At 44.7% G+C, this 288,358-nt stretch overlaps 7 protein-coding genes and 1 long non-coding RNA gene across 16 annotated transcripts; 5 read left to right on the top strand and 3 right to left on the bottom strand.

Moving 5' to 3' along the window:
• The first annotated feature begins 31,182 nt into the window (after positions 1-31,182).
• On the top strand, positions 31,183-33,922 carry LOC309331911. Its single transcript, XR_014152006.1, has 2 exons — positions 31,183-32,215; positions 32,879-33,922. It is a non-coding gene; the product is annotated as an uncharacterized lncRNA (long non-coding RNA).
• A 40,637-nt stretch (positions 33,923-74,559) lies between these two features.
• TMPRSS5 (transmembrane serine protease 5) lies at positions 74,560-88,177 on the top strand. The gene is given in 14 exon segments (XM_081844422.1): positions 74,560-74,687; positions 77,066-77,138; positions 78,174-78,281; positions 78,440-78,583; positions 79,844-79,979; positions 80,986-81,099; positions 81,883-81,926; positions 83,306-83,462; positions 84,984-85,147; positions 85,908-86,006; positions 86,104-86,252; positions 87,341-87,523; positions 87,526-87,588; positions 87,592-88,177. Coding segments are annotated over 14 exon segments (1,452 nt in total). The 5' UTR covers positions 74,560-74,684; the 3' UTR covers positions 87,607-88,177.
• Positions 88,178-90,477: 2,300 nt separating this feature from the next.
• On the bottom strand, positions 90,478-105,939 carry ZW10 (zw10 kinetochore protein). Its single transcript, XM_081844374.1, has 16 exons — positions 105,585-105,939; positions 103,525-103,659; positions 103,044-103,145; positions 102,856-102,933; positions 102,561-102,720; positions 100,522-100,671; positions 99,696-99,887; positions 99,146-99,309; positions 98,538-98,720; positions 97,458-97,696; positions 97,212-97,283; positions 96,414-96,571; positions 95,654-95,784; positions 94,698-94,829; positions 93,385-93,587; positions 90,478-92,026 (listed from the first exon to the last, which is right to left on the bottom strand). The coding sequence occupies exons 1-16, from the start codon at positions 105,717-105,719 to the stop codon at positions 91,906-91,908; spliced, it is 2,355 nt and encodes a 784-aa protein (XP_081700500.1). The 5' UTR covers positions 105,720-105,939; the 3' UTR covers positions 90,478-91,905.
• Positions 105,940-108,670: 2,731 nt separating this feature from the next.
• LOC309331864 (G protein-activated inward rectifier potassium channel 4-like) lies at positions 108,671-147,103 on the bottom strand. 4 transcript variants are annotated; one of them, XM_081844400.1, is made up of 5 exons: positions 147,055-147,103; positions 146,446-146,613; positions 121,262-121,540; positions 118,527-119,775; positions 108,671-110,461 (listed from the first exon to the last, which is right to left on the bottom strand). In XM_081844400.1, the coding sequence occupies exons 3-5, from the start codon at positions 121,478-121,480 to the stop codon at positions 110,103-110,105; spliced, it is 1,827 nt and encodes a 608-aa protein (XP_081700526.1). In that variant the 5' UTR covers positions 121,481-121,540; positions 146,446-146,613; positions 147,055-147,103; the 3' UTR covers positions 108,671-110,102. The 4 variants fall into 4 exon arrangements, with proteins under 4 accessions (XP_081700526.1, XP_081700528.1, XP_081700525.1 ...); XM_081844402.1 differs by lacking the exons at positions 146,446-146,613; positions 147,055-147,103 and adding an exon at positions 141,737-141,894 and having other exon boundaries at positions 121,262-121,604; XM_081844399.1 differs by lacking the exons at positions 146,446-146,613; positions 147,055-147,103 and adding an exon at positions 141,737-141,894.
• Positions 147,104-153,481: 6,378 nt separating this feature from the next.
• On the top strand, positions 153,482-154,856 carry CLDN25 (claudin 25). Its single transcript, XM_081843984.1, has one exon. It carries the CDS (start codon positions 153,852-153,854, stop codon positions 154,560-154,562), a length of 711 nt encoding a protein of 236 aa, XP_081700110.1. The 5' UTR covers positions 153,482-153,851; the 3' UTR covers positions 154,563-154,856.
• Positions 154,857-156,635: 1,779 nt separating this feature from the next.
• On the bottom strand, positions 156,636-189,863 carry USP28 (ubiquitin specific peptidase 28). The gene is made up of 26 exons (XM_081844373.1): positions 189,752-189,863; positions 184,608-184,685; positions 183,799-183,931; positions 182,961-183,078; positions 182,235-182,397; positions 180,361-180,447; positions 179,740-179,877; positions 178,623-178,696; positions 177,659-177,738; positions 176,306-176,454; positions 174,466-174,593; positions 174,191-174,286; positions 173,090-173,254; positions 172,538-172,725; positions 170,717-170,787; positions 169,311-169,542; positions 167,301-167,489; positions 166,620-166,765; positions 166,274-166,459; positions 165,198-165,293; positions 163,528-163,706; positions 162,801-162,879; positions 161,556-161,635; positions 160,500-160,623; positions 159,420-159,615; positions 156,636-158,019 (listed from the first exon to the last, which is right to left on the bottom strand). The coding sequence occupies exons 1-26, from the start codon at positions 189,812-189,814 to the stop codon at positions 157,844-157,846; spliced, it is 3,414 nt and encodes a 1,137-aa protein (XP_081700499.1). The 5' UTR covers positions 189,815-189,863; the 3' UTR covers positions 156,636-157,843.
• On the top strand, positions 188,855-230,413 carry HTR3B (5-hydroxytryptamine receptor 3B). 5 transcript variants are annotated; one of them, XM_081844427.1, is made up of 10 exons: positions 188,855-189,064; positions 214,832-214,907; positions 216,811-216,896; positions 221,652-221,696; positions 221,992-222,101; positions 222,666-222,835; positions 223,716-223,873; positions 226,594-226,804; positions 227,722-227,922; positions 229,043-230,413. In XM_081844427.1, the coding sequence occupies exons 2-10, from the start codon at positions 214,862-214,864 to the stop codon at positions 229,300-229,302; spliced, it is 1,287 nt and encodes a 428-aa protein (XP_081700553.1). In that variant the 5' UTR covers positions 188,855-189,064; positions 214,832-214,861; the 3' UTR covers positions 229,303-230,413. The 5 variants fall into 5 exon arrangements, with proteins under 5 accessions (XP_081700553.1, XP_081700549.1, XP_081700552.1 ...); XM_081844423.1 differs by having other exon boundaries at positions 216,811-216,971; XM_081844424.1 differs by lacking the exon at positions 188,855-189,064 and adding an exon at positions 206,735-206,755 and having other exon boundaries at positions 216,811-216,971.
• Positions 230,414-248,763: 18,350 nt separating this feature from the next.
• On the top strand, positions 248,764-270,295 carry HTR3A (5-hydroxytryptamine receptor 3A). Of its 2 annotated transcripts, none has more exons than XM_081843991.1 (9): positions 248,764-249,146; positions 257,247-257,422; positions 258,559-258,603; positions 260,585-260,694; positions 261,625-261,794; positions 263,260-263,420; positions 266,197-266,407; positions 267,491-267,724; positions 268,653-270,295. In XM_081843991.1, the coding sequence occupies exons 1-9, from the start codon at positions 249,062-249,064 to the stop codon at positions 268,940-268,942; spliced, it is 1,482 nt and encodes a 493-aa protein (XP_081700117.1). In that variant the 5' UTR covers positions 248,764-249,061; the 3' UTR covers positions 268,943-270,295. The 2 variants fall into 2 exon arrangements, with proteins under 2 accessions (XP_081700117.1, XP_081700118.1); XM_081843992.1 differs by having other exon boundaries at positions 248,765-249,146; positions 257,256-257,422.
• The last annotated feature ends 18,063 nt before the right edge of the window (positions 270,296-288,358 follow it).

The following is a 288,358-nucleotide window of genomic DNA, read 5'->3' as shown; positions in this document are numbered from 1 at the left end:
TCTGTGACTTCTCTCCAGGGTGAGCCTAAGACATTTTGCTGCCCGAACAGGAGCAGCTCTCTTGAAGTCAAAAGTGCAGAATGCCCAAATCTGGTCAAGATACAGTATTTTGGGAGGTGAGGCAGAAAATCCCACAAGACCTTATTACTCCCCCTGGCAGTACAAAAAGAATAATAGACCATTTAATTCCCTTTCATGAGGCTCAGTCAGCTTTCCTTACTTTGCGGACAGTAGGACTGGCTATGCTTCTTTGAAAGAACTTTGGAATTTGTAGTTTACTGAGGATGCAGATAATTCTTTTATTTTCACAGATCCTTAACCCTCTCTCCCTCCAGAGTTCCCCTGCGAGGAGTAACCTCTCTTTCAACAGTTTCAGTATTTAGTGTACTTGGTGTCCTGAATAGCATTGTTATGAATTTAAGGAAAGTTGAGGAAATGGCTCAGACAAATTTCTTTGAAGGCAAGGCCAGGTGGCCATTTTAGTGCTCTGATGAACACTTCAAAGGCAAGAGCCAGGTTGCAATTAGCTTCATCTAAGAGAAAAAGGACGGGGGGGGGGGAGAGGGCTGGGCTGGGCTAGGGAGTTGCTTGTGTAAGTGAGCTGTCAGCAGGCTGCAAAAGCTGGTGACAGAGATATGCCTTGTTCAGTGCTGGATCCCAAGCTGAGACTGATGGAAAAGCAAGATCTGATGGGGCATTATTGTCGTGAGTCCCTCCATCCTGTGTTCATGTTGTATAGATGTGTGAATAAAACCATATATCTTCAAAACACCGCAGCCTCCTCTGACCTTCATTCCAAGCAAATTGAACCCTGGTAAGCGCACAGCCACTGAAGTCTCTCACTACTCAGAGACTGGGGCGGCATGCAACAATATCTTATGTCTTCTGTTTTGTTATCACCATAAATGACAACTCAGAATGAGAGTCACCATTAATAGAGATCCAATGTGATGTAGTGACTAGAGTGTTGGGCAAGGCTCAAGGAGACTAGAATTTAAATCCCCATTCAGTCAAAAATTTTGCTGCATGACCACCATGAATCGATCACTATCTCACAGCCTAAACAACCTCGCAGGCTTGTGGTTGTTGAAGATAAAATAGGAGGTTAAGTACAATATATCAGCTTGAACTCCTTGGAGGAATAGCAAGATAAACAAGTTTTAATTCTAAAAACAAACATGAACTGTTAGCAAATACAGAGCAAATCTGAAACCAGAGTCAAACACAGAATCCATGAAAGTGTTGTAAGAAAATCTGCCCCCTTTCCGTTATGGGGTATTCCAGAGCCCGTATAGAGTCCTTAAGTGGGTTCCCTATCAGCAGGAGAAAACAACAGAGGCCAATCAGGGTATATTGAGAAGCAAAGCAGCTAGTAAGCCTGATCTTTATTCAAAGAACTGTTGCAACAGGGTCCCCACTCACCACACCTAGGAGGGAAGAGAATTCTGAACAATGGTGTGCAAGCCCTTATATAGCCTCGGTCCTGTATACCCGAAGGAGCGTCTCCACCCCCATCGTTCAGCCCGGACACTGAGATCCAGTGCCGAGGGCCTTCTGGCGGTTCCCTCATTGCGAGAAGTGAGGTTACAGGGAAGCAGACAGAGGGCCTTCATGGTAGTGGCGCCCGCCCTGTGGAACGCCCTCCCTTCAGATGTGAAGGAAATAAGCAGCTATCTTCTTTTTAAAAGACATCTGAAGGCAGCCCTGTTCAGGGAAGTTTTTAATATTTAACGCTGTACTGTTTTTAACACTTGATTGGGAGCCGCCCAGAGTGGCTGGGGAAACTCAGCCAGATGGGCGGGGTATAAATAAATTATTATTATTATTATTATTATTATTTTGAAATTGTCCACCCTGTAGTCTGTGGCCACTAGCAGAGGAAGGGGGTGCGGTGGGTGCGGCCCGCCCCAGGTGTCATCCCTGAGCCCCACCCCCGGGTGCACAGCATGTGGCTGTTCCAGGTGCTGGAGCATCTACCTCTGCCCCTGCCCATGACCCCCCGCCCCCAAACATCATACATACATCACAGAAGGAGGCAGTCTACAGCAGATATCCTGCCTGCCAGGATACCTGATAATGGTCACTGATTGCATTACCTGGGCAGTCTGGCCATTCTTTTGTGATGGTTAATAATTTAGTTCCCGGATCCACGTCACAGACTCACCCTATTTATACACAAATACGCCCTGGAGACAGGATTTGCAAGCAAAAAGACCATGAGAAGACTTTCCCCATTTGCCTCCTTGACTGCAAAGGAATATTTGAGGTCATTGGGAGGGTCAAAATGACTTCAGGATTGCTCTCCTGTATTATTTCAGACACATGGTTCATATATTTAGATATGTGTGCATTTATGAATATTTATTCTATGTTTGAGACCTTAAAATTCTTATAACAAACGATTTCAAACAGTTGTGTGGTTCCTCCACACATTCAGGAAGCCCATCTCTGTTTGCTGGCATCGAGTCCAGGGCGTAGGGGGCGAGAGGCAACCCATTGTGCAACAACATAATTAACTCTAATTATATATGTTGAAGTGTGACTCCATAATTGCATGGGGTCACATTGTGCTGCTGAGATGATTCATTGATGTTTCAGCTCCTGCCGAACCCCTCCCCCAAGTTATGTCAAATAAAGAACTGAGATGAGAAATGGAGGGTGGTTGTCCCCAGAAATCTCTTAGGAACCCAGAAGAACCCAGAGAGGAACATTCTTCCTAGTAATTGTTGCTTTGCAGTCCCAGAGATATTTTATCTTTGGTTATTTCCAGCAACAGCACACTGTTGGAGTTAAATAAATGGTACATGGCCCAGGCAGAAGTGTCTTAGAAGGCATTCAGGATCCAGACACCAGGTACCAATGGTGAAAATCTTCCCAAAGTCTTCGCTCTGAAATTAGGAGACCGTGGCTCCAGCTGAATCCAATGTTCTCTGTTCCCCCAGGCTCAAGACAGAGGTTACCTGCGAGCGAATTTTTGCAGCCTATGAACTGACACTCTCCCAAGCCAGTTTGCTTTTTCTGACAGCCAATTAGCAAGCCAACAGGGAGCATGTTTGTTTAAATACAATAACAGGTAGACTTTCACACACATCCCCACCCCAACTCATAGAGGGGTAGGCTGAGGATGCAAGCTGATCGCTTTACAAGACCTCATTAGTTGGGTGGTTCTGATGACAAGGAAGCTGTCCCTTGTGCAATTACCATTCATTAGCCACACTGAGTGCGGGAAGCATGTGCCATAAAGAAGACATTCAATCAAGCTCTTGCCATATGCCATCAGCGCTTATGTACCCTGATTCCACTTGATCAAAAACCAGGGCAGAGAACTGTTCATGTTCATCGGTGCTCTCTAAGGAACTTCTTATCCAGATAATTAAGACATCTCCCCCATAGATGTCTCCTAACCTCAATTCCCCCTCTTTTGTTCTTTCTGTTTGTCAGCCTTCAAAAATAATTGAAGAGGGCCGGCCCAAACATTTGGCAAAGTGAGGCAACTGCCTCAGGCAACAGAAGACATGGGTGATGGTGGTGGCAGCATCAACATCTCCTTGGCTGTTAATAATAATAATAATAATGATGGTGGTAAATTATTTATACCCCACCCATCTGGCTGGGTTTCTCCAGCCACTCTGGGTGGCTCCCAACAGAATGATAATGATAATGATAATAATGCAATAAAACACCAATGATTAAAAACTTCCCTAAACAGGGCTGCCTTCAGATGTCCTCTAAAAGTCAGTTGTTTATTTTCTTGACATCTGATGGGAGGGAGTTCCACAGGGCAGGCGCCACTACCGAGAAGGCCCTCTGCCCCCACCGTGGCCAGTCTCCTTTGCTGGAGTACAGAATTGTGCATTCATTCATTCATTCATTCCATAATTTTTTTAGTGTAAAAGCAAAGCTTGAAAGTGGTTTACAAAAACAATAAAGCAATCAAATCAACTGTAAAAAAGCAGTTTGAAATTGTTGTATTTAACTTTGTAATTTTTCCCCCAATGAAATATCATTAAAACCAATGGCAAACTAAAAACTAGATTAAAACACATGTCAACATACTACATATCTGGACAGGCATGCCTAAACAAATATACTTTTAGTAGACACTGAAAAGAGGTGCCCATCTGATGTCAATGGGCAGAGCATTCCAAAGTTTGGGTGCTGCCACACTCAAAGACTGATTTCATACAAATGAGGAATGAGTATTATGGGGCACCTATAACAGCGCCACCTCACAGACCAAAGCAGTAGGGTGGGCATACATGGAGTAAGACAATATTGCAATGAACTTGACAATCTCGCAATATATTTTACATAGTTGGGTTGCCCCTCCACTCCAACTAGTCTACTACAGTATCTCAGATATCTTGGGACATGGGGGCCCATTGGATAACTTCAGATTTGCAAAGCAAATCCCAACGCTCCACACAAAATGAATCGCTCTGTGGATTATTTGAAAGGAGACGCCATTAGAAACAAATAAAAAGCTGGCCTCAGAGTAATATTAGAGAAATTGATGTTGTTGTTCCTTTCCTGGAGAATATTAACATTTGGTTTATTGGAAATGATTTCACAAAGCTGACATTTCAAGGTTGGTAAGTCCCCATAAATTAAGGAATTCCAATAAGGGAGCGTACCAAGCAGTGGCCTTTCCACTTGGAAGAAATTTCAGAAGAGATTAGCGGGGTTCTTATGTATCCTCTCTCCCTCCTGTATCCCCCCCCCCCCGTTTACAATACACACTTCCTTAATCTGCTGACATCTTGATGAGATGCATGCAACCATTGATCTGGATTGGAAGTCCAGTTGAGTGCAAAAACAAAACTTTCAAGTGGTTTAGAAAAAGAATAAAGCAATGAAATCAACAGTAAAAAAAAAAGAAAGCAGTTTGAAATTGTTGTATTTAACTTTTTTTCATTTTTTTTTTCATTCAAATATCATGAAAACCCATGAGAAGGTGTTGAGTTTTCTAGGGCTAAGAATCACAGTGGGACAGGGGTGTAGCGCAGGGAGGGCCAGGGGGCGCATAGCTCCGGGTGCATGATTTTGAGGGGGTGCAAGCCAGGTGTCCCCATACAGGGATTCCCACCCTGCCTGCCACCTAGGCCTGGGAGCCCGGCCTGGCCTTGCCACCTCACCCACGGCCCCCTCACTGAATGGCCGCCTGGTCAGCGCTGGGGGGATGCATCTGCCAAGGGCTACGTTGGCTGGACAGGCTCCCCCCATGTGGGCAGGCATTACAGTGCAGCCTCATTAACTCTCCATGCCCTACGCCTGCCTGGCGGCAGCAGTGACAACAATTAGACTAGCATGGTGGGTTTCGTTCACCCTCTGCACCCAGCCCCTGGTACTGCCTGGTGCACGCACCCATGTGCCAGGCACAAACAAAGGATGTGACGTCATGGGGGGTGGGCTTGCCTGTTGGGATATTCCGTTCCACCTTAGGAACAGACGTGTGAAATTGTTGTATGTCACATGTCTGTTTACACTCCAGCACAGCTTGCTGGGAACTTCCATTTGTGTACAGCTTTTGCTTATGCTGCTTGCTTTGGACACGAAAGGGATCAGACATGTTTTCCTTTTGTCCTGATGTATGCTGAATAAACTGCTTGTACATATGCTCACGCATACTCTCCTGGCACATCTGTTGCGTAGTGTTATCTTTGCTGATTAGAGCGTGCCCTGGCTTTTGAAGTTCGGGTCGCTGATTCATGCAGCACCAAGGACTGGAGTTTGTCCGGTACACCGGCTGGTGGAATGGACCAGCTGGGGGCTTAGCAATTGCCCCGGCTTCCTTGATTTACAAGGCAAGCAAAATAAAGTGATTAGCAGGGCAGGCTCCCAATTATACTGCTAATATCTGTCTTCACGCAGGCTGAAGGCAAGGGCTCCGAGGGCTGAACTCAAGGGCTCCGAGATTAAATACAAGAGGTAAAGGTGCTGGAGCAATAGCTAAAGGGTAAGAGTACCAACTCTTGCCCTTGGCTGAGCCCCCTGGAGGAGTGTCTGGTAAACTCAGACAAATTTGCTCAGGGCTGTTTCTCAGAATATGCCTGCTTCTCTGCAGCGAACCAGAGCTGAAGCTGTTGCATAAAGGAACAGTTAGTACCAGTTGCTGGAGAATAGAGGAGGAGAAAGTGTTCTTGTGCTCGAATCCTGCCTGCAGGCTTCCCAGAAGATGCATCTGGCCAGTCACAGTGAGAAGAGGATCCTGGCCATTGGCCTGATCCAGTCAACAGGCTCTTCTCATGTTCTTAACAGGCCTCTGAATTCCTCTTCCTCACCAAGAGTATGTCAGTGAAAGTTCTACTCAGTATTGATCCAGAGTGGATTCCAGTGTATAATAGGCAGGATAAAAACTTAAGCATGTTGCAGGATTCCCCCCCCCCCCATAGACCAGGGGCAATTGTACTTCTTCATTTAGCAGAGTTTTACCGCTACTGAAGGCAAATGAGCATAATGGTTACAAATCCAATACATTCAAGATTGGCCATGTCCATAAGAAATCCCGTTGCAGCAGACTTAACTCAGACTTACAGCAACTTATAAAAAGACTAAACCTTAACACTATCTATGTACAGAACACCACACCAGAAGGAAAAGAGACACAAAGAGAAAATGTGAAACCCAGGCTCCTTCTCTCCCTGCTATCAGCCTGACCTTGGCAGAAAAAGATAACAGAACCAGTTTAAACCAGTTGTACTCAGCTTCTCTGAAGGAATAACCCAAACATCATGAAGTTTCTTTCACACAGAGAAGCTTCCAGAATCCTCTTGAATTAAGTAGAATAGGAAAGATCTCTACACATCACATCAAGACTTTCTGCACTGAGAAATGCAAACTGACAGAGTATTCAGTCATGATGGGTTGCTGTACCCTGCCCTGGCTCCCATGCAGATGAACAGCAGGTTGTGCGTACATATTTTAATGAATATCTAAGCTCATTTCCCTGAATTGAATTAAGATAATTCAAGCTATTTCTAATCAGCAACAAAACTTGGATTGCTCAAGTCAATTCAGATCAAATAAAAGCCACTTATGGACCTGATGAGTTCAAACCCCCACCTCTCTACAAGCCTCAAGTCCTCCATGACCTGTGAACCTTCTTCCCTCACCTCTCATGATCCTCCAGGAATGCCAGTTCTACAGCAGGTGCATGGGGAAAGAGAGATAGAGCCACTCCCTCCTGTCCATCACTGGCACCAGCAGACAACTCATAGCATAAGGAACCCATAGCGGCTAAGGAAGCATTTGAACCAGTTTCCTAGCTTGAGGCTCCTAATTCCATTAGCTGGTTAGATAGCTCTCCTTCTGTCTCCTGAACATTTCTGACCCTGCTGGTCAGAGGGCCTATCTGAGATGGCTATCGGATATGGGGCATCTGAGCATTGCATAGAGTGGGGCGAGTTCTTACGGAGTTCAGAATAAAATTGGAGGAATACTCAGATCATGCTTGAAATGAGCATTTCAAGTTGCCGAGTTCCATATTATGAGCCCTATGGCTGATGAATAATTTTCAGTAGTATTTATGCTGGCTGCCACAGAAGGGAAATTGCCGTATTAAGAGAACCTTGCACTATGAAATTGCAAGCACCATCCCTACGTCCCCAAGCATTTATAATTCTGAGAAAGGGGACTTTATCTAGCAAATGTTTGGGACACTTTGCTGGATGCTGGCAAGCTTCCAGATTTCTGTTTCCTGTGTGGAATAGGGTTGACTCCGCAGGGACTTATTCCTAAAGCGAGAGAGAGGTTGGGTGCTGGGGCTTGTTCTTTCCTGGAAGACGCATTCTCTGGCCTAAGAACAGAGGGTCCATCTAATCAGAGGAATATGTCTTATTCTGAGAGTTTAGTCACACATACCTTTCCTCTGCTCTTTCCAGGCATGGTCTGCAATTTATATATAGCTTTGTGTCCGAGTGCCCCCCTTTTTTTGCTCTGGAGCTTTCCCCAGGAAAACTCACTCTTTAAAGCTCAACCAGAGCAAACGTCAATCCATGGAAAACTTGATGTTTTATCTGATCCAGCTTTAAAGAGCTGGATTTCACAGGAAAAGCTTGGAGGAAAGAAAAAGAAAGGAAGGAAGGTACGAAGGAGCTCAGACATGTAGCATTACAGTGTGGACCTATGCCTGGAAAAAACAAGGAAAAGAGTAAGTATGGATGAGCCACACTACTGGTCCATAGAGCTTAGTATTGCTTCTGCATTGAGTGGTGGTGGTTCTCTGGGGCTTGGAGATTGGGGTCTCTCCCAGCCCTACCAAGAGATGCTTCCAGGAATTGAATCTGCAACCTTCTGCATGCACGCACATTCCTCTCCACTGAACAGCAGTCTTTCCCCTAGTCCGGCATCTCATTTCCCGCAGCTCTAATGCATACCATATGCGACACATCGTGATTTTTCATACCATATGAAATTATCCCTACTGCTGTGTCATTTGTGTGAGAGAGTCCCCCGTTAGTATACGGGCTCAATTCATTTCCACCTGACAGCCAATGGAAAATGGTTTCCTGGCTCCAGGAGGTGTGTAAAAGAGGCTTGATATTTTCAGACCTTGACAAACCTTTCCTCCCAACACTGTTTTTGGCTAATTAACTGCCTTGGGTAGCTTGGAACTGATCCTGCTTTTTAGATGCTGCCACTTCCTTTCCGTTGCGCGCAAACTCTCAATTATTTCCCAGTGTCTAAACACTGTCTCTTTTCCAACAGGCTAAATTGCTTTGCCAGTGGCTCTTTGGATCTGTGTGGAAAGGGGGATGGAGACAGGCAGAGCCGGTCAGCATAATATACTACTCTACTCTGTCGCCACTGCGTCTGCGTAATTGTCTCCTACATTTATGATCTGGCTTGAACTGCGGCAATGTGAACACATTCTTCTCCTGTCCCAGACACTGTGTAATTGAATTGGATGGCAAAAAAAATAGTGGAGAGAGGAAGAGAGGGGATTTATAGTGAATTATAGCTGATGATTTTAAGGCCTCAACTGGAGGGGAAGCTGGTGCATTAACACCCAGCATGCCCCATTGTTATAGTTTTACTGTCAAGCTAAGTTTAGCAACAAAAGACTTGGCTTCCCAGCTCTTTGCATTGTTTTCCCCTTCTACAGGGGTTGACCATTACTTATTGATACCATGCCATCCGCACGCGTGACACTTGGCAGAATAACAAATGCAAAAAGAGGAGCTTATCAGCTCCATTTGGGCAGCAGGGGAGATGCCAGAAGAAATAAGAGGAGCCTGTCTGGTGGATTAGGTCAGGAGGGCCCATCTAAGCCCAGCACTCTGAGTTGGTTCACAACCGCCAGTGTGGTGTAGTGTAGTGGTTAAGAGCGCTAGTCTCGTAATCTGGGGAACCAGGTTCGCGTCTCCACTCCTCCACATGCAGCTGCTGGGTGACCTTGGGCTAGTCACACTTCTTTGAAGTCTTTCAGCCCCACTCACCTCACAGAGTGTTTGTTGTGGGGGAGGAAGGGAAAGGAGAATGTTAGCCGCTTTGAGACTCCTTAAAGGGAGTGAAAGGCAGGGTATCAAATCCAAACTCTTCTTCTTCTTCTTCTTCTTCTTCTTCTTCTACTTCTGCTTGTCTACTGCTTGATCCACACTTTCCAGGTGTCGGTCCGAGTGGTTTTCCCCTTGCCCCACTCCTTTCCCAGAGAAAACCCACTCTTTAGTGCTAAATTGGAACAAACATCAATTTGGAGAAAATTCAAATTTCTCTTTGCTCCCATTGAGTGCTAAATAGTGGTTTTCCCTGGGGGAAAGCAGTGCGACAAGGGGAGATGTATTCAAGGGAATGCTGCCTTCAACAGTGGAGAGAAAAAATTGTGCTGAAATAGCTTTTCCTGTTCCTTATGGTCCTCCAGACCACCTCACTGCTAGAAGATTTTCAGTCACCTCTTCCATTGGACTGAGTACGGAGGCCCAAAGGAGTCAATCTCTGGAATGAACTAGCCATTTGAGTCCAACAGCTGGATGTCACTCCCTCTGTGGCTCTCTCACCAGATGTTTCTGGCAGAGCTGTGTGCTGAGTCCTTAATTCCCTCTGTGGCCCCAATCAGTCTACCACTACATGGTTTTGTTTGAAAATGTTGAAACCAAGAAGAAAAAAAGTCAAGAAAGAATGGGGGGAAATTATAATTCATTTAGGAAACCACTGTAAGCAGATGAAAACATTAGCAGGATTTTGACCTCACTTGTAATGTAACAAATACTATGGATGATTTGGATAGAAATAAAATACAGATTATGAAATAATATGCATTTGGAAATGTTGACAATAGGACCCATGGAAAGGATGGAGGATGAAGTCTCAAGATTCAGAGAAATCTCTTTATATGGATACGTATTTGGTATTGTAATAAATTTATACTTGTAAAATCAAATAAAAATGATTTTTTTAAAAAAGAAAAAGAAAATGCTGGGGGAAAAAGATTACCATGAGAAGTTGTGGGGAGGGGAGACCAGGTAATTCTTCAATGCCCCAGAAGAAATTCAAATGAGAAGATTTTAGAAACAAAATTAGGTATTTGAGTCCGACAAAAATTAGCAAAAATGTATAAAAGTGGATCAAATGTATGTTGAAAATGTATGGAAAAAGGAAGGTACATTTTATCATATGTGGTGGTCCTGTAGAAAAGTAAAAGACTTCTGGGAAATGATATATAATGAATTGAAAAAGATGTTTAAGATAACTTTCGTCAAAAAACCAGAAGCTTTTTTACTTGGATTAACAGGGGATGGAATTCCAAGGGACTTAAAAGGACTATTTATGTATGCAACAACAGCCACAAGAATGCTGCTTGCCCAGAAATGGAAAGAGAAGAAGGTACCAACAAAAGAAGAATGGTTAACTAAGATGATGGATTATGCCAAAATGGCAAAGATGACCGTGAAGATCAGAGATCAAGATGAAAAAAAGTTTGAGCAGGAATGGAGGAAGAAATTTATAGACTATTTAAAAGACCACTGTAAATACCGTATTTTTCGCTCTATAGGACGCACTTTTTCCCCTTCAAAAATGAAGGGGAAATGTGTGTGCATCCTATGGAGTGAAGAAGCCATAGCCCCGCGACCCTCTCCCGGATGGAGAGGTGACGTGTGGCTATGGCAGGAGCCTCTTTAGCCGTGCGCCACCTCTCCAGCTGGGAGAGCACGCGCAGGGCTAAAGAAGCCATAGCCCCGCAACCCTCTCCCAGCTGGAGAGGTGATGCGCGACTATGGCAGCAGCCTCTCCGCTGCACGCCTTTCCGCTGCTCCCCAACCTGCTCTTTGGGGCTGGTGGTGGGCTTCCCCCCGCCAGCCCCAAAGAGCAGGTCGAAAGGAATCTGAAGCCTGGAGAGCAAGAGGGGTCGGTGCGCACCGACCCCTCTCGCTCTCCAGGCTTCCAAGGTAGCCACCTGAAGGCAACTGTTCACACCTTAAACGGCACCTTGTTTTAGAGGGGGAAAACAAGAGGGGGAAAAGTCTCCCCCTCTCTGCGCAGCGCCTCCTGCCACTTCGCTGAAGGGGCTCTGGGCAGAGAGGGGGAGATTTTGTTTTTCTTGTTCTCCCCCCTCTAAAACAAGGTGCGTCCTATTGTCCAGTGCGTCCTATAGAGCGAAAAATACGGTATATTAAAACGTTAGCAGGTTTGATATAACATTTATGTAATTATACAATTGGAAATTAAGATAAGTAAGAGGGAAAACAAAGAGTTTGGAGAAATAAAATGAGATGCAAGAAATTATGGGAGAGGAAATTGGAGTCCAGGGAAGGCCTGAGGGGGGGAGTCTATATTGTGTTTTTTGGAAAAGTATTGAATTATTGTGATTATAAAATTTGAAAATAAAATATATATTTTTTTAAAAAGAGAAGATATTTAGAAACATCTTTCCATTGGGGTCTAAATCCATAGTTTGTTGCCAATCATGCAGAGCCACTTTCAGACAGCATGAAGGGTTTTCCTCGGGTGCTTGGAGTTCTTCCCCCACCATTTAGTCCATGGAAAACATCAAATCCCTCTTGGAATCCAGCCCCCTCTTCAATCACACCACACTGATACTTTTCCACTCTTCCCAGCATGGAAGTAGCACTTCATTTTTTCTTTGCTTTTTCCCTCCTAACATCATGAAACCTCTCCAGTGGGTAGTGAACTTGCCAGGTTCTTCAATGCATCAAGTTTGCTACCAGAAGTATTTCAATAATTATCTTGCTGTGCAGGCAAAGACCGGCAACTGGGAGCCCTGAATTACAGCCAACATGAGGCCCCTGATAATGTCTGGCAGCCCTTTTCCTCTTCTGTGCAATACTGCGAATGGAGACAGGAGGGAAATTAGGTTCATTGTTGTATTGGTTCCCTGTGGCTCCTCTCTCTGGTGTTAGAAGTTAACATTAATTTTCAGGGAGCCCATTTTCTTCTTCTCTTCTGGCCTGTTGGCGTCTTAATGGGATTAGAAGAACTGTCTCCAAAGAACCAGCTCATTCCTGAGAGCACGGTACAACTGGTGGCAATTTTGTCCTCCAGATTCAAAGAGAAATTTGTATTCATATCTATGTTAGCATTTGACGATCTACAAAGGACCTCTCTTGCCATTGTCCTTCTAGGAAGGGAGAGCAGGGACCTTGAAGTTCCCAACAGCTGTTAATCAAGCAAGCAAGCACACAGGTCACCTTTGTCACAGTCAGGATGCCTATGTCCTGGCCAGGCCTGCACACAATCTTGTTTGTCCTCAGTAACCAAAATTATATTATCCCATTTTCTTCTAGCCAGAATGGCCAATGGTCAGGAATGATAGGTGCAGCAACATTGGGACGGCCACAGGTCTCCCTACCCCACCTCGTTTTAAATTCTCATTCCTATAATTTTGTCTATAGCACTGTGTTGTAATTGGGCAGTAAATAATGTGCCTTCAAATATCACTTCCATATACAAGCAGAAAAGTTGTTTTCCTTCATTTTCAAGGAATCGTACAAAACAAAGTGGCACTAATAAAGAAAAGTTCCAGGGTGGCAACAGAAAGCAAACTAAAAATGCTTTTACAGTTCATCAAAACTATCCAGCAATATTAAGTTATAGGAAAACTGGTGCCATTAACAGTAATCCTTCTAGCTGGTTAATTGGTTTGGCAACTTCCATGCACATGATGTGTGATGCTAATTGTTTCCCCCAAGAGTTAAATGATAACTAATCAGAGGCAGCTACAGGAGAGCTATGAGATTCAGGTGAGGGTCAGATGCCTTGTCATATATAAGGTATATAAGAGGACGTTCCGGCCTGCCCAGGCCTCACTCAATTTTGTTTATAACACTCTTCCATTTTCTTCTAGTTGTGAGGGTGTGGGATGGGGAGGAGCCTCACAAGTGGTGTAACCTAGGGCCTCTTGTCATCTAAATCCGGCCCTGATTGCCCCCCTCCCCCCCACCATTTTTATTGAAATGTAGCCACCCACAAACCTTGACAAACCTTGGAAAGGGGGCATCTTCCTTTGGGGGGGGGGAGCTAACTTAACAATGCAAAGGTCGTCTCTCGCCCCAACCCATGAAGTCCTTAATTTGCAGCTTTGCCTTTCAACACATATAATGCACTCAGTCCACAAGCATTTCAAATGGGCGCCCGTGACATTTCAATGCCAAACCTTTAGAAATCTATTTCCTCACACTTTACAATCTAAACGTCTACCGGAATCAATAACCTCTGAATGGCAGGCAGCCCTTTGCCAGGCAATAATGTTGCAGTCTGAATTTTCTCTCTCCTTGTCAATTTCTCACTAAATAAACCTAATGGTCTCAGGACACAACACTGGTATCACAAATTCAGTTTTTGTTCAAGCGTTAGCTTCTGAGATGCTGCCAGATGATTCCTTTAATGGCTGGCAAAGGTGACACATTCTGGTGTGTGTGTGTGTGTGTGTGTGAATACACCTACTGTTGTTTTGCAAACAACAACTAACCCACTGTCATCTGGAATCCAGCCAGCATTGATAAATTTTAAAGGGGACAAATGTGTAAACTTTAAGCTGTAAAGGTTTAATTTAATAACCTGGATATTGGACCAAGTCCAGGAAATGTGTAAAAGAGCCTTGGAAACCATAAGGCTACTTTGGGACTCTATACAAAAGGATTCTGGAGATCCTAGCAACTGGCATCTATTAAAGAGCTCAGCAAAAATCAATAGAGGAGACTTCAGTGCCAACAATAATTTCATATTTCACAGAGCTGGGCAGCCAATATTATAACCTTGGAATCTAACACTGCTTTTCCACTGGCACCATTTGTCATCATTCTTTCTTTTCCCATTCTTTTCTCTTTCTTTTGTTCTTCTGTACTTTCACATGTTCCCCTCCTCTCACACACATAACAAAAATAAAATAAAATACAAACAAGGAGGGCATGTTGCAGGCATGAGAAAACATGTGAGTCAACCTCCCCTCGGTACATATGGATTGAGGTGGCGTGAAAAGAATTTAGGGTGGTTTTAAAAGCTTTGAGTCTCCCTCTCAGAATGCTTGAAAGGTCTGCTATTATCTCTGTGTGGTAGCATTTATTGATAGCCAGCAGCAAGGTACAGTGGTACCTCAGTTTTCATACAGCTTAGTTCATGAACAGCTTGGAACCTGAACGCTGCAAAACCAGACGTAGGTGTTCCGGTTTTCCAACTTTTGGGGGATACCTTCCAACCCTATGATTCCATGAGTTATTTTGTTGTGTGTTGCATTAGTTTCATAGGCTGAAAGATGGGGGGTCTAAATTATATGTATAATTTATCTCACACACCAGGGCCTGCCAACCTATGAGGCAGGCTAAGGCAGCTGCCTCGTGCAGTGGAACCACAAAGGTGGCACTCTCATGGGTGCCCTGCCCACCTTGCTGCCTCTGCTGCTTGCAAAGAAGCAGAAGTAGCAGTGGTGGCTAGATTCCAGTGAGATCCCACTGGAACCTGCCATGGCCACTTCACAGACATAGCCACACAACCCAGGGAAAGGAGCCTTTAGGGTGATGGTGCAGCAGTAATGGGGTAGCAGCTTCCCATGTTGCCTTGAAACAAACACAAGGCTGCAATCCTATTGTGGTGATCACACAGGGTCCCCGGACATTTCACCGTCTATTGATGCCTGTGCCACCACTTTATTTCTCGCTGCCACCACCCAGGCCCTACCTGGGCCCTACTGAGTCCAGTCAGGGTTAAATTGAAACATAAACTTTTGCTTATTTATTGCAGTTTAACAAGCATGTGGTTTCATAAAGAGTATCAGTCAATTACATTCATGGGGTGCCTATCCAGACCTATAACTTTCACTACCTGCTCTCACTCACTAAACTACCTCTCAGATATTTACTTGTCTGCCTAGCCCCTAACTGTTCCGGACTCAGCCTATTTCGTTACACTAACTCAACCTACGCACAACTCTATCCCAATTCACTCCCACTCCAAGCAACCACCCAACTCCCAACAAACTTCTCCACGAACTCCTCCCAGAGCTGGTTTTAGAGTCCCTCTGACTCCACCCTCCTGGGTCCTGACTGGGCAACCTGTTTAACTATTTCACCTCCAGCACTCTCATATGTTAACGTCTCAGCGGTCTCCACCATTCCTCCATCTTGAACTTTATCAATTCAAAGAATCCCCAGTTGGTCATTAGGCAAATCATGTTGGCTGTCATTGCTTGATTGTTTTTGCATACAGAATGACTTACTATGCACCTGTGCTTTTTCCAGTCATATGTTTACATGTGCGTTTTAATTAATTTCTGTCCAGAAGGGTGCTGATTAATTTATGGATACAGTAGCATTTAATTGGCCATTGCTAATAACATGGAGCTGCTGCTTCCCTGAAAGGAATGTTTGGTCATCACAGCTTGGAGGAGTCACAGAAAGGAGGAAAAATAAACCACAGGCAGGTCTTCTTCTTTTCTGTTTCCATTTTAAAATAAGAATAAACTGCAAAGTGTGTTTGAATATTAATAAACACACCCTCTCCCCACACCTATCTTACATTCCTGACATCTGAACAGTTCAGCTGAATTAAACACGCAAAAAGAAAGTTAATAATGCAGTAGTTTAGGTGGGAAAATAATAAGTCTGATGTCTAATTGCAAATGAGGAAAGACTGAATTAATTATTGCTATTAACATTCAAATTATTCGGCAATTTAAAAATGTGGGTTAACATGTGGAGAGCGAGGTACATGACACGACTGAACTTGAAAATAAGAAGGATAAATAAGCAAAAGCTCTCCAGCTCGCCGCCACCTTCCTCACCTTTTATGCAATTCAGCCTGAGCTGAAAAGAAACACTCAACATTTTTTGTGCATGGGGAATAGATTTTCATCTGTGCAGGGAATAATTAAGTCTGGAACATGTTATCAAATTACTGTGTGACTCTTGCTACATCTCCCAAACAAGCAAAATATTACCGTTTTTGCCCCAGAGTTTTTTGGGCTTCCAATGGAGCTGAATGTTGGAAGATTAAGGGCAGATTAAAGAAAAGACTTAATCACAAAGTGCCAAGTTAAATTATGGAAGGCACTCTCGCAAGAGGTAGTGATGGCCTCTGACTTGGATGACTCTAAAAGAGGAATGGAAAAATGCATGGAGCATAAGGCTATCAATGACTGCAATGGTACCCATGTTCTACCTCTACTATTGATGGGAACTATAAGGGGGTAGGATGCTGTTGTGCTCAGATCCCGCTTTGGGGCATCCCATAATAGGCATCTGGTTGGCCACTATGAGGACAAGATGCTGGACAAGATGAGCCATTGGCTTGATCCAGGAGGGCTCTTCTTATGTATGATTGTTTAATCAGCCCTAGTGGTAATGCATGGACTCGGATGGCGCTGTGGTCTAAACCAATGAACCTCTTGGGCTTGCTGATCGGAAGGTTGGTGATTTGAATCCCTGCCACGGGGTGAGCTCCCATTGCTCTGTCTCAGTTCCTGCCAACCTAGCAGTTCAAAAGCATGCCAGTGCAAGTACATAAATAGGTACCGCTGTGACAGGAAAGTAAATGGTCTTTCATTGCGCTCTGGTTTCTGTCACGATGTTCTGTTGCACCAGAAGTGGTTTAGTCATGCTGGCCACATGACCTGGAAAGCTGTCTGTGAACAAACACTGGCTCCCTCAGCCTGAAAGCTAGATGAGCACCACAATCCCCTAGTTGTCTTTGACTGGACATAACCATCCAGGGGTCCTTTAACTTTTTTTTACCTTTTGCATGGATATTCCACGCATAAGCAGTGTGTGTGTGTGTGTGTGTGTGAGAGAGAGAGAGAGAGAGAGAGAGAGAGAGAGAGAGAGAGAGAGAAATCATGGTCCCTTCTCTGCACTGTGTGTGCATGCACATGCAAAAGAGGAAGAAGGGAACAGCTTGGCAAAGGAGAAAGGAAAAACTGCACAGTTTTGCATGCAGCCTACAAGAAGCAGGACTGAGGATCTATGGAGAGCAGGTTCCATCCTATTGCTTTGGGAACTGTCACTTCTCCAGACTGTAAATAAAGAAGTATTATGAACATGCCATGGAACTCCAATTCTTGCTCCTCACAAAGAAGATGATCAATGAAACAGTCTCCAATTTAGGAAACCGGCAAGTCTCCCATTTAGGAAACCAAGCATTATGTTCTGTTTGCCAAACCACCACACTCCTGGGTCATTGGCACTTGTTGTGTGAATTAGTGTCAACAATGCACGGGGCTCTCCATACTGTCAACTAAGGAGTGTCTGATACCACCTGCATAGGGTGTAACAGGGCAGGAGTCGTCATTAGGCCATTCATACCTCTCTCTCACACACAAACTCCCTGGGCTACAATTCTTTTTAGGGATACTGTTTTGCAGATTAACCATGTAAAGCAAGAGTCTGTGAAAATCTATTTTGACCATGGACTGTGTTGCATGTTCTGCATATTTCTGCACTGGAATAAAACACAGAGATGAGCTTCTAAGACCTCCCATCCCCAACCTTGAGATGCTAAGCCGGTTTGGGCTTTATCAAACTTGTCATTTTCTGTTGCTCCTAAGCTGTTTAATCCATGTGCTCGATGCAAAAGCTCCCGCTAGGAGGAAGAAATGTTTCTGGCAGTGGAACCCAGCCTGTCAGCTTCCACTACAGCCTGTCTTCTGCATTATGCTGTGAAATAGGAAATTATCCTTAATACGGTAGGGAAATCAAACGACTTAGGATGCCTATCAAAGCGTCTAATAGAGAAGAACATCTGCTTTGCTGGCTCCTTTTCTTCTTTTCATGTTTCAAACTCTTTTACATTTAAGGGATGACAAAGACAAGAAGCTCCACTTCCCAGGAAACAATGAGGTGTGTCCCATAGGTGATCGCACCAACTGTCGGGGGACCACAACCAAGATAACAGGAAACGGTGTTGGAAAACTGATTTAGTGAATACAACGTCATTTCACCTTATCTGTTCCCTCTGCCTTACACTTCTCAGGGACAAGCAGATAGGAAAGTTTCTACGGGACAGCCTAAAAGCAGAAGCCATGCCCCATTCCGGAAATTCACTTGCTTTCTGGTATGCGCAATCACCTCTTGAAGATTGAGCCGTGCCCCCAAAGGTGTATAAATCATTTCATTAAAAATCTCATAGTCTTTATTGCTTTGCTAAGGGCCATCACCAAGTTTTGCAATAGAAGAAGAAAAGATAAACCCTCAAACGGAAGACATTTCATTAACTGATTCAAACATGGAGAGAGGGGGGCAAATCTGCTGTCTCACTTGTACCATTAACTACTCGTGAGTCGGGTTGAAGGAAGAATCCAGAAAGTTTATTTGCTGCAATACAGTCATACCTCGTGTTGCGTCCGCTTCATGTTGCGTCTTTTCGCATTACGTCCCACGGCAACCCGGAAGTACCGGAATGGGTTACTTCTGGGTTTCGCCGCTCGCACATGCACAGAAGTGCCAAATCACGCTGTGCGCTTGCGCAGACGCAGCGCTTCGAATTGCAGGCATTTCACGTTACGGACGGGCCTCCGGAACGGATTCTGTCCGTAACACGAGGTACCACTGTAAAGTGTTTCAGCGGGATCGCTCCACAAAGGCTGGAACCTCTCCCAAATGCCCGGGGGTGTGTGTGTGTGTGTGTGTGTTACTTGTAGGTTTCTTACACAAAGCATTACAATTTCCTCCAGTCATATTCATTCTCATTACCTCATTCAAAGAAGCATACAAGCTGTCGTTAGCCAGAACCTATTTAGTTACATTTCATTTTAGTGTGCCTGCGCTTCTAGAATAAGCATATTCGTTGACATAGCTTTAATTCACTGTGCTTGCATGGCCTTCATATAAATACATTTTGTTGCAGACACTATTGTGCTTTGTATTGTTTGTGTGTGAACCTGCGTGTATAGCTACAGTACCTGTGTTCTTGTGATAAGAGTTTTAGCTTCTCTTCGGGGGGCGGGGGGCTACTTCTAAAGGAAAGACTTTCTCAGCAGTTTCTTAAAGTGATAGGCTGCTATAAGTTCCCTTTACCAGTCACACTCAGGAGTCCACATTACCACATTTTTGGGACCCTCGAGGCCCCTCCCACACCATCACCAAGTCTTGCAATAGAAGAAGAAAAGATACTAAGGCCCCAAATAGAAGACATTTCATCAACTGATTCAAACATGGAGGGGGGGCACACATGGTAGAGTCCTCCAAGTGGTGCAGTCCTCTCTTAAATAAATAAATAGTGCCACTCTGGAGCAGAAAGGGCTGTGCAGAATATATATTTTGATAGCAGGAATAGGGAATGGCTGGCCCTACAGTTGAAGTGGGATCACAGCTCACAGCATCCTTGACCATTAGCCACATTAGATATGGCTGATGGGAGCTGGGGTCCAAGAACACCCCTGGAGGGCCAGTGACACACTTTGGGCTCTCAGATTTCAGCAGCACCCTGTGAGACAGTTAAAATTTGGCATGCCTCCCATCTCTCTAGCTCTGTTCTCCAATGTTGTTATGGCGCCCCCTGCAGCATGGTGCCCAGTGCGGCCGAACTGGTCACGCTCTACCCTAGAACCCCATCTGCAGGGGGCTGTATGTCCCCAATCCCTAATAGATAGGCTGGAAGCACCTGTGAAATAATGAAGCATTCTCTGCCCCTCTCCCTGGAGAAGCATTGTTAGCTTTAAAAGCAAACATTAATTTGCAGGATGAAAGCATCCAAAATCTAAGTAGAGGGCTGTAGAGCTCTGTGATGCCGTACATCTGAGGCAGTTGGTATGGTTATGACAGTTATTAGCAGTCTTAACAGAGCAGCAGGGATGTTCTGTTGTGCTGCTGTTTGCCTCACAGTTAGTCTGTACCCGTATTTATCATAGAGACAAATCTGTGTAAGATGTATTAATGGCATAAGTAACACCTACCTGCATTGCCTATTTAATCTGCAGTGGTTTAGACCACAGCGCCACCCACATCCCTCTTGGTCTTGCCAATCAGAAGGTTGGCGGTTCGAATCCCTGCAATGAGGTGAGCTCTCATCGCTCTGTCCCAACTCCTGCCAACCTGCGTTTTGAAAGCACACCAGTTGCAAGTAGATAAATAGGTACGGCTGCGGTGGGAAGGTAAGTGACATTTCCATGCACTCCAGTTTCTGTCACGGTGTTCTGAAGCGGTTTAGTCATGCTGGCCACATGACCCGGAAAGCTGTCTGTGGACAAATGCCGGCTCCCTCAGCCTAAAAGCGAGAAGAGCAGCACAACCCCATAGTCGCTTTTGACTGGTCTTAACTGTCCAGGGGTCCTTTACCTTTTTTACCTTAATCTGCGTGTGCAAGTACACTAAGTAAAAGTTATCCATTATTTGAACTTTAAAAGAGAGAGCCTTGTGTAGTTTTTATAGGAGGAAAGGGGAACTAATGGGGTTTGGCAGTTGCTGGTGCAACAACTCATCTGGCTGATTTCTTAGTTCTTTGAGATACCACAAAGATTAACCTGATGGATGGACTTCTCTTGCAGCCTGATTCTTAGTTTCTGCTGGCTCCCTTTCGCAAGACCAAGGTCCCACTGTTACCCTGAGGCAACCCTGCTGCCTTTGATCCTGTCCACAGGATCACAATCCACTGCCCACAGAACAGCTTCTTTACAAAGTGTTAAGGGAGCAGGAGACACAGAGTTAGTGGGACAAGGAAAGACAGGAGGCTGCTTTGCAGTCACATTCTCTCCCTGTCTCCCTTAAGCATTTTTCACACACTAAATGACTCAGAACCAAAACGTTGATTAATCAAGTCCTGAGCCCAGCCACCCATGTCTGTACTAATAAGCTGCAATGCAAATTCTCACCCAGGCCCAACACCCAAATACGATTCTGTCTGTGTTTTGTCACACTGACACAACTGGGCTTGTTTTACGTTACTGATGTTCTGTTTTTCCTTCCCTGGTAAGCAATGTGAGGAAAGCAAGAGAGCGGAGTGATGGGAATAGCAAGTGGGGTGTTGGAGGCAGCAGAGAGAAGAAAACAAGGGTGCAGACTGCTGAAGTTAGTGTCAAAGTCACATTCCTACCTTGCTGCAAATCGGGTAGTGTCAATTTCATGCCAGCTAAAAGGAGATCGGTTTTGCATTACCTTTCTCAGCCTCCGAGACGGGATTTGTGAAAGCGTCAGCATTTCACAGTTCCAAGTATTGTAAGTTTAGGAGATTTGAATATATATAGAAGGCATGGTGTCCCATTCCTAAATCAGCTCACCCAACCCCAGCTTGGAATTGATGGCACTTCCAAAATACCTTCTGCCAATGAGATGGGATGAAATGTTTTGTTCCTGATGCTGCTTATTGAATTACCTCTTTCCGCTGCACACAAGATAACCAATCTGCATATGCATGCTTTCTTTGATGTCACCTGGGAATTCATTGTGCAAACACTTTTAAGATTAATGATTCAAAGCATGGGAGAGAGAGAAAACAAAGATAACTCTCTCATACTGGGGAAAAGATTTGGTTCTTCCAAAAATTAGCACATGAACAAAAATAGCTTTCTTCCTTCCCTCCTTCCTTCCTTCCTTCCTTCCTTCCTTTCTTTTGAAGGGGCTGCACTCTATCAAAAGTAGGGATGGGGGAAACATTCATTCTGTTCCCATTTTACTGCAAGACATCCACACACACACTTTGTGAACCAATATGCAAACCAAAATTCAGGTATCTTTTGAAATTCAAAATAAACAGATGAACAGAATGTTAGATTGAGAAAATAAGAAATTAGAGAAATTAAAATTGACAGGTTCATCCATCCTTAGGTAACAAAGACAGTCAAGAATCCCACTGCCAAGCTTTGGCTAGTACACAAACTGTGCCTGTTTCTGGAAAAGATGGGCCTTCAAAGCTCAGTGTCTGAATGCTCTTTTTCTTGCTCTGTAGCTTTCCCTGCACAAATCTGCTATTTAAAACTGAAGCACAACAAATGACAATTTGGATTTTCCATGGATTGCCATTTGCTCTGATTCAGATTTAAAGAGTGGGTTTTCATGGGGAAAGCTCCAGAGGAAGAAAAAGGACCTTTGGACACAGATCTTTAAAGTGCAAACTGTCCCTGGAAAGCACAGAGGAAAGGTAAGTGTGGATGAGCCCTTTCTTGTCATTGTCAAACACAAAGAGCAAAAAGCCATTCCTTTGGAAAATCCTTCTCCATGACCGAGTCAACTTCACTGACTCCAGGTCCACACCCATCTCCCTGGTCACATTCAGGGGGAGGACATTCCAGACCAGTGGAACAGGAAGTTATACTGACTGAAGTAACATCCTCCTGCTTGTGTCCACTCTAGGGAAACAAGGAATTTTGTATCTGACTGCTCCAGTGGATTATATCCCACACCTTAAAGTCCTAAATGGCTTAAGACCAAGATCATTAAAGGGTTATCACCCTGTGTATGATTCTGCCTGTCTCCTGTGGTCAGTAGTAGATTCCCTCTTGTTTGTCCCAGTCTGAAGTACAGTTATTAGGAATACGGAAAATGGCTTGCTCTGCAGTAGCAGTTAGGACATCAAATCCCTTTGCTCAAAGAGATCTGCTTAATCCAGAAGTTGGTAACTTGCTTCCCACCAAATGATGTCAGATTATTTCCATCATACTTGACTATCAACCATGCTGGTTGGGGCTGATGGGAGCCAAAATTCAACAGCCTCCAGAGAGCCACCAATTCTGTCCATCCCTGCCTTAACCCCTTTTTTGTTGGTCTCAAAGACCATTTTCTTTTGGCAGCCACTTGGCCTGACTGTAACTTGGCATTTTCTTCATTCTTTCTCACTCCCCATGGTTTTGTTGATTGCCACTGTTTTAATGGTTAATAGGTGTTGGAAGCTGTTTCAAGGACCTTTCACTTCCTTCCTCCCACCATCCCATGTGTGGACAAACATGTAATTTGTCCTATGGTCAACAGAATCCTTTGGCAAGGTTTCAAAATCCCCAAATCTGTTTTCAAGAGGTCATCTTTCAATGACAGAACCAAAGGGAAGGTACAGTATCAATTACAGGGTGTCAGGAAAATGAATAGCTAATTCAGAGATAGCCAACATGCTAAATATTGTTGGGACTATAGATCCCATTGTCTCTGACCATTGGCTATGCTGGGAGGAGTTCAATATCTGAAGGATGCTCTGTTGGCCACCTGTGATCTAATGGGAAGCTGGCATTTTCAGGAAAAATGACATTTTGTCAATTATGTTTATTGATTTCCCATTTACTTTTAACAGATTGTCACCAAATTAATACAAATTTAAAAGCTGACATTTTGAATGTGATTTGTTTGACAGTAGAACTAAGAATAAGTTCAGGAGAAAATAGAAACGAAGCAGTACTGTTGAAAGATAGAGTTTGATTTGAACCAAAGCTTCCTTTGGGTTTAGTCCCAGAATCACATTTCAGGCTTAGCTCTTAGGCATGTGAACAAATAAGGGAAGAGTCCTTCTGAGGATGTGCAGAGGCCCTTTGACTATGTTCCTGAGTTCTCTTGGGCAGCCCTTGAACATCTGCAGTTATAAACAAGGCCAGAAGTCCTCCAGATGTTGTTGGACTCCAACCCCCATCAACTCCTTCCGACAGCATGGCTAATGGTCAGGGATTTTGGGAGCTGGAATCCAAAACCATTTAGAGGGCTGCAGGTTCCCCAACCCTGATTTAAAGGCAGGCTTGAGACTCAGTGCGTCTCCCTTGAGAAATTTAGCACTGCCACAGACTGTTCTTGTTTAAGTCTTGATGTCTTGATCTGTGCAAAAAAAGGAAGAAGAAAAGAACACCTGGGAAGGTCATTCGGCAATTCTAGCCCCATGAAAAGCTGTCTGTTGAAAGCTGCCAACAACAGCTCATTTGCCCGGCCTGCAACTAAGCTGACATTTCCAGACCAGGTATTAAAATCTGACTTAACAAAAGCACAGATTGTTGGATAATATTTCTCCCTTTTGGCAAAATGCTGAGCACTGAAGCAACGCTAGCTTGGCCACAGGTGGGGGATATCACTGGTGAATGCTCCACTGTGTTCAAACAACAACAGCAACCCTACAGCCTACAAGTGGAGAAGCTCCACATCAGGGAGAAAGGGTCTAATCCAGGGGTCAGCAACCTTTTTCAGCCGTGGGCTGGTCCACTGTCCCTCAGACCTTGTGGGGGGCTGGACTATATTGGGGGGGCGGGAATGAACGAATTCCTATGCCCCACAAATAACCCAGAGATGCATTTTAAATAAAAGGACACATTCTACTCATGTAAAAACATGCTGATTCCTGGACCGTCCGCGGGCCAGATTGAGAAGGTTATTGGGCCACCTCTGGCCCCCGGGCCTTAGGTTGTCTACCCCTGGTCTAATCCAACCTTATTGCTGTTCCTCTAGTTTTTTTATTTCAGGGAAGCATTCAGAAAGTCCCCCCCCCCCATTCACACACTTATGTGGATCAGTAAATCAAAGCTGTTGCTAGGAGTTTTGGCAGCTAAAAGCATTACGGTGATTAGCAATAGGAGTGCTATAACGGGCAGGCAGAGACTCCTGACCCCACAGATAGTAAGGGCAAGTTTATATATGCACAGAGCTGGGGGTAATGCACCAGGGTCACTTTGTGTGCATAAGAGCTGTCAGATTCTGCCCTATGCATATAGCCATAGACTGATGAAGGAGCACTATAAACAGAGATTGTTCTCATTTATGTATACAGGTAAGAATCATCCGCAGGAAACAAGGCAAGGGAGATTTCATCAGCTGGGGCCAAGCTGGATTCTATTTCATTATGTCTATCAGTGTGTTGCCAGTGGTTAACTAGTCCTAATAAAACATATTGAGGTCTAGTAACTTTTACAGTCTTTCTTACATGGCTGAATTACAAAGCCAATTCTGTCCAGCTTCTCATTTTCTATCTGGTTAAATTTTTGCTGCTTGATGATTGTCTCTTTGCAATTTCTCATATTGCCCAATGGATGACTCAAACTGTGTGGTGTTTTTTGGGGTGGGTGGGGGGAATTATTGCATAAGCCAGAGGCATGCTGATAGAAAGAAAGGCTTCATTAAACTCATAATAGTATGTCATTACTTCTGAGAAGTGATTGCTGTGGATTTGCTCAATAAACAATGCAGCATTAATTGCTTTAGGAACGAATTTGTATCAGCTGGCTGAGAGATCTTATCACACTGTGATGGGCAAGCCTCTTTTGAAAAATGCATTGAAGAGCTTAAGGCCGCTCTGAGCCACAAAGCTCCCATCAAAGTCAGTTCTTTAAACAGCCACACTTATCAAACTTTGCAGCTCTCAGATAAGTTATTTGCCAGATAAAGTTATAACTATTGAAGAAGGGCCTGTGAAATATCGTCTCAGCTTCCAGCACCCTTCATGCACTTCTTCTTCTTCTTTGGTGATTCCTCGTAGCCAAGTAAGATTGTCTTCCATGAACACGGTTTTAACAGTGAGTCCATAAGTGACTGTGGAGGCCAATTCTGGATCCCCACGTCCTTCCACTGTGGGGACATAGGCAGGAGTTGATCACGGTGAGGGTGCCTTCCTCTTAGCACATTTTGCCAAGTGTGCCTTCCTCTTAGCACATTTCTCCCTTTCCTCCTGAGTTTGAGCATCTTCAAAGCCCATGACACCTTTGGTAAAGGCTGTTCTCCAGTCTTGCAAGCCATTGTTTCCCAGTTGTGGGTGCTTATACTACATTTTTTTAGATTTGCCTTGAGAGAGTCTTTAAACGTCTTTTGTTGACCACCAGCATTACACTTTCCATTTTTATTTTCAGAATAGAGAAGTTGCTTTGGAAGATGATAATCAGGCATCTGTGCAACATGACCAGTCCAATGAAGTTGATGTTGAAGAATTATTGCTTTAACACTGGTGATCTTGGTTTCTTCCAGCACACTGGCATTAGTTCTCCTGTCTTCCTAAGTGATGTGTAAATGTTTTCGGAGACACTGTTGATGGAATCTTTATAGGAGTTGGAGACAGTGGCGTCACAACGGGGATGGGGGTGGGAGGGCGGTGCGCCCTGGGTGCCATGTCTGGGGGGGGGTGACAAGAAGGCACCCCGCGGGGGCTCGCAGTGTTGAGAGCAGCCATCGTGCCTCCGCAGCCGCATGTGGAGAATCCTGTTCGTGGCTGCAGCCGTGAGCAGAAGATCCCAGTGCCAGCAGCAAACCGCTATGTACAGTGCATGTGCTGTACATAATGATGCCACACATGCACTGTACATAGCGGTTTGCCTCCATCACTGCTTGAGCACCGTACGGACGGTGGTGGGATCCCTCTGTCGCCGCTACAGCCGCATGTAGAGGATCCTCCGTTCACAGCTGTAGCGGCGATGGAGGGATCCCGGCACTGTCCATATGGCGCTGGAGTGGCACTGCTGGCAAACCGCTATGTACAGCGCATGTGCGGCATCACTATGTATGGCGCATGCGTCGTACGTAGCAATGCCCCGCCCCGGGTCTCACAATGCCTTCGTTCACCCCCTGGTTGGAGATGGCATTTATAAGTAGTCCACGTTTCACAAGCATACAATGAGGTTGGTAGTACAATAGCTTTGTAAACAAGCATTTTGGTTTCCCTGTGAATGTCCTGGTCCTCAAACACTCTGCACTTCAATCGGGAGAAAGCTGCACTCATAGAGCTCAGGCCCAGGCAGATGCTAGTCTAAACCTGAAGGGTTGGGGAGACCCTTCTAACCCCTGGATTCAGCAACTGTGAAAATATAAGACAGGCTAGCTTCCTGGTGAGGTGACTGCCTGGGTGATGGGCCATTAAGTGGAACAAAGGAAGTGGGTCTGTGTGAGATGACAAATCGATGGGGCCCTCTCCCCCAACTTGTGCATAGTTAGAAGGATGAAGTCAGTGTTGAGGGCATAGAGTTGGAGTGATGTGAGCTAAAAGCTAAAAGCAAAACAGCAAGCTGGAGAGAAGAAGAGAATCCTTGCTGCAGATTTATAGTGTACCCCCCACCACTCAGAGAGAATCCCTGAATTTTTTGTTGATTTAAATGTGTTGTCTTGCTCCCATGTTCACTGAGGGAATTTGTCACAGCAGGGACAAGGAGAAAAACTCTTTATCTACCCGCTACAAATCAGTCAGTGATGCAAAGCTAGGTTTGTTTTTGTTTCTTTAAAAATTCTCACTTGCTTTCATGTCTTTTAAGTTCTTTCATTTTCTTCTCCTTTTATATTTCCTTTGCTTGTTCTTTTTGGATATGTGTATTTGTTTAGATTTGAGCATCTATGATTTGGTATAATAACCTTATTGTGAATCTTATGTAAATATTTTTATTTATTCTTTATAAATAAAATAAATTGGCAAACAGGTACTTCTAGAGCTAAGCCAACACAACACTCTTCACTAAGAAGTAACTGGCCATAGTTGACAGCAGCAAGGACATCTTACACACGGCTGGGTAGAGCTGTTCCCCCAACAAACAACCTGATCAAAAGTGCAAAACTAAGGTTTGGTCTCCCCTAGCCATAGCTGCCAACTTTTCCCTTTTCTTGCGAGGAATCCTATTCAGAATAAGGGAATTTCCTTTAAAAAGGGGGAAAGTTGATAGCTATGCCCCTAGCACAGCAATCATCACTGCCAACCTTAGGGGAAAAGACTGGAGAGTATAGCATTAATTCAAAACACGATCAGGTAAGCCATGCTTGGTGAGCGCTCCCTGCAAGAGCTGGTGCAGCTGCTAGGAAAAAGGTTAAATAAAACATTCAACCCCTGGTGATGTATGGAGAACAGCCCCACACCTCATGTCAGGTTCACCTGCACTATCATTACCAGCTTCTCTTGAGCCCAGTCCTACTCTTTGCCTTCCTCTGCACTCACTTCCATCACCAATATCTGGAGATGGAAGTGAATTGGGAGAGGAGAAGCAGGAGCAGAGGTAGGCAGAATTTCCCAGAGAGTGTGTGCTATAATTTGCAGCTGGTTCCTGCTGTGCTGAAGCTTGCAAGCTTTGTGCACGGTCTCCTTATTTTTATAGATTCAAGCTCTCTACCTGCCACCTGGAGGGGGCTAGGCAAACCTGGAGACTTCAAATCAGCCCTGGAAGTCCAGCAGCCCTTGCTATATTACTGCAGAAGCAGTCAGGGTCCCAGGTACAAATCTGAGGCCTTATCTACACTATATATTTAAAGCATTAACAAACCACTTTAAAGAGTCATGGTTTCCATCCAAAAAATCCGGGGAATTATAGTTCGTTAAGGATGCTGAGAGTTGTGAGGGAGACCCCTGCTCCTCTCACTTGGCCTGTTTTTGTTTTAGAGGAGCAGAGAGGAAATCAATTTTGTGGACAAGAAATACCATCCTTTTTGACAAATGCCTTATAATTTAGATACTTCTGTTTCATCCCCTGGCCTTTGAACCTCAGTCCTCCTTGCATGGGGGGGGGGGGAGGAGGCTAATTTTCTGGTGTTCTTGAAGACATAATTGCTTCCTCTGTGACACAAAATCAGTACTTATCAAGTTGTCCTCAAAAAGCCAAGTATTAAATATTGGTTTAATAGCTGTGTTAATGTTTTCATGGGAAACCTATCCTTAAAAAGCCACTTCTTTCCTTCCCCTCAACAACTGCAAAAACCAGGGGCCAAAAAAGTTCCCAAAATACACCTGACGTTTAGGCCTTCAGACAGCAAACATCGATTTCTGATTGGACTCAGCAGAGGTCCATGCGACAGAAGTGACAGAAAGGCTTCCAAAAATTCCATGTCAGAACTAATCCATCAGAGCTGGTGCGTTGTTAAGAGGTTATTGTCTGCTTGGATCGATTGAGCCATTTTGCAAATGAAACTTTAATATTGATAGTAACTAGAATTTTAATACTGGCCCAGCATGACACTATTGATTGAAAGGCTGGGAGGAATGTTTTTGGTTTTGCTGCAAAATAAATCCTGCTACTATCTCTGATGCCTTCCTCTTGGACAGGTAAATTACTTTCATCCCTGCAAAATGGGAAGAAGGCTGCAGTGATCTCCATCATCCGATCTTCCACATGCCTTGATTCACCTGGTTGAGTTTTCTGTAGCAGTTTATTGCAGTGTCCAGTCTAGATTAATTATTAGCTATATCTCTCTCATGAGCTCCTTTTAAATGCTCCTTGTTTACAGAGGACATTTTAGATGAAGTGGATTCTAGTCCATGAAAGTTTATGTAACAATAAATTTGTTAGTCTTTATGGTGCCACAAGACTCTCTGGGGCCCTGCGGACTGGCGTTTTATCGCAGGTGTTTTCTGCAAAATATTCTTGGCTCAATAATAGTGCATTGGTGGTGTATTTATTCTGCTTTCGTTTGTTTTGTGATGCTTCCCCAGTGCTACCACATTATTAATGTCCAAAAGTCCTATAGCACAACAAAAATGTAACCAGAACATTTGTTGTATAATTACAAGATTTCAGTAGGACGTTATGGGGCATGCACTGATTGGAAACGAAAAAGTGCAACCACCCAATAAAATGGATGTCTGGAGAGGTCCTCTGTTGATTTTGCTACAACAGACTAAGGCCACATTTGCACCATATGGTCACAGCACTATCATGACTTCCCCCAAGAATTCTGGGGGCTGTAGTTTGTTAAGAATTCTGAACGTTATTAAGAGACCTTCCATTCTCCCCACAGAGCTATGATTCCCAGAGTTCCCTGTGAAGAGGGATTGATTGTAATAATAATAATAATAATAATAATAATAATAATAATAATAATAATAATTTATACCCTGTCCATCTGGCTGGGTTTCCCCAGCCACTCTGGGCAGCTCCCAACAGAAAATTAAAAGCACAATAAAACGTCAAACATTAAAACTTCCCTTTCAGATGTCTTCTAAAAGCCAGATAGTTGTTTATTTCCTTGACATCAGATGGGAGGGCGTTCCACAGGGTGGGCGCCACTACCGAGAAGGCCCTCTGCCTGGTTCCCTGTAACCTCACTTCTCTCAGTGAGGGAACCACCAGAAGGCCCTCGGAGCTGGACCTCAGTGTCCAGGCTGAATGATGGGGGTGGAGATGCTCCTTCAGGTATACTGGACTGAGGCCTTTTGGAGCTTTAAAGATCAGCACCAACACTTTGAATTGTGCTCGGAAATATACTGGGAACCAATGTAGGTCGTTCAGGACCAGTGTTATATGGTCTCGGTGGCCACTCCCAGTTACCAGTCTAGCTGCTGCATTCTGGATTAGTTGTTCTACTACTCTGAGAATTGTAGCTCTGTGAGGGAAAATAAAGGTAAAGGTAAAGGGACCCCTGACCATTAGGTCCAGTCGTGACCGACTCTGGGGTTGCGCGCTCATCTCGCTCTATAGGCCGAGGGAGCTGTCTGTTTGTCCACAGACAGCTTCCAGGTCATGTGGCCAGCATGACTAAGCCGCTTCTGGCGAACCAGAGCAGCACACGGAAACGCCGTTTACCTTCCCACCGGAGCGGTACCTATTTATCTACTTGCATTGTGACGTGCTTTCAAACTGCTAGGTTGGCAGGAGCAACGGGAGCTCACCCCGTCGCGGGGATTCGAACCACGACCTTCTGATCGGCAAGTCCTAGGCTCTGTGGTTTAACCCACAGCACCACCCGCAGGTCCCCTAACAACTTTCAGCACCCTTAACAAACCACAGTTCCCAGGATTCTTTGTGGAAACAGTTTAAAGTGGTTTCACAGTGCTTTAAATGTGTACTGTGAATGTGGCATAATACAGCTACAGAGCGCACAGAATAACCTCTGGAAATGGCTAGTTTTGTCTCTTAGGGATGCCTTGTTAAATGTTTATTAGTTCAAGTAATCAGCAAAGTGCCTTGGTGTTGTGTTCCTTATCTTGATATGTGTTGTGGCTGTGTGGGTGTGTGATTGTACTTGCTTACCTTTGAATAAAAGAATAAACTTGTTGTGGCGTTTGTACGGAGCCCCCAGTCATCTCACGGACTATTGACCTGTACCCCACTATTCCGCTGCCACCAACCAGGTTCTCCCCGGTAAATCACTTAGTCTCAGTCGGGTTCTCAAGTTAACAACGAAGTTTGTAGTTTATTGCAAACACAAATAAATTTTAAATGCATTTGAAACGCTGTTACCCTTTACTCTCTTAGTCTTATTTTATCCTGTCTCTAACTCTTCTACCTCCCCTCACATAAGAACCAACTGCACTATCTGTCTCTCTATTTCCATCTGTCTTCCAACTGCTCTTTCCCAACTGTCTAAACCTTTGGCTCAGCCTTTTAAAAACAGGTAGGCTCCGCCTCTGGCTTTCTATTGGTCTACCTATTAACCCTTTCTCTCCCCCTGTGCAGACATTTCCAAAAGAACGGGCAAACGCCACACTTGTATGCTGTATGCAGGGTTTGAGCAATATTGAGTTTGTTCCACAGAACCTTTGAGAACCAGATATTACCATTACTAGCCAGCACAGCTGTGCTGCCTGGAGCGGTTGGGAGTTTTAGTCCAGAAAATAATGGAAGGCAGCTTTGGGATTTACAAAACACAAGACGTTTTGCAGCCTTGGATTGGGTGGTAAATGGCTTGCAGGGGTGGATATTGGGGGAGGTGGACAATAGGGATAAAATACAACACTTTTTTTCCAGCCAGAATTCGCCAGAACTCAGTTCTGGCACCTCTCAGAACATTTGGTGCCATTGCCATCCTAAGAGAATGAGGGAAGTGTTTTTGGTGAGTTCTGGCACCCCTTTTTCTAGAAAAACAGCACTGGAAAAAGAGAATTTGGTCTGATATGACTATTAAAATTGTGGTCTGCCTGCATTTTTCTTTCAGCCTGTCCATATTTGGGGTTGGTTTAGAAGGCATCTCTTATCACAGGAAAGGTAAGTGTTTGGCTTATTGCTTTGATCATACATAGCTTTGCCTTTCATTGCCAGAGCCCACATCTCTTCAATTTAGGTGAGGGGTGTGTTCTCTGGATAAGCAGCAACTGTTTTTTTGGTAACATCCAGCATGTTTTAACCCAGGCTTTCCCAACCTGGCAGCCTCCAGATGTTTGGAAATACAATGGACATGCAGGTTGGCGCTGATGGGCATTGTATTCCAAAACATCTGTAGGGCATGGAGAAGGCTGCCTTAAACCATGCCATATTACCTGTCTTGACAGGCCACTCTTCAAGATTAAATAGTCTCAGTCCTAAACATACTTACACACACTTGTTTGCAGTCACTTTAAAATTAATGGGACTCACTTTCAAGCAAAGGTGGCTAGTCTCTCCATTTACATTCTGTGGGTGTTTGTTTGCTGCTTGTTTTTAAGTGGAAGGAGGTGGAACAAACCAAGTGTGACATTTAACCAGCACTTCTGGACTCATCACTTCTGCAGGCCTCAGTTTTAAATAGCCTTGCATCATGCTGTTAAATGTTTAATTTCTCGCGGATAGGCAATCATGTTTGTTTGCCGTTGACTGCATTTCCCTGAAGGTGCTTTGTTGTTCTTTAAAAGCCTATCTCCAATATTAAAGATCTTTGTTTTCTTCATGTAGAACAGGCTTTGTGTACACTGAGAAGGATTTTAATGGCATCGGCTGAGCTGGTGTCCTCTGGGGGCAGCCTCAATGAAGGAAGTGTCTTTTGATGCTGGCTACCATCTTGGAGTAGGTTTGGTTATGTCAATGCTACAAAAGCAAGCAGGTGTACTTGTAGAAGGTCACCTGTGTAGCATCTGGCCCCACAGACATGGAATCTGTTGTTACCGTCATGAAGAAGATGTACTGGGACACTGTTGTCAAGACAAGCTGATAATATTGAACCAACTCAAGGTACGCTGATAAAAGAGTGTAAGAAGAGGCTTGCTAGCTATGAACAGGTTTCTTGGATCATACCAAACGTCCATTTAGTGCAGCTCATAATGATCAACAAGATTCATCTGAGAAGCTCAAAAGCAGGGGACAGGGTTTTGTTTTGTTTTTTGTTAAAAAAAACCCAGAAGCTTTTTTATTAGGAATTGTCGGTACCAATATTCCAAAGGGGCAGAAAAGACTTGTTATGTATGTGACAACAGCCACACGGATGCTACTAGCCCAGAGATGGAAAGAAGGCAAAGTCCCCACCAGAGAGCAATGGCAAACCAAGCTGATGGACTAAGCCAAAATGGCAAAACTGACCAGAAACCAAGAAGACAATTGTTTCAAGAAAGAATGGGGAAAATTTATAATTTATTTAGGAGACCACTGTAAGCAGATGAAAACTTTAGCAGGATTTTAATAACACTTGTAATGTAACAAACAATATGGACAATATGGACAAATACAAAATATAGATAATAAAATAATATGCATTTGAAAATGTTGACAATAAGACCCATGGAGGGGGTGGTGGGAAGTCTCGAGAATCAGATAAATCTCTATATGGATATGTATTTGGTACTGTTATAACTTTGTAAAATGAAATAAAAACAATCCCCTCGCCCCCCCCCCAAAAAAGCAGGGGACAGAGCTAATACCTGCTGGTATTCAGAGGCATTCTGCTTCTGAGGTTCTATATAACTGTTGTGGCTATTAAGAGTCTGGATGAATCATTCTGTTGTTGTTGTTTTTAATTTTTATTCAAAATTAAAACAAAACATATTATCCAGAAACATATCATCCTTATTTTCCCCCCATTTTTCCTTCCTCCCTCCCCCCACCCTCCCACACAAACCCCCCCACCCACCCCCCAGCTTCCCTCAGTTCCAGTCTTTGATTTCTCAAAGAATGCTGTTTTCTGCATGATACACAGTTGTATAGATCCTCAAACTATTTAGCTGATTATTATCAATAAAAAGTTTGTGAATGTTTATTCAAAGCCAGCCAAGGAGTCCAGTTCACTTTGTTGCATCTTCAAATACTTTGTAAAGGGTTCCCATTCATCTTTAAAGTCACAGTTATCTTGTCCCGAGAATCACTCTGCTTTGAGCCCTTTTCCCATTTATATTTGTTCAGATATAAGTCCTTCTCCATATTAATCGGCTAAAAAGAAAATACGCACAACTACTTCCATTTAAATACATACGTTTTAAAGCAGGATTCGGGATTTGACCTCCTTGAAGAATCATTGCCCTATCGCTGGCCTCAGCACCTATGGAGTTGAACATGGAACCTATGGAGATGGAGTGGAACCTGGGAAATCCCCTGAGGAACACCATTCCAGGATGTGCCCCATTCAAGAATGCAAAGATGTGGTGTACCCTGACTCATCTCACCTCATGCCGGGGAAGGGTACTTCTTCACACAGCACATAGTTAAACTTGGAACTCGCTCCCACAGGAGGCAGAAATGGCCTCCATCATTGAGGAGAAGGCTCTCAATAGCTACTAGCCATGTTGGGTATGCCTTGTGTTATGTATTCAGTGCCTTGTGTTATGTATTCAGTGGTCTGTGTTTGCCTGAGGTTGAGTCTGGACCAATGATTCTGAGCTCCTGTGTTCTGATTCAATACGTGATGTCCCATCATAGAACATTTCAGGATTTGGGCCTCTGCCATTGGCCCTTGAGGTCTGAGTCGTGATTCGCAGCTTGGAAGTTTAGACAGCCAATCACGTTGGGACTGGGAGTGGCCCAGACTTTCAGGAATGTATATAAGCAGTTGCTTTGCCCCTGTTGTCCAGTTCTGTAGTTCAATAAAGGTTCTTGCTCTTATCTCTGTGTCTTGCCTCGTGGGAACCCACCTACACTTCACTTTGCCTCCATGATCAGAAGCAGTACACCCAAGAGGCTCAGTGGTTTAGACCACAATGCCACCCGCATCCTAGTTGCTGAAAACTACAAGTAGCAAGATTACGCTTGTGGTTAGATCCTGTTTGCGGGTTTCCCATGGGTATTTGGGTCATAATGTGAGAACAAGTTGCTTGACTAGATGTACAATATTGGTCTGATCCAGCAGGATCTTCTTATGCTCTTAATGAAGGGGACTCATCTTCTGCCGCATGATCTGACTCAGCAGAAACAATTCCCAGAGGGCGCTGAATGCCAGTTTGTTCCCCTGGTTGCCTTTGATGTTCTGACTTAAGAAGTTTGCGAAAGCCAATAAAACTGGTCCTAAGCCATGGCAACAACACTTACTAAAGTGGGCTTGATTCCAAGCTATTGTCCTCTAGCTAAGCAGCTTATCTTAACTTTAGTGCCGCAATTAATCATTTGTGTTGCTCTTGTTAAAGTCCCTATTTAGTTTGTTCTTACAAGGACTCTGGTTAGCTCATTACCGTCCTTCCCATTTTTTATTTTTTATTTTTGCAATGTAGAGCTCAAGTTCAGACTCAGCATTTGATGCCAAAAACCACTTGAAAAACATTGGGCACTTGCTACTTTTGCTATCATGCCTAGTTCAGGGAACAAGTACATCAGAACATATGTATGTACATATGAACTACTACCCCTCCCATAACACCCCATACAACATGACCATATCACTGGGTTGTATCCAACTAAGAAAAAAAAAAGGTATTTGTCCACAGACAGCTTTCCGGGTCATGTGGCCAGCATGACTACACTGCTTCTAGCACAACAGAACACCATGGCAGGAACCAGAGTACACAGAAACGGCCTTTACCTTCCTGCCACAGTGGTACCTATTTATCTACTTTCACTGGCGTGTTTTTGAACTGCTAGGTGGGCAGAAGCTGGGACAGAGCAATGGGAGCTCACCACCATCCCTTGGATTTGAACCGCCGACCTTCTGATTGGCAAGCCCAAGAGGCTCAGGGGTTTAGACCGCAGCGCCACCCGCATCCCTTTACCTGTATCCGACCAAGCTGTACTCAAGCAGACATACTGAAATGAATGCATCCAAGTGACACATGTTTATTCACTTCAATGGATTTACTCTGAGTAAATTGGCTACAACCCTCCTTTTTTTCTAAGGCAAGGATGGGGACCTGTGGCTTTCTAGATGTTGTTGGACTCCAACTTCCATCATCCACAGGCAATACTGGCTGGACCAATGGTAAATAGAATCCAAGAACGGTTCTCTCTCCCTGTTCTAGTGAATTTAAATCCATTCACTAGAGATAATAATATTGATATTGTTTATAAGTCAAGAACATAAGAACGGCTCAGGGCCCTCCCTGCGGAACGCCCTGCCTTCTGATGTCAAGGAGATAAAGAATTACACAACTTTTAGAAGACATCTGAAGGCAGCCCTGTATTGGGAGCTTTTTAATGCTTGAAGTTTTTATTATATTTTTTTGATATGCTGTAAGCCACCCAGAGTGTCTGGGGAAACACAGCCAGATGGGCGGGGTATAATAAAATAATAATAATAATAATTATTATTATTATTATTATTATTATTATTATTATTATTATTATTATTTGCCTCAAGGACTGCTTCTCCCCATATGAACCAACACAAACCCTGCAATCATCATCAGATGCCCTTCTGTGAGAGGTCCAGGGGGCGGCAGGATGAGAAAGGGCCTTTTCTGTGGTGGCTCCCTGTTTGTGGAATGCTCTCCCCAGGGAGCTTCACCTGGCACCTTCATTATACATCTTTAGGCACCAGGCAAAAACATTCCTCTTCTTCCAGGCCTTTGGCTAAATATAAAATCTATGGCCTTTTAAACTGTGGGGGGGGGCATTGCTTTTGTTTGTTATTATGGTGTGTATTTTTGTATTTTTATATTGTACGTTGGTCAACATTGCCTCCTGTAGGAGTATGTTCCATAGTTCTGACCACACCATCAGAGGTGAGTTAGTGGCTCCTGATCTTACACAGGATTTGCCAATTCTCCTTTGCCTGTTTTAACCTCTAATTTGTCCCTGGAACAGGTCAACAAATAAGATGATGGAGTGGCTTCAGTTGGAGAGGGGATTATCCCAGGACCACTGGGATTGCATCAAGAACTCTAGACAGGCAAGGCTAAATATCCTGAAAATTCCTATTTATCATTACTAAGCATCCAGCTCTCCAACAGGGAGGAGGGAGGAACCTATGAAAATGCTTTGGCAAGCCGCACAAAGGAGCTACAATTCAATTTTGTTTCCCTTTATTTCTTTTGATTCTCATCTAACGAGATATTAGATTAGCTGCTTTTGCAATTAGGAGAAGAAAAACGAAAAAAGAGAAATCTTATTACTAGGGGGGAAATTGTCCTTCTGTGGAAAGACAGCTCTGGTTTCTGGCAGCTGACCAACACATGTTACTGGGTCCTTCTCCCCCCCCCCCCCCCGCCTTTTAGAAAGCTATCCTTTTGACATTTCATTGCAGCTGTTCTCCAAGTATGCTTATGAAATTGCCCTAATATGGACACCTGTTCATGGGGCAGCTGTGCTGCCAAGCCTTAGGGTCAGCAATGACCAACATTTTCCAAGTGGTAGCTAACAGCAGAGGGCATAGAAGAACTTGGGAAGCCGATGTTGACACATCGTTCCACATTTGTAAGAAATCAGTCTTTCAGTGAGGCAGCACCAACCCTTGGGAACTCCCTGCCTATTGACATTAGGTAAGCAATTTCACTGTACCCATTTTGACACCCGCTAAAAACGTTTTTTCCCCCCTTTTGGCAGGCCTGTCCAGACAAATAGGATATCGACATGTGTTTTAATCCAGTTCATCACTGATATAGATTCATAGATAGATAGATCGATAGATAGATGACAGATATAATCATTGATTTTAATTATTTTTGAACATCACTAGAGCATGAGACTTTACCTCAGGATAAGAACAGAAATCGTGCGTGGGGCGTGGGGGCAATGGGAGGCCCCATTAGCTAAAGTTGTACCTCAGGTTAAGAGCGGTTTCAGGTTAAGAATGGACCTCCAGAATGAATTAAGTTCATAACCAGAGGTACCACTGTAATCCATTGGTAGCCTCATTATAGCAGTTCCAAATTATATTACAATTACTAATCCCAATCATTCAAATGCCAAATTATATAATTTTGGTGGCCTCATGCATGCTAGAATTGATGGTTTACTTTGTTTCTGCATATCAAAATCTTATTCATCCTCAATTACATTCCAGTCATAATAATAAACCCTTATACAACAACTGCAATATTAACGACATCCATTCATCTTGACATGTTGAATGATTTATAAACCCATAGTGAAGCATTCCTTATTCCTCCTGTGTGTGACAATTATTCTGTCCATGGTGTTTCTTCCTGTCCTTGTAAAATGTTACATCTATCTATTCCCAGCCGTTGCTGCTCTCCATCGCACCTTGGGAGGAGCTGGAGTCCAACAGCATTGTTGTTCCAGAAGTTCTCCATTGCTCTTAAATAGTTGTTTTAAACTGATTATTTCATTGCTTTATTCTTTTTTTGTATACCACTTGGAAGTTTTTATTGCAGTTAAGTGGTATATAAATCTTGAGAGATAAAGTGAAAAATAAATAAATATTAAGGTGGAAGAATCAGGGGTAGGAATCCTAGCAACATGGGCTTCACCCTTTCCACCCACCTCTGTACCACCAGCAGCCTGTTTCCACTGCAAGTCCAGCTTCTGTGCTTTGCAGATGCTGTTTAGGCTGCAATACCAACCCCATCACCTGACTGAGTCAGCTGACGAGAAGAATTGCTGATCCTTGATCCTCGGACGCTATAAAGTACCACCAAAGCACTTGGTTTGTTTGGGATGGCGATGAGTTTGACGCTTTTAACGAAATCTTTACGTTTGTCTCCAATGTTAATCTTTCCCGGAGTAGGCCTGTTGACATCAATGGAAGCAACTGGTTTAGATACATTGATTTCCATGGGTCCACAATGCATATGTTAGTTGGATGCAACCTTTCATAAGCTGGGGAGGAAATGCTTTTGCACTGTAGGGTAGGAATTCATAAAATGAAGCAAACAGGGGAAGCATATGCATTTCTTTCAGTCGCATGCATCTTAGCCCGACTACAGTGGAAACAAAATAAAAAAATTCCTTCCAGTAGCACCTTAAAGACCAACTAAGTTAGTTCTTGGTATGAGCTTTCGTGTGCATGCACACTTCTTCAGATACACTGAAACAGAAGTCACCAGACCCTTCTATATAGTGAGAAGGTGGGGAGGGGTATTACTCAGAAGGGTGGTGGGAATGGGTGATTGGCAGATAGCTGTGATGAGCCTGTTGACGACTTAGTTGGTCTTTAAGGTGCTACTGGAAGGAATTTTTTTATTTTGTTTTGACTATGGCAGACCAACACGGCTACCTATCTGTAACTGCGACTACAGTGGGTTATGGCAAGGGATTCGTTGAAAAAGTCGGCACACATGGGATGTCAAATGTGTAAATGCATTTAATATATCCATTTTTGCCTTTTGCACAAGGAGCAGTCTTAACACCCTTGCCCACCCACCCACCCCCTCCCACAATACTGTGGTCCCAATGAAAACTGCCCTACCATGTTGAAGTTGGTATTAGGCCCAGGATGGAAACTTCCATTAGCAGGGTTTTTTTGGGGGGTGGAAGGATTTTCAGTGGCCTCAGTGGTGGTAAAAGTTACCCCCTCCCATCCCTGTGTACCATGGTCCTGAATGGCCAAGCCCTCCACCACACTTGGGCTCTTATTTTGAGAAAGTCAGAAAACAGGCATGCCAATTGCATTCCCACATACAGTCGTACCTTGGTTGTCGAAAGGAATCTGTTCTGGAAGTCCTTTCGACTTCCGAAAACCTTCGACAACCAAGGCGCGTCTTCCGATTGGCTGCAGGAGTTTCCTGCACATAATCAGGAGCTGCAGAAGCTGTGTCGGATGTTCGGCTTCCAAAGAACATTCGCAAACTGGAACACTCACTTCCGGGTTTGTGGCGTTCGGGAGCCAAAACGTTCAAAGTAGCAAGACGTTCGAGATCCAAGGTACGACTGTAGAACCTTTTGCCTGTTTTGCAGGCTAGCAGATGAAGGAAGCCACTGTGGCATCACCCTGGCTGCATATAAGATTGCAGGACTGTCCAGAAATGTCACGATTGCAGGAATCCAAGCTTGGAGCATGACTTCAATAAACAAAAACACCCACCGCAGATTTGTTTTCAGTGCATCCGTTCCCAGAGCTTGTTGCCCAACAAATTCCCTGGATGTCGGAAATGAATTGGCCCTCGGCCTCCCCTAAGGTGATATTTTATCAAAGCTCGGGGGGGTTTAAAGCAACCCCCTCGTTTCCTGTTAAAGAGGGATGCCTTTCGCAGCCTGCCATCCAAAAGTTGCAATTTCACAGCGGAACATCAAATATTGATTTGAGGTAGGAATAGTGCAGAGCAAAGCCCTAAGTGCAGAAAAGGGTTTCTTGGGAACAGATGCCAAGAAAGGCAATGGAGCCGCGATGCATATCCAGTGTCAAGAGAGGCTTTTAATCACCTGGTGTTGTGGGTTTATGACAGACCCCTACAGGCGTTTCTGAACCTTCCACCTTTCTGTGGTTTCCTTGTGGTTTTATGAGCCTTTCTTACCAGACTGAAATGTGTACGACGGTTGACTTTGGGGTACTGCGATCTGTCAGGTGTCAAGTGAATCTGCAAAAGGGTGAAGTTGACGTGCCAAGGGATTTCTATCGCTATGAAGGAAAGGCTCCTTCTTGGGTTTCAAAGGCAAAACCATCCCTTTTCCCCACCTGGAGGGTATATGACATCCGCATATGGCATTAGCATCTCTTCCATTGTTTAAGCCAGGCATAAGCAACCTCAGCCCTCCAGATGTTTTGAGACTACAGTTCCCATCATCCCTGACAACTGGTCCTGTTAGCTAGGGATCATGGGAGTTGTAGTCCCAAAACATCTGGAGGGCCAAGGTTGCCTATGCCTGATTTAGGTCATCAGAATACAGTGGTACCTCGGGTTAAGTACTTAATTCGTTCCAGAGGTCCGTTCTTAACCTGAAGCACCACTTTAGCTAATGGGGTCTCCTGCTGCCACCGCGCCGCTGGAGCACGATTTCTGTTCTTATCCTGAAGCAAAGTTCTTAACCCGAGGTAATATTTCTGGGTTAGCAGAGTCTGTAACCTGAAGCGTATGTAACCCAAGGTACCACTGTAGCTCATATCCCCCCCTCCACATAGTATTTTGCATTCATTTTTAGCCTAAATGTTAAAGCCCATTAACGAATAAAAGTTCTAATAAACATTGCAGCAGATGAAGTAATTGCTCTTCCATTGTTTCAGCAGTATTTATGCTCGCTCTTTTCTTCCCAAATGACAGCCACAGAGGTTTTCTGACACTTTCTCATCAAGCCTTATTAGCATCTCATTATGCCAGCCCCTGAGTGATTGGAGACCACCTTAGCATGGAGAATGGCCTAATCCAGCAAAGATTGGCTTGAGAAGACTGGGAGGCCAAGGGAAGGGGAGGGTCAGGTGTCCGTGGCATGGTGGGCATGCCGAATTTCCCCTGGATAATGACAGCCATAGCTGTCAAATCATCCTGCTGATCTACCCTTCACACCAGCTCGTTACATTCTCCTAGGAAAATATGAGCGACAACTGGCAGGTGCTTAAAGGGAATTGATCAGAGGTTTGGCACTTGAGGTTCTCTTCTCGGATTGAGCAGAATTCACCTGCCCCTCAAAGATCCGAAGGGTGGAGGGAAGGCAGAGAAGGTGCTGTTTCATTCATCAAGGGGAGGCAGGTTGCTCCTTTTGTGCAGGGTCAAAGTGGGTGCTCTCAGCCTCTTGTGCTGTCCTGTGCATTAGTTGACAGACAGCAGCCTTTCACTGTGAAATGTAAAAAGGCAACGGTAAATGAACCCTGGACAGTTAAGTCCAGTCAAAGGCGACTATGGGGTTGTGGAGCTCATCTCGCTTTCAGGCCGAGGGAGCCAGCGTTTGTCCACAGACAGCTTTCTGGGTCATGTGGCCAGCAATGACTAAACCGCTTCTGGAGCCACAGAACACCGTGTTGGAAAGCAAAGCAAGCTGATCGGGCACCTGGGGCGACATGCATTCCCTGCACCCAGGGGTGGGGCCAGCTGGGGCAGGATACTCCGCGGGGCCTCTGAGGAGTACGCCTGCCTCTTCCCACTCAGCTGCCCTATGGCTGAAGGGGAGGCGGTGGGAGGACTGTTTGGGGCAGCACAGAGCCTGCAGGCACCCAAAACACAGTGTCGCTCCCAGGAGAGACGCATGGCTCAGGCGTGCTGCAGGCCCCGCAGTGAGTGCCACCCAGCATTTTGTTACCCTCCTCAGTGGTGACACCCTGGGCAGCCCACTCCCACTGCACCCCCCCTTCCTCTGCCCCTGCAAGGCACATGGAAATGCCTTTTACCTTCCTGCCATAGTGGCACCTGTTTATCTAGAGTGGAACCTTGGGTCGCGAATGTGATCTGTGCTGGAGGCACTTTTGCAACCCACAGCATTCGCAACCTGCAGTGCCATGCCTGTGCATGCACGGGTCACAATTCAGCACTTCTGCGCATGTGCAAAGCACGATTTAGCGCTTCTGTGCATGAGTGAACGCAGAAACTGGAAGTAACCCATTCCAGTACTTCTAGGTTCAGCGCATTGCGCAACCCGGAAAAACGTAACCTGAAGCGTCTGTAACCCGAGGTACCACTGTACTTGCACTAGTGTGCTTTTGAGCTGCTAGGTTGGCAGGAGCTGCGACAGAGCAAGGGGAGCTCACCCTGTTGCGGGGATTTGAACCGCCAACCTTCTGATTGGCAAGCTCCAGAGGCTCAGTGGTTTAGACCACTGCGCCACCTGCGTCCCAAGTGAAATGTAATTGTCTCCATTTATTTGTTTCCACGCAACACCCACAATGTGCCTTCACAAAGTAGAAGAGGACATAAGAGCCTGCTGCATCGGCCAAGGGGAAGTCATCTAGTCCAATATCGTTTTTCTTATATTAACCAATCACATGCGTCTGGGAAGCCTGCAGCCAGGAACAGAGCACAACAGTACTCTCTCCTTCTGCAATTTCCAGCAATTAGTATTCAGAAGCATGCTGCCTTCAATGGGTTGTATGGAGTGTTAGGGGAGGGATAATACCTCTGGTGTGGGACACACCATGCTGCTTCTGAGGTAGTTGGCCCACCTTTGGTCCCCACCCTGCACTCACCTGTGGCTCCTAGAAGCTGTCACCTTGTGACTGTGGCCACACCTCAGAAATGGCTTCAACTGGCTGGCTAAACCAGGTGAGTTTTGCAGGAAGTACAATAAATAATTGGGGGGTATAGGGGGAGGAGGAACTCTAAAACTGCCCAAAGGGGCTTGAACATGGTCACATCCACCCCACTTCCCTAAAATAAATCCTGGGAAATGTAGTTTATTAAGGGTGCAGGGAACTGCAGTTCTGTGGACACACAGTTTCACCGAAAACCCGTCGTCGTCCGGTGAAAACTCTATGTTTCACTGCCTTTCCACAAAATGAGCTGAGCCCTTGGTGCCCTAAACTGCGGGTTCATGGTTTTACCAAAAACCCAACATTGTCTGATTCTCTCCCAAGTGCACCAAACACCAGCAAAGGGATTCCTACAACGTTTGCTTGTGAAAATGCTGCTTTTCACAGTGCCCGACAAAATCAGCCTTTGGCACCCTAACTCAAAGGTGTTCCATTCAAGGGTTGTTTGTGTCCACATGGAGACAAAGTAGTTGAACTGTTGGGCCATGCCTTCTTTGAATGTGACCTTCAGAGAGAGGAACACAGTAAATTGCTTTGTGCCCTTATGAGGAAACACCCTGGAAGGACACTGGAATGTTTCCTGGAATATTTATTGGCCGACACAAACAAGCTAATAGCAAACCTAGTGCCCATGTTCTCTGTTCAAAGGTGTTGCCAGATGATGATCTCATTTTTACCTTTTGCAGCATGTGATATTCTAAATACATGTGTTATATCCTTTGTATTACAGTCGTACCTTGGGTTACAGACACTTCAGGTTACAGACTCTACTAACCCAGAAATAGTACCTCGGGTTAAGAACTTTGCTTCAGGATGAGAACAGAAATTGTGCTCCAGTGGTGTGGCGGCAGCAGGAGGCCCCATTAGCTAAAGTGGTGCTTCAGGTTAAGAACAGTTTCAGGTTAAGAACGGACCTCCAGAATGAATTAAGTTCTTAACCCGAGGTACCACTGTATATTGGATTTTAACCAAGCATATATTTTAAGGCTCATGCTTTTATTCTTTGTATGCTGTGTTTTTGTGGGTCTGTGACCTTATAATAAGAGATTTGATTGATGCTTCTCAAATTTAAATTATCAGGCATCGGCGACAAATAACAGCAGAGACCCATTGTGTTCATAGCTTGCTTCTGTTAAGCTGCTCAGCACTGCCTGGCTAATCACAAGGGTCCTTGGTGCAATCCAGCAGAACTCATCTTATGTTCTACCTGCTCTGTAGTTAGCTCATCCCTGGACTATGACAAAGGGCTGTAGTTCAGGGGCAAAGTACCTGCCTTGGGTGCAGAAGGACCCAGGTTCAATCCTTGAATGTCTCCTGTGTAAAATGCCTAAAGAGACATTGCAGGTCTGTGCAGACAACACTGAGTGAAATGATCTGGTGGTCTGACTTGATGTAAGTAGCTATGTATCATTATTGCCTTGCATACTTAATGCACAAGCTGCTCACCCGAAACTTATGAGTGGAACCTGAATGCATCTAACCCAGCTACAATTTCTACAGCTGTTGTAAGGGGGGGGGGCTTTTGCAACCCACAATTGTTCTTAATTTTCCAACTAACTGAACCTGATCGAATGGAACTCTTGCCTTCTGCGAGTTCCTCTGCCTTGCAAAGGTTTGAAGGACTGTAAAGAGTCTAACAGATTCCCCCAATTTCATACCACAATAGTTCACTTGCAGCTCTGGAGCTATAGAGGGGTTTCCATAATCCACAGCCACTTCTCTGTAAAACATTTTGCTGGGAATGTGCCATAAACCTATTCCCAGAGGAATTACAGTGGGGTTCCTGAACAGTTCAGGTAAGACTACAGGTGATTTGAGAAAGGGGGATCTTGGTCTTTTCAGCACCATCTTTTAAAGTTTGTGGCTTATTATACTTTCTATCACCTTCCCTTCATGCTCTCCAAATCAGCTAAATTCTATCCCTTTACTAAACTTTTTTTTGACATAGTAATAATCATAAATAAATAAGAATAAAAATGTGCACCCTACCACCAAGACCATTCCATTGTAACTATCCAACCTCCCAAAATTTCAACTCCTCTTGAGATGGTTTGATCCCTTTCCTTTTTAACATTACAAATTCTACAAACATCTTCCATGTCTCCTCAAAATCATTTCTCCTGCATATTCCCCATCTTACCTTAATGACACATGTTAAGTTATCATTAATAGCTATATCCCACACCTCTTTATACCATTCTTCCATTTTATGTTTTGCTTGCCCCTTCCACTACCTAGCTATTGTTGAATGGTTTCTTTAAATGTAAAGGTTCATCATTGTTCCACCCAATGTGTATGTCTTTAAGGGGCCAGAGCAAGGGCAGAGCAAAATAACGAGACCCAGCTTTACAGCTGTGAAACATAGGAGGTGCTGCTGAGTTGTATTGATTAAGCTGTGTCAGCAATTGGGTGTAGTATATAAGGAGCAGCACCTAGCTCTCCCATTACCCTGGGGGATGGGTTGGTGGTTGGGTCTGGTTTGTTGTTGATGTATTTAGTGTAAATGGACTTTTTGTTTTTCTTATTAAAACCTTGTTTAAGTTATTTTTGAGTCCCTTTTTAATGCATGGTCTCCCCAGCAAGCTCTCTGCAGCGCTACCATACTGCAAATATCCAACAGCTATCATAATTCAGGCAGCGGTCAATAAATTTGTGAGCAAGTCCTTCATCACCTGTGAACCTTCCACCCCATTGTAAATTGATAATAATGGTACCTGAGGACTTTCGGTCAGCTTTAACCCTGTGATTTCTGCTATCTCCTTAAACACCCTTTGCAAAAATAATTGTATGTATTTACACCCCCACCACATGTGAACATATACTAAACTTAAGATTTTTATGGGGAGTCTTCCCCCTCCATAGTCTGTGTACACATCAGTACATACACTTTCACAGAACCAGTTGTGTATGGGTAGAGACAGCTAACCATATTCAGTTAATGTGTGAACCAGCCTATAGCTAACCATCCTCGGTTCTGCCCTTAAGTAAATGTTTTTGTGAAGGTGCATAAATCAGCAACATGAAAAATCCTTTGTCCCTCGATGCTGTGAGTTTAGTTCCTCAGCCTGCTCACTCAGTACTCCCTCCTCCTCTTTAACTCCCTCTCTTTACCTATAATTAATCATGATAAAGTTACATTCAGTAGAGAAAACGTCCCTTGGAGAAATGGCAGTTCATAATCAGTATGATGGTAAATAATTAAAGGTACCTGTGGCAAAGCAAAGAAAGGATGGAACAAAATTTGCCGGCTCGATATTAGTTTCCAAAATGAAGAAATACCTGCCTGTTTGCATTCAAAACTATTATTTGTTAGCCTCCCAATTAAAATTGGTTAGTTTTTGTTAAATCTGGCCCTAGCCAAAGTTTCCATTAGATTTCTATTTTTGTTGGACCGTCTGGTGTTTTCTCATCATCCTTCAATCTTCCCTGTTAGTGTTATTATATTTAAAATCCATTTGACATCTCCTTTAGCTCTCCCACATCCCAGCAATAAATGCAAAGGCTCCAGAGGGATATTGTATACAGTCATTATTAATGCCTGAGCCCCACCACCAGCAATATATAAAACCAGAGTTTAAATGTACCATATTACCAATAAGACCAAATTAGAATGATAAATCTTATTCAAGTATCATCTGTAATAGACTTTCAAAGAAGCTTATTTTACATTAGAGGCTAATATAAAGATTTTATATTGGCAGTTATTTTCCTTTATAATCCTAAACCTCATTCTGATTGCAATAAGAATAGACACTGGGGGGCAGGAATTAACAGCATGCCATATATTTCTCTTAGAAGTTCTTTAGGTTGCTAGTTAGAACTACAACACAGTGCCTCTCTAGCTATGTGAGTAGTCCCTTAATATTTTATCTTTCTCACTGAACTCTATGGTAGGGGTGGGGAACCTCAGTGCTAAGGCTGGATGACCCTACTTCTCCAGAAGCTTCACCACATGAGCAACTCATCACCTCCATGGCCTGTGCTGCCATCTGGGGACTCCAGTCCAGAAACCACCAAGGAACCGCAGTCTCCTAAACAGCACAGGAACCAACATTTGCTAAATCAGCCAAGGTTCGTTTAACTACAAGAGACACTTCCCAGCCTGAGTGGCTGCTTTATTTAAGCGTGGCTGCCTTATTTAAGTCTAGGGCTGTCTGCTGCTGAAACAACATCCAAGCCTACTTGTGTCAGCCGCCAGCCTGAGTGCCATTTGAAGCTGTCCAAGGTGCTGTCTTGAACTGGAACTCTTGCCTTGCCTCTGTCCCTCAAAGCTGTGTTGTATTTATTCAGGGTTTCCAGCTTTTGTGGGCTGTAATCCATGAAAAAGACATGCTTAGAATTAAATAATTCTTATCCAATAAATAATTTTTGAGCATCAGAATTGGACACATCTCACAGTCCTTCCATATATCAAAAACACACAAATGGTTACCACGACATCACTGTTAAACAATTGGGAGCTTGTGTTGATCTACTGCAAGCCACCCAGAGATTCACTAGTACAATGTTCTTGTGGGATGTAATCCATCAGAGCAGTCAAATACACCATTCCTTTTTTTCCCTAGAGTGGGCACAGGCAGGGGGATGTTACTCCAGTCAGTATAACTTCCTGTTCCACTGGTCTGGAGTGTCTGTCCCCTGCATGTGACCAGGGAGATAGGTGTGACCCTGGGTGACTCCATAAAAGAGCTGAGTCATGCAGCCATCTCTCTCTTGATGCCATGCTGCTCTCCAGTAGCCATTTTGTTCTCTTAATGCTGTTTTCTGAATGTATTTTGCTGTCTGCTGGCTCTCAGCCAGCAGCACATGGGCTCAGTCCCCATAAGGGATGAACTCACACTATGTTCTGTAACTACAAGCTAAAGTCTGCCTTCAGGGATCGTACTGTGAACTGAATGTGAGTAAACTTCTTGTTACTTTTAAGGAAAGACTCTTGTGTCTTGATTCTTTTAAGAGGGATCAAAGGAAATACCTGGAATAATCTTAACTAAAGAGATTCAAACAAATCTGCAAACTAGCTTCCTGCTATATTGAGGGGGATCTGCTCTGCTACTGTACATGACTCAATAGAGTGAGTGAAAGAAGGATAATCTTTAATCAATATATCCTCTCCTACTATCCTTAACGTCCCCACAGCTTTTAGCAAATGCAAGCAGGGCAAGCAGGCAGGGATTTGCATCTGCTTTAATTGCAACCTGCTTTCATACTTGCAATTCTTAATTATCTACTTTTTTGTTTTGGTTTTTTGCAATTCATCTTTATTGATTTCTTTTAACAAACATTCATAAAATCATATTGTAACATTACGATTTTTCTTGTCATTAAACATGTGATTGTGAAACATAATAAAGAAAAAATATACTCTTAATCATTTAATTCATTTGTACTCCATTTGCGCTTGACGTCCTTCCTCTTCTTATTTGGGTCCTCTATTTTACTTAGTTGAATGCCCGTCTATATATTTCGTAACCTACTTTTCCACTATATTTTAATTTATCTCCTTGCAAGATTTATTCTAAACTAGTCAAAAAAATTACTTCTCCATAATGGTTTTTCAGATACTGTTTAAATATATTCCAATCATTTCTAAATGTTTGTTTCGTTTGATCTCTTATCTGCCCTGTCAGCTTATCCATTTCAGTGTACTCCATCAATTTAATCAGCCACGCTTTCTTTGTTGGTAAGATCTCTGTTTTCCAGTTCTGAGCGTAATTATCTACTTTTAGTGTATTTGTTTACAAAAACATGTCCTGTGATTCCATTGACATTAAAAGGTGTCATTACATCTTAAGACCTGTAAATGTATGGCACAATATTAATTTCCTTCACAAGTCTGTCGAATTCCCTGTAGTTGTTCCAGGTGGGTATACATTCTTGCTTCTACAGTTCTCACTGTGGGTGGTGCTGTGGTCTAAACCACTGAGCCTCTTAGGCTTGCTGATCGGAAGGTCAGCAGTTCGAATCCCTGTGACGGAGTGAGCTCCCCTTGCTCTGTCCCAGCCCCTGCCAGCCTAGCAGTTCGAAAGCACACCAGTGCAAGTACATAAATAGGTACCGCTGTGGCAGGACCTCTTTTAGGAGCCTTGGACTCTGGTGGTGCAGTGAAGGCCATGGTTCTACTATGGACCCCAAACTAGAGCCACTGGAGTCTGAAGACAGCCATGTACCCTCTTCAAGCCATAAAGGCACTGGAACCACCAGTTCTTCTAATGCTGAGATGTCTGAGGTAGTGGGTACATCAAAGGCTGGTTCTGAGAGCAAATGCTTCTGGTCAGATATCAACACACACACAACACCCATATCATGTGATATGAAGGGCAGAGAGAAAGTAAATGGTTTTGACATATAAAGTCATAAATGGCTCAGGACCACAGTACCTGAGCCTCTTTCCATATGAGCCTACCCAGACCCTGAGATCATCTTCTGAGGCCCTCCTTTGTGTGCCCCCTCCTCGAGAGGTCAGGAGGGTGGGAACACAAGAATGGGCCTTCTCTGCAGTGGCTTCCCATCTATGGGATGCTCTCCCCAGGGAAGTTCACCTGGTGCCTTCATTATACACCTTCAGGCGCTAGGCTGATCTGATTTACATCCTATGCCCTTTTAAAATGTGGTTTGGGGGGGCTATTGAGTTGTTGCTTTTATTTTTATTAGGTATATTGTGGTTTTATACCTTGATTTCATTCTGTGAACCGCCCTGAGACCCCCGGGTGTAGGGCGGTATATAAATTCAATCAATCAATTAATATTGAGTGTCAATTCCTGTTCTTTTAAAAATATAACATTGCAAACTCTACAAATTTAATGCCGAAATTAACAATCAGGCATAAGAGTACATCTTGGAAAGGGCCAGAAATTAAACACTCATGTCTGAATGATGTTGAAGAGCATTCCTTTATATAAACCCTTCCAGCACTATTCAGGAGTGCACGAGGCTTAATGGCAATTTCTATTCTCCTTTTGCCCATTTTCAGAGAGGACCACAGAGGCAGCATCTGCAGCTGCCTTTCGCCCCCAGAAGGGAACAGCCGAGCACAGCTAAAGTTTTCTGCTCAGAAGTTTCCTAAGGGATGCTTGAAGTCCCCAAATGAGTCAGCAACAACATCTTGGCAGAAGCCCCAGGCGAGAGAGAGAGAGAGAGAGAAAGAGGGATAAGCAGGAAGTTGATCAAATTGTTCTCATTTCCCAAGATGGATGGCACACCATCAGCTTGTCAGGGAAACTGACGGGTTTTGACTTGCAGCAATTGAAACACATGCTGTTGAGCAGATAAGAAGCGTTTAATGGAAACACATGTCTCAAAGAGTGAAATTCCCAGAAGATGCTATATAAATGAAGCCCTTTTTTTCCTTGCACAGAAGCACACACACTTGGCAGGGGGAGTTCACAGGAAAGGTGGGGGGAGATACTCAGAAGATAAAGCACTTCTCTATCTTCTGATGGTGGCTTCTGGGCATGTGACCATCTTTAGGGACCCCCCAGGGGTAACCAACATAGGGTCCCTTTGCCTGAGGAAGCACAAATCTGTGACAAGGGATCCAAACTCCTGGAGTCAGCAGGATTCAAGCCTGAAATGGAACAAATAGGCAAATCTTAGTGGCTGCCCCAGAAACCCAACTAGGAAGAGTAAACAACTTCTGGTCTCAGCATATATTAAAGTCTAAAGGAGTGCTCTCTTCCTCTTCCAACGATGTGTCATATGGCTCAGGAGTTGAGAGTTGGTAAGTCCTGTTACCTATGCAGGGAACCCTCCACCACTTCCCCACTCAGTGCATGGGATGTTGTGAAGAGATGTTTGCTGAGATGACTCTCTCTCTCTCTCCCTCTCTCTCTCTCTCTCTCTCTGGCTCCGGAGGATGCAGAAAGTCCCAGAAGCCCTTTAAGCAACAAAGTTGCATCAGCTCCTTTAAAAGCTAGTTAATGTTTCTCCACTAAAATGGTGATAACTGATGTCCCAAAGAGTGGCACAAATGGTTTTTAATTAGGAGACTGTTGCAGCACATTAGGCTCAATGAGGCTTTAAAAGTCGATCTCTTGGCCAGCTTCACTTCATCACGAAAACCTATTCCTTGCCATGAGCATTGAGGGAAGGATGATTCGGGTGTCGTTTGATGGGTCACATTTTCCTGGAGCAATCCTCCTCCCAACCGTAGACCCCATTAAGTATGCAAATACTTCATCCTCTGAATTGTCTGGAGCTCTAGTGTGGTTCTGCATGATAACACCTTTGTAGCAGATCCCAGGAAAGCACAAAAAGGAACAGGGCTCTGATCCAGCACTCTATTCTGGGTGGAGGAAAGCCCAGATCTTGCACTGTGCTCCCTGTCTCCGCTATGGCACCCACGTGCATTTCAGTGATGAAGTTGCCAGCTGTCAATCTATCTCCCCTTGAGAAGCATTGGGTTGCCTGTTGAGAGCCCCTCTTCTGTCTTAACCACAGAAGCCTGGCAGGCTGCAAAGCATTCTGGGGAAGAGTTCAAGGATGCACACACAGTTCATTCAAAGTGCCGCTGACCAAGCCTGGTGGCTCACCATCCCCATTGTGATTTATTTATTTTTTTGGGGGGGGTGTTAAAATACTGCAAGCTGCTTCAAGTACAGTGGTACCTTGGTTCTCAAATGCCTCGGTACTCAAACAACTTGGAACCCAAACACTGCAAACCCAGAAGTAAGTGTTCCAGTTTAAGAACTTTTTTCAGAAGCCGAACGTGCTCCGTTTTGAGTGTTACACTTCCTTTTTTAAAATAGTTTTTTATTAACTTTCTTTTCTGTCATTACAAACATCTCATATCACATACATATTACACATCTTCGCCCCTTCCCTCCTGGGCTTCCCTCAGCTTCCGTTTCCGGTTTGTTACCCTCTTATTGCATACTGCTGTTTCTTACAATCCACTGTATCATTTCTGAGTGTTACACTTCCAATTTGAGTGCCACACTTCCCTTCTGAGTGTTACGCTGAGGTCTGACTGTTTCTGCCATTTATTTTGTGTTTTTGTTTTTGCGGCTCTTTTTTTTGTTTTGTTTTTGTGACTGTGTGGAAGCCAGTTCAGCTACTGATTGATTGATTGATTGATTGATTGTGTGACTGCAGTACATTGTTTATTGCTTTCATTTTATGGATCAATGATCTCGTTAGATAGTAAAATTCATGTTAAATTGCTGTTTTAGGGGTTGTTTTTAAAAGTCTGGAACAGATTAATCCATTTTGCATTACTTTCTATGGGAAAGCGTGCCTTAGTTTTGGAACGCTTTGGTTTTGGAAAGGACTTCCGGAACGGATTAATTTTGAGAACCAAGGTACCACTGTACTTCAGTTAGTAGCCGTTATCTAAATACTTCAAATAAATAAATACCTCTTCCACAGATAATTGATCTTCTCCCTGAGGAAACCTGAGGTAGAGAGATGGAGAGGTCTTCCATTGGAGCTATGCCACCCTGTCTGGTGCTGCTGGTGATGTACTGTCATTTGAGGCTGACTTACACCATCTCCTGTGTCAGAGGGAGGGAACCTTCTTTGGCTCAGTGGACCAGAGCTTTATCTGCCTCTTCCCCGCAGGCCAACACTGATAAGTAGGCGGGGCCACCAATTTGTCAGTCACCTGACATCACAATGCGATAGGACCCATGCTCTATCATAATGCCATGGGCAAGCAGCTTCTGAAACTCTTTCCCCTCTCATCTTAGTATATAAATCCATGAATAAAGTTACATTCCATACACACAAAGCTCTGGGTCGGGGCATATCTACGGTGTGAAAGCAACTTTCCTCTGTTGCTAGGCAGGGTTCGAAAATGACAAAATTGTCTGCCTGTTGGCATCACTGCCTTTTTCAATCAGATCCTTACTAGGCAGAGGGAAAGGCGTAAACTTGGAACTCTTACATGTGCTTGGGATTTCCCCTTTCTGCCTTTTGCAATGATATGCCTCTTTGTAAAATGCCTGTTAAGGTGGGGGCGGGGAGATTTGTTGTAGGGGTGGGGGAATGTTGAAACAATATAAAGATCTCCCCCTGCCAATGTGTCCTCAAGTTTGCTGACCTTTTGCTAGTAAATCAATAATAAATTGCATATTTTTTATATGAACATGGCAAGCTTAACTTTTCCCATCAGAAGAATGCTATCAAAAGGACAGTTTAGTTAGCTATTAATTTCCCAGCTACAAACCCATTACTGCTTAACATTCCCCACAAAAGGCAATTCAAAGCTCCCCCCATAATCTATGAAAATGACACTGCAGTTAATTAATACATGCTTAAGTACTGCAAATGCAATTATGTGAACATCCTCAAACCTCCTAAATCCATATTGTGAAAATGTTGAAATATGAGAATTAAGATAAGTTTAAGTTTCCTGCAAATGAATTTAAGTCAAGAGAAGTTGCTTTGGAATGGTTGGTTGCTCCTAATCTGTTTAGCAAGCCTGGTACAATTTGTATTTTTTCCAGGATACTCTCTTCAAGGACAGGGTCCAAATTCTATTCTTGGCCTGCTCTCACCCTCATTCACTTCCCTTCTTCTGCCATTGTCACCCAGTTGACACTTCACAGGATGCCATTTTATGTCACCATTTCCATATCCATTTTCACAAGGGAGCTGTCACAGATGTGTGAAAAATGTACATACCAAGGCACTCCCCAGGGTGAAATAGTAGGAACTCAGGGATGGTGAGTGCTTCATCATCCACAAAGGTCACCAAGATTCTGTGCCTGATATACTCCAGAGACCACCAACATTATTCCATCCATATGATCGACTCAGATACTCTTAACACCATGTTAGTGTTTGCTCAATAAACAGTGGCGAAGTGACCTAAGATGGGTTAGAAGAGTTCACCATTCGGAACGTCTTCAAAAAAATAAATTCAGAAATTGTACTTGAAGGAACTCTTAGTGATGATTTGACAAGGAACCTTGAGAGCTGTTTTCTGAGAGTGTTGAAGATCATCTCACTGTCAAGGGGATACGGATCTGTCTCTGTCCTAAGGAAATATGAAAAATCTATTCTGGATCCCTGGCAGAGCATCATCAAAGCCAGTGACCATTCTGGTCCAGGTGACGGACACAATAGATGGAGGGATGAGGGAAGGTATTTGGGATGGACAGCTCCATGTGGTGCTCAACTTGGAGCAAGTTTGGGATGTTGCTTCAGCAACAAATTACCCTAGCTCAGGGCTTATCTACGTTTACCTTTTGTTCACTCTTTCCAGGCACAGCCTTTTCTTTAAAGCACCATGCCCAAGCACCTTTTTGGTGCTTGGCTCCAGAGCTTTCCCCATGAAAAAAATGCTCATTAAAGTTCAGTTGGAACAAACAGCAATCTGGAAGAAACCTGATGCTTGCTGTGATTAAACGTTAAAGAGCAGGCAAAAACAAACAAACCCCAAAACACCACTTTGACATGGAGCTTTCCTGTGCCTGGAAAGAGCAGAGAGAAGTTGAGTGTGGACAAGTCTTCAGTCTGAGTGGTTAGCTCTGCTTTGCAGTGGAAGAAACACCTCCGGTACAAGGTCCCCTGGCTATTTCAGCACCCATACATCTCCACAGTGCATGAGAGACAGTAATGCTGTTAGAGCTTCTGGGCTGGAATCTTTAGAGCAAGCTTCAGTGCAAGCTTGGACCAGAGAGGTGTTGGCAGAATGACTTCCTATTGTGCTGGAACTTCTGGGTGCAGTGGCGTCCATTATGGCCGATTGTAAGGGACTGGGCAAAGGAGGAATTGTGGAGACCGCCTGCCCAGTCTGTCCCTTCCAGAAAAGAAGAAGACAGTTCAGAATTACAACAGGGGTTTGAGGAAGGTCACAGCTCAGAGGAAGATGAGGGGGAAAGCTGGAAAATAATGGGAGAGGAGGATGAGGAGGAAGAAGAAGAGAAAGCACCAGGAGAGCAACAGCTGGTGGACACAGTGACTTTAGAAAGCATACCAGATCACCCCTCTCCCAGAACCCGCCGAGCCTTGAAAGCAGTAGAGCAAAGGGTTCAAAGGCAGAGGGCCTTCAGTGCCACCCATAGAAGAGATGATGAATGAGGAAGTGGGAGGAAAAGGGGTTGGAGAGTCACTCAGGGAAATGCCATTCTTCGAAGAGACTGCATTCCCAAGACTCTCTCTGTGAATATTGAATAAAAGCAGATGGTAAGGACTTTTCCTTGTCTCATCCTTTCCTGGCAACCTACCAGGGGGGTTGGATCCTGTGCCGCCTGACACTGATGGTGTCAGACCCTGAGGTCTTTAGAGTGGCATGGAAAACTGAGCATTGACTCTTGCGAAGACTTTCAACGAGAGGCTGGCAGCTAAGACAGTATGCAGAAGCCCATGGCTCCTTCTTCCCATACATCTTTCACTCCATCTGACCTGGGCTGAGTTCATTGCTACAAAGTTCCATCTTTGCAGCCTTGTTTCACTCTGAATAAGGAAGAGTTAAATGAAAACTTCTTCGGAAAGCATTTGAAGGGCATGCAACTACTCTTCTCCCCCATACACCCTTCCTTTGTGTACAGTAATTATATAAGTCTGCCCAGAGATGGGATGAGCACTCTCCATTAGCCGAGAAGGACCTGATTGGGAATGACATTTTGCCAATAAATTCATTTTCTTAAGAAAGCCAGAACTCCTGAGCACCCAGCCTTGCTCATCTGCTTCTGTTTGCCTGTTTAGTCAACTGTCTAATCTTCTTTATGAGAAATGGGATGAGCAGGGAAGATCGGGGCAACTACTTTGGGAGTTGAAAACCAGATTTCTTGGACAACCTATCTGTTATTTGCATTATTCTATAGAAAGCTGATAAAGGGTGCCCCTAGACTGTCACTGTTTTGCAGGAGGGACTCAAACACTGCAATTAAAATGGGTTAAGGAGCTCTGATGCCTTTTTGCAAAAAAAAAATCTACTTTTTAATATAAAAGCTGATTTTTTACAGTTTGGAAAGCAATGATGGAAAGCATTGGAAAGTGTGGAATGAACAAATGGGGAAATGTAGAAAAAAACATTCTGCAAACAGATCAGGAGGAATTCAAGATGAGAGCTCATTATTGTATCAGACTGAAGAGATTGTCTGGAGGGGCCCTGAGTGTGTGATCAGTATACTCTTACATTCCTTTACCCAAAATGCTATTCTTGTTTCAGACAATTCCAGTCATCAGTGGGAGAGGACAATTCAAAGAATGGCAGAAAGTATTGTCAAGGTTTATCTGGCAAGGGAAGAAACCTAGAATAAAGTATAAACTTCTTACAGATAAGAAAGAAAGAGGAGGATTCTCGTTGCCAGATTTAAAGATATATCATGAGGCGTCCTGACTGACCTGGCTAAGAGATTGGATGAAACTAGAAAACACAGATATATTGGATTTGGAAGGTTATGGAAACAGGTTTGGGTGTCATGCATATTTGTGGTACAATAAAGTCAAAGTCGATAGAAGTTTCTTGAATCATGCTATAAGAAAGCCATTATACGAGATATGGTCTAGATATAAGGATTTGCTAGAGCACAAAACACTACGGTGGATTTCACCAGCAGAAGCAATATCAGTAAAAAGGTTAAATATGAAAACTGGTTGGCCTGCGTATAGAGAGTTGCTAACAGAAAGTGACAAGGGGTTAAAATTGAAACCGTATGATCAAATCTGTGAAAGGTTAACAGGATGGCTTCAGTACCACCAGATAAATGATATATTTAATAAAGATAAAATCAAGAATGGCTTTGAGACTCCTAGAACGAAGCTGGAAACCAAATTGTTAGAAAGCAAAACAAAAACCTTATCAAAAATGTATGATGTACTTTTAGAATGGCATACAAAAGATGACGAAATCAAAGAAGTAATGATAAAATGGGCAATAGACATTGGGCATAATATTCAATTTGATACATGGTCTCTAGGCTATGGAATGGTGGTATGAAATTCACTGCATGAATGACACTAAAAGAAAAATTGTTGAAATGATGTATAGATGGTATTTGGCTCCAGCTAAATTAGCAAAAATGTACAGAATAAGAAATAAAAGTTATTTGAAATGTAATGTCAAAGAAGGGGATTTCTACCACATGTGGCGGATGTGTGATAAAGTGAAAGGTTTTTGGGACAGTATTTATAATAAATTTAAAAAAAAAATGTTTAGATATACTTTCCCAAAGAAACCAGAAGCATTTCTGTTGGGAATGGTAGGACTAGAAATACCAAGAATAGACCATAAACTGTTTATGCATGTGACAACCGCAGCCAGAATTTTATTAGCCCAAAAATGGAAACAGTAGGAGTTACCGACTATTGAAGAATGGCAGATGAAGATGATGGATTATGCGGAAATGGCAAAGCTGACCAGGACAATCCAGAACCAGGCTGACCAAGTGTTCTAAAGAGAATGGAATAAATTTATAACATATCTGGAGAATCAATGTCTACATATAAAGACACTAGCAGGACTGAGATAAGACTCACAATGTTTAAAATTAAGGAACGTTCTATTTGTGATTAAAGTGTACAATAAGTAAAGCGAGATATAGGGTGAGGACGATATAAATGTGCAGAAATAAAATGGAGATTTAAGGAAATCAGAAGAGGGAGGGAGGGAAGTTGAAAGTTCAGCAGAGCAGAAAGATATGATGTTATATTATGATGTAATATAATTGCTAAAATTCGGGAAAGCAATAATACACACACACACACACACACACACACACACACACACACTTAGGTTCCCTTGGAGGGATATGCATCAATCATGTTAGCAACCTTAGCAAATGACTCCTTCGTTTACTGGGAGGTCAATCCATCATCTGCCTATTCCCCTAATTCCTTTCCAGTCCCTCACAACATCTAACCTGTATATTCCCTTCTCCAGAGTACAACTCTTACCATCTTCATCTTATGCTTTCCCAATGCTTAAGGAGAGCTGTCTTCTAAGTTAGGAAGGAAATGGAACCAAAGTGGTTAGAACACACTTTTCTTAATTAAAAAAAAAAGTCACACTGAATTCAAAATCATGTTAACAACTCTACAGAATGAGAAGGAAGTGTCTGTGCTTCTTAGGCAGCTGAGTCTAGCAGTTTGCATCCATAGGTGGAGACTTTCTAATTCTGACTCACAGCCTGCAATGAATCAGTAATAGGTATCAGCTTATAGTTGATGGAGGGACCTGTAATTCCTCTCATAACCATTCACTGAAAGGGTGGTCTAAAACAGGGATGGGCAGAGCTGGATCTATTAGTACAATGTTTTTCTGCCTTGGGTCCCCAGGTGTTCTTGGACTACAATTCCCATCATTCATGGCAACTGGATAAGCTGGCAGGAAATGATGGGAGTTGTAGTCCAACAGCATTGTGGGACCCAAGGTTGAAGAACTGTGGGGACATTAAGGATAGTAGGAGAGGATATATTGATTAAAGATTCTCCTTCCTTCAGACTGGATTATTCCTGCTGTCCCCTTTAATCCCTTTAATCCCTCTTAAAAGAATCAAGACACAAGAATCTTTCCTTAAAAGTAACAAGAAGTTTACTCACATTCAGTTCACAGTACGATCCCTGAAGGCAGACTTCAGCTTGTAGTTACAGAACATAGTGTGAGTTCATCCCTTATGGGGACTGAGCCCATGTGCTGCTGGCTGAGAGCCAGCAGACAGCAAAATACATTCAGAAAACAGCATCAAGCGAACAAAATGGCTGCAGGAGAGCAGCATGGCATTAAGAGAGAGAGATGGTTGCGTGACACAGCTCTTTTATGGAGTCAGCCAGGGTCACCCCCATCTCCCTGGTCACATGCAGGGGGAGGACATAGAAGTGATGAATGAGGATGTCTTTTTCACCAGGCTCAGTTTGGTGGGTCTTGGAGTTTTAGTTTTAAAAAAAACAAAGTAGACCCCACAAGACTAAAGTCTGATTACCCCTGAGCTAAAAAAAAATCCATTCTTTTGGCAGTCTTTAACTGTGAGCACAACAGGAGCTTTAAAAAGAGGGTAAGGATTGAGACAATCTGCTAAAAAAAATATATCTTTTTGGTTTCTCATTTTTTTCTATTCTTAAGTTCAGTTCTCCATGTTTCCAAATCAGTCTGAGATTTTTTTAAGTCCTCATGAAAAGCCATCAGCATTCTAAGTAGATTTGCTTAATATCCTTTTTTTTTTTTTTTTGCAAAGCCATTTCCCTTAAAATAATTCATTTTTCTATGTTATTTACACCAATATATGCATTTATAGGCATTTTTGTACAGATTGCTTGACATTGCACAGATTGATTGGCATTGCAAAAATCAGAGAAGTGCAAATTTTGAAGGATGGTTCTGTTTCAGCCTGCGTGTTGCTTCGGAATGCATGAATTGTGTAGAGTTGTCTTTGCATTGCTGCTTTTTGACTATGGGAAGTCAATCAGATTTTTACACCCAGCCCCAGAAAAGAATCACTAATTTCCCTCAAGTACTTGCAGTTACATTTCCCCCCCTAGTATGGAACCAGCCTCAAGATCCCAGCAAGAATGCAGTGAAAGTCTTTGCTGGGCTGACAGGAGAACCTCTCTGCATTTTTTGTTCTCCAGAAATGAGCTGAGTTTTGAAATAAATGGCTGTGATGGGTTAGTATGACAGCTCCAGCTTGCTCTCCAGAAGAAACTAGCTCCCTTGAAATTGCTTCCATAACAACTGCTACATAAATTCCCTCAAAAATGAACCCCCCCCTCCCCAAATAACAACAAAAAGAGTCTTGGAGATGGTGGGAGAGAATTTGCTTGCCACAATCCATTTTGCTTTAATTAGAAAAGAAAGAAAAACAAGTGAGATGAGGGATGGACAGATCTATTTCTCTCCTGTTCCTGTCAATTTGATATGTGATAATTCTTAGGCCCCTTCTATCCTATTTCACATCAATCTATCATCCTACCATTTCTAGAGGGATCTGATTGGCCACTGTGGGGAACAGAATGTTGGACTTGGTGAGTCTTCTGTCATTTGTTTCACATGATGCTCAGCAAGACCTCAGAAGCCAGAAGTGGGTGGTGAATAATTCTCAGTGGTCAGAGGGTAGAACCTGGTTGCCCTGTAGAGGTCCTTCCTTCCTTCCTTTCTCCAGTCACTGTCAGGCTTCACAGAATCTGATCCCTCCCATGGTGACAGCTAAGAAGTTGGTAAACAAGAAGAGTTCTTACCAAGTATTTTATTCAATATTCACAGAGAAATGCCGTCTCTCTTAGATAATGGCATTGCTCCGAGTTAGGTTCCACACCCTCCATCTCTCCTGTTCTACATCATCCTGATGCACACAGAGACCTATAAACTCAGCTAACTAGCCAGGCTAGAGGCCTTGTGCCTTATCTTGTGCTTTGTTGTTATTTAGTCGTTTAGTTGTATCCAACTCTTCATGACCCCATGGACCAGAGCACGCCAGGCACTCCTGTCTTCCACTGCCTCCCGCAGTTTGGTCAAACTCATGCTGGTAGCTTCAAGAACACTATCCAACCATCTCATCCTCTGTTGTTCTCTTCTCCTTGTGCCCTCCATCTTTCCCAACATCAGGGTCTTTTCCAGGGAGTCTTCTCTTCTCATGAGGTGGCCAAAGTATTGGAGTCTCAGCTTCAGGATCTGTCCTTCTAGTGAGCACTCAGGGCTGATTTCCTTCAGAATGGATACGTTTGATCTTCTTGCAGTCCATGGGACTCTCAAGAGTCTCCTCCAGCACCATAATTCAAAAGCATCAATTCTTTGGCGATCAGCCTTCTTTATGGTCCAGCTCTCACTTCCGTACATCACTACTGGGAAAACCATAGCTTTTACTATACGGACCTTTGTTGGCAAGGTGATGTCTCTGCTTTTTAAGATACTGTCTAGGTTTGTCATTGCTTTTCTCCCAAGAAGCAGGCGTCTTTTAATTTCGCTGCTGCTGTCACCATCTGCAGTGATCATGGAGCCCAAGAAAGTAAAATCTCTCACTGCCTCCATTTCTTCCCCTTCTATTTGCCAGGAGGTGATGGGCCCAGTGGCCGTGATCTTGTGCTAGGAGCAGCTATGGTCCCAAGGTTGTAAACAACATTCATAAGTGTCTACATTTGACAATGAGACGTGCTGTGCTCAAATGTCCTAACCCCCTCAGGTAGAAAGGAATGCAAAGAGACCACGTGCCATGCGGGCTGCTTAGAGAGAGAGTCCTTTGTTTCCTTACCTAATGAATAGGTAATGAAGGAAAGACCATATATGGTATAATTAGTATTGAGCTGTAACTTTAGATTGGAGGAAGTTTATGCATATGTATTGCTTTAACAGATAACAGCTATGTATATTAAGCAGGCCCACCCTTTTGGGCTTGCTCAGCTTTTGGAGAGGGATCCCACTGAGCCATTATTGCTAGCAATAAACACCCTTTGTTTTCTCACCACTGCGTGGAGATTTCCTTCAGCCTCAAACGTTAATTTTGCTACAATCCCTGTGTCGGCTGATCTGAGCTCTCTGCCTCTGAGCTTTCTGTTCTCCTACTCTCAATGCCCGCCGGGTCCTGGGAGAGGGCGGTGTCAGGAATGCTTTCTAAAGACACTGAGTCTGTCAGATGTCTCTCCCCTGGCGCTTCTTCTTCCTGCTGCTCCTCTCCCAATATTTCCCAGCTTCTCCCCTCTGCAGCCTCTGAACTATGACCTTCTGCAAGCCACTGTTCTAAATCTATACAGTCCTCCTCTTCTTAGGGAGGTTCAGGAGAAGGGGGAGTGTTCCCAGCATTCCTCCTCAGTCCAGTCCCTGACAGTGACTAGCAAAGGTGAGAGGAAATGTGTAAAATAAGACAGACCATTGAAATTAATTTGTGCAGGTTGCAGATTCCAGCTTTTCTCGTTGCAGAATGTGTGTTGGCAAAGGATTCTAATGGGTGTGTGTTTAAAGCATATATTCTGATATGTGAGGTCTTTTATTCTGGCATTGATTCAAAACTATTTTGGAACTTTTCTGTCTAAAAGCCAAATAATATCTGAACTGCCTGGGGGCACTTTTTCACTAGCTGACATTAATTATATTTAAAGAAACACTCCTTCCGAAGCCTCAACCATTGTAATGTGTTAATTGCCCCCCAGGAACGGAACTCCTCAGCAAATGAGGCAAAAGGGGTTTCGATTCCCAAGACATTCCACTTTCATTTGGTTTGGGGAGGGCCTTTCCCACCCCAGCATGTTCTCAGAGCCCTCTCAATGGTGGAGATACATCAGAAAACACACGAGCCAAGCTTTCATTTCTCCCCAGCTTCATATTTATTCCTTTCCTCTTTTTGGATGAAGGGAAACTTCAAGTTAGCAGCATAGCAAGACTCTCTCTCCCCCCCAACCCTGGTCGCCGCTTCTTCTAGGCAAATGTTGCAAAGAAAATGTGTATAAATAGAGCGGATTTGCACTTACGGAGTTGCCTATGAATAGCAGTTTTCTGCCAGATTAGACAGTGATATGAATAATGGGGATGAGCATCACATTGTTCTGAGGGAGGAGCACACACAGAAAGGAGCGACAACCCAATGCAGCCAAATTCTCACTGCCTGCAGTGAGAGAACATCCCCGGGGTTATATGGCAGCAGCCTTTCTCCTTTTCTGAGATCCCTAGGGGTCGAATGTCTTAAAACCTGGAAGCTGATTTGGAAAAAACAGTCTTTGTCAAGTTGGAGTTCCAGGAAAGAATATAAAATTGAAAAATCATTCTTTCTGATTCCTCTTGTGCTTAATCCAAAGTTTTGGGGTGAGTAATGAGAGCAGAAAAACCCATGAATTAAAAAATGCACTAAATGAAAACAGCCCCTGACTTCCCAGATGCTGCTGTGAATTGGGACTCACATTATTATTGTTGTTGTTGTTGTTGTTGTTGTTGTTGTTACATTTAAACCCCACCCATCTGGCTGAGTTTCCCCAGCCACCCTGGGCGGCTCCCAACAGAATATTAAAAACACGATTAAACATCAAACATTAAAAACTTCCCTAAACAGGGCTGCCTTCAGATGTCTTCTAAAAGTCAGATAGTTGTTTATTTCCTTGACATCTGATAGGAGGGCATTCCACAACAACCAAGAAGGCCCTCTGCCTGGTTCCTTAGTTGGAGACAAGTTCTGTCGTGTCAGTCTCATCCTGCATAATTCCAGGCTGCACAAAAATACATTAAAGCACTTTTTTAAAAAAATCACACCAAGAGCTGGAGGAATCGGAGTGGGTTTTGCTGTTGGAGAGGTTGAACAACTTCTCAGAACTGCAGCCTGGAAAGGCCGCTGAGCATTGCCAACATACAGGTGAAACTCAGAAAATTAGAATGTATTAGTTCCACCTTTTAACTTGAATTACTGAAATAAACGAACTTTTCCATGATATTCTAATTTTCTGAGTTTCACCTGTATCTCCTAAAGACCAGGGGAGAAAGAAACCAGGCAGCAGCAGGAAGGACCCCATTGCTGGGCCAGCCTTCCTGCAACCTCACACCCTCCAGATGTTGGACTCCAGTTCCCATCAGTCCCATGGTCTTTGCATGCAGAAGGTCCCAAGTGCAAAGCCCAGGATCTCCAGGAAAGACTGGGAATGTCCTCTGCCCGAAATCCTGGAGAGCTTCTGCCAGGCAAGGTAGACAATACTGAGCTAGATGAACCAATAGCCTGGCTCAATATAAGGCAGTTCCCTATGTTTGCTTGACAGAAGCTATAAGGCCAACAGCAACTGGAAAGTACCAAATGGGAGGGGGTCTGCTCTGGATCCACACAAGGGTTGCTCTTTTTGGCATCTGGTTGCAAGAGGGAAGGAGGGTTCTCAACCCTGCTTCATGGCTTCTTCTAAGGCTCTGGCTCTGTTCTGCCTCCCAGGAAGGGATTCTTCTGCAGCTGGGACAGGGCAAAAACCAACACCTGCCTGCCATGTTTACATTCACATTGAGGAAGCACCAAGAAGCCACAACGGACAGAATATCGTAAGGTGTCAGGGGCTGGGCAGAGGAGGAGTGGTGGAGACCACCTCCCCATCCTGACCCTTCCAGGGAGGAGGAAGAGGAAGACAGTATAGATTTACGACCATGGTTTGCAGGAAATCACAGCTCAGAGGCAGATGAGGAGGAAAGTTGGGAAATCATGGGAGAGGAAGAGGAGGAGGCAAACATCTGAAGGCAGCCCTGTTTAGGGAAGCTTTTAATGTTTAATAGGTTGTTGTATTTTAGTGTTTCCTTGGAAGCCGCCCAGAGTGGCTGGGGAAACCCAGCCAGATGGCTGGGGTATAAATAATAAATTATTGTTATTGTTGTTGTTGTTGTTGTTGTTGTTGTTATAACCAGAGTGGCAGCTGGCTGACATAGTGTCATTAGAAAGCATCCCGGACTCTCCATCTCCCAGAATCTGGTGAGCCTTAAAAGTAGGAGAGCAAAGAGCTCAAAGACAGAGGGCACATAGCAGCACCGGTAGAAGTGATGAATGAGGATGTCGGAGAGACAGGGGGTGGAGATTCACTTGGGACAATGCCAAGAGACTGGGTTCTATAGTCTCTTTTTGTAAAAAAGGATGGTAAAGAAACCTTCCCTTGTCTTTATACTTTCCTAGAGCCGCTGACAGCATCCTGACATAAGGGGAGAGAGGTGAACTCCAGTTAAAACTTGTTTGAAATATGCACCTGCTGCACAGCGAGGAGAATCTTGTTAAGTATAGTAATTTAATTCACTGAAATTGTAAGTGCTTGCATGCTTTACTGTGTGTTTAAATTTGCTTGGTTGATAACTGAATTCTAGATAGTTCTCTAGTAGCTTGCATGTGAAGGAGAGACTTCACATTTTATTTGAAGTGAGATGACTGTGTTTTAGAATCCACTGTGAACACTGCTAAGTTGAATAGAGTGTTCGAGTGCTTCTTCTCTGCTTGAGGGAAAGGGAGCAAAGCTGAAGGAAAACGTAAAAGTGGAAATCTCTCACAGCAGCTGCAAGACATGGCCTAATGGAGATACAGAAGGCTGAAATTGCTGAGCTCTGGAAAGGGAGGAAAATACAGTTGTTTACAAGTTAGAAGAAGAGACTGTAAGCTTATGCGTGTATAAGCATGTGACTGTAAAGATTATGATTTAATTCATCTGTAAATTTCTGCAAGTAAAGTTTTTGAATGTTAAAATATATTTATTTATTTGAAAACGTGTATTTAAATGTGTATCTAGATTTTCAAGCCGGCTTACAAAAGAGAACCATAAAACAGATCAAAAACATTAGAAATAAAAGCAATTATCATAGCAACAATAAAAATACAAAAATCAGTAGATATAAAATCAATTAAAAACCTGGGCAATTTTTTTTGGAAAATGTCTAAAACATGGCTCTCTGGGCAACCCAGTCAGGTAGGTGGTGGCATATAAATAATAATAATAATAATAATTAGGAAAGCCTTGACATTGACAAGTCTTGGCATTGGTTTAATTTCCAAAGCAGATTGTCAGTCATATATGATTAATAATAATAATAATAATAATTTATTTATACCCCGCCCATCTGGCTGGATTTCCCCAGCTACTCTGGGCAACACCCAACCGAATATTTAAAACACAATACAGCATCAAACATTAAAAACTTCACTAAATAGGGCTGCCTTCAGATGTCTTTTAAAAGTCGGATTGTTGCTTATTTCCTCGACATCTGATGGGAGGGCATTCCACAGGGCAGGTGCCACTACCAAAAAGGCCCTCTGCCTGGTCTGAGCTTCTTAGCTGTGTTTTTGCTACTCTTACTTCAACAAATGTGCCTGCGATCAGAGCACTAAGACATTCTCAAAGGTATCTTTTTCAGCGTCTCTGGGACTTAAATCCAGCCTGAGAATGAGACCCAGTAAAGCCCCGGTGTTTTCTTCAATTACAGAATGGAAAGAAGCTGGGCAGCATCAGATCCTGTGACTGGTAAGGAGGGTGAAGCCTTTGGGTTAACAAGGTAAAGGGACCCCTGACCATTAGGTCCAGTTGTGACCGACTCTGGGGTTGCGGCACTCATCTCGCTTTAATGGCCAAGGGAGCTTCTGGATCATGTGGCCAGCATGACTAAGCTGCTTCTGGCGAACCAGAGCAGTGAAAGGAAACGCCGTTTACCTTCCCACTGGAGTGGTACCTATTTATCTACTTGCACTTTGACGTGCTTTCGAACTGCTAGGTTGGCAGGAGCAAGGACCGAGCAACAGGAGCTCACCCCGTTGCGGGGATTCAAACCGCCAACCTTCTGATCAGCAAGTCCTAGGCTCTGTGGTTTAACCCACAACGTCAAAAATGTGACTTTCTGCTTCTCTCTGGTGGACAGAGCAGAACTGGCTGCTTTCTGCATTTAAGCCCCAGCAACTCACCTGAAAAAATACTACAGGACCCCTGGCATGCTTATGGGTTGCTGGTGACCACTGAGACTATTTGCTAACCTTCACTTCAAATTGGATCTCAGGTCAAGGTCCCACCAGGCATTATTTCAGGCCAAGCAAGTCACCCGCACCATTAGCTGTCTCCGTAATGGGAAGGCGATTCCTCAGTGGACCATTGAGCTGCAATGCATGTCAAGGTAATTGCCAATTAAGGAGACCTTGAAATGCTGGCACCATAATCTGCCAAGAAGACTCACTGGGATCAACTAAGCAGTGTGATCTCATCCCATTTCAGCTTCACTGGTGCTGTGCCCCACTGTTTTGTGTGGATTTTTTTTTTAAAAAAAAAAAAGCACACAAGTGCACATTTAAGTTGCACACACACTTTTTACATAAAATATGCTTTTTTTTCTTCAATGCACTTTTCCACAAAACGCACATTTTAAAATGTAATTTCTCTGTATGTTTTACACACCAAAACTGCATCAAAAAAATCTTGGACGATCGTGCAATCTGAGTGGGTGTTGTTGCATCTGAATCTGCAAGCAAGTGTTGGATCAGGTCAGTCTGCTGCAGAAAAACAAAAACAAAACAGAGAGATTAATTTCCTCTTCCACCTCTGCTGACAAGTAGGAATGACAGAGAATTCTGACAAAAATTGGAACAGGAGTGGAAATGGTGAGTGTTCACTTATTCATACCATGTCTGGTATAGAAATCAATCCAGTGAATTTTTTTGGTATTTACTGGTTGTTGTTGTGAGGATTGTGAGGATTACAATTACAATTGTTGCCTTCACCCCAAAGTCCCAGGGTAGGTTACAGCGATTAAACACAATACACTGGTACCTCGGGTTAAGAACTTAATTCGTTCTGGAGGTCCGTTCTTAACTTGAAACTGTTCTTAACCTGAGGTACCACTTTAGCTAATGGGGCCTCCCACTGCCGCCACGCAATTTCTGTTCTCATCCTGAAGCAAAGTTCTTAACCCAAGGTTCACAAAAAAAAAGAAGATTCTGGGAGTTTGTGGAGAAACGGTGGTGTGGGCAGTTGATAGTCTCTGACATTAACCTGAATATTTGATAGAGGAGCATTTGACCACATCAAGGGAGTCTCTCCTCAAGCTCAATAAATAAGAAACACGGAAGGAAGCAGCTTGATCTCCCTGTGTCCACAGAGTAACAACACAGTGCTCATGGTTGAAAGCTGAGTTTTCTCCTGAGAAGATCAATCAAAAATCGCAAGAGCCCTGCAGGTGGATCAGACCAAAGACTGTCTAGTTCTGTATTCCCATGGTGACCAACCAGATGACTTTGGGTAATGGCTCTGCTATGGAAATATTTCAAGGCAGAAATCCAGAGCCCTGCTCAGCAGAGAGAGAAGGAGGGGGAGACTAGCTTTCCATATATATATATATATATCAGTTTTTATTGGTTTCCATACATATATCATCATTATTCAACTTAACCACCAAACAATCATTTCATAAATTCCCCTCTCCCCCTTGGCTTTCCTCCATTTCCATTTCTGGTTTGTTGCATTCTGCTGCTTATACATTGGTACCTCGGGTTACATACGCTTCAGGTTACAGACTCCACTAACCCAGAAATAGTACCTCGGGTTAAGAACTTTGCTTCAGGATGAGAACAGAAATCATGCAGCGGCGGCGTGGCAGCAGTGGGAGGCCCCATTAGCTAAAGTGGTGCTTCAGGTTAAGAACAGTTTCAGGTTAAGTACGGACCTCCGGAATGAATTAAGTACTTCACCTGAGGTACCACTGTATATAGTAGTATATTATCACATTATTGTCTTTCTTGTTCTCTCTAATTGCATTATGCATGTTTATTTAAACCCTGCCAAGGAGTCCATACTTCTACATTGTTTCTACAAATATGTTACAAAAGGTTCTCATTCTTTTCCAAAGTCACTATTACCTTTTTCACGCAGTTTATCTGTCAATTTTGCTAATCCTGCATATTCCATCAACTTTTCATGCCATTGTTCTTTGGATGGTATTTCTCCCGTCTTGCAGGTTTGTGCTATTAAAATTCTTGCTGCTGTAGCTTTCCATATTTTTGAATTAAGGCCATTAAGTCCAGAGTCTCTAAAATTGTCTGACTGCCCTCACTGGCTCTGGGAAACCCACAAGCGGAACAAGGGAACAGCTCAGTGACAGAGCATATTCTGTGCATGCAGAAAGTCCCAGGTTTGACACACACACCTCACATCTCCAGGTGAAGAAAAAAAAAAGGTAAAGGACCCTTGAATGGTTAAGTCCAGTCAAAGGAGACTAGGGAGTTGTGGCACTCATCTCGCTTTCAGGCTGAAGGAGCCGGTGTTTGTGCACAGACAGCTTTCCGGGTCATTTGGCCAGCATGACTAAACTGCTTCTGGTGCAACAGAACACCATGCCGGAAACCAGAGCACAGGGAAACACCGTTTACCTTCCCGCCGCAGCAGTACCTATTTATCTACTTGCACTGGTGTGCTTTCCAACTGCTAGGTTGGCAATGGGAGCTCACTCGGTCATGGGGATTTGAACCACCATCTTCTGATCGGCAAGCCCAAGAGGCTTGGTGGTTTAGACATAGCGCCACCCACATCTCCAGGTAGGCCCACTTAGCTCAGACCAATTCCAGTGACAGCAGGTAAAAAGATGAAAAACCAACAGCACAGCTTTCCCCCATTAACTCACTTCTACAAAAAGAAACACGCTGCATGTGTACCATACATTTAAAGCACCCGGTTTCCCCCAGAGAATCCAGAGAAGTGTAAGGGGGCTGAGATCCCCATTCTCCTCCCCCCCCCCACCCCGAGCTACAATTCTCTGAATCCTTTAGCAAGGTATTCCCCTTCCCAGGAAACTCTGCAGTTTCCCAGGAAACTCTGCAGCCTGGAGAAGAGGAGGTTAAGGGGTGATATGATAGCCATGTTCAAATATATAAAAGGATGTCACATAGAGGAGGGAGAAAGGTTGTTTTCTGCTGCTCCAGAGAAGCGGACACGGAGCAATGGTTCCAAACTACAAGAAAAAAGATTCCACCTAAATATTAGGAAGAACTTCCTGACAGTAAGAGCTGTTCGACAGTGGAATTTGCTGCCAAGGAGTGTGGTGGAGTCTCCTTCTTTGGAGGTCTTTAAGCAGAGGCTTGACAACCATATGTCAGGAGTGCTCTGATGGTGTTTCCTGCTTGGCAGGGGGTTGGACTCGATGGCCCTTGTGGTCTCTTCCAACTCTATGATTCTATGATTCTGCAAATTGTAGCTCTGAGAGGGGAGTAGTCGATCTCTTTAACAACTCTCAGAACCCAAAACAAACTCAACATCCCAGGATTCATTGGGAGGATCCATGTCTGTTTAAAGTGGCATGATTTTGCTTTAAATGTGTAGTGCAGATGGGGCCTTTAACTCTTAATTTTTTTAAAAAATTGTATCCTGCTCAGTTTTAATTTGCAATATGTCGCTGTGTTTTTAGGTAGTTTTTACAAACTGTTACTGAATGTTGCTGGGTTTTTGTTGTTTTCACGTAACTCAAGAGATTATTATTGTGTGAAGCGATTCGATAGACAGATAGACAAATAGACAGATATTTAAAATAAAGAAACAGCAACAGCTCTCTGGATGACTGGGAGCTACAGCTCCCTACTGCCATCTGCTGACTACTTTAGATGAGACCAAGGAAAAATACAGTAAGGGGTTGGGAGGCTGCAGGGAGAAATATTGGTGCTACTTAGGGACGGGAAGGAGAAGCAAAGTTACGCCGAAACTAGCAAAACAAAGCTGCTTGTTGTTTTCTAAGAAAATAGCTTCTTCTTTTTCAAAGAAAATAAATCCTCTCCCTCAGGTCATATCTTCACAGTCCTCATGAAACCAAATAATTCCACCCAAGTCCTGAGTCTTTATAGGGCCTAGATGAATCCTATTGGACCTTGAAAATCACCTGACAATTGCCCAATCCCTTAAGTGAAGCTCCTCAAGAGGGAGCAAATCAGCTATCTCCTTGTTTCTAGGGTGATCTCCTTGTTGTCATGGGGATGCAGAGTGATGGGGACCCCTGGCATGGGCTGCGAGAGACTCTGATTTTAGATCTCCAAGCCCACCCAGGGACAGTAAAATTTGTGTGAAATTTGAGTTTTGAGGAACGGCTGTGTTTCCATTCCTATCTTGTTTCAGAAAATGCAAATTAAGTAAGTTTGCTTTCAAATGAAACCTGAACTAAATTTCTGTCCCCATTCCTCTACACCAATGTTTCCCAACCTTGGGTCTCCAGCTGTTTTTGGACTACAACTCCCATCATCCCTAGCATCATCCCTGACCACTGGTCTTGCTAGCTAGGGATGATGGGAATTGTAGTCTGAAAACAGCTGGAGACCCAAGGTTGGGAAAGATTGCTCTACACATCCCTGTGTCTTATGAAGGGGTCAAGCCCAGCGCTTACTGCCTTCCCCTGTTCAAAACGGCTCCAAGGCCAAACTGTACTTGACTAGCCTAGAACCTGAGTCTGGGATCACATAATACATGCCCTTGTATTTCAGTCTTAAAAGCAACTGGGAAGGGGGTGGGTCGCAGTGCTGGTCAAGGGGGTTAACCCTACATCACATTTAGTTTGGCCTTAAAATATTAGAATAATTGGCACCTACCCCAGTGATGGAGCTGGGTGCTCCGGCACCCGGAGCGGCACACATGCCATGTACCTAGGGGTCGGGGTGATCCGCCCACAGGTGTGGGGGCCATAGCTGTCAACTTTTCCCTTTTCTTGCAAGGAATCCTGTTAGGAATAAGGCAATTTCCCTTTAAAAAAGGGAAACATTGACAGCTATGGTGAGGATGATCCACCCAAGAGCGGGGCGATCCACCCACAGGGCCGATGGACGCGGCTGCGCAATCCTCCCCAGGGGGCAATCTCGGCACGGGGGGGGGGGCTGAATGTCACCCCTCTTCAGGCTGAAGGGGGTTGACATTTGGCGCCCCCCCCCCCGGCAACTCCCAAGCCTACAGCAAGCCAGGGAAAGGGGGAGATCCGCAGCAGCTGTTTTGCCCCTTGCTGGGCTTGGGGGAGTCACAGGAGGTGGGGGCTGTGCCAAATGTCACCCCCCTTCAGGATGACACCCAGGGAGGCCCGCACTCCCCCCCTCACACACACACACCTTCCTACGTCCCTGACCCACCCACCAGAAGATGTGTCCCTGTCTCTCTGTGTGTTTGAAGTTCTCTTTTTTAATCAATCAGAAGCCAGGGTAGAAAAAGAAAGGCTTTGTTATTGGCAGTCGTTTGAGAGAATGAGAGCATTGAGTGGCAACCACAAAGGAGGGCTGTCTTTGTCCTGGTGAGAAAGTAATGAAGGTTGAGGAAAGTTGGCTTTGAAATGTCACAGCCAGCAGGCAGAGAACAATGAGGATGGCTGAGATGGCAGCTGTTGAACAGGTATTCTGCATTGCCTCTCTCTACAGCCAGGACAAATCTGGGGTAAGGCATTGTTAAACAAGTTCTCTGAATGACAATGAGCTTGCCTTAATATACACTAGTGGCCAAACTTGTGGAAACCTTTTGGAAAAAGTATATTACCGAGGTTTGATGGCTCATAACACCACTTTTTTTTTTAGTAATACCATAGAATTATATATCAATGGAAAGATAATTTAATGAAGAATGTAATGCAATAACTTTTATGAAGGATTATTTATTACAGCAGCAGTCATAATGAAGAAACATGTAACACATAGGAAAAATGATATATATAGAGATTCTCACCATGTCAGTTAATACTTAGTTGGAATAATTTTTTTTTTTAAATGTCTAGTAGCACCTTAGAGACCAACTAAGTTTGTTTATACTTAGTTGGGTAACCTTTAACTTTAATGACAGCCTTACAATGCCTTCTCGTGGAGTAAACCAAGTTTTTTAGTTCTGCAGCTGTAATAATGTGAAACCAAGATTGAATTATTGCCTCTTTTAATTGGGTTTTATTGCTGGCTTGCTTCTGACTAGCAAGTGTATTTAGTCAACTCCATAGATTTTCGATTGAGTTAAGGTCTGGGTTATTCCCAGGCCATTCCAGCAATGGAATATGATTCTCAGGAATCCACCTTTTGCACACAGCAGTAACATGATATGGAGCTGAATTCTGTTGACATAGAAGTGCTTCATTATCTTGGAAAATATGTATTATATGTATTAATATAACATTTTATTTTGAATTGTTCTTGATATTGTCCATTTTGAGCACTCTTGCAATTAGGGAGTTTTAAAAAAAGAAATCTGACAAAGAAGAATGCCCACTCCGAAATTAAGCATATGCAAGAAAACCCATTGATTTCATTCAAGGCTACCTCTTTGAAGGGCAGAAATTGTATTGCATTGGTACAGGATGAAACAACTTTGCTAGCAGGCACAGAGTTTTGAAATACAGAATTTTTAACATAAATTTTATAGGCGGAAGGCGTGTTTTCTAGGTGGTACAGGGTTTATCTTTGACAACAGAAATCAGGATGCTTGCCAGAGGTTGTTGGACTCCAACTCCCAGCAGCCAGCAAGGGCAATGGTCAGGGATGATGGGAGTTGTAGTCCATCTCTAGAGGGCTACAGATGTTCCACACTCCTCTCTTACAGTCTTTGACAGCTCTGGGGGATTTAAATTATTTTTCTGGCACCTCTGGTTCCCACCAATCCCAGCCAGCAGGATGAATGGTCAGAGATGATGGGAGACCAACAATATCTGGAGGGCCACACCCTTCCCACCCGTGTGCTAAATATATGAAACCCCTTTCAAATACAGTGGTACCTTCGTTCTCAAACTTAATCTGTTCTGGAAGTCCGTTCCAAAATTAAAACGTTCCAAAACCAAGGTGCACTTTCCCGTAGAAAGTAATGCAAAATGGAGTAATCCGTTCCAGATTTTTTAAAACAACCCCTAAAACAGCAATTTAACATGAATTTTACTATCTAACGAGACCATTGATCCATAAAATGAAAGCAATAATCAATGTACTACAGTCACACAATCAATCAATCAATCAGAAGCTGAACTAGGTTCCACACAATCACAAAAACAAAACAAAAAAGCTGCAAAAACAAAAATGCAAAATAAATAGCAAAAACAGACAGACCTCGGCATGGCACTCAAAAGGGAAGTGTGGCACTCAAATCGGAAGCATAACACTCCAAACAGAGAATGTTCGGCTTCCGGAAAAAGTTCACAAACCGGAACACTTACTTCCAGGTTTGCAGTGTTTGGGTTCCAAGCTGTTTGAGTACCAAGGCGTTTCAGAACCAAGGTACCACTATAGAATAAACAGCCTTCGATGGGGTTCACCACCAGACACCATGAAAAGCAAGTTATTCTGGATCACTGTCATAGTCTTTCACTTAAAAACTGGTACCTCTTTTCCTCTCCATCAAATGTCGGTGACTTTACGTCACACAAAGGAGCCATGTGTTAGAGGGACAGCTGTGGAGCTTTGGTGATGACGACATGGCTTGTGACCTTTAGAGAGATGGGAATAGGAGTCCATTTCCTTCAATAATTACAGTGATTTCTCACTTCCCCCATAACGTTTTGACCCCAGCCAGAGAAAGCCCTTGTCCTGTGCTCCTGTTTTCGACACTGTTTCATCAACTGCAAATGTCGCTCAGCCTTTTCGCTCTGAGCAAGCACCCAGGAAGGTTGTCCTGCACCATGCAGGTTGGGGCATCTTTCCTGGTTTGGGAGAGAGAGGAGGGGTTGCTAAGCAACCACATGCTTGTCTCTCTTTCCAGGTGTCCCATCAGCTGGTTGGCGATAAAGGGGAAATCAACCAACCAGCCACCTGACCTCCTGGCTAAAACAATGGCTCTATTCACTCTTGGGGTGGGAGGTGTGTGGATTGTGCATGCACAAGGAGAGGAATCTGAGCCAGTAGCCTATTTAATGATGGGTTACCAGCTTGGCCCTATTCAGCCTTCATCTCCTACACCTTGAAGCGATGAACTGAAGCTCCAGACACCATTTTGACCTACTGGCATTCCCTGCAATGGTAAGATACCCCTGTTAAATTCTTCTCCGGTTGCTACATGAGCTGCAGAATATCTCAAGCATCTCAAGCGTGACTCTGGCATCCTACAGTTGTGGAGATAGGAGAGCAAGGGGCAACCTGGAAATAAAATGACTGATGATGTATCTATCACTCATCCTCCAACATTCCCTGCCAATTCAAAGTCAGAATCACTCTGCCTATTTTTTGTCTTTTGCAGGGGTGGTTTCTTCAAACATTCTTGGTGTGTGTCACTAGATTTGTCATGAAATATAATTAGATTTTTTGACCAAATTTGAATCAGATTCTATGGTGGTCCAAGCCACACACCCCCTTCAGGTAATGCCCCTTCTGCAGTGTACTAACAGGCTAGTCTCTATGCAAAAGAACAAATGGAAACAAAATTTCTGACATCAGAAATAGCAGCGTTCAGAAACCAGAAATGGGATCATTTCATCTCTCCAGACACTTCTGACTTAAGAGTTGCCTTTCTCAAACAGGGGGATTTCAGAGGGAGATTCCAGGATGAAACTGTCTGGTTAGAACCAATCAAGAAGTCTGAATCTATAAGTTTCTATAAGACACTGGTTTCCTGTTCCCACTGCTGGGGGTAATTTACACAGCAAAACCTGAATGATGGGGTAATCACCAGTTTTTGTTGCTGTGAATTGGTTGCTTTGCTTATCTACAATTGCTGTACTTTTTGAAGTTTCATTCCCATACAGCCCCATTTTCTCTCTCTCTCTCTCTCTCTCTCTCTCTCTCTCTCTAGCTAGGGGGTGGGTTGTGTGCATATTAACAGTGACTAACAATGACCACTCCCCACTTAAAACGGGGGGCGCCTTTTGCGTGGACGCGTGCAGCCCTGGATCTGGAGTGGCCCCATCAGCATAGGCTTTGCCTTCCCTCAGGTGGGATACCTGGAGGTCCCCGCCTACCCCAGCGAGTTGTCCAATCCCACCTGGGGGAAGTGTTGCCAGGGAAACCAGGCCAGGTAAGGGGAGGGATTACCTGCCCACACAATAGAGGGTGGATCTTAATTGTTAATCCTCACTTGGCTCCAGAGCTTCTCCCACCCTACCCACCCTCAGTTAATGTCTTCTTTTGCAGGTTAACTTTTCTTCATAGGTTTTGCAGGTTAACCTGTCTCCACAGGTATGCGGGCGCTGCTACGATAAGGTCGCTGTTAAAGGGCCGGAAAGGAATTTCCCTGCATTGGCAGGTTTCGCCTTTCCCGTAGCAAAACGTCACAACTTTGGCGGTATCAGGCCTTGGGCGGAATCCTTTAGTCCATCTTCCTTTTTGCGGCGGCGATACCAGGGTTCCCCGTTAAAGGGGTTTTTGAAGGGAGGCTTTGGCCGTACGCCGAAAGGTCGTCATTGCTCTCCCCTGCGGCGGCGTAACGGGGGCGGCTATCTCTGCTTGAACATATGTTCTCCAGAGCCGGCCCATCCCCCCCCCACACACTGGATAACCCTGATGCTCCCTAGGTCCCCGGCTGGGGACTAGGGAGGGAGAACGCCCAATGCCTGAGCCAAGGTCTACCCACATTTGAAATTTAATAAAGTTGTGGCCAATTTAATCCCATAGCACGTTGTCTAGAGTCGTTATTCCACATGACGGGGGGACCACTCGGGATCTGGGGACTCCGCCTGTCCACGCAAAGCAAAAATATTACCATATTGCATTTGCTGAAGCTAAGTGGTGGCAGGTATTACTATGTCCCAAAGTGGGGCCATATGGTCTCAAGGTTAAAAGTCTATAAATCCAGACATTTTATCTTGTTTCCAGTGTTCCTGGAACAAGGTAGTTTCTCTCTTGCAGTACCTGATAAATCAGAGGGGCTGTGATTTTCCAGACCGTAGTGCTTTGCAAGTGGTTGTTCTGATAGATATATTTTTGTCAAGTTTGCAGTGGATTTACAGTATGATTCCTAAAACATGAGCTTGGGTCAGTTGATATTCTTACACACAAACTGACTGTGGCGTCTCACACTCAGTATGATAAATCACATTGGAGACCTGCAGGGAATGTTTTGTTTCATTTAGTAAGTCCTGACAGTCCTTGTGCTCTTGAAGGGAACTGCCTCCATAAGATAAATACTGATAAAAGTCCAGTGGTTGGGTTTGTCAGGATGTGATCCAGAATGACTGATGGGTGGCTTACATACAGCTCTCGCTTTCATAAACTTGGAGGCTGGCAGAAAGGTATTTAACAGTATATAACGCTTTTGAAATGGACTTCAGACTTTGAAAACTTATGCTGTAAGACCATACTAGCCTTTAAGTTGCCACAAAACTGCTGTCTCCACCCACCCAAATGGGGATGACCTTCAGCCATCTCCCTCTGTGAATAAATGTCATGTGTGGTTTGACCCTCAGGTTCAAAGCCACAATCCTGGTCCCTCCTCAGAGGCAAAGGGGGAAGAGAGATCACGGGCGTTGGAAGAGAATGGTGAGCTATTTGATGGGATTGGACCTGGGAGTTATAAAAGCTGGGTGGGCAGTAGACAGGGCCAGCCCAAGACATTTTGGCACCCCGAAATTTCATCCCCCTCCCCACCAGGGGAGAAGAGGTGAGGGACGATTTACATTAGGAACAAGTGGAGAAGGAAGACTGACATTGGGATCTGCTTCCTTGATGAATCCTGGACACCTCACCTTGCCTCATGAATGGGCTGGCCCTAAATACAGGTTTATACAGTGGTACCTCAGTTTAAGAACAGTCTGGTTTAAGAACGATTTGGTTTACAAACTCATCAAAACCAGAAATAGTGTCCTGGTCTGAGAACTTTACCTTGGTCTAAGAACAGAATCCGAATGGTGGAAGGGCACAAGCAGCGGGAGGCCTCATTGGGGAAAGCACGCCGCAGTTTAAGAACGGTTTTGGTTTAAGAATGGACTTCCGGTTCACTGCAGGGGCAATGGTGGCACGCTCTGTGTCGTCCGCTTTAAAGGACGGCACAGTTCTGGCAGCTAGAGCTTTGGGGGTGAGCACCAGGGCTAGGTGCCCCCCCCCAAAAAAAAACCCCACGGAGGAGTGGGGATCCTAGGGGAGGCCTCATTAGAGAAAGCGTGCCTCGGTTTTAAAACAGTTTTGGTTTAAGAATGGACTTCCCCAACGGATTAAGTTCATAAACCAAGGTACCACTGTATTGGGATCTGCTGCCCCGTCATCTTCTTCTTCCTCCTCCTCCTCCTGCTTTCCACCTCCTGCCATCAAGATTTTCTCAAGATGAATCCCAGAGCACTAACAGGATTATAGGAACAAGGAGGACGCTTCCTTTTACCGTCAGATTCTTGGTCTGTCTAGCTCAGTACCGGCATCAACTCTCTGGGTTTCAGGGAGTGGACATCCTCAGGTCTACCTGGTAATGCTATTGGGGACCTTCTGCATGCAAAGCAGGTGCTCTGCCACTGAGCTACAGCCCTTCTCTGATATTTCAGTTTCCCACCCCATAATCAAATTTCTCTCTCCTTTTGTATCAAGTGCCTTCAAAAACATTTCTTGCAAACTCCTGCACAGCCCAGAGGTGCCTCTTGGTCCTGGGATCCTTTGGCTTGCTGATTGGAACAACCATTGGGGTTTGGTTTCTGGGTAAGTACAGGCCAGCTAGGAGGTTGTGCATAGCCAGGCTTAGGTGGGCACATGGAGAGAAGTTGCTTCTCTGATAGGTAGCCCAGCTCTGGTGGTTGCTATGTGGGGCGCAGTATCTAGGCTGCTGTTCCACCCTCCTTCTGCCATTGTCCTCTTAGTGAAACAACTGCAGAAGCCCCTTCCCCTTCAGGGGTCGTTCCCTCTCCAGGACCCAGAGGCTGCTCTAACAAGGTGCAGGGAAACGATGGAAGAAGGGGAGAAGGACGAAGACACCCTCGCTGGAGACGCCGGGAGCAAAAAAGGTTTGGAATCTCCAATGCAGCACTAAGTTAAAGGCACTAAAGAGGTGTACTCATTTTGCCCATGAAATGCTTTGCACCAGCAGGGTGTTGTTGCGCAAAAGAACGCATAACCACGTTGTTGATAACTTTGTTGTGCAATGGATTGCGCAATGTGTTGCACAAGTTTCTGTTACTGCAGCTAGGGTTGCCGGACCTCCAGGGTGGCAGGGGGAGGGCTTGAATCTCCAGGTGGGCAAGAGTGCTTTTGATTGATTGATTGATTGATTGATTGATTGATTGATTGATTGATACTACAATTATGCATGCTGTTTCCAAGCTTCAGTTACCAGGAACTTGTTGCAAAATTGCATAGACTCTCCCTGGTGAGCTGCTGAAGAATCACCAGGGTCCGCCTTTGTGACACCACCAGGGTCTCAGGTTTGGGCCCTGAAATCTCAGGGTCTGGGACGTTTCTGATCTGGCAACCCTAACTGCAACTGCTGCATTAGATTCCTCTGTTGCACAACATTAAAACTCACCTGTCTGCTACTGCAAAAGCCCTAGCGCTAGCAGACAGAGAATGCGGGATACAGCTGATATATATTGCAGTGACTAATACAACATTTTTTAAATGAACTCTTTTTTTTAAAAAAATTATTAAAGATTTTCTTGTTTTACAGAAGTAAGCGTAATGTATCTCATATTTTTTCCATGTAACATTTTTACAAATCAGTTTCATTTGTTGAGACATTAGAGGGAGAAAAAAAGAGAAGGGGTGGAGGGAGGGAAGATGTGGGGGGTGATGTTTCTGTAATGCTTAATGTATGTAGGGTTTGGTGTCTAGGGTTTGGTGCCTAGGGTGTGGTTGTTTGTTTGTGATTGGCTGTGGTGATCTTTGTTTTCGTGTGTGAGTAACGAACCAAAGACTGGAAAAATGAGAAAGTGAGAGAACTCAAAACTGACAGGTTCGTCCATATGTGCTTAGAAGAAAGGCGGAATGTGTTTTTGGGGTGCTGGCTGTATGGATAGCGGATCTTTTGAGGAGCACAACTCATCTGTGCAACTCATCTAGCTATTGCCAATAACCAGGTAAAAGCTGAAAGAAGTAGACACAGCTACAAACTCCTTACACCACTATGCTGCCACTATTTCCCCCTCCCCTTAAAAAAAAATGGCTTGTGAAGGCCTGATTGCCCCAAAATGATGGATAATACAGAATTCCTTCCCAGCAGGGGCAGATCAAGCCCAGCAGGATGAGGTTTTTAATCCACCCCATTTTAGTATTTTTCAGAATAAACAGAAGCAACTTCTTATTGGAAGTGCAGGCTGAGGGTCAATCCAACTGGTTTCTGGTATGCCATGAAAACTGGGATGTCTCCCTGGGGATGCAAATCTGCAGGTGGCTGGGTCACGCCCGGTAAGTGCAGCAAGATGGGGTGTCAAATCTTCCCAATCCCACACACTTTGTTGTCTTGTCTATGAAAGGCAGTTGCATAAATCAGTCCGTCAGCTCACAAGATATGGAACCTGCCCTGGATATCTACAGAACCCCTCCAGAGGTTTCATTATTTCACATCACTGAAATTGTAGTCTTCCAGGTCTAGTTGTAGCACACTCTTACATGCACACAAACACACACACTTTGCTAGTTTTCTGGGTGACATTTTTATTTTTTGTACCACGTTTGCCTCAACTTTCCACTCAGAGACACTCTCCCATACCACTGATCATTCATTCATTCATTCATTCATTCAAATGTATTTAAATCATTCCCATACCGTTTCACATTTCCAAAGGAATCTGCAAGTGGTTTAGAACTGTCTTTAAATGAAAAAATATTGAACTGAATTACACAGTGCAAACTAGAATCTGATACAAATCACTTTCTCTTATCAGATCTTGCTGCTCTCCAGGCTTCAGCCCGTCACAGATCAACATCTGCCATGCTTTTAAAAAGGCATACTGTATATATATATATGTGCAACTTTCAGATTTGATTATTAATATGTAGTTTAAAAAATACTAACTTTGATTATTTTGAACATTTTTTAAAATTGATGTGGTCTTTATCATTTTATTTGCAAACTCACATGAAAATTCATGTTGAAGCATGGTGTGGGCATCCCATCTAACTCCAGTTAAAATGAGCAGCCAATAGGCAGCCAATGTTTGGCCTTCCAGATGTGTTCTGGACTACAAGTCCCATCATCCCTTGCCATTGGCCAGGCTGGCTGGGGCTTATGGGAGCTGCAGGCTAACCACATCTGGAGGGCATCCCTGGAGAAGTCCATACTAATGTAGGAAGAGCCAGTGGCCCCATAGATTCATGAACACACACACACACACACACACACACACACACACACACACACACTGGTGTGATTTTTTTCCAAAGTGATGACTCCTGTCTGTCACTCCTGCAGGCTCACCCACCACAAAGGGGTAAACCTAACAGATGTGAAGCTGAACACCACCCAAGATTTTGCTCAGATTTTGCCCAACTGGAAACGAAACATCAAGAATAAGTGGCAAATGAGGTTGGTCCCCTGCTTAAGCTGAACTCCCATTTTCTTTTCTTTTCTTTTGTTTAATGTCAAAACATGATTTCAGACTTTTTGGGTGGCATCCACTTTCTTTCATATATATATATATATATATATATATATGCAGGTTTTGGTGTCCTCGGGTGTCTTCCCGTGTAAAAGTTGGGGTGTCTAGGCGACGTTTCGACGAGGTCTCACTCGTCATCTTCAGGCTGGTGCTTTCGGCTTCTTGTTACTGGAACAATAGTAACAAACGCACACAATTGTATGCCAAAACAATTTCAAATCCAAAAATAGGGATTCTCCAAATCCCGTGACTCCCCTCCCCTGGGTACTGTACATTTTAATTCACACACCCCTGTAACCACTTATTAAAGATTTTTGCTGCAGTAATATTCCTGAGCAGGATGAATAAAATATTGGGGGGGGGCAGATAAGCCCCTCCCTGCATAATCAATCACAAAACACAGTGCACACACCCCATTTGAATGACACTGTCCATCAGCTTGGGGGAGGGAGGCCCCCCGCAAATATTTTATGGGGGGGGGCAAAGGGACCTTGGCCCCTATGCTCCTGACGCAGGCAGATGCCAGCCTATTATTGGCTCTTTGTAATCTGCCTTAGGATATATTTGTCTGGAAAATGCCACAGAAATTTGATCAGTCAAGAGGATTCTATCAGCTTACCAATTTCCTCAGACTCCAGAAATTGTCGTTGCTGTGCATAATGGGTCTGCTTGGGTTTCACAGCATTTAACCACCAATTTGTTTTATTCAGGAGTAGATGTCCTTCGGGTCGCATTGTAGCCCTCAAATGTTCTGGTAAGTAACCCAAACTCACCTTATGGTACTTCAGAAACCATCATACATTGGCGCCCTGATTTGCCCTGAAAAAAGCACCTTTCCACCAATAGCCAAATCCGATGTTGTTAACATCCAGCCATCTTTCATAAACAGACAAACAAACATCTAAGGCAGGCATAGGCAACTTTCGGCCCTCCAGATGTTTTGGCCTACAATTCCCATGATCCCTAGCTAAGAGCACCAGTGGTCAGGGATGATGAGAATTGTAGTCCAAAACATCTGGAGGGCCGAAGGCTGCCTATGCCTGATCTAAGGCAATGCACACTCTGGGTGTAAAATGAGATGTGTGCAGCCATTTGCACATTGAGAGCCTTTATCTGCATTAAATAAAACATGCTTTATTCCCATCCTTTGCTGTGACTGAGGTCCAATCTGCACAAAACTGAGGTGTGCCTCAGGAACCTTCGCATTCTTAAAGGATGCTGGGCTGTGGCCCTTCACCCTAGGAATACCTCAACACTATTCCAAGCAAAGGTTGTTTTTCTCTCAGAATGTGAATTTTATTATTTCGGTCGCAGACCAGTTCCAGCCCACATACAATATCCAGGAAGTCATAAAACACGATAGAGATACATTTGAATTTGCAATTAGGTATAACAGGGACAATATAGATATAGTTAAACAGTTAAAAAAGATATAAATTAAAACTTAGTCACTAGTATATAAACTAAAATTATCATTTAAAACCTTAATCATTATGATAGCACAGCTTGTTCCCTAAGTTTTATGGCAATCATACAGAATTTGGCTACCCTTAATGTGATCTCAGGATCCTTGTCCTCTACCAGGGATTTTAGACATTGAAGTTTGGATTCATTTGGAGATTTTTGCATAGCAGGAGTAATAAATACCGAGCGTATATCCCCGTAGAAATGGCAGTGTAACAAGGCATGAGAGACAGTTTCTACCTCCATCAAGCCGCAAGGGCAGACTCGTTCCGCATATAGTTTATCCTCAAATCTGCCCTGCAATAAGGCAGATGGCAGCACGTTGAATCTAGCAAGGGTAAATGATTGTGTGTATTTAGGTATTTGTAATTTTGACAAATAATTTGCTGGGGCAAATCCTCTCCCATTATCTTTTATTCATCTTGCTCACGTGGCACTGCAGTTCCACATCCCAAATTCGTTGGCGGATTATTGCTCTAGCTTTCTCATAACCTACAGCTATCAGGGCCTGTGGGGGAAACCCCAAGCCTCTTAGCTTTTCATGCAGTGTAGCTTTCCATTTGGACTGGTAGGAATCCCAACAGGGGAAAAGATAAGTTTTTTTCTCTCTTAGATTCCTTGAGAGCTAATCTGAGGAGTGAGCCCCTCCACCTTTCATCTTCCCCACAGAGTGTGGCTCCAAGGCTTCACAGGCAATGGAGAAAAAGGACCCACCTTCGGGGCACTGGCCGTGGCAGGTCACCCTTTATCACGAGGCCAACCATTTTTGCGCAGGCTCTATGGTGTCGCAGGAATGGATCGCCACAGCTGCTCACTGCATGCACAAGTAAGCGTGGGAGAATCTGACTCCAACAGCAGGAAAGAAGGGGCAGATTTGGCCAAATCTTTGTCGGTTTTTCATAGAATTGTAGGGACCACAAGGGTCATCTTGTCCAACCCCCTTTTCGCCTAGCGTGGTGCTCAAATCCACAACCCTAAGATTAAGAGTTTCATGCACTGTCGACTGAGCTGTCCCAGCTCTTCTGGACAGTTTTGTGTAGGGATGCAAATTTATACTTGCATGGACAAGTCCTCCCGGTGCATAGCTCATAGGTAAGTCATTTGCTACCTACCATCTTACTTAGTGCATAATCAGCTCAGCCTTGAGACACCATTTTTATCTGGATGGAGGACCATGCATGGAGTAAAAAAGGGAAGGCTGCTCTCCTCTGCTAATGGCCCCCATCAATTGATAGCAACAGAAGCAACTTAGCAAAATAAGGTTTCTTGCATAGGGAAGCCAGTGAGGGTCACTGGGTGTCATTGGCTTTGAGGAGGGAACAAAATGGGTGGTATTGCCCCCAGAAGATGTCACTGTTGGGGGAACATGCAACAACCTCATTCTGAGCCAGAACATTGAGGTCCATCCAGCTCAGTATTACCCACCATAGCTGGCAGAACCTCTCCAGGGACTTAAATGGGATATGCTGGGGATAAAACCCGATACCTCTTGCATGAAGAACAGATGCTGTACCAGCAAGCTATGGTCCTTACCTATGGATGGCACTTGATGCAGTCCCATCTCCAGGTTTTTTGCGGTGTTGGGTAATGAACTCTTCAGGCAAGGTCTTAGTATATAGGAGAGAGGGTATGCAAACAAGTTTTCTCACCTCTCCCCAGTTTCCAAACATGTTGGGCTTTTCCATGTAAAACGAGACAGGTGGACCACTTGGACTACTGCAATGTGCTCTATGTGGGGCTACCTTTGAAGGTGACCCAGAAACTACAACTAATCCAGAATGCGGCAGCTAGACTGGTGACTGGGAGCGGCCACTGAGACCATATAACACCGGTCCTGAAAGACCTACATTGGCTCCTAGTACGTTTCCAAGCACAATTCAAAGTGTTGGTGCTGACCTTTAAAGCCCTAAATGCCTCGGCCCAGTATACCTGAAGGAGCGTCTCCACTCCCATCTTCAACCCAAGCACTGAGGTCCAGCTCCGAGGGCCTTCTGGCGGTTCCCTCACTGCGAGAAGTGAGGTTGCAGAAAACCAGGCAGAGGGCCTTCTCGGTAGTGGCGCCCACCCTGTAGAACGCCCTCCCAATCCAATGTCAAGGAAATAAACGAATCTGACTTTTAGAAGGCATCTGAAGGCAGCCCTGTTTAGGGAAGTTTTTAATGTTTGGTGTTTTATCACATTTTTAATGCAGCCAGATAGGTGGGGTATAAATAATAAATTATTATTATTACTATCATCATTGTTATTTGGTCTTGAAACCCTTTCTGAATATCTGGCACATTCATCCTCTGGAGCTGGAAGCGAAAAAGCCCAGTGAGGCATGCTCAGGATTTTTGTTTGGTTCCAGGCTTTCCGGCTGGGTGGCCCTTGCTGGGCTTGAAGACCACACCAGTGTCAAAGAGCAGGTGGAAGTGGCAGTGGAGATGGCAGTTCCCCACCCCAACTACAGCAGCAGGAGCCACGACTATGACATTGCAATGCTGAAGCTGAAGGAGCCTCTGCGTTTCTCAGGTGAGCCGTGCCAGCAGCTGGTGACCGGTATGCCATTTATCCATAACAAAGGATCCAGATTTGCAAAGGGAGCTTTATACATGTAAGCGCACATTTATAAATAATTGCTATAATTCAAATGGAAATGCAATTAATTGCACCATAGTGTGCTTCCTCATTCTGTTGTCCAGGTTTTGCTAACTGTTGGTGGGCAACTTCATATCATGCTTAATGTTTAAACCAGACTTGGGCTGGGCATCCTTTTAAAGAAAGGAGTGGATACTGCAAAGCAGGACACACGGCCATAATCCACCCCACTTTGAGAAGGACTCTCACACCATAAGCTTTGCTCTTGGCACAAAGGCTTAAGGTGGGAACTGGAACTCCTACACCAGGGGTCGGCAAGGCTTACTGGGCATGGGACGGATCACTCCCGCGGAGAACCTCCATGGGCTGGACAGGTGCAACATGATGCCAGAAATTGTATCTGCACACATCTGCAGTGCCGGCAATTGCTTCTGCGCATGCCCAGACGCCAAAAGTTGTGACTGCGCAAAAGTGATTTCCGGCATCTGGGCACGTGCAGAAGCAATTTCTGGAGCTGCGGAAGAGAGCCCCCACACCGCACTGGCTTAGCGCAGCACGCAGGGACTTGCCAAGCAGGCAGCTCGGTTTGGGGGCAGCTCATGGGCTGGTTAAAAGGCCTCCATGGGCCGCAGGTTGGGGACCCTTGTCCTACACCATCAGTTCAATGGCTATAAGATATATCCTTCCTTCCAAGATACTGTTGGAGCTATATGTTTGCCCCAGTACCATCAAGACATCCCTAGCGGAAGCACATGCTGGATTTCGGCTCAGGACACCACAAGATTAGAAAATGGTAAGTAACAAACCTAGGGAGATTTTATTTAAAAAATGTTTATGTATATAGAGATATCATTGTTGCAAGGAACAGGATGTTGTTGCTTGTTTTGCAGCCACAGGCGACCCTGCTGAGATGCTGACGGAAGTGCCAGTGACCCTGCTCAGCACCCAGAAGTGCAACAGCTCATGTAGGATGGCAGGGGAGCTCAGCCCTAGAATGCTCTGTGCCCATTACTTGGATGGAAACACTGAGGCCTGCAAGGTAATAACTGGGAAGTGTGTGGCTTTGCAGTTGCAGTGGGATAGGGGACACGTGGGGTCAGAAATACCAGGGTGAGAGCAAATGCGGACTTTGGTTTTGCAAATTTCAGTGGCACACTGTGCAAGACCAAAATTTGGCACTCACGCCACCTCTTGCCTTCCGTTCTGCTCAGTTCACAATGTCAAAGTTGCAGCACCCCCTAGGCTCAGCGCCCATTGCAGCAGAATCATTTGCGCTGCCTAAATCCTTCTCTGGTGAGGAGTCCCTAAAGGGTGAGGGAATCCCTACAGAATGGCCAGAATCCAAGGAAAAGTAGCTTAAAATATTTGATTATTTTCAAATTGTATTACATATTAGTGAAATAATCATTTGACAAAAGTTAAGTTTTATTAAAAAATAAAATCAGAGCCTAGTGCTCTGATAGCTTTCCAAATTGCCTTTGCATTCAGGAAAGAGCAGGTTTTAATTTGAGCAACAGAATAGTTATTTCCTGCATTACATTTCCTTACATCAGCTCAAGTCAAAGGGCTCAGAGACTTCATTTTTAAAATTGCATACACATATTCACAGAGAAAATGGAACAGAGCTGACAGTGCCTCAGTTTTAGCCAATGAGATCTATAGAACCGTGTCTAAGTTGCTTTCCTGTACAAAATGGATATTTCCCAAGAAAAAAGCAAATGTTTATCAATCGTTCTCTACTCCATGGATGGTAAATTCTTTCCCTTTCTGTTTAAACATGATAAAGCAGCTCTCTCTTCTGGTGGTTTCATTTATGTCTTCTCTTCTTCTGCCTTTTTAATGTTAGATTTTGTTTAGTTCCTCTACCCCTGGCTATTAGTGGATTTTAATGTTTTATTGTTCGTAAGCCACCCAGAGAACACTGTCATGGGAAGGGACGCTATAGATGTTCTAAACAGGCAAACTTGGTGGAAATAAGTCTCCTTCCTGAATTAAGAATAGCTTGGTAAAAAGCAGAGTGACTAGGTTACAGGAGGCCAGGTAAAAAATAAACAAATCCTATTTCCCTCTGGATTGGGAGATCAGGACATCTACACGTATCAGAGACCATCTCCTTGCTTTTTGCAGGCCAAGTGGGGAGGACCTCTGGTTTGTCTGCTTGAGCATGTCTGGCGTCTGGTGGGGATTGGGAGCCAGAGGACCGGGTGCAAGGAGCCTGGACAACCTGGTGTTTATACAGAGGTGGCAGAGTTCCTGGAATGGATCCATCATGTCATGGAGGTGAGTGGGGGGCGAGGCTGGGAGAGCTGTAGCCAGTTCATGCAACCATCATTGCAGCGGAACACTTGGCTGCAATGATGTTCCTGCCACCTACCTAAATATTCACCATGTGAGAACACACATTTGGAGCATCCTGAGGACCACATAATCCACAGGGATGCTGCAGGAAAGAGGATGCTGGACTAGGACAAGTTTAGTCTGCTCCAGCTGCAGGGCTCTTATGTTTACAGAGCCCTTTAACAGTGCAGGAGAGACTCACACAAGTTCTTGCACTTCTCGGACAAAAGGGGTGTGAGGACACAAAACAATAAATTATGTTCACATGTAGTGGGGGTGTAAATGTGTACATTTTTTTTTCCAGCAAAGGGTGTTTAAGGAGATAGCAGAAATCACGGGGTTAAAGCTGACCAAAAGTCCAGAGGTAGCATTATTATCAATTTAAAATCCGGTGGAAGGTTCAGAGGCTATGAAGGACTTGCTCACAAATTTATTGACAGCCACACGAATTACGAAAGCTAGCAAGTGGAAGGGGCAAGCAGAATATAAAATGGAAGAATGGTGCAAAGAGGTTTGGCATATAGTCATTAATGATAAATTAAAGTGTGCCACTAAGGCAGGGGTCACCAACCTAAAGCCCATGGGCTGGAATCGGGCCGTGGAGGTCGTTTGACCGGCCCACAAGCCCCCCCCCCCCGAACCAAGCTGCCTGCTTGCGAGCTGCGCTAAACCAGCACAGTGGAGCACAGGGACTCACTTCTGAGGCACTGGAAATCGCATCTGCCCACGTGCAGACGCTGGAAATCACGGGTAGACATGCGATCCAGCCCATGGAGGGATCTCCGCGGGACCGATCCAGCCCAGGCAAGATAAAGCTTGCCGACCCCTGCACTATGTTAAGACTGGGAATATGTAGGAGAAATGGTTTTGAAGAGATATGGTGTTTGTAGAATTTGTATTGTTAAAACAGAAAGGGCTTAAATCAGTGCAAGAGGTGTCAAAATTTTTGGAGGTTGGGGTTATAATGGAATGGTCTTGGTAGTGGGGTGCACATATTTATGATTATTTATGTATGATTAATAATTTAATAAAATGCAAAAAAGGGAGTGAAGCAAAAAGGGAAGGCCCCTTAGCCCTCCGCTCCCCATAAAAGTAAGATGCTACTATTTCTACTTCATTTTAATATGAAAAAATGCCCTCCAAGAGCCATGCTGGTGCCAGGTTTTCCCAAGGCAGAACCAGCACAGAACTCTTAATAACCAAGAGCCTTTCAGAATGTTTTCTCTTCCTGCTTTGCCCCAGCCAACCCTGCACCCAGCTTTAGGAGCAGCCCAACCATTAGGCAGAAGGAAGCAGCTGCCTTGGGTGTGCTGCAGGGCAGGGAGCCAGTGTGGTGTAGTGGTTAAGAGCAGTAGACTCGTAAGCTGGTGAACCGGGTTCGCTTCCCAGCTCCTCCATATGCAGCTGCTGGGTGACCTTGGGCCAGTCACACTTCTCTGAAGTCTCTCAGCCTCACTCACCTCACAAAGTGTTTGTTGTGGGGGAGGAAGGGAAAGGAGAAAGTTAGCCGCTTTGAGACTCCTTAGGGTAGTGATAAAGCAGGATATCAAATCCAAACTCCTCTTCTTCTTCAGAAGTCAGCCTGCCCTGTACTCCCTAAGCTAGACTGCTGAATAGGTGGAGGGCTTTCTCCGATCACTGAAGAGGCAACTGCCAGTCCAGTTGGCTTCAGTACAGTGGTGCCTCGCAAGACGAAATTAATCCGTTCCGCAAGTCTCTTCGTCTAGCGGTTTTTTTGTCTTGCGAAGCAAGCCCATTGACAGCTTAGTGGATTAGCGCTATTAGCGGCTTAGCGGATCAGCTGATAAGCAGCTTAGCGGCTTAGAAAAAGGGGCGGGAGGAAAAAAAGTCGGAAAAACTCGCAAGACATTTTCGTCTTGCGAAGCAAGCCCATAGGGAAATTCGTTTTGCGAAGCACCTCCAAAACGGAAAACCCTTTCGTCTAGCAGGTTTTCCGTCTTGCGAGGCGTTCGTCTTGCGGGGCACCACTGTACATGGAAAAGGAGGGGTGCCATCTTGCCCTTTCCCCAAAATGTGTTGAGCCACTATCGCTGGGGACAATGACTTGAAAGACATAGGATTAGCCTACTAGAAAGACACAAACCCAGCAGCTTTCATTTTAGAAATTCAGGGTTCAGTCAAGCAATGGCTCAAAAGCTGTCACATTGCCTTCCAGAGCTACTAGTCGCCAGTGGGTGAGCACAGAAGAGCCTCTGCATGCCACACATCCAGAGTCCATTGTCCCACCTTGCAACAGCACAGAATCCAGAACTCAAACTAGGAAGTTTCTCCTGCCCCTTCAACATTCCCACTTCTGAGCTCATGGGGCTGAGAACCTGTCGTTGTAGAATGTTCTGTTCCAAGGATGAAATCTTATGCAATTGCACAATAGCACATTCTGCTGGGTGAACAAGCACACATCTGCCTTGCCAAAAACAAAACCACCTTCCTAAGCCCTCACCTGTGCTAATATCATTAACTTTTAGCTGAAAGAGGGTGCAACGAGCACACCATCAGACAGCCACTGGATGAATGGGTAAATGTGGTTCCAAGTGAGTGTAAAGTGATGCACACTGAGGCAATACAGTAAAATCACAACTTCACATATAAACTGGTGGCCTCGGAGCTGGTAATGAATGACTTGGAAAGGAATCTTAGGGGCTGTGACGGATTGCTCAAGGAAACTGTCAGCCCAGGGTGCAGCATCTGCAAAAAAAAAAAAGTTAATTCTGTTCTAGAGATCAATAGGGAATGGACTGCAAAAATTCTAATGATGCCATTATATGAATCTATTGTGTGAACAAACTGGGAATATCGTGCACAGTTCAGATCACCCCATCTGGAAAAACTGGAAAGGGGCAACCAAAATGACTAAGGAAAGAGGCACTGGCCATATTTCACAGTAAAGGAGACAATGACATTGAGGCTAGTTTTTTATATGCCTATTTAATGGCTCCCAAAAAGAAATAAGTATGAGAATACAAAATAATTTGTAAGTAATGATTAATCCAGTAACATTTTTTTCCACAGTCTTGGATTTTATCTTCTTAATGAATGCTAGACAAGACAGTGACTGAATTTTAACCTCTGTGAATGGAGGTTTAAATGCTTGGGGGGGGGGGACACAAGAAAAAGGGAGTGTTCAACCAAAAGCCCCACCTCTCCCCCAAATAATCAGAAGACCGAGGTTTCCATATTAACCAATGCTCAATCTCAAATTCTGTAGATGGAGGTGGGGTATGTGGGAGAGAACATCTGCCTAACCTGATAAGCGAAAGAGGAGAAAGCTTATGAGCAGCCAGTTTTGATTAACTATGTAGTTATTAAGTCAAGGAAAGAATACTGCAGTTGTCAAAGAGACAAGTAGGCCTCTTCTGTTGTTCTCCATGAACGTCAGCAAGGAACAGCGGGACTAAGCCTCTGGCCCCACCCTCAATATCAAACATACCACTGGCTTGCCCCCTGAACATCTGTAGCAGCAGCACTAATCCATACTCTGCTGTTTGTGCATAGTTCCCTGAACAAACATAGGCTTCCATGCTGTAGATGCCACAGGATGCATGTGACGTACCTCCAAGGCAGGAGGGTGCAACTGGCAGCATGACTGGCCTTCTCCACCCATAGACCCTATATGGGAAGAACAAAAGAAGAGGACTCGGGGTAAAAAGACAACTTCTGAGGCGTGCTGCATGGGGTACACTAAAGGCAGCAGCTGGTAAAACTACGACGTTTTGGCACTTTAAAGCCCTTCAAAGGGCACAGAGAGAATTTTCAAGTCTTGAGTGCTTCAGAAGCCATTTGCAAAACAGATGAGGTAAGATGCACAAAGGGGAGGTACCACCCCCCTCAAAAAACAACAAAACGCTGCATAGATGCTCTGCCACAAGGAATCAGATTACCCCAGGCCACTGAGAGCCCCACATCTCCCAGTCAGATGTACTGCAGGGGCGCGTTTGCCATGAATTCTACCGGACCCAAACTGGTTTTACCAAACACCCAAAGCAGAGGGAAAGGGTTGGCAAGACCTGCAGGCGTGCACGCCAGGAGTTAACATCCGACAAGCCAGGATTCCCTCTGAACCACAGGTGCCAGGTCATGTCAGGCGATCATCTTCGGAGGCCTGGGAAGGCAACACAATCGCTGTGCTGGCTTGAATGCCTCAGGCGATGCTCCTCTGAGAAACTTAACCTGGTCTGCAGGAAGGTCCTGCTCACAAAAGCCAGGAAGTCATTGTCAAGAGATACGGTCAAAGTGGATGAGTGTGTGTGTGCAGGTGGGGGGTGAGAAGACACCGGCTCTGCCAACTGCAGCATGTCCAGGAAGACAACATTTTAGGAACAGCAGAGGCACTGAAGCTACTTGATCTTTGCCAGGGCAGCTGCCCTACGCTCTGTGTTCTGGAACAAGGCTCTGATTAGGTTCTTCACCTCGCTTGCGGAGAATGCGGCTGCAAGGGGCCCTTTGCCATCTGCCCACCTGGGAGAGTCAAAAACAAAAGAAATGGAAAGAGCAGGAGTGGTTATTTAAACAGCTGAGGGAGAAAGGAAATAAGGGCAGGGAGAGGGAGGGAGGCCTTTTTGTAAACCTCTCTGCCCATGGCTTTCTGTGGTCAGTGGGTTGGGATCTGGGGTCCTTGTACCGATGTCTGTTCTTTGCACATTACTACAGGACCCTGATCTATCCCACTTCAATTCCTGCCCTTTCCTTCCTTCTCCAGCATCTTTTTAAGCAAAGATGTCACATTCTTTAAAGAAACACACCTGGATCTTGGAAGATTAGATTTATTATTATTATTATTATTACTATATTTATTCAATTTATACACGCCCTATACCTGGAGGTCTCAGGGTGGTTCACAACAAAACAACATATAAAATCGAACCAAAACCAGTAACCCAATACCCACCCCAAAAAAACCCACATTCTAAAGGGTGTTGGACGTCAATACAGTTGTACCTCGGGTTACATACGCTTCAGGTTACATACGCTTCAGGTTACAGACTCCGCTAACCCAGAAATAGTACCTCGGGTTAAGAACTTTGCTTCAGGATGAGAACAGAAATCGTGCTCCGGCGGCGTGGCAGCAGTGGGAGGCCCCATTAGCTAAAGTGGTGCTTCAGGTTAAGAACAGTTTCAGGTTAAGAACGGACCTCCAGAACTAATTAAGTTCTTAACCCGAGGTACCACTGTAAAATCAACCAAAGGCCTGGTTAAAAAGGAGCATTTTCGCCTGGCACCTAAAGGTGTATAATGAAGGCGCCAGGCGAACTTCCCTGGAGAGAGCATTCTATAGAAGGGGAGCCAATGCAGAGAAGGCCTGTTCTCGTGTTGCCACCCTCCGGACCTCTCAAGGAGGAGGCACACGAAGAAGGGCCTCAGAAGATGATCTCAGGGACCGGATAGGTTCATATGGAAAAAGGCAGTCCTTGAGGTATTATGGTCCTGAGCTGTTACAGGTCAAAACCAGCACTTTGAATTGGGCTCAGAAACTAACTGGTAGCCAGTGCAGTTGGACCAGGATCGGTGTAATATGCTCAAACCGCCTTGCTCCAGTGAGCAACCTGACTGTTGAATTCTGCACTAGCTGAAGTTTCCGAACTGTCTTCAGATGCAGAACAACCAAAAATGTGTACCGCTACAATAGTCAAAATGTGGGTTTCTCTGGTGAAAACCACCTCTTGAGTGGGGCAGGGGGCAGGGACAGAACAAGCATCCAAGCCAGGCTATATCATGCCACTGTCAGGTGTTTTCAACTTCTCCCAGACAATCCTGACTGGTCTGGGAGGGCTAACAGGAATAGGGAGGATGCAGAGCAGATGGTATGGAACACCCACCGGTCGACAATTACTTGCAGGCTGGCCTGTAGCACCATCATGAGCTCCTTGAACGTCATCCATTTCGGCACGTATACGGGGACCTCCTCCTGGAAGGGTCTGTTCTGTTTTTCTTCTGGCAGGGGCATGAACACCAGGGGCCCCTCGTCCACCATCGTCTGACAAAGCATGTGCAACCTGTCTGCGTTCTCAGCAGAGATATCCTGCAATACGGCAGAGAGCAAGAGCAAATGGGTGGTGTCAAAAAACAGGCTCTCTGTGATGTAATTCATTTTCCTCTAGATGAATCAGAAAGAATATACTTTTTTTTGTTACATGATTTATATACCACTTAATTGGAAAAAAAAACTCTAGGGTTTGCATAAAATATACATTAAAAAACCCAATAAAATCAAATGTTAAGAAGAAATTGGCATGAGATTTATCTGAACATTTGCACATCCCAGCCCACTTTCCAGAAACCCACAAGTCTATCATCAGATTAGCGAAAAAGTGTTTCAAGTAGCACACTTAGATCGCTTTTACAAGAGATGCAGAAACTGGAGGTTTAAATTTTGCATGTCTCAGAAGACATCAACGCTTGATGCGGACAAGCAGACTTACTCTTATAGTTTTAACTTCTGCTGCCACCTTATGTTGAGAATAGTCCCCCCCCCCCCCCCGCCCCCAGAGGAGAACCCAAATATTTCCCTTGAAGTAACAGTCCAAGATGAGGTCTTTTCAACCAAGGAGTGTGGTGGAGTCTCCTTCTTTGGAGGTCTTTAAGCAGAGGCTTGACAACCATATGTCAGGAGTGCTCTGATGGTGTTTCCTGCTTGGCAGGGGGTTGGACTCGATGGCCCTTGTGGTCTCTTCCAACTCTATGATTCTATGATTCTAAGATGGAAATTACGTGCCCATCAGGACATTCAGAATAATCTCCTGCATAGGAAGTGTGTAACACTTGACTTCTCTCTCTCTTTTAAAAGAAGCCAATTCCCATGCAAGCAGCATATTCACAAGTTCAAAAGCAGCTGTATTAAACTTAAAAGATGTAGATCCTGACAGAGATGAAATTGCCATTGTGGTTTTGTTGTTGTTGTTTTTAGTGGAGTGATTCCATGCTACGGAAATTGGAAACATCAGGCTTGCAGAGCCTGAGAAGCTGCTAGGGGAGGCTTTTCCATCATTGTAAGAATTGGCTCTAACTTTCTAAAACATGAACCAGATCCACAAAAGAAAGGCTGCTCACACTAAGAGAAGCAACTGTGTTTGCAGGGAGGAGTGGACCTCAACTACATTGAGAAACCACCTGTGGCCCACACGGTTCTCACCTCCAAGGCAGCAATTCTGCTGATGATCTCAGTGAGAGCGGTGTTAAGCAGAGTCCCCATGGCCTTGCAGTAGATATTCACTGGAAGGACGTCCTGCCAGACCATGCCAAGCCTCTTCAGCTGGTGCAAGACCTTGAAAGAAACTGCACCTTCTTAATACATACAAACCCAAGACGACTCACAATGTGACCAGTAGGGGTGGGGAGGAACAGACAGTGGCAGGATGCAACTTAGAAAAGTAGGCACGTTGATGGAGAGATTCTTGGTTCTCAAACTTAATCCTGGAGTCCGTTTGACTCCCGAAACCATTCAAAAACCAAGGCATGGCTTCCGATCGCCTGCAGGAGCTTCCTGCACTCAATCGGAAGCCGTGGAAGCCAAGTCGGACGTTTGGCTTCCAAAAAATGTCTGCAAACCAGAACACTCACTTCCAGGTTTGCGGCGTTTGGGAGCCAAGCCATTTGACTACCAAGGTACCAACGTACTAGAATTTGGAGTCATTCCAGGAAAACTGACAGGCAGCAAATTCAGAAAGTTTCAGAAACTGTTTCTTTACACAACTCATAGCCAAATGATGGGTGTCTCTGCGGCAAGATGTGTTGATGTTCAGCAGCAGAGATGGCTGTGAAAGGGGGAGCTTTGATGATTAAGTAGAACCTCCAGGTTCAGAGATAGTATACCACTCAATACCAGTTCGGGGGGGGGGAGTGTGGGGAGAAATGACAACAGGGAAGGCTGTTGCTCTCATGCCTTGCTTAGAGGTTTCCTGGTGGAATCGACATGGCCAGGGTTGGAAACAGGAGAATAGACTAAACAGACCCAGTAGGGCTCTCCTGATCTTCCTTCATTGTTCAGAACAGTACCTGCCTTTCAGTGTCAGTGTAATGTACAGACTACAAATGATGGGCACTGTAAAAGCTTGCAGCCGATCCCTCAAGAGCTTCACCTCCACTCACCTGCCGCACAGCTTTGTTTGCCGCTGAATAGTTGTCGTCATCATCCACACTGGAGAGATCCCTGGCGCTTGAGAGTCTCTCCAGGAGTTCCTCCTTTTGCACTCGCATCTGGGCCAGGAAACACTCCGTCCCTGTGGGGAAGAGGGAGAAGTCTCAGTTCTGGCCTCGAGTTCCAGGAACCATAACACCACCAGGCAAGTTTCTGAACTACCCAAAGATCTACCTCTTCATAAGCAGCAGGTTCCTGCAAAGTACACCAGGAGAATTTTCAAGGGACTTCAGGGGAATGTTCCTCTGCACTTGTGAGGAGTCCCACAGAAATACAATACAAAAGAAGCTCGGGCAGAGGGATTGTTTCTGTGGGTTGACAAATTTACTAGTTTGCAGGGTCACCTGTGGTTCCTTCCCCCACCCTTTTCCCGCTAGAACAATCTCCCCCCCTCCCCCCCCCTTGCATCCTCCAGATGCTGTTGGACTACAACTCTCATCTTCCTTAATCATTGTCCATGCTGGCTGGGGTTGATGGGAGCTGGATTCCAAATTTCTGGAGAGCATCAAATTTCTGGAGAGCATTTGTTGGTATAACAAAAAGAAGAACCTGGACTGTACCACAATGCCACACACACCACACCACATATCCCTGTTGTAATTGAATCTCTGTTTGCATTTGAAAGGTACGCTGCTTTGAGAATCCAGCTAGGCTGGAAAGAAGGGTGTAAATATCCATAAACATGAACAAGTAAGTTTCCTCCAGGCTCACCAAGTTTCCTGAAACCAGGCACCAGGTCAACAAATGTGGCTATTCCATCCATTAGGTGGCCCCGGAATTGGTGGCCCAGGGTCAGAAGGTGGTGTGCAATGTACATGCAGTTGTTGTGATGTATAGCAGCCAGCTGGGGAAGTTTCTGAAGGTTTTCTCTAGGGAGGAGAAAAGAAGGGGGAGAGCAGATGTTCCCAGATAGTCACGAGACAGTTTTTGATCATTTTCCTCTGCAACCACCTAAAGAAAATAAAGCCACTAGGTTTCCCAGAGCAGGAATGTCATTCTGTCTGTATGCTTAGAACAGATATGTGGTCCCCTCGGATGCTTTTGGGGACCAGCTCCCAACATTTCTGATCATTGGCCCTGCTAGCTGAGGCTGATGGGTTTCGGAGCCCAACACTTTATGAAGGACTACATGCCTCCCATCCTTGGGGTAGAAAACCCCTAATGGAGGAAGGGCGAGAGGCGAAGGCAGTCCCTTTGGGATCATGCAGTGCCCATTTGGAGTTGGCATAGCAATGAGATATGTTAGCTGCCAGTGGAGGCGCCTGCTGTTGCATCTTACTTCAGACTGTATGGGTTTAGGCAAGCTGTTCTCTGGCACCTGCATGGAATGTAAAGCTGCTGTTGCTCAAACATTTCTGAAATTTCCAAAGGATCACTGTCCAAAGACATTAAGCCATGTCTTCATAAAGGTTTTTTGTTTGTTTTTTTAAGAGAGAACAAAAGGAGGAAAGGGGGACTGAAGAAACAAAAAAATTTCACCTCCCCGGCGAGGTTTTTCATGTCACTCACTTGTGATACATCGGCACCACATCACAGAACAGATGAAAGATGTTCCGCACGGAGTAGAAGAGCTGGATGCAGCTGGGGATGGGGAGGGGCAGGGAGAAGAAAGGAAAAGCAGAAACATTATCTGGGTTGTGTGGCTAAAAGCATCACAGCTACAGCACAAAATGCTTGGAGGACTTAAGCATTTGTTGGCTGCATGGCAGGCCTACCCACTCAACACCCCCCAAACAATTCACTCAGAGTCCTCACCACTGATCCGTGCTGGCTGAGGCTTCCTGGAGCGTCTGATAAGCCAACACCATCAACTTCTGTACAGATTCACTGATGCGGCAGGCAGGAAACGAAAAGGTGTGGCGGCTCAGCCTTTTCTCATTCTCCAAATTTGTCGCCTGCTTGTCAAGAGCCTCAGATACTTTTTGCACCTTTAACTGGTCACCTGCTCCGGGGTCAGGCATTTTGGGCAGAATTACAGAGGAGTCTGGGGTAACCTAGGAAGGGGAAATAAAGATGTACACAGGAAGGGGGGGATGGAAGTGGAACTGCAGCGCAAGCAAAATACCAACTTAGGGCACAACACATAGGTCAAGTGTTTGTGTTGGGACTGGAATGCAGGACTTTTAACGTGTCTGGAAGGAAGACCAATAAAAGTTAAATGATCTTCCGTTTTTCCAGAAAGAGCAGAATACAAGTCCAATTAGGAAGAGGGGAAAAGCTTACTACAAGAGTGCCTAGGAAGACCATAGAAACAACCCAGGTTAGGTTTACCGCACAGCCCAGCAGGCCCCAAACATACCGTACTGGCTTGAATACAAGCCGCACTTTTCCCCCCAAATTCTGACCTTGAAAGTTAAAATGCAGCTAAAATTCGCGACCGTACAAAAATTGGCTTTTATGATATCACTGCTGAAACAGACATACGGTAAAACTGAACAGGTGTGAATGGCTGCGGAATTTTAAGGGAGCAGCTTATATTCAGGTATTGTCTTTTTTTTATTTCCCCCCCCCCCCTTGAATTTTAAAGATGTGGCTTATTTTCGGGTGCAGCTTATATTCAGACCAATACGGTACTAAACTGATCTATGCAGAGCAACACAACTCTGTATAGGGATCTTGAATTTCCTGTTTCAAAAACTGGACTTTGCTCAAACTAAAGAGCTATCCCAGAGCACTGCCTGATTCACATACTTTGGAATAACTAAAAAAGACCCCCCCAAAAAATGCATATCACTAAAATGTAAGCATGGTTAACAACACACAGGATTACGCAATCCACCTGGAAAAATACTCAAACACTGAGGAAATAAGCAGAGGTTCTATTGACTCAGCTACCTTTATGGTGTTGTGTATTTCCGATGTCATCAGATTTCTGGCTGCCACTATCACATCCTGGCATTTCTTATTAGCAAAGTGACAGTTGACATTACGGGCATAGGTCAGCAAGTCGGTGGCATCCTCCTTTAGGAACCGCATGTCCTTTAAGGCTTTTTCAAACTCCTCAGTAGCTTTAATAACCTAAACCAGGGGGTGGGGGAGAGAGGAGGAACAATGAGCCCCGTAAATGCTATCTATGGGTGGAACAGAAGGCCCAGCATTGGGAATGAATGTGCCAATGTGTCTCCAGCTTTCAGGCCTTGAATCCCCATGAAATAAGGAAATTATGGATCATTTGGTTTAGTAGCAGGCCATGGGAAGCTGACGCATTAGAATTTATCAGACGCTATAGCAGCCTACTAACAACAGTGAAAAAAGGAAGACAGTCAGGAAATGATCAGTTATTTTAGTATGTGCATATTTTGAACTTTTGCCTTCGTCCGCTAAGCAAACCTTTACAACGACAACTCAAGGGCTAACTTTGAAGGCAAAGGGAAGAGGGTTTAGGGAACTGTTCCACAGGCCTTTCCCATCCTTCACAGTCCCTCAGCTGCTGCAACGCTCACCTCAATATACTGTCCCAGTTTGCTGCTGTTGTTTGGGATCGAATGCACCAAGCAGTCGCGAATGAGACAGTCCGAAATGTCCTTCCAGATTGTGTCACCCAACACCTCTGCCAGGACTAGATTGGAGCTGTTCTCCTCCTCTGCACAGTGCTCAAGTGGAACACCTGGGAAAAGAGATACAGAGTTCAGAATGTAAGAATAATCATGGCCCCCTCAATGCCCTGGCACAAAACAGCACCATGCACAATAGGGGCAGCTCCCCTTAGCAAATTTCCTCTGCATTTGGAAAACAGTAGCATAATTTTTAGAAGCCTCAATGGACAGGCTGGTGAACCCTTGTCCCTCCAGATGTTGTTGAACTACAACTCTTATCATTCCTGACCACTGGCCATGCTGGATGAGGCTGATGGGAGTTGGGAGTACAACATCTGGCAGGCCACAGGTTCCCTGGCCAAGTTCTGTGGCATCTTCTTCAGCAGCACACAAGAAGTTCTCCTGACCCACTCTGACGGCCACCTACCATGGTTCCGGCTAGCAAGGATCTCCATACCTAAATGATACTTGTGAAGGACCTCGAGTACCAGCTTGATCCTGGCAAACACCTCCACGGGGGACGGGTGGCCAAGATTGGAGCCCACAGACCTAAACCTCAGCGTGACAGCATCAGGGTGCTCCTCGGGAAAGGGCTGCAATGACGGGTGGGAGATGAGCGGCTTGAGGATGTACTTCAGCAGCAACTGTCCTGGCACAAGGAACAGGGAAGGAGGGAGCCATTAATAGCCGGGGTTGAAAGACAAAGTAGAAGCAGCATGCTGGGCGGCATTTCCACTTGGGCTGCTGCAACATTCCTTGAATTGGTCTAGCTTAACTTAAGAATGAAGACAGTATACAAGGGGGTGGGCAAGGAAGAAGAGGGTAGTAGATTCTTCTGGAGCAAGCAAGAGGAATTCCAAAATACTGCTCTTAACGAAGAAAAGATAAAACTGTAGCAATTTGCCTCTGTACATTTAATTAAACTCTTTCCCACATCTCCATGAATGTTTCAGCTACTGAGCTACGACCCTTCCATGCTTACAAGAGCATCACCCCTGTCCAATGCTATTCCTGACTGACTAGGCAAAATAATAATAATAAAGAGGTGGAAAAGAAAATATTAACTGAGCTATACTGAAGATGGAAGAAGGATGCCTCCCCACTGTTTTAGGAGCTGATTAAGAGCAGACTGCTGTGAGGAAAGAGGGAAGCAAGTCTCTGATTTTAATCCAGAAAAACAGCTATGCTTCAGGTATCTAAAGTTTGGAAACCTGATCCAATTCAAATGACATATGGTTTTAACTACAGCCAAATTTTGGTTGTTGCCAGTGAAAGTCACTTACCGAAGTGCCTGAACTTCAAACGCAGCTCATCCAGGATAGCAAATGCCTGCAGCACAGAGGCTACTGTTGGGCCAGGGACCACATCCTCCTTGGACAGCACCTTGCACAAATGCAGTTCTGTCTCCATGGCTGACTCCAGGCTGCCCGCTTCTAAGCAAGAAGTACATAGGACAAGCCCCCGTTACAGCAAAACATTGGCTTCAAAGCAAAAGAGCAAACACAGAGGATGGGTTTTGCATGGCCTGCCTTTCCAGACTTCAATATCAATTCACAGGCAATTCCACAAATAGGGTTGCTTGCGTGTGTTCAATAGCAGCCATTGAGATGCATGTCCCATGTTGGTATGGATATTTACAAATAGCAAGAGACCATCGCTCCATGGTAGAGCACATGCTTTGCACATAGAAGGTCTCAGGTTCATTGCATGACAGCTGGGGGGGGGCGGTCAGGTAGCATGCAATGCAAATGACCTGCCCATGCAAATCATTAGTACTAAACTAAATGGGCAAATAATCTGTCACTATAAAGCAGCATTCCATATATCAACCATATAAATGCGATCATGGTTTTGTATTTACTAACAAACTGTAAATCTTAATTAACAGCAGCAGCAATAATAAGACAGCTTCCCATGTTATTAGCTTTAACTTCTTGGGACAGACTCCTCTATAAAACAGGATGCATATAAAGCACAAAACATTAGATAGGACAGACTAAGCTCATCCTTCCTGAATCCAAATTGCTTTCCTTCCCCTGTTACACTCTGCCACAATCCTGGCAGAAACATGTAAAGTGCAGAGTGCCAGGAGACATAAAATCTTCAAGATGTAACCTGCAGAGCATGCTTGACCTGTTTCAAATCTGCAAACCCAAACAGTTCCTTGTCAGCATTCAGAAAAAGGCAGGCAGAATGGCAGGCTTTGAGAGGATTCAGCACAAGGTGGGGCGGGACACAGAATGTCCATAATTTTTGAGCTGGTTCTGCACTTTGTGAACACCAAACTGAACACAGCCCACAAAAAAATGCACTATGGTCTGTCAGGTCCTTGACAAGCCACACTCTTCCCACCCCCCAAGTCTGTTTCTGCAGTCACAGACAAGCAGAAAGAAAAGCTTATCAGCACCAACCACCAAGATTTTTCCCAGGCACTCTGAAATTCGATGCCGGTTCCTACAAGTTTCAGACAACACTTCCAAGTGCTCTTCAAAATTTCCCAACTCTTCCAAGTTTGTCAACACAGACAATAATATTACAATAGACATTGCTAACCATAAAATTCTAGGCATTTCAATTACTTGGTTGCACTACCCAAGGACAAAAGGAACCATTACTTTTTTGTATAGAACTTCCAGCACTTGTGAATTTCTTTGTATCTCTTTGTTTGCTTGTTGTTTTCAACAGTGCCATAAGGTACATTACTAATATTCCCATTGCCCCCACCAGACAGGGAACAGTGGTTGAGAAAGAGTAGCCTACGTATAGTCAAGAATAAGTCCACAGGAAAGCAGGAAAGCAATTCTTGAACCAAGCCCAATAAGTGAACCACAATAACTCTGGAGGGGAAATTTGTCTATAAGCCCTTTTAGATTCTATTATGTGATCATACAGGACAATAAAGCCCGACGGAACCACATATACTCTCTGTACTAACATTTTAATTGTGCAAAGACTACCAACATCTTAATCTTATAAAGTCCTACACATGTATAAATATGTATTTGCAGGACCATTTTTTCCAATTTGCAACAATGCTGGGTCACAATAACTTAAGAGGCAACTTTTTACTCAGTGATACTATTTGTCCAACCAACTAAGTACCATTCACTCTGACTGGCAATGGCTCCAGCACCTGCTACCTCACTTTCTTAAAAATCTGGAGATGCCAGAGCTTAAATCTGGAACTTTCTGAACACATGCTCTACCACTGAGATATCCTCCCCTCCACCAGAGATCAGCCAAAGTCAAATTGTCTGCCGTTTCATCTCTGCCCTCCAAAAAGCACACATTCACAACCCCCAAACAACGCCCCCCGCCAAACCTTTTGATTGAGGAACCTTCCACACAGCCATTTGCTGCCACTCCTGACCCAAGAGGTAGATAATGTTTTGGGTCTGCATTGTGAGCTCCCTGCGGAGCGCCTTCAGAATCTTCAGCTCAAAGCCTCGACGTGACTCCAGCGTTTTCAGAATCCTCCGGGCCTGACAGAAAGGAGGAAAAAGAGACAAAGAGTAAGAAACTGCATAAACAGGAGCCAAGCAAGTCCGTTCTTAGAGGGACACAAAAGTCCACAGCAGTCACAGAAGTCCACCAGTCCCCAAAGCAATTGGAATTACCTTGTTCAGGTGGCATGCTGCTGACACATACTTCTTTTGTGGCAGCAAGGCATTGAACTGTTTGAGAGCAGTTTCAAACTTTAAAATAAAAAGAAGGAAAAATCACTGTTGACTATATTCAGAATGAGGTCTGAAAAAACAAATAAATAGATTGGCATTGCAACTGGGGAAGAGAGGCCCCCTCTCACCTCCTGCAGCTGTTTCAGTCCAGTCAGAACTAGTGTGTCTCTCTCCAGTTGCTGTTTCAGCTCAGAAAATTCTGCAATGGCCACATTCAGGTCATGCTGAACCTGGGAAGGAGCCACAAAACCAAAGCATTTGTACAATTCTGGGTTGCAAACATTATTTAGCTGTTTTTTATTACATGTGGTACCTCCTTTTTGTAGAGCTAGGCACAGAAGGCATATTTCTTAAGCCCATGGAAGCTTCTTAGCATCTAGGGAGGTCTAGATACAGTATTATTTGAGAAAGAAAAGCCCTGTGCTGTGACGCTCAGGCATCAAGGTCACAAAATAAAAGTTACTTTCCAATTTGCAGTTATTTTATGATCATATAATTTTATGGGGCTTTTTTGTTAGACATTTGGATTTGAAATATCAAACTTCTTAGCCCTTCTAACTAGCTGAAGACTCAGTTCTGGCAAAGGCCCATTATTTTTCTTTGAATCACCTCCATCTCAATCCTGGACTTCAGCTGGTCAATGCTTCCAGAAAGTTCCTCCACTTGGGACTCCAAATCCTTGGCACTCTGCATACTGGGCAGAAACTCTATGTACCTCTTGTTGACCATGCTGCAGACTTCATCCTGGAAGAGTGGAAGGAAAAGTCACATCAAACTTACATAAAATCACAGAAGTGCAATAACTCATAGAACCCAATCAGTTGACCAAAAGCATGATTCTCCATTTGCCAGTTCCTCAGAGATTGCAAGCCATCCAATTTAACACAAGTAGATAAAAGGTGTAACAAACAAGGTCCCTGCACAGCAAATTATCTTTAGAGGCCTCAAGTAAGCAACACATGTTGTGTGCTGCAGCGGAAGGCAAATAACCCCCAAGGGCACAGTAGTCATATTGATCCAGAGAGAACTTCTCTTTGGTCCAATTGTCAGTAGTTGCAGTAAGCAGTGGATTTGTTATTATTTAACCCTGGGATGCCATATGTTGCTAGAATACTCCCATCACCCCTGCCAGCTCAGCCAACAGTTAAGAGATCCTAAGAGTGGCACTCCAACAACATCTGGTTGAAGAACATGGGAGGACTAAACGACCAACTCTATGGGAAAGGGCCGAGCTCAGTGGCAGAGCATCAACTTTGGATGCCAAAGGTCTCAGGTTCAATTTCCAATGGCATCTCCAGGTGGACTTGTAGCTGTCCCCTGGAGAAGCTGCTGCCAGTTTGTGTGTAGACAATACTGAGCTGGATGGACGAAAGGTGTGACTCAGCATAAGGAAACATCTTACATTGCTATTCTATGGCAGGAGAAATCCTTTAACAAATTAAACAAAAAGCATTACACACACCATTGTCGAACTCTGAAAAACCTACCTACCGGGTGAAAAAATTAACCTGCCAGCTCATCACAGCATGGAATAGTGGTTAGTGTTGCACTAGGACTAGCACAGTGTTTCTCAAACTTGGGTCTCCAGCTGTTTTTTTGGACCACAACTCCCATCACTGCTAGCTAGCAAGACCAGCAGTCAGGGATGGTGGCAACTACGGTCCCAAAACACCTGGAGCCTTAAATTTGGGAATCTTTACTGGCCCAGCAGATCAGGATTCAAATCTCTATCCCGGCCATGAAGCTCAGCAGGTGGCCCTTGAGCCAGTCACTGTCTCTCCCAGCCTAGCCTACCTCTCAAGGTAGGTTGTTGTGGGGTAAAATGGGGAGAATTGCAAAAGCTACCTTGAGCTCCTTGGAAGAAAGGTGAAATATGTTGAATGGTCTCTCTAAATGTGAAGGTTCATTATTGTTCCACAAGATGTGTATGTCTTTAAGGGCCAGAGCAAATAACATGACCTAGTTTTACAGCTGTGAAACAGTATATAAGGTGCTGGTAAGTTGTGTTAATTAAGCTGTGTCAGCAATTGGGTATAGTATATGAAGAGCAGCACCTAGCTCTCTCACCTAGCAGCACCTGGGGGATGGGTTGGTGGTTGGGTCATGCTTGTTGATATATTTTGTTTAAAATGAGTTTTTGTTTTTGTTATTAAAACCTAGCTAAAGTTATTTTGCATTCCTTGTAATGTGTGGTCTCCCCAGCATGCTTTCTGCAGTGCAACTAATCTGCAAATAGCCAACACATGGCGATGAATAAATAGAAGAATCCATAATTCAGATGTGAAGGAAATAAGCAGCTATCCTATCTTTAAAAGACATCTGAAGGCAGCCCTGTTCAGGGAAGTTTTTAATATTCAATGCTGTACTGTTTTTAACATTTGATTGGGAGCTGCCCAGAGTGGCTGGGGAAACTCAGCCAGATGAGCGGGGTATAAATTATAATAATAATAATAATAATAATAATAATTTAATTCCGCATGGGCTCAGAAACACTCTCGCTTAGATCACTCCATTAAAGGATTTCAGGGGGTAAAAGGAAGGCTTCGAAAGGGGCGGCGCCCATGTAAGCCCCGCCCCTCCGCGGCCAAGGCCCCGCCCACTAGGTGACAGGTCCCTCCTCGGAGGCCCCGCCCACCTCTCTTCCCCTTCCCCCCTCCCCTTCCTCGCACCTTGAGCTCCTCCACCCGGCAAGAGAGGCGGGAGATGCGGCCGCTGAGGCCCTCCTTCTCCAGGCGGCCCGAGCAGGCCAGCACGGCTTCCACTAGCGAGGCGCTCCTCGCCTCCGCCTCGGCCTTCTCCGCCATGAGGGAGCCGGCGCCTTCGTCAGCAGCCGCCGCCAGCACTTCTTCTCCTTTAGCCGCGCGAAAGGCATCACGGGAAAGGGAACGCGCGTCAGCCTTTCCCGCCGGGAGAAGCCTTACATTCCCAGAGTGCCCTGCGCCCGCCCCGGGAGGACCGCCCGTGGAGTTGGGCGCTGGGGAAGGGTAGAGCGGCACGCGCAGGTTACGGGCTTCCGGTATCACGTGGATAGTCGTTTCTCAGGCCGGAAATGCGGGCCTTGATATTTAAAAACAGAGACACCGGACGCGGAGAGATGGCCCTAAAGGGGCCTCTCTCGAGAGTGAACGTGTGCGTTTGTTAAGTAATAAATTAAAACGTGGCGTGCTTTTGCATTTACGTGCTTTCGCAAGGCTTACATAGGAAATGGGGGCGGGGAGCCATAGAGGTTCCGAGGGGTAGAGCGCCGCAGCTCCGTTCCCTTAAGAAAACCCGAACGAGGCCCAATGGTGGCTGCGCATCTGTGGCCATAGATATAGAAAAACAGAGCAGCTTCTGCTTTGGATTCCTTTTCGGGCCGCTTGGCGAGTCTCGCCTGCCGGCATGGGGTGGAAAATGCGCTTTGCGGGGGACAGGGTTTATTTTTAAATATAGAAATGAAAACCAACCAGCCAATCGGAAGCCGTGCCTTGGTTTCTGAACGTTTTGGAAGTCGATTGGACTTCCAGAACAGATTCCGTTCGACTTCCGAGGTACCACTGTAGAGTCAAAAGGCTTGTAGATTATAGTCCTGAACTGTGTGTGTGTGTGTGTGTGAGAGAGAGAGAGAGAGAGAGAGATGAAAAGAACCAGCAAAGATTCACCCTTACATCAGGGAACATCCAAACCTTTATATTTTAAATAAATAAATGGCATTTCCTTGTGAAGCACTCCAGGGATTTCTTGCAATCACAAGATATAAACTTGGTAAGTGAATGAGACTGCAAATACCTCAAAACACTGATGCAACTAATTGGCATCAAACCTCCAGGGTTTCAGGCAGGGTTCTTTCCTGAACCAGGGACACTTCTGCCTGCAAAGCTTTACCACTGAGCAACAGCCCGTCGAATGAGTGGTGCTGGGGTAAGCCCTATCAAGCTGAAGCATACAGAGCCTCTAATTGCTCCTGGAGCAGCTGCTGGCTTAGGAGAGGATGATTCGTTGTCTGAGTCTGCTGTGACCTACTAAAGAAATAACAAGGTAACTATTAATTACCTCCTCACCAGTCTTTCTCTTCCCATAGAGTTGAAGTTCACAGAGGCTAAATGTGTTTGGACAGCTTCTTTATATAGCAGAGTAACTAATAAAATATGCAAACATATTCAGGAATAGATGTCATTTCCCCCAAAGTGACATGTTTTGCAAGTTCTCTCCATTTCCCTTGCCCCTGTTTTTCAGTTTTTTCCCTCTGTTTCCTAAATGCATAGCCTAGAGCATTGCATTTAATGTCATACAGTCAGTGGTACCTCTAGTTATGAACTTAATTCGTTCCAGAGGTCCGTTCTTAACCTGAAACTGTTCTTAACTAGAGAAATGCTTTCGTTAATGGGGCCTCTTGCTGCCGCTGTATCACCAGCACACGATTTCCGTTCTCATCCTGGGGCAGAGTTCTCAACTTGAGGTAACTCTTCCAGGTTAGCGGAATTTGTAACCTGCGGCGTTTGTAACTCGAGGTACCACTGTATTAGGACTTTGCCTCCTACTTGGTCTCACTGGAAAACAAGCTCATTTAATCCTACATCAGCCTTCTGAGACCTGATGCCCCTGTGAAGTTCTGGATGACATCTCTTTTCGGAATTGTAATTCAAAGCATCAGCAGGGCACCAGTTTGGTACTGTCTTACCTACTTGCTGAGGCAAGTTGCTTAGTTGGAGACCAAGCCAACAAATCTTTTCTTCTGCATGAAACTACTGAGCAGTTTTGTTTTGTTTTAATAGCTCAGAGTAAATTCAAGACAGGTGTGGATTGTTCAGGGCTGGTAATCTGTTTATGAACGCAGCAATGGCTACAACTCTAGCCTTGTCAATAACGGCTTTGACACACCATGTTGAATTCACACACATGTAGAGCCTACACAGGAACATAGGAAAGTTGTCAGTACTATACAAAGTCAGAGTATCCAGCCACCTAGGTCAGTATTGCTGGCATAGACTTGAGATCTTTTGCATGCAAGGCAGATGGTCTCCCACTGAGCTATGGCCCTTCCATGCACAAGAGTAGGCTAAATAAGACCACCATATGGAGGCTGCATGCAAGGTTCCTTTGATCTGCCTTTGAAGCTTAGAGCTACTTATGCACATTTGAAAAGAGGAACAGCACGGTATAGCATGCACACTTTCCATGGGGCAGCTGGTTTAACTATTTTAATTGTATTTTTTATTTGTCTTTATTATTAAACACCATATTAGGTTAAGGTGTGCTTAACTACTATTTCCCCCCTTTTTGTAATGTACACAATATCTTTTGTTGTTGTTGTTCTGTTTTGTTTCCTACACGGGTACTGTCTCTTGTTCTTTCTTGTGTGTCTTATTTTACTCTGTGCACTTGAAATTTTGTACCTTTTTGTTTTTCAATAAAGAATAAAACTGAAATGCAAGATCTGTAGTAGGCGGGGGAATCTGTGGCCCTTTAGATGTTGCTGGACTCTCTCTTTTTCCCATAAATATTTTTTATTTGATTTTACAAGTATAAAATTATAAAGATAACACAGCACATATCCACAATTACGAGATTCCAATGAATCTCTGGCCTTCCCACCATCCCCCCATGGGTTCTATTATCAAATCTTTTCTACTGCATCCTTTTCAATACTCCCATTTTTGTATTAAAAAAAACCTTCATTATCTCCATAATACCCATTACATTACAAGTGTTATTGCAATCCTGCTAATGTTTTCATCTGTTTACAGTGATCTCCAAGATAAATTATAACCCCCCCCCCCATTCCTTATTAAAGTTTTGGTCTTGGTTCCTGAGCTTTCCAGTCAATTTTGCCATTTCGGCATAGTCCAACAATTTAATTTGCCATTCTTCTCTGGTAAGATGTTGCTGGACTTTCACTCCCGTCAGCCCCAGTAAGGCCAGTGGTCAATTACTATGGGGGCTGTATTTCAGCAACATCCGAATGCTAGCATAGGAATAGCCACCCCTGCTCTGTAGACAGGAGGGCATTCGCAGTACAAGTTAATGTGAGATTGAGATTGAGTTAAAGAGATACAGACACAGCCCATGTAACCTTTCTCATTATTGCAGAACAGGCTCTTCTTCCCAAATTATCTTCTTTTCCTCACCTCTCCCACCTCGTTTCACTCTAAATATCCAGGGGAAAGTCCCATTCACAGACACCCGCAATGCTTTCAACATTTCCAGATCATGTCTCCAGTTGATACTTGCCTCACAGCACTCATCTGCAAAGCATGAAGGCACACAATATATCATTGTTCAAAGAATAAACTTTATTCGCTTTCCCATTTCCCCTCCCAGTGTCCTTGTTGGAAAAGGGTGTGTGGCTTTGTGTAAAAAATAATTCCATTTAGCAGCAGCCACAGCAAAAGAGGGACCGTAAGACTGGTGAGTCCAGAAGCTAAAGGCTTCCATTAGGCAAAGAAGGAGAGAAATGGGGCCAGCTAAATGCACATGGGCAATGAGGGAGGGAGGGAGGGATAGGACAACACATCCACCAAGAAAGAGTTCTGTATGGCACTGTGACAAGATGAGACACTTTCGCATTTGCGCCTGGAGGGAGCTGCAGTTGGGGGTGCTGCCTGCAGCCCAGGCACCTACTGCATGTGGCATAGAAAAGGGGGAAGCCAGAGAACTGGACAGACCCCAGAACACCCAACGCAAAGCTTTTTCCAAAATGGTTAAACTCGAAGCAAAGAAAGATTCTGGTCAACGCTTGCGAGCTATCCAGCTTTGACAGCAATAGCTATGCCAATAAAAGTAGTCAAAAGGGTTTTGGGTTGTTGTTGTTTTTAAAGGGACAGATTCAGCGTTGAACTTCTGCTTGCAGAAACCAGAACCCCCAATCGGACATTGATTCAGGAACACAAAAGTTGCTCTTTGTAAGGGATCCGGCCCCAAGAGCTGTCCTGTAGTGCAATTTTATTTCAGGGCATCGTCTTAACTCGGCAAACCCAGAGAGAGCTGATGGGAAGAGTCCCCTGAAGTCAACAATGGCTGGGCAGGGGACGTCTTTGAGGACTTGCTGAAACAGAACAAGCCGCCTTTCCATACAGCTCTACCCGGGAGTGCAACAACCACAACATGATGTGAAAAAAATAGCAGCTACCCTCCTGCGAATCTGAAGGGCATCGCTTTATTCTTGGTTCCTGTTGGTTGAAAGAGAAGCCCTGAATGCCTGAGGTTGCTTAAACACTGCCCTCTGGGTTTTTGTATTCGCTGCTTCTCTCCTCTTCTGTGATGTTGGAGAAGCCCAGCTTAGAGAGGCCTTCCTCACTGGGACCATCGTTGTTGAGGTCTGTCGACAGACAGGGGTGCAGCAGATGGTCCCAGTACAAGCTGAGAGTCGACTGGTCCTGGTTTTCCATCTCCCGCTGTTCATACATCTCTCGTGCACTAATTACTGGCGTCTGGACTTCGAAGGTCTTCTCAAAGCGGGTGTAATCTACACGGAAGGCGCCTTTCTCCAACGTCATGCAGGGCTCAAAGCGGTGGCCCCACAGGATCTCGTCCTCTATGTAGGAGGTCCGGGCTTGACACGTCATTCCTGGGGGGAAAGGAATGTCAGTGGGCGGTAGGAAATGTGGAAGACACCATACAGTCCAATAATAATAATAATAATAATAATAATAATAATAATAATAATAATAATTTATTTATACCCCGCCCTCCCCAGCCAAAACCGGGCTCAGGGCGGCTAACAACCAATAATAAAAACAAGTTGATTAAAATACAATTTAAAAGATTAAGATACAACATTAAAACATTAGGATGCAGCCTCTTCACAACTCTATTGGGTTCAATGGAACTTACTCCTGGGGAAGCATGTATAGCATCACAGATTAAGTTATACCTCTAAGTTATGTTGTTTGCAGGGGGAAAAATGGAGGGCAAAGAGTGGAAATTGAAACATTGGCATTGTCTGAATTTGGCAACCCCCATATTTTTGTGTAGGGATTGCCATATGGATCAAGACTTGTTTTACTTTAAGGGGGGGTGCAAGAGGGAGAGTGTGGGGTTCAAGTAGAAAAAGGAGGGGAACAAAGGCCCCCAGAAACCTGGAACTGGCTTTGTGACTTAGAGTGTTGCATGAAATGAGGACTTTGGGGTTGTTTCTGTAAGATACATGTGCCCAACTACAGTCATACCTTGGTTCTCAAACTTAATCCATTCCAGAAGTCCGTTTGACTCCCAAAACCGTTCGAAAACCAAGGCGTGGCTTCCGATTCGCTGCAGGAGCTTCCTGCACTCAAGCGGAAGCCGCGTTGGATGTTCGGCTTTCAAAAAACGTTCAAAAACAGGAACACTTACTTCTGGGTTTTCTGTGTTCCGGAGCCGATTTGTTCATCAACTAAGCCGTTCGAGAACCAAGGTATGACTGTGTCTTGAACTTCCCACATTTAGGAACGTGGGATACAGCTCTTTTATTTCATCAGGCCATTGGTCTATCCAGCTCAGTACTGTCCCCTGTGACTGACAAGGGCCTCTGTAATTTCAAACAAGTCTCCCAGCCCTATCAAATATTTTGGAGATTGAACATGAGACCTCCCTCTCTCTTCTGTACAACCATGAACTCTACCCACCAAAGTTAACAAGCTGCCTCGTGTTGACAGGACAACCCAGGAAATAAGGAGCTGAGTCAAGACACCTGACCTTGCCAGGCATTGATGATACTGTTCCATTTATCGCTCTCAGGGTGATCAAGTGCTGTGTTGCAGCGAGCAGAACCCACCAGGAACTGACCTCAGGCATTTCTACATTTCTCTCTTTGAAGTTTGTGTTACAGGCAGTGCTTTTCTTCTAGAAAAAAAGGTGCCAGTATTGTGTACCCTTGAGTAACGCCCCCTCTTGGGGGGGGGGAGTACTGGTTACAACTACAACTTTTAAAATGTTGGTGCCCATTTTGTTTCACTCTGTTCTACTTTTACTTTTTATTGTATTGTTTTTACTCTGTTATGCCCATCTGGATGTGTTCAATGTGCATCTTGGTGTTTTTTTATGATGCACACTGACTGTAATAAATATTGGATTGGATTTCACTCTTCCATAGGAAGTGGCCTTATACCAGGTCAAACTCTGCTCATTTTGCCCATTCTGGTTTTTTGTGGTGGTCCGGGGTCTCGAGTGGTGGCAAAGGGGATTCTTTCCCATCACCTGACCCCTTTAACCAGAGATGCTGGGGACTGAATAATTTTTTATTCTGCAAGCAAAGAGAGTGAGGCCCAAACACCATCTTCCACTGTGCCTTCGGTCTACCTAGATCAGTATTTTCTGACTGGTACCTGTCCTCCAGGATTCCTAGGAGAGGATCCTTCCTATCTATTATCTGATCCTTTTCACTGGCCACATCAGAAATAGAAACTGGGGCTTTCTGCAGGCAAAGCGTCTGCTCTGCCGCTCAGCTATGATCACTTCACTCACTTCTACTTGTTTTGACCTCCAATTTGCTTTTTGAACAGAGGCTAAGTGGTTGTCATATCAGGTATCCAATTGCACAAACAAGCTGCTAGTCACCAGGAGTATCGGCTTCATAGACTCAGAACTGGGAGGAATCTCATTCTGTGCTAGGGCAGTGATATCTGTCATATTCCGTGTTTGTTCCAATCAACTCCACTACCGTATGGGCTTCTGCTAAAACCTACGTTGTTTGTCTCACTATCTGCTGTGACTAAGACCAATTTCGGTGCATTTCAATGGAAGGGGAATGCCAAAAAACAATTCAGAAAACAACAAATTTGTGTAACATTTGTAGATTTTAAAAAATCACAATAGTGAATACTGCTTATATTTATGTGCTTTCCCTTCCTCATGTCAGTCAAATGTGCAAATAATGGCAATTTCTGCTCCCATTTCTGTTACTGATTGAATTATCTGACCTTATTCTGTGCATGTATTATAGGGAGAGAAGGGTAGGGGACCCACTTAAGGGGAAAACCAGTCCCACCTCGACTCTCCCCAGTTTTAGCCTGTAACGTTCTACACACGGTAACCAGAATTCTTTGGGGGACGCAGCGTGCTTTAAATGCATGGTACGGAAGCCAGTGTACAAAATTCACAAAACTGTGACAGTTCATGTTCTGACTTCAAGGGACAGTATTTATATGTGAACAGAATTTGAACACCCAAGCAAGGGATTTTGGGGCTCAGGTGCTGGCCTGAGAAAGCAGCCACATTCATCAGGCCATGCTGCCCAAGTTGGGCATTCTCTCCCCAGCAAGGAGACCTACCACACTCCAAACTCTTAAATTCCACCAGGAAACAGGTGAAGACACTTCAGGCAGGCTTGAAGAGGGGATGATATGAAAAGAGCTTTTGCTGGAACACGGCCAGCTGTTTAATAAGCTCTTTTATGTGGATTCAAGTTGTTATTTTTAACCCCCATTAGATGCTTTCAGTTGTTCATGTTGGTGGTTTTTTGTTTTGTTTTTTAAGCAGGGAATTAAATAATACTTTTTTAAAAAAGGAATTGTCCAAGCTGCTGCTCCCTCTTCCAACAATTTTGCCGGTATGTGAGAAAGGGCACTTCTAGGATTTTGCTATTTTGAGGTGGGATTCAGTCACAGACCAGCAAATTCAGGCTTTGCAATTAAAGTATCATTTCGCTCTATAGGACGCACTGGACCATAGGCTGCACCTTGTTTTAGAGGGGGAGAACAAGAAAAAAAACTTCTCCCCCTCTCTGCTCAGCGCCCCTTCAGCAAAGCGACAGGAGAAACAGAGCCCCTTCCATTTCTCCTCCCGCTTCGCTGAAGGGGTGCTGCGCAGCTCTCCCTCTCTGCTGAAGCCAGGAGAGTCTTGCTCTCCCAGCTTCAAGCAAAAGGAACCGAAGCCTTCAGAGCGCAGCACGAGTTCCCGCTGCGCTCCGGAGGCTTCAGGGTCCTTTCGCTGAAGCCAGGAGAGTCGGTGTGCACCGACCCCTCTCGCTCTCCAGGCTTCAGCGAAAGCAACGCGAAGCCTCTGGAGCACAGAGGGAGCGCTCCCTCTGCGCTTCAGAGGCTTCGTGTTGCTATTGCTGAAGCCAAGGAGCCTGCATTCAGTCCATAGGACGCACACACATTTCCCCTTAATTTTTGGAGGCGAAAAAGTGCGTCCTATAGAGCGAAAAATACAGTAGTTCTGGAGTTTTCGCACAACAAACTCACTTCCCCTGCCCCAGCAGACATTTTGTGATCTTTGGGGATCACGCTTGCTTGATGCAGTACTTTATAATCTTCCCACGAACAAATCAGAATGAATGTTCAGTAAGTGGTCAATGTCATCTAACCTCCCCACAAACTTTGTACAAACTAATCATGTTGAGTGCTTAATAAGCAGGCCCTCTGGAAATGACAAGACGGAGAGGAATGACCACCAGATGGCATAGGACACAGCATCCTGCATTGCAAATAATTATGTTTTGATTTGATTTGTCTCTGTGATGTTTATTCTGTGTGCATTTAATTAGGGCTGCCATATATCCAGAATTTCCCAGATATGTCCATGATTCGGACACTGAAAATAGCTTCCAGAATTTTCAGAAATCAGACAAAATGTCCAGGAAAATCCAGGCATATTGCAGTTCATATTGGAAGTGTTGATTTTTTTGACCAGTGTCCTTAAAAATACAGTGGTACCTTGGTTCTCGGGTGGTTTGGCTCCCAAACAAATCAGCTCCCAAATGCTGCAAACCCGGAAGTAAGTGTTCCCGTTTGCGAATGTTTTTCGGAAGCCGAAAGTCCGATGCAGCTTCTGCTTGAGTTGAGGAAGCTCCTGCAGCCAATCAGAAGCCACGCCTTGGTTTTCAAATAGTTTCAGGAGTCGAATGGACCCCTGGAATGGATTAAGTTTGAGAACCAAGGTACCACTGTAGGAGCACAACTTTTGTGTCCAGATTTTCACTTTTTGAAATATGGCAACCCTAATTTAATAAACGTTCACATTTCTTTCACTTGAGAGTGCGGATTCCACTTTAAAAACAAATGAACAAAACATCCTAATTGATATGCTCAGAGATGGCAGTGCTTATACATGCATTTGCACACAGAAATTATTGGCTGAATTAAATATGCTAGTGTGTTGTGTTGCATAATGCTCCCTCCCTCCAACCGCAAATAAATGTTACTTTCGTTTAACAGCAATTCCTTTGTTCTTGAATTGCTTATAAACTACTCTGATTATGTCTCTCAGCTTGGTTACTTGAGCACAAAGTGATGGTGCTCACATTTAAATTCCTTCATGTTGTTGAACATGAGGAGGAAGCATACCCACATCAGCCTGTCCAAAGACTGATTTTCTTCTGAGTTGCTCCTCTGGAAACTCCAGCCATATGACTTTGCTGGAGACTGAGGAGAGGCCCCTTTCAGTTGCGGTCCTCCATTTATGGAATTCTCTTCCTGGGAATGCTTGCCTGGCACCAGTACTGATTGCCTAGAGGTGTCAGGTTAAATATCTTTTTTTAAAAAAATAACTACCAGATTTTTTAACCTTTGATGAATTTTGACTGAGATGGTTTTGATTACAGTGGTACCTCGGGTTAAGAACTTAATTTGTTCTGGAGGTCGGTTCTTAACCTGAAACCAAGGTACCGCTTTAGCTAATGGGGCCTCCCGCTGTCTCTGCGTGATTTCTGTTCTCATCTTGAAGCAAAGTTCTTAACCTGAGGTACTATTTTGGGGTTAGTGGAGTCTGTAACCTGAAGCGTCTGTAACCTGAAGCGTCTGTTACCCGAGGTACCACTGTATTGTTTGTTATATTGTAAATGACTCAGATTTTTTTCCTAACTGAAAGATGACATATGAACCTACCCAGACCCTGAGATCATCTTATGAGGCCCTCCTTCGCATGCCGCCTCCTTGAAAGGTTCGGAGGGTGGCAGCACAAGAACGGGCTTTCTCTGCAGTGAAATGCTCTCCCCAGGGAAGTTCGCCTGGCGCCGTCATTATACACCTTTGGGTGCCAGGGAAAAACGTTCCTTTTTAACCAGGCCTTTGGTTGATCCGATTTATATCCTATGGCCTTTTAAAATGGGGTTTTTGGGGGGGGTATTGGCTTGCTATTTTTATTTTTACTAGGTATTTTGTGGTTTTAGATCTTGATTTTGTTCTGTGAACCGCCCTGAGACCCTCAGGTATAGGAGGTATATAAATTCAATAAAAAATAAGAAAAAAGAAAGAAAGAAGTATTTCTTCCAACTTGCTTGATTATCACCAGCCCATGCTGCCTGGGGATGATGGGACTTGGGAATCCAAAACATCTGAAGGGCATGAGGTTGCAGAAAGGTTGGGACAGACATTTGAAGCATGCTATGTACAGAACAGGAGAATGAGGTGAGTGTAAGTAGCAAGAAAGGTGTGCAGAGACACATATATTCTGGCTCTCCTATAGATCCCAGGACCCTCCACTCTCCTGAGAAAAAAAAAGAGGTGAGATGGTTTCTGGCCACGCCAATGAGTTAATGGTGGATGTTCTTTGTAGCCCTCCAGCAGCTGCGGAGAAGTTCAGGCAAGGGAAAGAGAGGAGATGAGGCATAAACCATGGGTAGGCAAACTAAGGACCGAGGGCCAGATCTGGCCCAATTGCCTTCTAAATCTGGCCCACGGACGGTCCAGGAATCAGTGTGTTTTTACATGAGAAAACTGTCAGAGAAACTAAACACACCAAATCAGTCCCTACCACAAAAGGTTTTTCTATCCTACCCCACCTCCCTACAAATACACCAGACTCCACCGCCCTAAAGAATCAATGGCTGAAAATCTCCAAGGGTGCCCAAAATCCAAGAATCAGCCAGTGCCCTAAATATCCTTTTATGGAATGTGGCCGGTTGGTCTAGATGTTTATCTCAATCTACAGATATTCCATTCTATAGCCAAAACTTTAACATCATCGCCCTTCAAGAGACATGGGCGGCGGAAACTCCAGTACATGAGGAGAATGTGTCCGTTGATTTAAAACGGATCTCTGGGTTATTTGTGGGGCATAAGAATTCATTCATATTTCCCCCCCAAAAAAAATATAGTCTGGCCCTCCACAAGGTCTGAGAGACAGTGGACCGGCCCCCTGCTGAAAAAGTTTGCTGATCCCTGGCATAAACCCTCTCAATGCCCCTCAGTGGGGAGTTCATTGCATCCCGCAGTGTCACGCAATCCTGTGTCTGCCAACTTGAAAGGCAGAATGGGAGCGATCTGGGAGTGTGCCCCTGACATGGACGAGCCATCGTTATGGGCATGATTTGTGGAAGGTTCCTCCTCAATCTGGATAATTGGCGTTAATCAAGAGGTGCTCTCAAAGCATCATATGCTAATAAGTTGCAATCAATTAGCCACCGAAAGAACCGGGACTGGTTCTCTGAAGGTATCTGAATGTTTTCTTAAGCTTGAGAATCCTTACAACAGCCTGAAAGGGAAGGGGGGGGGGGAGCTTTGTGCTTTCTTGTGGTTTCTTAATGGTCTTTTTTTCCCCTTGTCCTTTGCTACAATGAAGAGACATGTGTAGTTGCTAATTTGTTTGACACTTCGGAAAAAGAGGGAGGGAGGCTTTTGATTTATGTTCTACAAGGAATTTAATAAGGTTTTGCTCTGCCCCCCCCCCCGACTGAAGTTGAAAGGACTTTAATTATGATACAGCTGGACAGGGTTGTTGCTGGAGAAATGCAGTGAGGGGAAAGAGAAAAACGACCCACAGCTGGATAAATGCTGAAATGAGGTTGAATCTTAGGAAAGACATTGCTGTGTACTGTGTGCTGAGAAAGAACTCCAGAGGGGAATTTAATGGTGGATGTCTGGAAAGTTCACTCTGTGAGATATCTATGGCTGCCATTCGCATGTCAGCTTGATAACAGTGGAATGATATGGAATGTAACCTTGTGCCACTCAGATAAACACTGCAAAGGATTGAACGGCGAGAGAAAGAACTGAACTCTTTCAACATTCCAAGTCTGGAATAAAATTGTACATGAAGGGCTACACACTTGAAATTTATTACAGTGGTACCTCAGGTTAAGTACTTAATTTGTTCCAGAGGTCCGTTCTTAACCTGAAACTGTTCTTAACCTGAAGCACCACTTTAGCTAATGGGGCCTCCTGCTGCTGCCGTGTCGCCAGAGCACGATTTCTGTTCTCATCCCGAAGCAAAGTTCTTAACCTGAGGTACTATTTCTGGGTTAGCGGAGTGTGTAACCTGAAGCGTCTGTAACCTGAAGCGTATGTAACCCAAGGTACCACTGTATATATTTACAAGATGAAACTGAGGTGCTGTTTTGTAAGGTGAAAAAGCAGACAGCTAGAAGAATGGTTTGATGGCCAGTGAAGGATGTCAACTGGAGACTAAATAAAAAATGAAGCTGATATGGGGGGGGGGGAATCTTGGTCATATGATTGCAACGAGAGCAGGGAACTTGATTTTAAGAAATTGTATTACAGCAATTTGGTTTGATCTGTAATAATTTGGAAAATCAATAAAAATATTTTTTCATAAAGAAAAGAAGAAGAAAAGAAAGAAGAGGTGAGGTAGGGCTAGCAATCAGAACTGCATGGATCATTTCTCCAAAGCTCACTCATGCTGAGTTTGTAGGGTCACCCAAACAGGTTTCCAGAATATGTCCCCTTCTTTGATGTTCTACTCTACAGTGCACCCACCTGTGGCTTCCACAATGCCTTCAAGAATGATGATGATTTCAAACTGTTCCTTCTTCAGTGTTTCCGCGGACATCTCCCAGAAGGGGCTGACCTCATTGATGACATGACAAATTATCTGTGGCTCCACCAGGAACAGTCGGTCCTCCCCCGTATCATAGCCCAGGTTCAGTTCTGACTGCTCCAGTGGGATGAACTCCCCCTCCTTTGTTTGCCTGGACTTGATTAGCTTGGCTCTTATTTTTGCATCTACCATGTGACTGTCCCGGAGATCTCCGATGCGGAACATGAGGCAGAGCTTCTCATCCCGGTGGGAGATGACACACTTCTTGCTGAATATTAAGGTCTGGGCACGCTTCTTGGGTCTGGAGATCTTGACAAACATGCAGCCCACCATGAGGGCATCAATCATAGAACCAATGATGGACTGGGCCATTAGCAAGATGACCCCTTCTGAGCAATTGGCCGTCACAATCCGAGATCCGTAGCCAATTGTCCGCTGACTTTCTACAGAGAACAGTAAGGCAGAGATGAAGTTATCAATGTTCTCGATGCAAGCCTTCCACTCGGGGTCACCTATGTGGTTGACATCATCTCGGACCCAGGCATCAAAGTAATATATGATGCCAAAGACCACCCAGGTGATGATGTAGCACATGCTGAAGACAAAGAGGAACCAGCGGTACTTGAGATCCACAATGGTGGTAAAGATATCTGAGAGGAACCTCTTCTTTTCCTGAATGTTGCCCAGGTTCACCTGGCACTTGCCCACCTTGGTGACGTAGCGCTGCCGCTGCTGCTTGTTACCCCAGCCAAACTGCCGGTCATCGTCTATGAGTTTACAGCGCCGGCTCTGCCCTTTGTCCGAGGAGGGCACAGAAATGATGCTACGGGTTGGGGTTTTGTTCCGCGACGAGTTGATGATGTTGGGTGCACTGAAAGCGTGCTGGGGATAAAGCCGGGCATTGAGGTCCCGCAACAGAGAAGGTGGTGGCGGGTCAGTCCTGGAGGACCGGTGGTATCTGGGCAACTCATCTGTATCGATTGAGACTCTGGGACGATGCTTGATAGGCACAACCTGCTCTGCGGTGCTGAGCCTCCGCTGGAGGAGGACTGTCCTGTCATTGGGGATGTTTGAGCTGCAGGGTACTGACACATAGTTGCATGTCAGGGCACTTTTCTTGGTGGCTGCAGTTTCCGTTTGCTGGGGGCTCCTGTCTAAAGGACCCATCGAAACAGCTATCATTTCAGGCTGGAAAAGAAAACAAACTTAGTAAGCTCTCCATCTCTGTCTTCCAAAATAGTGAGTCGTTAGTTAAGGCTTAATCATGGAAGCTCTTCACTGAAGCACAACCCCATACTGGAAGCTGAAGGACACCCCCCCCCCCAGAAGATAAGGATAGAAACCTGGAAGCTGTCTTATATCACTTTTGTCCCTTGGTCCATCTAGTGCATTGCCAACAATGGCTGGCAGTGGCTTTTTGTGGTTTCAGGCAGAGGACATTCCCAGTCCTACCTGAAGATCAAACTTGGGATGCTCTGCTGGCAAAGCACATGTTCTACCACTGAGCTGCAGCCCTCCCCCTAACAGTATTTTGTTTGGCAAGGATGTATTTCTCCTATTGCTACTTTTCTAGAGAAAAAGGTGCTGGAACTCACCATGAACGCCTCCCTTGTTCTCTTATAATGGCAGTGGCACCTACCAGAGAGGTGATGGATCTGAATTTCAGTGAATTCCCACGGGAAAAAAGCCCTGCAAACATTCTGAAATCCCTTCTAGAAATTGCCAACAGGTCACCAGGGCAACTGGATCTGTCACACCATTTATTTATTTGTTCATTTATTAAATTTGTATCCCAGGATGGCAAAGAACACAAGATAAAGCATCTTACAAACAATTCTAGTACAGATTCAGACTGGAAAAAAGTATCTGAAAAGGCTTGTTGGAAGAGGGAGTTCTTCAGTAGGTGCCAAAAAGACATCAGAGACAGCACAACTCTGATGTTCAGATGGAATTGCTCTATCCAAGTTTTGTTCAAGGTAAGACAATTCACTCAAACTTAAGAGAAGGAAGCAGTAGTCAAGTCAAGCATTTATTGTTGAAATTAGGGGTGGCCCACCTTTTAAAGTAAGGGGCCTATATTCTCCTGTCCCCAGCCAACCCTCCAGGGCCCACATGCCCACATCCCTAAAAATTTTTAGGAAGTAATAATCATAAATAAATAAGAATAAAAATGTGCACCCCACCACCAAGACCATTCCATCGTAACTCTCCAACCTCCCAAAATTTCAACACCTCTTGGTTTGACCCCTTTCCATTTTAACAGTACGAATTCTACAAACACCCTCCATATCTCCTCGAAATCATTTCTCCTGCATATTCCCCGTCTACCTTTAATGACACATATTCATTTATCATTAATAGCTACATCCCACACCTCTTTGTATCATTCTTCTATTTTATATTCTTCTCGCCCCTTCCACTTCCTAGCTATCATAATTCGTGCAGCTGTCAATAAAATTGTGAGCAAGTCCTTCATAGCGTGTGAACCTTCCACCCCATCGTAAATTGATGCCCATGTCCTTGTATATACACAAGCAGGCTTCCCCTTGAAGAATTCTGGAAACTGTAGTTTGTTAAGGGAGAGTTGTGAGGAGACCCTCTGCTCCCCTCAGAGAGGTGTGATTCCCAGAGTGTTTCAACCAGCAAGGGAACTCTGGGTCCCTCAGCCACGTACCTTCTGAGGAAAGGTCCCATATTGGCTTGTTTCTGTGGGGGGCCGAGGCAGGTAAGCCAACATGTGCTTGGCAATTGGAGCCTTCGCTGGGGGGATGGAGTTTCTGCGGCTTCGCGACTCTTCAGACTTCAGCCTCCAGTCGCCAGTGTTGTTGCGGACACAGAGCCCGTTGTCTGGCTGCAACTCCATGCTGCTGCGAGCCAGGGGCAGAACCATCATTTGTTTCAGGCCAAGGTGGGGGCCTAACCCAGGGCCTTACGCTTCCTCCGGTGAAGGATCCTTTCATAGGAAAAGAGAGAGAGAGAGAGAGCAAAGTCAGAAGGAAGAATATAAAAGGAGAAATCTAGAGGAGAAAACAAGAGAAAGGGGAAAGAAAGAAAACCAAAGCAAGACAGAGTAAAATAAAAGAACTTCCTGCTCTCTGCAGCTACATATTCTTTAAGGTCCAACCATTCTATCTTCTGTAAACCAGTATTTTTTTGATCGTCAAATCCAGATATTACAAGCTCATTTTCTCTTTCATACCAAAAGTCCATAAGAAATTTCCAATTTTAGATGAAGTAGCTGTTTTAGTATATTATTAAAAATATACTTTGTAATGAGTATGTAATTCTGTATATCTTTGAATAAGTATCAATAAATAAAATTTTAAAAAAGAGAGAGAGAGAAAGAGAAAGAGCAGGGGAAATCCCTGGATAATTTCTCTCAAAGTCATTTCATGTATACAGTGGGGTAGGAAAGCCGGAAAAAGAATTAACATCTGGCAACCTATGAGCCCTTTTGGTTTCAGATAGCACCTGGGTAGATGAATCCAAAAAGTATGGGACACAAAATTTTGCTGCCCCCTACCAGCTATGGTGGAGGGACGCGGGTGGCGCTGTGGGTTAAAACCACAGAGCCTAGAACTTGCCGATCAGAAGGTCAGCGGTTCGAATCCCCGCAACAGGGTAAGCTCCCGTTGCTCGGTCCCTGCTCCTGCCAACCTAGCAGTTCGAAAGCATGTCAAAGTGCAAGTAGATAAATAGGTACCACTCCAGTGGGAAGGTAAACGGCATTTCCGTGTGCTGCTCTGGTTCACCAGAAGCAGCTTAGTCATGCTGGCCACATGACCCAGAAGCTGTACGCCGGCTCCCTCAGCCAATAAATCAAGATGAGCGCCGCAACCCCAGAGTCGGCCACGACTGGACCTAATGGTCAGGGGTCCCTTTACCTTTTACCAGCTATGGTGGCTCATTTACCAGAAGTAATGTATTTAGCATTAACTCTGGAAGTGTGTACTTGATTCTGACCAAACTAAGCCTCCTAGAGCAAAATATGCATCAGGAAGTTTAGTTTGCTCAGAATCAAGTAGACACTTCCAGAGTTAACGCTAAATACATTATTTCTGGTAAATGATCCACCATAGCTGCTAGACGGCCACAAAAATCTGTGTCCCGGGCTTTTTAGACTTGTCTGCCCATGTACTATTTGAAACCAAAGGGGCGCATTGGTTGCCAGATGTGAAATATATTGACATTCTTTTTCAGCTCTCCTACCCCCGCCAATAGGGAGGGGTCACAGCTCAGTGGAAGAGCACTGCTTTTGCATGCAAAAGGCACAACGTTCAATTGTCAGCACCAGCAGGCAGCGCTGGGAATGTCCCCCATCTGAAACCCTGGACAGCCACTGATACTGGACAGTACTGACCTAGGTGGTGGACCCATGGTCTGACTCAGTAGAAAGCAGCTCCCTATGTTCATTCCTCTGGGTGGCGCCGTGGTCTAAACCTCTGAGTCTCTTGAGCCCACCGATCAGAATGTCGGCAGTTCAAAACTGTGTGACAGCGGTGAGCTCTGTCCCAGCTCCTGCCAACACAGTAGTTCGAAAGTAGTGCAAGTAGATAAATAGGTACCACTGCAGCAGGAAGGTAAACAGTGTTTCCGTGCACTCTGGCTTCCATCATGGTGTCCCATTGCACCAGAAGTAGTTTAGTTATGCTAGCCAGATGACTCAGAAAGCTGTCTGTGGACAAACGCCAGCTCCCTTGGCCTGAAAGTGAGATGAGTGCCACAACCCCACAGTTGCCTTTGATTGGACTTAACCATCCAGGGGTCCTTTACCATACCTGTGAGGGACAATCTATCCACCTGGGTCTTGTACCCCTTGAGGTTCTAAATGGCCTCAGCTCAATATACCTGAAGGAGTATCTCCACCCCACTGTTCTGCCCGGACACTGAGGTCCAACTCCAAGGGTCTTCTGGCGGTTCCCTCACTGCAGAGGGCCTTCTCGGTGGTGGCGCCTGCCCTGTGGAACGCCCTCCCATCAGGTGTTGAGGAACAACTATCTGACTTTTAGATGATATCCAAAGGCAGCCCTGTTTAGGGAAGTTTTTAATATTTGATGTTTTATTCTGTTTTTAATCTGTTGGAAGCCGCCCAGAGTGGGGGAACCTAGCCGGATGGGCGGGGTATAAATAAGAAATAATAATAATAATAATAATAATAATAATAATAATAATAATAAGCTCTCACGAGATTCTCTCAGACAACCTTCCATACCCAGACCAGTTCAAAACCTCATTCTTCAGAGTATTATGTAAGCTGCACAGAGGAGATTCCCCGTTACAACATGATTACGAGAGTTGAACTGGCTTCCTGGGTCAGGAAGGGGCTCCTCCCAAGTGAATCCGCAGGAGAAATATGCAAGCTTTCCATTTTTACCCGCCTTTGCTCAGAATACACCTGATTTAGGCTGAGGTCCTCTTAAGCACCAGATCCTATTAGAGTCTGGCAAAGGTCATTTCAAAAGGTTAGCTGGACTGCCCTGTTTGTGAGCGGGCACCAGAGGCCTCTGTCCTCAAAGCGAGAGATATATCAGTCCCCAAAACATCTTGCCTATCCAAACAGAAAATTTCTTAAAGATAGGGGAGGGGGAATTGGATTCAGTTTGCATTAAAAAGTGAATTTCCTTAATTCATGGTTTCGAAAACAATTTGCAAACAGCAACACAGACATCTTTTGAAATCTATGTTTCTCTGAATTTTGTGATGCGTACAAAATTGTGTGCACTTTAGTGTGCCCAAAAGGGCATTTATGAGGGAAAATATTAGGGGAAATTACTTTACAAAAACGTGTATATTAGGAGAAATTTGCACTAAAAGGCTGATGAATTTTCAAGAGGATTAAAAAAACACCCACACACAAATTGATGTTAGAATGTGAAGATTTGAATTTGAGAAACGGGGAGTCACAGATTCACCCACCCATACCTAAATGCTCCAAGGTTTCCTAACCCCAGATTGTTACGTTTGGATTATTAAAGCCCCCCGTGTTTCACAGATGGAGGTAGCAGGATTGCAGCAGGACCTTGGGAAAGAGAGGGCTACTCCACACTGTAATCCTGATGAAAATCCTGCTGCCACTGCTTCTAACTGCATTGGGAGAGAAGCCTTCATTAAAAGCATGGGAAGCTTCCTTGTGCTGAGTTAGGCCAATGGTATATCTTGCTTAGCATTGCCTTTGCCCTGAGTGGCAGCAGATCTCCAAGGTTTCAGATAGGAAAGGTTCCCAGTCCAACATTACGCCTTGCCATTGGCTTGCAGCCTCTGAGCACATACCACAGTACAACTAACACCCTCTTGCAATCAAGGGCAGAACAACTGGGGTTCTCCCGATGCTGGATTTATGCACAAGCTAAATAAACTACAATTTGGAACCCCAGGTTATGCTGGGCCTCTAAATGCAAACATGTTACTAAATTTAAAGGTATTTCATATGCAAATACAGATGTACCTTGCAAGCTGAACGGAATCCGTTCCGGAAGTTGGTTCAACTTCCAAAATATTCAGGAACCAAGGCGCGGCTTCCGATTGGCTGCAGGAAGTTCCTGCAGCCAATCGGAAGCTGTGGAAGTCACATCGGACATTCGAAAACTGGAACAATCATTTCCGGTATTTGATTTTTCGGGTGCCAAAACGTTCGACTCTCAAGATGTTTGAAAACCAGGGTACAACTGTAGGCTTATTGCAAGATACATGTTTTAGTTTGATGGTTAGCTTTTAGTTGCATCCTTGTCTGTGTACTGGTATACGTGCAAATAGAAAAGTTTATTGTTTCTGTTAGAATAAGACACCTTTCATTTTTATTTTGCCAATGCTCTAGGGCAGGCATAGGCAAACTCAGCCCTCCAGATGTTTTGAGACTACAATTCCCATAATCCCTTATCACTGGTCCTGTTACCTAGAGATGATGGGAGTTGTAGTCCCAAAACATCTGGAGGGCCAAGTCTGCCTACGCCTGCTCTAGGGCCTTTTAAAAAATAAACTTGATGTAATTTAAACTTTTAAACTTTTAAACTTGATGAACTGTAATTTAAACTTTTAAACTTTTAAACTTGATGAACTGTAATTTAAACTTTTAAACTTTTAAACTTGATGTAATTTAGGGGATCAGCACATCTTAAAGCAGCCTGGGGCAGGCCACCCATCTTTCTGGGCATCTTCTCTGTAATTATGGATCTTCTCATTAAAGAAAAACCTCTGGCAAGCTACCAGGAAACCTTCAAGTTTCCATGGAAACAGTTTGAAAATTTATTTTTCTAGCTTTTCATTAAGATATAATCAAGGCACGCACATCAAAAAGAACAAAATAATAAATCTACAAGTGTTTGAAACTGTAAAATGGGACTGCTCCAACTCAGCTAAAATTGGATATACAGTGATACCTCGCATTAAGAACTTAATTCTGGAGTTCCATTCTTAACCTGAAACTGTTCTTAACCTGAAGCACCACTTTAGCGAATGGGGCCGGGGCCTCCTCCTCCTGCTGCTGCTGCTGCTGCGCCGCTGCTGCACAATTTCTGTTCTCATCCTGAAGCAAAGTTCTTAACCCAAGGTACTATTTCTGGGTTAGCAGAGTCTGTAACCTGAAGCGTCATCTGTAACCTGAGGTACCACTGTATAAGAATCTGACACTGGCTGTATGGCTCAATTATTAAACATATATGCATTTCATAGAATTGTAGAGATAGAAGGGACCCCAAGGTTCAAGGCCCTGCCATTGGTTAAGGTCCTTACCATCCAGAGCAGGAGAAAACAAGCCTGCTCCCTCCTCCATGTGACAGCCCTTAAGATATGGCTATCATATCTCCCCTCAACAGCCTCTTTTCCAGGCTAAACATACCCAGCTCCCTCAACCATTCCTCATAAGGCTTGCCTTGATCATCTTGATCCTCCTCTATACATGGATTTACCATGCAGGAAACTTGCAACTGAGGCCAGCCAACCAAAACTTTAAAAACTCCAGCCAAGGACAGCCCACCCTCTCGCAAGGCAGGCTGCTCCCCTATCAAACAGCTCTTCCTTTTAGGAAGTCCTTCCTAAAGTTTAGCTGAAGCTAAAGTGTCACTTGATTAACCAGTATTTTTGATAATTACTTTATATTGCTTTTGTATGCTTGCCTATAATAATGTACGTCACCCTGGTGTTTTGTGAGAGGACAGTATACAAATACTTTTATAAACAAATAAAAACTCACCCACTCATTCTATTCCTGCAGCAATGGAGAAAAAGGATTTTCCATCACACAGAGCCCTTTAGATATTTGAAAAATTATCTCATGTGGCCCTCCCTCCCCTTAATAATAACAATAATACCTTTATTGTCATTGTACAACATGTGTACAATGAAATTAAACGAGCTATCTTCCCTTAACCTTCTTATCTTCAGGCTAAACACACCCAGCTCCCTCAACCACCCCTTACAGGACTTGGTTTCCAGATCTTTCAGCATTCTCCATACATGATCCAGTTTGTCAGGGTCCTTTCTGAAAACTGGTGCCCACATTGGCCTGAGCAGTGCAGAATAGAGTGGAACTTCCTTCTGCTTCCTGTCATCTGGACACTAGGGCTGATCGATATATCGTCCAAAACCAGTTTGAAATCCAGATCGTGATATCGGTTTCATAGATTTTGACTTGGTAATATATCATGAATCGTGTGTGTGTGTGTGTGTGTGTGTGTGTGTGCACTTTGCAAAAATCACAACATAGGAAAAACCGTGAAGTCAGCCAATGCCTCTACATATTTCAGACATCGTGATATATCAGTATATTGCGATGTTTAGCTGGTGATGTATCGCTATATTGAAAAGCAGATATCACCCAGCACTGCCGGTAATAATAATAATAATAATAATAATAATAATAATAATTTATTTGTATCCTACCCATCTGGCTGGGTTTCCCCAGCTACTCTGGGCAGCTTCCAACAAAGACCAAAAATACACACAGATGTCACACATTGAAAACTTCCCTGAACAAGGCTGCCTTCAGATGTCTTCTGAATGTCAGGTAGTTGTTTATCTCTTTGACATCTGATGGGAGGGTGTTCCACAGGGCGGGTGCCACTACTGAGAAGGCCCGCTGCCTGGTTCCCTGTAGCTTCGTTTCTCGCAGTGAGGGAACCACCAGAAGACCCTTGGAGATGGACCTCAGTGTCTAGGCTGAATGATGGGGGTGGAGATGCTCCTTCAGGTATACTGGGCCGAGGCCATTTAGGGCTTTAAAGGTCAACACCAACACTTTGAATTGTGCTCAGAAACATACTGGGATCCAATGTAGGTCTTTCAAGACTGGTGCTATAACTGTGTTAGGACAGCCTAAGATTGCAGTAGCCTTTAAAACACCTGCATCACGTGCCTCACAGTGTTCAGCTTATCCTATTCTAAAAGCAATATACAGTGGTACCTCAGGTTACAGACACTTCAGGTTACAGACTCCACTAACCCAGAAATAGTACCTCGGGTTAAGAACTTTGCTTCAGGATCAGAACAGAAATCGTGGGGTGGCGCGGCGGCAGCAGCGGGAGGCCCCATTAGCTAAAGTGGTGCTTCAGGTTAAGAACAGTTTCTTTTTTCATTATTATTATTTTTAAAAATAATATTTATTAACATTTTGGAGATTACAAAAAGAAAAAAGAAAAGTTAAACATAGAAAAACAAACAAAAACAAAAACACTACACAAAACATTAAATTAACAAAACAAAACAAAAACAATTAAAAACACTTCCAATATTTTCCATCTTAACTTTCATATACTTGTTTCATTGACTTCCTCAACGCCTCCCTTTTTGTATTCCACTTCAATTAACTATTTCAGCAAGTCCTTTCCATCTTCATCTATTTTCTGTCTTATAGTCAATTTTAACATATTGTAACCTAGTTTTTTCCCCTTTTAATGCATTAACAATCTATCTATACCTAGTTCCTTCTAACATTTCTGCCAAAGCCATATAACTTTATTCCACCTTTTTTCTAAAGCTCCTTAATTTTACAGTATTTCTGTAAATAATCTTTAAATTTTTTCCAATCTTTCTCCACCGACTCCTCTCCTTGGTCTCTGATTCTGCCAGTCATTTCCGCCAGTTCCATATAGTCCATCACAGGTTAAGAACAGTTTCAGGACCTCCAGAACGAATTAAGTTCTTAACCCGAGATATCACTGTACAGTATACATGCTAAAGGGAGGATTCAGCTAAGTTGTTTCATGTGTGGAACAAGGTCCACTCATGCTACAATTTCCCCTTCTCATCCTGCACCTTCTAAATTTGAGCTGGGGGATTGAGGGGAAACCTAGAACAGGTTTAGGGGGCCCACACACAGGGAGGAGAGGGAGGAATAATAGCACTGTAGTGTTGGAAGGGACACCAAGGCCCAATGCAGGAATTGCAGCTATAGAATTCCTGACAGATACTAATTGGAAAAGCTTGCAAATACCAGATAAGCTTAGGATTTAAATATGTAATGTGATAAATCAATATGTTGAAATTTAGATTAGGAAAGTAAGAAAGATGTTAAGTGATTAAGTTAATTTTATGAGAATATAGGTTTTGGAAAACCGTTAAAATGATATACACTGAAATTCAAGCAGGGGGATACGAGGAAGTCACTTAACAATGTTAATAAGATTAGTCTTAATAAGGTTATGATTTATGTTTTTTTGTTTATTTGTTGGTGTGTTCAAAAATTTGTGGAAAACCAGAAAAAAAAATTGATTAAAAAAAAGAAAGAATCCCTGACAGATGACCATTCAAACACTGTTTAAAAACCTCCAGTGAAGGAGAGTGCACCTGATTCTGAGGAAATCCATTCCACTGTCAAACAGCTTTTACTGTCAGAAAGTTATTCCTAATGTTTACTCAGAATCGCCTTTATTTCAATTTGAATCCTCTGGAGCAGCAGAAAACAAGCTTACCCTATCCTCTACATGACAGCCCTTCGGGTATTTGAAGATGGCCATCCTATCACCTCACAGTCTTCTCTCATTGCATGGGTGTACCTTATTTCTTGTGCACACGCCCCACTTAGCACGACATTGAATTCCATCCTAAGGGCGATGGTAATGATGATGATTATATATGGCAGGGGTAACCAACGGTGCCCTCCAATTGTTGATGCACTCTAGCTCCCAGTAATAGCCCTGATGGGGGGGGGGACCCATGACCATTAGGTCCAGTCGTGGCCGACTCTGGGGTTGTGGCGCTTATCTCGCTTTATTGGTCGAGGGAGCTGGCGTACAGCTTCCGGGTCATGTGGCCAGCATGACTAAGCCGCTTCTGGCAAGCCAGAACAGCACACGGAAACGCCTTTTACCTTCCTGCCAGAGTGGTACCTATTTATCTACTTGCACTTGACATGCTTTCAAACTGCTAGGTTGGCAGGAGCAGGGACCGAGCAACGGGAGCTCACCCCGTCACGGGGATTCGAACCGCCGACCTTCTGATCGGCAAGTCCTAGGCTCTGTGGTTTAACCCACAGCGCCACCTGCGTCCCCATAGGCCCTGATAAATGAGGACAAATGTATTCCATAGTGTCTCCTGATGGTGAGTGGACAGGGAAAACCAGGAATTCTAGGAACACAAGGTTGGAATTTGGGGGATATGCATGTTAATGGCACAATCCAAAATGACTTGTGTACATTGGGTGTGTCCAGCCATGTCTGAAACAGCTATGGTCGCTTTTCTCCATGGGTTCATGTGACAGCAGCTGGGACCAGTCACAGTTCCTCATTCCAAGGTTTAGAAATTACATGGACCCTTCAAATATTAAGAAGTACAAAGCAAGCGCTTTAGAGTGCATTTTGAGTCCAAATGAGCTAGAAGCAGCAAAGGCTGCCATTTGCATCTCAGTCTTCAGAAGACATCCATGAAGATTTGAAAAAGTGCAGGCTAAGAAAGACAGAGATGCAAGATTTTAGTTCAAAGTGACCTTCAAAACCAGAGATCTGCCACTCGGGCCGGCATGAGGGATGGATGATATGTCGATTTCATTTTTTCAATCTTAAATTAGGTTCTCCACATTTCTGCAGCAATTTGAGATCCTTTTAAAATCCCCATGAAAATTCATCAGCATTGTAGTGTGAATTTCTCCTAATGAACACTCCCTAGCATGCAATGGTGACTAATATACACCTATTTGCAAGCAATTTCCCCCTAAGGCAATGCATTTTTTGCATGTCGCTTGCTCGAATATATGCATTTTTTTGTACACATTGGCGTCCAATACTCATTCTATTCAGAGTAAACCCATTAAAGTAAATGGACGCATCTAACTTAGATACATTCATCTCAATGGATCTACTCTTAGTAGAACTTAGCTGATACAGCCTAATGTTTGGGTGGAGAATTGAAATTGCAAAATGCAAAGGTTTGTTTTCTTTCAATTCAAGAAGTGCAAACTTGATAGTTTCTCGTTAAACCTGCACAAAACCAAATTTCTCCTCCATCCCTATTGACTGCTCTGCAGGAAATGCTTGAACCCATAGCATTGCCAAAACTGCAAAAGAAAAAAAAGGGGGGGGACCCACCAGGGATCTATACTGCAGATGGGCATTAGTGGTTTTTTTATCTTCTCTCCCAAGAACATTTGGTGAGGGTGCTAAGAATGATCCATTAGAAGAGCTCTTGCTACCCACAACATACTGTATATAATCCACAGAAGTAATCTGCATGCCTCTCTGCGGAAAGAGGATGCCTGTATTTGCACAGACCCCTACAGGGCAACCCTAATGCTCCCAGCTGGAACTAGCTGGGGCAAAAGAGGACGAAAGCTAAGCAGTCTAAAGTCTAGCGAGAAAAACAGCCTTTCCTTTAGCTGGTGATTTGCCTTCCCTCTTCCCATCACGCCCCTGTCCATGCCAGATGGCAAGTGGTGGCAGGTTAGAGGTTGGGTTTGACCGTTCTGGTGAGGGATCTCCCGTCTCAGTCACTGGTGTGTCAAAATAATGGGTTTACAGCCAAGTCCAGTTGCACATCCATGTTTGGTTAGGGTGTGGGGGCTGACAGTGTAATAGCAGATGGCTAAGCCAATTATGTGACATAATAGCATTGCCCAGGCTGAAGAGGCAGCAAGCATCTCTTAGCCCTTCCCTCCAGGTTCAAAGCAGTCTGAGCAGGTGCCAGGTGGGAGGAGGAGGAGGTGGTTGGATGGGCGAAGCCTGAGAACCTTCTGCCCCGTGACCCTGGCAGCATTTCACAACACTTAGTCAGGGAACTGGTTTCATCCAGCATTCATGCAAATAGATGCACACTTTCATGTACATATTTGCACAATTTCTTCAGCATGCTGGTCCTGTCCTTCGCTCCTCCTCCTTTTCGGGTGAGAATTTTCCTGCTGGAAAATTTTAAAACCCTACGATTCTGCAAGTGTTCGCATCGTGCAAGAATGGAAAACTGCAACAGGAATGTTAATGACGTTGAAATGAAATGAAGTGGTTCTAGTAATAAGGTAAAATAAGAATATGCAAGAATGGATTGATATTAGACGAAAATTTGAAGTTATAATATGTGAGGATAAATAATTAAGGGTAAATTAAGAGGGTATGAATTTGCTGAACAAACTTCTAAATGGAATACAAAAAAGGGAGGTGTGAGGAAGTCAAGAAAATAAGTAAATGAGCGGTAAGATATTAGAAAGAGGGATTTTTCTTTTTTCTCTTTTTTTTCTTTTTATGTTAAATTCTGGTTTTTGCATTTTTCTTGTGTTTTTTGTTTTTTGTTTTGTAACTCTTTTCTTGTTAAAAATTTAATAAATATCATTTAAAAAAAAAAGGAAAACTGCAACAGAAAGCCAGCTAGTTCGAATTAAGGGACAATATACACATTGATCCTTCAAGAGAATTGGGTGCTGGACTAGATGAGCCTTTGGTTATTATCCAAAACAGCATAAGCACAGCTGCCAGGCAAGAGATCCATTCCCCAACATCACCAAAGTCCTCATCTCACTCTCACCTGTATCTCTTGTCCCACAAAAGGTGCATTTTATTTGCCCTTCATACTTTACACCAGTCCCTCCCCTTAGCAGGTCACCTTCTCAAAGCTCTGATGGCTAATTCTTGCAAGGGTGACCTCTTCCAACTACCAGCTTCTGCTGAGAAAACATCAGCCACCCACTGTGGGCCATTAGCAAGCAATTTCCCAATCAAAGGAATGACTGGCTAGCAACCATGACGGATTCCTTAGAGCAAATCTGGGGAACCTGCAGCTCTCCATATATTGCTGTGCTACAACTCCCATCATCCCCGATGAACTGGCTATTCTGGGGGGGAGTGGGCCACATATTTCCTACCCTTTACAAGTGCCTTGTGACTGCAGTACAAAAGCTCCTGCGATGCTCTGCTTCTAATACATCTCATCCTAGATGTTCAAAATACATGCCAGAGGTCCAGAGTACCCACAGGCACACCTGTCCAAGCCACCTTTTTGATCCTTCCTGATCAGGTGTATGTGAAAAGACATCTGGAGACATGGCAGCTGGGAAAGGGAACACAGCGGTTCAGTGGCCCAGTTGTGAAACTGGGGAATTGGAATGGTCTGGGGAATTGGATTGGGGAATCACTCAACTGAAGAACCTGTGCTTTGCTCAAGGAAGGCTTCCAGTTAGATCCACCATGTCTCCACCTAAAAGGGTATTGGACTCCAATGGACCAGTTGCCTGTCTCAGTCAACATAAGGCAGCTGCCTATGTTCGTATGAACAGGACTTCATGGCCCAAGAGTGTGGCATCACAGCTATTTGTATTGGTTCTCCCCTCCGCGCCCCAACATCAGTTGGAACATCAGTTTGGAACACTCAAACAACAGGAATGTTGAGTCTTGTCAAGGAAGAAGTCAGAAGCAGAGGAGAAAGGCAATACATTTAGAGCAGCGGCTGGGAAACATCTGTAGATCTCCAGGTGCTGGACCCCAACGTGACTGCCAATTAGCTACTGGGCTAAGTCCAAGGTGCTGGTTTTGGTTTATAGAGTCCTATACACCTTGGGACCAAGATACAGGTATATATGGGTTCTCTCCACCAGCAAGAATTTCACTTCTGGCATCTTTCTGTATATGCATCCTGAGAATGAACTAATGTGTTCTTGGAATTAAACATGCAGGGGCATAGCTCTAAGAAGAATCAGGATTATAGCAGCTGGGAAGGGGTGATGTAACCCTTTCCTCCCCTGCTACCGTCCTGAGCAAAACCCTTCTTCTGAAGATGTTCTCTGCACGAGGGAGGGGGATTTTCCTCTTTGCACCTCCCAAAGCAAATGTCAATTTCAGAAGAGAGGTTTTCATCAGAACTATGCCAGGGCAGGAAAGAATGACATATATTCTTCACGGCAGTTATGACGCCAAGAATTATCACATTCACATGCACAGCCAGCTAATACTATTTGCATTTAGAAAAAAAGAAAAGAAACCTTCATGTTAAATGCAAACACATTAATGTCAAGTTTAGACTCTGAAGGTGCCTATTGGAGTGAGGGTGGCATCATGGTATCGGGAAGACACCAAAAACATTGGGTGGCATCAGGCAAGCGTGTCCCTGTCAGCCTACCCTACCCTGCAGGGTTACTGGGAGGGCCAAATGGAGCAAGCCCATTCATGCACTCCTTGACAAAGTCCTTGAAGGGACAGAAAATGCCAAGTGACATCGATGTTCACACTGAGGTGTGGATTTTAAGGCAAGCATGTGTAAAAAGGTAAGAAACCAAAGGTAAGTCTGACAGTCCAACCAGACAAGGCAAGGGCTACCTTGATTGAAACTACAGTGTCTGACATTTTAGCAAGAATGTGTGTGAAGTCAGAGGGAGGATTCTCAAGCACCTTTTTGCCCCACTGCCATTTTCCTAATGAGAATCTCTACGCATACACACAGGTTCCATGGCCCCATAGGGATTAAAACTAGCAAAGGGTGGTCCATTAAGGAAAATGGGGCACTTCGCCACCAACCTCTGTCTGCCTCAGCGAGCCCCCACCTGCCTGCCTTCTTACTCTATTATGATTATTATTACACTTATATTCCACCTTTCATCCAAGGAGCTCAATGTTGCTTACATATTCCTCCCCGTTTTATTCCTGTTATTATTATTATTACTACTACTACTACTGCTGCTGCTGCTGCTGCTGCTGCTGCTATTATATCTCTAGCAGGACTCAAGGTGGCTTGCAAATAAAAATGGGAACCACTAAAATAAAACATAGAATTCAAACTATATACATATATAACATCTGTATAAAAGCATACAAATTATTACAATGAAATCAGCATGGCCCCAGTCTTTTCAATAAAGCAGTCAATCCCCCCAAAGCCTGTTGGAACAAGAAAGTCTTCACCTGCCAGCAGAAGGACAACCAAGAGGGAGCATGTCTAGATTCTCCAAGGAGACCATTCCAGAGTCTGGGAGCAGCCACTGAGAAGGCCCTCTCCTGTGAGCCTGCAAGCATGGCGAAATTAAGAGACAGGCCTCCCCAGAAAATCTAAAAGCCCAGGCAGGTGGTCTTTCAGATAGCTTGGGCCTAAGCCATGTAGGGCTTTAGAGGTCATATGCAACCATGGCTGCACGGATGTTATTGGCCCAGAGATGGAAAGAAGATAAAGTTCCTACCAGAGAAGAATGGCAGATGAAGTTGATGGACTAGTCTGAAATGGCTAAAATGATTGGAAGAATAAGAAATAAGGAAAACCAAAATCTTAATAAGGAATGGGGAAAATGTATAACTTATCTTAAAGACCATTGTAAACAGTTAAAATCGTTAGGAGGATTGGAATATCACTTGTAGTTTAAGGGTGAATTCTGGACGCAACAGAAATGTAAAAGATTTGGATCATCATAAAAGATGCCGGAGGAAGTGATTAATAATAGGACCCACAAAGGGGAGGATGGAAGTCCAGGAGATTCCTCAGAATCTTGTTTTAATGATTTACCGTATGTTTGATATATCTCTGTAAAAATTTAATTTGAAAAACCAAATAAATACATTTTTAAAAAGAGGTCATAACCTGCACTTTGAATTGTGCTGGGAAACAGCCAGTGGAGCTGTTGCAGCAAAGGAGTCGCATGCTCACTATAATCAGCTCTGGTTAACAATCTGGCCGCAGTTATTTGAGCCATTTGAAGTTTCTGAGCTATTTTCAAAGGCAGTCCCCATGCAGAGCATGCTACAGGAATCCAAAAGAGATCTAACTAAGGCATGTGTCACTGTGGCCAAATCAGACATCTCAAGGAAATGGCACAACTGGTGCACTAGATTTAACTGTGCAAATGCAATTCCGGCCACCGCAGAGACCTGGGCATCCATACTCGGGGCTGAGCCCAACAGCATTCCTAAACTGTGAACCTGTGTCTTCAGGAGGAGTATTAACCCACCCAGCACAGACTCAATCCCTCTTGACTTCTCTTTTTTAAAAAAAATATATATTTTATTAAAGTTTTTAAACATAAATGCAAAGATAGAAAACAGTATAACATATATCATAACATACTTTCGTAACTTCTTTGGACTCCCTCACATCTCCCGCTCCCATTTGCATCATTGTCAATTCTTACCTGCAATTTATCATCTTGTTTACAATCTTGTGTCACATTCATTTAACTCTAATCTGTTAATTCTCCAATAGGTTTATAATTTTTCCTCAACTTACTTGTCATCTTAATTCCATCTAGTTTAGTGGTGCACAATTATTTATGATCTAGCATCCTTTCTTAACATTCAACCAAATTACAGTGTTTTTTTAAATAAATCTTGAATTTCTTCCAGTCTTCTTCAACCCTCTCCTCTCCCAGGTCTCGGATTCTGCCAGTCATCTCGGCCAGTTCCATATAGTCCATCAGTTGCATCTGCCACTCTTCCAGTGTGGGTAGATCTTGAGTTTTCCAGTTCTTAGCGATGAGTATCCTTGCTGCCGTTGTTACGTACATAAAAAATGTTCGGTCCTTCTTTAACACCTTCGGGCCGACAATACCCAGAAGGAAGGCCTCTGGTTTCTTGGTGAAGGTATACTTAAATACCTTTTTCAGCTCATTATATATCATTTCCCAGAAAGCCTTCACCCTAGGGCAAGTCCACCAGAGGTGAAAGAATGTACCTTCATTTTCTTTACATTTCCAACATTTATTATCAGACAAATGGTATATCTTGGCAAGTTTAGCTGGGGTCATGTACCATCTATATATCATTTTCATTACATTTTCCTTCAAAGCATTACATGCAGTGAAGTTCAACCCAGTGGTCCACAACCTTTCCCAGTCCTCAAACATAATGTTATGCCCAATATCCTGTGCCCACTTTATCATAGCCGATTTAACCATTTCATCTTGTGTGTTCCATTTTAACAGCAAGTTATACATTCTTGAAAGTACCTTAGTCTTAGGTTCTAACAGTTCTGTTTCCAACTTCGATTTCTCCACCTGGAACCCTAACTTTTTGTCATTTTTAAAAACTTCTTTAATCTGAGCGTAGTGTAACCAGTCTCACACTTTATCCTTCATTTTCTCCAAACTCTGCAATTTCCAATTGTCTCCATCTTTTTCTAATATTTCCCAATATTTTGGCCATTTGGCCTCCATATTGGGTCTTTTTCGGGCCTTGGCTTCCAGAGGTGAAAGCCACCTTGGAGTTTTGTTTTCCAATAAGTCTTTATATTTTGTCCAGACATTAAACACTGCTTTCCTGACAATATGGTTCTTAAAGGCCTTATTAATCTTAACCTTGTCATACCATAAGTATGCATGCCAACCAAAAGCATTGTTAAAACCTTCCAGGTCCAGTACGTCAGTGTCTTCGAGAAGTAGCCAGTCTTTTAGCCAGCAGAAAGCTGCGGCTTCATAGTACAACTTTAGGTCTGGCAGGGCAAAGCCCCCTCTTTCTTTCGCATCAGTTAATATATTAAACTTGATTCTGGGCTTTTTGCCCTGCCAGACAAATCTGGAGATATCTCTCTGCCACTTCCGGAAGCACTCCGTCTTGTCCACAATCTGTAGTGTTTGAAACAAAAACAACATTTTTGGCAATACATTCATCTTAATAGCAGCAATTCGGCCTAGCAAAGAAAGTTTTAATTTTGTCCAACTGTCCAGGTCTCTTTTGATTTCAGACCAACATTTTTCATAATTATCCTTAAATAGACTCAGATTTTTTGCTGTTATGTTTACCCCTAGGTACTTTACTTTTTTAACCACAATTAGTTCTGTCTCTCTCTGAAACCGTTCTGACTCTGTATCTGTCAGATTTTTTCCCAACACCTTAGTTTTCTGTTTGTTTAATTTAAATCCCGCCACCCGACCAAAGTCTTGAATCAATTGTAATACTCTTTTTGTGCTAGATTCTGGCTCCTGCAGGGTCAAAACTAGGTCATCTGCAAAGGCTTTAAGTTTATATTGTTTCGCTCCGACCTGAATCCCTTCCACCAACCGGTCCCCTCTGATCATATTCAAGAGCACCTCCAGAACCGAAATAAATAACAAAGGGGAAATCGGGCAGCCTTGTCGTGTTCCTTTTTCAATTTTGAACTCTTCTGTAACCACATTGTTAACTATCAATTTGGCCTTTTGTTCTGAGTATATTGCATCAATCCCATTCTCAAAACCCCGTCCCACTCCCATTTCTTTTAAATTTCCCTTCATAAATTTCCAAGAGATATTATCAAAGGCCTTCTCCGCATCTATAAAGATTAACACTGCTTTTGTGTTTATGTCTGTTTGCAAAAGTTCCAAAATATCAATAATGTTCCTTGTATTAGCAAACATGTGTCTGCCTGGGAGAAAGCCTGCCTGGTCTTTATGAATTACTTCATTTAGAACTTTTTTAAATCTACTTGCCAAAACTTCTGCAAATATTTTGTAATCCACATTTAAAAGGGAGATGGGACGATAGTTCTTGAGTTGTGTGTTTTCGGTTTCCAATTTTGGTATCAATGTGATGAAAGCTTCCTTCCACGATTCCGGCGCCCTCTTCCCCTCCATAATTTCATTGCTTACCTCCATCAATGGTTGTATCAAATAGTCTTTTAATGTCTTATAATACTTGGAGGTAAGCCCATCTGGCCCTGGAGATTTGCCCAGTTGCATGTTCTGAATGGCTTGTTCAATCTCTTGTCGTGTTATTTTACTATTCAGGATTGATCTATTTTCTTGTGACAATTTTGTTAGTCCATTTTTTTCCAAAAATTGTTTAATCTCAACCTCATCTTGCGGCCCTTGGGTATATAGTTTTTTGAAGTATCTCTGGAAGCACTTTCTGATCTCCACGGGGTTCTGAATGTTTCTTCCTTCAATTTCTAAATTTGTAACTGTGTTTAATTTTTGTCTCCTCTTCAACTGCCAAGCTAGCAGTTTCCCACATTTATTTGCCGATTCAAAAGTTTTTTGTTTCATTAGTTTAATCTTCCACTCTATTTCCTGATTTATCAATTTAGAATATTGTGCTTGGTGAAGTTTGATTTCTCTCAAAATCGGCTGTGACTTCGGATTTGATCTTAACTTCTTCTCTAATTCTTTAATTTTCTCCAAGATCTTATCTTTCCTCTCATTTTGTGTCCTTTTCTTTACAGCATTCTGTTGTATCAAGAACCCCCTCATCATGGCTTTGCTTGCGTCCCAGATAGTTCTTTTTTCCACCGTAGTGTTCATGTTTATCTCAAAATAATCCTTCAAAGCTTTTTGGGCCTTCTTAATAATCTCCTGATCTCTAAACAAATTGTCATTCATCTTCCATCTAAAGGAACCGGTTGGTAGTAATGTCATTTCCATCTTCAGTGCGTTATGGTCGGAGCAGGTCTTTGGGCAGATTTCCACCTTTCTGACCTTGGGTGCCAGACCTCTAGTTATCCATATTTGGTCGATTCTTGTCCAAGTCAGCTGGGCTTCAGAGAAAAATGTCCCTTCTCTTCCCAAGGGGTTCTTCGTTCTCCAGATGTCAATCCAATCCATATTGTCTGTCATTTCAAAAAAAGTCTTTGGTAGTCTGCCGTCTTTTGTAACATTTTGGCTTTGTGACTTATCCATATTAGTTGATACGACCCCGTTCATGTCTCCCATCATAATGATGTTGTTATAGTCCAGATAGTCCAGCATAATCTCATGCAACTTCTTGTAAAATTCCGATTTCCCCTCGTTTGGTGCGTAGATTCCTAATATCAAAATCTTCTCTCCTTGATGTTGTATCTCAATTGCTAAAATTCTTCCATGTTCATCTTTAAATAAAAATTTAGGTGACAGGCTCTCTTTTGCATATATCACCACGCCTCTCTTCTTTACTCTGTCCGAAGATATGAATCCCTCTTGACTTCTCTAAAGGTTAAGGTAAAGGGTCCCTGTGGCATTTACTAGCAGGCATAGCATCACCGTGGGGAGTAAACAAGGAGAGGTTTCACCAACCAAAAAAGAGAGAAAAAATAGAAAGTGCTCAGTTTGTTCAATTTAAGAGCTTCTCTGTGTGGAGACTGCCAGGAGTTTCAGGAACAAAGTATAGAAGGGAGTTGGCGGTTAATAGCTAGCAACTGGCAGCCTGCCCAGGATGCTTCACAGAACTTGCCCAAGATGTTTCTCATAGCATAGACAAGAAGGTGCTGTTAGAATCTCAGTAAGTTAAAAAGTAGAGAAGTAAAAAAGGAAAAATTACTTCCCTGGGTGGCAGTCAATGCTAATTACAGTCCTGTTATCTGTGGAGCTCTGAAGCCTGCTTGCTAAGCCATCACCATCTTGGACCCAAAGCAGAGAATAAGGTAACCAAACTTGTGTTTGCTGTTGAACAAGAACAGCTGCAATCTCTTAAGGTAAAGGGACCCCTGACAATTAAGTCCAGTTGTGAACAACTCTGGGGTTGCGGCACTCATCTCACTTTACAGGCTGAGGGAGCCAGCGCTTGTCCACTTCCACAGACAGTTTCTGGGTCATGTGGCCAGCATGATTAAGCCGCTTCTGGCGAAACCAGAGCAGTGCATGGAAACGCTGTTTACCTTCCCACCAGAGTGGTACCTATTTATCTACTTGCACTGTGTGCTTTTGAACTTCTAGGTTGGCAGGAGCTGGGACCGAACAACGGGAGCTCATCCTGTTGCGGGGATTCGAACCACCAACCTTTCGATCGGCAAGCCCAAGCGGCACAGTGGTTTAACCCACAGCGCCACCGCTGTCCCTTCCTCCATCTGACCAAGGGCATCCCTGTGTTGTCTTGTTTTGTCTGTCTGTCTGGATAATGCTGCTGATGATGATTATACTACCCTTCACCCGAAGATCTCAGGGCAGTTGACAAAATAAAAACTCAGCATCAAAGCACAAAATAAATTGTTAAAACAAAGCAAAACAATACTCCCCATGCTCTCCCACAAACACATTTAAAAGGGTATAGAATGTTAGCCAAAGCCTGGTTGAAAAGGAACATTTTCACCTGGCACCTAAAGATGTACAGTGGTACCTCGGGTTAAGTACTTAATTCGTTCCGGAGGTCCGTTCTTAACCTGAATCTGTTCTTAACCTGAAGCACCACTGTAGCTAATGGGGCCTCCTGCTGCCGCCGCGCCGCCAGAGCACGATTTCTGTTCTCATCCTGAAGCAAAGTTCTTAACCCGAGGTACTATTTCTGGGTTAGCGGAGTCTGTAACCTGAAGCGTATGTAACCTGAAGCATATGTAACCAGAGGTACCACTGTATAATGGAGGAGCCAGACCAAACTCCCTGGGGAGAGCACTGCACAAATGGGGAACCGCGGCAGAAAAGGCCCGTTCTCATGTTGCCACCCTCCAGACCTCTTGTGGAGGAGGCACAGACACTGACAGACGGAGACAGCTTCCTTGGATTCAGGTGGAAAGGAGAAATAAAGCTGGGTGTCGTCAGCATACTGGAAACCTCGAAACTCTGGACAACTTCGCCCAGTGGTTTCACAAAAGTGTTAAATAGCATATGAGGTAGGTTAGGCTGAGGGAGACAGTGATTGATCTAAAGTTCCCCAGTGTGAGCCTCATGGCTAAGTGGGGATTTGAACTGCAGTCTCCCAGGTCCTAGTCCAGCACTCTAAACACACTGGCAACCAGTCAAGGGGTGGCTTTGCCAGTCATTAGCTCAGGCCCCAAAGTCAGCTGTTCTCCCTGCCTTCTGCCCCACCAGTTCCACTGATCACCGGCTACCACTGATAAAAAGCCTATCTGTGCACACAGGCTGTGTATATCTGACTTAGCTTACCCCGTCTGCCTTTTGCAGATCTCGGCGGCTCACAAGGAAATCCTCCTTGGTCCAGACAGAAGTCGATGGAGGAAGGATTCCCCCCCCCCTTACCACACACAAAGTATACCATGTGCCTAGGCTGCTCGTGCATGCATAGCCCCTCCAAAACAAGAAAGGCAAACACACCTAGCAAAGATTGCCAATTGACCCACCACCTCCTGCTTATGAACATATTGAGTCGGGGTTATGTTTCAAACCCAGGAGGAGGAGGAGGAGGAGGGAGAAGGGAAACCCAGCTACTCTGCACCAATCGGATTTGTGGTGTTCCTAGCCGTTCTTGCTGTAATCCTCGCTGGCGCACATATTATGAAATGCCAAGTTCCTGGAAATCCTTCAGTGGTGAGAGAGCTGGCAGGCAACACAGCAGGGAGAAACCCTGACTGGCAACACAAGCAGTGCCTGTATCCCGTGCTGCGGTGGAGCAAGAGGGATGAGGGTGGTGCTCCTGTCACCCAGGGGGATATTTGCCAACCTTCAGCAAACCAGGGGAAGGATGTTTCTCAGAGGGAAACCCACCCAAACCTAAGCAGAGGGAAAGAGGTGGTTTCCCTTAGTCTTGCATGCTGTGGTAACGTAAGAAGCTTCCTTATACAGAGGTCAGACCATTGGTCTATCTAGTCCGGTTGTGTCCGCACTGCCAGAGGGTACTCCAAGCCCAACCTGGATATGCCAGGCATTGAACTTAGGACCTTCTGTGTGCACAGCAGTTGCCCTACCACTGATCAGTGGCTCTTCTCCTAAAACCTGGCATTTTTCTCTTTTGAGAATCCATTTATTATGACCAGGGTTTCCCAAACTTGGGTCTCCAGCTGTTTTTGGACTCCCATGATGCCTAGTTACCAGGACGAGTGGTCAGGGATGATAAGAACAGTAGTCCAAACCTAACTGAAGACCCAAGTTTGGGAAACCCTGATTGTGATGAACCAAAATATCACACAACAGCAAGCAAGTTTCTGGGTCCATCAGAACTCTTCATCAGGCTGGACATTGAGGAGGTCAACAATGTCTAGGCAACACGATGACCATATATATATACGTAATAGACAATCTTTATAGAATTCCTTCAAACAATAACAAGTTCAAAATGAAATCTTAGACTCAAAGTCTCTGAAAATCTTTGAATGAAGTGAGGTACCAAACTTTGTAAGATAAGCTGTGAAGCTTTGTGTGTTCAGCAAATATAATGTCCAACACTGAACAGAGATTCCGGATGTTGACTGCTGTTTCGTAGATCTTCGTCAGTGGGGTGGGAGAATATAGAATTGTTTCACAAACCCATCTTATTTCGAATGAACATATGTGAATGAAAATATCAAATGCTGTGGAGCAGTGCTCATGTAATAATTATTACATGCGTATGTAACCTGAGCACATTACATGAGCACTGCTCCACAGCATTTGATATTTTCATTCACATATACTCATCTCTTGGCAGATGGCACCCCTATTGCATCAGTGCTGTCACGACCATAACATAGGTGCCCAATTGAGGCCACAAACAAGTGGCTTATTTAGGGCTACTTGGCAAATGCATGCAGTGGCTAGATCTAAACAGAGGACAGCTTGGTTCAGAATTTGACTCTCAAGCGCGAGTCTTGGGAGGCCCAGCAGATGACCTCAGTTAGGCCACTGTTCACCCTTGGTCTAAACCAGCCTTCCCCAATTCAGTGCCCACCAGATATTTTAGCCTATGACTCCTATCAGCCCCAGCCAGCACAGCAATCATGGTCAGGGATGATGGGCCCTGAAGTCCAAAACATCTGGAGGGCATGAGGTTGCAGAAGGATGGTCTGTATCACACACAATATGTGACTATCAGAAGAGACCTGAAGCTGGATGAGAACACCGGTCCATCTAGCCCAGCTTCCTACATCCCACCATAGGCCTCTAGGAACCCAGCAAGGAGAGTTTGAAGGCAACAGGTCTCTGCTGCTCTCTCACTTCCTCTGATATTCACTGTGAGAATGAGCAACAATTCATGAACCAAAATTCATCAAAATCTGCACTTCGATGAATTTTGCAATGCAGTTCTCTAGCCAAGCTTTGTGTATGAAAATGCATATAGGGTTTGCATAAAAATGCACATATTAGTGAAAATGGTGTAAAAATGCATTATACTGGGAACACTGTGTTGCAGACATGTGTATATTAGGCAAAATTGCATACCAAAATGGTTGAGTGGTATCCAACTAAAGTGATAAAGCAAAGACTTCCACTCATGCAGTGGGATTTCCCCCTTACCTCTCTTCCCTCTGCACCCCCCCAATCTGCTCCAGAGAGTTGGGGAGACCTTTAGAGCAGATTTAGGGGGTGCATGGTGGGGAAAAGGAGGAGAGAAAGTTCCTTTGGGAAAGTGGAAATCCTTGCACCAACAGAATGAGTTGCACAGCTCAACTTTTGAGACAGCCATACACTGGAAGAACTTGGCACTAAAATGCTGATGAATTTCCAGAATGGCTTTTAAAATAAGAATAATTTTAACAATTGAAAGCTGGTGTGGAAATGTGGAGAACCAAAGTTAAGCCTGAAAAAATGAGGAACAGTGAGGAACTGAAATTGACAGATGCTTCCATTGACAGTTGCCTTTGGTCTCACTTCCTGGAAATGATACAAGATTCCAAGACACACCCCACTCTGGATCCCTCCCTCCAAATTGTCATCTATGCAGCAGGGATTGGAAATGGCTTGCAAAAGCTGGTGGAAATTCATCCAGCTGCTTCTGGGCAGTTTTGGAAAGACAGTGCCTAGCAAGAAATGGTGGGCCAGATCAGGGAAAGAATCAAGGTGTTCACAAGGGAATCAGGTGCTGCAAGAAACAACCAGGACGAGTGTCCAAGCCGGTGGCCACCAAAGGTTTTGGACTACCAACTCTATCAGTCCAGCCAGGGCTGGAGGGGACTAGGCTGGGAAAGGCTGGCCTAGGAAAATGCAGGCAGAAAGCAGAAATAGTTCCTTCCCACTCCTGGCAGCATTTCAGGTCCTCCCTGACTCCTGCCCTCTCTCTTTGACCTGACAAAATGCAAGCCACTTGCTATATCCTATGCACCCAGCTAGCCCATTTTTGGGGGACATTGCCAATCCCTGTTCCTGACAAAATCCTGCCCCTATTTTTTTGCCATTTTGAAAGCTGCTCTATTCTGTTAGCGGGTGCAAAGATGCACACGCTATAATTCTTCGGGTTTCAAATATCTCCTGCATCTATTGTTTTAATACATCAGATGGGAGGTATCTGAATGCCAGCAGTGGGGTGGTGAGAGTGTCAGACCAGGGTCACAAAAACACCAGCTGGAATCCCCATTTGGACCTTCTCTTCACTTTACCTTTCTGAGAGTTCTGCCATGAAGATAAAACGGGGGGGGGGGGGGATGAAACGCCTTGGAGGTAAAGAGGAGTATATACCCAGTGAGCAAACAATTTGTGCACCAATCACACTCGTGTGGACGCAAAAATCCCCACGACCATTTCCCCCTTCACTGCCTGCACCTGGGTAGCAAATACTGGCTGTGTTTTGCGTAACACCTACTCTCCGACAAATACAAGAATTCTCTAGCAAAACCCTGTAGGCATATTTAGTTGGAAACAGCAGGGCAGTCCTGGGCATGTTTACTCAGAAGCAAGTCCCACTGTATTCAGTGATGCTTAGTTTAAGGCAAGTGGGTAATGGATGGCAGCCTATCTCCCTTTAAGTTCACTGAAGTTTACTCCCTACAAGAACTAAGTGTGTGTGTGTGTGGGGGGGGAATCCAACCCAAATATCCTACCAAAACACTCTCACAGAGCAATTCCATTTGTATTTATTGGCAACTGAGTCTCAGTAGGCTTGGTGGAATTTACTCCAATGTAAGTGTGCATAGGACAGCAAGCTTAATTATTATTTTAAGTCAACTGCTATGGCCAGGTTAATGGGCAGCAAGCAACAGTGGGCAGTGGAAGAATGTACAGTACCGTACCTCTGGCAATGATGCCTGGGGAAAGCAGAGGCCTGTTACAAGCAGTACCCAAGAATGTTCCAGTTTTCATCTGTGAAATGTCAGTGGGGACATTAAATGGCTTCCTACTTGCACAAAGACGGATTTTTTTTTTTTAAAAAAATTAAGTCATCCAGGAGGGCCTTCAAGTTAAGCGTGCTCACAGGATAATTTCCTTTTCCTTTCTGGAATCACATTGCAAAATAGCATCGGATTTAAAGATGTTTAGCTATGAACCAGGATATATTGGTATACCTATTATAATATATAGGCAGCTGCAAGGAAATAGGATGTGGTCTGAAACACTGGGATGGGAGGCGCCACCCCATCACCCCCACCCTAAACAACACCCAAGAAAGGAGCCAGCTGCCATGCTAAATTCTGAGGGACACAGACATACATTGAATTACCAGTCCACTTATAGACAGGGGGAAAGACTGGGGGAACCCCTCTTCTTGGGCAAAGAAGGAACCTGATCATATATCTATGTCTGATTACATAACCAACTTTTTGGGAGAATCAAAAGTATTGGGGGCGTGTAGGGAAGCCATATATACTATACATTCACTTATCCACTGTAGAACTGTCGCTTTCCTCCAAGAGTTTCCCCCCGGTTGACTTCAGCGAAAGCGAGAGACCCAACCACCATCCCATTCCAGCCCCTCGATGTTCAGAGTTGGTGGCAAGCAGTACACCTACCTCATCTCTCCAGCGGAGTGTGCTGCGAGGGCCGGATCCAGCGAGCCCCAAAGGCACAGCAAATTCCCGTCCTTTCTGCTGTCGCTCCTACCGGATTGTTAATCTAGAGCCCTTTGCTAGGTCTTCAGCTCCGAGGTCATTGCACTCCCCAACGCGTTCCCATCCATTCTGGAAGAGGCAAAAAAAAAAAAGCCAACTAAAACCCCCCCTTTTTTCTTCCCCAGTTTGTGCGTTCAGAGCTGGTGGGGGAGATGGAGAGAGCCAGGCGGCAGCCTTCCAATCCTGTTCTGGGAGAAGAAGGTCACCCGTTAATCTGTCTCAATGACACGCAGAATTACCTCAAGATGATTTAATCAGAGAGGCCTGGGCAAGGAGGAGAGACGCTGGCTGGGAGACTCCAGGCCCCACAGGGTTAATCTCTTGGAGACTGAGGCACATGGTGGGTCCATGTTGCCCCCTGCCCCCCTCCCCACATGCACATCTGCTGGCATCTGCTCTAAACTTCCAAGCTCTTCCATGCGTTGTGTGGGACAGACTGAAATGCTAACCGTCAACTAGAATGAGAAAGCGATGGTAATTTAAAGGGGAGAGTAAGACACAATTCCTGACCTGAGTGGGGAAAGGTATCTGGATTTCTGCTCCTCCAGAGAACCAGGACAGAACCTGTCTACCCCAACGGCCCGAGTTTCGCTTTCCGCACCTAGAAAAAGGCCTGAATGACACCTACCGAGAGGAGAGATTAAGAGTCTATATTTACGCCTGCTTATGAAGGAGCTAGGAGGAGATGTGCTCACGGAGAAGGCAAGTGGAAGAGAAAGGAGAGGGCCGGCCGAGAGAAGACATTCAGTGGTGGCCCTCGCAAGGAGTTGGGTGCTGAGTGCCTGAGGAATGATGCTAGGAGACATTAGGGGTCACCACCTCGTTTGGTGCATGGGGCAGATTTGGAAATGGAAAAAAGCATCATGGGCTCCACAGAATAGCTACTTCACAGGACCAAAATGAGTGATGCTCAGAACCAGCCCATTCCAAAGACAGGTAAAACATCTGCACCTCTCTTTTCCCCTCCAAAAAAAACCAAAACAACACAAAACAACAGGCCAGAAATCAAGCAACAGTTCCCCACCCCAAAGAGGCAAAGCATGCTCTCAAATTCCCAATATTCCTCAAACGAAAGGAAAAGTAGGCAACTCACTCTCAAACAAACCAGAGCAGGGAAAGAACCCTCAAACAGAGCCTAAAGCATTCTGGCGAAGAGGAAGTAAGAGGTCAGGAGAACTGAACTGAGCTTTCCAGTCAGATCAGCATCCCCTTCATCCCAGGTAAAAGAATCAATTTCCAAAATATCAGGTATAAAAAAAATAAATTTTGGAGGGGAGCCAGGGTCTTGACTGCTAGGGGCAGGAGTGCCAACTTAAATAAAAATGTATCATTATATATTGATATATCACAGTGTTTAGCTGGTGATATATCACAATGTTGAAAACCAGATATCATCCAGACCTGTTCCTCAGTCATCAAAATGTCTTGGGCGATAACTGTCTACATTAGGCCTGCCATAGCTGGGATTCGTCCATCAAAAATAGCGTCTGGGCATAATTATCGAGTATTGGTTATAAATGGCCAGGAAAACCCAGGTGTATGGCAGACCATATCGGAAGTTGTTTTTTCTAGCAAATTTCCCAAAAATTAGCTAAAAGAACGTCATTTTTGTGCAGAGATTTTGCACCAAAAGCTCAACAACTTTGCCATAAAACAAAAGCTCAACTTCTGTGTCCGGATTTACACTTTTTGTAATTTGGCAACCCTAGATATAGTGCAAGAGTAAAGTAAGGGGGGGGGAGGCAGTCAACTCTATCAGCATCTCATAGAAGAGGAATACTATACCCTGGAAATGGTGGGGGGGTGGCACCCTCCTTTTTGGTCAATAAGATTGGTCAATAGTGTGCCAGAACAACAAAGAGCTCTGCATCGCAAAATCAGTGGATTTCCTGTAGGAATTATTTTTTTAAAAAAATATTTTTTATGTTTTTCAATTTTATACATTTCAATAATTTTACAATCATTTTAACATTCCGAAACTCAACTTCCTTCCGCCTCTTTCTGCAGTTCCTTAAATTTATTTTTTATATTTCCTGCTTATTCCAAATTAACTTAACCATTTATTCATCTACTTTAAATGTATACTCTAATAAAACTGCAGGTTATTACAACAATCCTGCCAATGTTCTTATCTGTTTACAGTTTGCTTGTAAATATTCAATAAACCATTTCCATTCTTTTATTAAAAGTTCGTTATCTTGATTTCTTATTTTTCCAGTAAGTTTTGCCCTTCCTATTCCTACAGCAATTATCACCCTCAGAATAAAACTTGCCTGGTAGACGGAAAACAATCCCATTCCTCATGAAAAGTCTTTAAGAGGGTGCCATTTGCCCAGTGTAAACTCTGTGGTTAGAGAAGGTTTTTGAGAACCTCATCTATGAGCACCACAGCCCTGCAGTGATGCACAGAATGGCACAACACTTAACTCTTCCTGCAAGACACCATCTTCCCTTCTATGCAGAGACTGAAAGGGACACCCTTTCACTGCACCGGGACGGAAAAATTCTCAACCCAGCTCTGAGGCCGCAATGGTACTAAGTGAATCGTAAATCGCTTTGTGGTCTATGAAATATTCTAAGTCCAGAGACAGGGAGAGGATAAAAGCCAGGAAAATCTGCAGACTACATTTAAACCTGTCTCCAGCCACACAGGGAGGGGGGCGGGTTAAAAATAGCAATGGTTAACCTGTTGGTTATAAATAACTACTTAGCCAGTGTTGTAAACGGCTCGAGGATTATTAATACATATGGAAGGTTTTAATCACTTAGTTGCTTACTGCCAGAGTTCAGGTAAACGATGTCTAGAGGCATCTGCTTCAACTGCAATTTGCATTTGTGGTTTCAGGGATAAATGCAGTCTCCCTCTTTTCCTAATCTGCATGCATGGCACATGTATTGATGCAAGGAAAGGGTCGTGGAGATCTTCAAACCAGGACCCACCATGCTAACAATAAATAGATCACTGGTACTTAAAACATTTCCGCTTTTGTGTAACCCATTCAGTATGTTTCTGGGTGCTATTCAAAGTATTGGCTTTAATCTAAAAGTCGTAAGGTGTTCATTCCTGTACAAATATTTCCCTTTGAGGTCTTGCACTATGTTGCTCTCCTCTTTTGACATTAGAGCATCATTCGTAATATTATTCTATATTTATTTATACAGTGGTACCTTGGGTTACATACGCTTCAGGTTACAGACTCCGCTAACCCAGAAATATAACCTCAGGTTAAGAACTTTGTTTTAGGATGAGAACAGAAATCGTGCAGTGGCGGCGCGGCAGCAGCAGGAGGCCCCATTAGCTAAAGTGGTGCTTCAGGTTAAGAACATATTCAGGTTAAGAACGGACCTCCGGAACGAATTAAGTACTTAACCCGAGGTACCACTGTACCCTGTCTTTCCCCCAACAGGGAGTCAAAGTGGCTTAAAGATAAAAATAAGAACAGCCAAAAGATTTTTTTAAATCAACAATTTAATACAATGGTGGCAGTGGATAAAGATGTGTTGTAACTTTTGAGTAGATGTTTTTGGTAACAAAAGGGGGGGATGAAACACACAGAAACAATTAAAACATTACAATAAAAACAGTATGGCACCAAACCCTTTCATTAAAAGCAGTCAGTTCCGCAAAGTCTGTTGGGACAAGGAAGTCTTCATCTGCCATCAGAAGGACAACAAGGAGGAAGCCAACTGAACTTCTCTAGGGAGGGAGTTCCAGAGTCTGGGAACAAACTTTGCTACTTTTATTCTCAAGAGACAATGGAGTACATCTCTGGGTGTGAAGTTAAGCAGTGTGTATGGAGATCCTGTGCTATCCAGATGAAAAGACACACACACCCCAGCCTCGCTGATGTGGTCATAATAATAATAATAATAATAATAATAATAATAATAATAATAATAATTTATTTATACCTCACCCATCTGGCTGGGTTTCCCCAGCCACTCTGGGAGGCTTCCAACAAAATATTAAAATACAATAGTGTGTCAAACAGTAAAAGCTTCCCTAAACAAGGCTGCCTTCAGCTGTCTTCTAAAAGTCAGATAGTTGTTTGTTTCCTTGACATCTGATGGGAGGGTGTTCCACAGGGTGGGCGCCACTACCAAGAAGGCCCTTGGCCTGGTTCCCTGTAACTTCGCTTCCCACAGTGAGGGAACCGCCAGAAGGCCCTCGGCGCTGGACCTCAGTGTCTGGGCAGAACAATGGGGGTGGAGACACTCCTTCAGGTATACTGGACCGAGGCAGTTTAGGGCTTTAAAGGTCAGCACCAACACTTTGAATTGTACTCAGAAACATACTGGGAACCAATGTAGAATCATAGAATCATAGAATCATAGAGTTGGAAGAGACCACAAGGGCCATCGAGTCCAACCCCCTGCCAAGCAGGTAGGTCTTTCAAGACCGGTGTTATGTGGTCTTGGTGGCCGCTCCCAGTCATCAGTCTAGCTGCCGCATTCTGGATTAGTTGTAGTTTCTGGGTCACCTTCAAAGGTAGCCTCACATAGAGCGTATTTGCAGTAGTCCAAATGAGAGATAACCAGAGCATGCACCACTCTGGCAAGACAGTCTGCGGGCAGGTAGGGTCTCAGCCTGCGTACCAGATGGAGCTGGTAGACAGCTGCCCTGGTCACAGAATTGACCTGTGCCTCCATGGGCAGCTGTGAGTCCAAAATGATCTGCTAAGTGCCTACCCTGTTGGCATATTTTGAAATGGCTGTTTTAAGCAAAATGAATTTTATCTTGTTTTAAAACTGGAACAGTATGTCCCCTTTGAAGATGCATCTTGGCATAAAGTTGATGAAGCCATGTTCTTTCAAGTTAGCCTTCCGCACCTACTGGTCTCCACCTGTTTGGACTACCACTCCAATCAGCCCCGGGCAGCACAGCACAACCACAGGGAATCCATTCTGGATGTTTTAAAACAGACTTTGCAGTCTATTGCATCTTTAGGTCTCAGTTCAGTAAAACAAAATTTTTGTTCCTGTGAATTTCTTGAGAACCATTTCTAAATTCACGAGAGTGTGTATATGTTGCAATGGGAGAGGAGCTCTGCGGTAGATTTCACTGGAATTGCTAGCTGTTCACTCCAGCTGTATAATTTGCTTAAAATAACTTACACCTCTGCAGCAACCACAACACGAGTGTTTCTGTCTTGTAACTAGGAGGAAACAAGAAAGCTTGTGGGGAAAGGCAAGGCTGTCACCTGAAACAATAATAACAATTTGTTTATATGCCGCCCATCTGACTGGGTCCCCCAGCCACTCTGGGCAGCTTCCAACAAATTAAAACATCATAATGAAAAATGCAATAGTTTGATTTGTAAAAAGCAGATTTATAGAAAGACCTCAGTCTCGGAGTTAGTAGGTAACTTCATCCTAGAATCAAAGAATTGTAGAGTTGGAAAGGAACCAGGAGGATAATCAAATCCACACCCCTTGCTTAACAAAGAAGGATGTTCCTACATGTTTAGAGGTTCCTTATTCTTAATACGTACATAAACATCTTAGGGCTGAGCTCTGAAGACACAGCCCATGTTTCAGTGCTAAGTCCAGGCCAAAGTGAAGCTTTTGGAAGATGTGGAAATTTATCAGCATTGACTGCTTGTACTTTACTCGACAATAAAGTAGGCAGACGAGTAAGAAGAGGCAGGGCAAATAAACACGATAAATCTCAATGCTAGACAAATCCACACGTGGAGAAACAGATGGGGAAATCATATAGGGTGGCTGAATGAACCCCCAAGGATGTTTGGAGGCTGGAATGTGCTTGGTTAGGGTAGCCTTCCCCAGCCTTAGAAGACTCTGTCTATATTAAGCAAAAGCTCCCATCAACCCCAGCCAGCACTCCACGCAGTCCAAGATGTGTAGAGGACCTGGCTAGGGAAGGCTGGTTTAGGAGATGAGTTGACTGATTATTGCAGTGCGGTTTTGTCAGCATTTGGCTAATAGCATGCAGAAGAACCGATATTGCAACCCAGGAAGCAAGATTATTCTATATTTAGTTCCCTCCTCATTAAAAAAAAAAGTTAGCAGTTTATAAACTTAAAAGGAGTTCACTGTGTGCGTACACAGTCCCACACAGAAGCAGGGAAGGTTGCAGTTGATTGCTCCCACCTTGAATGGACTGTTTCCAACAACCTTTCCATTTATTAACTAATGCATGGGTCCCAAGAAGCTACTTGAAAAGACAGGTGGCATGTGCATAACACCGATTGCAAAAGTTCTCCAGCAAGCGACCTTCGTAAGCTGCTCCTTGAGCAAACTGGGCCTGTCACCTCTGACCCCTGAGTGGTCTTGTGGATCCTTAAGTAGAATCGCAATCTATACACAGCTGTTTTCTCTGAGCTTTGTGTATTTACTCAGTATCTGGAGAATGGCCAGGTTTTGAGGGGGAAATCTGAGAAATGACGAATACCCCACCCTCTGCAATGGGGAAAAAAGGCTCAAGCACCACTCAAGAGAACCTTTCAAAGCTCATTTTAAAGACACATTTCCTCAGCCCAAGGACTCGTTGGTAGATGTTGGTCTTCTACCCTTGCCAGCTATGGTTTGGAACTTCTCACGGGACAGAGAGACACTGGTTTGTTTCTTTCTTCCTTCCCCATTATCCAGATCAACTCATCTCCCATCCATGTTTTTCCTTTCCTTCTATAGTCATCTCCCTTATTTCCTATCCAGAGCTTCTGGACAATGGAGCATTTGGCATAATAGAGACCATCTGTCCCAGCTAACTTGAAGAGACGAGCAAAATATGAGTTAACCCCCCCCCCCCGGCTAATTGGTGAAAAGATCAACATGCTCTGCCAGTAATATGGTAATTCTGCAGAGGCGGTACTGCACAAAGTGTTTCTGCACAAAAGGGTCTGTAGAAATGAACACCTGCATAGTGGGATTTCAAACTGCAAAACTTACAGTTATCTTTGTGCCACATTTCGGTGAATCTGTTTGAAGAAGTTGCTCTATCAGCCTCATCTATGCCCGTTCACATGCTGAAAGGGATTTGGTCGCTTGCATCAATTCCATTAACATTGACATTTCTGCCTTGCACATGAATTAAGCTGAATTAGGAATTGTATTTTTTCCCCTCCAGATAAAGGCAAAACCAACCAGATGTGAAAAGCTTGGCCACACCTTGGAATGAGTGGTATTCTCAGCTCCTCCTCCACTGCTCTTTTAAAAAACTAGCACCAATTCAGATGGGCTCCATTGAAACCTACAGCATATTGATGACACTGTAGCTCTATCAAAACCTCTGCCGCAAGAATCAAGCTCATCTGGAATAGTGAACATTCGAAGGCAGAGAGTTTTGTATGCTGGTTGAGAGTCCAAATATGGCGTGGCATTACAGTACTATAGGCCAATTGGGGGGATTAATTATCTCGCTCTTCGGCTGGGTCTCCTCTTGTGTTACAACTTCCATACCTTTTTGGAAGAACTTCAACTTGGAATTGAATGAATTGGAGACCTGGAACACAGGACTTTGGCATGCCTGCGTCATTCAAGATGAAAACATAATGGAGTGCAAAAGCTATGGCTCCCTCTTAACCCTCCCTTTGGAGTTCAGAATCTCTAGGATTGTAATGGTTCTCTCTAATGGACTGGGATTCCTTGCCCTCTCTATTTCTATTTTGGGGTTGAACTGTCTGAAGATAAGGGAACAAAACCTGGGACTGAAAAAACGCCTCGGAATCGCCGGAGGAATTCTCTTCTGCATTTCCGGAATGGCAACCCTCGTGCCAGTTTCCTGGGTTGCCTACAACGTAGTGCGAGAATTCTGGGATAAAACTGTGCCAGAGATTGTCCCAAGGTGGGGATTCGGTGAAGCATTATTCCTGGGCTGGTTTGCTGGATTTTTCCTCATACTAGGTGGGTTTCTTCTGATCTGCTCAGCTTGTTTCCTACAAAGCCAAACAAAGTCCAAGCAGTTTGCTGTCCACCGTAAGCCAGAAGTGCGAAAGGATCCCAGGTTACAAAGTCATCATCAGTACTTGCCACCTAAGAATGCAGACCTTGTAATCTGAGCTGCCTGCTAAAGTCTCTTTACAGGTTTCAAGAGAACCATTTGAGATGGTCAGAATGGCTTATATCTGACTGGCTGGAAACTGGGTTATTGTCTAGGATCCTTCCAAGCATGCTTTATGGAGCACTTTTTTTTTTTTGAAAAATATGCTTGGGAAAGCAAACTTTCTGTACTTACATGTGTCATACCATGTTGTGCGGCATTTTCAGTGGCAACAGGGATACCCATCTCAATGACTGCAATGTGGGAAACTTAAACATGAATGCATAGAAATAAATTGTTTTCCTTCAAAATTCACTAGAGTATTATTAATATATTAAGATGGGGACAGGGGGAATGGATGCAGGATTAGAATCCCTGTTCTTTCCTGTGCAAGACTAATTTTTCCTCAGTCTAAACAATCAGGAAAGTGGCTGTTTAACGACATACCCCTTCACTGGAAAGATTTTTTGTCAAGGAGACTGACTGTAGTTATGATATCCAATGTCAATAGCAAGGTATCAAGTTTTATTCAACAGGCATTGTCAAACCTTTTAAGGAGTACTTAATTGCACTGTAAAAAAATAATGAACCGTTTGTTTGCTTTTCACATGGATCAGAAATCTCTGTCTTTTGAGACAATACAGTAATAGTTTTGGGGGAAATGGCTAAATGGAAACTTCTCAAATAGAAGCATGAAGCATAGAGAAAAAGACCTTGCGAATTACAGTTTCATTATTTGTGGTGTCTCTGCTACTGACTTCACCTACTAATGGTGCAATCTTATACTGGTCTGTTTAGAAGCCCAGTACAACCTCGAACTCAATGGGTCTTACTCCATTGCAAGTAGGCAAAGGCTTGCAACCTAGGATCCATATGGTAGGTGTTGAATGAAGATGATCTCTTTACCGTTCAACCTACCTGTGCACTGAAGCAGGTAGCAGGTGAGATGAGTACATTGAACACGGCAATGGTTTTGAACTTCAAGAAAGTAATTCTAGATTGAAACTTTGGCAGAAGCTCCTTTAAGTTGCATTCATCAACAACATATAACTCCTTTCAAGGAAAGGTTAGGTAGGCCTAGATCACTTGCAAGCCTGATTCTGTTGATAACACAGATGCTCTCATTTGGGGGCAGGGAGGGTGAAAGAGTTTTATAAGTCTCTTTTCTGAATTCTACAAGTTAATCAGAGGAAAAACAGCATAAATACTTGGATGGTTAAGAGGCCCAGGGCAGAGTTAAAATATCAGTATCTCATCTTAGGCTCCTGGTTAGTCCTGGCAACACCCAAATCTAAAATGTCAAAAGTAAAGGCAAGCAGCATTTTCCCCAGGAGCCTTGTTGTTGTTGTTTAGTTGTGTCCGACTCTTTGTGACCCCATGGACCAGAGCACACCAGGCACTCCTGTCTTCCACTGCCTCCCACAGTTTGGTCAAACTCATGCTGGTAGCTTCGAGAACACTGTCCAACCATCTCGTCCTCTATCGTCCCCTTCTCCTTCTGCCCTCAATCTTTCCCAACATGAGGGTCTTTTCCAGGAACCTTACACCTATGTAATCATAGGGGCCCAGCCTATGTGCACAGCAGTCCACCCCAAACTAACCAGTCAATGTTTTAGATTGACCAAGGATCAGCATCACAGGCTAAATAATGAGGCACACCACAACTGGAAGTGGTGGAGCAATTAATCTATTCTTAGCACCAAAGCAAGTAGGATGCAGACTAGGTCATGTTATATGACTAATCCAGTGGTGACCTTTGCAAAAATTATCCAATCGCAAACACTCCCAGTGTTCAAACACAGTTGAAAAAAGGAGAAAGATAAAGTCTAGACCGTGGGTAGGCAAACTAAGGCCCGGGGCCTGGATCTGGCCCAATCGCCTTATAAATCCGACCCACGGATGGTCTGGGAATCTGTGTGTTTTTACAGGAGTAAAATGTGTGCTTTTATTTAAAATGCATCTCTGGGTTATTTATGGGACATAGGAATTCGTTCTCTCCCCCCATAAAGTCTGGCCCCCCACAGGTCTGAGGGAAAAAGTTTGCTGACCCCTGGTCTATACACTCAAAAGAAACAAAGCAATCCACTACAAATTTAAATAGGGTAAAATTCTTTATTGCACATTTAATTAAAACAGAAAAAGTCTTCTCAAATATGTATTTCCATTTACATCCCGATTGCCAATGTATTCCAGTAAAACAAAGATTGCTTAAAAATACTGGCAGTAGACTTTGCCAGTTAAGCAGTATCTTTTTATAAAAGTTTATTATTCCTGACTTCAGAGCCCTTGTCACTGCCAATACTAGCCTGATAATGAAAATTCAGTGATTGGTAATAAAGGAGATATGCTTTGGGAGGTCAGAGAAAGCAGTTTCCTTAGGGGTTTTGTTTTGCATCTCCATTCTTGTCCTGGAATGACTTTTGCAATTCTGTAGCAACTGTAAAATATTGCCGCCATCACCATTTCTCCTGATGGCATCAACTGTGTTTTGAGTTGCTAGCATACACAAACACAGTGTGCACGAATGCCAGGCTACCAGGTTCTTCTGTTATCGCCACATCAGGAGATCTCTGATGGAAAGGGCCTCAACTGATAGGCTCCCATTTTAAGGTGTTTTTCCACGACAAAGGTGAATGTGAACTATTGCTCTTAAAATTACCTACGACTGTCTGGCTTATTCCCTGAATCAGTCCTGCTTTGATGTCACTGAGGTCCAGTTTAAACAGGCTCCAGGTTACATGCTCCACATTGTGCTTTAAATGCACTCCCTTGTGTTGGCCCAGTCATATGCAGTGACAGTACAACAGCTATCAGCACTGATAACATACTGCTGGCATTATGACACATGAATAGACCAGCATGTGTGGCAAGTGCATTCAAAATATAATAGAGTGTGCATGGAATGCTCACAATGAGCATATCAAACCACTCTATACGAATTGAGCACAACAGAAGTATATATGTACAATATGCTGTGTTTAAAATTTCCGTTTAAAAAAATAAGTGTCTTCCTATCGTGTTCTTGTAGGAAGCCAAGGCAAACGCAGTTATAGGCAACGTAAAACAGTGAAACCTCAAGACATGTTCTAATTTAGTGGCTGCCCATATATGGTGCACACCAGAGGATGTCATGTCCCATTTAGCCCTTTTCTAAGCACAGTTTTGGTTAGGTCTGAATGTGGATTGTCTCAACATAGCATCTCTCTTCCTTGCTCCATTCCAAAAGGCGGTCGGCAGCTGGATTCCACACGCTGGTGGGCCTGTGGTCTCCAGAGCTTAATGCAGTACAGTCGGCAGTTTTTATTTGACAGTGACAGTCGAGGCCCCGTGAATAGATTCCATGACAGCTGCAAATCGGCTGCAGAGATCGTAGGGAGAATTGGGGCGGATCTTGGGTGGTTCTTTCAGAACTATGCCCTCGGAGGAACAATCTAGCAGGCGGGGTAGGAATTCACTCAGTTTTAGCTGCAGGTCCTCTGTAAAACAAGAAGAGCCAAATAACAACAACAACCCAATAGCAATAGCAATCTATGCTTTGATGTCTTGTTGAAACTAAGATTGTGAAATGTAAGAAGATGCAGAAAAACTCTGGAATGCTTATCTGTATGTAAATCTGGAAGTTCCCTCAATCATGTTCCCCCTTCTCCCACTCCTTCAAAGCAACATAATGGCACTTACAAGTTAAAATAGGGCACTTATTGACAACTTCACCAAGCACTTCCCATAAACACTCGTGAAGACAGTGTTGCAGACATCACGGATGTCCACAAACCCAACTTGCAAACACTTAACAACAGCACCTCATTCTCAGTGCACAGTAAGAGATACCTTTTAAGTTGTACCCAATTCACAACCACCTGCATTTTACAAGGTGGTACTGGTTAGATAAGCCACTTGTCTAAAAGGAAATATTTCTCACCGTAAGCAACTATCTGCAAGTCTGAATTGCAGATGTGAAAAAGCTTTTTCACAAGTTCATGAAAGCAGAACACAAGAAAACTCAACTGTAGAAACCAGAGCTTTTGTCTATTTTGAAATAGTATTTTAGGGCCAATACTTTTTCCTGACACCCCCTGCTGGCTTCTGAAGTGAACAAAGTTTAACCAATTTATTAAAATTTAGCAAAGAAAAATGCACAACAGATTAACTTCCAGATCATGTGTGCTTATTTTAATTCACGATATGTTCAGTAATAATAATAATAAATTCCTCACACGTTGTTGCCTCTTACTACTCCATTCTGCCGCCTGCCCCCGGAATCTCTGCGGTAAAGACTGACATGCCACGTGAAGATTTAAAAGTAAGTTTTCTGATCAGTGTGTACCTCTGATCACAGGATGTGCCAGGTACAGATGCAACATGTACAAGTAATTTCTGGCAACAACAAAACATTTTCTATCATTCCTCACCCCAGGTACACAGTAAGCTGCTATAACTGGAACGCCCCATACAAGTATGACTGTTGAGAGGCAGGTGTTACTTCTGCTTGAGAACAAGAGGGGAAATGAACGAATCAAATCCCATATTTTGAAGACAAAGATCTAGTAATTCAAGAAGGCAGTCTCTCCAGTAAACTTTAGATGCTGTAGCCCACCAGATGCTGTTGAACTCCAACTCCCATCAGCCTCAGCCAGCAAGGCCAACAGCCAGATATGATAGGAGTTGTAGTCCAGCTGACATCTGGAGGGCGACATTTTGCCACCTTGGCTTTAGGGCTAAGCAAAATGCAAATATTGCGGATTATCTGAATTGTGCAAGGGCATTTTACTGACAGTCTTTAGAAAAACAGTCAGAAGGTACACAAAGACTAGCAATACTAGGCGAGAGACAGGATGATAGCAGCACAGAGTAAGAGGTCCAGGACCCCCTTTCTTACCATTCATGTCCTTTCCCAGGTAAGCACACCAACGATTTCTCATGACCTCAACGGCATCCAGGTCATCCTTTGAGGTATCATTGCTGATGAGGAGGTGCATGCAGGGGATTATCAGCTCATTCAAGATGTTCACACCTTCATCCACGCTCAACTCATTGCTACTTTCAAACAGAGCTGCTGCAGCATCGTTCAACTTCTGTGGCAAAGCGATATGAGAAACACATTTATGGGTCTTTGGCAACAGCTCAACCTGGTGTCTGTCACTTTCCGCAATGCTTCCTGTGGCAAGTTTGAGAGTGCAGCTGAACATTTAGGGGTTTTTGTTTGCTTGTTTTTACACTGCCATGGCAAAAAAGAGCCCAAACATCTGCCAGATATGCCCCTCTCTGCAAAGGGCCCCAACCTGAGCGAGGTTTTCACTAATCCATTCAGGAACCAAGAGATAGAGCACACTATAAAGGTAAAGGACCCCTAAGCTATTATGTCCAGTCAAAGGTGACTATGGGGTTGCAGTGCTCATCTCGCTTTCAGGCCGAGAGAGCCGGCATTTGTCCACAGACAGCGTTCCAGGTCATGTGACCAGCAGGACTAAACAGCTACTGGTGCAACAGAACACCGTGATGGAAACCAGAATGCACAGAAACGATGTTTACCTTCCCGCCACAGTGGTACCTATTTATCTACTTGCACTGGCGTACTTTCGAACTGCTAGGTTGGCAGGAGCTGGGACAGAGCAATGGGAGCTCACCCCGTTGCGGGGATTCGAACTGCCGACCTTCTGATCGGCAAGCCCAAGAAGCTCAGTGGTTTAGACTACAGCGCCACCCGCGTCCCTTAGCATACTATTAACGTGAAGGTGTGGAGAAAGCAGACCCATATAAGAGCCAAGACCACCAGAAAATTAAAACTATGCAAGGAAAAGCAATGGCACTGTGAGGAGAACAGTGTATTAAAGCAGTGAACTCCATTTCTATAAAGAATTGGATCTGCATATGAGAATAAGATGAAGATTGAAAACAAAGCAGATCATTCTACCCCCCTTGAAGGGGTGGTGGGAGGGGAGAAGGGGTTAATACTAACCAAGAGACATTTTCTTCTGTACAGAGCAATTAAAGATGCATTGGCGCCTCTGTTGGCTCCCTTCCTCCGCAAGGTCAGATTGCTCTGATAGGCATACACCAGATAGGTCAGAGCTTCATAGTACCTTATAAGAACAGGAAAGAGGGTGAGAGTTGCAATCTTCGGAATTAAAACAGGTTGTACAAGCAAACATTTACTGCAAACTACAGCAGCCATTCATAGCTCTTATACTTGCTTGGGATACATGGCTATACCTAGTGCTTTTTTTCTGGGGGTACGCTGGGGTAACACATACCCCTAAACATTTTGTGAATCTAATGGAAGAAACCAAAAATTTTAAAATTTTAAGTTTCTTCTCTAGCACGGTGAATTGTCAGTTCTGTTGAATAACATGGTGAATCATCAGTTCCATTACTACTCCCGTCGGCAGCCTCATTTCCTGTCACGGTGTTTCAGATGGAAGTGAGTGTTTTAATGTGTGAAGTAGGAGTTGGAATCTAGTAGAGGAATTGGGAAGATGTTAGGACAGCTGCCTAGTAAGAGCTGGCCCACAAACTAGCACATTGACCAAAATTCACAAGAACACAACTGTACCCTGCTCAGAAGTTCCTGCTCAGTACATGAGGGATTACCACAAGCATCCTAGCACCACCCTTCTTCACCATCCTTATGTATAGACTATGGACACTCCTGTGTCCATTAGAAGGCAGCTTGTCCAAGTTTGCTGGAGTCTTACTAATTCACCTTACTAATGAAACCTTTTGAGCCAAAGTGTTCATGAGAAGATACAGATGCAGAAGTGGCAACATCATGTATTTTAATATTTTGCTGGAAGCCGCCCGGGGATGTGCGGGGTATAAATAATAAATTATGATTATGATTATACACAGTGGAAAAGCAGTACTTCCCCACTCAAGTCGCCCCTAATTTCTACTTGCTATGATGCACCACCACATATTTCAACCTTCTGCGTTGGGTCTAAGAATACATCCACCAAGCCTCAGCTACCTTCCAAATCTTCATCACAACCTTTAGAAGCAATTTACACAAACTTACTGTTTATTCTGATACAGTTCCAAGCCTGTTAAGAGGTAAATAGATACTTTGCGAAACAAACTGTAGTCTTCGTGCCATTTCTGTGCCGGAAAAAGAAAATGTTCACAATCCATTATTGGTTCAGTAAGTCCCACTTTATTCACACCTGGCTTTGCTCATATTGCTCCTTTTCTTTTGTTGCTTTTGGACACCACATTTTTCCATCTATGACGTCCCATGTATAAGACCCTCCTGCCCCAGTTTGGGGGACTCAATTTTAAGAAAATGAGGGGAGATGGCCCAAAGTTGTTGAGCTTCTCCCCCCATGCAGCTGCAGGCAGAAAACACTCCCTAGATCGTTTCCCATGTGCAGCGGCGTCGTGGGAAGTTGCGCTCGTGCGTGCGCCACTTCTCCCCCCCACATCCCTGTATAGGATGACCCCTGGTTTTGGACGTGATTTTTGAGTCAAAAAACCTCGTATAATACACGGGAAAAATACGGTAATCATCATCATCATAATTTTATTTAAATGCCACCTTTCCACTGTTAAAACAACACTCAAGGCGGCTTACAATATGAAAAGATTTATGGTTACGAATATAGCAAAGTAGTCATGAAAATATAACACATCAAGACTACATAACCAAACTGAACAATGTCCACATAAAAGTATACAAAAAAAGCCTGTCAGGCCCCACCCTAGGCCTGGTGGAGAGAGGAATCATAGCCCACTTACTAATTACAAGATGCCTATTATGCACTTCACCCTCATTTTGGGCATATGCAGTAAGGCTGTGCGCTGGATTCAGATGAATCCTGAAGTGAATGTGAAGCAGGATCTCTACAAGACAGCAAAGGGAGCACCTGAAACACTCTGTAGTGTCTCAGCAAGCCAGACGCTTTAAAAATGCTGTAGACTCATTTCTACTGAAAATGGATGAACAGAATGCTACTAAATTTACCATAATATCTAAATGGGATGGGGTGGGAGACAGGGCACTCTTATTTCTGCTACTGTTTGTGTGTGGAATGGAACAAATTTTATCCAGGATACAGGACAGGGCAAGAGGAAATATAGACATCTCACAGAGCAATTGATCCTCAAAACACAACTTTGAAGAAACTAAGTGATCACCACTTATCTGAAGGAAACAAATTTTACTTTTTTGGTCATAAGAGTAGAATTTGCTCATCTAACAATTAGGCTGCAGCTTTGACACAAAGATATAAACCAGACCTAAAACTTTAGGACTGAGGCTCCTTACCTTATACTCTTCCATGTCTACCTCATCAGGTCCAATCTCTTTCAACTTAGCTCGAGCTACCTTCATAATGCTAATTGATCTGTTCACGGAAAGGAGGAGAAAGCTTAGTGAAGGGACGCCCAAAAGCCAGAGAATGTCAACTGAAACATCTCTTAGATTTAGCTTGTTTTGATATTACATCTATATATTTTAGAAATGCAAGCAGCGCGGACTTGCTGGAAGCTGCCTTCTTGGCCCATTGAGGGGGAAATGCAAGTTAGAAATGGAGAGCTAAAACACAGAACAATAAAAATCTCTTTAACCATCTAATACTGATCAGTGCTACCAAAGTCACTGAACACCACTCCTACCAAACAAAGCCCCCATATAGTATTTTCAAAACAATTCTGTGCCCTTCCTTTATTCACATAGAAGACATTCAGGGAGAAAGGTTGTTTTCTGCTGCTCCAGAGAAGCGGACACGGAGCAATGGTTCCAAACTACAAGAAAGAAGATTCCACATTAGGAAGAACTTCCTGACAGTAAGAGCTGTTCGACAGTGGAATTTGCTGCCAAGGAGTGTGGTGGAGTCTCCTTCTTTGGAGGTCTTTAAGCAGAGGCTTGACAACCATATGTCAGGAGTGCTCTGATGGTGTTTCCTGCTTGGCAGGGGGTTGGACTCGATGGCCCTTGTGGTCTCTTCCAACTCTATGATTCTATGATTCCAGCTTATGTGTTCTGAACAAACCTTTCATCATAGCTGAGGTTTTTGTCTGCAAACTGCTCCAGAAGAGTCCGTTCCACCACTTGCTTTGGCGCATTGTTCTGCAGGAAGTAAACTAGGACGTGCTGAAGCCGGGGGTCATTTTGTGGTGTTGGAGTCTCTGTTGACAGTGAGTACAGCCTGGAGTATTCTTCATGGAATGCCTAATAAAGCCAAGAATTGGATTAATATCAGTCTGACAATTATGAATCCACAATGCAAGCAGTTCTTAGACTTTGAGGGACATTCTTATCAATTAGCTGCTCATGACCAACTTAAGCTGGATGTGCTGAAATTAAAGTCCTATGAAGCCAAGCAACTGCAAGGTATTGTTTTGCTCTGCAGATGACCGTCATGAGGCCTGCTCCAACCATGTCAAAGTAGCTCCTTGGAATTGGTACACAAAAGCTAGTGCCATATGATCTAGTGCAGCAATACCAAGGATTTTATTCAGCGCACAACTCCAACAACAACAGGAACAAACTGATCTCTACAATTGTTGTGATCTTTTCTGTGAACTGCCTTGAGACTCCGGGTATAGGACGGTATATAAACTCAATAAACATATTATTATTATTATTATTATTATTATTATTATTATTATTATTATTAAATGCAAGTTTTGCTTCTGACGGCAGTTGGCACTTTGGGCTGTCTGGGCTTTCAGAGGATTTCCTGAAAGATGGGCAATTTCCACCTATCCACTTTGAGACAGAAATATTTCTTGAGATGTCCAGAACCTGAGCTAGCAACACGAGTCCTCATTTGGAGACTTCTACAGCTGAGAAACAGGCTCAATGGATACCAGACAACAGATTTCTTAACAATATACATACATACATACATACATGCATGCATGCATCGTTTTATATGTTGCCTTTCCAAGGTTAAAACCACACTCAAGGTGGCTTACAACATGTAAAAAAAAACCCCGCACAATTACAAACGTAACAAAAGTAGTCATAAATAATAAATCAATCAAAAAGTACAACCAAGTCAAACAATTTGCGAATAAATCATAAGATCTAAAATAATTATACAAAAAAATCAATAAAAGCAGCAATCCCTGCCCCCCCCAAACCCCTAACAATACCCCCAAGCAGGGGAAAAAGCAGAATAGGATAAATGGTTATCTCTAGGTTCTACGTTTTCTAACTACAGGGAGAAGCCCTCCTTATGTAGAGGAAGGATGAATGAAGGAAAATCAGGATGCCACCCTCTCTAGGACTAGAAAGAAGCTTCACAAGCCAATCCAGTGCTTCCCTTGGTCATGAGAAGACCACATCTTGTAATATATATATCCAATAGCAGTAGTGGAGGGAGCTGCACTTTGAGGTAGATCCAATAAACCTCTACTCAGAGTGGAATGTTTATGCTTTAAGAGAAGCAGCAGTCTTGTTATCTCAGTGGAAGACAGATATCAAGAAGACTCCTGGGAGGAGAAACTTCAAAAATCAATGAAGACCTGCTTCCTCAAAGTGGATGGGGGAGCAAACAACGTCAGAGGATATCAACCTCCTGTGACGGAACAAATGATCTCTGCAATCAAGACATCGCAGGGCGGAAAAACGAAGTAAGGAACAGCCACATGTCATCCGTAGCCAATATTTCATTGCATTTCTCCACTGCCAAGAGGCCAATGTGTACAATAGTACCTTAACTAGCCCTGCTTCAGACCCATCCCGATCAAAGGTTTGACGGGCTTTAGCAATAGCCAGGATCACACCTTGCATGGCAGGACTGAGCATCATCTGACAGAAAGAAGAAAAAAGAAAGATGGAGAGAGGAAAAATGAAAAATGCTACACGATGAAAGAGTCGGAACAGGCAAGAGCTAAGACATGCAGAGTCCAGAGTCAGGGTTCTACCTTCTTCCATACCTGGGGTCTTCCAGATGTTTGAATTCTGAACTGCAACTCCCATCAGCCCCAACCAGTATGGCCTTGGAAGCAGCCAGTTGAAGACTGCCCTTCATGATTATTAAGTTACTTTGATTTGTTCACACATTTGTAGACACACCTCAACTTTGTGCCCCTCTACCAACTATGACTTAAGTGTCCACATTTGCGTTGAGAGGGTCTAATGAAAGATGAGCAGGAATTAAGGGCAATTAAGGGGATGCAGAGATACATCACCCAAGTCCTAACCCATGCCCGTTTCCTGTATGGGATGACATAATGTGCAGGTCCACCTACTCCACAGCAGGTTGCTAGCAACTGCCTTACTTAACCTACCAGTCCCCACTCACATGCTGAAAACCCCCAGGCCTAAAACATACTGTTCATTCAATCCGGAGACAAATATGATGGTGCTGTCGGGATTGCTTCCATGCACAGGAGAGCAGTCAAAATTTAGGACTACGTTTTCAGAATGTTATGTGGCTTCACCATCTTGGATGGCCTTGGCCTTGGATGGCAAAAAGACCTCGGTAGAGGCAAAACAGCTTTAGTATTTTTATTTTTAAGTGAGCAACCTTGGGGAGTACTTTCGTGTCAAAGAAACCAAACCACTGATGGGAAAGTCTGCAATCCTAATAACCACCATTTGGATTGTTTGAGAGACAGCTCTGGGATGTTTACTTCCAAGCACAACCCATCTGAAATGGGAAAGATGCAGCCCGCGAGGGCAGTGTCTGGCATCTTCCCTAGTTCGCAATGCCTCTGAATGAAAGATGTTCATCCCCAACATTTTTGCTTGCTGCAAAAAAGACACACAGACACATAGCTGTGTACCTCTTCATTATATCCATCTGCATCTGATCTAACTAGAATCTTTCCCACACTGGGGATATCCACTTCAGAGATCTGTGAGCTAGGTGGGGCAGAAAGCTCCATCCCCATAGCAGCCTGTGGCTCTTCTGCCTGAGTGGTGGGGTTTGCTTCTTCTGGGAGGTGCTGCACTGGTTCCTCCTCCTTTGACTGTTGCCACACAGAGATAAGAAAACAGAAAGAAATCAGAAAGGGAAATGAAAGGCAAGGCAGCAAAGCAAAAAAAGGTTCAAGCAAGAGGAGGTAGAGAGTAGAGGCATGGAAAAGGGTGGCTACAAAGGTCCGGAAGCCCAACAATTGCTATTTTCACCTTGTCAAGAGCTGCCAATCCACCAGCCTTCTCATATGCATCAGCTGTCTTGGCAATGGCTTGAGCCGTCTGTTCCTTGGCAATCATGGCATGTTCGGAGGAGAGGGAATGTGCCATCCGTTCAGAGCTGGAGGAACAAGATCTTTCTGAGAAGAGAAAAATAAGCGTAGTGCACAATTTACTCTCTATGTCCAGCAAGACATTTAGAAAAACATAGAACTAGACAAAATGTTAGAACTTGGGTCGTGCCTAGCCCTGAGCTACAGCTCAGTGTACAGCTGTACAGCTAGTGTAGGAGGGCAAAGATTTTTATTCTACCTTTTGAACAATGCTTTCAATGAACGGGACAAAAACAGCAGCCCATGTCTTATAAGTAATGCATTAATAAATCTGGAAGAATAAAAAGATAACAAGGCTGGTGCCAAGGATCATCCCCAGTGAGGGAATTCTACAGATAGCAACCAATCTGCATTACCTCTAAATGGCATGGGCTTTGGAAGAACCTCTGAAAATCATCTCAATACATGGGGCAAGTCAATATGGGAGGTAAAGTCCACACAGGGCTTCTTATAGAAATTTAAGCACCAGGACTGTCTCATCACTCTCAGCAATCCAGTAAGTCAGAGGGCTGAACAACCGGCATTGGGAGAGGCAAGCAAAAAGACTGACTGCTTTTCTCACCTTGTCCCAAGTCAGAAGAGAGGTCCTGAGACTCTGCTGGTGATGACTGATCCATCTGCGCCATCTTGCTCGACTGCTCCTCCCACTCTGCCACCTCCTGTTCAAGCCTCCAGTTGTCTTCTTGGATGTAGTGCTGGAGCTCCAGAGGCAGAGATTCCACTTCTCTCTGGGTCTGCCCATTAACATAATCTAATCAAAGGGAAAATATCCAGAAGGTGCTGGTGCTCATTTGCCCCTTGCATCCTACCTCTGAATACTTGTCGGGCTCACTATTAAACCAAGACACTTTGTGAAAGAATAGCCTACAATGAAACCTTTGTTTATTAATACTATGGGTCACCCCTACTTATCTGAGCACCTTGGATAGAAGTTGCAGACAGTTATAGAAACAGATTTGGGTTCACACACTACCCTATTGGGGCGGGGGGGGGGGCTACACATCCACGGGACGCGGTGGCACTGTGGTCTATACCACTGAGCCTCTTGGGCTTGCCAATCAGAAGGTCGGTGGTTCAAATCCCTGCGATGGAGTGATTGCTCTGTCCCAGCCCCTGCCAACCTAACAGTTTAAAAGCATGCCAATGTAAATAGATAAATTGGTATTGCTCCCACACTGACCTGGAAAGCTGCCTGTGGACAAACACCGGCTCCCTCAGCCTGAAAGTGGGATGAGCACTGCAACCTCATAGTCGTCTTTGACTGGACTTAACGATCCAGGGGTTCTTTACCTTTTACACATCCACACACCTACTGCTAAGGCTCAAAATGCAAATGATGTATAAAGGGACCTAGGGAAAGCCCCAACTCCTCCCAAACCATTAGCTCCTAATTTATTACTCCTCTGCTCTGTCAACCCATCAATGCCTGGAGGATTCTTTCAGCTTCTTATCAATCCTTATGCTTATCCTGGTCCATATCTACATTTAAATTGGGGTAGGGTTGGAATGGAACTTTATTAAGATGATCTCTTGTGTTGCCTTTTGATCCAGAACAATCCTGAACGGGAGATACAAATAAACTGAAGCTGCTTCTATCCCAAACACGCACCACTGTTTTGGGGTTTAGAGCCAGTATAGTTAAAGAATGTCAGAAGCAGGACCTGAGAGACCAGGATTCAGAACCCAGCTGGACCATGAAGATCAACTGGGTTATCTCGGGCCAGTTACTAGGTCTCTCAGCCTAATCCCTCTCACAGGGTTGTTGTGAGGTTAAAAATGGAAGGATGAGCACTATATAGGACACCCGGAGCTCCTTATAGCAAAGATGGGGGATGCATGTAGGAAGTAGGGAAAATAAAATACCTCATTTCAATCCAAGTGGCACCCAATGATGGTTTCCAACCGTCAGCATTCAGGGCAAAGACGGTGAGAGGTGGTGAGAGATCAGCTGGACTACTTAGGTGTGCTTCACACCGCCTCCCAAACCCCAATGGACTAGATGTATTTTCAGTGTTCCAGAGAAAAGGAGGAAGATGCCATGAGAGATGGCAATGGTCAACTGCTTGCCTGCATGTTCTTTACTTGTTCATCTTTTTACCCTGCACAAGCTAATTTTCTAGACTGCTCCAGAAGACAGGTATCTGAATAGAGCATATCATCAACCTGAAGGAAGAATGTGCTGGGCTAAGCCAAAATCTCTGTCTCCATATGGATGTTGGCTGTTACTTTGGCCCAGTTAGGATCACTCTCAGCACTCACTCCTGCATTGCAGAAGGAGGTAAAGACATCCTCTCTCTCGTGATTTCAAACAGCATTAAATGCAGGCTAGACATCTTACACTCCAGTACTGTACCCTTTTTACTGTACCATTTCTATACACAACTAGATGCGTCTAGAAAAACAGTTGCTTAGAAGAGATCACTTAGCCCAAAACCCAAGTCCCTACATACCTTCCTATACAATCAAGAATCAACCATGAGCCACAAGCAGGGACTGGGTGCATTGCAGAAAAGTGCTTACAGAACCAATAGCTCAAGATCACTGATACAAGTAAGCATTTCAAAGTCCTTACCAGCAGCAGCAAAGTGTGGTAGCTTTTTATTTATGTACATCAGGCAGTAGGCACTGGCATTCCTCAGGCCTCCAAAAGAGTCCCTCTCCAGTTCTTCCCAAGATGACTCTGTCACAGAGATGTCATTATACTTGAGCCAGCTTTTTCGGGGCTGGTTGTAGATGTAGGCCCAGTAATGGCCAGCGTTGGCCTGGCCTTCATGGACCAAGACAGCATGCAAGTGGTAAGGGACCTGCAAAATATGCACACACATACACAACAGGCTTATTTTTAGCAGGTGAAGTAACATGACCTCAGGCCAGATTCAGCCAGGCACATTCCCAGCTGTTGTGCCTGTTAAGAACTATCCATTCATACAATCCTGGCTTCACACAGAGAGGAACAGATTATTTTCTTCCCAGAGTAATATGGTTTTAGTTGGCAGAAAGCAGTGCTTCAGAGTCACTGTGACAAGTGTGAACTTTAAGGGTCAAAGCCCGACTACCCAGAAATCACTTGGCAGATTGACACAGAGGATTACAAACCATTTATTGGAAAAAAAACCAAGATTATACAACGTAACTCCACTAATATGGTGGCAGAATCTTGAAACCCAAGCCTTTTAAGATGAGGAGCCAAGAGGCAGGCACTGTATAATCCAGAACACACCCAGCATTTGATTCATTACGTGCTGAAGGAAAAGAGCAGAAACACCTCTAAGCATGAAAGAAGCAGCGGTCCTAGTAATGTATTTTGAAGGGATAAGGAGAGAAAACTGAACCAACTCCACCAGTTATTAATATTTACAACAGCATCTACAGCTCACTGAAACAAGTACAGGAAATAGTGTAAGGTAGAAAAATGGAAAGTGCCTGTGTCTGAGAACAAGTTTTAATGAATCCCATTAGCAATACCATTCCACAGCAAGGTAATTTCATTATTTGCAGGATATCATATAGTAAAAAAGTAAAAGACTTGACCCCCGGACAAGCCCACTCTTTTTTAAGCCTATACATATATTGCAGCGTGTGTGTGCGTGTGTGTGTGTGTGTGTGTGTGTGTGTGCATATGTGCATTGCTTTTATGTATAATTTTTTAAATTGACACCATTACTCCCCTTGTAAACTACCGTTGTTTTTTGTTTTTCTTCTGGTCTATGACCGTAATAAATTAATTTCATTTCATTTCATATAGAATCCAAACGCCTGCTTGAAAAGGCTGGGTTTTAGTAAACTAGTTTTACGTGGACAGATCAGAGAATTACTTTAGGTTCAACAACAGCAGATATGCCCCATCTCCCAATAAGATGATATTGCTTTCAAGAAAACTATAAATGAACTCAATTAACAGCATGCACTGCCAGCATGTACCAGTGCTAGCACAAGAACAGAAAAACATAATCTCAATGAAAAGACAAAATATCTTACCTGATGAAGCAAAGGATCTGAGTACATCTGGTCAATAGATTGGGAAAGCAGTGCAATAGAAGCATTCAGGTCTGGTAATCAAAACAATTCAATACTTATGTTTGATCTTGCGTTAACTGTTAAGCATTTCTAGGACACAGACAACACAAATATCTACCCACATTCAAATCCATGCACTGCTGCATGACAGGTAGTTTCTTGCTGCCTTGAAGGAGGCACTGGTGCACCCATTCTTTGAAAGTTCTCCCTGGACCTGGACAATCTTAATAACTCTAAGCCCACATGCCTCGTTCCTTAGGGAAGTGATTAACAGGGAGGGGCCTCTCAACTCCAGACATTCTTGGAAGAAACTGATTATCTAGAAGACCCACTCCAGCCTGAAATTAGGCCTTCATCAGAAGAAAGATGGAGAAGTGCAGCTCTGTTGATTCTCCTCAATCTCTCAGTGGCTTTTGATACTACTAACCACACCATTCTTCAAGAGCAGCTTCAGAGAATGACGTTGGAAGCATTGATTTACAGTAGTTCAGCTCCTATTTCCAAAACTCTATTCACACAAAGGTACCGGGTGATGATTTCGCCCAAGCATTTGACTAAAGGAGTGCCCTTGGTTCAGCTGCTGTAGCTTTGTTAGCATATTGTCCATTTTCACATTTACTGTATTTGAATGTCACATCCCACTCTGGGATTGGGTGAATAATGAAGAATGGGTTAGAAATTACTTCCATTTATAAAGAAAATAATCATGAAAATTGCCAAGGCTATTGATGTTTTGTAAAGAATACGGTTACCTGCAGAAGTCTCAATTGCTGTGGAGGTTTAATAGACTAAAGTGTGCAGGCAGATTAAGAGCAGGCTGCATTTAAAGTATTTATTTCTTGCCTTTCAGCAGGTCTCTAAAGCAGCTGATAATCAAGTGAAAACTGCATCACATATAATAGGATACAGGCTCCTCCAGCTCAGAGTCTGCATCCTACAATATGCCAACACTTACTAAGCTTTCAAACGTCAAATGAAGCAAGCAGGTGAAATAACTGAATTTAGAATAAGCATGTTTCCATGAAAGTTGACACTGTTTATTTTGCATTGGCATGGGGCAGAGAATGAACAGCCCTGAACATACCCAATGAAAGTCAGTGACTCTAGCTCCAACTGAAAGTTGTTGTTAATTTCTGTCCACCTTTCACCATAAGCTCCCAGGACCATTTAAAATACAGTGGTGCCCCGCAAGACGAATGCCTCGCAAGATGAAAAACTCGCTAGACAAAAGAGTTTTCCGTCTTTTGAGGTGCTTTGCAAGACGAATTTCCCTATGGGCTTGTTTCGCAAGACGAAAACGTCTTGCGAGTTCTTGCGAGTTCTTTCCCTTTCCCTCCCCTTTTTCTAATCCGCTAAGACGCTAATAGTGCTAATCCCCTAAGCCGCTAATAGGGGTGCTTCGCAAGACGAAAAAACCACAAGACGAAGAGACTCGCGGAACGAATTAATTTCGTCTTGCAAGGCACCACTGTACAGTAAAAGCTTACAATTTAAAAAACAAAAAACAAACGCAATACAGTGGTACCTTGGTTCTCAAACTCAATCCATTCTGAAAGTCCATTCGACTTCCAAAACATTCAAAAACCAAGGTGTGGCTTCTGATTGGCTGATTAGCCCCAGAAACGATACCGACAGCCAAAATGGGTGTTTGGCTTCCAAAAAGCATTTGCAAACTGGAATACTTCCAGGTTTGTGGCGTTTGGGAGCCGATTTATTTGTCAACTAAGCCATTCGGGAACCAAGGTACCACTGTAATAGGGAGGGCACTATCTGGGCCCAGACCTTTTATGTCTTGTTCAACCTCTTCTCTCCATCGTTGCAGGCAGGCCACAACAAGACTTATTTCATCCTTTGTGATCTCACGAGGGACATGGCCTTCTGGCACCTTCACAGGAAGTCTGGGAAACTGGAGGGGTTTGTTGTTTGGTTCCTGGTGAGATGTGGCATTTTCAGCTTGTGTTACTGTCACCCTATTAAGAGAAGGATAGAAAGATAATCAATGCTACAGTTCCCAGCAAATGGAAACCAACACTTCTCTGAACTCAGCAGCCACCTAATGAGCTATAGTATGATGCTTTTTTGGCCAAAGACCCCCCCCAAAAGAAGCGTACATCAAGTTACAACAATTTGAATCGCTGACATGTTATTTTTCTCATTTTAAATCAACCCCGATAGAAAACCAACCTCTGTCAGAATGGCATCACTCAGCTTTCAACCAAGTCCTTCATTGGAAATATCAAAGCAAGGAAATGGAAAGGATATATAAAAGGATCCCAAGATTTCTGGAGTCAAGGTGAGGCTGCAAATGATATCTTAAGAAAATCAGTTCTTTACCTGCTTTGCGTTGGAGGAGTCTCTGAAGTTTGGCATTCAGCTACTGGTGTCAAGTCTTGAGTGCAGGGGGCAGCCCCAGGCAGCCTAGTACCTGCAAATTCAAGAACATACTGCAGCATGTCTGGCAAAGGGAAGCGGCTGGCACCAGAACCGTATCTTGTGTACCTAAAGAGAATTATGACATGTTATTTATATCCTACTTTATAAAAACACCAATTAAGTTTATTGAATCCCTGTATACTTTAAATTATTCTAACGGGATCAAAGCTACAATAGTTATTTAAGGAAGCATTAGCGACCAATTGGGCTTTCCCTTTAAATATCTGGCATATGCCCAAGTACTACTGTAAATCTAATTTAAATTTTAACTACCAAGAAAAACTGCATGATAAACTACCACTGAAAGTTGGATTCTATAACGTCAGGCATAATAACCCAAGAAGGAAGAGGCATCTGTTTGTAGGCCTTTCTAAAAGTCAGTCAACATGCATAGAGACCACTTCCTTGAACATAAGATGGCCCCCAAAACAAGCAGTGTTAATTAGTGCAGTATTTGCCTATATTACCCAACAGTAATATAAAGTAAAAGTTATTGTTCATGGTGGAATGCCAAGGACCAGTTAAGGAACTTATTGTGTCTCAACTACAAGCCACTGTTACTCAGCCATGAGAAGCTTAACAGCCAAGCCTTCAATCCATGTCCTTGTGTGTATGTGTGTATCCAATGCTGGATAAAAGCTTGCCCTCTTCAGGTAATTTGCTTTGGACACATCCAGCAGCTATAATAAATGTGGCTAGATAGAAGCAGTATGTAGTCATATAACCCTTTGTGGGCTGGAGAATAGGGAGAAGTCATAGAAAGCTTTTCCTTGCCACTCTGAGAGATCACTGAAATGACTGGAGAGATGTGGAGGCTCCCGCCAAGATTGCACTCACAGATCCCAAACTGAGTGAAAAACACACCAGTCCAATGCGTTCATATTAATTACATGTGGGGAAAGGTGATATAGACACTGCTGCTCTAATCATGGACTGACCACCATACATAACAGTCTGAATATGGAAACATGAAGTTTTGTAGTTCGAAAGCTGACCACCTACCTTTCCAATTTCTGTTGTAGAACCGTTATCTGATTCTTCAGTTTCTTGATCTCTTCTCTTTTGGCTTGAACAAGCTTTTTGTTACCATACAGGAACCTAAAGGAGAAACACTTATTTGTGTGGTCTCTTTTTCTAGCATCAATCCTCCCATTCAAAAGTACACATGAATCATTATGAAGACTGATGCAGTCATGCCAATATTACTCTAGCAGGCCTTGAGGGTAAAGTCTGATGCTCTGAGCTTTTGCATATGATACTACCAGTTAACATCTCACCTGTCCATATAAATTATCTGTGGAAATTCTAGCTTGTTGTGTATCTTCTCTGGCTGCCCAAGCGACTGATTGAACTCAAAACGGGAAAGTTCAAAAGTCAACACGGGAGGAAGTTTTGTAAACCAGCGCTGGAACACACAAAAAACGGTTTTAGGACAGGAGAAGGATACTAGACTTTCTTCACGTAATTTTCAAGCAGGACTTAATTACAGAAAATATGTAAGACACCAGAGATCTCACCATATCTATCGACCATAGGAAGTCATGCGCCATACCCAGGGGGGAGGGGCGATCAATGTATGTTATTTTGTACATTTAGTTATAAGCTATTTCTGAATACTGATTTTAAAGTCAAGCTGAGCCCACCTTAAATTGCTGGGTGTGTACAAAGGCTTAATGTTACAGAGCAACCCAAACAAGTCTTACAATCACAACTAAAAACTGCCAAGTCGGAAACTGTTTCAAATAGACACTGAGCAGAAGAGTTTTCTAGCTGCTGATATTAAAATCCACAATGGAAATATCCTGCCAATGGTTCCATCTTCAAAGCTTTTAATAGCCTTCTGGCATCTAGAGCTAGACAAAGCTTGCACGATAAAAAATAAATAAATCACACCTTCTGTTTAGAGCTATTTGTAATTAGTTGGCCTGATACACTTTTTAAAAGTTATCCTAGTTGCCACAACTTTTACCTTGGCAGTTGAATGTAACATAGGGACATTTTAAAAAAAAATTCTATGTTTCTTAAAAAGCAATCCTTATTCTTTAATCCTACAAAAGCTGATAATTTAACTATAGACAAGAAAGCAGAACTGACTCCTATTAACTGAACAGGGTGAGAGCATTCCTGACTATTCCCAACACATCAGCCTCCTAAAGCCTTCTTCGCAATGTGAACAGAAAGGTTCCGATTTAAGATGCAGTTCTAAGATGGCTGGAGATATACAAAAAAGACTTAAAGGGTTAAGTAAAAAATTGCCTCTGGCTAAGATTTTTGCTTTTAAGCTTCCTGGGATCCTAAACTACGGAGCTGAAATCACTCAAGATGATTTGCCTTACAGTGAAGCCCTGGGAGATTAGGTGGATAATTTAGAAAACCTGACATTATTTTCAACATAGAGCCAATCAGCTCTATCAAGGAACATCATATGCTGCAGAAGAAAGTACCAATATTGCACAGATGGACCTTAAACAGCAGCAGAGTCTCCTTTCATTCAACTGCCTGCCAGAATGCAAAACTTTATTTTTCCTTCTTTGCCCTGTGTTCATAAACAATTCTTATAAATAGAGATGCTTTAGGTAGTTTAAAGTAGTTCTGAACAGCTTTCAAATATGTCTAAGCAGCATATGATTGGGTCATGATTTAAATCAAAAAGCAGAAAGAGCAAGATAGGTGGAGGCAGAAGATTTTTTTATTTTTTTAGGATGAAAATGAAAAGTGTAGTGTACACGAAGAGGGAAAAGATGAATTACAAAAAAAAAGCATACCATATAGTTAAGAACTGTACTTTTACCCTCCGAAAATATGGAGGCAGTGGTTCCTCCCTACTCGGGTACGGGTAGGCTTCAACAGAAAGAGAAACACTTTATCACACTTACACATAATAAGCAGACCCTTTTACTGCAAGGTAAATGCTGGACGGGTTATGTGGGAAGTCAGCAATTATACAACCCAGGCATGCTAGCTTTGATGAACATGTCAGCCACGAAATACTGTACACTTAACTATTCCCACGTAAAATGTGAGCTTCACAATACTCTTTACAATTTCTCATTTGGGATCATGTTTGTCTTTTCTCTGTTGCCTGTAAGTAAAATTGATGAATCGTGTAGAACTAACCTCTTGCCCATACTTCACTGACTGATTAGATGACGACGGTTCAGTCTCCCCCTCTACCATGGCGCCTTCCAAACATCCATGCAAGTTCTTATAACCATTTACCTGCAGGGGGTACTGGCCAAATGTCTCTATTTTGGAAAAGGTCTTGCCTGAACATGAAAGGAGAAAAGTCAAAAGCCAGCTTTTCATAAAACCAAGCACACACCAGAATATCTCTTTACAGATATATCTAGATATTGCAAAGAGGTTTTTATTAAAGCTAAGCCAAACAAGGGTTTTGTTTTTTTTCAACTGACTGGTCAATATAAACATATTACAGTTTTTAATAAGCCTTCAGCACAGTGTAATGGCTCTATAGATTTTGCTGGGAGCTGCCCAGAGTGGCTGGGGCAACCCAGTAAGATGAGTGGCATATAAATAATAAAATAATAATTCTTATTCTTTCTTACTTTTTCCTGATTTAGGGCCAATATTAATAACAAATTTGGGAATATTGCAAGTATTCCTTACATTCTCATCGCATGTGGATGACATATGAGGATACAGTGGTGCCTCGCAAGACGAAAAGAATCCGTTCCGCGATTCTCTTCGTCTAGCGGTTTTTTCGTCTTGCGAAGCAAGCCCATCGACGGCTTAGCGGATTAGCGCTATTAGCGGCTTAGCGGATAAGCAGATAAGCGGCTTAGAAAAAGGGGGGGGGAGGAGAAAAAAAAAGTCGGAAAAACTCGCAAGACATTTTCGTCTTGCGAAACGAGCCCACAGGAAATTCGTTTTGCAAAGCACCTCCAAAACGGAAAACCCTTTCGTCTAGCGGGTTTTTGTCTTGCGAGGCATTCGTCTTGCAGTGCACCACTGTATTAGTTTTGTATTTTTTGGTAATATATATATATATATTTTTGGTAATAGTCAAGATTAGTGATAGTTCTCTCGTGAACATATAAACTTCCTAGTGATGCAGTTCACCGAACCTTCCAAGGCAGGGAGACTCACACATTTCTGCATATGAGTGAACAGCATGCATGACTGCTTGCTTCAGAATTTAAGAAGTAGAAATCTACAAGAACAAAATATTGCTGTGAACCCACCGTCAATTCCTTGGAGTGCTCCTGCTCAAGGCTCTAGCCCTTGGAAAGGATATTCATAACCATGGTAATTGAGCACTTTCATTAATTTCAATAGTAAGCTAATGTGGATATTTAAATGTCCCACTACTGACATAAGAGGGAGCTGCAAATGCTTAATTTTGCTTGGACTGCGGCCAAAACAGACCTATCTGCAACAGTGCCCAGATAGAGTCCAGCTAAGGACACAAATCAATGTAAAGAGGATTAAATTAACACCCTTCTACCTTACCTTCATGAATACCTTCAGTAAGGAAAGTTCCATAAAAAAGCTGAACCATTGGGTTCTCAGATTTGTCCTGTGAGTTACCACTGCAGAAATCAATCAATCAAATAAAGACATGACAAATTCATTGGACTCAGGAATGCAAAGTGTTTTTTTAAATAAAATAAAATAAAAACCAAGGCTTTTATCAACAATCCTTAGGTGCCTGAAAATGGAATAAAATGACAGGTGGCCTGTATAAAAGGACAGGGGATATGAACTTGAAATATGCAGTTATCAGTTTGTTAGAAAACTATGGTTTAGGCCTAGGTCCCACTCAGACAGGAGACCTTTGCCAAGGCTGCAGATGATGGAATCATGTGATGGAATGTTCCTCTATATAACAGATACCATGCTCCACCCAAAACTAGTGTGTTACCAAGGAGGGCAGGCTAGAACTGTTCTCCCCAAATGAACCAGTCTTCTACAGGCAGGGAATTCGTCCCCCTCCCCCGTGAGAAAGCATTTCATCCCGTGAGCTTTCTCCTGTAGTCTAAAGTGACATAGCCCAGAATATTCAGAGCCTCAAACACTGTTTCAGATACTCACATTCTGCCATACTGACTCTAGCTATTATGAAAATGATGCTTCCCAAGTTTCAACAGACAGTTTAGCTACAAAAGCCAACTATGTCAAGTTCCTAGAGTCATAGGAAGTTGAACAGGGAGCTATTAATATGGGCAACTTACATGATTTGGAATGCCCCATTTGCTTAGAAAGTTTATCATGTATTGAAATATGAACTAGAGCTTCTTGCTTAATTCAAGATGTCTTCCCCACCACCTAAACAAGCTGCAGCACATGGTAGGAAATATTGCTATAATCTCACAATGTTAAATGCTACCCTATTCTCCATGGAAAGAAGGAAAGGGTATTCAATGATGTGTCATATACCAAACTTATTGTTCAACTAAAGTTTCTCCAGACTCACTTAACATTCACAGCCAGCTGAAAAGCATCCTCCAACCAATCCAGAAGTTTGTGGGTGAACTCGCTCACATCTTGCTAGAAGAAAGACAAGACACTTAATGCCAAAATGCTAATTACCAGCAAGTTTAGTCTGTTGTTTTTAGCAACTACTGTTTTTGCATTGTGTTTGCAACAGAACCCACTGTTCCTATTCTTGTGAGCTGTAACACAGAGACTGACTGAATACATGCATAAATAGAGGCATTTCAAAGCACATATGCACAGGAAGAGCCATCAGACTAATGCAGAATGCGGCAGCTAGACTGGTGAATGGGAGTGACCACCAAGACCATATAACACTGGTCCTAAAAGAACTACATTGGCTCCCAGTAGGTTTCCGAGCACAATTCAAAGTGTTGGTGCTGACCTTTAAAGCCCTAAACAGCCTTGGCCCAGTATACCTGAAGGAGTGTCTCCACCCCCATCGTTCAGCCCAGACACTGAGGTCCAGTGCCGAGGGCCTTCTGGCAGTTCCCTCACTGCAAGAAGTGAGATTAAGGGAACCAGGCAGAGGGCCTTCTTGGTGGTGGTGCCCGCCCTGTGTACCACCCTTCCATCAGATGTCAAGGAAATAAACAACTATCTGACTTTTAGAAGACATCTGAAGGCAGCCCTGTTTAGGAAAGTTTTTAATGTTTGATGTTTTATCGTGTTTTTAATATTCCACTGGGAGCCGCCGAGAGTGGCTGGGAAACCCAGCCAGATGGGTGGGTTATAAATAATAAAATTTTTATTTTCATCACCATAATCATCACCACACTAGTTAGCTACACACAAACCACTCTGATCTTTTAGAAGAGGCCAACTAAATTTTGACAAGGCTTTCTTCAAGCACAAGCAAATAGGTCCGAGATGATTCCCAGAATCCTCATAAGGTAATAGCTGGGAAAGGGGGAAGACAAAGGGAAGCCTCCTGCCCCAAGCCACTTTAAGCATGTCTTCATTGTGGGGCACAGGGACTAGAAAACATCCCATCTATGATGTAGGAAGAGAGGTTGAGATGCCTCTGCTATGTTTTAAAGTCACACACCCACTTTATAGATCACAATCAAGGTTGGTGGCACAATTAGCCTAATTACCTGCTGCTCCTCAGGTGAACTGAACGCACATCTGAGACGGTCCAGGGCTGCAGAAGGGTCTACAAATTTACAGGGTGTTCCCAGCATTAAAGCAAAGAGATACTGAAGTTCCTGCATGAACGCGATGTTCCTCTTTTTCTGAATGAAAAAGCACAATGAATTGCAGAAATGACAACCTGAGCAATCCATTGTAACAGGAGCTAGCATTTTACCAACAGAAACAGCACAGAGGTCAAGATTGCTGATGGCAAAGAAAAGGACAAGTACTGGGAAGCTGCCCATTTAGTACTCAGGGCAATATTCAAGGAGGCTGAGAGGTTTGGAAACATTGAAAGTAAGCAGTTAGAGAAAGCCTAATGTATTACAATGCAAAAATGTTTAAGAATATTCATACACAGTCCCTTACTCTGCCTGAAATAATAAACTAGATATTGAAGAAAGCATGATACCAGCTGTGGCAAAACAAACCAGCCTCAAACTCTGATGAAGTCTGAAGCCAGTTTCAAACCAAGTACATGTTTTAGATTCATAAACTTATCAAAATCAGCCAGGTTCATTCTAATTTTAGACAGTACAACTACAAGAAAATGAGCAACCTGCCCTTGTTCAGACAGCACTTACGCTTTGGCTTTGACAATTTTCCAGTACACTCTCTGGAAGGGAGTAGCTAAGAACCAACCGGCGGAATTCTGGCAGCTGGAAGAGAGACTGACAAAAACCCTTAAATTAAACCACTGCCTCATCTGATCAAAGCAAGACTGTAATTGGATCTCAGTTCAGAACACAACACTCTTTGTAGGCCAGCGTTCATGATAAGTTCAAAGGCTATGCGTTTCCTACACATTTTTTGATGTCACAGAAGCATGTACACTGTGCAGAGACAAACTGCTGCTCTGAAGTAGACCTTAATCATTGTAACAGAAAGATGTTGGCATGTGCTCAGCTCTCCCACTAAAGCCAGTGAAACATACAAAGCACTCCCAATCCTACTGACTTTTAGAAGATATCTGAAGGCAGCCCTCTTTAGGGAGGTTTTTAATGTTTGATGTTGTATTGTGCTTTTAATTCTGTTGGGAGCTGCCCAAAGTGGCTGGGGAAACCCAGCCAGGTGGGCGGGGTATAAATAATAAATACTTAAATTATTATTATTAATTATTATTATTACTATTATTACTGGATCCCATGGCAAATAGGCATCGGAGAGAGCTTGACACCATTTGCTCCCATAAGGCGGTCAGGGTCTCTCTCTCTCACACACCAACTCTTATATTAAAAAGTAAAAGGTAAAAGGTAAAGGTACCCCTGCCCGTACGGGCCAGTCGTGTCCGACTCTAGGGTTGTGTGCTCATCTCGCTCTAGAGGCCGTGAGCTGGCGCCGTCCGAAGACACTTCCGGGTCACATGGCCAGCGTGACGAAGCTGCAGCTGGCGAACCGGCACCAGCGCAGCACACGGAAACACCGTTTACCTTCCCGCTATAAAGCGGTCCCTATTTATCTACTTGCACTTAAGAGTGCTTTCGAACTGCTAGGTGGGCAGAAGCTGGGACCGAACGACGGGAGCTCACCCCGCCGCAGGGATTTGAACCGCCGACCATACGATCGGCAAGTCCTAGGCACTGAGGTTTTACCCACAGCGCCACCCGCATCCCTGTATTAAAAAGTACTGCCCAACTACCATGGATCCCTGTTAGAATGAGTGTGCAGTACCCTCTGCATCCCACCCCCATTATAAGACAAGTCTCTGGCAGAATCCTGGCTTTTCCTGATGTGCCATATATGTGGCACCTAGAATTCAAACACCAATTGGTAAATTGCAAGTGGAAGCCATAATAATGCTTACCTGTTTTTCACACATCACACCATAGGTATTAAATACATAGGTATTAAAGAGAATGCTGAATGCAATGGAATAATATGTCTGACCACAACCAACCTTAAATTAACACAAAGTATCAAATACCCTAGAAGCATTGCCCTAGCACAGGGTTGGAACTCCCATCAGCCCCAGCAGGCATGGCCAATGGTCAAGGATGGTTTATTTAAAAGTACTTCAAAGCCACCTTTTTTAAAAAAACAAAACCCTAAGCAGTGTATAAATAGTATAAAACAGCATAAAAGCAGCATCCAATTTTATGGATCAGGGAAAAAATGTACAAGGGTTCTTGGGCCTTTAACTCCACCATTTGACCAGCAGGAAATAGCTGACTCCCTATAGGAAACATGAGGTAGTCTTGGGGCAGGGGAATAGAGCAATAATGATTCTACTCACTCTAATTGTGTGCTATGCTATACTATACCCCCCTAGTGCAGTCAAGTTGTGTTATACCATGCCCCCATGGCAGTCAGTTTGTGACTAGTGCCCACAGCACTCAATCACAATTTGAAATGTACCCAATGGCCCAAGTAATCTCAGAGTCCAGCAGCATCTAGAGGGCCACAAGTTCTCCATTTTGCCCTGGCAGATGACACTCAAGAACTAGAGGCGCCATCTTACCTGTATGACTGCACTGAACCAGCAAGTATTTCCAATGTTTTTCATCCCTACTGGCCAGTCGCCTGCTCTCCTCCACTCACTCTGGGCAGCAGTCTCTCCCCAGACATCACACCGTTTCCGTTTGGACCGATTGTTGCTTTCAGCCACACTTGGTTCATAAACTCTGCCAGGGAACACAAATCAACAAGTCAGTGACAAAAATTACATTGTATTCAGGTTGTGTTCACACAAAACTTCCCATGCTTCTGATTGGAAACTGCAAAACTGAAGAGTAGCTACATTTAACCCACCCCCAATTAACAGCATAGGCTGTTGTGGTCAGCTGTAGAGGTGTTGTGGCAGAGCACACCTTTTTGGGCTGACTTTTGATCATATTCTGTAGGGATCAGATTACATTATCTGGGATAACAATGGAATGTGGCAGGCGGAGGACCAGACTGTGTGGGAGATGTACAAGAGGAGAACATCTTGCTGACCTGAACACAACCTGGGTAAACAGTGCCAATAAAGACCATTCTTCCACAGTGTGAATAAAATATAGTCCAAGGCACTTCACAGATACTTAGGGAGTAAATATGGCGATGACACGGGTATCTGCTGCCCTTTCTGTGCTGACTGGTGTATTGTTTTACTGTTTGGTTGTTTGTTGCCCATGGATCCTTAGAAGGGCAGGATAGGAATTTGATAACATGCACAAAGAAAAGAAAAAGGCAGAGCACAGCATACACATTCGCTGTTGCGTCTGGATCTTTCTCTACAACTTGAACACTTGGAAAATCAAGGGCTCCAGAAGAAACAGCTTCCTGCAGATTAGCTTCATCATCTTCTGTTGCTTCAGCTGGACCTGGAAACCAAAGTGGCTATCACTATTTAAGTAGAGTGAAGGTGCCCCTCACAAAGCCAGTCCAAGACACAGTATTTTACTGGTTTTCAAACAGGGAGGCAACAGTTTAAAAGCAAAACACTGCATAGGCATTTTCACTGATGCTTTCCAAAAGCACTGGCAAAGACAAACTCCAAACACCACCCAAACAAGAGGCTTTCTATGGACAATTAAACTTGGACAGTCATGTTAAGACAATGGTTTTCAAACTCACTCCAATGATGAGGACGCACATCCCACAGATGGTCAAAGCAGTTTAATCCAGATTTTGACTGGAGGACTGTGTGCAACTGAAGTGTCTGGAGTTCCAGATGAGGTCCTGGCTTGCAGCCAGCCACATGTAAACTCATTTCCCATCTAACAGAATTAATGTGCTCTCATCCATGTAAGCATATAATTACAAAAACACTGTTCCTATTGCTATCTCATCGCAATGTTTCCGTTTCAATCTATTGCCCCTTCATCCCATCATCATAACAATGAAATTGGAATGATCAAGCCTCTTCATCTAATCCAACTGTTAATGGGTCCATACTTGTCTTTCATTAGCCCCAGCAAAGTGTCTCTTTATAAATGGGACTGAGCCTATGGCTCAAGTTTTCACAACTTATATATAGCATTCCCAAAAAATGCATCCAACTGTGGCAAGAATATTTCAGGTAAAGGCAAGAAGTCACCTACTGGTTGCCTGATTTTTGCCGACTGCACTTCCTTCACTGTCAGATGGTTCTGCAGCAACAGCTTCTTGCCCTGACTCTTTAGCGTGGTGTTCTGTGAGGAAACTAACGGCTTGAATCAAGTTTCCATCAGCAGCCTAAGGACAAAAAACAAAGCATTTGTGCAACACGGGAAGAAAATATGTACAGGATGAAGTAATTCAGGTCAACAATTGCTTATGCAGGACACTCACTAGAAAAAAATAAGATTTAAAGTACAGTACAATTCCCATCCTGCTCTGTCTATACACTATTCTAAAGAGATGTGGGGTCCAGCTTTAAAGAAGGGCAATAAAAATGAAAAGAGCATTTCAAACAGGAAGCACATTTTCATACATGCTCCTAAAAGGGTCCTATTATATCCTGAGCTAGGAGAGGCTCAGTAAATGATGGTGATCCTCTCTGGAAGTGCAATACAAGTGAAAGATAATGCCCACTAAAAAGCTCTCTCTGCACATCCTTCTTATTCTAACTTGAAGCAAATGTGACATGTTTAAGATGGCGCTTTTAAAGGTCAGGAGGGGCAGCATGGACAGCTGTCTTTATACTGTTGTTTTTCCTGGCTTGAAGCAATCCCTTTGGGGAAACATGGCTGCCTCTGCTGGCTCTACGGGGTCAACACAAAGAGTGCCAAGAGCACAGCTAGAACACAGGCAGCAGAGATTAAGGGGAGGGTGATTAGGACCCAACAGTGAAGGAGGAGGCAGAGGAAAGGTGCTTGGTGAGCAGGTCTGACATTCATAGTGCAACAACCAGTGGCAGAAGAATACTTACCTTCAGGGCTGTGTGGAGGAACAAAGGATCCTGAATGCCTGTGATCTCTCTGAGCTGGTTGATGAGCACATTGCCATTCTACAGTCACATGGGACAAAGAAAGTACGTGTCAATAAGGGAATAACAATAGGATACTTACAGTGAGGCACTATCAACCAGCCTTCTCCAATCCAGTGCCCTCCGGATGTTGCTGGACTACAGCTCCCATCAGCCTTCACCATGGCCACACAGGCTGGGCTGATGGAAGATGGAGTCCAGCAACATCTGGAGGGTGGGTACCAGGCTGGGGAAAGTTGAAACATCAGCACAGTTCACACATGAGCTAGACCTAATGATTCAATAATCATGCATACGCCTAAGCTTGAACTGTGAAGAAAAAAATTACAATCCCTAAATCAAGATTTACATCCAAAACCAGTGACCATGGTATTTATTTATTTTTGGGTGTTTTTTTTGTTCCTAAACCATGAACTGTAGCCAGGGTTTGATCTTGGCTTATCAACTGCAGTTTGAGAAAAACACATCAAGCCCTAGGCTGGACATGCAGCTAAGCCAGAAAGTGTGGTTTGTTTCTTCTGCATATAAGGAAGCAGGGCAGACCAATGGCTCTATGTGTGAAACACAAAAAGGGAAAGTTCAATGGTTGCCTCCACAGGTCAATGTACCTTTCTGGACCTTTCTAGATGCAGACATTTGATCACCTAGACATACCATTAAGCATTCTGTCCAACTCAAAAGCTTACATATTCTCCAAATACCCGTAGGTATTCCATTTTATGCCTCAGTGAAAGCTAGCTCCTTATTAGAAAGGAGCATGTGCCCTTCAAAGGAGGAATTATAGCCAGGCCTAAGCAATACCAGTTCAAATATCCCTTTACCAGGGCGAGGGACCAGCAGTCTACATATTTATTCTACCAAAAAGCAGCAGCATATGCTATCAGACGTAAGCAGTCCAGGAATTTGCAGGGGTTTGATGAGGAGCTATTTTAAGCTGGCTGCACATGCCATTTAGGTTTGTCATTTCTCACTTACAACAAGGTGCCAAAGATATACAGCACGCTAGACCCTCTCCAAACTGCCCTCTAACCAGTTAGCTGGTGGAGTTAGCATGATCTAGCTTTTCTCTCTTAAAAAAACAGAGACATAACCTTGCCGACTAAGGTCCGTATAGTTAAAGCTATGGTTTTCCCAGTAGTGATGTATGGAAGTGAGAGTTGGACCATAAAGAAGGCTGATCGCCAAAGAAATGATGCTTTTGAATTATGGTGCTGGAGGAGACTCTTGAGAGTCCAATGGACTGCAAGAAGATCAAACGTAGCCATTCTGAAGGAAATCAGCCCTGAGTGCTCACTGGAAGGACAGATCCTGAAGCTGTGGCTCCAATACTTTGGCCACCTCATGAGAAGAGAAGACTCCCTGGAAAAGACCCTGATGTTGGGAAGATGGAGGGCACAAGGAGAAGGGGACAACAGAGGACGAGATGGTTGGACAGTGTTCTCGAAGCTACTAACATGCGTTTGACAAAACTGTGGGAGGCAGTGGAAGGCAGAAGTGCCTGGCGTGGTCTGGTCCATGGGGTCATGAAGAGTCGGACACGACTAAACAACAACAACAACAACAACAACAACAACAACAACAACAACACAGCTTTTCTTCACTCTAGAGGTTCTATGAAGTAGGCAAGCATATTAAGGAGTAGTTGCACAGCAGCATCTAGGGTCAAATTACTCCAAATTTTACCCAAAATACATTGGTACCCTTGGATGCGAACGGGATCCATTCCAGAGCCCCATTCACATCCTGAGTAGAACGTAAGACGCATCTGCGCAGGTCGCGTTTCGCCGCTTCCATGTATGACGTCATTTTGAGCATCTGTGCATGCACGAGTGGCGAAACCCAGAAGTAACGCGCTCCGTTACTTCTGGGTCGCCGCGGAGCGTAACTTGAAAACGCTCAACCTGAAGCACATTTAACCCAAGGTGTGACTGTATAATATTCCACACTGATAAATTTCCATTCAGGTAATGAGGAGGGGGGAAAAGTCAGGAACCAGGTCTCATTAATTCCCAAGGTCTAAAAAGTAATCTGGTCCTTTTTATCAAAATATAAAAAAGGCATGCAAATTCACCTATTAACAAACCAAGCTGGGCCCAAATACCGGAGATCAAATAGCTGATTTTCAGAAAAGTTTGGCTAGCATTCAGAAAGGGTGGATATTCAAGTAACATTTTTAAACAGCAAGGAAAACAGGTAAAGACAAACTGACTGGTAAGGAACCCCCTTACTCAGATACTGGCAATTATGAATCTCGCATCCAGAGTCCCAGAAGGAAAATAAAATACATTTTAGGAATCATTACATTATACATAATTATCCCACTCTCACTATGTTCACCCAACCCCTCTCCCCCAAAAAGGGTATACTGCAGATGCAAAGACATCATTCAAGTTCCAACCTATTTAGATCAGTTTATGTCCCTAAGGCACCCTGTTAAATTATTTGTCAGGAACTGGTTTCTTTTTTAAAAACAAATTGAAATATTAATAAGATGTCCTTAAGGGCCGAAATCCTCACCAAGACAATTTCCAAAAAATATCAGAACAGAACACTAAAATCAGCACTAAATAAGCATCTAGCTCAATAAAATACTAATCACAGGAATATAATTCACTGAGCGTCACACACAACTGGTCAACATTGAATGGCACACAGCAAGTCATTTTTGTAATATTGGGAACACCATCATTCTGTGAAGATGATACAAGCCTGCCAAAAAGCTGTCTGCTCCTCAGAAAATAATTTGACATCATCATGACAGATAATTAAAATTAGTATTAGATTATGATTAATATTCACTGTAACAAGCAACTGTGAAAGGAATTTCATTACCCAGAGGTTTAGTAAGTTTTATTTTAAGTTCGGTGATAAGTTGACCTACCACTGTTTGGTCAAACCACATTGGTAGTTGCTATTAGTGAAAACTATGTAAAGTACTTCTGTTTAGAAGAGTGAAGGCCAGACCCAAATATGGCTTAATTAATCTTTTTAAAATCTATAGCAATTTTCTTTCTTTCTTTCTTTCTTTCAACTTAGATCCATTGAGGTGACTAGGAAACATCTTAAGTTCAAATAAATAAAAAATATTTATAGTTATCAGATTCACAAGCTTCATTTGCTACCACAAAATGGGTTGCCAAGCCAAAAACAAATCCTGCTCATCACCTGTATGTTTTATCTAACTATTTATTTTGTTCATTTGATTTATATCATGCCCGTCTCCTGAAGCAGACCATGACACCAGAAATAACAATGATAAAACATTAAAAAGCAATCTAAAAACAGTTCCTTCCAACGATCTTGGCATGGCCAAAAGCAGTGTATTTCAGTCATCTGAATAAATATTCATTCCCGAATAAACAGGAATGTTTTAAAAATTCTCCTGAAAGTCAATGATAAGAGATAGAGAAGTGCCTCATTAGGGATGACATTCCAAAAATGGTGAACTGACACTGAAAAGACCCTATCAAAGGTCAACAACCAGGCAGCCCTGAGTGGCACCACCACCAATAAGGTCTCACCTGCCAATTGTAGGGTCAGACATGGTGGATAGACTTCATAGGCAAGGACTAATACTTTGAATTTGGCCTGGTAGGTCATTGTCAACCATTGTAGCACATTCAGGACCGGTGACCCCATAGTCCAATTGGGCTGCCCCACTTAGCAGCCTAGTAGCCACTTTTCCCACTAAGTGTATTGACAACTTATCTTGACATAAATGAAACAAAGACAGTCTTAACAGGAGCAAAAAACGTCATATGCTCCACAAATTTAAGGGATGGTTGTATTACCTGGGCATCACCACCACAAGCAGCAATCCAACCACAGGGTTTGCAACCTATGTACAGATAAAGTCACAGCTACCTTTTTCAAACAGCATCACCAGCAGCAGCACATTTCAGTGTGCAAAGTGCATCTTGCTTAGCAGAATTTTTGCCACTGAAATCCACAAGGCAGAATCAAAGATCTGCAATATTCCTACATATCAGAGGGAGCTCATGCCTACTGCTTGCCGCTTGCCCAGCTGAACTTTCCTATAAAAAGCAAAGTCTTTACAGTACTACTTTCATTGGGCCCAAGGTCCTCAAAGAGATCTAGAGCAATGTAAGACCACCACCTTAAAATCACACATCTAGAATCCATTTAAAGCAGCCATAAATTTTAATTATCCCCCTCCCACAGTGTATAAATGTCAAAGGTGCATGAGAAACGCAAAACCCAGCTGGCAAAAGAAAACTGTGTACAAAACTAACATACACCATGAAGACATACATCTCTGAGGTGTGTGAAAGGAAAAACAGCAAGCAAGTATTAAGATACTTTAAGTAGTTTAGAGAAGAGCAGGGCTTTTTTTCCCTCCCCACTGGAAAGCACCAGAACTCAGTTCAAGCACCTCTCAGGTGGCTGCCACTGCCATTATAAGAGAACCAGGGTGAGTTATGGCATCTCTTTTTCTAGAAAAGTAGCACTTTGAAAAAGTGTTTGCAAGGGAGGCAAAAAACCCGCCTCATCTCGCAATAAACTGATTCGTAGCAGCTGAAATTTCTTCCTTCCTCTTTGTTTGCCTGCTAATGATACGACCCCACATTCAGAGTTTTCCGTTTAGGGAAACAGAAGACGCACAAAGAAAAAAAGTCCTGTAAACCCATGAAGGCCCTCCTCTTCTTCTGCCACTTACAGCTTCATCCATCAAGTATAGAGTGCTCAAAGCACAAATCTACACGCAATATTGAACCAGCAGACTTTTTGGTGTTTACAGGAAAAGGTTATATAGATAGGTGACCAGCGATGAATATAACAGCAATAAATAATAATCGCAATACTAATGAATATTGCTAATATTAACGGCTATATCTGATTGTATACAGACTGAGACCCAGAGTAGGGTTTGGGGTTTTTTTTTGTAGGGGGGGATGATAGAAGGGAGAAGGCAGAGAAGTGAAAAGGGAAGGAGGCGCGGGTTTCTTCCCTCTCCTCAGTATACCGTCGCGGGTGGCAGACCAAACTAGGCGACCCAGCTCGGACTCTCTCTCTCTCTCTCTCTCTCTCTCTCACGAACCACCCCGGACAGGCCCCCAATCCCTCACCGGTCCTTGGCTCTCGACGGCAGCCGCGCCCCCCTCCTGGGCCTGCTGCAGCTCGGCCGTCATCGCGCCCGCCGCCTCCTCAGCCACCACAGAAGCGGCCCGAGCTCTCCCCGCTCCCCGCAACCGCCGCCCACGCCAAGCCCCGCCCACGCCGCCGACCTATCAGCGCGCGGCACACCGCCCCTCACCCGAACGCCAAACAAATATTTCCGAAAAGAGGAGCGCGCGGGCGGGCGAGGGGGCGCGCCGGGCTCGAGCCTCCTCCGGCCGCGCCCCCTCTCGAAGCGTGGTGCGCATGCCCACGAGAGAGCTCCCCCCCCCCCCCCAGCGCCTCTTCCCGTTCGTTTTGCCTGAGCGGGAGCCGAATGCCGCGCGGGTCGCTCCGCCTCGCGGCCGCTTCGCTCCCGACGACCAGTCGCCTTCGCTCGAGGAGGCGGCCGGTAATAGTCCGCATCCTCCCCCCCTCCCCGCTAAACGTGAGGCGAAAGTTTTAAATCTCGCCCTCAGAAACAGTATATTTACTTCAGTTCTTCTAATGCGCTGCGTTCAATAAATACTTATGCACATCAGAATGGTCAAAACAAAATAAAATTTTTTTCTTTCCAGTAGCACCTTAAAGACCAACTGAGTTAATTCTAGGTATGAGCTTTCGTGTGCATGCACACTTCTTCAGATACGTGAAGTGATACGTATCTGAAGAATACGTATCTGAAGAATACGTATCTTCAGATACGTATCTGAAGAAGTGTGCATGCACACGAAAGCTCATACCTAGAACTAACTCAGTTGGTCTTTAAGGTGCTACTGGAAAGAAAAATTTTTTTATTTTGTTTTGACCATGGCAGACCAACACGGCTACCTATCTGTAACTGGAACATCAGAATGGGTTTCTGTCAGGGTGGATTTGATTTGAATCAAATCGATTTAAATTACGATTTAAATCACTAGTCAGTAAGGCTTGATTTAAATCTTTAGTCAGTGAGACTTGATTTCAATCATTTTTTCACAGAAAGACTCATTCTTGCTGGTATAATCTTAATATCTACAACCAGATGAAGGTTTCATATTTGGAATAATAAATTTTCAGAGTAGTTTTTACAGTTACAGTATATCAAAAACTACTGATTGGGTTATACAGTGGTACCTCTGGATGCGAACAGGATCCGTTCCGGAGCTCTGTTCACTTGGGTCTCGATTTGCCGCCCATGCGCGTGATGTCATTTTGAGCATCTGTGCATGCGCGAGTGGCGAAACCCAGAAGTAATGCGTTCCATTATTTCCGGGGTTGCCGCGGAGCGTTCAACCTGAAGCAACTTTAACCCGAGGTATGACTGTACTATTAGAAATACATAGACAGATAATTATGAAATTATTGTTTGTAACTGGACAACTTTTCTGCTGTACTTTATCGGAAGGAGAAAAGTAATCATTTCCTCAATAACAATTCAAACAATTTATTTAACTAAAACAATAACATAGCATATGTATCCATGTTTGTTAACTGATGTGGTTAAACGACAAAAAACAACAACAACCAGACAGTTTTAGCACACATGAAAAACTTAAAATAAATCCTTATTTCCTGGTGAATAGCCTTTGGACTATAATGTAACTTAAATAGAAAACTATTTTTAGATAGATTCCTCCCCCCCCCCAGCATTTTATTTTAAAAATCTGATTTAAATTTTAAAAAATCTGTTTTGTTTTTTTAAAAAATATTTCTATCCATCCTGGTTTCTGTTGCCGTTTTTTTTCAAATGCCATATGGACGCCTTCCAGTCGCCTCACACCCAACAACTCTTTTTTATTCGCCCCAAAGCAGAATTGAATCCCAACAAAGTGCTACTTGGAGCAAACACATCAAAATGAATGGGCCTAAGTTAAATCATGTCCATTGCTCTCAGTAACCTTCCTCAGAGTAATGACTAATGTCAGATACATACAGTCCTTTCTGTTGGGGATAATTCGGACTGAAATCCCCAGGTGGCAGAAAAGGTTATTTATGTATGCCACTACTGGGGCCTGTGTTTTGTTAGTCCCAAAATGGAAAATGGGCGAGGTCCCTCCCAACCAAAGAAGAATGGCAACTTAAGTTGACAGAATATGCACAACTTGCAGACTTAGAATAAGAGAACAAGAAGAATATGCGTTTAGAAAAGATTGGTAAACGTTTATTGAATATATGGAGAAAAATTGTGTACACCTGAAAACGCTGGCGGGATTAAGATAAATTCAACAGCGTAAATAAGTTTTGATGTCTGCAACAATGGAATACTGAATGGTATAGTTTTTGTAAAATATGCAGGGATTTATGATATGTAAATAAACAATGGAAAGAGAAGAAGGGATGTCCTTGATATCTTAAGGATGTAAAAATGAGTATTCTAAATTGTCAAGCAGAAAATTTTATTAAAAATTGTATTCAAAAATAATAATGGAGATACAGTGGATGCTCGGGTTGCGAACGTGATCCGTGCGGGAGGCACGTTCGCAGCCCACAGCGTCCGCAACCTGCAGCGTCCGCAACCCGCAGCGCTGCATCTGCGCATGCGTGGGTTGCAATTTGGCGTTTATGTGCAAAGCGTGATTTAGTACTTCTGCGCATGCACGAGCGCCGAAACCCAGAAGTAACCCGTTCCGGTACTTCTGGGTTTCGGCGCCTCCATAACCCAAAAACATGCAACCTGAAGCATCTGTAACCCAAGGTATGACTCTCTGTGTGTGTCTCTATCATATCTATCTATCTATCTATCTATCTATCTATCTATCTATCTATCTATCATCTATCATCTATCTATCAATCATCTATCTATCTATCTATCTATCTATCTATCTATCTATCTATCTATCTATCTATCTATCATCTCTATATCTGCGTTCAATACAAGACCCTTCAGGGCAGTGGGCAGTTTGAAACAACAGGGGTTGTGCTTATTGCTGTTTTAAAACACCCTCTCATTTTGGAAAGAGGGACAAATGTGGCCAGCCTACAACTACCTATTGAGATGTGGCTGGACTCCAATTCCCATCATGCCCTATCAGTGGTTACACTGGCTGGGGCTAATGGGAGTTGGAGTCCAGCATCATTTCGAGATAGCCCTATGTGGGAAAACTGGATCAAGGATCTGGAGAGTTGCGAAGGAGTAGGGGTGGGGGGGATCTGGGGAAATATTGATGGATTAGTGGGGAAAGGATCCAGGGAATATTTATGGCTTCAGTACCCAGCGGCTTTGGACAGATAATAACACTTAACATTTAAAGCACATTCAGCACCCGTTTATAGCACACGACTTCACAGGAACTGTATTTTCCTCTCCTAGAGCTACAATTCCCAGCACCCTCAACAAACTACAGTTCCCAAGATCTTTTTGTGGGGGGTAGTATGACATCCTATGCCCTTTTAAAATGTAGGGTTTGGGGGGCGTTATTGGGCTGTTGTTTTTATTTTGATTATATATTTTGTGGTTTTATATTTTGTTTTTGTTATGTGAACCACCCTGAGACTTCTAGGTATAGTGCAATATATGAATTCAAGAAATAATAATTAATAATATGGTGTTGATCCATCCTCCCCCTGCCCCTTGCTTAACATGGTGAAGCATTCTAGTGGACTCAAGTGCTTTATCACTATTTTGGAACCATTTTGTTGGTTGTAATAAAGAGGCTTTGGAAATTTCCAAAATATAAATGTCAGTTTAACCCAGAGCTATGTACTGTATTGTAATCTATCTCTCTCCCTCTGCTTAGCTTATTTGGTGTGTTTCTCTCTGTTAAAAGCTTATCTATTTGGCATGTGGAGGACTGGCAAATGAGCACCCCAGGAGATGACATTATCATCCCTTCTGTGAATTAAATAGTAGTGCTTCGTCCCTGTCTCCCGCAGCTCTGCTACAGCACTTGACCAGGTCTCAGGTGTGTTTCTGCTTATCTTGCCAGGAACAGGCCATTGCTCACACATTCTTTAAAAAAATATTTATTGCTTTTACATCTCATTTTTCTCTCCAAAGAGCTCAAGGTGGTGAATGAGGTTTCCCCCTCCTCATTTAATCTTCACAACAGTCCTGTGAGGTAGGCTAGACTAAGAAGCATTGGCTGGCCTCAGGTTTACTCAGTGAACCTCATGGCTGAGTGGGGATTTGAATCCTGGTCCGACACTCTATCCATTACACAACGTAGTGGCTCTCTTTGCATGCGGAAGGTCTCATGTTCAAACCATGGCATCCCCAGGCAGGGATAGAAGAGACCCCATCTACAAGCCCTGACTCTCTTTTGTACTTCCTGATGTAATTATATTATTTTATAATAATAGATTGACTGTTATTGAAACATCCCAAAACATAAACTTTGATAAAAATAAATAAATATGCTTTTAGGCACCATGGTTAGTGTGATCAGGGTTGCAAGAGAACGGCCAACCACCATTTTGGGGAAATGTCTCCTACAAATTCAAACCCATTTTTGTGGCCCAATTTTAAAATGCTGGTTTTAACCCTTGATGGCCTGGAACCAGGATAACTAAGACATGGCCTTCTTCCACATGTACTGACCTGAATCTTGAGATCCACTTCAGGGGTCCTACTCTGGGTTCCCCTATCAAGTGAAGTGATTCAATAACAAAATAATGACTTCTCTGATTAAAATCACACAACAAATGGCACCTAAAATGAAAGCAGGACATGCTGTGTTGTCATCCCATCATTTATCAGACAGCAAATCACACACACCAGAAAAATCCAATTTGGCCCCCAGATGGCACTCTGACTATGCAAAATGTGCACGGCAGCAGTAGCTTTGCAAAAACTTTAAGGAGAACAAATTAATTCTGAACAGGACAGGGGTATATTTTGAATATTAAAACATGCAGCAGGTCCACTAAATGTTTTCTACACACTTATCCTTTCCATATGCCCCTGGGCAGCTTTGCACTGGCTCCCAATTTGTTTCCAAAGTGCTGAATTTGACCTTTAAAACCTTGTCTCACTATCCATGCATTGGTTCATTCAACAGAGGGCTTTTTCCAGCTGTCACCGCCTCCTAATGTAAGGTGGGTACTTATTGGCGATCTCCCCATTATAAAATTCTCTCCCCAGATACCGTCACCAACTCTTACCCTTCAGATTCCAGTGGAGTCCTCCTAGTTTTCTCATTGTCCGGGTGGACAACTGCAAGGTCTCTTCTTCCTTCTTAGGGATGGCTAACTTTAAACTGAACTTGGATGAAGCAACCCTTTAAACCAAGCACTGCCCCAGACCTCCCACTGGCTTTTATCTGCTGGTTTTATTATTGTATCTTATTATTATACGTAACCTTGAGGCTGTTTTATGGTGAAAGTGGTGGTGGTGGTAGAAATTACATTTTTAAAAAACCCCAACTGACCAACACATCAATAAATGGAGCTAGAGGGTGTTGCCGCCTCAGAGCTGTCTGAGTACATTTCTCTAAGTCAGCTTTAAGCTTTAACGGTAGAGCATGTCCTTCTCCAGTGCCTGTATTACAGAGACATTCGTACTAGCCTGATTTCCCCACTACTTCATAAGTACCCAGGGCGCACAGGGCAATCCTATACCTCCCTGCTGCTCTCAGATACCAATCCTGCTACAATATACAATGTTGCTAGATTCTGCACAGCAGCGCTCAAAATTTGTTGGAGGATGACCTGTGCCACAAACTAGATTTAATGAACATATCAGATTGCACTGTAAATTAGTAAAGTCTTTTATATACAGTGGTACCTCGGGTTAAGAACTTAATTCGTTCCGGAGGTCTGTTCTGAACCTGAAACTGTTCTTAATCTGAGGTATCACTTTAGCTAATGGGGCCTCCTGCTGCTGCCGCGCTGCCACCGCGCTATTTCTGTTCTCATTCTGAAGGTACTACTTCTTAACCCGAGGTACTACTTCCGGGTTAGCAGAGTCTGTAACCTGAAGCATCTGTAACCTGAGGTACCACTGTATCAACCTTTTATGCCCTTCCACACCCACCACAATGCTCATATTCTTTTAGCTTCTTTTAAATTCTTATAGACTTTTATATTCACCTTCTGTTTTAATACCTTTAGCATTCCAAAACGCTTTTCAGTTTTTAAATAACTGTATCGAACCCTTTTATGCTGGTCTATGACCATAATAAAGATTTGAATTGAAGTCAGCTTTCCCCAGCCTGGTGCCCTTCATATTGTTTCTACTGCAACCCATGTCAGCACCAGCCCATAGAGCTATAGCATGCTAGGATGGATTGGAGCAGGACCATGCTGGGTGGGACTTTTGAGAGCTGATGTTCATAACATATGGAAGGTCCCATGCTAGGAGAGGCTGATTTAATTCTGCAGGAGGATACATGGGAACACCTCTCCCTAGGACCATTTTACCTAATTAATAGCACAATCCTATGGACATCTTTGCAGATTTAAGTCCCACTGTACTGTTCAAAGGGACTTAAAAGGTAAAGGTCCAGTCGTGACCGACTCTGGGGTTGCGGCGCTCATCTCACTTTATTGGCCGAGGGAGCCGGCGTACAACTTCCGGGTCATGTGGCCAGCATGATTAAGCCGCTTCTGGCAAACCAGAGGAGCGCATGGAAACGCCGTTTACCTTCCCGACAGAGCGGTACCTATTTATCTACTTGCACTTTGAAGTGCTTTCGAACTGCTAGGTTGGCAGGAGCAGGGACCGAGCAACGGGAGCTCACCCGTTGCGGGAATTTGAACTGCTGACCTTCTGATCAACAAGTCCTAGGCTCTGTGGTTTAACCCACAACACCACCCGCGGCCCTTTCAAAGGGACTTACTCCAGCATAATTATGCTTGGCATAGGGTTGCTGTTTAAATTGGCAAACAAGCTCCTTCTAATTAGAACTGGCCAAGGCATTTGGTTGACTGCAACAAAAGTCGAGATGGAACCTGTGGCCCACTTACAGAATCCAACAGGGTTGACAGCTGGATCTTATTTCAATACTAGCCAGGAGTACACTGTCCTCCTCCTCCATCCCACATGAGAGCAGCAGGCGCTTTTTGGAGCTGCATGACTCATAGCTTTGTTCTCTGAAAGAAAGGTATAGCCAGGGGACTCAGAAGGAACAAATAGGGGGCTACTGATATTCCCCACCCAGCACCTGCCACAGATGCTACCCATGCCACAAGCAGAAGGCACCAGCATACACAGGAGGACCTCAAGCTTTAAATAATAATAATAATAATAATAATAATAATAATAATAATAATAATAATAATAAATGGGACACGGGTGGCGCTGTGGGTAAAACCTCAGCGCCTAGGACTTGCCGATCGTATGGTCGGCGGTTCGAATCCCTGCGGCGGGGTGAGCTCCTGTCGTTTGGTCCCAGCTCCTGCCCACCTAGCAGTTCGAAAGCACCCTTAAGTGCAAGTGGATAAATAGGGACCACTTTCTAGCGGGAAGGTAAACGCCGTTTCCGTGTGCTGCGCTGGTGCAGGCTTGCCAGAGCAGCTTCGTCACGCTGGCCACGTGACCCGGAAGTGTCTTCGGACAGCGCTGGCCCCCGGCCTCTTAAGTGAGATGAGCGCGCGACCCCAGAGTCAGTCATGACTGGCCCGTACGGGCAGGGGTACCTTTACCTTTACCTTTAATAATAATAATAATTATAATATCTTATTTATACCCAGCCCATTCGGCTGGGTTTCCCCAGCCACTCTGGGTGGCTTCCAACAGAATATTAAAAACACCATCAAACACTAAAAACTTCCCCAACCAGGGCTGCCTTCAGATATCTTCTAAAAGTCAGATAGTTGTTTATTTCCTTGACATCTGATGGGAGGGCGTTCCACAGGGCGGGCGCCACTACCGAGAAGGCCCTCTGCCTGGTTCCCTGTAACTTCACTTCTCACAGCGAGGGAACCGCCAGAAGGCCCTCGGAGCTGGACCTCAGCGTCTGGGCTGAACAATGGGGGTGGAGACGCTCCTTCAGGTATACTGGGCCGAGGCCGTTTAGGGCTTTAAAGGTCAGTACCAACACTTTGAATTGTGCTCAGAAACATACTGGGAGCCAATGTAAGTCTTTCAGGACCAGTGTTATATGCACCATTACAACAAAGTTTCAGGGGGGAAACCTCTAAGAAGTTACACCCCGCCCCAAAGAAAACCCCTAATGAGAAATGTGTTTACTTAGTGCCCGTGCAATGGTGACTGAGGTGGGGGGAGCAAAAAAAGAGAGGGTCGACTATCTTGGGAAAAAGGAGGAAGAGATACACACAGATATTAAAAAGTCAGAGAGAATTCTCTCCTTTTCTGGTTAGGCAATTTGGTTCAGTCTGCCTGAGAAGCTATTTTTGAACATTCCCAGGAACACAAGTGAATGCTGCCTGTAGAAATCAATTGAGAAACCTGAGATTTTAATGTAGCCAGGAGTGAACACTGGTGCACAAACACACCCACCCAAAACAGCCAAATGAGGTCTGAGCATGCTCAGTGGGCACAGAATGCTGACTTGTTTGGGGGAAGAGGATGGAAAACTGTGGTGGTGGAATGGGATGGAACCACTGGCATGCTGAACAGAAGTCGATGCATTCTGTTTGGTGACATTTTGCTGTAGATACCTCTTGTGTAGCTTTCTCCCGACTGAAGTGCAGAGTGTTTGAGGACTGGGACATTTGCAGGGAAACCAAAATGCTTGTTTACAAAGCTATTATACTACCAATGTTACTGTAAGCTTGTGAAACATGGACCACTTATAAACTCCATCAATGGTGTCTCCGAAAATTTTTACACATCACTTGGGAAGACAGGCGAACTAACGCCAGTGTACTGGAAGAAGCAAAGATCACCAGTGCTGAAGCAATGATCCTTCAACATCAACTTTGTTGGACTGGTCATGTTGTTTGAATGACTGATTATCATCTTCCAAAGCAACTACTGCATTCCGAACTTAAAATTGGAAAGCGTAATGCTGGTTGTCAACAAAAGAGGTTTAAAGATTCTCTCAAGGCAAATCTAGAAAAAAAAAGTAGTATAAACACAAATAACTAGGAATCGCTGGCCTGAGAGCACTCCAATTAGAGAACAGCCTTTACCAAAGGTGTCATGGGCTTTGAAGATGCTTGAACTCAGGACAAAAGGGAGAAATGTGTTAAGAGGAAGGCACGCTTGGCAAACCCTCACCGTGATCAACTCCCACCTGGAAACCAATGTCCCCACCATGGAAGGACGTGGGGATCCAGAATTGGCCTCCACAGTCACTTACTTAACTCACTGTTAAGACCATGTTTATGGAAGACAATCTTACTTGGCTATGATCACCAAAGAAGAAGAAATGATCCCAAGTCTTTGAGTGTTGCTCCTTATGTAGCCAAATGGGCACACACACACACACACACACACACACACACAGGAGCTATCAGGAGACTTAGGAGAATTTCAAGGTTTCCAAAGGTACAGCAAAAACTTTAGCGGGGGGTGCAACCATCTGTGTGCTTAAAATGGGTCAATGTGAGCAGAGCATGCTTGGAGGGCATGGGATGCTAACAGGCTTCTCTCTCTTTTTGGGGGGTGGGGGAGAACAAAAAACCGGGGGAAGAGGAGATTAAACTGTTTGGAATCCAGAAAGGGAACACTATGTGCATTTGCATCTTGTTGCAAGACCCACTTGTTGTGATATGTCTGTTGTGCACAGCACAAAACACTTTGCTGTGAGCCAAATGATGAAGTTGTTCTCTGGGAGGGGGTGTTTCCTCATCCATCTCTTCTTCCCCTCCTCCATATCCCATCTCTGCCTGTCCAGATGTGGCATTTGGATGAAGTGGGGGTGGGAAAATACACTTCTCCCCTTCCAAAAATGTGTACATCTGTCATAATTCCCATCATTTTCAGCTCTGCTGCCAAAGGAGTGAACAAAGGGAGCTGGCGATTAACTTCAAAGAACTTTGTTGGAGAGGAATAAAGATATTTAGGGCCTATTTTGTGAACTAATTGCATTTGCATATTTATGGGATTTACTGATATAGCAGTAATTAAAAACTATTTAGTAGTCTTAAAGGACACATAACTCAGTTGCTGTTTGCATAATAAACACGTCCCTTATTACGTTTATTATGTTTGCATAATAAACCTTTCACCATCTCGATAATTCAGATGGCCATTCCGGAGGGGCCAGGGCTAGATTGTTGCTTTCCTACTGAGCAGCATGAAGGGTGCAGCATTGGGAGAGAGAGGGAGAAGGCACACAGAAGATCCTAGAAGGGAATGGATCACCCCATGCACCCAACTCCTCTCTTGGCAGCCTCAACCTCTAGGATATTGATGAGGGATGGAAGACCATAGCTCAAGAGCAGAGAAAGTGCCTTGAGTGCAAAAGGTCCCAGGTTCATTTCCTGGTATCTCCAGGTAGCAATGGGAGAGTCTGAAATGCCATTGAGTGTAAATGATACCAAGCTAGTTCCAAATTCATGGCATATAAGACTATCAGTGACTACTAGCCATGCTCTGCCTCCAGGGTCAGAGGCAGTGATGCTTCCGAATACCAGCTGCTAAAAACCACAGGAGGGGAGAGAATTCCTACGCTGCAGGTTTCCCATAGGCATCTGAGTTGCCACTGTAAGAAAAGGGTGTTGGACTCAGTGAGTTATTGGCCTGATCCAGCGGGCTCTTCTTATGTTCTTAAGGAAGATTCAGTTGTCAGTCCTCTTGGCTTCTGTACACAGAACCAGGAGGGGTTGCCACCTTGTCCATTGCTGTGGGCAGCAAAATGTCTTGAACTGGCCTTGTTTGCAAACCCACAAAAAGCGGTTCAAATCTTCCTAGGTCTTCAACAAGGTGTCACCTCTCTCTTTTAGTACTTCATCCAAACGCCTGAGACATTTCACTGCTCCAAACAGTAGCACCAGATATATATATGGGGTGCTGTGAGGACAACCCAAATCATGGTTGCATGAAGGTAAGGCTACTACTAGCCACAACGTTGAAGGCAATATACCTCTGAAGACCCGTTGCATAGAAATGCAAGTAGGGAAAGGGCTGCTGTTAACACCAACGTCCTGCTTGCAGGCTTCCCATAATAGGCACCTGGTTGGCCACTGGGAAAAGGATGCTGGACTAGATGGGCCAATGGCCTGATTCAGCAGATCCTGATCTTCTTTGTATGTACAGCACAAACCAACCCAAGGGCTACATAGACTCAGGCTGAATGATCAAATGGATACAGTTCAGAGAATCTGTACTGCTTCTTCCATTGCCAGGGTTGGATCTTTAGACTGTGGCTGACAGAAGTTGCTGTCCAAAACAGCTTGAGGGCACCACGTTGGGGAAAGCTGGTTTAGTCTGATCTGCTGCCCATTACTCATTTGGGAGTTTCTGGCTGCATGATCTCATCATCTGTCTTGACCCTTCAAAATTGTGATTTATGAAGCAGCCAGCTACTTCTGCTCTTGGTAAGACAGCCATGTTGCAGTTTGCAAGGGGGATTATTATTTATTTCTTCCACTGCTGTCCTGCCCTTCCTCCCGAAGGAGCCTGAGGATCCCAGATAGGGGAGCTGTCAGGCTAGTAGGGAAACCTACTAGAGTCAAGGGGTTGGGCGCAACAGCAGGTGCAGCCAAGGAACTGTCCACAAGAGAGTTAAGAACCCGCAGAACTAGGGAGGATAAGTGTTGCACCAGCAAGAAAGGAACCGAGGCTTCCTCTATTAGGTCTCTTCCAACCAAGGTCCTGATCCTGGAAGTATATAAAGCAGTGGTTCCCAAACTTTTTTTGGCCATGCCCCGCCTAAGTATCTCTAAAATCCTGATACCCCCTCCCCCGTGACATATAATTCTTATTATTCAAAAAGTGAACTCCTATTCACATGTAGGAAGCCTGAAAGGCCATTCGCTGTTAATAACTCATTCTCGAATTGCCCCCCTTAAAAACCAAATTGCCCCCCTGTGGGGCATGTGCTTCATGCCCCACAAAGCTTCATTTTCAGAAGCAGAGTCTGATGAACTTTTGACAATTCTCCACACTACAATGTCCAGGGCCAGATTAAGATATTTAGGGGCTGAAACCCTATATATATATATATATATATATATGCAGGTTTTGGTGTCCTCGGGTGTCTTCCCGTGTAAAAGTTGGGGTGTCTAGGCGACGTTTCGACGAGGTCTCACTCGTCATCTTCAGGCTGGTGCTTTCGGCTTCTTGTTACTGGAACAGAGCAGGATCTCAGTGTTTGAGTTCCTATAAATACTGTAGAGGGGGTGTGGTGTATAGCCTCCAATGTTCTGGGCAGAGAGGAAGCACAAGCCACAAAACCACAGCTCGCCCCTATACACGAAGCCAAGCCAGAGCACAACTAAGTACAGTACAGCCATCTTCTCAGGAAAACTCTTCACAAAGTTCAAGAGGTCAAGACACAAAGACTTTAACAACTAATCCACACCTAATGACCCACCTAAGTGGTACTCAGGATATCACTCAAGAAATCACTCAAGATATCTCTCAAGTAATTAAGGAACAAAAGAAGAAAAGGCACACTAGCCTGGGAACTTCCTCTCTGCCCAGAACATTGGAGGCTATACACCACACCCCCTCTACAGTATTTATAGGAACTCAAACACTGAGATCCTGCTCTGTTCCAGTAACAAGAAGCCGAAAGCACCAGCCTGAAGATGACGAGTGAGACCTCGTCGAAACGTCGCCTAGACACCCCAACTTTTACACGGGAAGACACCCGAGGACACCAAAACCTGCATTCCTGTACCCGTGAAAATCTACGAAAGCAAATATATATATATATATATATATATATATATATATATATATATATATATATGGGGCCCCCTCATTAGATAATGCAAAAATAAAAGCAACAGTAAACTGTGAAATAAAAGTTTAAAATAAAAACAACAACAAAGATTTATAGCAACACTTGACAGAATCTGATCTCCCCACATTAATTTGATCTACGTTCGTAGGACACATACAGGTGTGTGGGAATAAATATTAGAAACAGAATAGAAAAATTGGGGAAGAGTGTGTAGCGGAGTGTAAGGAAGTTGAACAAAGTTCTTATCATTTTTTATCTTCTTTTTTTCAGTGCCCCTGCTTTGCTGGTGCCATAAGCATGTACTTAGTCTGCCTATTGGGCAATCCAGCACTGCTGATTGTGGAGTTGGTCTGGGTTCATTGCTGCCTTTTCCCTTGGGGTGCAGGAGGTGATGGCAGGGGCAGAGGAAGGGGGCTGTGCGGGCCACCATGGGGGTCACCACTGATGGGGGTGACAAAATGCCGGGCTGCAGTGCGCTCGACCCATGCATCTCTCCTGGGAGTGAAGCGGTGGCTTGGGTGCCTGCAGGCTCCGTGCTGCCCCAAACTGTCTGCCCACTGCCTCCCCCTCCGCTGTAGGGCAGCTGAGTGCGAGGAGGCAGGCAGACTCCTCGGAGGCCCTGCCCCAGCTCCACCCCCACAGCTGGCCCCGCCCTAGTATGTGTGTGGCCTCACCCCTGGGCGCAGGGCATGCACGCATGCTGCCTCAGGTGCCCAATCGGCTTGCTCCACTGCTGGGTAATGGTTCAGAGTCCTGAGCCACAGGGGTATCCCAGGCACATGGCAAAGGGTATCTGTCCAAGCCCTTGACTTTGGCGGGATCAGAGGCTATGTACATGTTAGTGGCTAGAAATGCAGCAAGGCGTCACTTCACCCTACCCCGCCGGTTGTATTACAAATTGCTTTCTTTCATTGCTAGTGTTTGTGTGTGCCTTCGCCCTATTTGCATTCTCTGATTTATCTTTCTGTGATGAACTCCAGCTCACTAAAACTGTCATCCACACGTGAGCAACGGCTGCCTGAAAAACCTCACACACACATCTCAGCTTAACCATGGCTTCTGCTTCCTAATCAGATAGAAACTGGTTTGAGTGTCAGATGGAAATTCCCAGGTGTCAAAAAAGGCTATTTATGTATGCCACTCTCCTGCCAACCTAGCAGTTCAAAAGCTCGTCAACTGCAAGTAGATAAATAGGTACCGCTCCGGCGGGAAGGTAAACGGAGTTTCCGTGCACTGCTCTGGTTCACCAGAAGCGGCTTAGTCATGCTGGCCACATGACTCGGAAGCTGGACGCCAGCTCCCTTGGCCAGTAAAGTGAGATGAGCGCCACAACCCCAGAGTCGGCCACGACTGGACCTAATAGTCAGGGGTCCCTTTACCTTTATGTGTGCCACTAAGGCGGCCCATGTTTTGTTAGCCCCAAAATGGAAAACGAGCGAGGTCCCAACCAAAGGAAAATGGCAACTTAATCTGTTGGAATATGCGCAGCTTGCGGATCTAACGTATTGAATAAGAGAACAAGAAGAACATTCTTTTAAAGAAGATTGGAAAAATGTTCACTGAATGTATGGGGGGGGGGATTGTGTACGCTTGAAAATGTTGTCAGCATGAAGATAAATTCAACAGTGTAAATAAGTTTTGATGGAAGTAATACAGTGGACGCTCAGGTTGTGAACGTGATCCGTGCGGGATGCACATTCACAACCCGCAGCGGCGCATCTGCGCAAGCACAGGTTGTGATTTGGCACTTCTGCGCATGTGTGACTGCCGAAACCCAGAAGCAATCCGTTCCAGTACTTCCGGGTTTCGGCGGTCCGCAACCTGAAGCGTCTGTAACTTGAGGTATGACTGTAATGAAATTCTGAATGGTTTAGTTTATATAAAATATGCAAGGATTTATGCTGTGTAAAATGAACCATGGAAAGAGAAGGATGGAAGTCATTGATATTTTAAAGTTGTATAAATGAATATTCTAAATTGCAAAACAGAAAATTGAATAAAAATTATATATATAAGAAGAAAGAAACTGGTTTGAGGGAAAGCGCGTCAAACAGGGCAAGGCCAGAGGCGGAAGTGGGCCCAGCAATGGGCGTGACTTCCACCTTTGCAGAGGAGCCTAAATTCCAGCCATGCAAAAGCCCAAAGTTTCTCTGTACATGTGCATCTCTCAATCTTCATCCCGGGAAGCAATTCAGGGGTACATTCCTGCCAGGCTAAAGAACTGAAGGAGGACATTGAGCAGGACTAGTGAAGAATGTAGTCCAGGGAGAGCAGGCATAGTCTAGAGAGAGACCCAGGGCCTGGATAGAAGGGCCTGGGGGCTGCATGCAGTTCCTGGCCCTGCGTTTCCCCAGACCTGGTAGAGAGGCTCAGCCAGGCCTCCAACACACCTCTTTGCCCTGGTCTTTGACACTTGAGATATGTGGTTTCTGGATCCACCCAAATTCATGGGACTGTCATTTGTTTTAACTGTTTTTGATACTGTATTTTAAATTGTTGTAGCCTCAAGTATAAATACCTGCTGGAAATGTAAAGAAAAAGAAGGTACCTTTTACCATATGTGGTGGTCGCATAAGGTAATAAAAGATTTCTGGGAAATGATATATAATGAATTGGGAAAAAAATATATGTTTAAAATAACTTTTGTAAAAAAGGAAGCTTTTTTTATTAGGAATTGTAGGTGCCAACATCCCTGAGGAGCAGAAAAGACTTTTTATGTATGTGACAACAGCCACACGGATTCCTCTAGCCCAGAGATGGAATGAAGACAGAAAGTCCCTACCAGAGAGGAATGGCAAAACAAGCTGCTGAGCTATGCTGAAATGGCAAAACTCACCGGAAAGCTCAGGAACCAAGAAGACAAAACTCCAAGAAAGAATGGGGAAATTTATAATTTATTTAGGAGAGCACTGTAAGCAGATGAAAACTTTAGCAGGATTCTAATAACGCTTGTAATGTAACAAATGTTACAGACAATATGGGCAGATAGAAAATATAGATTATGAAATAGTATGCAGTTGAAAATGTTGACAACAGGACCCATGGAGGGTATGGCGAGAAGTCTCGAGATTCAGAGAAATCTTTATATATGGATACGTACCTGGTATTGTTATAACATTACACTTGTAAAATCAAATAAAAACAATTTCAAAAAAAATTATTAAATTGTTGTAACCTGTGCTGGGACTTACTGGTGGAGGGTGGGCAAGAAAATTAATTAAAATGGCTATCCCCATTTGTAAGAATCTAAGTGAAATGAGTGGATAAGAAGGAACAGTTGGTCCATCGAAGTGGAAAGGGTGTGTGTGTTAAAGAGTCTTTTGCTCCTACATTGGTACACATGGGAAGAGAGGCAATAGATGGTGCCCCTTTGATTTGCTCCCCAAGTCACTGGCGCCCTCTAAAACATTGCCCTTGTTTTTTAAAAAGTGTTTGCCAGCACCTCAGTACCAGTCCGGTAGAGGACAGGTCCCCCGGAATAACCTTGCTTGAAAAGAGGGCTCTCCTTTCCTTTCTGAGATGAGGCTGTTAAGTTCTCCCATCCATCACAGCACAGCATGTCTTTTAATTAAAGGGAGTTGAGACGAGAAGATGACATGCAGTCTGGATCTCCCAACACCAGCCTCCCTCCTCCTTGGCTTACGGTGTTAGTGATTGTTCTTCATTAGACAATAGAAAGCTTCCATTACCCAAGGTAATTCAAGACAGTGAGGTTAATTGCTGTCAATGCCAGAGATGCCAGTGCATAAATCTGATGCAGAGGATCTATTTGGGATGCTATTATTATTATTATTGCAAAGACCGTCACAGAAGACAGCTTCCCAGGTAAAAGCATTCTGCGAAATCCTGTTAGGAGTAGGATTTCTTACCCCCCACAACCTCAACTCTCCATCTCCAGACCAATTGCCATCAGCCACTTAGCACCAGCACGTCAGCGGAATTAAAATGCTGTCTGTGATCACTTTCCCAAGCAGAAGAGGTGGCGAGTGTTAGATCTCGTGGGAGCGCAGAAAGGCTTTCAGAGCTTGAAATACTGTTGGTGCTGGACATTTCATTGATGTGCAATGAAGAAACGGACAAGAAGAGAGAAGGTGAACTTCCTGCTTAATAATTGCCTGCTCCTCTGATGAGATGCTGGAGAATCAGTCCTTTCCTGGGAAAAATCAGATTCTGTGAGTTACCAGGTGGTAGCTATGATGATGCTGAAGGTATTCCTGCTCTTCATTTTTGTTGCAGGTAAGATTTCAGGTATGTTATTCTTACATTGCCATCTGTATACATGGCATCTTTCAGGGCAGCCTAAGCAGGTCCTTGCCCTGAGGAGGCTACAGTTTTGATTACAGTACTTGGGGAGAGAGTGGGAGGGAGGGAAAGATTTGGTCTCTGGGTCAATTCATACACTCACATTTCTTGTTCAGTAACTTGGCACTTGGTGATGACTCTCAGCTGAACGCCTGAGCAGTCAAGTATGCGAGTCATAAGTTATTCATTTAGCACGCTTCTGAGCCACCTTTTCACAGTTCAGGGTGGTTTGTGTCAGCTAATGCAAGAGGTTAAAATACACAAAAAACAACCAGTGATCTAGAAAAGGAACCAGCAAGCTAGCCAGAAGTCCACCCTGAAAGGTAATAAGGAGGTGGAATTCTTCTTGATGTTATAGCCACTAGGGCCCCTGTTCACACAAGCAGCAAAATCAGGTGGCAATAATGCTTGACCTGGAATGTAGCACTTTGCATGCTTTAGTGCTGTTTGTGGGGGGAGGTGTAGAAGCAAGCAAAAAGTTTGGTTGCTGGTGAGAGCCCTTCTTTCAAACATGCCGGATTTTACATGTCTCTGAACTGTACTTGGTCCATAATACAGCGGGGATTGGGTGATTTGATCACATGACTCCTGTGCTTTGTCAGCTGCGCTGGCTCCCAGTCCATCTGCAGACCCAGTCCAAGCTGCTGTTTCTCACCTTTAAAGCCTTCATGGCATTGGGGTGCCTGAAAGATCGTCTTCTCCCATAGAGACCTCCACCTGAAACTCAAGATCCACTTCCCAGGCCCTACTCTGAGTGTCCTGTCAAGTGGGGTGCAACAGGAGGCTACCAAAGTAGGGTGGCCACGTGTTTTGCTGTACAGAAGACAGTTCTCTATTTGATGGGCTGCCCAGTTTATAGAATTCTACAGAGCGAGAGCAAGGGGCAATTAGATGTTGCCTATCAACAAATTTCAGCACCTGGACAGCAAACTGAGCCTAAACACCAGGCTACCTGCCCCTAGCCTTCCCCACTGAGGGGAGATATACTGTATTTCTATTTCTAGAGTCTCCAAATGCACATCTGTACATATAACTTAGTCTATGTAATTTTTTAACATGCAAATCAGTGTCTCATTTTAGTCCTCTTTTTAAAGTGATGTGCCTTGTTCCTTTCTTGGTGATGGAGCAGTCACCCAAAGGAGAAGACATTTTTGATGGTCGTAAAATCCACCTGCCCTTACTCCACTCCCATGAGGCTTGCTTTGAGCTTACAGTTTGGCCTCGTGAGTGCCTCTTGAATACTTTTTAGTGTTGTTCTCTCCAGACTTTTAAAATTGTGATTTTAGTATCTCACTTGTAATCCCCTCTTTACCATCATGTTATCGTTACTTCTGCTGCAGAAGTGGTTTTTTTTTTACTCTTCTCTGCTGATCAAATATTTATGCTGCCATTTGCTGGGTTGTATATTTAAAATCTTGATAGTTTCATCTTGCATTTCCTGGCTTTTTGCTTGTGAGCTGTTCAGGGAATGATGGGCAGCCGTACAAATGCTACAAGCAAGCAAACAAACCAATACAAGCAGGGTGATTGTTTTCTTTATGGGGGCATCCAAAACTGCCAGTCTCCCCCTGCAGTCTGAAGTGGCACAGCCTATGAGAAGGTTTGCCCGCATGATTTTTGTGGATGCACAAAAGAAGGACTCATGCCTTGCACATATTTGCAGGAGGTGGAATGAGTGCAGAGATGCTGGATTTCAACCCCTTTAGGCAAGGAAATTCTCTATGTGCAAGACTATTATAGTCAGGACATTCTGTGTGTGTGAACCTATGATTTTGCACAAAGCAGAGGCAACTGGGAGTCATGGGTGCAGAATACAGTTACCCAGGAAAGGCTGGCCACAGTAGTTCATACGTTGGTTACTTCTTGACTAGATTACTGTGGGGCTTTCCTTGTGCCTGATCCAGAACCTGCAGTTAGTGCAGAGTGCTTCTCCACGACTGCTGATGGGAGCAAGGCCTTGTCGGCATATTACACCTGTGCTCAGAGACCTGCACTGGTTGCCTATTTGGTACTGGGCAAAGTTCAAGGTGTTACCAGGGCTCTTTTTTTCAGCCAGAACTCACTGGAACTCAGTTCCGGCACCTCTCAGGTGGGCGCCATTGCCATTAGAAGAGAACAAGGGAGGTGTTCATAGTGAGTTCTGGCACTTCTTTTTCTAGAAAAATAGCACTGGGTGTTAGTATATAAAGCCCTTAACAACTTGGGACCAGTTTACCTCCAAGATTCATCATGAAATCTTTATTACGGTCATAGACCAGCATCAATAGGGTGGGGTACAATCATTTAAAATCTGTAAAACATTTTGAAGAGCTAAAATTATTAAAACAGAAGGTACTATAAGAATCTAAAAGAAGGGTTAGGAGCACTAAATGGAAGTGGAAGAGCATAAAAGGTTAGTATGTAAGAGGCTATGACTATCAGTTTTCAAAGCACTCTGAAATGAGTGTTCATTAAATCTAGTTTGTGTCTCAGGCACCTACAAGATGGCCTTACCCCATATACTCTCCCTTTTGACTGCTTTGATTGGTAGAACTGGTAGGGTTACAGCTGTCACGTAACACTCATTCTGCATTTGTAAGAACTCAGTCTTTTAGTGGGGCAGCACCTACCCTTTGGAACTCCCTGCCTAATGATATTAGGCATCTTTGCTGCACACTTTTTAGCATCTGATGAAACTTTTTTGTTTAGACAAACCTGCCCAGATCTTTAGAAAGCTGATGCAAGGCTTTAATCTGTTTTTATTTTATTGTTATTTTAACTTTTCAAAAGTCTTAAATTATTGTTGCTAATTCTTCTTGCTTACAATTTTACCCTTTTATTCTCTCTGTAAACCACTTTGAGGTCCCCCCCCCATCCTCCGTCAAGTGTATAAATCTTATGAAATAAATAAAATCTCAAGGATGAGAAGCCAAGTGGACATTCCTAGTTCTTGATGAGGAGCAAGTATTTCTCCGAGTTGCTCCAGTGATGCCAAGGTCTTGTGTAAGCATCTCCCTTCCCTTGATTGCATCACGCTTCTGGTGTTATCTCTCTATCACAACCCAGAGCCTCACTGAAGCAGCACAAAACTCCCAAGCTGCGGCCAAACTGGCGAGGAATGTTTCTGACACTCTAAGAGGGTAGGATTAGAGCATGTGAATGTTTGCTACAGGGGGCTAATACCCCAAAGATACTTTGCAGCTTTGAAATGTGGCCACTTCAGCCTTACTTCCCTGCGTGCTCCTACACAGGGGAGGTGTTGTTATTATCAACAACGTCTATTCGTTTAGCTCCGTTGACAGTTGAGTTTTAGGAGCCTCATTTGCAACGCTTCCAGGCTGCCGAAGGAAATGTGCAGCTGCTGATGATGAGAGCTGTCTCTGTCCCTGACATTAGCTCAAGCACGTTGCTTGTTTCCACAGTTCTTGCTGGAACGCAGCCCAGAAGCATCACGTTCCTTGGTGGTAGCCACAATGGGGACAGGTGGGCACAAAGCTCGCAATGATATTGCGCCACAGCCGACAATTGATCATTATTAGGCTTATTTTTAGCACCACCATTAACTCCATCGAGCATTGCTGTCCCCATGGAAACATCCGGTTTTGACTTCTGAATCGGTGTAGCAGGTTAAAGTCTCTAACTTGGTTCCATTTTGGGCACAGGCCAGCGGGCGTTGAGTCTTCAGCAGGACTTCCACGCATTGCACTGTTTTTGGGATTGCATCAAGCTTAAAAATCTGCTTGATGCAGATTTTATGAATGGGGCAGCCGTATTTATGAATGGGGCAGCACTTACCCCAAAGCAGGGATGGGGAAGCTGTAGCCTTCTAGATGTTGGTAGGCTCCATCTCCCACCTGCCCCAGCCAGCCTGGCCAGTGGGCAGGAGTGTTAGGAGCTGTGGTCCAACAAGATATGGAGGGCCACAGATTCCCCATCTGTGCCACGAAGCTGGACTTCCCAAACTGGTCTGTGAACCCTTGGTGGTCCGTGAGCTTCAGTCGGGTGGTCTGTGTCTGCAAAAGCACAATTAAAAAGCACACATCGTTTAGCATTGTGCTCTCCAATTGCTACGGTGGGCAAAAAAATCTTTAAGTGGTTCTCTAAGATCCTCAGGAATTTTCTGCTCGTCCATGATGGGAAGAGTTTTGGAACAACTGTCCCAAAAGATCAGGTTCACAATGTGGGGTGCTCCTCAACCCAGCTTTGTCATAGAGGCCCAGGTGTGGTAGAGTGCCTTTACCAGATGAGAATGGTGTGTCAGTGTCAGGGACTGGGGAGAGGAGAAATGGTGGAGACTGCCTCCCCAGCTTGACCCTTCCAGGGAGGAGGAAGAGGAAGAGGGTTTAGAATTACAACAGGGGTTTGAGGGAGGTCACAGCTCAGAGGCAGATGTGGGGGAAAGTTGGGAAATCATGGGAGAGGAGGAGGAGGAAGAGGGAGCACCAAGGGGGCGACAGCTGATGGGCTCAGTGTCTTTAGAAAGCATTCCAGACCCTCCCCTCCCAGAACCTGGCAAGCCTTGAAAGTAGGAGAGCAGAGAGCTCAAAGACAAAGGGCACGTAGCAGCACCCATAGAAGTGACGAAAGAGGAAGTGGGAGAGATGGGGGATGGAGACTCACTCGGGACAATGCCATTATCCAAGAGGCTGGGTTCTATAGCCTCTCTCTGTAAATACTGAATAAAAAGTGAGTGGTAAGAAACATTTCCTTGTCTTTGTACATTCCTGGGCAACCGGGCCATGGGAGTCACTGGCAGCAGCTGCTACAGCCATTCCTGGGCAGAGACATCTGACAACTTCCAAGTTAAGACTACTGCAATTCGTAGTGTGTGTGTGATGGCCTGGGAATCCGATTCAGAGGCTGAACCGGAGGAATCCCGGCCTGCACAGGAGTCCCCGCCTCTAGGGCCAGCTGAGCTGGGGCAGGGCCTTGCATCTGAAGCGCCTGCACCTGTGCCGGATCCTCAGGAGCAGACACCAGATGAATCCACTTTGGCTCTGGAGGCGATTGAGGACACATTGCCTACAGGTGCTCCTCTCCCAGCCCTGCCAGGGGAAAGTGAGTCTCCCCCTGGGTCCAGTAACCCTCCAGCCTCTCCTGAGCTGCAGAGGCTCAGGGCAGAGAGGCGGAGGGAACTGGTTTCTCCCAGGAGGAGTGTTCGCCTTAAGGCCAGAAGAGGCGGGTCACCTGGGGGCCGGGACCGCCCCTGGCCTCAGAGAAGATAAAGGCCACTCAGCCCAGTCCCAGGTTGCGGGAGCAACGTCGTTGAAGAGCTGTTTCAGCCAGCACCCAGTCCTGTTTCCCCAGAGTTCCCGACCACGACCGGCTTCTTGCTTTGGATCCCGCTTCGTCCTGGGTGGACTGTCTCTAGACCCGTGACCCAGGACCGGACTCTGACCACGCCTCACGGTAACCTCCCCCCGGGACCAGCACAGTGTGCATATTTGAGACTCACTGCTTAGTGAGATTAAGCAGGTGCCTTCACTGTACAGTGGTACCTCGGGTTACACGTTTTCAGGTTACGGATTTGCCGAAACCTGGAAGTACTGGAATGGGTTACTTCTGGGTTTCGGCACTGTGTGCAGAAGCGCTGAATCACGTCACATGCATGCGCAGATTCGGCGCTGCGGGTTGCGAACGCTACGGGTTGCGAACGTGCCTCCCACACGGATCACGTTCGCAACCCGATGTTCCACTGTACTCTTTTTGGTGCCTCCTGAAAACATTTCTGTTTGGACAAGCCTACACAGATGCTAAGAAAGTTGAGGTAATTTTAATCTGTTTTCGTATTTTAAGTATTAGGTACTTTAAAGTAAGGTTACAATTTTTTTTTTTTACTGTTTTATCTTATATGAACCACTTTGAGGTTTCTAATAATAGATTGTAATTGGATTAAAGGAAAAAATAATGTTAGAATTTGTTAAGTTAAATGATAGGACAGAAGTTTGAGGAAGATGGAAAGGATTTGCTGAAACAATTAATCGAAGTGGAATACAGAAAAAGGGAGGTGCGAGGAGGTCGCTGAAACAAGTAAAAGAAAGTTAATAACATTGAAAGTATAGGTTGTGTTTCTTTTTTTCTTTTTTTAATTGTTTTTGTTTTATTTTTGTTATGTATATGCAATATTCTTGTTTTTGTATTGTATTGTATGGTTTTGTTACGTTTAATTCTTTTTCTTTTTCCTTTCTGTAACTTTCAAAACTTTAATAAATATTATTTATAAAAAAAGAGGTTTCTTATAATCAAGTGGTTTTTGAATTTTATGAAATCAATCAATAGATGCGGTATAAAACAGCAAAGGTGAAAGCCACAGCTGTTTATATTTACAGGTTGGTGGTGAGAAGCACAGCCACTAATGAATCAAGTTCATAATTTTGAAAGATGTTGTGCATAATAAAATATTTTGGCACTTTGAGCACCTGCTCTCTTAACAGCTGACACATTTATTGATTGATTCATGCATTTATATCATACCTCTTTCTCTAACGAACACAGGCCCAAGGTCAGCCAGTGAGCTTCATGGCTGAGTGGGGATTTGAACCCCGGTTTCCCTCGTCCTAGTCTGTACTCTAACCATATCCCCCAACCAAGTCTTTAACAAGAACACAAACCATATTTCTAGGGCAGGGACATCCAACTCCTAATAGACTACGATCTATTCACAGTATAAAAAAAAAACTGGCAGTGATCTACCAGAGTTGTTGAGGTTGTTGAACTTTTTTTGGAAAGGCAAAGTTGTTGAGCTTCTTTTAGGAAGTCAGAGTTGTGGAGTTTTTTTTGAAAGCCATAATTGTCGAGCTTTTTTGGGAAAGCTGAAGCCGAAGTTTTTTTTGGGGGGGAGGGGATCACTGAGGGGCCAGAGATCTACCAGGATCTACCAGGAACACCCCACGATCTACCAGTAGATCATGATCTACCTGTTGGACATGCCTGTTCTAGGGTATATTCCCTGAGTTTAGAAACTAAGTTTATTCTTCAGGCCACTTTGATTCCAGTTTCCCCTTTACAACATTCCTTTTATCATTCTGATTCCAGTTAAGGAGGAAGGAAATATGCTTTTGCCTCCTGGCTGAGATGAAATCAGGGCTTGCTATTCCACAGGCTCTGCTGAGGATAACACACCTGCAGCCCTGTCCGTAACATTCTGGTTGCTGTGACATTGATCAAAGATAGGGATCGCTTCCCAGCCCAGCTCCTGACATGGCATCCTTCATAAAAAATGGACATAAGCAGCCTCAGCGTGCTGAGAGAGGACATCTCATTTACAGTTTCCTGCTGGAACTCTGGTCCCTTCAGCAGCTCATCAAAACAGCTATCAGAGGCCCGGCAAGCGGGAGAAAGCGTACATCTCGGACCCTGCAGATTAGATTTTGCTCACACACGTTGCCAATTTGCTTCAGCCCAATGAGTTGGTGAGGCTGAGCTCCCCAAGGGCCAGCTGGAACAGTGAGCAGGGGGCGGGGGAGAGAATCTTTTTGCATTTCTGAGGGGCCACTCAGGAATGTGTCACATGCAATTTTGGGTCTCCGTATCTCCCTCCCCCCCCGCCCAAATGCTCCCGCATCCCTGGCTCTTTTTCTCTCCTGCTATGCAAACAGATTTTATTTTTTTGTTCCAGTAAAGAAGCTTGCTCATATGGGGGAAAGGGTGGGTGGGTTGGAGGGTGTGTGTGTGTGAGTGTGTGTGTGTGTGTGAGAGAGAGAGAGAGAGAGAGAGAGAGAACTAAATTATCTGAGTACAGGATCAGGCACAATCTCATCAGCTCCCAAACCATGTGGCTTTCGGGGTTCGCTAATTCCTATTCCACATTCACTTCTGTGGTCTAGATTCCTGAATGAGATCCGCAGAACATTGAATGAAAAGAAAAAGCCCATTAACTGGAAACACATAGTCTATTATCTTAAAAATTAAAGTGACTTCAGAGCTTGGTGAAAGGCAGTCGGCTGGCTGTCGGGTGACATGAGCTGTCAGAGGAGAAAGGCAAAAGCAGTGCAAAAGCCAAACCAACACCACTCTTTTTCCTAACCACAGGCAACCTCTGCACCTGACAACCGATGCCAAATGTATCCAATTAGCAGACTGAGCTTTACTCCTTCTGCTTCCCTTGGTAGGGACAGAAGCCTTAAGGATCACAAAGCCTGATTCAAAGTATATTTGTGCAGAAGCAAGTTCCATTGTGTTCACTGGGAATTTATAACATCCAAATCATTAAGTATACACAGGATCACAGCCTTGGATACAGATATGGTGGTAGTGAGGATGAATGATTCTTCAACATCAACTTCGTTGGACTGGTGAAGTTGTGCAGTTGCCTGATTATCATCTTCCAAAGCAACTACTCTATTCCAAAGTTAAAAATGGAAAGCGTAATGCTGGTGGTCAACAAAAGAGGTTTAAAGACTCTCTCAAGGCAAATCTTTAAAAATGTAGTATAAACACCAACAATTGGGAAACATTGGCCTGAGAGCGCTCCAATTGGAGAACCCCCTTTACCAAAGGTGTCTTGGGTTTTGAAGATGCTCAAACTCAGGACGAATGGGAGAAATGTGCTAAGAGGAAGGCATGTTTGGCAAACCCTCACCATGATCAACTCCTGCCTGGAAACCTATGTCCCTACTGTGGAAGGATGGGTGGATCCAGAATTGGCCTCCACCATCACTTACAGACTCACTGTTAAAACCGTGTTGATGGAAGACGATCTTACTTGACTATGAGTGATTGCCCAAGAAGAAGACGACACATTTCAGTCAAGGAGTTGGAGAAAGTGGTTTAGGGAGAAGTAGGTTAGGCCAAGAAGCAGTGATGGACCTAAGGTCACCCAGTGAGCTTCAGGGTTGAGAGGGGATTTGAACCCCATCTCCCCAGTCATCGTCCAAAACTCTAACCACTGCACCACACTGGCTGAGACTAGAAAGAGGATAGGACCCTGTGGGGGTTGTTAAGTATAGTAATTTAATTCACTGAAATTGTAAATGCATGTATGAATTACTATGTATTTAAATTTGATGGTTGGTAATGGAATTCTAGAGAGTTCTCTAGTAGTTCTTGTGTGATTGGCTAACCTTAGTCACATGGGATGTATCTAGTGAAGGATAGACTCCATTTTATCTGAGGTGAGATGGCTTTTTTTTTTTACAATCCACTGTGAACACTGCTAAGTTGAATACTGTAGTGCGTTCAAGTGTTTCTTCTCTGCTTGTAAGAAATAGAGCAAAAATGCAGAAGAAGGTGGAAATCTCTCATAGGACCTGCAAGGCATGGCTTCATTGGAATACAGATGGCTGAGGGCTGAGCTCTGGAAACAGGAAAATACAGGTGTTTGGAAGTTAGAAGAAGAGACTGTAAGCCCATGCTTGGATAAGCATGTGACTGTAAACATTGTTTTAATTCCTCTATAAGTGTCAGCTTCTGCAAGTAAAGTTTTTGAATGTTAAAGTCTGGACATTGGTTTAATTTCCAAAGAAGGGCATCAGTCATATATATCTTCTTTTTCTTCTTTGGTATCCCTCGTAGCTGAGTACATAAACATGGTCTTAACAGTGAGTCCGTAAGTGACTGTGAAGGCCAATTCTGGATCCACACATCCTTCCACAGTAGGGACATGGATTTCCAGGCAGGAGTTGATCATGGTGAGCGTTTTCCAAGCGTGCCTTCCTCTTAGCATGTTTCTCCCTTTTGTCCTGAGTTTGAGTGTCTTCAAAGCCCACAACACCTTTGGTAAAGGCTCCAATTGGAGCACTCGCAGGCCCATGTTTCCCAGTTGTCGGTGTTTATACTACATTTTTTTAAAGATTTGCCTTTTTATTGGCTGCATTTTTGCTACCCTTACTTCAACAGAGGTGGTAGTCCACGTGCCTGCTGGCTTTAAGTTAATACCTCTCTGTTAGGCTCTTTGTCCCATCCTGAAGGGTCCAAGCCCTTCAGGAAGAACAGCCCTTCCCAAGAAAGTGTTGTCAGCTTTTTGTCATGTTCCCATCACACCTAATTACCTGCGTCTCTTTGTTTGCCAGGTACTTTGGCTGCCGCCACTCAGCGACCCAGGAACTCCACACTGCACCGCTTGACCCGGCGGCTTCTGAAGAAGTACAGCAAGGGAGTGAGGCCTGTCAGAAATTGGAGCAAGCCCACCATCGTCTATCTTGACCTCTTTGTGCATGCAGTACTGGACGTGGTAAAGAGAGCTTCTAGCTCATTTAAAGCTGTTGACCTGCAGGGTAGAATAGCCATGAAGTCTCTGCAAGGGGAAGACCTTTAAACAGGGGCTAGAGCCCATGTGTGATGTGCTTCTGTAGTCATTGAGGTCTAAATGTGGGTTGGGTGCTAGTAGCTCTGCATTAAATTGAACCCTGTAATTATTACCTGTCTGCAACAGCAATTTGGGAAGACCTGCAGAAGAATATTGCAGCACTTCCAGAGACCAGGGATTTGATTCAGTCAGCATTTTAAAGGCAAACCTACCCGGAAAGGAACTTTGCGAAACAACACACAAACTAAAACAAAACCATCTTTCAGAATTCAAACTTTGCAGTGTTGGCCTCCGGCTAAGTGATGTGTGCAAAAATGCATGTACAGTTGACTCGCAGCTTGTGTGCGTTTAACTTGCCCCATTGCAGCTTTAGGCTTGAAAGCTCTTTCTGTACCAGGTTTGAGGGCTTGAAAGCTCTTTCTGTGCCAGGTTTTCCCAGTGTGGAAAGAGCTTTTAAGCTCTCAGACTTGCTTACTGAGTTCTGGGAAAGTCTGGCATCATCTTTGCAAGATCTTATAGGGCCATATGAGATTTCATGGCCTCCAGAGGCTATGCAAGATCTTCCCAGAGCCTGGTAAGCAAGGCAGAGAGACCTTTCCACACCAGGTTTTCCTGCCATGGAAAGAGCTTTTAAGCTCTCCGCCTTTCTGAAAGCAAGATATACTGTTTTCTGTGCACATACCTGGGCAAATGATTTGGAGTGCTCCAATATCTCCTTCTAGAGTGACTCACGTTGTGTTTTCTGAGAAGTTTCATCATACATAATAGAATTTGCACACCATTCTCTAGAAACTGAGGCACCTTGCTTTTTCAGTGTTCCTAAATGCTTATCTCTGGAGTATATAGTTGCTAAAAAGCTCCCCTTTCATACTGATTGAGTTGCTGGAGGCTGGGACTCTGCTGTGGCAACAGTAAGGGGTCTTCAACCCCCTGACCACTATGTAAGAGGGAAGGGCTGGAGCCCAGTGGTAGAGAATCTGCCTAGCATGCTGAAGGTCCTGAACTCAGTTCCTAGCACCTCCAGCTGGAACCAGAAGAGCCTCCTGCCTGAAACTCTGGAGAATCACTACCTGTCAGAAGTGACAATACAGTCGTACCTTGGATCCCAAACGCCTTGGTACTCACACATTTTGGCTCCTAAACCCCGCAAACCTGGAAGTGAGTGTTCTGGTTTGCGAACGTTCTTTGTAACCCAAATGTCCAGCGGAGCTTCCTGCAGCCAATCGGAAGCCGCCCTTTGGTCGGGGGTGTTCAGAGTGGGGTGTGGAGGGGGTGGTCCACCCTGGGTCCCACTCTAGGGGGTGATAAGATGGCCCCTGCCTCCCCCCAGCTGTAGAGGGGCCGAGGGCGCATGCAGTCAGTATGGGCGCCGCTCATGCGGTGTCCATATGGGCTGCTGCTCTCACACGCCATTCAAATGGGCGTCCGTATGGGCTGCCTCTCGCACGGCGACCGTACGGGCTGCTGCTCTCGTGAGCTGTCCATACTGGTGTCTGTATGGGCTGCCTCTCACAAAGCTACCATATGGGCTGCCACCCATGCACACTCTGTACAGGATGTTGCAAATCTGCAGTCCGTACGGGATTGCCGCACATGCGCAGTCCATACGGTCACTGTGCGTGCACCACTGGGAGGTTCGCCCTACCCCTCGGTGTTCCACCCCGGATGCCGGAGAGGGTTCCTCTGCCACCGGCTTTGGTTTCCGAACGTTTTGGAAGTCGAACGGACTTCCGGAATGAATTCCTTTCGACTTCAGAGGTACCACTGTACTGACTTTGTTTTTGTCTGGCTCCATATCAGGCAGGTTCCCATGCCCATAAGATGAAAAGCACAGTGGCTCTACAAGGCCCAGAGCTTGCAAGGGACTGACTTTGCTCATTTTGTTTTGTACGATCAACTTATACGGAAGGCGACCGTATTTGTACCCCCCGGTGATCAGAGGAGAGATTTGGCTGTGTAATCACCGGTGTCAGACGCTGCCATTGGCTCTGCAAGAGCGCTCGATGCCTCCCAGGCCTCGGCAGGTGTGCACGCTAATAGAGGAGCCATTCGGCAGGCATTGCGGCACGCAAAGTGCTCCCGCCCCATCTTCCCTGTCGCCTGCGACTCCTTTTGTTGATCTTTTGCCTCCTGTTCCGCGCACATAAAAGGCGGGGAGCAGTCTGAGACTCTCCAGTTATTAGGAGGGCCTTGGGGAAATCTGATTAGACCGATAATCTAGTCAACGGAGAAAGAGCTCCAATTTGTTTAGATTGAGTTTCGTCAGTGCCGAATTCCACGCACCTTCGTCTTCCACTCCACTGACTTAGAGCCTCCCAGACAGACGCCGAGGCAGCTGTTCCAACAGGATGCTGAACTGGGGGAAAGATAAATAAGAATGCGGAGGAATTATCTGCATGTTTGCTAACCACCAATTTAAGACTAAAGTAGGCTTCCTATGTTAGGGAGACTAATGAATTCCAATTCTCCCAAATATCCTTTGCTTTTAACAAGCAAGATGGAAGGGGATCCGTACATGCACACCCAAAGCGAGAGAGGAAGGAATAGTTTCAAATGGCACAACGAGAGAAGCAATTATATTGGCCAGCTGGCATGGAGGAAAACTCTGAAGGGGAGTCAAGTTTTACTTTCTGACTCACCCCCCCCAACTCCCTCAACTCTGGCACTAGGGATGGAGGGAACGTCAACAGCCAATGGGCTGCCCAAAGCAAAGAGTGCTGATACAGCAGTGATAAGCAGGAAAGGTGTTGGAAGCAGAGATGGGGATAAGAATTAGCTGTTCATACAATGTGGGGGTATGCATAAGAAGACTTAAAACAGGGGCGGGGAATCTCAGGCCTGCGAGCCAAATCCATCCCTTCAGCCCTCTCTGTCTGGCCATCAGGATCTCTCCCCAAGCTGCCCCTCCTTTCCCTAGGGCTACACCCCTTACCAGCCCCATTCATGCCCTCCTAGAGTGCTTCTGCAGGACTGAAGTGTGTCCTTGAATAAGCATCCTGCCACTTGCGAGGCTATAAGTGTGTGTGTGTGGGGGGGACTGTGGCAGGGTCTCTTAGAAAGTGGGACTACCATTTTTAAACTTCAAAATATTTTCTGAGCTGCCCCCCCCTTTTCCTCTCAACCTGAGCATGCATGAGATATGGTGGCCGTTTCACCAGCACAGTGGCAAAATATCTCTCTTACTCCCCACTCCCCCCCCCCACAATTATTTCTCTGTTATTCTCCTTGCTAGGAAGGGATGCTTCCAAACTGTGAACCTTCCAGAGAAGAAGGCAATCAACGCTGCCCAGTTTTCAAGCCCTGCTTTTGTAGAGAATATGCATTATTCTTAGCAACCTGATTAATGTCAGAGTAACTAATTAGGGTGGTAGGGAGGGAGAGATGGGTGATTCGTTTATAGTGTCAACAGCCGGCAGCGGTGTGCCATTTTGTCAGTGGTAATTTACTGTAAGGAGCAGCAGACAGAGGGGGGTACCTGAGAGTCGAGGGTCAACAAAACAGCGCCAGTCAGGTGTAGGAGAAGACAGTGATGGAGATGGGCCTCCAGAGAGTTGTCCACTTGGCAAAATTGATTGGTTCTCCTTTTTCTTTCTTAGCTGGATTCCAGGTGCAGCTCCTGCAAATCTGGAGATGGGGCAAGGCAGCAATGTGATAAGGCAGAATAATTCTAGCCAGCACAAGAGACAGGCAAAGCTGTTTCTTCATTGCTTAAACCTGCATACAAATCTAACTGAGAACAAGGTTCAGGAGCATCTGTGGATCTCCAGATGCAACTTCTATCATCCCCAAGTACTGACCATACTAGTTGCTGGGGCTGCTGGGAGTTAGAGCAGGGGTCAGCAAAATTTTTGTGGCTTGGGCTGGTTTATGGTCCTGCAGATGCCACAGTAGGCCAGTGTGTGTGTGTGCACACACATGTGCAAACACTATTTCCGGCACTCCTTCCAGCGCAGAGGAGGTGTGTGCAGCTTCCCATTGGGAAGCCAGCCAGCCAACATCGCGGAAGGTGGTCCCCACTCTGCTCCTTGACAGTTTAGGGTGGCGCACAAGAGCTGACCAAGTGGGCGGTGGGGGTCCATGGGCCAGTTGAACGACCCCATGGGCTGCTTGTGGCCCATGGGCCTTAGTTGCTGACCCCTGAGTTAGAGTCTAACAACATACAGAGGGTCCCGAGTTCTCTATCCCTCCTGCAGGAAAGTCATAAAGTAACATGACCTGCTTTGACCTACTGCTCTTAAGAGAATCTCAGACTGGTCTCCCTGCAGTTCCCACCTTTGACCAGAGACAGAGGCAAAAGAGTTGCATCCCACTCTGGCATGGCTTGGGCCCCATGTCCTACACCAGCTGGGCTCTTGAGCCATGTCCCTAGAACACTTAAGTGGATCTAGTTCCATACAAGTCATACTGTTTGAATTTGCAATGAGAGAGACAGGGATGGAGATGATTTGAAGCCACATGAAAACATCCTGTTTAACAGTAGGCAAAACCTGTTTAACTCTCTAGGCAAATGTGCAACAAGGATAATTTCCTGACTTCACTGTATTCCACCATAATGATTGTTGTTGTCTGCATGATTTGCACAATTTACATCTTTTTCCTTTCTAGGATGCTCAGAATCAAAAACTGAAAACAAGCATTTGGTATCGGCAGGTAAGACAATACTGACTGGGGCTGATGGTGTCCCCCCCCCCATCTGTAGGGCCACAGCTTCCATATCCTTGCTGTATGAGGTGGTGCTCCAGATATTAATTGTTAGTAAGCCAGGCCTCCCTAATAACCCAAGTAGCCCTCTCTTCCTTCCCCCATTTTTAAATTCAACTCTCCACCCATTTCCCGCACTTCTCTAACCAAAAACTAAACAGACGCATCTCAGCTTCCATCATGATACATTTGACTTTAGTACAGTTTAGAAATAGCTAGACATGCTCCTTTCTCTCTTTTGCAGATCTGGAAGGATGAGTATCTCACCTGGAATTCCAGCCGTTATGATGGGATCCAAGAAATCTCTTTGCCCATTCACCGCATCTGGGCTCCTGATATTATTGTTGGTGAATCGTAAGTGTGGACCTTGTTGGTTTGAGATGATGGTGACTCAGGGTCTCATAAACTCCTCTTAAGTAGGTTTCACCTTGGGCTGCAGTTGTTAAGCTGGAGATGTTTTGATATTGTTGCTTTTCAGTGGCATTTTATTATATTATAGTAATAAATATGGTTTATTGGTTTTAACTGCCTTGGAGGCCTACTGCAGATATATGGTAAAGAGAAAGAAAGAAAGAAAGAAAGAAAGAAAGAAAGAAAGAAAGAAAGGAAGGAAGGAAGGAAGGAAGGAAGGAAGGAAGGAAGGAAGGGAGGAAGGACCAAAAGGATGAAGGGAATGGAACAACTCAGAGGGGACATTTGACAACTCATGAGTGACATTTCTTGCCTCAGAACTTGGGAAGTAAGGAATGGAGTAACTCAGAGGGGAGTTGTTCCATTCCCTTCTTTCCAAGCTCTGAGGCTACAAATGTCACTCATGCCTGAACAAAAATGCAATATTTAGCAGTGGAAGTAATGTTCCCAGGTAATGTATAATACATCGTGGACTGTTCCTCTGCTCACTCTCTCTTCCTGGTATAGCGTGGATGCCAGCAAATCCCCAGATCTCCCATTTGTCTACTTGAATGCCAGTGGTGTGATCAAGAATTACAAACCCATGCAGGTGGTGTCCACATGCATCCTGGAAATGTACACTTTCCCATTTGACACACAGAACTGCAGCCTGACTTTCAGCAGCGCTTTGCACACAGGTGAGTCAGGACTTCTGAACCCAGGGACTGGGTGTTATTAGGGGGGAAATCTGTAGCTCAGTGGTAGAGCACCTGCCTTGCATGCAGAAGGTCCCAGGTTCAATCCCCAGCATCTCCAGGTATATAAGTGGGAGAGCCACTTATTCAACCTAGGGCCCCCAGATGTTGCTAGAGTACAACTCCCATCATCCACAGTTAGCTTCACCCATGGCCAGGGCTGATGGGTATTATAGTCTATCGACATCTGGGGACTCAAGGTTGAAGAACACTGGTATAGGCAATACTGTGCTAGATGAACCAATGGTCCTCTGTTTCCATCATTGCTTTTACAACACCACCACCCAGTGCTGGCCAAAGGGAGGAACTACAGGGAGTCTGGTCAGACCAGATATGATGCCTCTCAACTGACCAGAGAGAAGCCCCCAAACAAGTTTTTTGGGGCAGGATTGATTGCTCTTCTAACAACTAGGAGACTAGACTCTTGTGCTGGATACAGGCTGCCTTTATTTTGCTTCACATTTGCCTTACTTTGCAGGACAAGAGTTGGCTCTGAGTGGGAAGGGGCAAGGAGATACCTTGGAATGATAGGTACCCACAGTCTGGTTTCTCTCCATCATGAGAATTAATTTCTTGACTCTGTTTGCTCCCTCTGAGTTCTCCACATTACTGGAAAAGAACCCTGGGAAGTTTAGTTTGCAGAGAGGGCTAGGAATTGTACTTCTGTGGGGGGTGAACTACAGTTCCTATGAATCTTGGGGGGATGCAATGTACTTTAAATGTGCAGTGAGGCTGTAAAGTAACATTTTGTTCACCACTGGACTTGATCTTAAATGTGCATGACTAATAGTTTTGTCATTTTTCCCCACTGCATCCTTTTTAGTTCAGGATGTGGATCTTGCTTTTTGGAGGAGATATGAGGAGATCAAGAGTGACCAGAAGTTGTTTCTAAATGATGGAGAATGGGAGTTGGTCTCTGTGCTCTCTGAGCGGCGTATCCTGCAAACGCAGACTGGGAGCATTGCTCAGATTCAGTTTCATGTGAGTACCTGGAACATTGTGACCTGGTCACTCTATCCTCTCCTCTTCCCTTAATGACATCATTTAATGCCCCCATGTCCTCTTGTTCTTGTTCTCATCTCTTGTTCACAAAGGCTTCCTGGCTAAACCTGGTCCTTCAGCTTTACTGTTGCCTGGTTTTTGTATTGTAGTTTAGATGGTTGCTGTTCATTCATTTATACTTGTGTTTTTTAAACAGCACTTTTGCATTTGATTAAAAAATAATAATCCTCACATTGTGAAGCTGCTCTGAGTGCCCTGTGGGTACTGGGTGGAATAAAAATACATTTTTTTACTTTGAAATCAGTAATGATGTGATAATTGTTAGGAACCCAAGATTTCCAATCAGCGTGTAATGTGATTCAGTGCTAGCAGTAAGAGAAATTTGGTTTGCACCTAGTAAGGATCTTCCTGGTTCTTCTTTCTTCATGCTTCTTCTTCTGTCTTCCAATTCTTCCAACCTCCTCTTCACTCATCCTGTTTGCTTCTTCAGATGACTGTATTGCAGAGGCCTTATTTCACCCAGGTCAAACTCCCAGTTTTGCACCACGCTATTCATAAGGGACATGGGTGGCACTGTGGGTTAAACCACAGAACCGAGGACTTGCCAATCAGAAGGTCGGTGGTTCGCATCCCCGCGACGGGGTGAGCTCCTGTTGCTCGGACCCTGCTCCTGCCCACCTAGCAGTTTGAAAGCATGGCAAAGTGCAAGTAGATAAATAGGTACCTCTCTGGCGGGAAGGTAAATGGCGTTTCCGTGCGCTGCTCTGGTTCGCCAGAAGCGGCTTAGTCATGCTGGCCACATGACCCGGAAGCTGTATGTTGGCTCCCTTGGCCAATAAAGTGAGATGAGTGCCGCAACCCCAGAGTTGGCCATGACTGGACCTAATGGTTAGGGGTCCCTTTACCTTTACCTATGCACATTTATACACACACACACACAGGCTGAGAGCCTCAATGGAGGCTTCACCCAGGGCAAAAAACCCAGCTAGCCCCCATAGCTTCAAGTGTCACATATCTGTAGTGGCCATGGCACAAACAAACCACACACCATTACCATACATGGACATTCACCACAAATTCAGCACACACACTCAGCATTTCAACTCTCCTCACTCCAGCACAGGAAATGATACCTTCACACAGGATCTACAAACTTACCATTATCTGGTGCTTCTTTGTAGAATAAATGAGAAGGGAAAGGTGCCAGCTTCAGCTGCAAAGCTGTGTCTGACTGTCGGCCCCCGTTCGCCTCATGAAGGCAGCTAGGCAAGACTGAGTGCTGGTGGGGTCTTCCGCCAGCAAGACAGTTGGCACCTAACCTTGGATAATATTCCATCTCCAGCCTGCAGCTGCTGAACGGGCACCGAATGAGATTGATTCCCTTCATTAGCGCCAATGGGTTGCAAATACCTTTTGTGTACTTATTATTATTACCTGGCGTTAATGGATAATGAAATGGTGGCATAATATTGCTAGCACCTGAAGGGTGTCTAATGGCAAACACGACTAAATCGAAAGCGCTCTCCTCTTTTTGCTTCCTTCCTTGTGCTGGGGAATTTAAAGGCAATGAGCTCCATCGCCTGTTAAACAGGATGGAAAGGGAAGGATTTGGTTGCTGAGAGAATCATAGGTTGCAGTTCAGGACCATGGACACCTCCACAAAACCCTGCCCAGAAAAGAGCTGAAGGTTCTGAAGGAACATGCTGATACCAGTTCCTGATGACGATGTTTTATACAGGGTGGCCCAAATCTTATTGAGAGGTTCATACCCCACAGTCCTCATTTGAAATCGCCGTGTGGGGTCATCTCAAATTTCTGAGCATTCGACAGACACAATGGTTTTGAAAAGAATTGTGCCTCTCAAAGGAATCAGGCTCCCACTCGTGGAGGAATATAGTATGGGGCCAAGCAAAGCTTATCTGCAGGTTTAACACTACATAAGCTTTCAATCAACACAAAATTTTCTAATTTTGTGGTTTTTCAAATTCTCAATGAAATAAGGAACTGATAGCTAGTGACCAACGTCAGCATTGCTCTCTCCTCCCTCCCATGTTTCCTAGGCCAGCCAGTGCGTTTAAAATGTCAGACCACGATGCTAGCCCCCACTCAGCCATGAAGCTCATTGGTGATCTTGGGCCAATCTCTCAGTGCAGCCTACCTCACAGGGTTGTTTTGAGGATAACTATGTACACCACTTTGAGATCCAGTTCAAGACAAGAAGGGATATAAATGAAACAACAGCTGCTGCAGCAGCAACAACAGCAGAATTGTGAACAGAACTCTCTAGAATAACCCCATCACAAACTTTGGCATATCTGTGTAAGCAACTGAATTTAGTACGGAACAGCATGGATTGGAAACATTTATAACAAGCTGCCTTTTCTGTTCTGGATGCCACATCTGACTTGTACTGTCTTCACTAAAAGCAAGTGGAACAGCTATTATACAGAAGCACCAAGTTCAGAGGTCCCTGGATATCAGTCTCTAGGGAGCAATAGCAGGAGCAGGCTTTCCAAAAGTATGTGAACTTGATAGGCCTCCTATGCCCTTAAGGAAACTGGTGTCACCATTGTGGCCCAGTGGGTCAGCTGAGGCAGAACAGTAGAGAAAGATAGATCACTGCCCCAGAGGCAGTATAAATTCCTTATCTCTGAAGTTTCATTAATTGCCCACCCTCTTCCTCCATCTGATCCCTCCAGATTGTTATCACCAGACGTCCCCTGCTCTACGTGGTCAGCTTGCTGATTCCCAGCATCTTCCTGCTTGTTGTGGACCTGGGTAGTTTCTACCTGCCCCCGAATTCTGGAACAAGGATAACATTCAAAACCAGCGTGCTGGTTGGTTACACTCTCTTCAAAGTCAACATGTCAGACGAGCTGCCAAGTACTGGGATCGGCACATCTCTGATCAGTGAGTGGAAACAGGGTAGAACTAATATGAGTATAACTTAATAATAATAGCACAAGGGTTCATATAGGGTAATTTTTAAAAGGCATAGTATTATGCCCATATTGCAGGTGAAAGCACTGAGGCAGTGAGGTTGTGGTTTACCTAAAGAAAACCCAGCAGGGGCAATATTCTAACTGGAGCACCAGGAGGTATAGAACTCATTCTTCCAGCCACTGCCCTGTTACCAGGACAATAGGAGCGGGTTGTGATTGCACCAAAATAAGACACAGCAGAAAACCAATCTTCTGCTGCAGGCAAAATGTGTGGGTGCCAAATGAGCTTTTCTGCAGCAATAGCCTTGGCTAAAGTGGGTCTCAAACCACAGGCAGCCCCTCTTGGGAAATATCCCACAGTGCTTCAGGTGTGTGTTCTTGTGTGCCTGTCCTGTTTCTGTATGAGCCTTTAGAGGGCATACAGGAGGAAGCAAGGATTACAAAGCAGGCATCAAAGTTCTCACTGAGGTTGTAAACCAATGGTGATGGAGCAGTGCCAACCTAGCCCAAGGCAGGCAGGTGGCTGGGCAGCAGGTTCTCTAGGTGAGTTGCTGGGGAGCCAAGCCTGAAGCAGCTGTTGGATAAGAGCAGCAGGGCTCCATGTGGCTCCCTGGATCAGCTAACCTGGCCAGGCTTCCGTTATCAAGGAGCTGACCAGCTGGTTTTGCTAGCTGCCCTATAGTGCAGAGAACAAAGCACCTCAGCCAGTTCACTGAGTTCACTGACTCCCCCCATATCTGATAGATTTGGGGCAATGCAAGAGTCTCTGCCTTTGGCTTGTGGTCATCATCCTCATTGGAGAAGTCCCTTTATATGGGCTCTGGGTGCTGGATCATAGCAATGCCAATGGTTCACAAGTATCTCCTCCTCTTACCTCTGTCTCAGGTGCCTTCTTCACCATCTGCATGGCTCTGCTGGTCCTCAGCCTATCCAAATCCATCTTCCTCGTCAAATTCCTCCACTTGGGTGATGATTGCACACGGGATAAGGCCTTTGCTTTTTACTGCTGCAGGAACGCTGTTGACACTGCGGGTGAAAACGCCAAGGCAGCTAGGAGCGCAGGAGAAAAAGCTGGCACTGCTGCAGGTACAGAAGGCCGAGAAGTAATGGGAGACAGAAAATGAGTTTATAAAACTATAAGAAAGTGGATAGAAATGAGGTCTTCCCACGAAACTAGAACTGGAGCGGAGGATGTGTGTGTCAGCCCATAACACTAACTGTTGTTGGATTACAGGCATCAGGCATGCAAAAGCCCTTCTTCACACAATACATCATTAATTTGTGGAACTCACTGCCACAAGATGGAGCAATAGCCTTTGGCTTAAATGTCTTTACAGTCATACCTTGGGTTAAAGTTGCTTCAGGTTGAGCGTTTTCGGGTTGCGCTCCATGGCGACCCAGAAGTAATGGAACATGTTACTTCCGGGCTTTGCCACTCGTGCATGTGCAGATGGTCAAAATGAAGTCATGTGCATGTGCAGAAGTGGCAACCCACGCATGTGCAGACACGCAGATGCAGGTTGCGTTCTCTTCAGGATGCGAACGGGGCACCAGAATGGATCCCATTCGCATCCAGAGGTACCACTGTAGAAGAGGATGGAGCTACTTCAAGAAAGAGAATAGGTCTCAAGAAAGAGAATAGGTCTCTCTACCAATAGCAATTAGCCACGGTGCCTATATTGAAACTTTAGAGGCAGCCTACACCTTGAACACTGTGGAGGAGCAATGATGAAGGATGGCTGTGCCTTCACTCTGCCCTCCTTGTAGGATTTTAGGAGGCACCTGTGGGGAACCAGCTTGAATCTAGAGCAGACTTCCCCAGCCTGGTATTCTCCAGATATTTTGGACAATGAATCCCCTGAGCCCCAGGCAGCACGGACTGATGGGAGTTATACACCAAAATATCTGGAGGATGCCAGACTGGGAAAGGCTGAACTAGATGGGCCCATTGGTCTGACCTCCCACGGCTCTGCTTAAGTTCTTAAGGACTGTCCAGGCACAAACCTCATAGATTTGCAGGTAAAACTCTAGAATTGTAGTCTTAGAAGGCACTCCGAGGGTCATCCAGTCCAATGCATGAGGTCAACAAGGAACTATGCCTGCCCAGGACTGAGTTGTAAGAATGGATTGGGTTAGGAATTAAAGTAAAGCAAGCCCTCATTCATCTCTTCTTCCAACATGATGAAGTGCTTCTGTCTTTCTGCAGGGATACCCTTGTGCTGGGAACACTCATCTGTAAAACACCATGCCACTGGGACAACCACACCCCCAATGGAGAAGATCCGAAGAGAACTCCTCCCCATCAGCTCCCACTTTCGTGCCCTAGGCGTTGCTGCCAAAGTGGACGGCGACTGGCTCTCTCTTGCAAACAAGCTTGACAAACTCCTGTTCCGGGCCTATCTTTTAGTGCTGGCTGTGTATGCAGTCACAATGGGTTCTCTCTGGGGGAAGTGGAGCTCCCAGTAGAGGCAGCTGGCAAGGCAGTCCAACATAGCACTGAAGAATGGCCACATGGGCATTTTAAATGACATTCCCAGTCAAATCATTATGCCCACTTACAGCATTGGAGAACACAATTTAAAATGTGGGGCATCACCTTTGGCACTCAAGCACTGTCTCAGCTTTCTCTGTTGACTAGTCTAGGCTAGTTAAATGAATTTAACATGCATGCGTATATATATATTAAATATGCAGATAGCATCCATAATCATAGACGAAATAATTATAGGGATCACAGCAGATGTGAAGCGGGAATTTGAAGCTTTTCCTTCTATTTCTGAGAAGCGACAGTCCTCGAGACTGCAGGAAATGCTCAAAGCCCCTCTCAGTTCCTGCTGCAGTAGTGCCAAATATCAGTCCCTCCTTTCCAGAAGATGTTATGTGTGTTATTGCCCCCACAAAATAACTTGCACTCAGGTGCCACTCAAGTTCTGCTTCAGGGTTACCGGTTACCTGTTTGGCCACTGCGAAAACAGAACGCTGGACTAAGTGGGCCTTTGGCCTGACCCAACATCCAGATTCTTGTTATGTTCTTGTATTAACGGCCAAGACTTGTTTAAGGTCATATCTACAGTAGTTGCTCCTTCTGTCTCATCTCTCCTTCCAGCTCCCCACTTTTTTGTTACTGGGCTAAGGGTTATTACCACACACAGTGGGTAGTACCAATGGGATGTGGCGACGAGTTGCCATCCAGATGTTGTTGGACTTATCAGCCCCAATCAGTTGAACCAATGGGATATGGGAGTTGGAGTCCATCAAATCTGGAGGACACCTTCCTGATGCTATGGGCAACAATACCTCTTTTCTTATATTGCCTTCAACTCTCTGGGAAACTAGTATCATCACAGAGGTCTTTCTGGCAGGGCTTCAGGGACCCCAGGAGAAAGCATGATGGGGTGGATAAAGTGGGCACCATGTCTTTGACTCCACGGCTGTCATGCTTTATAGAATGTCTCTCCACAAAGTCATGATTGCAGTATCATTCCCAAACCCAATCCAATCAGTGCATCAAATGGGGCATCATTAACCTCATCTCCAGGGCTTATTTTGCTCATAAGATCCATGCAAATGCATTTGGGATGATCAAAAAAAATGAGGTGACCCTTTCAGCGGCACTTCATTAGGATTTCCTGGCAGGGGCAGTTTGCAGAAATCAGTAATGTATGGAAATGAACTGTAATAAGTTTATAGCAATAAACATACTAGTTTTGAAACCAACGAGACTTCAGCTAGCCATGAGTCACTAGCTCCACTGATTTCCATAGGGCAGCCTTCCTTAACCCTTCAGATGGTTTGGACCTCTGTGGAATCACAACTATTCAGTTTTCCATATTTCACTTGGAACATGATATACGAAATGATGGGGGGGATGAAGATATGGTGAAAGAAGGAAAAATAGGGATATCAGAAGTTTAGGTGAAGTGGCATCAAATGAGGGGATAAGGAAGGAGCATTATGGGATGCAACAGCAGCACCCTTGAGGACTCAAAGCCTGCCCATTTTTCAGATTTTAGCCATGATGAGGAATAGGGGAGAAATCAAAGGTGAATCGGGCTGTCAGCCCAAAATGAAGGCTTAGCAACCATTGCTCTACGAGGTATCAGATTCCACAGTTTTCAGCTTGCATCGATTGCTAGATGCTGGTGATTCCCAGAGGATTAGCACAAGGGACACAGAGCCCATCATTGTTATCAAGTAGGCCCTGAGAGGGGTTTCTGTGTCCTCTTCCTTGCCTCCTCTTCCAGAGCTGGAGGAGGTGGAAAAGGGAGGGTTGGAAGAGGAGAGGGGGGATTATTTGGTGGAGGTGGTTTGAAAACTGCCTCACGCTCTCATCGTTTCATTAGCGGTGGTAGGAGCATTTCATGGGCAATTAGTGCTAAGCACTAATGGAGGCAGCAGCAGCAGGTAGAAGAAGTCTCTCTGGACTGGCCGTTTTGCAAAGTGAATTTAACTGAGTGGGAGGTGTTGGATTGAAAGGCTTGGACTTCATAGACTGGAGGAAGGGAGAGAAACTTTACCATGGCTTTCCCCAACTTGTTCCCCTGCTGTCACCATGCTGTCAGGCACAGAATGTCCAGAGTGACAAATTAACTCTTCACTTACAAGTTAAGGGAAGGTGCGTTCTGCAGTCCTGCATCTCTCATGTACTCCCAGGTGTGCACCTGATGAAGCAGTTGCCACAACAGAGAGGCGCTGCCCCTGACCTTGGCTTACATATCTCCTCTATCCGAGCTGTGTGCAAGCAGGCAAAGACTCCACCTGCTCCTCCCACTTCAATCCTCCTCTGGTCCTGGGAGGCAGCAAAGCAGGAGAGGTGGAGAAAGGAGGAGGTGGTGGTGTGGAAGTCCTTGACTACACACCTGCCTGACCTATCTCTCCCTTCTCCCTTCTCCTGCCCCCGTTCTTCACTCTAGGGATGTGGGTGGCACTGTGGTCTACACCACTGGGCCTCTTGGGCTTGTCGATCAGAAGGTTGGCGGTTCAAATCCCCGCGACAGGGTGAGCTCCCGTTGCTCGGTCCCAGTTCCTGCCAACCTAGCAGTTCGAAAGCATGCCAGTGCAAGTAGATAAAAAGGTACCACTGCGGTGGGAAGGTAAATGGCATTTCCATGAGCTCTGGTTTCTGTTACGGTGTTCTGTTGGGCCAGAAGCGGTTTAGTCATGCTGGCCACATCACCCGCAAAGCTGTCTGTGGAAAATTGCCGGCTGCCTCAGCCTGAAGAGAGATGAGAGCCGCAACCCCATAGTCTCCTTTGACTAGACTTAACCATCCAGGGGTCCTTTTCCTTTACCTCTTCACTCTCCAACGCCACAGCTTCTCCTGCCTCTGCCTCTTGTCTCCTGGCTGTTACAGGTTTCCCCAAGAGACTCCTTCCACGTCTGTCTCCACCCCTGCTTCTCCTGGTGACTACTCCTTAGTAGGTGCCTGGTATCAGCAGATGTTTCAGACAACAGCCAGCAGCTGTAATCCAAAGCAGCAGGAGAACATCAGGTTGTCTTAGAATTTAGTTCCTCTCTATCCAATAGCCGCTGGCGGATTCACCCCACCAACACGGGTGACCACCCCCATATCCCACTTCTTCAGGAGGTGAGCTGTGGGGGCTACAACAAGCTCTTCTGATTATTCCTGAAACCCTCTGCCTCCTAACGCTCACCTTTCAACCTCATTCTGCTTCTCCCCGACATATTTCTCTGCTGCTTCTGGTGGCTGGTGGTGACTCAGTAGTGGCTATTATTGTTCTGGATATGAGCGGCATCTATGGCTACTAGACATGGTGCCTGTGCCCTGCCTCCATGGCTGGAGACAATAATACTTCTGAATGCCAGTTGCTGGATACCACAGGAGGGAGATTGCTCTTGTGCTCAGCTTCTGCTTAAGGGCTTCCCACAAGGACCTGGTTGGCCACAGTGAAAATTCGATGCTGTTCTAGATAGGCCATTGGCTTGATCCAGAAAGATATTACGTTCCTATGTCTGTAACTGATGGGATTTGACACTTTAGAGGGCACCAGGTTAGTGAAGGCTGCTCTACAGCATTTTGAAATAAAAGTAAAGCATGAATTAAATGCCCCCAATGCTGGCTCTGCTGCAGCTGATAATCAAACAATGAAATGCAGTAGAATCCCTTACTCCAATCCCACGGCCGTTCGAATCCCCGCTTTGCCCCCTGGGCACGTGATTTATTAGCCTTGTTCACTTTTGTTATTAAGGACGTGAATGCAACTTGGGAAAGTTTTCTTATCGCTATAATAAATTCCGATTTCCAAAGAGCCGTGCAAATAAATTTGGAAGCCATTACGCACTTCTTTTCTCAGCCAGGCTCCCTCGTAAAAGCCTAAGAAAGTGGGAGATATGGCAGGCGGAAGAAATGGAAACGACAAAAAGCAGGGGTCAGCTCAATCTCGATCGTGCAGAAAGGCGCTTGAGGGGGCAATCCAGCGTCCTGGATCTTTCCAGCAATTGCTAATAGCAAAGGCCATGAAACAGAGGAGTTCCATCCTTGCAAGAGTTTCAGCAGGGGGAAAAAAACCATGTCAAAATATCTCAACATTAAGAGAGAAAAAGAATTATATTAAACTCCTTTAAGTCACACTGGGCTTCTGATGCAATGAACCCTCCTCTCCTATAGGGGGTGCACACTCTCCCCATTGTCTCTCTCCCATAAAAGTTAAAGGCCCCCCCCAGGGTAGCCTCTTCCAGTCCTGGAAAAAAAAAAGCTTTTAAAATTAAGGCAACTTTTGTGGGTCACCATTATCTGGGGAGAGGGGATGGCGGATTTTGCCTCCAGTTATGTAACTGATTTAAGAGATGCCTTTGACTGAACCCATGATAGTGAAGCAGAACCTCCATACCCAGAAGCACTATACCTGTGAATTGCCAATTAAAGTGGATCAAAAAGCAGGGGAGGGCTGTTAACTTTCATGTATAGCTCAGTTGGCTGGAATGTGGTGTTGATAATGCCAAGGTTGCAGGTTTGTCCCTGTATGGGACAGCTGCATAGTCCTGCATTGCAGGGGGTTGGACTAGATGACCCTCTTCCAACTCTACGATTCTACGATTCTATTTTTTTTAAAAGATATTTATTGAAGTTTCAAAAAAAGGTTACAGACATAAAAAGAATAAACAAAAAAAAAAACAAAAAGAAAAAAATACAAAAACACAGAGAAAAACAAAAACAATTAAAAATAGATCCATCTTTCCATGTTTATCCTTCATTCCCTTATTTCCCTGACCTCCTCACACCTCCCTTTTTTGTAATCCAATTCAGTTGGTTAATTCAGCAAATCCTTTCCCTCTTTGTTTTTATCTTAATCCTTCATCTTAATATATTATAACTTTACTTTCTCACCTGTTTACAATCCGTTTTCACATACTCCTTAATAGCATTACTGCTAAAAGCCACTTAATTTCATTCCAACATCATTCTAACATTCATTAATTTTACAATATTTCTGCAAGTAGTCTTTAAATTTCTTCCAATCTTCTTCCACCAACTCTTCTCCCTGGTCTCGGATTCTGCCAGTCATTTCCGCCAATTCCATATAGTCCATCACCTTCATCTGCCATTCTTCCAGGGTGGGTAGTTCTTGTGTCTTCCAATACTTTGCAATAAGTATTCTTGCTGCTGTTGTAGCATACATAAAAAAAGTTCTATCCTTCTTTACCACCAATTGGCCGACCATGTCCAGGAGAAAGGCCTCTGGTTTCTTCAGGAAGGTATATTTAAATACCTTTTTCATTTCATTATAGATCATTTCCCAGAAAGCCTTAATCCTTGGGCACGTTCACCAAAGATGGAAAAATGTACCTTCAGTCTCTTTACATTTCCAGCATTTATTATCGGGCAAATGATAGATTTTTGCAAGCTTGACCGGTGTCATGTACCACCTGTAAATCATTTTCATTATATTCTCTCGTAAGGCATTACATGCCGTAAATTTCATACCTGTGGTCCACAACTGTTCCCAGTCAGCAAACATAATATTATGTCCAACGTCTTGAGCCCACTTTATCATAGCAGATTTCACCGTTTCATTCTATGTCTGCTGTGGTGTCTCTATGAACATCCGGCTGGTTACTGTCATACCAGGACATTGGACCAGATGGAACTTTGATCTGTCCTAGCATGACTCTTGTTATGTTCACTCATTAGAGTCAGAGGAAGTTGTACACTTTCAAGAGTGTACACAAGGACTTTAATTATAAATGATATCAACAGCATCACTGTTCCCCATGTTCCTTCTCTCTTTCAGCTTCCATTTTTGAGCACATTCTCTAGTTTTCCTGACTTGTTCAATATTTTTGCAAATGAAATTCTGGCTTCCGTTTCTTGGCTCCCAAGCTCTAAGTGGAAGAACAAGAGCTGGAAAATGATAAACAGAAGCTATGACTCTGCTCACTGACACCATGCCAGTGCAGGATAAATTTGATTCAGTTCTTGTTCAAAGACAAACCTACCAATTATTTTTTTTTTGCACTTTTCAAAACTGTGCACAAACTGAAACACTGTCCCCTTTCAAAATTTGCAGTTTTCCAGCCAAGTAATATGTTCAGAGATGTATGTACTAGGATAATGTATGCATAAAAATGCATATATTGGTGAAAACAAATGACAAAAATGCATTGTGTTATGGGAAATTGTTTGCAAAAATATGTGTGTTAGTCAAAACCACACACATACATACCTATTAGGAGAAATTTGTAGATGAACTTTCATGAGGATTAAAAACCCCCCAAAGCAAACCGATGTGGAAATATAGATACCTGAAGTTAAGATTGCAAAAATGAGAAGTTGGGAGGAACAGAAGTGGACAGAGACTTGTGCATATCATAGACGGAAGCTTCCCTTCACTGGATCATAGAATTGTAGAGTTGGATAGGGACCCTAAGAGTCATCTAGCCCAACCCTCTGTAATACAGGAAATCCCTGAGGGTCCATAACTTTGTTAAAGGCGAAAGATTTATACGATCTCGGCCTTTTGGCTAAGATCAAGTGTAGCATAACTTTGTATCACGTGGCCATAGCACTAAGCTCTGGCACTGGTCTCTGGGTCAAGTTCCTGCCATCGCGAGCTCCTTCCATCCCTTTGGGTGGTTTGCACCTTCCTGGCACAGGTGCCTTTGACATCCCAGAGAACAAGACTGTGACCGCCTTGAGGCGGCCACCACTTCGCTCCTCATCTCTCAGCCCACCTCTATTTATGGTGAGTTATTTACCTAAAGAGACATTTATGGCTTCATAATTAGCAAGACAACGCATGGCCCCGGGAAGCTGGCAACGGCCTGCCTCTTAGCAAGGGAGCAAAAAACCCATCAGTGTCTGAAATGACCCATGACAGCGATTAGATTAGCGCCGTGTGTAGCAGAACCCCCACCCCTAGCTCAGCATCCTGCTGGCAAAAGCCTTCCAGGTTTTATGCGGATCGGATTGGGGGAGAACGCACACTTAAATTTGCGCTTCGTTGGGCAGCGCCGTAAAAGTGAATTACAGCCACACCATCCCCAGGGGTCTGGGGATAAGAGAGAGGGGAGAAATCCCTCTCCCAGGGCTTCTGGGAAAGCTTTCTGCCTCTCCGGGCCAGTTGATACAGCATCACGTTAATAGCCCACTGAGAGTTGCTCTCTGCCTCCCCGAATGCAATGCATTAAAGAGGAGGCCGCAGAGGGAAAGAGGCAGGGGAGAATTAAGATGCAGAGGAGCAGGGAAAAGTACTGTCAATTGCTCGGTTTCCCAGGAGTTTTTGCTCATGCTCTCCCTGGAAGTGGCTACAGGCCCAAGAGACTGCCCTGGATGATGTCTGCTCGGCAGAGAGGACACCGGAGACTGCTGTGGGCTCAAACTCTAGATCCATCAGAGGCTATCTCTCTCGCATCTCATCTCCTTTGACCTTTGGGCCAACCAAACCCGTCTACTATTTGAGGACTTCCCAAGTGGCAGTGGAATCATCGTGGCCTGTGGAAATATAAGCCCAAGGCAGTGTAAGTTCCCGCAAAATTGAAGACCAAACGGCCCTACATATCCTCCTGTGCCTGATATCCTTCAAAAACCCATTAGCCTTTATGGGGAGCTTGTCTCAATCAAAGAAAGGAATAGCTGGCTGTGCTGCCATTGAAAAACCTCCATTTCACCTCAGACATGTTGGCGAGGCAGTGTGGAGTGCAGCCACAGGGAACCTGGCCTCACAACCCTTGCAGATGGCACCAGGATCAGGGTCACTTCTGCTCAGCTGAATGTGAGAAGCTCAGGGAGGGACTCAAAGGATATCCATTTCCCTCTTCTCCTACTATTTCTGGGAGAAACAAAGAATGATAGAATTGTGGAGGTGGAAGGGACCCTGAGGATCATCTAGTCCAATGCTAGTCCATTTCAACCCCGTGCAATGCAGGAATATGCAGCTGTCCCATATGGGGATCAAACCTGCAACCTTGGTGTTTTCAGCACTATGCTCTAACCAACTAATTCCTCCAAAGCAGGGATGACTAACAGCAGCACTGGTGTTTGTGTTTGGATATGGCCCCAAGGGACCGCTCTGTCCCTTCCCCCACCTCCCACAAAAGCCAGGGATAGCTGTGTGAAGCCTCTGCAGGGCAGCGGGATGAAGGCTCCTTGCTGCCCTGCGGAGGCTTCGCGCGGCTAAGCCAGAAGCTAGAACAGCTAGAGGGAGCGTTGCGCAGTGCTTCCTCTCACTGTTCTGGCTTCTGGTTTAGCCTGCAAAGCCTGCATTCGCTCCATAAGACGCACACACATTTCCCCTTACTTTTTAGGAGGGGAAAGTGCATCTTATAGAGCAAAAAATAAGGTAATTGGCTGAAACACATTGGGCTGTTTTGAAAACAGAATCCTCTTCTCTCCCCCCCCCCCAGCACCTTGGGTGAAATATCCTTTACTTTTAGACTCTAAGCCCACCCCCACTCTCAATGTAAGCAGTGGTGGTGGGGAGAGCCCAGGGGTGTGTGGAGAAGTTACGATCTCCCACTCAGCACAGAGCCCTGATGGAGATGCAAACCCACCCACTCTGACAGTTGTCAAGTCGATCGTTTGATGAGCAGCAAAGGGTGATAGCCTGTCTGCCTAAGGTGTGTTTGTGTGCCCTTTGTGGGGTGGACACACACGGCCACACCCAACACTGGATTAAGAACTTAAAAGGGCCTGAACACTGAATAGATTGCGGTACTGCCCTCATATGCAGTTCAAAATAGAAAATGACACAAATCTCACACGTACACTGAAATTAAAATAACTTCTTCCTAGATTTTCTGATTGCAAAATTCTGGAGAGTTAGTTGAAGCTGACTCAACAAAACATTGCTTTGATCTGCTCCCGTTACTATTTGCCGATCACCATGGGACTTGGGGGGTTTGTGTCTAGGATGGGCCTGTGCATGAATTTGTTTTATGTGTGGAGATCAGTGCATGCTGACCAGCAGACAGTATTCACAGTAAGGCTCAATTCTGATGGCATGAATATCACAACGGCCAGTAGATTCTTAACTGCTGCAGCCTTCATCCGCCTTGATTAGTCATTATAACATACTGCTTGTTGTCTTCTGCCTGTTCTGCCGTTGAGGACTTCTTGGGTCATTCTTTGTCTAGCTCCTCCCCTTTGATCTTACCACCTTGGGTGACCCCGCTGGGAGTATAAGGCTCCCGATGGCTTCACTCACACAGCTCATAGCAACGTGCAAGCCCACTCACCACAACAAGGTGGTGATCCAGTGAGTGAACTCAATGGAAAGCATAGTGCTGGTGGTCAACAAAAGAGGTTTAAAGACTCTCTCACGGCAAATCTAAAAAAATGTAGTATAAACACCGACAATTGGGAAACACTGGACTGCAATTGCTCCAATTGGAGAACAGCCTTTACCAAAGGTGTCATGGGCTTTGAAGATGCTTGAACTCAGGATGAAAGGGAGAAACAAGCTAAGAGGAAGGCACACTTGGCAAACCCTCACCGCGATCAGCTCTCTTCTGGAAACCTATGTCCCCACTGTGGAAGTACGTGTGGATGCAGAATTGGCCTCCACAGTCACAGACTGTTAAAACCGTGTTCATGGAAGACAATCTTACTCGCCTATGAGGGATAGCCAAAGAACAGCATCTTTGATCTGCGTTAGAAGGACGCACCAACACAATCTCATTGCATGTGCTTTGAGTCTTTATTGGAAAAGCCAGCAGTGGTCACACCCACCGCTGGCACGTGGCCCCTGGAAGGCTTTTGGGAGGGTGAACACGGCCCTTCGGCTCCAAAAGACCAGCCTCCCCTGCTCTTAAAGCTTTGTTTGGCCATGAGGTAAGGAGGACAGCCACAAAGAAACTGTGAGAAGAAAGCGATGATGTCAGCAAAATCTGACAAGTGCTTTTGTTAATTTTCATCTGCGTTTCTCCCTCCCTCTAATTAGAATTAGAATTTCAACCAGGGGAAAAAAAAACCCCAGTAGGGTCATTTCTGAAATGATATGCATATTTTTTCGCCTGCCTCTCTTGAGGGAAAGCCAAGTGAGGGCAGGTTTCCAAACGAAGTCCTTAAGGACGCTGGAAGAAGGAAAATGTGTATGTACAGAAATGCTTGTGTCTCTGTGCATTTGTAAGTAATCAGGTTGAACCACTTCCTCCTGAGTCGCTCAGAAAAATGTTACCGCATCTCAGGACAAGGAATTCAACAGTCCCCCTCCCACCCCAAAAAATCCACAGCAAAACAAAACCCCAAGGGTGGTGAAGGATAAAAAGGTCCCTCCAGTTCTCAAATAATTTGCTGGAGTCAGTATTTCTGTGCAACTCAAAGACTTTCCTGTACTATTTTAAACTTCAGTTGGCCAAAATACAAAAAAATAAAAATAAAATCTTTTCACTTGTTCTTTATTCTTTTGTCCTGTGGGAAACAATGAGGAGCAGAATAAAATGTATAGTAGTAGTAGTAGTAGTAGTAGTAGTAGTAGTAGTAGTAGTAATAATAATAGTACAGCAACTATGACCCTGTTCTACCCTGCATCAGAATAAGATGTTAGAGCCCTGAGCTGGTAGATAGGAACTGATGGTTTTGGGCTGCCAGTCTCTCTCTCTCTCTCTCTCTCTCTCTCTCTCTCTCTCTCTCTCTCTCTCCCTCTCTCCCTCCCTCTCTCTCTCTCTCTCTCTCTCTCTGTGTGTGTGTGTGTGTGTGAGAGAGAGAGTTTTAAGTCCTCCCTTGTATAAAGCAACCCCCTGGAAGTTGTGGGGTTGTGGGTTGGGGTCTAGCATAGCTGGGAACAGCCTGAGCTACTATTGCCTCCTTGATGTGCTGAGTTTCTGCTTGTTGAGAATTCTTCTTATATGCGGAGGAGCCACCAGATTGTGATGATCTGATCATCTCAAGGAACACCTCCTTCCGAAGGAGTCTCAAGATCTGCCAGTGAGGACACACTTCAAAATTTGCCTCGTGCGGAGACCAAACTGAGGATCTCAACACCCGGTCCAAGTTAGCGACCTAGCAGCCATGTTCTGTACTACCTGCTGCTTCTACCCAGTCTTCAAAGGCTGCTCCAGGGAAAGTGCATTGCAGTAGTCTAGCCTAGAAGTTGCCAAGTGAGGTCTGCTTATCTCTAGCCAGGTGGGTCAAGGCTGGCATGCCGGGCTCAGCTGATCAAGGGCAGTCCTTGCCACAGAAGCAACTTGTGCTTCTGTGGAAAAAGGTGGATCAAGGAGGAACCTCAAAGCACTGAACCTGTTCCTTCAGGGGGAGTGCAACCCCACCAAGGGCAGGGTGAGCAGTGCTTCCTCAGAAAGGTCACCCACCTGACTTGTCCAAACTGAGCTTCAGTTTATTGGCCCTCCTAGCAGGGATGTGGGAGTGGAATTAAGGTTAAGGTAAAGGGACCCCTGACCATTAGGTCCAGTCGTGACCGACTCTGGGGTTGCGGCACTCATCTTGCTTTATTGGCTGAGGGAGCCGGCGTACAGCTTCCGGGTCATGTGGCCAGCATGACTAAGCTGCTTCTGGTGAACCAGAGCAGCGCACAGAAACGCCTTTTACCTTCCCGCCGGAGCGGTACCTATTTATCTACTTGCAGTTTGATGTGCTTTCGAACTGCTAGGTTGGCAGGAGCAGGGACCGAGCAACGGGAGCTCACCCGGTTGTTGGGATTCGAACCGCTGACCTTCTGATCAGCAAGTCCTAGGCTCTGTGGTTTAACCCACAGCACCACCCTTATGGGAGTGCTTACATTGAGAGTGGGGGTGGGATTAGAGTCCAAAAGCAAAGGCACAAATCCTACATTTCCACTGCTTCACCTGGATGTGATGAAGCAGATAAATAAATTTAGGTACCGTCCACATTCTGAACTTGGGGCATTCAGCATGCCAAACATGTGCACTGCAACTGAGCTCTGACTGTCTTTGCTATGATCTTTCTCCTCCCTGCTATAATTGTGTGTAGAACATAGGAAAAGCTGCCTCATACCAAGTTAGGCCATTGGTCCATCTAATTCAGTATCGTCTCCACTGACTGGCAGCAAACCTCTAGAGGTTTCGGGTAGGGGACACTTCCACCTGGGGACAGTTCCACCTGGAGTTGCTGCCAGGGATTGAACCGGGGACCTTCTGCATGCAAAGCAGATGCTCTACCACTGAGCTGCAGCACAGCCCCATTAAACTATGGGGAATGGGTGGCAAGTCATCCTCCAAAAATTCAAAATGAAGAGAGGAGAGACCTCACTTCAGGTAGGATGCTGCCGAGTGATTGGGTTGTGTGCTTCAAATGAGCAAAGTTTGCCACGACTCAAGGAGGGCTCCTTCCACCCTCCCCGCCTCCACCAAGCTTGGCAGTCTCTAGGTACCAAGTTCCTTTGATTTCCCAGAAAACCAATTACTGAACAGCAGATTAGAGAGCTAATAAAATCCCATTATACCATTTTCAGAAAGTAAATCTGATCGGGATGCTGCCAATTTATCTTTGATGGCCCACAAAGAATGCATCCATTCTGGCAGGCATCCTGTTAACAGCTCGAGATGGATGGGGCAAAGGCGCGGACGCGAGGGTAATACGAAACGACAATCCATCCGGCTAATTAGATATCCAAAATAAGCAGGGCCAGAGGAAGGGAGAAGCTCCATTTAGGGATGGCACATAAACCCCATCAGCATTCACGATGTCTCCAACTTAGGCCACAAAATACCAGCTCCACAGTGCCTCCTCTCCCCTCCATAACATTGAGTGCAGGGGTGGGGAGCCTCAGGTCCTGGGACCAAATGTGGGCATTCAGTCCTCTCTCTGTGTCCCTTGGAACTCTCCTCAGGCCCACAACACCCATTTCCAGCCCTGCTTGGCACCCAGTTGTTGTTGTTGTTTTGTTGTTGTTTTTGTTTTGTTGTTGTTGTTGTTTGCCTTCCTAAGATGTGTCCTTGAACACTGATCATGCCTCTCATTTATCTGGATGGAGAGGGGTGTGTGTAGAAGTGACCCCCTGTACATTAGTTGCTGCACCCACTTTTGCTTTTGGCGCCGCCCGGTTCTTTGAAGGGCTACCTCATTTTACAGGTACCCATCCCTGCATTTAGATCAACAGCTGAGGCCCCTCCACAGCTGGCTGCAATGCTCCCTGGACTGGAGTGGGGAAGACTACATGGTCATTGCTTACCTTTAATATGGGTGATGCTGGAGTGGCAGGCCAGCTACAGGTGGCTTCTTGCTTGCTGCTCAATTGGATATCATACAGATTGACCCCTCAAACCTATAACAGCTATTTAACAGCCTGCATGTTTCGCCCCAAAGGATCTCTTGCATGGCTTATGAAAATGTAAGCTGGACACAACATTTTTGTATCTTCAAGGCCTGTGGTCCTGTGTGAGAGCCAGTGTGGTTAAGAGCGGTAGATTTGTAATCTGGTGAACCGGGTTCGATTCCCTGCTCCTCCACATGCAGCTGCTGGGTGACCTTGGGCTAGTCACACTTCTCTGAAGTCTCTCAGCCCCACTCACCTCACAGAGTGTTTGTTGTGGGGGAGGAAGGGAAAGGAGAATGTTAGCCACTTTGAGACTCCTTACAGTAGTGATAAAGCGGGATATCAAATCCGAACTCTTCTTCTTCTCTTCTATCTGTGAGGTAAGAATCTCTAACTGGTCAAACCAGCTCTTTCGTTAAGGTAATGGCCTTAGCAGGCCAGTTAAACACCACCATTAACATGTCAAAAGACTGAGCTCTGTTGCCATAGAGACAAGTGGGTGGGCTTCCTCCCATTTGGCTAGTTGCCATGTTATCCTAGAAGGAAGAACAGTAGGTCAAGAGTGTGTGTATGAATGTGTGTGTGCTGATGCTTCAAGCTGGAAATGCAGAGGCTTGTCTTGCTCTATTCAGCAACCAAAGCTATGGCTTGCAGCTTCTCCAGAAACCTAATGGGGAGGCAAAATCTGCTGGAGTGTTAATGCTGTGAGCTCCTCCTATGCTCAGGTTGTATATATGTGTAAATAAAACCATATATCCTAGAGCCACCACAGTCTTCATTGACCTTCATTCCAAGGAGTCACTTGCCACTTGGAGATGTGTACTGCAGCATAATTAATATATAGTCACCCTCCACACCAAACATTTCAAGCACTTTTATAAGCACTTTAAGTCATTGCTTCCCCCCAAGAATACTTGGAACTGTAGTTTGTTGAAGGTGATGGGAATTGTAGCCCGTAAGTCTCAGCACCTACAACAGACTACAGTTCCAAGGATTATTTTTTTGGGGGGGGGTCGGGGGTGGAGCCATGACAGTTAAACTGGTAGAAAATCTAAAATGGAGAGTTGGTGTGGGGTGAAGTCAGTCACTGAGACTTACTTCTGAATTTCAAGAAATTGGCACAGCTCCTTCCAGCTGCAGAAGTTTGATGTGGGACATCTTGAGAAGAGTCCCTTGAACATTAGGAGAGCCTGCTGGATCAGGCCAAAGGGGGCCCACCTAGGCCAGGAGCCTGTTCTCACTGTGGCCACCAAGATGCCTGTGGGAAACCCACAAGCAAGGCCCTCTCCCAAGAGAACTCCCTGCTCCTGCGGCTTCCAGAAACTGGAATTCAGAAATATACTGTCTCTGACTGTGGAGGAAGAGCAAAGCCATCGTGGAATAGATGCCAACCCCCAAGTATGTTAGGATGGAGCTAAGCCCCCCACTCTTGAGGGACCGGGCCTCTCTGAGTCTCCCCACAGTGATGCTGGGCCTTGCTGGGCAGCCTCCTAATGTGCATGACATCACATGTGTGCATCACATGTGTGGCGGTGCCAGTGCATCAGGGATGATGGCCTCATCTCCCATGAATGGTTCCAACCCATACAGTGGTACCTCAGGTTACATACACTTCAGGTTACATACGCTTCAGGTTACAGACTCCGCTAACCCAGAAATATTACCTCGGGTTAAGAACTTTGCTTCAGGATGAGAACAGAAATCGCGGCACGGCAGCAGCAGGAGGCCCCATTAGCTAAAGTGGTGCCTCAGGTTAAGAACAGTTTCAGGTTAAGAAAGACCTCCAGAACGAATTGTGTTCTTAACCCAAGCTACCACTGTACAAGCTATACAAGTTGGTGGCCATCACTGCTTCCATAGTTTAACGATGCACTCCACGAAAACGTCATTTCTTTTGTCTGTTCTGAATCTCTCAGTATGTAGCTCCATTGGATGCCAAATGGACAGAAGACACTCAGGATGCCCTCTTCTATCAGACCCACCAAGTATAAAGGCTTCTGGTTTGATCCCCAGAATGTCCCGCTTTTCTTTAGGACGTCCCTATTTTCATCAGAGAAATATCTGAGGGTATAGTAGGATGTCCTATTTTCATCGGAGAAGTGTTGGAGGGAATTACAGTCATATCTTGGAAGTCAAATGGAATCTGTTCTGGAAGTCCGTTCAACTTCCAAATCATTCAAAAACCAAAGTGTGGCTTCCGATTGGCTGCAGGAAGCTCCTGCAGCCAATCGGAAGCCGCAGAAGCCCTGTCAGATGTTCAGCTTCCAAAAATAGTTCGCAAACCGGAACAGTCACTTCCGAGTTTGGGGCGTTTGGGAGCCAAAACGTTTGAAAACTAAACTGTTTGAAAACCAAGGTACAACTGTATCTTCATTTGCACCAAGGAAATGCTGGAGGGTATGGAATAGGCTTTCCCTATTTTCATCTCAGCAATGTTGGAGGCACTGAGGCTCTCTGTAAGTGGTGATGATCCCTGTTTGCCACCCTCACTAGGAGGATCACTTTAAAGGTAAAGGGACCCCTGACCATTAGGTCCAGTCGTGACCGACTCTGGGGTTGCGGCGCTCATCTCGCTTTATTGGCCGAAGGAGCCGGCGTACAGCTTCCGGGTCATGTGGCCAGCAGGACTAAGCCGCTTCTGGCAAACCAGAGCAGCGCACGGAAACGCCATTTACCTTCCTGCCGGAGTGGTACCTATTTATCTACTTGCATTTTGACGTGCTTTCGAACTGCTAGGTTGGCAGGCGCAGGGACCGAGCAATGGGAGCTCACCCCGTCGCGGGGATTCGAACCACTGACCTTCTGATTGGCAAGTCCTAGGCTCTGTGGTTTAACCCACAGCGCCACCCGCGTCCCTTATAGGAGGATCACTTTATGATGTGTTTATTGAAGAAGCTAGCTCTGTTTTACGTAGCGTCTCTGTCCCTGGGTAAAAGCTCCTCTGACCACGGAGCTTGTTCTGGCTGCTAAAGTACAGTGCCGCCAAACAAACAGTGGCTCTTCCAATCAGGGTGGCAGCCGCCAGCCTCCCAGGGACCTATCCTCGCGTCAGCCAGCCACTCCTTGCTGCTGGCTCTCAAGATTCAATAAGAGCGCACGGCTCTGAGCTACCGTCTCCACTTCCACGGGGAGGAGGCTTGCCATCTGCTAACAGAGTCAAGAAATCAAATTAGCGCTGGCTTTACGCTCACTTTCTCCATGACACAAGTATTGGCAGTCAAGGGCTGAGTTCATCAGGGCTCCACACTAATTTCTTATCTTCTCTAAGTGACTCCACGCTGCCATCTGATGCAATTTGCCCCTGCGCTGTGGCCGAGGGCTCCAATTTCTGCTTGTTTTACCATCAGTTCCATTAATAGGACATCTCTGTTTTGGGTAGCGCAAGGTGGGGGGAGGTGGCAGGGAGAGGCTTTGGAAAAATAAGACCTGGTTGTTGTTCTGTTGGAAGGAGAAGGGCGTCAGAATAAACACCATGAGAGGGAAGAAACAAACTTCCTCAATTTGGTTCGCTCGTCTCCACCTGATTTCCAAATAATCAGTTCCTGTAGGCCATTGCCCTTGCAGGGGCTCTGAGTGGAAAGGATGCTTAAGCAATAGGCATATGCCATTAACCTGCGGTTTAGCCCAGGACGACCTAAGGTGGTGGAAGGGAGTGGAAGGGAGAAGCCCACATTTTTGAATACTCTTCTAGTTGGAAGATGAGAATCCAGGCAAGGAGAAAATTAGCACAGCAAGGGCTGCCACCTCTCTCCGTGATGTGCTAATTGCTCTACTTGCAGGGAGAGGTTGTTGTTGTTGCTGTTGTTGTTACTATTACTATTATTATTTTTAAAGTATTGGAGCATTAAGGAATGTGATCACGACAACATATCATCTATCTATCATCTATCTATCATCTATCTATCTATCATCTATCTATATCATCTATCTATCTATCTATCTATCTATCTATCTATCTATCTATCTATATCTCTCTCTATCTATCTATATCTATCTATCTATCTATCTATCTATCTATCTATCTATCTATCTATCTATCTATCATCTATCTATCTATCTATCTATCTATCTATCTATCTATCTATCATCTATCTATCTATCTATCATCTATCTAATCTATCATCTATCATCTATCTATCTATCATCTATCTATCTATATCTATCTTTCTATCATCTATCTATCATCTATCTATCTATCATCTATCTATCTATCTATCTATCTATCTATCTATCTATCTATCTATCATCTATCTGCATGCTGCTTTTCAGGCCCATGGCCTCCTTCTCCTCTCTGTAACAGGGTAATAAGGATTTATTTTTTATTTTTTAAATGCAGTCAGAACTGAATCCAGTCTATCACTGGGATTTTACTGGCTCATTCTGCTTTTCCTCTCCTCCTGCATTTTGCAAATGAAAACACGAATTGGGTGTTCCAAGAACCATCAAGTCCTTTCCTTTTCGACTCTAGTAAAACACAACAGAAGGCACAGAAGGGATCTAACAATTTTGCTCCTGGGGCAACCACCCCTGGTTTTCTCCCACCCACATGCTATGCCACTGGCCTCCTTATTTGTCATGGTTTTATTGTGGTCTGCCAACAGTTTGCAAATAATATCAGTCAGGGTCCAGCCCACTCTTGCTCTCAAAAGGCCTCCCAAATAATGAGCTTTGAAATCTCTATAGAAGCAACAGTGCAAAAGGTAATGCATGACATATTCCATCTCCCCAGTACCACAGACACAGGTCTGCTGCTACTACTATCACTAATAACAACACAGTATGGGCCAGATAGCAAGTTTAAACATGTGGCAGAATGAAGTGGGCGTGAGGTGGCAGAATGTGCCGCATTCTGGTGGGTAGGCATTCCTGTAATTACCCCACCCATCTGACTGGGTTGCCCCAGCCACTCTGGGCAGCTTCCTACATATATAAAAACATAATAAAACTATACAGGGCTGCCTTCAGATGTCTTCTAATGGTTGTATAGTTACTTATCTCCTTGACTCAGGGGTCGCATAACTCCCTACCTTCCAACATTTCTCCAGTGAAAATAGGGACATCCTATTCCATACCCTCCAACATTTTTCTGATGAAAATAGGAATGTCCTAACATTCTGGGATCAAACCAGAAACTGGGGGCTCAGCTACCATTAGTAAAGAAAAAGTGTTTTATATGCATTATAACACTGTGACACCAGATGGCGCTGTGGAGTTCCATCTTTCACCAACGTGATTTCTCATTACAGTGGTACCTTGGGTTACAGATGCTTCAGGGTACAGACTCTGCTAACCCAGAAATAGTACCTTGGGTTAAGAACTTTGCTTCAGGATAAGAACAGAAATCACCTGGCGGCAGTGGGAGGCCCCATTAGGTAAAGTGGTACTGTTAAGAACAGTTTCAGGTTAAGAACGGACCTCCAGAACGAATTAAGTTCTTAACCCGAGGTACCACTGTATAAAGTTTGCACCTGGGATGGCTTCTGTAAATCTGGACTGTCCCTGGAAAATAGGGACACTTTCTGGGTCTGGGACTCACTCTACCACATATTTCTGCTCTGGGTAGACACTGCCTCTTACTTCAAGGCCAGGATACGTCAGACTTCAGCTTTAGAGACCCAGCAAGTTTTGAAGTTCACAGCGCAAGTCTCCTCCCATACCCGATTTCCTCCCTCATGGGTTGGGCCTCAGCCTTGTCCTCCATCACCTTCCCCACACAAAAGGAATAGGGATAAAGCAGAGGAGGTGGAGGGGAATGACACAAGGGCCCCTTAACGTGACCTCTGGCTTCTGTTCACTCACCCCAAGCACCTCCCACATATGGATGGGGCTTGCACAGACAATAGCCAGTCAATTGTACGTGGCAGCCATTCTAGGTCTGTCTTAAGCGTCTCACGCACATTGTGAGTTGAATAACTTTTGTTCCACAGAGGGATGCCTTGTGGTTCTGTGGCTTGAATTCCCGCACCATGTAACTTGAGGTTCAGTGTTTCAGTCCTGTCAGAGATTGTGTTAACGTTATCTGCTCCCGGCCGCACCCTTATCGCAGCACTTGATACGTTAATGCAGAAATTATCATTGAAATGTCCTCATCAATTTGTCAGGACCAGCGCTCAAGTGAGTCTCCAGTTCTGCATGGCCTCTCAGGTTTTACCCTCGCACAGAGAGCTCAGACAGTGGTACCCTGCCCTCCCCGTAACCAAAGGGATGCAGCAGTGATGAGCATCAATCCCTGAGCATCTTTGCATGACATCAGCTTGGGTGGGTGGCTGAAAATCTTGGAGTCCTCTCTGCCTGAAACTTGAGGCAGCAGAGGGAGACTGATTGCAACATTAATTATGCATTTTTAAAAAATCCAACAGTTAGGGGGAAACAAGAAAGGAGGGGAATAAAGTACTCCCTGCCTCCTTAATTGCATTTAATTTCTCTGCAGAGGCAAAGACAGAGTGGAAGAAAGGGGTGCGAGAGGGAACCATAAGATTTCCTCTGCTGTGTCAAGGCGATCGGAAGACGCATTGAGCCATATAGTGCTTTCCATGCTCCCCAAGGTGTTCATGGCTCCCTCTGCTCCGGGGGTCTCTCTGCTCCTGCTGTTCTTTACTTCTGTGCTGCAATGCAAAGGTAAGGAAACTTGAGCAAAAGTTTGAAAGGCTGCTTGTTTTGTGCCTGTGAGCTGAAGGAGAGACTTTGTAGGGGGGCAGGGGGTGCTGTCCGCATTTGCGAGGTCGATTCGGAGCGGCTGCCAAACGTTTCGTATTAAAGACAGCGGTGCAACTCGAATCATCTGAACTCTGGGTCCTGTGTCGCTGTATGTTTATGAAAGAACATTGACGGCTAGCTTTTGTTCAGTAATACTGGATTGCTCTAGGGCAATCCTGAGTTTTGAATTGAGGGGAGGCGAGGATAAGTTGAAACTAAAGAGAGAGAGAGAGAGAGAGAGAGAGAGAGAGAAAGGAATGCCTTCTTGTAAAAGATTACTCTGGAATTTGCTGCCACAAGCTGCAAAGGCAGCTCCTCACTTGGATGGCTTTAAAAGGGCACAAGACACATTCATACAGGAGGATGAGAGGTCTGCTAGTGGCTATGAGACTTGATGGCTAATGAATGAAACCTCCAGATTCAGAGGAAGTCTACCTCCAAATCCCAGGTGTAGTGGGTGGGGGAAGAAGAAGAAGAAGAAGAAGAAGAAGAAGAAGAAGAAGAAGAAGAGAGCAATTGTTTTCATGCCCTTCACGTGAGCTATTGCACTGCTGGAAATAGAATGATCGGCTTAAAGCATCATCAGTTCAGCAGGGTTCTTTTCTACTTTGCGGTGCATTTATCTCATTTTAGAGCAGCCTCCCTAACCTGTGGCCCTCTAGATATGATTGGACCCAACGCCCTTCATCCCTAACCATTGGCCATACTGGGTGTGGCTGGTGGGAGTTTGGGAGTCCAGCAATATCAGGAGGACAGCAGGTTGAGAAGGCTGGTGCAGACTCCAGACTTACTGGCCTTATGCCCCCACTGTTTAGATGACAATAATACAGGTATGCACAACTTCAAAATATTGTAACCCAGCCCTGCTGTATTTGGGGCTCCTCTTGCTCAGTTTTGCTGATAGAGTCCTTGGGCATCTGCCCTAACATTCTGACCTGATGGTACCCCTGGTTCTCTAGTGCTTTATGTCTTCCACATTCTTTTAATAGAAAGTGCTGGATCTGGATGAAGAGGTGCTTTTCTTCATGGGATATTAAAAGCAATATTTAATATTTGTGTGGATGAATCACAATACCTTTTGTTTTTGCAAGTAAAGTGCAACTTTTTTTTACTTTTTTTAATGATTTAGGCTTGCTACCTTAAAAACACACCCCAAGTTTTGAACAGATAATTTTGGCTTTTTATTCTAATTTCAGGTTTCTTATCATTTGAACTAACTGGGGGCAGAGGAGATGGAAAAGTGCACATTTATTCACAGACCTGTGAAGAACAATAAAGCACTGGGGTGGGGGGTGGGGACATGTTGTTTCAGAACCTGTTGCCTGAGCCAAGTTGAACTTGGAAAACCCAGTTCTGTGTATCACTCATTGCTCAGAATGGCGGGGGTTGAAATCCTTGGACGGCAGCAATGGTGCAGAGAACAGATGATTGTGTTGTTGCTCAGGCTTCCTGTTCCTGACAACACAATGGACCGGGTTAGCTAATGATCATCTGTCAATTAGGGGCTCTTTGGTTTGCTAAGCAGTGGGAGCAGAATGTAGAGGATTTGGAAAATACTGACAGGTGGACATCTGCTGTTGTTTGGTTGCCATCCCAAGACAGGTTTGAACGTGGCTTTCATTTTGGGATCATCCCTCCTCTTAATGTAAACTAGCACAATGTTAATGTTCTGGAAAAGTGACCAAAATGTGGAATGTCAGGACAAAGTGAGGAAATTGTAGTCCTCCAGATGTTGCTGGGTGGACTACAGCTCCCATCATTCCTGGTTGTAGACATGATGGCTGCCAGGGCTGATGGGAGATATAGTTCAACAACATCTGGAAGGCCACAGGTTCTCCATCGAGAATTGCACATGTGGTTTCATGATTGGTGGCAAAAACTGTCTTGAAGTCCTTGTCTCAAAATCCCGTTGAAATGAACCTGGACGAGGGATAGCTCAATTGGTAGAGTTAGAGTCTCTTGATCTCAAAGTTGTGGGTTTGAGCCCCACCTTGGACAAGAAGATTCCTGCATTGCTGGTGGTTGGAATAGATGACCCTTGTGGTCCTTTCCAAACCTACGATTCTATGATTCTATGGAAAGAAGGTCGGGTGAGCACAACATGTTTGTTCCAATGGGTCTTGATTGGGGCACATTTTCAGCAGGGCTGTGGCCAGAAAGGACGCGGGTGGCGTTGTGGGTTAAATCACAGAGCCTAGGACTTGCCAATCAGAAGGTCAGCGGTTTGAATCCCCGCGACGGGGTGAACTCCCATTGCTCGGTCCCAGCTCCTGTCAACCTAGCAGTTCGAAAGCATGTCAAAGTGCAAGTAGATAAATGGGTACCACTCCGGCAGGAAGGTAAACGGCGTTTCTGTGCGTTGCTCTGGTTCGCCAGAATCAGCTTAGTCATGCTGGCCACATGACCCAGAAGCTGTACGCCAGCTCCCTTGGCCAATAAAGTGATATGAGCGCCGCAACCCCAGAGTCGGTCACGACTGGACCTAATGGTCTGGGGTCCCTTTACCTTTACCTAAATAATCTATAAGAACATAACAGGAGTCCTGCTGAGCCAGACCAAAAGGTCCACCTAGTGCAGCATTCAGTTTCTCAAAATGGCCAGTCTTAAGCTCCCAAGATGCCCACATGTAGGGCAAGAAAACAACAGCCCTCTCTAGTTGTTGTTCCCCAGTAGCTGGCATGCAGAAATAGAGTTCCTCTGAACATGACATTTCCATGCAGCCATCAAAACTGAGTAGCCATTGATAAACTCACCCTCCTGAACCTGCCTAATACCTTACCCTTAAGAAGAATCTCAGCCCGTCTTGTGGCAGAGAATCCCATACATTAATTGCACATTGTGCAAAGAAGTACTTTCTTATCGGTCCTGAACCTACTGCCAGTGAATTTAATTGGATGACCCCGAGTTCTAGTATTAGGAAAGTGGAAGGAGGGGTATAAGTAATTCTCTTATCCACTTTTTTAACACCATACATAATTTGATAAGCCTCAATCATGACCCTCACCAAGATACTCCCCGCCCAACTGAAAAGCCCCAAAATGCTTTTGGCTTTTCCTTGCAGGGAAGGTGCTTTATCCTTCCAAGATGAACATAGGAAACTGCCTGATGCTGAGTCACACCCCGTGGTCCATCTTGCTCAGCATTGTCTACAGGGACTGGCAGTGCTTTTCTGGGATTTCATGCAGGGGGTCTCCCCTATTCCTACCTGAAAATGATGGGACTTGAACCTGGGATCTTCTTTGTACAAAGCAGGTGCTCTACCAGCTGAGCTACAGCCCTTCCCATCATTTTGGTGGACCTTTTCCAGCCTTACAATATACTGCTGGAGGTCTCTGAGTACAAGTTGCTGGAAATCACAGGAGTGGTTTCCTGTCGCTTTCATGTCCTGCTTTTGGGCTTCTCAGTGGCCACTGTGAGAGCAAGATGCTGAACTTGATAGTCCACTTGCCTGATCCAGCAGGCTATTCTAGGGGCTGTCTAGATGTTGCTGGACTACAACTCCCATCATCCCTGGTCATTGAACATGCTGCCTAGGGATGATGGGAGTGGTTGTCTTTGGCTGTACCAGGCCAATGGACTATCAAGTTGAGCATCTTGTTCTCACAGTGGCCAACCAGATGCCTTCTCTAGGAAGCCCACAAGCTGGACCCAAGCACAAGGGCACTCTTCTCTCCTGTGGTTTCCAGAAACTGGTATACAGCCACTGACTATGAAGCCAAAATATTGTGGGGGGCACTAGGTTAGGGAATCATGCTCTAGCTCAGTATGATTGGTAGCAACTCTCCAGGCTCTCAGTTATATAAGGACTTTTCTCAGTCCTTCAACCTGAAACCATTGCTGGTCAGAGTGTCAGGTATTTTCACCCAGGACATTCTCCTTCAAAGAAGACACAGCCAGTGAGGTAGAAGCTCAGACAAGGTTTGCTGACGGGGTGTCCTCCAGATGTTCTGGACTACAGCTCTCATGAGCCCAAACCAGAACAGGCAATAGTCCATGATGCTGGAAGTTGGACTCCACAACATGTAGTAGGTACTATGTTGGCGACTCCTGAGCCAGAGAGATCAATCAGCCAGAGAGAGAGGAGGAGAGGGAGGGAGGGAGGGAGGGAGGAAGGGAGGGAGGGAGGGAGAGAGAGAGACCCTAAACTCTGAACTCTAAAAGATTCAATATAGACAAAAGAAAGGACTTCTTCATTCAACACATAGTTGTTGGATGAAGGAGGAGGCAGTGATGGCTACCAGCTTGGATGCCTTTAAAAGAGGATTGGGAGAAATTCATGGTGGAGAAAGCTTCCAGTTACTCTTAGCCATAATGGATGTGTTCTAGCTCCACAGCAGTATGCCTGTCTCGGTTGCTGGAAATCACAACAGAGGAGAGTGTTGTTGGGTTTCTTTGTGGTTGGCCAGTGTAAGAACAGATTGCTGGACTAGATGGGGCACTGGCCTGATCCATGAGGTTTCTTCTTACATTCATAACCACTCAGCTCCCTCAAACGACTGCCACTTTTCTCGAAGATGGATTTGAATGAATCCCTTCCATCAGAGGGTGCCCTGCCTACCTCAGTCTGCATCCCTGCCAGACATCAGTCAGCCCAAGGCTGCTCCAAATTCCACCACCTCTTTGCCCTTTCTAGGTGAAAAACAACATTCATTGTGTTCCTGGCATGTGAAAAACTAACAAACCCCAATGTGCTGTTTTTTGTTTTATTTTTTTCCTAAAAAAACAGATCCCACTCCCATCTGCTGCATGCAGGAAATATGGGGGTGGAAGAGATAGAAAAGCTTGTTTTATTCCTAGGTGCTGGAGTCTTTTTGAAAAGGGCTGAGAAATGTGTGTCAAAGACCTCACTCCTGCTCCTTCCAAAACCACAGGTCCCCAAAGCCACTGGCTGGGAGCAAGCCAAGTCCACTAGCCCTTGGCTCAGCACATGCACCTCCATGCTCAGTTTGCAGAATCCAGGAGCATCTTGGGACTGAGTTCTTCGGCATGATGTTTTCAAGAGCCCAGTGAATCTATGAGTCCTCCAAGCTTCTTCCCTCCCTTCCCGACAGCTGGACCATGGACAACCCATCAAATCCTCTCTCTGTCATTTTAGCAAGAGTGCATAAACCACCCCCTCCCCACAAAAAAACCTCAATAGCAGAGGCAAAAGGCCCAAGAGCTAATCCTGTAGCCAACCCTAGCCAGCTGTAGACCTTGCTGCATGCCAGTTGGATCTTTAAGGGTCATTTGGAAGAGACAAAGGCAAAATCTGCCATTGAATTACCCAGCCAGCCTGCTTTCAGTGGACTCCCCTAATTTGTTTTCTTCTCTCTGCCTGGCCCTCCCTGTCTTCTCCCTCCAGCTGCCTGAAGCTCGTGCGCCCAGCTAGCTTAGAGGAATTATAGATGGTATGAAAAGGCAGAGGGGTCTGCTTGAAAAGCCTCCTCCAAGGATGCTCTCCCCCAAGCACCTGCAGATCTATTCCAATTAGGGGCTGCTGGCAAAGTGTGAATTGTGCCCCAGTCTTAGAAGTCATGTTCAGGGAGAGACGTGGCAGGCAGGCAAGCAGCAGCTCTGCTGTTTTGACCTGGCTTTTTCCCTTCCATTGTGAGCTGCCTTGCAAGATAAGCTTGCATCAAAGGCAAATTTTGGTGCTATTAATGCTGGAACAGCCGCAACTATGAAAGTAGAGGTGGGCGATGCTACTTTTGTTTGTTTGTTTGTTTGTTACATCAACTCATTACAATTCACCAATTTTAACAAGATGGTAGCAAGTCTTTGTCTTCATAAGGTCCTCTGTTTCGTGACAGAACAGAACCTGATCTGGTGGAAAAGATCAAGAGGTTCACGGGAGAGATTCCGCCTCTGCTTTAGATACAGAATCAGCAGAGCCACATGTTATTTATTCTGGTTTATCTATATAGCATCATCAGGTTACATGGCATCTTACTGAGTAGTGCTAGAGAGAAAACAACCAACCAACCCACAGGCCTTTCTGCTGCAAGATGTTTACAGTCTTTCTCTTTTTTATATATATAACTTTTTTGTTTTGTTTTACATAATTTTATACATTTTAACTTTAACCCTTTCAAACATTTGAATAAAAAGTCCTTTGGACTTCCTTCCCTCCCTCCATGGGTTCCATATTCAAGATAACATTTTCTGCATCTTTTTCCTTTATCCATATGTTAAATATCTATAGTTACCATAATTAATTCCACATTACAAGTGTCATTATATCCCTGCCAATGATTTTAACTGTTTACAGTGGTCTTTTAAATAAATTACGAATTTACTCCAGTCTTTTAAGAATACATGATCTTCCTGGTTTCTGATGTTCCCCATCAGTTTCGCCATCTCTGTGTACTCCATCAGTTTTGACTGACATTCTTCTCTTGTTGGTACTTCCCCTTCCTTCCATCTCTGGGCTAGAAGCATTCTCACTGCCTTCGTTGCATACATAAAAAGTCTTTTATCCTCTTTTGGTATCTCTTCACCTATCATACCTTACAGAAAAGCTTCTGGTTTTTTAAACAAATGTGTTTTTAAACATTTTCTTTAATTCATTATATGTCATTTCCCAGAAAGCTTTTACCAGTGTACATGTCCACCACTAAGCTGTTTACAGTCTCAATTAGAGCCGACTGGAGCACCCATCAAGCCTAAATGTAGCACATAGTCTATTTTCAATTAAGGTATCACATTGCATGCAGATGGGAAGGTTAACCTTTCCCTCCGCAACTGCACCCTCCACCCCAATCATTCTTGCATTTCCTTTAGGCTGTGACTGGGGGGGAGGATCCTCCTATTTACTAGGATAGTGTCACGGTCCGGGTTACAGGCAGTCGGAGTCCCGGCTCGGTACGTTGGGACTGGGGTAGAGGTCGGGAAGCAGGAATCAGCAGTCCAGGGTCAGCAGTCCAGGGGTCAGGAAGCCAAGACTCCAAGAGTCAGGAAACCAGGAGTCAAGAAGACAAGGGTCCAGGGGTAAGGAAACCAGGAGTCAGGAAGCCAAGGGTTCAAGAGTCAGGAAACCAGGAGTCAGGAAGCCGAAGCACAGCTAGGTGGGTACAGTGGCAGAGGAAGAGGGCGGTGGGGGGAGTGCACCGCTCCCGGCAGCATGATCCCGGCACGGTTCCATCGTGGCTGATCCCCGCTCCCGCTGGGCGTCCCACCCCTAGAACAAGCGCCCCACCCCTGCGGGTGGTGCATCCCGCCTCCAGTGCCAGAGCAAGAAGCTCCACCACTGGACGGGTAGCGTGTTGCTGTGGCAAAGAGCCAGAGGGAAATGCTGGTCTTATATACCCCTCCTGGCCCTTGCCACCAAGTGCTATGAGTCTTCTGTCAAGTCTCACCTGTGTGGCCGCGCCTTGCCCTTCCAGGCCAAACTCGGGAAGGCCCCAGTCCTGCGAGGCCCTACCAGTCACAGGGCTTGGCTCCTGCACACACTCCTGACAGATAGGAGGCATTTCCAAGCCTAACTGTGGAGTTGGGGGTAGGTGGGGTGCTGCAGTAGTGCCTGGTGCTCATTGGGGCCAGAGGGGCGTAAGGCAGGAGGCCAACAGTAGATGGAGCCAGAGCCAATTTGCCCCATACTCCTCTACAAAAGTGGCATTGAGACTAAGGAAGAAGAGGAAGCCAACAGCCAGTGTAAGGATTGTTTTTTAGGATAAGTAAATCTGGGTGGCTGAGGGCAGACTGAGGTTGCTGAAGCAGTGCCCCCTTCACTTAATGGAACCAGACTCCACTGCTGGATTATGAATTGGATTTTTTTTTTTCATTTTTATTTTTGCATGCAGAAAGCAGTGGCAGGCTTTGGGCGCTCAAATATCAGCGGCACCCTGTGTGACGCTAAAATTCGGCACCCCCCCACCTCTTTCTCTCCATTCAGCAGCATTGTTGTAGTGCCCTCTGCAGTCCAGCGCCTACTGCCACTGCACAGGTCATGCCTGTCTTAAACCACCTCTCCAGAAAAACACCTTCAGGGAGTTTTACTGCCAAGAAGATACGGTCAATGACAGGCATTGTTTTCTTTTCCAGCTTCTCCAGCTTATCATAAAACAGCCAGCAAACAAGCAAACTTGACTAAGCCTGCTCTCCGTCTGCTCTCTGACTATTTATTTTCCAACTACAAAAAGGATGTCCGTCCTGTTCGGAACTGGAGGAAGACCACCAATGTGGCCATCGATGTCATGGTCTATGCCATCCTGAGTGTGGTAGGTCTTCTCCTCCTCCTCCTCCTCTCTCTCAAACGGTCCAGGTTTCCTGTTCCCATGTATCACTGTGGGCAAGGTGACAGACATGATCCACCTGAATTTAGGTAGCCCTTGCCATCTCCCAGGGAGATACAAGATTTTTATTTATTACTATAATTTATTAAATTTCTATACCACCCTTCATCCGAAGATCACAGGAGGTTTACGATATAAAAACACAAAAATGCATAACGTAGCAACAAATGAAAACAATACCCTCCCACTCGTGTTCAGGTTTTCTGCTTCGGGCATTTAAAGAAGCTGGTCTCCACAATGTTTCACATCAGCGATGGGGAACACCTGTGCCCCCCATGCTGCTGGAGTATAATTCCCATCATCCCTGACCAATGGCTATGCTGGTTGGGGTAGCTGGGGAGACTAATGGGAGTTGGATCCCAGCAATGTCAGGATGTTTGTGTTTGTGTGTGTATGTGTGACAGAAGCTTCCCATCCCTGATTCACATGACAGAATTGGAATTTATCTGTTGATTTTAAGTGACTAATGAAAGAGGAGGGGTTCACTTCTAAAGCATCACTTAGGATTGTTTTTCTCTTTCCAGATGGGTACATCCATGGTGTGTTTCTATGCATGTAAAAAAAATGCAAAATGTGGGCAGTACCAAACTTAGGTGTTCCATCAGCTCAAGGATTTCTACTTGTGCAGCAGAACTCCCCTTCTCCTCTTCCTGTGTATGCCCCACAACCTCCCTCTGTAGGGTTGGGGGAACTTTCAGAACAGATTTAGGGGTGCAAGGGGTGAGGAGAGGACAGAGGGGAAGTTTCTTTGCACAAGCAGAAATCCTTATTCTGATGGAAGGTGCTGCTGAGCGCTATGCTGGACACACCCTGTAAATATACCAAAAAAGTCTGAAAACATAGGCATGTTAGAGATATAGTGCTGGGACTGGCTGCTTCTTCTTTCTTACTGTGCCTGCATGCACTGTGTTGTTTGTTGTCTGATTGCTTATGGGGGCTCCCTGCAAATTCTTTAAGGTGTCACCTTACTTTCCTGCAGCCAACCATATAGGGAGGTCAATAGTGGAACTGACCCTTTGGTTTCATTAGCCTGATCTCTGCTTCTCTGTTTTCAACAACAGGATGAGAAAAACCAAGTCCTGACAACGTATATCTGGTACAGACAGGTAAGAAGGCTGTGCCAATGGGAGCAATTTGCTCTCCTCCTGTCCTGCCCAACCCCTTTGACCTAGCAGCTTCTCATCACTGACACCACATAGGTCTCTTGATTCGTAGGATGCAACCTTCCATTCACTGGACTCCATAGTCCCCCTCTGCTGTGCTGGCTTCTGCAGACTATTTGGCTGGGGTTCTGTACTGGAAAGCTAGGCAGCATCTGCCATAAGCACTAAGCATTTGACAGCATAGAGAGGCAATTAAGCCCCATTTTTCCAAATACAAGTTGCTCCTGGAGTTCAGACTTTGTTTTTGGCATCAAACTGTCTCTAGAGACAATGGTGTGCACCTCTGGGGGAGGAGTCACACCACTGCATTAGTAGCACCAACGTGACCCTGGGGCACAAGCCTGGGCTAGGCTAGCACACTGATGGTTTGTATAGCAATTTAGAATGTCACTATTCTGGGTACCAAAGGAAGAAGGAAGTTTGCCCCACAGCATGTTTGAGGGATGAAGTAGCATAGGAGGGAAGATGAGAGTGCATGATGTGAGCCAGTGTTTCCCAACCTTGTGCCTCCAGCTGTTTTTGGACTACAATTCCCATCATCCCTTGCCACTGGTCTTGCTAGTCACGGATGATGGGAGTTGTAGTTCAAAAACAGCTGGAGGCACAAGGTTGGGAAACACTGATGTGAGCAGCTTATAAATAAAACAGGCCTCACCCTCAGAGGTGCAGGTGGGTCAGAAGGCTGCATCTTACAATGGAAAAAAGAAAAGAGAAGCATGCTAAATGAGAAAAAAAATGAATGATAGGGAGCATCTTGGCTCCCACCCAACACAGACAGAGGCTATTACTTGGAAGTAAGGATGATATATTTATTCAGACAAGTAACAGTACAAGCTCAGCAGCAGATATGCTGCTTGAGAGTAACAATTTAGGAGCTAAAAAGCAGGGCCAGAAGTTCAGAACTAGACAGAAGTGATGGAGATGTCCCAGCAAGATCCCCCACCTCTCCTGCTTTTAAAGATGAGGTGAGGCAAGGCAAGGCGTGTTCACTCACAAGACTCGCTTGCCTTGTGGTGATGTTGAGTTTGCCGGCAAACACTCTGTTGGGGCAGGTGGGTCTGCTTCCATCTAAGAAGGTGGTGTTTGGTTCTAGATGACAAGACTGGACCCTCTTGTGTAAGCTTTTGTTCAGCCTCCCCTTTTGGCTGATCAAAGCCCCCCACAGCCTCCACTGAGGCTCTCCGCTCCACAGGAATCTCAGTACCCCTGCTCCCCCTTTCAAAGTGACTGAAATGGGGTGGAAACTGAAGAATTCCTCTCCTCTAAACCAGGTTCACACAGGGAGGAGGGGAACAGAAAACTCAACCACAAGTTTCTTAAACAAAAGAAAAATGTTCCTTCCAGTAGCACCTTAGAGACCAACTAAGCTTGTTATTGGTATTGCTACTGGAAGGAATGTTTTTATTTTGTTTCAAATACGGCAGACCAACACGGCTACCTTCCTGTAACAAGTGTCTTAAAGTTACAGATAGGTAGCCGTGTTGGTCTGTCATGGTCAAAACAAAATAAAAAAATTCCTTCCAGTAGCACCTTAAAGACCAACTGAGTTAGTTCTAGGTATGAGCTTTCGTGTGCATGCACACTTCTTCAGATACACTGAAACAGAAGTCACCGGACCTTTCTATATAGTGAGAAGGTGGGGAGGGGTATTACTCAGAAGGGTGGTGGGAATGGGTGATTGGCAGATAGCTGCGATGAGCCTGTTGACGATGAGCCTGTCTTAAAGTTACAGTTACGCAGTTGTATAGCTCTGTCTGTGAAAGTCCTGGCTGTCTAAGACATTAGCAACTCTCCAGAGCCATTCTTTCCTCAAATCAGATCCCAGAATAGAATAGTTGACACCTATCCACAAGTGGTTCAGCACAGCACCCCACCTACTTCTTTCCATCTACCACTGTGTCAGATCCTCCCCTCTATTTTGCAGCACTGGATCGATGAGTTTCTGCAGTGGAATCCAAGGGACTTTGACAACATCACCCAGATGTCTGTCCCTACGGAAGCCATCTGGGTCCCAGACATTCTTATCAATGAATTGTAAGTGCACCATCCTTCTTGGGTTCTCTCCCCCCCCCCCATCCTCTTTCCACATTGTGGAAGCCAAAAATATGGGATGGAAGAGAATGTGAGGATTTATTTCTGTTCTCTCACCGTTCCTCCCTTCCCAAGCCAACCTCTCCACTTTGTATTCTTGACAATGCTTTTCCTCTGGCTTGCCCCTCTGTGTACTGTATATTGCAGATGGGGAGAAGGCTGAGAAATTGGGACGGTTCCAGTAGTGGAAAACTATAAACACTCATAATTACCCTTGCTGTGTTGGGCGTGGGATTCAAATTTTCTGAGGAGAGAGAGAGGGAGAGACAATGGAGGGGCAGCTGTGGAGCCGTCAACGCATACTTCTAAGAGAGGGAAAGAAGGAAGGAAAGGCGGGAGGATGGAGTTATTGTTCTAAACCACCCTCCTTCTATTGTGACCACTGGAAGACCTAAGCAAGGATCAGAAAGCCCCTTTGGGGAGGAGAGGAAAATTCCCTTTCCGTATTCATGTTTGTAAGGTAAACAGCTTCATTGGAAAATGGGTGCATTATTTTAATGGGTCATCACAAGAGAGAACCTAATTGAGGGGGGGGGGAAGGAGAATTACAGGGTTCATAGGAAGCTGTTCAGTACTGAGCCAGACCTATGGTCCATCTGTGTCTAGTGTGGTATAGCGGTCAGAGTGTTGGGCTAGGATCTAGGAGACCAGAGGACAAATGAAAATCTAGGGTAGGAGAGGAGGAATGTGGTGGAGCGGCTGGAATCCTGAACAGGGAGCACGCTGCAATGTTTTGTTACCGGTAACCACTTGTAGCTCAGCATCTGGAATCTGGGATGGAGGAGTTCCATCACTTGGTGGGTTTTGACTGCAGCCCAAATGGTTCATGTTCTCTCCCCTCACTTTGGCTCCCCCACTCTCTGTTTCCTGCAGTGTGGATGTGGGGAAATCCCCTGATATTCCCTATGTTTACATCCTCCATCATGGGGAAGTGCGGAACCTCAAGCCTGTCCAAGTGGTCACTGCCTGCAGCCTGGACATCTATAACTTCCCCTTTGATGTGCAGAACTGCTCTCTGACCTTCACCAGCTGGCTGCATAACAGTACGTGAGCAGTTGTGTTGTTTTTGCCCTGTGGCTTGTTGCATGCTGGGAGAAGAGGCCATCTCCCCTCAACCTCCTCCCTGCAGAATAGGCTTGTCAATAGCTGCTTATTGTGATGGCTAAATACAAGCATCATATGAATATGCTTCCTACCTCCAAGTAGCAGATACAGGAGCAAACTGTTAGAGGTGTGAGTCTCCCAGGAATAGAGCACTGAATAGAGCACCCACATCCACACCACATGTTTCAAGCACTCTGAGACCATTTTAAAGAATTCTGGGAACTCTAGTTTGCTAAAGATGCTGAGAGCTATTAGGGGATCCCTGTGGGAGACTAGGACTTGCCAGTCAGAAGGTCGGTGGTTCGAATCCCCACAACGGGGTGAGCTCCCGTTGCTCGGTCCCTGCTCCTGCCAACCTAGCAGTTCGAAAGCACATCAAACTGCAAGTAGATAAATAGGTACCGCTCCGGCAGGAAGGTAAACAGCGTTTCCGTGTGCTGCTCTGGCTCACCAGAAGCAGCTTAGTCCTGCTGGTCACATGACCCGGAAGCTGTACGCCTGCTCCCTCGGCCAATAAAACGAGATGAGCACTGCAACCCCAGAGTCGGTCAATACTGGACCTAATGGTCAGGGGTCCCTTTACCTTATTCCCCTCCCAGAACCACAATTCCCAGAGTGGTTTAACAAGCAATCCCTCTTCACAGGGAACTCTGGGAAGTGTGGCTCCAGGAGGGGAATAAGGAGTCTCCTAACAACTCTCAGGACCCTTAACAAACTACAGCTCCCAGAATTCTTTGGTAGAAACCATGACTGCTTAAAATGGTATCATAGTGTTTTAAATGTATGGTGTATATGTGGCTTAAGACAGACCTTTTATGTGATCCAACCTGGCAGATTCTATGGCCACCAATACCTTTTAAATGAACCTGATTCTCACACGGTCCCATTCCTTCAAGTGCTAGGCATGCACTCATCTTAGCTTGTTGAGTTGTGGCCCATTCATCTGGCATTTCAGTGACCAACAACAACAACAACATCAACAACAACACATTTTTCTATCTATAAGACGCCCCCATGTATAAGATGCCCCCTGTTTTGGGGGGACTCAGATTTAAGAAAATGGGAGCAATGGTCCAGAGTATGACGCCCCCTAATTTTTGACATTATTTTTAAGGGAAAAAACCTAGTCTTATACATGGAAAAATATGGTATTTATATGCCACCCATCTGACTGGGTTGCCCCAGCCACTCTGGGTGGCTAATATCATGGGCTCTCATTTTGGAACCCGCATCCTGGGGTTTTCATGTGTGGCCATCAGTCCAAAGTTATGTCTTTGATGGGACACAGAAAGGTCAACAAATCACTTGGAGATGGGTGTAGCATGGGAAAGGGAGGGGATTCCTGTAGGGGATGATATCTTTGGCACCCTTATCCTACTTTTCTTCCTGTCTTCTGTTCCTCAGTCCGGGACATTAACATCTCCCTGTGGCGGACCCCAGAGGAAGTGAAACATGACAAGAGTGTCTTCATGAACCAGGGGGAATGGGAGCTTCTGCACGTTCTCAGCCAGTTCCGAGAGTTCAGTGTTGGTGACAGTGACTTCTATGCTGAGATGAAGTTCTTTGTAAGAATTTTTGGTGGGCCTGGGCAGGGGTGGTGGGTGGGAGCCAGAAACAGAATCTTCAGCGCATATTATTTGTTAAAGAAGGCTGGAGGTGGAAGAGTGGTGCAAAGCTCTGGCGATGAGAAGCTGCTGCTGCAGGTTTCTTGCTAGTTTTCAAAAGGAGGAGCGAGGAGAAATGGTTTTTCTCTTTTTTAAAAAATAATTTTTATTAACCGGCCAATCAAATCAAATTAAATCACATCACATAAATTCCGAATTACAAAGCCGAATTTTAAATTTTGTTGGGGGGACCCATATTTCAAAATCCGAAGGGGGATTCTGATCATCTTCTTGCTACTGCGTTAATGTCCAAATCAGTCCAAATCAGTCCAATCAGAGTTCATAATTCTATCCAGTCTTATCTTGCTGTTTCCACATCACATCTTGTTCATATATTTTCTTTTTTCTTTATGATCTCTTCTGATAGTCTCCTTAAGCCGATAAACACCAATAATAATCCTGTGTGAATTTTTCCGTTCTTCCAATCCTCAAATCGAGATGGTTTCCATATATCATCGCCTTCATAGATAACATCGCTCTTTCCATCATTAATCTCGCAAAACTGTCGCTCTTAAGTCCCACTGAGGAGTTTCACCCACAATATAAAAACAGCTCTATTTCTCTATTTCTCCTCTCAGACTTAAGTCCTCCAACAGAACTTCCCAATATGGCGACGGCATTTTTAACTGCGTCATTCCAAAGCTCTTATACATTACACGCTCTTCTTAAAACATGCTTTGGTTCGAAAGTTTATCTCCACACAGCCTTAAATCCACAGCTTAAGTCCTTAAAACGACATTTCTGACTCATGAGAGGAGGGGATTCTTGTTTAATCACATAAGGAAAGAAAGGAAAGTTTTTTCCCCCTCCCCCATCAGTCATTTGCCATACCGAGTCTTGGCGTATCTTCTCATGATTTCTCTTGTTTCTCCGACTCGTCTTGCTTTATCAGAGATCTCTTCTGTTAGCAGTCTTTACTCCCCCTCCTTCCTCGAAATATGTGCATTCCTTCATCCAAATTGTTTCTTTCGAAGTTCTTGCAGCTAGTGGCGTGGATCAGGGACGGCGTCCAGGAGCACCGGAATCCCACAGGAGGGCTTTGTGCCTAGTGCCCCCATCCCCACAAATTCGGGGGTGGTATAGGGCACAGCAGGCAGGGCAGTCCCCCCCCCCACATCCTGGGGGGGGGTAGGGAGGCTAATTACTCCCATCATAGCCTCCAAATTACCTCGTGTGGGTCGGAGAGATATTATTGTCAGCCATCTTCCGATGCGCCCCCTAGTGGCCCCCCGAAATGGGTTTTCTCTAAACTGGAGCTACCTGAATCCAGAAGGGGGAAAAAGATGCTTCAGTATCAGAATGAGGAGAGTCAGTCTGCTGCAGACTGTGACCTATACCTTATAGAAGCACAGGGTTGTAGCCTATTAACTTCTTCTCAGCACAGACCTACTGAAATTCATGAGCCTAAGTTATCCATGCCCCTTAATTTCAGTGGTCTACTCTGAGTGTGGTGTGTCATTGGAGGCAAGCCACAGGAACTACAGTTCAGCTGAAACAATTCATTCAGAAAGACCAAAAGGCACCCCCAAATTTTTGTGTGATTTTTGGCACTGCTTGCCAAACATCATTCACCCTCACCCTCATTTTCCCTCTTTTGTCCTTGGTCACTACATCATGTAGCAACATTCAATTGCTTTGTGGCATTGTGCTTCAGGACTGCAGAACATCATGTTCGATGACTTCTTAGAAGGCTGAATTTCTAAGATATCATTAATTTCTCTTCCTGGTTTTTCCCTGAGCATTCCTTTCTTAAAATGCACATTCAGAGAAAATGGGGCCTCTTCCTGCAATATATCTCATAACTTATATATATTTTAAAATCATCTTACCCAGTGATTTTTTTTAAGGGAAAATGATGCTGGTACTCACCTTGAAGTTGTTACAGTAAGTGACACACTTAATTTTTTTTTTAAAAAAATCTTTATTGGAAATTCAAAAAGTACATAATTATGTGTGCACTAAACATGGTGAGACTTAAATAAAAGAGAGAAAGAGAAACAGAACCTGTGTAGAAAGGAAAATAAAGGGGGGAGGGGAAAAAACACACCCAAAGCTGTATATTTTACAAGGTTGTTATTGTACTTCATGAGATCTTAACCAACTACAGTATTTGTAAGAATGGATTCCATTCCAATTTTTTGGCAAGGGAAGGTGCTGGTACTGTGTACCCTTGATTACTAACCTCAGGAAAAAAAGCACTGACCTCACCAGATTCCCAACTTTGAAATATTATACTCAGCTTGGAGAGGTCTTGCAAACCCATTGCGACTTTTCCTGAATTCCCTGTATCTTGACTTTGGTGCTTTTCTAATATGATGAAAGTGAACATTTTGGGGCCATGTGTTGCGAAACCATGGGCAGTGGAATCAGCCAGCACCACTCCAGGGAAGGAAGGGTTAACCTTGCCTGACAGGCAGTTTTGCAGCAAGCAAAGGGCATAAATATTTCAGCAGCAGGAGGAAAGACTGGGCAGTGATGCACATCCCAAAGGACTCATTGATGCCCCCCTGCCAGCTTAGCCAGACGCCTGGTGCCAATGGAGCCCTTGGCTTGTGCCACTTTGCAGCAGCTTAGGAAGCATTAAATGGGACAATGAATTTGAGGGAGAGCTAGCCACCCATTAGAGCATGTCTCAGCTAGACCCAAAGCCCGTGCCTGACTCCTTGTGCCTTGGCAGGTGGTCATCCGAAGACGCCCCCTCTTTTACGCCGTCAGCCTACTGCTTCCCAGCATCTTTCTGATGGTCATGGACATTGTGGGCTTCTACCTGCCTCCTGACAGTGGAGAGAGGGTCTCCTTCAAGATCACCCTGCTCTTGGGCTACTCTGTTTTCCTGATCATTGTCTCTGATACACTGCCAGCCACGGCTATTGGGACCCCACTGATAGGTAATAATAATAATTTTATTATTTATACCCTGCCCATCTGGCTTGATTTCCCCAGCCACTCTGGGTGGGGACATAAAACATCAAGCATCAAAAAACCTCCCAATGCAGGGCTGCCTTCAGATGTCTTCAAAAAGTTGTGTAGTTCTTTATCTCCTTCTCATCTGAAGGGAGGGCGTTCCACAGGGAGGGCGTCATTACCAAGAAAGCCCTCTGCCTGGTTCCCTGTAGCTTCTTGAAATGAGGGAACCAGCAGAAGATCCTCGGAGGAGGACCTCAGTGTCTGGGCTGAGCGATGGGGGTGGAGATGCTCCTTCAGGTATACTGGGCTGGGTAAGATCACAGCAGCCCCATTGACAAAAGCATGAATGAAATGAATTGTGCAGCATGGCTGGTGGTGCCTTGTGTTCAGTCAGTTGCGAGATAAAACAAGAAATGGTTCAGATGTGCTCATGACATTGGCCATATTATGATTATTATTTTTTTATTAGTTGCTTTCCATACCCAAAATGTCTCAGTTCCAGAAAACCCCCAAAAGCAAAGGCTGAAAATGCTTAAATACATCAGGATATACAAAAGCCTTGGTGTGTTCCATGGGGATTATTGGCAAGTTTGCTAGGTATGCCTTCCTGCTTTTGAGGTTTTTTTGCAAGTGTGGGTCATGGCCAATGAACTGCACAGCTTGGGCTACCTACAGCACCATCTGAACATTATTCCATGTGTGAGAAGGTGTGGTTGAGGTGCAGATCTCGGCCCAAAGAGGAAAGGGAGAAAGAATCTAGGCTAAGAAATGTTAAAGGAGTGCTCACTGAGGGAGGAACAACAGCCCCACACAGGGTTTTTGAGGAGCCCCAAAGGCTGAGATGAGGGGGTGTGAGAAATGGAGGGCTTGTTTCTGCTGCTAGAATCTTTATCTCATAGAATCTTTGAATGGGAAAGGGACCCTGAGGATCATGCAGGAATATGCAACTATCCCTTTCAGGGATGGGACCTGCAACCTTGGTGTTATCAGCGCCACTCTCTAACCAACTGAGCTACTTAGCTCAGAAATGGACTTGGCTGAAGGTCATGGCTTTCCTCCAACAGGGGTCTATTTTGTGGTGTGCATGGCGTTGCTGGTCATTAGCTTGACCGAGACCATCCTCATAGTGCGACTCGTGCATAAGCAAGATCTACAGCCTCATGTACCTGACTGGGTGAAGCGCTGGGTGCTGGAACGGGCCACCATCCTGCTCTGCATCCGAGACAGGAACACGTTCTGTCCGGTCCACACTCAGAGCTCTGACATCTCTGGGAACATGGAAAACAATGACAGTACAGGTAAGAGCAAGATCAAAGTCCCAAATGGGAATGGAAGCATGCAAACACTCTGTTCAGACGGATGCCCATATCAAATGGTACATTATTGGGGATAGAAATGCTAACTGAGTGAAAGCAGATGGAGTGCAGAGAGCGAGAGAGAAAATAGCTGCTAATATTTTACTGGACAAACTGAACAAAAACAGGACATAATATGGGGAGAAATGAACAGAGAGGTTTGATCTTATTTATAGGCCTTCGAGACAGCAACCAAACATACAGGGGAAAATTTCCTCAGAACTACATTGCCAGGTGGCAATGCCTGCGACGGAGTGAGCTCTCATTGCTCGGTCCCAGCTCCTGCCAACCTAGCAGTTTGAAAGCACATCAAAGTGCAAGTAGATAAATAGGTACCGCTCCTGTGGGAAGGTAAATGGCGTTTCTGTGTACGTCAAAGTGCAAGTAGATAAATAGGTACTGCTCCGGCGGGAAGGTAAACAGTGTTTCCGTGCGCTGCTCTGGTTTGCCAGAAGTGGCTTAGTCATGCTGGCTACATGACCCGGAAGCTGTACGCCGGCTCCCTCGGCCAATAAAGCGAGATTAGCATGGCAACCCCAGAGTCGGCCATGACTGGACCTAACGGTCAGGGGTCCCTTTACCTTACATAGCCAATCAGAACCGTAGCAAGGATCATGCCAACCTGGCTGGTTGCTAGATAACACCTCTTCCACCACCACCTATCTTGATTGGCTGTTTGTCAGCTGCGGCCACCCTTAGGTTCCTAACCGAATGATCCTTGCTGTCATATTAAGTTATTGAAATGATTGTGATGAGCGAAGTGGGGAGCTGCTGTGAACAGACCCAGGGCACTTAGTCTGGGACACAGCTCCCCAGTGTGTCCCTCCTATTTGTTTCAGCTTTACCGACTATTTCCTTTACCTCTCTCCAGCCAAACTGAACCACTACAGCTGTGAAAGCACACGTGACTTCGAAGGAGGAGCAAGTGGTACTATGACCCAGCCACAAGGGGAGAGCTCACTGGTGGTTGAAAGTATCCTGCAAGAGATTGCAGCCATCCGCCAGTTTCTGGAGAAGCGGGATGAATTCCGTGACATTGCCCGTGAATGGCTGCAGGTGGGCTACGTCCTGGATGTTCTTCTTTTCCGGGCATACCTAGTAGCTGTGCTGGCCTATAGCATCACATTGGGCACTCTGTGGTCCATCTGGCAATACGCCTGAGACACACACCATACAGATAGGTTTGTCAAGCAGTTATGCTTGATGAGTCTTTTTGAGGTCTTTGGACTCATTGATATGTAGAACTTAGACCCAGGCTCTGAGGTACTGCTCATGGACATGCATCTTAAGATTGGTGGCTTCAAGTGTCTCTTAAGACTAGTCAATGTGTATCTATTTTGTTATCAAGGTGCAATACTTGCCTAAGTGGCTTGTGACCTGCCTTCCCCACTTGTCTTACCTGCAAAAAAAAGGGCAGAAGCACATGCAGTTGCTCCTAAGCGATGTTTGTACACATCCTAAAAATAAATAAATACCTTATGATGCATGCCAGTTAAAAACAAATACCGATTCTGGCTCCAAACTGGATCCCAGAAGGGGAAAGGAAGATGAGTTGCATGGAACTGATGGTTTGTTTTTGTTTTTTTTACCCTACCCTAAATCCAGTCTTCCTGCTTTCCACCCCAATTCTACATTTTCATTGCCAATGCTGCATTGTAGAGCACATTTCCCACCTCCATCTCAGCGCAAAGGAGTTTCATCCTGGTGACCAAGCTATTTTGCTTTAACTAGCCCTGTCAACCCGAGAATGTGCCCAATGTGGATAGAAATCTTGCAGTGGAGCTTGCCTAGGATTGCCAATCAAAAGTCGGCAGTTAGAATCCCCGCGATGGGGTGAGCTCCCATTGCTCGGTCCCAGCTCCTGCCCACCTAGCATTTTGAAAGCACGTCAAAGTGCAAGTAGATAAATAGGTACCGCTCCGGTGGGAAGGTAAATGGCGTTTCCGTGTGCTGCTCTGGTTCACCAGAAGTGGCTTAGTCATGCTGGCCACATGACGCGGAAGCTGTACACCGGCTCCCTCGGCCAATAAAGCGGGATGAGCGCAACAACCCCAGAGTCAGTCACGACTGGACCTAATGGTCAGGGGTCCCTTTACCTTTACCTTACTATACAAAGAAAGTTTCGCAGTGGAGAACCAAAACCAGGGTCACATCTAGTCATTTGCTACAATCCTTTCCTCCCTGCTGCATCTGTTTACTGGGTTTGAGGCCAGTTGTTGCTGAAGACTATGTTCTACCAGCACTTTCTCTCCCTCGCATGTACCCTCACCCTGATGCCATTTCTTATTGGGGACTAGATTTTTCAGACGTCTTGAAGTGTCTCAGACGTTTGCTGCCAAGGGTGCATGATGCTCAGACTGTTCATCCATTTTGTAAATAACGTTCCTCCCCACCTGTACAGTAACTAGCTGCTTGCATTAACCATTTCACCTGAGCCATCTGTAAAGCAGGCAGCTTCTTTTCTCGTGGTTCATCCATATGTTGTGCAATAAACTGGGTGTTTCTTAAGTTAAATGGAATGTGCCAGAGTTACTCATTACAGCCAGAAAGGAGGTGGGGGCTATGGGCAAGGAATGAAAGGGCATGGAAGACCCCTCGGTTAGGTATCTGGAGAAGATAAGACTGGTTCTTCTTTTTTTAAAATCAACATTGATTCAGCATTGATTCACTCATTGAAAACACTCATCCCAGGCTTGGGGGAAATGCAAAAACATTCCTGCATGTGATAGAGCACTAGAAGGTATAGAGAAGATAAGGTGGTAGTTTTCACTTGGTCGGTTTCTGTTGGTGTGGGAATGTGTAAATCCTAATCTAGAGGTTCGTAGCTGTCCTCAAGTCTCAATGAAATTAGCAGAACATGTTAGTCACATCCAGCTTAAATCCCATTGATTTCAATGGAACTTAAGTCAACTATTTTCTATCAGTTGTGTTCAGTAACTCCAGGATACATCTTCTATCCAGATGTCATGGACTGGTGGTATGAGTGGTGGGAGGCACGAGCTGGGGAATCCCGAAGGGAACCCCCAGGGGAAGAAAGCTCAGTCAGGGGATTGGTGGTGGGATGACAACGAGTGATCAGAGGGGGAAGAGGGAGTAGACTGGAAGGAGGAGGTGTCAGAAACTGAAGAGGTAACAGGGTTTATTGAACAGGAAGAGGCTGTGGCAGAGTGCAGTTATGACTCAGAGGCAGAAGCGGGGAGGGGGGGAAGAGGCCGAGTGAAGGCTGCAGGCTGCTGAAGAAGCCAGGGAATCTTCCCCTCCTGTTGTGACTAGCTCCCCCCCCCCCGTGTTTTCTAGAATACGCAGAGATATGAAGAGGATGGAGCAAAGAGAGACAAGACACCAAAGCCTTAGGGAAGGAATTGGGGGAAGAGCCTTAGAGAGTGGTGGGGACCTTTAATCCCCACAACTGCCTCCTTGGGGCAAGACCTACTGGGAAGAGTTACTGTGATCACTAGGCCTGCACTGTTTTAGTTTCTTTGAATAAAGAGTTAACTTCACAGACACCAGAGTTTTTTTTATTGCTGACCTGCTCTGGCTCCTGACAACAGTGTAGAAGGTCAGTCTAGTATTACTACTTAATAGTTATTTATCTATGACACTATCCCAGACACAACTGTTTTTACACAGCCCCCTCCTTCTGATGTATATTAATTTCAGGTAATGAAAATTAACAATTGATTCCAAAGAGAATGAAGCCTGGGTGTTTCTTAGGTTCCCTGGTCCTTTCTCTCTGTATGTAGCTATGAACTAGCGTCCTCCCACTTCTGCCTGCCAAGAAAAACTGTGTAACATGAAAACTTTCACAATCTTACAGTGGCATAAAATTGATCTGAGGAAAAAGTGCACCTTACCATTTCTTCTCTCATTCACGTTCTGGGATGAAATCTGAAATCCAAAGCAAACTGTTCTGAGAGGGATTTTTCAGCACCACGGACAGAGCCCCAAGCTTTGCCGTGTGTTGCCCTGAAGGTGTCTCTCTATCCTTTTAACACAAATCAGTGGTCAAATGCTGGTGGAATAGGCAAAAGCACACCCACCCCATACAAAGTTGCTAAGCGGTGTGTGTGTGTGTATATGTACAATAGCTGCGTGGGCACTTCACACCGCAAGTCCACAACAAAGCTCAAAGGAATGAAAAGCAGAAAATAATAAGCAGCTCACATGGACTTGAAAATACCAAACAGTAGCTGGTCTCAATAATGGCTCAACACCTACACACTTGTCCATCTGTCACTTGGCAAATATCATTGCAGATCTCATGGTGCCCCACTCAAACCTCTCTGGGTCTCTGTTGCTGCAGAAGGAAACCCATCCTTGACTCATCCCTTTGCAAGGAATAATAATGAGTCCACATCACCCATCCAGACTTTTCTTAGGCATGGTGTTGGGGTGTGTGTGTGTGTGTGTGTGTGTGCACAAACATTTTCCCCGTATGCGTCTATCCAAAAGGAGCCGCATGCCGGCAGTGTCAATCTGCTATTAATATAAGACAAGGACTTGTCAGAAATTGTATTTGGGTGGAGGGTATAGAAAGTGGTTGAGTGATCATCTTGTAAAATGTTACGAAAATAAAAAAAAAATCAAAGCAAGGACCTGGAGAACGTTGACTTATAAAGCTGTGCATTGGAGCTTCCATCTGTTTTGCGGAATAGATGCAGATCCCATCCAGCCATTCCTCACTATCACCTCTTCGCAGAGGATGGCTTTATGGTGTCACCTCTTTCTTGTATGTCACCACCAGCTCAAAGCTCCAGCTGCAGCAAATGAAAAAGGAAGCACGCTTTATTTGTGTGGACTGCCAGAAGTGGTGTCCACCCTGCCAAAAACTTTCATCAAAGTCACAAGAGGCAGATGCTGAGAAGTGGGTGCATTTTTTTTGGTGACAAAGTATGTTTTTCAGGCATGGTATATGTTGCCTATGAAACTTGTTGCCATGCAGTGCCTGTGTAGCCACTTGCAGTAATACTGTGTGGGAGATTAAATGAATACCTACAAGCCCACTTGGAGATTTAGCAACCTCTGTATTGAAGGGAGGTTCTGACAAGGTGATATTACAGGTAATAGCCATCCCATTGGCCTCATGGTATGCAGTTAGCTACTGTCAGTATGTTGAGATAGTTCAGCTACAGGTTTGTGACAGCCAATTAGCACATCACATCTCTGATGGTTTATATGTACACCTAACATGTGCAAACAACATGTACCCCAGAGTTACATGCATCCCTGTAACCAGCATGCACCCAGTGACAAACCTAGGTTTGTTTCCATGTAATGTGTGAAATGTTCCTGAGCCAGCATGCCTCTGTTTTCCTGGCAGTCTAGTAGCAAATGGCAGGGGAGCTTCCCCAGTTGAACAGGCCTTTTCTCCATTAATGGTTTACCCTGTGGGCTTCACAGATTGACCATCAAGAACTAGTATGTTTGAAGGGGTTTCTGCACAGGTTGGACCTTCAGATCCAACTTTCAACTCAACAAGCTAGATGTTCTACAGAAGGACTGGTATGAATTAGAAGCCACTTGAGATGAGATAGTGTCTAGCACTGACAAGATTCCACATGGTATTTGGATCAGTTTAGCTTGAGGACTCTTAAGTCCTTCCAACATCTGCTGAGCTGCGATGTTGACCATCCCACCTGCAAGAAAAAATATCAGCGTGACTGGCAGATGGTAACCAGTATGGTGCAAGTGTGGGATCTCGGTAGCAGGGTTCGCAATAATGTGCTGATGATCTGTAAGTGGCTGGCTATTGATGAGGTGTCCAGCTAAAGAGTTAGTAAGACACTAAATCAGCCCCATTGATCCTAGCGAGATCGATGGTGCTACAGACCTGATCACTGCAACGGGCAATTAACAACCACTGGAATGAGCTGCCTTCATGTAACATCAAATGCTTCAACAGACAAATCCAATCGCCACATCGATCTGGCCCTTCCTGGTGCCGTGACAAGGTGTGTGTGTTCCGTGTGTACATTCAAAAAGCAAGTGTTGGAGTAGAGAATGCACAGGCACCTGAATGCATGAGAGGCACATCCATTCACATCTCACCTGAGCCTCTCTTCCTTAATGAGTATGCTGGGTGGATAATGCCTACAGCTAAACTGAGTTTTGGGCCTCCTCTATTTACTCCACTCAGCTGTCTGGGTTTCGTAGGCTATCCTTTATCAATCTGTTCACATTTTTAGACAAATGATTGAAGCTATTATCAAAATTTACTACTCAAGATAGCAAAAACTGGGTTTCTTTCTGTGTGCATGTTTGGGTGGGCCTGTGGCCTTGCATCACACTTGCATACATCACTCTGTGACTGAGTCCAACTCTGAATTTGGGGTTAGCATTTGGGGACATACGTTTAGCTAACAGGGATTTGAACGGATTCATTTGGTAGTAATGCTAATTAGTGATTATCTGAGTTGCCTGGCTAGTAGTCTCTGACTCCTAAAAGGCTTTTTTCGGAGAAATGTAATGGGTCTAGGTTCAGTGTTAAGACTGAGACTGAAATGAATTTGGAGTGAGGATAGTTTGAACCTACCTTCACCAGAACAGATAAAAGGTGTCCTCAGTGCTATTTTTCTAGAAAAATAGGTGCTGGAACTCACCATGAACACCTCCTTTGTTCTCTTTTAATGGCAATGGTGCCTAGCCAAGAGATGCTGGAACTGTGTTCTAGTGAGTTCTGGCTGAAAAAAAATCCCTGTGTGTAAAGAAGAAGAAGAAGAAGAAGAAGAAGAAGAAGAAGAAGAAGAAGAAGAAGAAGAGGAGGAGGAGGAGGAGGAGGAGGAGGAGTTTGGCCTTGATATCCCGCCTTTCACTCCCCTTAAGGAGTCTCAAAGTGGCTAACAATCTCCTTTCCCTTCCTCCCCCACAACAAACACTCTGTGAGGTGAGTGGGGCTGAGAGACTTCAGAGAAGTGTGACTAGCCCAAGGCCTGCATGTGGAGGAGTGGGGAAGCGAACCCAGTTCACCAGATTACAAGTCCACTGCTCTTAACCACTACACCACGCTGGCTCCCTGAATATGGCACATAGATACATTACATCAATATTGTGATTTAGTTTTCAAAATCTTTCACAAAGGAAATGTTGAAAAGAACAATTTGGGATTGAAATGTAGAAATAAAATGTGTGCTGAATCTTATTTTGAAGGTCAGGCACATTGAAAGAAAGGAACACTAACGTTGGTTGGTGTGTTGTTGCACCTACGTGAAATATCCCTGAATGACTCTATGGTCTTGAGGAGAGTATTCTGCTAAGTCAGATTTGGCCTGTGGTGATAACAGGGTTCTTTTGCCTTCTCCTACAACTTACTCCACCAGCTGTCAGTCTGGAGATGATGCCTTCTTCTTCTCTAAAAGATCTGAAATTGGATCCAGCCTTCCAGCCTTTTTTTTTTTTTTTTGCCTTATTTGCTGTTTCAAAGCAACTGCCTTCCTCTGCAGTGGGGTGGCTTCTTGGGCAACCACAGATGTAATATTTAGCTTGGGTCAGTTTCCGGAGTCTTCTGGTCTTCTAACTTCTATGGCGCCTCTTGCTCACCTGTCCTCTGCTTGCACGCCCTGTGAGATGGGTTGAGCTGTGAGGAGCTGGCTAATGCATGGTGCTGCTTTGTTGGAGGTAGGAAGCAGAGTTCCTTGATTCCTTCTGGCTGATCCCTCCAGCAGACTGCCTCCACACTTAAATCCTCCTTTGCAGGATGTTCCACTCCTGGGAGTGCATTTGTGTGGAGAATGCATTTAGCCTGTTGTTATCTAGCACGGAGCCCTGAATTTGCAACTGTGCAGTTGCATCCGCTCAAACCACTGATCGAGGTGGCAACAAGCAACCCAGATTATGCAACTGTGTTTCAGGAGGCTGCCAGGGTTGCATCCTGCACAGGAGATTTTGGACAGATGTGACAAATACCTTCCTTGAGAAGAGAGGGGCTTGTAACATGATGTGCCAACTGGCGCCTTCAGCAAGGCATGAGCATTTTGTGGTCTGTCCACACGATGGCAGCCTAGCCCAGTGATTCCACTGTACACAAGCTTTCAAACAGAGAAGGGGTATAGATCTTCCACAGCAGGTGTTCACATCTCTCCCGGACCTCACCCCTACCATACCCCACAGAGTGGGAAGAATCAGGATGGCAGTGGTGGGGGGGGCAGCTTTTGATCTGTGGGGCCTACAAAGAAAGCCAGCTGAGGAGCTTGTTGAGCAAAATCCACAAGTGGTGTTTGGGGGACGTTATGGTTTTAGGCATGGAGAATCTATGCAGAATCTATACCAGGGCATGGTCAATTGTTGTCACTTGGGCTTCTATGCTCTCATTCTCTAGCCCATGAGGCTGCAATGATATTGTGAAGTAATACTACTTCAGTAAATACCTTCATATGATGCCAAGATCTGAGAAGAGGGCTTCCACATCCGACGGATGATTGATCAGAAGCTTGAAATGGAGTTTAACTCCATTTGGGAGGAGGTAAGTGATTGCAGCAAAATCAACAAGAAAAATGACTCGAGTGTTGGTAGTCTGAACCCTGAGGACCCTAAAGTCAAAAGCCCCACTCTAAACACACTGTGCTTCTTCTAGGTTTGCAAATATTTGACTTTCCAGTCAAATTCTCTCTCTCTCTCTCTCTCTCTCTCTCTCTCTCTCTCTCTCTCTCTCTCTCTCTCTCACACACACACACACACACACACTGTGCTTTTTCTAGGCTTGTCAGATATTTGACTGGAAATTCTCTCTCTCTCTCTCTCTCTCTCTCTCTCTCTCTCTCTCTCTCACACACACACACACACACACACACACACACACACACAATACTCTTAAATAGATAGGATGGAGCTTACTTCCTGGTAAGTTTCTGTATTGCAGTTGTAGGCTTAAGATGTAAACCAGAGAAGTCCTGTGGTTCTCAGCAAGGAAACAGTATGATGGCAAGTTAAGTGTGTGTGTGTGTGTGTTCTTGTTGAAAATTTAAAGGAAAGGTGGGCAAGGCTACTGAGGTCCCTTCCGCAATCAAATGATGCTTTTGTAAGGCATATTTGGCTGCCTGGGCCTGGACGCAGCCACAAGGCTCTCCGTTGTTTCCAAGCCAGGAGCCATTTTGACTGCACAGAGCCACCGATCATGTCTATATAGCTCATCAATAATTTAAAGGGTAAACAACACTTTACATTAAGCGACACTAATTACCCCTGTAGATCCCACATAATTAACGTTTAACTGCATTTTAATTTTTATGGGAGTACTCCACCCCCTCGGCCCCCACCTGCACGTTACATTGGCTGGTACCCAAAGACTCCACACATTCCAGGCATTGCCCTAGCACCACCATCAAAGAAGGCTGCCCCCTTCTCTAACCCAAAGATTGCTGCTGTTATCGGCACCCGTCTGTCTCAAGAGATGAGGGAGAGCGCTTTTGGAGGTGAAGTCAAGCCGCTGTGCTAGCAGCACTGAAGCAACCTCCTTGTGGTGCAAGCCTGGGAAGTTTGTATGAAGGTCCTGGGCTGCCCAGATAACCAAAAACCCCTCTTGACCTCACTGATGTGGTCCAAAGGAAAGCAGAGCAATGTGTTTGGCACCAGCTGGGCTGCAGGAGTTGCCAGAAGGCATATCATCTCATCCAACTGCCTTAGGGACTCCACATTGGATTTGTGTTGGGTTAACTCCTTAGCCTTTTCCCACAAGGCAGCAGAAGTTTAGCACCAGTGTTTTCCTTCTCCTAGATGGGCTACGGTCTCAGGTTGACAAGCCCCATTTGCCCCACCCTTCCCTCTACAGCACATGCAGAAACCACTCTCTGGACCATTGGACCCATTACTGGTCACATCTACTCAATCTTCCAGAGCCTGTCTTTGCATGCAGCAGAAGTCCCTATCTCACATAGGGTTTTAGAGCCATTAGCCGTCCAGTTGAAGCCGTTTCTGGGCTGTGACTGCTGTTGCATGTTGACAGCTTCTCGGAGCCCCAGGTAAGAGTTGAGTGAAGGGTGGGGACCAAAGGTGGACAAATGACCCCAAAGGAGCCTGATGTTTTCCTCCACAGAAGTACTAGTAAAGATAAAGGGACGCCTGACCATTAGGTCCAGTCGTGGCCGACTCTGGGGTTGTGGCGCTCATCTCGCTTTATTGGCCGAGGGAGCCGGCGTCCAGCTTCTGGGTCATGAGGCCAGCATGACTAAACTGCTTCTGGCGAACCAGAGCAGTGCACGGAAATGCCGTTTACCTTCCTGCAGGAGCGGTACCTATTTATCTACTTGCACTTTGCTTTCGAACTACTAGGTTGGCAGGAGCAGGCTCAACTCTTAAAGTGGGTTCCAGCTGCTCTCTGCATGCCCAAGGCTGGCCCAGGATAGTTTGGCACCAAATAGGGCATGATCCGCCAGGACGCTCTCCTGCGTACAGCCCAGTTGAGATGAATGGGAGCCATGCTGTAGGACCTCAGCAGCTGTTTCCTTTTGAGTCAGGCAAGCCGGGTCCCGCATGTTGGCATAAAAGGCATACGAGCCCCAGCAAAGGGTTGTACAGTTTGCATCTAAATAAAAGGAGCGCAAGCACTGCAGTTAATGTAGTCAGTAAATAAATAAAGGAGGGCTTTAAGCTTAGGGTACAGCAATCAGTTTAGAACTACAGGATAATTAACCCAGCAGGGGGCCGGAGCAGCCTATAGTCAGGTTTAAATGAACGAGTTCACTTTCATTGAGGCAGACTTGCTCAGCTCCCCAGGGAGTATAAAAATACGCTGGGGGAAGAGCCGGTGAAAGACACCAAGCAGAGGCATGTGCAGGGCCGGAGCAGGCCTAGCGGACCACCGCGCTCACCCCTCGAACCCAGAAGAGCTCTTCTTCCAGAATTCCTTGGCTAAATAAATGTGGCTGATTTTGAAGCATGAAATCCCGCACTCCTTGCTTAGGCATTTCACACCATCCCAGGCACCTTTGCCTCTCGTCATCCTGAGCGAAACTGTCATGGCTGCCATGTTTGCCAACATTATGTGACTGAGTTGCCCCCTCCAACCCCCCCCCCCCACAAATTTTTAATGCCTGGGAATGTGTGCTGTGCCATAGAAGTTCAAACAGGGGTGTAGAGGTGGGGAGCAGCTAAGCTTGTACATCCAGGGTGGAGAAACTCAAACTGAGGGGAGCATTCAAATGAAGCACACTTATTGCCCATGAAACGATGAGCCTAAGGCAGTTTTCAAGTCACCTCCACCAAATGAGGAGTGCTGGGCTCGCCTCAATTTATCCCCCGGGGGCAGACTGTAGTGAATGATATGGTTTGAATGGACCTATTTCGTCATAACAAGACCCAAGCAAGGCCCATTGACTGGTTGGAGAATCTCCAGACCTAGGCATGCAGTCCTCCCCAGCTGCAATGCCGCCTGACCATTTCAGGTAAGCGCACTTATATTGAGTCAGATGATGGATCCATCTGGCGCAGTATTGCTGACACTGACTGGCAGAAATGCTCCAGGGTTTCGGGCAGGGCACACTGCCACTGAGCAATGGTCTTTCTCCCTCTCCAGTAGCCCTCAGCCTCACCAAGGGCATCACTGGAGTCAACCTCCTTGCTTGCTACTGCACACCAAATCTAGACTTGCCAATCCATGTTGCCCAAAGGATTTTTCTTTTGGAAGTGATTTTGGAAGTGCCCGCTTGGGTGAAAAGCAGCCAATATTATTTCAAAGAAATGGGAAAGGGGGGGGGCAGCAACAGTTTTGCTGCAAATGGGCAGGGGGAGAAAGGTCTTCCTGCTGAAAACTTGAAGTGCTCTTGAGGTCCTTGCTAGGGCAGCTCTCCAAGCAATGATTCTGCCAAGCTGAGGGAAAAAAAACCTCATGGGAGTAATTCGGGCACATCTTTGCTTTGCTTTTCACCAAATAAACCCCAAATAGAACTATCCTCCTCTAATCACATGTTTGGAGAAAATGCTATTCCTTTTCCTGGATGGATTGGCTTTCAGAAAAAAATCCAAAATTGCTCAAAGTGATGAGCGAAATGCATGGAACCATCACACACAAAGTTTTAAACAATCCAAGAATAAAAGCCACATGTTACAACATTAGCAGAAAGAGGAGGTGTATTGCCAGTGGTTCTTTCATCTGGACAAAAAGGCAGATCTTTGGACTTCATCTGTTCCCAGACAACTCCTCACTGGGAATCTTGTGGGACACCCTTTATTACAGATGGCCACAGCTCAACAGTCTTCCACATTTTGTGACAGGGTGATTTGGCCACCCAAAATGCCCAGTCCAGTTCATTTTTTCTTCTCTCGCTGAGTTGCCCCTCCAGAGCTGTGGGGCAGCTGAGCCTATCTATAAATATAGGGTTTTAAGCCGCCACAAAGCTTCTCCTGGCTCACATTGTCAGGGTCCCCTTTCTATCCATTAGATCATATCTGGGTCAAAGAGCACAGAAGGGGGGAAAAAGCCCCCCTGCCACACAATGTCTATTCAACCTCAGGCTCTATTCACTCAGGTCTTTTCCCCCCCACAGCCAAGGACACGTGACCCTCCTCCCTGCTCCTTAGCCTAAGCCCCTACCTTTTGATGTTCGACAGCAGAAAACTGCAATTAAATGTTGTTCTCAAGATGATGCCCTAAAGTAAGCTCGGGTGAGAGTCATTCAAGCAGGGAGCCGGCAACACAGATGCAAGTTTGGCTGGGGGCTGTGGAGAAAGAGAAGAGGAAACCCACAGGAATCCTGAACTTTGTTTAGCTATTTGGACCTGTTTGTTTATGACATTCGTTTTGCAAAGAAAGTGACATCTGGAGAAAGCAAAGGAGGTTCTTCAGCACACAAGGGACGATGAAGGGTTGTGCAGATATCCGTGGTGTCCTATGTATGTTTATTTAGAAGTAAGTCTACTGCTTGTATGGTTGGGCTGAGCAGTTACTGTTTTTAGAAAGCTACAGGGGCAGCCCAGATAGGGATGCAACTGTGAGGAGTCACAGGGTGTGGCTTTCAGATTTCATGAAAGGTCTGCTATATTCTGTTCGATAAGCCGTATCATATTGAAGGACAGATCCTGAAGCTGAGGCTCCAATACTTTGGCCACCTCATGAGAAGAGAAGACTCCCTGGAAAAAACCCTGATGTTGAGAAAGATTGAGGGCACAAGGAGAAGGGGACGACAGAGGACGAGATGGCTGGACAGTGTTCTCGAAGCTACCAGCATGCGTTTGACCAAACTGTGGGAGGCAGTGGAAGACAGAAGTGCCTGGCGTGCTCTAGTCCATGGGGTCACGAAGAGTCGGACACGACTAAATGACTAAACAACAACAACAAGCCTTAACTGACTTCAGTAGGACATGGACCCAAGTAAGCACAGATAGGACAGCAGCCAGAGAGAGGAGGACCAAATTGTATTGGACATTACGGTTGCATTTTATGGCTATTATCTACATTGTTTATAATGTTGTAAACTGCCTGTTGACTATGGGCGGTATATGAGTGTCTTAATACAGGAATAAAAGGTGACACTTAAAGCACAAGACCATATTGCCTGCTTTGGAGAGCATAAGGGACTTTCCATTTGCCTATCTGCTGAGCCCCTGTTTTCAAATACCGTCTTTGTTCTGCCTTCCAGAGCATTGGTGAAAAGGTGCTAGATGCTCTCCTTTGGACACTTTGGCACTTTACAAGGTGGAGTGTGCTGAAAGGGGGCTCCCCTACTGGCCTGGATGTTTTTCTGCTGATTTTAATGCAGAACTAACATGAAGGAAACCGTTTAATCCATCATTACGACATCATTGGGGAAGTCATTTTGGAGAACATCTAAACACTCTCTGATATTAGAGGATGTATTTCAAAAATTAAAAAGGAAGGAAGCCTGTTCAGAATATTTAAAAAATGTATATTACTGTTGTCAGGGGCTCAGGAGCAGAGGCACAGGAGAGGGAGGAAATGGAGAGCGAGGGGGAGGAATCCGAGGGAAGCACAGGAGATGAAAGTGGTCCGAGGGATTCCATGAGCCTCTCCAGCGAATTGGAAGATTCACAGAAGGGAGCGCCGATGGCCAGGGCAAGGGGGGTGCCAAGGGGGAAACCCCAGAAGGAAGGGGCCAGCGGGGACTCCCAGAGCAGCAGTTGGAAATCAGGACCAGCTTCCCCACCAGAGCGCAGTGGGGGGGAGGAGTCCCAGGCATCGGGACCAGTGTTCTCACCACCAGCGAGAGGAGATGAGTCAGGATTGACCACGCCTCCATCGGAGAGCGGGGAAACGGTCAAGAGGAAAGTCACCGGCTGGGCGCGCGCGCCAAGTTCAAATGTACAGGCGAGCGGCATAGCAGGCAGCCCGGATAGGGAGCCAGGTCCTAAAGCCCGCCGGAAGGAGGGGCAAGACTCAGGGGGGTCAGCGTCAGAAGAGTCCAGAAAGGAGGAAACCCCAGGGGGCAGAAGGACCCAGAGGAGGAAAGAACAACGGAAGAGGTGGAGTAAAGCTAGAGTCTTAAACTGGTGTCTAGGAGGCGGAGACTCAGATGGAGCTTCGCTGGTCTAGCTTCTAAGACGTAGAGTTGCACGCTGCGGTTTGGAAATGGAAACTAACCTTCAATAAAGACTTTTATACGTTATTACTGGCTAGCGTTGGTCCTCTGTGAGCTGGGACCTAGAGGCAGCTCTGACAACTGTCAATTGTAGAAACTGGAGATTGTTAAGATTTACCAGTATGAGTTGATAATCCCTCCACTAGCCATGGCAGCATGGAGCTCCCATCCCTCACCCAGGAGATCCTCATTCCTAGAGCTGATTGCACTTATGCTCCAATGTTTGATGGCTCCAAAACTTTGCTTTCCTAAAGACCAATTGAAAATGACAGACCACTGAATGATACGTTTTTTGTAATGCTCTGTGCTAGATGCTGTACAATGTTTAATTGTATCTTTATTGTTTCTTTTATTTCTTACGTTGTATTTCATTATATTACCATTCACATTCCATAGATGTCAAACTGTACTATACAATAAAGAACAACATAAGAAACAAAGGAAGCAATAAAACACAGTAACAAATTCAGTATATTTAACATGGACATGCCGTGGACCACATGAACAAAGCATGGGCCACCATTTTGGAATCCATGCACTAGGGTGTTTTGGAGTCAAATTAACGTTGCACATTCCAACCTGGACCCACCTGTCTACCCCATTGCCCCACTACCAAGCCTTCTTATGAGGAGTAGTTGAGGGAGTTGGGAATGTTTAGCCTGGAGATGTGAAGACTGAGAGGTAATATGAGAGCCATCTTCAAATATCTAAAGGGTTGTCACATGGATGATGGGGCAAGCTTGTTTCCTGCTACTACAGAGGGCAGGACCAGAATGAATAGACACAAATTATAAGAAATGGGATTCCAAATGAACACCAGGAAGAACCTTTTGACAGCGAGAACTGTTTGACAGTGGAATAATAATAATAATTAGAATTAGAATTAGAATTAGAATTAGAATTAGAATTAGAATTAGAATTAGAATTAGAATTAGAATTAGAATTAGAATTAAAATTAATTAGAATTAAAATTTATATACTGCCCTATACCCAAGGGTCTCAGGGTGGTTCACAGAATAAAATCAAGATATAAAACTACAAAATACCTAATAAAAATAAAAACAACAACCCAATAGCCCCAATAGCATAGGATATAAATTGGATCAACCAAAGGCCTGGTTAAAAAGGAACGTTCTTGCCTGGCACCTAGAGGTGTATAATGAAGGTGCCAGGCGAACTTCCCTGGAGAGAGCATTCCATAGATGGGGAGCCACTGCAGAGAAGGCCCCGTTCTCGTGTTGCCACCCTCCGGACCTCTCGAGGAGGAGGCACACGAAGGAGGGCCTCAGGAGATGATCTCAGGTTCCAGGTAGGTTCATATGGACTCCATTGGAGGGTGGTGGACTTTATTAGAAGTTTTTAAACAGAGGTGGGATGGCCACCCATCATGGATGCTTTAGTTGTGATTCTTGTACTGCAAGGGGTTGGACTAGATGATTCTTGGGGGGATCCTTCCAACTCTACAATTCTATTATTCGAAGGCATTGCCGGAGCGGGTGGGGTGGGAGAGGACATTTGGAATGAGGCAAATGAGTTCATCATATGTAACCAATCCTGCCACCCCAACAGTAGCAAAAAAATTAAAAAATAATTAAAAAAAGATGCAGGGAGCCAAAGGAAACACCGAGGCAACAGGTATCAACGACTGAATTAACTTTATTGGTTTTTTTTTCCTAACTGCAGATTCAAGGTATACAACTGAACATTGCTATTTTCCTTATGAGACTTATAAATAAAAATACAAAAAATGTCCACTACAAAAAAATCTACTGTTAGTAGGATGTAAAAAATATTCTCTTTGCTATAGAAGGCACAAACTTCACTTAGTGACAAATGGAGAGAGAAAAAAACCTGCAGCAGTAAATTCTTTAATTTTTTTTAAACCTTTTCTTAATTTTTTTTCCTCGCCAGAAACACTGAAGATTTTACAAAGGACCACACCTGCACCCAACACAGAAGGACAGATGCAGAGGCAGACAGCGGCAACTAGTGGGTGGGTGGGGGACATCACAACTTTTTAATCAGGGTGGGGGAGGGAATCTGATTTATGATGTGTGTGTATTTGTGTGTGTGTGTGTGTGTGTGTATTATCTTTAAGCTAAATGCGTCTGTGACTCTAGAGGAACACATAACGAGACTCACAAGCAGCACTGCAAAGGAACAAATGGAAGAATATTTTGTACAGAGGAAAAAAAATACACAATGGAGGAAGGGTTTGGGGTGGGAAACCCCAAATCGAAACATAACAACAGCAACAACAATAAAAACAAAACAAAAACAAATGGGCACCTTCTAAAGTTAGGCTAACAGGAGGTGCTGAGGTAGACAGAGCCAGGACAGCAATTAAAAACACTATTTATTCATTTTTTAATACGGAGCAATCAAACTGGCACTTGTGCTGTCACAACGTTAAGAGACAAGCAAAACAAAAACCAAAAACAAAAACAAAAACAAACCAACAAAAATTAATAATAAGCTTTTAAATTTGCTTGGTCCAGAAGGACAACAATTGGTCCTCAGTGCTATAATATATATTTATATATATATATATTTTATGAACATAAAACGTCATGGAGACATAGCATGGCTTCTTAGCCTCAAAAGATCATGCATACTTTTAACACTATGTAAAACAAACACCAAGACACACGCCCAGATATTGGCACCCTAGGGTGCCCAGGGATGTCATGGCAGCAGGGGGAGCAAATGCGGGTGAGGAAGTTCTCCAGGCCCAGGCAAGATCAGGAGACTCATCCGGACTCTTGTTGAATATGGACAGTAAGCTTCCTCTGCCTCCATTAATTATCCATTGCCCACGTGACGCTCTCCTACAAATCACCAACTTCCAACACTTTGTTCTCCCTCAGTCCAGGTTCTGTCATACCTATCTCCTGTCGTTGTGTGGGAAAATCCAGATCGAGGGAGGGGAGAAGGTGGGAAGGCAGCAATTTGGAGGAGAACGTCATATGGGGCAAGAGAGAAGGAATGGAAGCACATGACGCGCTTCCTGTCCACACTGAATGGCAGTATGGATGAGCCCTCGGATTCTCTCTCTATCCCCACCCTGCAGCTTACGATGGTGGGCGACTGAGTGAGAGAACCTCACACCACAACAGAAGAGCAAGCTTTCAGGGGGAAGGGGCTGGCGGGTGGGTGGGTGCGGCAGAAGATTTGTAGGACAATTAGAGTGAACACTAATTGGAAAGGTGGCTGGCAAATTGTTGCCTCTATTAGTACAACTGAGGATGGTGGCATTCTGGAACAAGAAGAAGCAACTTCAGGGTTTTTTAAAGCGCTGAAACCTACAGGAAGCCAGGAGTTTGGAAGCGGGGGGGGGGAAGGGGCATAGGGGGGGGAAATTCTCAAATAAAGGACGGTAGAGCATACCAAGACATCCCCTTTGCAACAAAATCCAACCCATTTCCCCAGGGTACCAAATAACTGAGCAGGCATTGCAGCAATTTCCCCCTCTTTTAAATGTGAAACAAAATCCTATCCTTTTTTTTTTTTACTAGGCACAAAGATAAAACAAACCATCTTCCCAAAGTTGTGTACTAAATCAGTGCCTGTCTTGCTCCCTCCGCCACAAAGCAGCAAAAATAATTCAAAAGAAAAAAAGTTATTTTTTTTCTTTCTCACACAGACATGCAGAAAATGCACACTCGCACATGTATCTATACAATGCATCTGAAAATGCTTTCCGTGGTTTTTTTTTTTTTTTAAGTATATTCCCAAAGCAATATACTTGCAAAAAATAAAAAGTGTTACGCAGGACAGCCAGAATTGTGAATTTCCATACGGCGGGTGGGCAAAGCTTGAAGGGAAATTGTGTAAGGCATTTGTACCCCACAGTACCATAAAGTGTGCTAAAAAAATGGTAGTTTAAGTGGGGGTTATTTGCGTGGCAAATGGAACACAGCGGTCAGGCCACTCTGCAGAGCACCTCGCAAAAACTGCTGGTGCTTTAAAGTTGGGGAATCCCTTTCCCTTCTAAATTCAGATCTGGTTTGTGCGATCCTAACTTTTAGATCAAGTCAGCAACATGCTTCCCCATCTCCATAAGCTGGCAATCTTCTGGATTATGTTGTGTTCACTGATCAAAATCAACTTCGCCCACATTCCCATCGACATTCATAATGTAGCAGATGCCTTGCAAACAACCAAAACATTCAGAGGAAAATGGCATCTTCCTGCAGAAGAGGGAAGGGCAGTTGCAGTGAAAACGTGCATTTCCGGTAAGGATGCCTCCATAGGAAACTGCAAGGATCACTGCCACCTCCCTGCCTACCTCAAGGCCACATTTCTGGATGCAGGAAAGGCCCACACAGAGGTTGACCAGGAGGTTAAATTGCGTTTCCCAAAGTGCGCTTAGGAAGCTGCGATTTCACCCTGATTTAGTACCATCCTATGTGATGCTAGATTACAACAATACTGCTATTATTTAATACCAGGGCTTACACACACACACACACACACACACACACACACACAGAGGCAGGCATACAGATTCCTGTTCACATTACAAAAGGAGAGGGGTCAGAGAGAGAACATCATCCTGCTTAAAACTGACACAGGGACTAACAAATGTTACAAAAATATTACACTCTGCAAATAATGTCATCAGTCCAACACTTTCAGCTTGGTGGGCGGGTGGGGCGGAAGGGCAAAGGCTCCTCAAATGAGCAACCCTTTTTTTTTTTTTTTAATCAAGAAAACAACAAGAACACCATCAATAGCCCAATAATGTCGGGAGCACATAGACACAACCTTATGGCCATCTCTGGCAAAATGTGACATTGGTACGCTTACTGCATATTTCTCTTTAAAGGGTCTGCCTTAAATGACGTCATATTTTTTTCACATTATAAACAAAACTCTACTTAGCTATTCACATATTCAAGTTTAACTGTTCGTTTTTCTTCCTTTACCAAATCGCTAACGTTTCCACTAAACTGTCAAAACTCTCTCAACTGTTACAATGACACATATTCTCTCTCCTCTTATTCCTCCCCCTCCCTCCTTCCCTCCCCCCACCCCATTTTAAGGCCTTCAGTATTTAACCAACAGTTGAGACAAGATCAGAGGAGCAGGGGTAGGGTGGGGTGGACAGCAGTACAGAGACACTCCGTTAAAATTCCCTTTTCTTCCATCTATGCAAGGCTCCCCTAAAACTTTCTTTCCCCCATATATAAAATGAAGCTAAATTACAGAATAAAAATTTACACTGGCAAAATATAAAGCATGAGATGAAAATTGAAATGAACATCACAAAGCGAAAAGAAAAGAAAAGAAAACTTAACAAAAAACCACAAATATTGCAAAAATGTGCTTCCCTTACTGCGAAAAAAAAACCCCTCTCACCAACACCCCCCTCCCCAATTTAAAAGAGGTAGCTTTCAAGATAATACGACCCACTTTCCATCAGGCAGGCCATTAAAACAAAACACCAATTTTGGTAATAATAATACATGATAAAATAAAAATAAGGCTGACGTGGGAACCGACTGCCACGGCGCTTTTGTGGCTGTGCTGTGGCACTTTGGCGCATCACGCAAATACTCTCTCTGCAGACGCCGTGATGCAGCCCTTTCAGCAATCAACCTAAAACACTTCTCTCCCCCCTCCCCCACAAAAAAGCCAATGCAAACAAGCTCATGAGGTCACAAGAAACTGAGGTAATTTCAAGTACAATGTGCTAAATGCAAAAATCATTAAACGTAACGTAAAATTAAGAAAGCAAAAACAAAGGAAAGCAGAAACAGCAACCCTTTCCCATTAGACTCCTTCAGAGACAGAGGACTGGGCAGGAGGATTGGCGGGGCCGGCATGTTTCAAAAGCCATCACCTGGGTGGGGGGTGGACAGAAGAAGGAAGTGGGCCTCACTTGTACTTAGGGCACCTTGTCAAGAGGGACAAGGAAGAATTCAAGATCGCTGCCCTGATTGTAGCAGGAGGTATGAGATGCGGGAGAACTAAGCAAGTCAGAAAAAGAGGGAGGGGTGCAGCACCCCAAGACAAGCTTTCAGATACTGCTGAACTACAGTACCCATCA

Source organism: Podarcis erhardii (assembly GCF_964252035.2).
Source record: "Podarcis erhardii genome assembly, chromosome: 16".
In the NCBI taxonomy this organism is placed as follows: Eukaryota; Metazoa; Chordata; class Lepidosauria; order Squamata; family Lacertidae; genus Podarcis; species Podarcis erhardii.
The sequence above is the reverse complement of the archived record's forward strand: the minus strand, read 5'-3'. Positions and strand labels throughout refer to the sequence as shown.

What these genes read in the sequence shown, in the direction of transcription:
- ZW10 (XM_081844374.1), bottom strand. Translation starts at nt 105,719, where the DNA reads ATGGCGGAGAAGGCCGAGGCGGAGGCGAGGAGCGCCTCGCTAGTGGAA. An exon ending in AGTCCAGGATTGAGATGGAG is followed by an intron (nt 103,146 to 103,524) that starts GTGATTCAAAGA and finishes GCTCCTTCCCAG; the next exon opens with GTTCAGCATGACCTGAATGT. An exon ending in CCTTCACAAGTATCATTTAG is followed by an intron (nt 99,310 to 99,695) that starts GTATGGAGATCC and finishes CTCTTTTCCCAG; the next exon opens with GTGTTCCACTTGAGCACTGT.
- LOC309331864 (XM_081844400.1), bottom strand. Translation starts at nt 121,480, where the DNA reads ATGATGGTTCTGCCCCTGGCTCGCAGCAGCATGGAGTTGCAGCCAGAC. An exon ending in ATGGGACCTTTCCTCAGAAG is followed by an intron (nt 119,776 to 121,261) that starts GTACGTGGCTGA and finishes TTTCTTTTCCAG; the next exon opens with CCTGAAATGATAGCTGTTTC. An exon ending in AGGCATTGTGGAAGCCACAG is followed by an intron (nt 110,462 to 118,526) that starts GTGGGTGCACTG and finishes CTTTCCCCCCAG; the next exon opens with GAATGACGTGTCAAGCCCGG.
- CLDN25 (XM_081843984.1), top strand. Translation starts at nt 153,852, where the DNA reads ATGCTGGTTGAGAGTCCAAATATGGCGTGGCATTACAGTACTATAGGC.
- USP28 (XM_081844373.1), bottom strand. Translation starts at nt 189,814, where the DNA reads ATGACGGCCGAGCTGCAGCAGGCCCAGGAGGGGGGCGCGGCTGCCGTC. An exon ending in CAGATCCTTTGCTTCATCAG is followed by an intron (nt 169,543 to 170,716) that starts GTAAGATATTTT and finishes CATATTTTGCAG; the next exon opens with GTCCCTTACCACTTGCATGC. An exon ending in CTGAAGCAGGGCTAGTTAAG is followed by an intron (nt 163,707 to 165,197) that starts GTACTATTGTAC and finishes TGGCTTTATTAG; the next exon opens with GCATTCCATGAAGAATACTC.
- HTR3B (XM_081844423.1), top strand. Translation starts at nt 214,862, where the DNA reads ATGTATCCAATTAGCAGACTGAGCTTTACTCCTTCTGCTTCCCTTG. An exon ending in CAGCAGCGCTTTGCACACAG is followed by an intron (nt 222,836 to 223,715) that starts GTGAGTCAGGAC and finishes CATCCTTTTTAG; the next exon opens with TTCAGGATGTGGATCTTGCT. An exon ending in AAAAGCTGGCACTGCTGCAG is followed by an intron (nt 227,923 to 229,042) that starts GTACAGAAGGCC and finishes GTCTTTCTGCAG; the next exon opens with GGATACCCTTGTGCTGGGAA.
- HTR3A (XM_081843991.1), top strand. Translation starts at nt 249,062, where the DNA reads ATGCTCCCCAAGGTGTTCATGGCTCCCTCTGCTCCGGGGGTCTCTCTG. An exon ending in TTCTGTGCTGCAATGCAAAG is followed by an intron (nt 249,147 to 257,246) that starts GTAAGGAAACTT and finishes TTTCTTTTCCAG; the next exon opens with CTTCTCCAGCTTATCATAAA. An exon ending in CACCAGCTGGCTGCATAACA is followed by an intron (nt 261,795 to 263,259) that starts GTACGTGAGCAG and finishes TCTGTTCCTCAG; the next exon opens with TCCGGGACATTAACATCTCC.